A 288,358-nucleotide genomic window follows, 5' to 3' on the forward strand; every position below is an offset into this window, starting at 1 on the left:
CTTTTTGCAGAATTATCTGGCTTTTCCTCTACCTCATGGAAAAGGGAAGGCATTAGTGTATTGGCTGGCAGCTTAACTGCAATTAAACTTTGGGTGTTCCTCCTGCATTTTAAGTGCTCCACTTGAATGGAACAGTAAGTCAGTAACTCTAATTGAATGGTGACTTACTAGGGACTAAGGTTTATTGCACTCGGTGGGACCTATTTCTGTGTTAATATGAATAACACTCATTTAATTTTAAACTCTTAAATGCGCTTTAAAATGGATCTACAGTTATAGGACCCTGCTATTGTTACTGAATAGCTTTGTCCTAGCTGAAAGCTACTTCAGGAAGGCTGCCATTTTGAAAAAATGGTGAAAAAAAACATTTAAAAGTAAATCCGAAAAGTGTACAGTCTCAAACTATTAGTCTATTTTTCAAAATCTTTGTGTAATATTTAATGGGGATATAGCTAATGCTTGCAGAGTTTCTAATTTACCACTTGATGAATTGATTCAGAATAGAATCTGATTTAATACCCATCACTCTTTCTGCCATGCTTAATGGAAGTCAGCTAATATTCCTATAATACTGCAGATCCTGCCCTTGATGCTGCAGCCAATATGGCTTGTGAAGTGTCAAAAAACCAACAACACCCTTTCATGAAGCTAATGCTACTGCATTTAAAAAAATCCTGAGTTTTATTTTAAAAAACTCTTTAAGCTCTTATATGGGGATGACTTCCACAAACTGGAACAATGAGACAAGCAAGGTATTAGAGCTATCCTAGATTTTTTTCTATTCCTTTTCCAACAACACAAAGGCGGTGGTCTCTTCATCTTTATAACTTTTTATGTGTAATTTAAATAATTTTTCATTTGGGGAAATGAGAAATGCCTCTGGTTGTACAACCTGATTCTGATGTGTTGTCACAGCTTGCTATTTCTTCCAAGCTTTGTAGAGAAAACACTCATATTAATTTTAATTAACTAAAACGAACCATCTCAGCAGGTGGCAGCATTGGCCAATGCTGTTTCACTTTGGCAGGTAGGCAGGCAGGGTCAGTCTTGATTAATCCTTGAGAAAGCACCAGGAGATATCAGGGTTGTAGACTTGATGGAGGGTCCCAAAACATTTGGAAGGCAGTGGCAAACAATTTCTATAACATTGCCAGCAAAACTGCATGGATACAGTCACCAAGTGTGAAGGGGCTACTTATTTAAGGAACCCAGAAGCACTTGCCCATCGTGGCTGGCTTCAAAAAATTAATTAGGTAAAGGTTCCCCTGCACATGTGTGCTAGCCATTTCTGATTCTAGGGGCTGGTACTCATCTCTGTTTCAAAGCCGAAGAGCCAGTGCTTGTCTGAGGACGTCTCCATGGTCATGTGGCTGGCATGACTAGACGCCAAAGGCGCACGGAACGCTGTTACCTTCCCACCGTAGTGGTCCCTATTTTTCTACTTGCATTTTTAGGTGCTTTCGAACTGCTAGGTTGGCAGAAGCTGGGACGAGTAACAAAAATTAATTAGGGTTACAAAAAAAGAAGCTCCTGGTCCCTTTTTGCTTGCCAGCAAATTCTCCTCACCAATAGATTACATCTGCTTATTTCAGCTTTCACTCTTTTTCTTCCCTGCCAAATGGGTTAGGATCAGGGCACTGATCACCAGCTGACAGTTACGGTATCTCTGTGAATTTATGTACCCATGGCCCCTTATCCCAACAAGGAAGTCACATTATGTTCACAACAGATAAAAACTTTTCAGGTAGAGATTTTTACATTGGTGGCAAACAAAAAAGGAACAAGAGCCAAAGCAAGAGACAACCATGATACACCGTCATACACTGAAACACTCTGCAAGACAATGCAAAACACCTCTTTATGATTGACAGAACAGTACAGATGCATCCACAAAGTCACAGGAGTCTTTACCTCTACCTATAAAACACGTATCCAGTCTCCTAGCCCTCAGGACACATTTCATTGTCCTTAGCAATGGCTATATTGTTTGGGTTGATTGGAAATGTAGTTCAGGATCCCCGGAGGGCCTCAACCTGAAGATGCCAGTGTAGAAAGCTGCTATACACGTGTAATTATTGCAATTAAGTTTTGCTAAATCCTTTGGGATTAACTGCCGAGGAGAAGGCGCAGAAAGCTTGGCTTGTTGCATTTAGAACTAAACCTTCACTTATCCATTTTTTTTAAAGCCGCTCATCATGCGCGACCCGATCCAATCCTAAGGGGAAGGGAGGGAAGCCAAAGCCAGGTCCTCCCGTAGCAGACAGAATGCATTTCTAACCACGAAACCAAGGGGAAATAGCCCTGTAGTGTACCATGCACCTTCCTAGATCCCGTGGCAAAACCTCAGACCAGGGGTCTTCAAACTTGGCCCTTTTATGACTTGTGGACTTCAACTCCCAGAATTCCTCAGCCAGCAAAGCTGGCTGAGGAATTCTGGGAGTTGAAGTCCACAAGTCATAAAAGGGCCAAGTTTAAAGACCCCTGCCTCAGACCATCGAGTCATTAAAGAAGCAGGTTCTTTTTTAAACAAGCCAGCAAGCAAGCTTTACACCAGAGGTCTTCAAACTTGGCCCTTTTCTGACTTGTGGACTTCAACTCCCAGAATTCCTTAGCCAGGCATGCTGGCTGAGGAATTCTGGGAGTTGAAGTCCACAAGTCATAAAAGGGCCAAGTTTGAAGACCCCTGCCTCAGACCATCGAGTCATTAAAGAAGCAGGTTCCTTTTTAAACAAGCCAGCAAGCAAGCTTTACACCAGAGGTCTTCAAACTTGGCCCTTTTCTGACTTGTGGACTTCAACTCCCAGAATTCCTTAGCCAGGCATGCTGGCTGAGGAATTCTGGGAGTTGAAGTCCACAAGTCATAAAAGGGCCAAGTTTGAAGACCCCTGCCTCAGACCATCGAGTCATTAAAGAAGCAGGTTCCTTTTTAAACAAGCCAGCAAGCAAGCTTTACACCAGAGGTCTTCAAACTTGGCCCTTTTCTGACTTGTGGACTTCAACTCCCAGAATTCCTTAGCCAGGCATGCTGGCTGAGGAATTCTGGGAGTTGAAGTCCACAAGTCATAAAAGGGCCAAGTTTGAAGACCCCTGCTTTACACCGACGGGTGTGTGTTTGAGAGGGACAGAAAGAGACGCCCCCCCAAAAAGCCCCATTTGCTTCAGTCCGCCCCCCCCGCCGGGAGACTCAATGGTCTAGGCGCGCCAAAGCCGCTCCAAAGAGCTCGAAGGGCGGAGCGGTTACGTAAACGATCCCAGCAGCCCGAAGGAGAAGGCGGCCCGCCCTCCTTTGCGGACGGAGGAGGGCGCAGAAGGCAGAGCCAACCCCCGCCGCGCGCGTAACCCATTTGCTGGCCTCACTTCCCTGGGCGGAGAGAGAGAGAGAGAGAGAGAGAGAGAGAGAGAGAGAGAGAGAGAAGGGGGGGTCGATTACGTAAAGGCTCCAGCTCAGCTCCAGCCAATCCCCTGGGTGCTTTTAAGAGGCGGAGCCGGAGGGAAAGGGGCGTGACTTAGCCGCGCTGTCTTGCTTCTGTGCGGTGGCTGATATTATTAGTAACAGCTCCGGCAGCGGCCGCCGAGGTGCGAACGGTGTTCTGGTTCCATCCCAGAGGAGGGAAGGGAAGCCCCGAGCAGCAGAGCAAAAGCCGGGCGAGGAATCCGCGAGATGAAGAAGCCTCCTCTGGCCGCGTTGGAAATTTTCCCTCGTCAGGCGTGTCCTATTTAATCGGGGAGGGGGGGGGGGAAAGAAATCCAGTTGGAGACGGGAAACCGGTCTTTCCTCCGAGCGGCAGCGACGGCGAGGCGAGACTCTTTGGCAGGTGAGCCGCGAAAAAAAAAAAGGGGGGGGGGAGCAACCGAGGAGGCGATAGCTACCTGATGCCGGCGCATCTCCAAGGCAAAGGGCTGGCGGAGGAAAAGAAGTATAACCGCAGAGGGTCTTGTCTACGTGTGATGATGGTGGGCTCCGATGAGGGGCAGATCGTGAGAAAGGGACGACCCGTAACTTTGGCTAAGGCGCGTCTGCCCCGCGGCGACGGCGGCATTCGAGGCTCCCGGGCTGGTTTGCAGCGGCTCGCAAGGCCGGGAGGGGGGGGGGAGCAGCAGTAACTTTCTGCTCGGCTTTTTTCTTTTTCTTTTGTTTTGTTGAGCCACGGATGTTGGGAGGCTCCTGTGGCAGGGTGGGGAATCGGTCGGAGCAGCTGTTTTGGGAGGGCAGGGTCGGCGGAAGAAGAAGAAGAAGAAGAAGAAGAAGAAGAAGAAGAAGAAGAAGAAGAAGAAGAAGAAGAAGAAGAAGAAGAAGAAGAAGAAGAAGAGCGGGCGCGTTCACTTCTTCCTTTTTTTAAAAAAAATGAAATGAATCTGCTTGTTGGTACGAAACTGCATCTCTCCTTAAACCAGGGGTAGGCAACCTCGGCTCTTTTATGACTCATGGACTTCAACTCCCAGAATTCCTGAGGCAGCATAGCTGCCTCAGGAATTCTGGGAGTTGGAGTCCATGAGTCATAAAAGAGCCGAGGTTGCCTACCCCTGCCTTAAACGGAGGGTGGGTGGCTTGGCTGAAGCTTGGCGCCTTCCAAGCTTCCTAAGGCCGAGGGGGGGGGCAGGGCTGGTTTCTTTTCCAGATCCAACGAAGTGCGCAGTAGGTTTCGCACGGGACACCGTGGTTTTCCTTTTTCCCCCCCCCCTTGGTTTCTGTGACCTAAAGACGCAAGCGGGGCCATACGGTGCTTTGGAAAGGTGACCGCGAAAGAGTCTCTCGCCTTTATTTTTATTTATTTTTTCCATCTCTGGCTGATTGTTGCTCGAGGGCAAAACGTACTGCTGCTAGCCACAGCTGGTGCCGATTGTCTGCTTGCTTGGCTGCGGATCGTGGACTCCGGACGGGGTGGGCGGATGAAAGGATCAAGAGAGGCTTAAGCACTTCACGTTCCCTCCTTCCTTTTTTTCCCGCTAGAAGATTTGCTACTGCGGAGGAATTTCGACGAATCCACATTTGTCTTCACACCGCGGTTCCTCTTTAAAGTGAGGAAGAAAATACTGGATAGTGAGGAATCCTGAGTTAGGAGGCTGCTCGGGGGTTTTCTGTATGGTCGGAGCCACTGGATGCTGTTTTGTTGGTTTTTTATGTCAGAAGTCAGCTGGGGAAAAGTGTACTGGTGTCCTTGAACACATATAAACTCCTTTGCCTCAATAGTAAGCAAACAGCGTTACCGTATTTATGCCTGTCCAGAATTTCCATTTCTCTCCTGCCAACATATTTGAGCTATATTTTTTTGAATTTTGAAATTTACTAGTTTGGTTGCCCTGTGATCCTTTAAAATCTTTGCACCCAGGTTTTTTTTTTAATCCTCTACTTCCCAGTTTCTGTGAGATAATGCAGCTAAGGTCCATTGTACTCATAAGTACAGCTATTTATAAAGCATGCAGAATCTTAACCCCTAAGTATAATTATATTCAGAAAAACATGGCTGTATACCTTTTGCAAAGATTTCGGAATCAAATCGGTATGTCAGTCCATCTAGTAAATATATCCAAATTTAGTAGATCTTCATGATTAAGTATTATTGAGATTTCTATCTACCGGTATGGTATGTATGCTCAAAACTAATACCAACTCTTCTTTACAAATAAGTGTGCCTATAAACCTCATGGGAACTTCTGAGTAAATGTGGAAAAATCAGGTAGTTAAGCTGCAATTTTACACATATCTTCTTTTTGAGGAAATAGGGTGTGTTTCCCTCCATCTGTTGGTTTCTTTCTCAGTTCTATATAAAAGAAGCAAAATGCCTGTAATTATTCAAATCTATGAGGATACTTACTATTGTAAAGAATTTTAAATACAGAAAAAAGTAATTTTGAAGTATGCTAGGCAATGGACATTGCTTAAATGAACTCTTGAAAATATGAGATCCAGCAAGACAGTTTTGTAAACCAGTGTTCAGAAATGATACAATTTAAGATGACGTATTTACCTATTGGCCATAATACTAAAAGGAGGCATTTCAATATTTTGACTACAGGCTGCCATTAACTATATGGACTCTATGCCGAGGAGTTGGTTTCGCAGGAGAGAGCTGCCATGAATTCCTCTTTTTCCAGAACCTACTGGTAGTTGTAAAGCAGGATTGATTAGTATTGATTGCATATTACTTTAGGATCTCACTTTTTTGACTTACAAAAAGGTTAAGTCAGGCTAGATGTTTTTATTTTGTTTTTAAACGCATGTTTATATAGCAGAAAGACAGCAAGATCAAAAGCATGCTCTAGAATTTGTATGTAATATTGTATAGTTGAGACTGCTTCTTGGTCTAGGAAAACGAAATGCCACAACAAGAATGAGTGTTCTTCAGCAAAATAAAGCTGGTAACGAGAATGGTATACTATGCAATTATCGTTAGGATACCATCTTAATTAAGTCTCTTGACAATGCACCTGAGATCATGTGCTGGAGATGATTTTCTACGTTAACTGGTGGAGGGTTTGGGGACATTCTTATACACTTGATTTGTGGAACTTGTAATATCAGTGTACCCCTCTCTGGGAATATCTATACATTAATGAATATTCCAGGAAAGAATATGTTATCAAAGAGAACTTTGCTCCTTACAAGTAACTATTTTCCATTTGTGGGCAAAAAACTGTTGGAGTTCAATGTTTTTGACTTTGAAGTCTCATAGTCCAGGGTTTCAGTTTGTTCAGGGCAGGGATAAAGAAGGACTTACGATTCCCATTGGGGGCCCATTTTGAATTATGATTGCTTTAATTCCAACTACAGGTAGTCCTCGACTTATGACTAAAATTGAGCCCAACATTTCTGTTGCTAGGTGAGACAGTTATTAAATGAATTTTGCCCCAATCTTTCTTGCCACAGTTGTTAAGTGAATCACTGTCATTGTTAAAGTAGTAACGTGGTTGTTAAGTGAATCTGGCTTCCCCACTGATTTTGCTTGTCAGAAAAGGTTGACTCAGCCTTCCATCCTTCCGAGGTAGGTAAAATGAGGACCCAGATTGTTGGGAGCAATTAAGCTGACTTTGTAATAATGCCGCTTGGGGTGTGTGTGAAAGCCCTAATAAGCAGGCATATACATAGAATGAAGGCTACTGCTAAGCTTGTAAGCCGCCCTGAGTCTTCGGAGAAGGGCGGGATATAAATGGAATTAAAATAAAATAAATAAAATAAAATCACAAAAGGTGAACATGTGACGTCAGGACACTGCAGCCGTCATAAATATGAGTCAGTTTGCCAAGTGTCTGAATTTTGATCATGTGACCCTGGGGATGCTGAATGAATGTAAGTGTGAAAAACGGTCATAAGTCACTTTTTTCATTGCCACTGTAACTTTGGTCGCTAAATGAACTGTTGTAAGTCAAGGATTACCTGTACACAAACGAGAAGGTTGATGGAAGTTGTGAGTTACAGGAAGTCTGGACAAAAAAGAACTGTAATGTAGGAAAGGATGTTTTGATAGAAGATAGTTAAAGCAATTTCCATAGTTTCTGAAGTCAGTATATCTCCTCCTAGTGCTTTTATATCTTTTAAAGAAACATTCACCATGAAATTCTAAACATACTTATTAGAGGATAACACCACTGTTATTGAACTCAGGGACATATCTTTCAGTAAACTAATTCAGTCCTTTATTGTATTATGCCTTCTATTATGCTTCAGAAACCAAGATGTCTGATTTAATTTTTGGTTCAGTTCTTATCCAAGCTTACATACAAAGGCACATTGTCCAAGGCTTTATTTCCTTTAAGATAGACTTGACCTTTCTAGTGCGTGTGGCAATGTATTTCTAAGGTTTAGCTTTAAATATTTTATAACCTCAGTCAGCCTTCTCTATTTAAAGCACCTTATACATAGGTGTTAAGGATAATATAAGGACGGAGTTACAATCCTAAGGAAAGAGCTATGATTCACTTTGGTCTTGAGAGCTGTAGAAGCTTCTTGGATGAGAAGCGAAATGTCTTTAAAGAAAAACAAAGTTCAGTTGCCTCTTGAAAAAGCACCTTTGGGACAACCATGACCTGGATGACTCAGAATCTCCATAGACTTTTGATTTATTTATTTTATTTTAATTCCATTTATACAGTATCCCGCCCTTCTCCGAAGACTCAGGGCGGCTTACAAGCTTAGCAGTAGCCTTCATTCTATGTATATGCCTGCTTGTTAGGGCTTTCACACACACACACCCAAGCGGCATTATTACAAAGTCAGCTTAATTGCCCCCAACAATCTGGGTCCTCATTTTACCTACCTGGGAAGGATGGAAGGCTGAGTCAACCTTGAGCCTGGTGGGATGCGAACCTGCACTAATTGCAGGCAGCTGGTGTTACTTAAGGAGGCATTAGCCCACTGCTCCACCAAGGCTCACCAAGGCTCTGATCTTGAGATTACACCAGACATGTCAAACACAAGGCCCGGGGGCCGGATCCGGCCCGTGAAGCCATCCTGGAAACAGTGAGGGAATGGCCCCCACTGCCTTGGCCCTGGCCCAGAGACCCTCAGATCTGTCCCACTCCTGCCCAGGCCTTCATAGGCACCCTTGATGCGAACGATGTAGACCTGGCCATGCCCACCCAGTAGGCCATACACATTCTAGCCATGCCCACCCAGTAGGCCATGCCCACCCAGGCCACACCCACCCAGCCCCTTGAGGGCAACCGCAATGCTGATGCGGCCCTCAATGAAATTGAGTTTGACACCCCTGGATTACACACAAGGTCATGTTGGGTTCTTATATGGATAGGCTAATTTGCATTAAGAGCTGGTTTGGTGTAATGATTAAGGCACCAAGCGAGAAAGCTGGAGGATGATGGATGGTTCTAGTCCCTCCTTGGACCCAAGCCAGTTGGGTGACGTTAGCCATTCACTCATTCTCTCTGCCTTAGGAAGAAGGCAGCCTCAAATCACTTCCACAATCTTGCCAAGAAGATTGCAGGGACTAGTCCAAAAGGTTACCAAGAGTCAATAGTCAACTCCCCCAAACAGTTTGAATTACGAGTTTCTGCAGATATATTTTATTATCTTACACTATTAGGCAATCAGAAAAATACCACTTTCCTGTTTGGTGACTATCCAGAATATTACAATTGTAGGCCCACTTGAAATTCATAGTGGCATGTGCTCTCAACTATGATGGCTTTAGTTTCTCCATATGGAATCTGAATTGCCACATTAAAGATGTTATATTTTCTATTTTTAATCATGCTTTTATACTCTTTTGTTAATTAGTTATAAATATGGTTTTCAAATGAATATTTGTGCTGGACATATGGTTTTGAAAAGCAGAATCACCCAGCTAGAACTACAATACATTTTTCTGTTGCAGAATAGATGGAAGCTGAATATTGAGGTGCTTTTAATTGCTTGAAAATACTCAAGAGGAAAAAAATGATTAAGAGGACCCATGATCAGAATAAACCTGTTGGAAAAGGGAAAATATAGAATAGTAATTATCTGACTACTGAATTATTTGACTTAAGTTTCAATACAAACAATCTTCCCTTGCAATTTAGTTTAATTTTGTTCTGTACTGTAATAACTGAAAAATGAATGTATTTATGATAAAGTATATATGGAACTGGAAGAGACGCGGTGGCTCAGTGGGTTAGGACGCTGAGCTTGTCGATCAGAAGATCGGCAGTTTGGCGGGTCGAATCCCGAGTGCCGCGTAACAGAGTGAGCGCCTGTTACTCATCCCAGTTTCTGCCAACCTAGCAGTTCTAAAGCACGTAAAAATGCAAGTAGAAAAATAGGGACCACTACGGTGGGAAGGTAACAGCGTTCCGTGTGCCTTTGGGGTCTAGTCATGCCGGCCACATGACCACGGAGACGTCCTCGGACAAGCGCTGGCTCTTCGGCTTTGAAACGGAGATGAGCACCGGCCCCTAGAGTTGGAAGCGACTAGCACGCTTTACCTTTTATATATGGAACTGATTTATTTTGGCAAAGATTTTTGTGATATAGGTGGATGTCCACTTACTATCTTGCACTTCTTAGTGGTCACTAAACTATTATAGAATGTATGTATGAATGGCCTTTCATACCTTCATAGTACTATTTGAAACAGTTTCAGGATTTGTGTATTCAGATATAACTTGAAGTTCAACTTGTGTGTTTGGCAGCAAAGGAGAAACATTTTAGTACAGGGGTTTTCAAACCTGACCCTTTTATGACTTGTGGGCTTACATTCCCAGAATTCCTCAGCCAGCGTGCCAAGTTCGAAGACCCCTGTTTTAGTATATTAGATAAAGGGTATGTTTTGTATACAGCCTTTTAGAAAAAGCTCACTATTTGTTGTTGTTAGTTGCGAAGTCGTGTCCAACCCATCGCGACCCTATGGACAACGTTCCTCCAGGCCTTCCTGTCCTCTACCATCTTCTGGAGTCCATTTAAGCTCACGCCTACTGCTTCAGTAATTCCATCCAGCCACCTCATTCTCTGTCGTCCCCTTCTTCTCTTGCCCTCAATCTTTCCCAGCATTAGGCTCTTCTCCAGTGAGTCCTCCCTTCTCATCAGGTGGCCAAGTATTTGAGTTTTAGCTTCAGGATCTGGCCTTCTAAAGAGCAGTCAGGGTTGATCTCCTCTAGGACTGACCGGTTGGATCGCCTTGCAGTCCAAGGGACTCGCAGAAGTCTTCTCCAGCACCATAGCTCAAAGGCCTCAATTCTTTGGCGCTGAGCCTTTCTTATGGTCCAACTTTCACAGCCATACATTGCAACTGGGAAGACCATAGCCTTGACTATACGCACTTTTGTTGACAGGGTGATGTCTCTGCTTTTTAGTGTGCTGTCTAGATTTGCCATGGCTTTCCTCCCCAGGATCAAGCGTCTTTTAATTTCTTGGCTACAGTCCCCATCTGCAGTGATCTTAGTATTTAGTGAACTGGTAATAGATTTAAAACCCTTAAAGGTAATTGGACCCTCTACACGGAAGAGTCTAGTCCTGTTATTGCAGAAGCCAATAAACAAAGCACTTGTCTAAATTCTCTGATAAAACATAATATTCTGTGTCACTTATTTAATCAAAGGAAAGATCGTGGTAATAATTGCTGCTTACCATGTGGCTTCTCTTTCCTGTCCCCCTCAAGTCTTCACTGCTGTTTAAAAGGCTCCTATTTTAAATCCTTGATCTGCTACTTAAGAGATTACACTGCCCAGATGCATGTGTTCAAAGCAGGATTCCTGAATCATAACAGTTGTATAGAGGGCAGACTCTTGACAGTTACTGCTTGCCATGCAAGAGATGAGAAACGTTGAAATTTGGCATCACAAAGGGCCCCATTTCCTTGATTTGTGCTCACTATTAGTGTACAGAATTGTGTCTACAGAAAAAAAAGTTGAAAGGATCAACATATCCCAAGTCTGAAATATTTTAAAGACTTGTAGTTTGGCTTCTACCTCAGATGATACCGAGAACATTTAGCATGTTTTTGGACAAGTTATTCTCATACAATATATCAATAGCTTAATCATATGCTTTTTTCATTGGGGTTAGAATGTATATAATGTATCAAGATCTGTGGTTGTGCAGTGGTTAGAATTTAGTATTGCAGGCTAAATTCTGCCGAATGCCAGGAGTTCGATTCTGACTGGGGCTCAAGGTTGACTCAGCCTTCCATCCTTCCAAGGTTGGAAAAATGAGACCCAGATTGTTGGGGACAATATGCTGACTCTGTAAACCACTTAGAAAGGGCTGTGAAGCACTGTGAAGCGCTATATAAGTCTAAGTATTAGTTAGTGTTAGTATATATAAAAAAGATCTATGCCCATGCCTTGGATTTGAAAAGAAACAAGCTTTGAAGGGTTCTCATAACCCAGCATCAGAACAGGTCAATACAGATAGTCCTTGACTGTAATTGGACATGGAATTAAGGTCATAAGTTGCAGTAGTTGTTACATGGGTCACCATTTGACCATACCTGATTTTTGGAGTGGTTGTTTTAACAAACCCATTTTCTTCAGTGGGCATTTTATTCTTATCAGGAAGTAAATGGTGGAAACTGACAAAAGCTACAGAAAATAATTGCATTGTGATTGCAGGATGCTGCAAACGGTTGGTTGCTAACTGCCCAAAATTCAACCATATGATTGTGAGAGGAATGTTGCTGTCAGAAGTTGTAAATTGCTCTGTGGAGCTCTCTCATAACCTTGAAGGTTTGCTAAACAACTGGTCATTAAACAAAGACTACCTGTATGTCTGATTGTCAACCAAGTCTTGAAAGTCATCTAGCAACCCTTAGTTTCTTGACTATAATGCATGAGAAATTGGCAGAAGTCACATTCTGGCTTCTTGCCCCTCTTTCCTTGTCCTCCCATTTTAATCCTAAATATTATGTTGCGTTATGACATTAACTGATATATTTTGATCAGAAGTATTTGATAGTTGTAGTTATTTTCTGGTATGTAAGTATCTGCAACTTTCAGCTGGGATTATAAGGACTAAGCAGTTTGTTTCCTGATTCATAACCAATAGAGAATGAGCTGGCTTTAAATATTTTATACAGAGTTAAAGTGTAAGTTTGTGCAAATCTTTGAAATAAGTGATTTGGAATGTGGGAATGCATGCAAAGCACTTCCCTTTGAATACTTAAAGCAACCATGTTTCCCCCCCCCCCCAAGCTTGTAGGGTTGCTTTGTAGCTGATCTCTGCTAGGTCTGAATGCATGTGTAAGCACAGGTAATTCACTCTACTGGGAAAAATGCAAACTTAATGACTATATACTCCTAGTAGAGTGTGCAGCTTCTGTGTATCAAGTGAATAGTTCTGAATCAAGAAAATTGAAATTTCTTGACCTTTAGAGTGCCCTCATTATCCATTTGAGGTAAACCTGCTTTCTATGCATTCCTTGCTAATCAAATAACACATGGCAATGAAATCGAAATATAACTCTAGTCACTACTATCAAGGACCTGTGCAAACTATATTTGAGAAACTAGATTTAAAACTGAGGGCTAAAGTTACAGCATTGCAAGTAATATAAACCAAGTAGCTACTGTCTTGTTTGTAAAAGCAAAAATTATATTTTCTATTTGAATGTAGTTGTTTAATCATTCTACATACAACCCATTATTTTTTTTTCAAAACCCTCTGATTTAGTTACCGTATATGAACTTGATTGCAAAAATTCTCCTAAACTTTGTAAAATATGATTTTATCTGTATAACTCAGAATTAAATCTAATTTATAGGTAGGCTTTAAAATCTTGGTTGCTTGAAAATATTTCAGCAAGCTATGCCAACCTGTAGGCTACATTTTAAAATCCCACCTTATACACTTGAAAGACATATAATACCTGGACTGCAAAGGATGGATTTCCACTTTTCAATGGGCTGCTCAAATCCCATTGAGTTCCATAGGCTCTAATAAGATAAGATGAGGTGAATGCACCTCAAAGCTAGATTGGCTTCAGTTTTTTTATTTATGCACTTGATTTTAATAGTTTTAATATGTTTTTTTAATGTTATTTTAAATTTTGATTGGGAGATGCCCAGAGTTTGTTATAAGATGGGCAGTTATATACATATGATAAATAATAAATCCATCAGCTAGAGCAGGGGTTCCCAGCCGGGGGTGCTCGCATCCCCTGAGGGTGTGAGACAATATTCCAGGGAGTGCAAAAACTTGGGGTTTTCAAAATTATAGTGTATATGCATAATTTGTTGCTGTTATTTTGAACTTTTGTAAGGGGTGCGAGAATATATCAGAAGCGTTCTAGGGGTGTGGGGTATAGAAAAGGTTGGGAACTACTGAGCTAGAGGGTGTTGAAGTTTGTCTATATCATTGCAAAATGTTCCATAGTATGGATTATGGAGCAACATTTCCTGCTGGAATTTTGTGAGGGAAAATGTCTATTGTCAGGATGACAAAGAACCATCCCGGGAAGTTAAATTATGTAATTATCTAATGTTTTTGTGGGAATAGCCAGTTCTTCACGGATGCAGGTGTGTTTTATTTGGCTATATGAAAGGAAGTTGTGTGCTTATCACAAACATCATACATGGGATAATATAATTTTTCTTAAAACTTCATTTTTTGAAGGCAGACCTTTTAATAAATACTCAGGGTGATGGATTATAAACTTAATTTATGTAGTTCCATCTCCCTTGCCTTGAACAGCGTTTTTTAAAACTATATGAAACATACAGCCACAAACAAAAAGAACAATTCAAGGAAATTTTTAAATAGAATTAAAATTTAAATAGAATTTTGGCCACCTCAGCTGCAGTATGTTTCAGAAAAGCTATGGTAGAGCTAAAAGCTGCAGATTGAAAATTATTAGAAAATAATTTAAGATTAAGATGGTACTAATCTAAATATATGTTAATTTATTTCCCCCCCAAAATCCAGTTTAATTCACCATACATATGAAGACTGCTAAGCAACTAGTAGTATGCTATCATATCTATGAAATAAATATACATATCTTAAAATAGTGGAAATGAAATGATAATTCATGCTTTTTTTTCTTAAAGTCTGTGATATTATTTTCCAAGTGTTATATTGTGCTGAGGTTTGAGTGCATTTCACCTTAGGGCTTGAAATCCTTAATCCTGTCAAATCAGTCAGCTAGTCTTAACATCTATCAGTGTTTCACAAACTTGGCGACTTTAAGATGTATGGACAGCCAACTGTCCCTTCTAACAGTAAGGAAGAAAACTGCTAAATGATAGCCGCCGGCTTCTGTTTCAGAAGAAGAATAGCGTTTCGTGCAATGAGCATTAACATTTTAGTTTATATTCCTGTGCCCAGAGTAGTAAATTTAAAGCACTGTTGCATATAAAGCACTGTTGGTAGGAAAATAAACATATAGAAATAGTGTGTGCTAAAACACTAGTGTATGAAGCAACAGGGTAACGCTTAATACAGAGGTGGGCAATCCAGTACCTTCCAGATGTTTACGATTTCAAATTCCAGAAGCTTCACCCATCACTGTCAATGGCAAAAGTTGTGAGAGTTGTAGTGAAAGTCAGCAGTTACTTTGTGAAATAATTCAAAGTTGCTGCTTTAAAAAAATGGTATTCCAGTTTAAGGTGGAGCCACTGGCTTAGGTGCACTCCTGCTTCTGTTTTTACTTTAGTCCAGACATGTCAAACACAAGGCCCTGGGGCCAGATCCAGCCCGCGAAGTGGTTTCATGTGGCCCATGAAGCCATCCTGGAAACAGTGAGGGAACAGCCCCCACGGCCCTGGCCCAGAGACCCTCCTTCTGCCAGAGACCCTCAGATCTGTCCCACTCCTGCGCAGGCCCCCATAGGCACCCTTGATGCGAACGATGTAGAGCTGGCCATGCCCACCCAGTAGGCCATACACACTCTAGCCATGCCCACCCAGTAGGCCATGCCCACCCAGGCCATACCCACCCGGCCCCCTGAGGGAAATTGCAATGCTGATGCGGCCCTCAATGAAATTGAGTTTGACACCCCTGCTTTAGTCAGTAGAAGCTCGTGGCAAATATCCTGCGTCATACCCCACAAAACTGCTTTGAAACATTTGAGAACCTTCTCTAGCAATGAGTTTTTCCACCAAATTGTTCACTGGTGCAAAGATGATTTCAGATTTCATTTTTTAAATAGATACACAGTAATTAAGCTCTGGCATAGGAAATTTTGTGATTTATTTGCCACCATACCTGGAACACTGGTGGAGCAATTATTTTGAACTGCATTAACCTTGCTGTTGTGTTTATTAATGTTATGATGTCAGTTTTGTTTTGCAATTATTATAATTGAGCACATCACATGTCTCTTCAGAGCTCTGAAGACTTGAGATTTAAATGCTTCATTTCCTGTCAGTTCTTTATTATTTTGATGCTCCATTCTCTTTTCAGTTTGATTGTATAATAGTGTTTAAGGGGGCTCCAGTTAAATATTTTGCAGCAATTGTTCTTCCTCAAAGGGGACTGTCTTTTATGTTCTAATTAGGTACCTTTAGTGCAGAGAACTGGTTTGGCTATACATTTTCTGTCTGCTTTGATTCAAGTTAGAGATTTTGAGTTGATCCTTGATACAGGTTTTAGAAATCAGTATAAAAGATAAAGGTAGTGTGAGAAGCATAATGATATATAAATCCAACTCGCCTAATATTTTTGAAATAACTTTTAAAAATGTAATTTTATAATTTAAAATAATGTTTTATATAGCAAATATGTATATTACCTCTGATTATTTTTGGCTGTCTGATAAGATCTAATAGAGTTGGCATGTTTCAATTCCTATTGCTTTAGTGTCCTCTGGTAGGACCATGTGATATTATTTACTTACATCCTGCCTTTATTATTTTTTATAAACAACTCAAGTCAGTGAGCATACGGTGTCTAATGCTTCTTCCTTCTCTTATTTTCCCCACAACAATAACTCTGTGAGGTAAGTTGGACAGTGACTGGCCTAATATCACTCAGTTGGTTTTCTTGGCTAAGGCCAGACTTGAATTCTCAGTTTCCCCGGTTTAAAGTCTGGTGCCTTAACTGCTAGATCTAACTGACTCTCTAAGGCCTTTTTCATTGTGATGGCTGACCTATGGAACAGCTTTTGTCTTTGAGATCAGGATGGTTCCAATCCTGCCTAAAGACCTGTTTTTTCCCCCTAGGTCAGGAAGTCTTATGAGCCTGCCTGGTATTTGTTGGTTTCAATTGCCTGCAGTGCAACATAACTTATTATACTACTGAGTAGAATACCTCATATTTTTAGTTAGTTGATGTTGCCTCTCTGACTCACGTGTTGAGTGGGTAACTATACAAATTGAATAAATAAGCAAAAATTATCTTTAAATGTTGCTCTAGCCATCAACATTAATAGGAGAAAGTATAATTAATCGGTGGAATATTGAATTCCTCCATTTTCCCTTTAAGGTTGGGGGAAGCAGTTGTAATAATCCTATTGACTGCTACTCCCATTTACAAATAACTGCTATCCAGAATAGATTTACGACCCTACACAAGTAATACTTTTTTTTTTTGTAACATTAATTTAACTTGGTTGCAGAAAAAAAATTGCTAGCATTATCCAATAGAAGAACATAGTGTTCCTTCCCATTACTCAAAAAGTTGCAGAGGATTGAATATATTCAGAATAAATATGGGACTAAAAAGTTTCATTTAGCATTTGAATAAGTAGTGGATTTATATGATGTATAACTATTTAGTAGTTATTTTATTAATATTTTGACGATGGAGAGTTAAAGTGCGACAGAACTTAATGTCTTATTGTTGTTAGCATATTTTAGATTATGCTTGTTTGTATTTTTATACCCTGTATTTAGCTCTGGGAAGTCGGGGAGGGGGGAGGGTAGGGTAGGGAGGGGTTGGGGAGAGGGTAGGGGGAGGAGGGGGGGTTTGTATTTAAAAATGTATTGTAAAACTTTTCAATAAAAAAGAAAGTTGCAGAGGAAAATGAAAAAGCTGTCTAAAAAAGCTGAAAAAGCATTTATATAGTCCTTTGGTTAAAGAGGTGAAAAATGTTTAAGCCTTCCTATCCCAAGTAAACTGGGTTTGTCCCATTAACATGGTAGTTCAAAATAGTTTTATTTTTCATTAATAACAGTCTGCCTTTGTTGAGTTATAGAATAACTTCATCTCTGAAACTTTTGTAGGAGATGTAGGCTTAGATGAATTGTCAGTGACACTCAAAGGTTCAGTTTACCTTTCACTGATCTCATACATACATACTTACACATCCTGGTTAGTTTAGTACAGGGGTGTCAAACTGCTGGCATGCGGGCCGGATGCACCATGCGGAAACCGCGCCCACCCCATTGCCGGCAATGGCAAAACCGTCCCGATACGTTGCATGATGTCATGTGACGTGAGTTTGACATGTTTGGTTTAGTAGAACATAAACACCAATGACTGTGCACACTCTTAGCTACAATCTTCCATTAGTGCACCATTATTTTTCAGCAATTGCTTGGACTGTTTTATATGTTGGACCAAGTGAAGTTGTATATGAGTGAATTCTACCAAAATTTGAGAATGCAAACACCACAGGTACAATGGAGAAAACTATTAATTTTGTTGCCAAGCAACTGCTGTCAAATTCAGTGCCTTACAGTGAAGTTGGTGATGGATTCAACTATGGAAATTCAAATGCATATAAAAGAAGGCAGACAGTAATATTGTTTAATCTAATAAGATTTCACAAACATGTACGTTACCAAAAATGCTTAAAACATAAGGTTAGGATAATGTTTGTTGAGAAAATGTGTATTGTATTGTTTTTCATTGTCTTTTCTGATTTAGAGTTAAATATCCTTGGAAATAAGTCTGTCAGAAGTATGAAATCAACTTATTTTTAAGAGACTGTTTCCCTAAAATAAGGCCAAGAAAGTGTCAGGGGATGTGCTTTTACTTCTGAGTATTAGAGTGCACATGAATTACACATATGTGTAAAATGGCCTTGTGTTAGAAGGAATTGTCTTTCATTTTAGCTTAGGATGGTTTTGAGCTTATGTAATATAAGGAAGTCAATAAGGATCTTAGAAATATGAATCCTTCTACCTGTTGGCCAAATCCATGCCCTTTCTGGTTCCTTCAGGCAGATCATGTCTGGCTGGATTTGAGAAGTAGCAGCTGGTTCTTTTGGAGGGGTGGGATGCTACTACCGTATTTTCCGTATAAGACGACCCCCCAACTTTTGAGGTGATTTTCATGGGTTAAAAAGTCGTCTTATATGCCGGAAAATACGGTAGTCTTGAAGTAGGCAATGTTACACACACACACACACACACTCTTTGAAGAGATTGCTTGTCAATCCAACCATACTTGATACATTTCTTCTGACACGTTTTTAGAAAACAAATGTTGAAAAGGAGCTGTAGGTTGCACTGCAGAGCTCTGATTAAAAATCAGGCTAATTACATTAATCACTCTAATAGATTACTTTGATTGGGACCTGGATGAGAGAATGTACTCCTCATTTTGTACACTTAGGCAACATTTAATATTGTTGACCATGATAGTCTTTAAGACCACCTGAAATGGTTGGGAGTAGGAGCTGCCATGCTATATTGGTTCCATTACTAACTAAGTAGGTAGGCTAGTCAGGATCATGGACAAATATTGATTAGGTCCTTGGGTGCACCATTTTAGAATCTTACAGGACTTAGTTCCTTCCCCTTATTAGTTATATGAGAGAAGTTATCCATCAGTTTGGAATGAGATGGCATCAGTATTCTGATTTATTTTACCACCTCATGCAAAACTCGAAATCCCGTACATAGCTTGAATCAATGTCTAACTACTGCTAGGTTGTGGGTAAGGAAATTAAGCTCAGATTCAACATAGCAAGACAGAATAGTATTGCTGTAAACCTTGGGCTTATTAGCTAACATCAGTCCCAGTATTTGCTTTTAGATGTACATCGACACCCTAACCCTTTGAAGATGGCCTAGAAGCTATAACTTGTATAGAAAGGCTGCAGCCAGATTGCTACAGTAGTTGAAGAAAGCTGTTACTACGAGCTAGGATCAATTTTGGCTGCTGGTAAACTACTGGGCCTGACTCAGAGTGGTGGTAGTTAGTACTCTGATGAAGGATGGGGATTTATTTTTGCCTTACCAAGAATGATTCTGGCTGTCTGATTTAAAAAACAAAACAAGGGAAAATCTATGCAGAATTCACCTCACCACCACAGGAGCAGTGGTGGGGATTCAGCCAGTTTGCACCACTTCGGCAGAACCGGTAGCTAATTTTTTGTTGCCCAGGCCCAGAATGGACTTCCGGAAGCGGCATCCACACAGAGAACTGGTTGTTCACATATTTGAATCCCACCACTGCACAGAAGATCAAAGAACACTGAAATAGCAGACTTCTTGGTAGTAGATTTCAAAAAGCAGGACATATTCTCCTGTCAGCGGTACGATTGCACCCCTTTTATTCAGGAAGGCCCTTAAAAAGGTTTTGTTCAAATGGAACTTTTTGTATTCTATGTTTGGGTTTCTTTTCTTATAATTGCTTTTATTATTTGGGTGGTTGGAATGTGTTTATTGTCAAGATATTCTGTCTTAGTTTGCTCCTGTACCCAGTAAGTTAGATTGGTTTATATAAATGTGGTCAAACAAATACATTTCATAAAATGTAAAATGACAAATATTTCATAAAATAACCTTAATCTCAGTATATTTCTGTGTTCTCATGAGTGGTCTCATGAGAGTGTGATCTCTTTAATTTTTTTCAAACATAATTTTAACCATTTTGGTTAAATTTAAAAGTTAAAATATTTGGTCTTTACAATATTTTTGGCCACTGTTGTGTTATACAAAATGATGTCATTTCCTTAAAAAAAATCTGGTCTCTATGAAGCCGTGATTGAGTGATTTGAACATGAGATAACAGTAGATATAAATGATGAAGGTGTCTTACCAGATAACATAGCAAGAGATTCTTGGAGACGGTTTGCTAGTCTCCCAGATAGATATTCCAGCCAGTGTCATAGAGGCTGAAGTGGTGGCTTATTTGGAATTACAGCCATTATGAGTAAATTGAAGAAAGTTAAGTTTTCCCCAGCTGTCTTGTTGTTTAAAATAATCTAGCAGAGGCGTGTTTGCAGAAATAGATTTGTAGCTATTACTGTTTCTTACCACAATATAGTGTAATGTGTTGGCAAACTATCCACTAGCATTTGTAGTCCCTTCAAGCTTGCTTTAGTTCCCTTTTTGGATGAACTTTCTTGTAATGACATCCAGATCTGGAAAGGAAATGTAATTTTTAACCACCGATTTTTAAACTCTACTAAGCGTAATTTTTGAAGCTGCTTTGTTTTAATGATTGTTTCGTAAGATTGATAAACAGATCTCTTTAGGGACAAATATTGTGGTTGGTGCCTACCTTTTTTATTGGCTTTGAGTAATTAAACCTGCTTAGTAATTTTTTTAGCTATTTTTGCAATTATTTTATTAATATCAGTTGGTAGCTTACATTGTTATAATGGTTATAAACTGCTAAGACTCATCACACACATCAAAAATAAATTAATTAGCCAAATGATAAATTACTGTCTGGTCATGCTAAAATTTGCTTTATCTAACCCAGATTAGATAAAGTTTCTTCAGTTCTTCTTATGTCATGCAAGAGATAGAGGAAAAGCTGCACATAAAACTATTAGAGGTCATGATTCAAGTTCTTCTGGAAGTTTGTTAGTACTTAATTTTGGGTAAAAAAGAATGTTGGTATTATTCTAAGACACATTTTCTGCACCAGTGAAGGTATATTTAGGTCTCAATTGTAGATATGAAACTTAACCTTTTAGATTTTTATGAATTTCATGACTGTATTTTTAAGTTGCCCAGAACCATGAGTTATTAATAGCCAATATTTAATATTATTAATATTTAATAATTGTCCTCTTCTATCAACACGTTTTGGAAGGGTGTGCCCAAGTTTCGGAGAATGATAAATGGCCATCAATTGGCACAACCCTAACTATTCCTTTTACAACACTGCAGTGTTTTGAAGTAGAAGACCTAAAGATGCTTTGAGGTTCACAAAGAAGCTGACATAGCACCGGTCAATTGCAAACAATGGTGGGAAAATACATATTTAATCTATTGAGTTACAGTCAAGTGCTACATGTGCATTCAGTTATCTCTGAAGCAATTTTTTTGTGTGTGGTGGAGGCTTCAAATCTAAAATGCCACAGAGACCTGCAGTTAACTGGAATTTGTGAAAGGAAGAGGAACAGTGGCCAGCTAAAAGCAGAATGGGCAGATGCAGGGTTGAGGAAGTGACCAATAGAGAGTTCATTCTCAATTCACACAGCCTAGTAGTTTATCATGTCTTGCAGTGCCCAGAATCTGTGACTCCTCATTTCCTCCAGCTCTGAATATCAAAGGATTTAGCCTGTGTGCACTCAGATACCATTTCAATTAGATATTAATCCTAATTCATTGCTATACGGTACCAAAGTTCCCATCCTCCAGGAACAGTTTTGAACGCTCTGTAGAGCTTGTGGTGTTGGATCAAGATACAACTTGGTAATGCTTTGGAGCAAGCAAGCTGAATGATCTGGACCCTGAGCTTGACTGACTCTCATTAGTTCAAATAAAACAGTAAGAATTCTCTCTCTAGCGCTAGATATAGGCACGGGGGCTAGAGAGACAGTTTACATTTTATTTAAAGAATACACAAACCACAGTAATTTAGGGAATCAGTTTTGAGGAGATATCAGGAAGAGAAACTCTGCTGGCATGAGGGTCAGATTGTCTTCATGGAAAATCAGATTGTCAGTGGCAGCTAGCCCTAAAGATTATCTGTTGCCTCTGGAATTTTTATTTTATTTATTATTAGACTTCTATGCCATCCATCTTGCCAAGTTGACTAAGGTGATTTCCAAGGCAAATCATGAGAAGCCTCCTATGGAAAACAGTTGTAACCGTTAAGTTCATTTTCTGAGCCTGAATGTATCTTGTTGGCTAAAAATAATACAGAATGCACAGTATTTCTGGTAATATAGAGACAACCAGATGGATAAGACCCAAAGTCTTGTGTATGTTCCCAGGAAACAATACCTGCTAGAAAAGAGGTGTCAGAATGATATCCAAAAGTTATCTTCAACTTGCATCTGACAGAAAAAGCTATCAGCTGGATTTGCTTTTTCTCTCACATGCTTATTTCATAGCAGCTCTTTTCACCATGAAGTTATTCTGAAGCCTTTCTACAATATTTAGCTCAAGGAGATTCTGGATTTACAAATAAGATAGGGAAAGCAGGCAGAACATAGGCTCTGGAATTTCAACCCCGCTGCCAGCAGTGTCCATAGGAAGCATCTGTATTTTTTCCCTCTCTGTGATGAGGTAATGTGTTTGCCAGGCTGCAAACCTTTAGCTCTGGGTCACATGACCAGGAGGGAAATGGCTTAAAGTGGAGCTTTCCTAGATGTACCTTACTGCCTCTTCCATTACAATACACTTTTAGGATTTAGGGCAAATGGTATTTCAAGCTCAGTCTTTCTTTCCCCCCCTCTTTCTAATTTAGTCACGGTGAAGAGTTGTCCTGCTGATGGAGAAAGCCCCAAACCAATTTATGTAATTTATTTTCAGTTTGGTTGGAAAGAATAAAGGAAAAAAAGAAAAGAAAAGGAATGTCCCATCTTCCGAGACAATTGGGGTTGTCGCTAGTAATACAGCCATTTCCTCCTTCCCTCAAACACCCCCCCCCCCGTTTTCACTGCATATCAGTGGGGTGGAAGACATTTTCCCTATGCTTTAGAAAGGAAGGACTGATGTGCTTTTAGCTCATTAGTTTGATGAGTTCTTGTAACTTAAGTTCCTTCCTTCGCAAGGATCTGATCTTTCCTAAGCTGTGCTGTGTATACTATTCAGGAGTTACCTGATTCCCTGGTACCCTAACAATTAGCATGGGGGGGGGCTTTTGCACAACGTAGCTTATTCACAGCTCTCTGGTGCTTTCGATTTGGATTTTTTTTTTAAAAAAAGGCTTTGATGAGGAGCAGTTGAAAACTTATTTTTACTGGGAGAGACTTTTGACCACAACTAAAAGTGGATGCAAAATTCAGTGATCCAAGAAAAGCAGATTAGCATCTTTCAAGTGTTCTTGGGATATAAATGCCAAGTTGTTAGCATCCCTCCATTCCTATTATGGGAGTGTATACTATGATAGGTGAAAGGCCCTGAGGGAGATTGAATAGCTGTGAATTTAGAAAACTCCAGGAGGATTAGATCTTGTTTTAACCCAGAATGTTCATTATTAAAATGTAAGTAAATCATGAATCGGGACAATTATAATCCCTTTTAAGTGCGATTGAGTGAATAGTAATTTATTTTTGTAATTTGCCCGCGCTTGGTTCAGAACTCATGATTTAAATGGTTTTCATAGCTGGCCATGCTGCCAGCAAATTGATTTTACTTTTAGGCGAGAACCATTCTGCAGATAGCATGTTATCACATATTACTTATGCTTCCATTGTAATGCAGCTTTCAGGCTTTTTACCTTGTTAACAACAACTTTCAACCAGCAGTGCTTTTATAGCTCTCCAATAATGAGCTCTGTAAAAGCCCCAATTCATGAACTTTTTGCACAATCCCTTCTTCAATTATAAAGCATTACATTCCCAAGATGAACACTCATTTTGAGTTTAACTGTTCTGTTGCCAGACTTGATTCTAATCAATGTTGGTTTACAAAACCTCAGTGTTTTGAGAGTCTACGAACTCTCACCAGCTATGACATTTAATATCAGAAATACAATGTTCCTTTGCATTACAATTCAATTAAAAGACACTTAAGCTGTTTTAAGAAGAGCCCTGTTGGAAGCCAAGGCCTGTGTATATTGAATCTGTGTTGTAGCAGCCAGTGTATCTTTGGATGCTGGCTCACAGCCTCTAATACTACAGTGAGAACTAAATTAAAGAGTCATGAACCTAATAGGTTGAATGATGTTCTGAATTTGTTCAGGCACCTTTTAGTCTGCTGCATCCGTTCTATCTACTATATTTTCTTCTCTGTTTCTGGAATATATAGCTCTCAATATATTGCTTATAATAAAAAGTAAATAAAAATGAGAGCATTTCAGTGAGATTTTAAGTTCATTGAGTGTTTAGAAATAGTCCAAGAATGATATAAGCGTGTCTTGGTTGCAGTTGCTTCCATTTCATCCCAGAGCCTTATATAGAATATATGAAATAACTTTAATGAAAAGAAAATTTTCATTTCCTTCCTCCTTATTGCAATTACCTACGCTTATCCCCTTCCCAAGGTTTGGGGGGGGGGTCTCCTGGAAAATCCAAAATTGGAGAAGGACGAGGGAAACCATCCAAAATTAGCATGGGTTCCAAATGTAACTTGTTTGGGGAGAATCACAAATGAAAATCTCTCCATTTCTGTCCCACCTCGCCCCATCTCCATCCTCTGGAACTAGTTTTTGGAGGAACTGGGGGGAAAGGCATAGTTAAGATTCTGGGTTTGTTGACTGGAAGCTTGGCAGTTTGAGACCAAGTACCATGCCCCAGCTCCTGCCCACCTAGCAGTTTGAAAGCATGCAAATAAGAGCCCTGGTGGTGCAGTGGTTAGAATGCAGTACTGCCGGTTAATTCAATTGCTCACTCCAGGAGTTTGATTCTGAGTGGCTCAAGGTTGACTCAGCCTTCCATCCTTGGTAAAATGAGGACCCAGATTGTTGGGGCCAATATGCTGACTCTGTAAACTGCTTATAAAGGGCTGTAAAGCACTATGAAGCGGTATATAAGTCTAAGTGCTATTGCTAAATGCAAGTACATAAATAGGTATCACTTCAGTGGGAAGGTAACAGCATTCCATGCACATTGGTGCATTGTCATACCAGTCACATGACCATGGAAGGGTCTTCAACCCATGCTGGCTCCCTTGGCTAAGAAATGGAGATGAGCACTGCCCCCAAGTGTTGGACACAACTGGTCAGGGGAAACCTTCACTTTTTTTTTGAGGGGGAAAGAAGGCCACGTTTTTCTAGCAGTGGAAGGGGTGGCACGCTTTTCTTCTACAAACTTCTTTGCATTAACCTACCTTAGGATCCAGATCTACATACCTCAAGTATTATATATTTTATTTTCTTAGATGGCATGAATACTATTTTGAAAGTCTTTACAGATTTTGCTAAGGTATCCGTGATAAGATTGGTTATATAATACGAGTTTACACCTTCCACCTATTCTTGTTGCAGGGGGCAAGTCATAATTGACGTGGAAAATCATCGGTGTGACTTGGGCTGGGCTGAGACAATTTCTATCCCAAAACTCAGATAACTTTTCTAGCTGTGTAGTAGATCTTGCCCTAAATGTTATCTGTGTAAATTATTTAGACTGGGTATGTCTAAACATTGCCTACGACATAGCAGTGTGTGAGTTTTCTGGATGCTTTTCCCACTGAGTTTGTTTTAATAAAGGAAAGTCATGGAGAACAGCAGGCTTGGTTATCAAATAGTGTGCAAGCTGTTGATTCCTTAGGGATAGGTTAAACTCCGTCTTTTGTCAAAGTTATCTTAAGATAGTTCCATAAAAAACAGGAAACAGACACACAGCATTCCCCTGATAAATAACCACACAGAAATGTGTTTTCACCTTCCAATCAGAGAGGCACACAAACATCCTTCCCCTCTCTTGCACTGTCTGTCATATCCACAGGCATTTGTACATACACACAACTTTATAGGCCTTCCTTCCTCCGGCTTTCCACTTGTGCTGACATGAAAATCCCCCTTTTCTAGAAAGGTTAGCAGGGGAAAAAATAAATCCTGTTTTCACAGTGGGATCTTCCTTACTGCCTAGCATGGGAAAATCCTAGTTTCCAGTACTGCCCCACCATGCTTGCAGTAGATTTGTCTCTGAGCATATCTGCTAATGTGCTGTAACCAGTGGTGGGATTCAAATATGTGAAGAACCGGTTCTCTGTGTGGATGCCGCTTCCGGAAGTTCATTCTGGGCCTGGGCAACAAAGAATTAGCTACCGGTTCTGCCGAAGTAGCTGGCTGTAACCAGAGAGAAGAGAGACCTTAAAGAATAGCAGCTAATCTAGCAGCTACACTCAGAGCTGGACATAGAAAACATAGTTGTTAAAAAGACTTTTTATGGAAATTGATGAAACGGGTGACAAAGAAAGATAGGTGATGGATAAGGTCTGTTTAACCATGAGGGACCGACTGCTCTTTAGAAGGCCAGATCCTGAAGCTAAAACTCAAATACTTTAGCCACCTAATGAGAAGGAAGGACTCACTGGAGAAGAGCCTAATGCTGGGAAAGATTGAGGGCAAGAGAAGAAGGGGACGACAGAGAATGAGGTGGCTGGATGGAGTCACTGAAGCAGTAGGCGTGAGCTTAAATGGACTCCAGAAGATGGTAGAGGACAGGAAGGCCTGGAGCAGGGGTAGGCAACCTCGGCTCTTTTATGACTCATGGACTTCAAAGCTGGCTCAGGAATTCTGGGAGTTGAAGTCCATGAGTCATAAAAGAGCCAAGGTTGCCTACCCCTGGGCTGGAGGAACGTTGTCCATGGAGTCGCGATGGGTCGGACACGACTTCACAACTAACAACAACAACAACAACCATGAGGGAACTGAAATGTGGATTGATCAATCGGTCACATGCTTTAATCAGGAGTAGATAACCTCTGTGGCATTGTTCACCAAAGCTGAGAGCCCTTTCAAACATTGCATGGAATTATACTTTTAATATGTTAAGTGGGAAAATTAACTATATGGGAATAAGCCTATTAACTGTGTGTAACAAATTGCCTTTAATAATGTATTATAAAAGAGTTGTTTTAATTATTTTATTTTGCTGGAGTTTATTTTTTTTAATTAAATTTTTACTATATTGCTGTTTTGAGTTTGAATATATGTATAGAAATGGTGACTCCCTGATAAGTCGAGCTCTAAAGAATGAGTGAATGTATGAGAATATAAATATTTGATTTTCATAAGAAAAATCACTTTTCACTATAGCAAAACCATATAGCATCTTTTTAGAAAAGCATTGATTGGTGATGAATATTTCTTAATCAGTTTCACCTGTTTCAATGTGACTTCTATCACGGTTTTTAAGATAATGATCCAATTAATGGTCCGTTTTTCTGAACTGTAATTCCTGGGAATGGTTACCAAGGTAATCAAAACTAGTGCTTGTCTGTTCCTTTCTGGAAGTTAAAAAAAAAGAAGGAATTTCTGAGGATTTGGAAGAGAAAAGCCATTACAGTATTTATTCAGCCTACCAGCCTTGATTCGTCCTGTTTCTAGATTTGGGCTTAAAATGTATTCCACTGTGTTTGATTCTTCCAAATGTCCCAATTGTGTCCTTATTTTTTCCTTTCTGTGTTATGTGGCTCATTGGGGACGTTTCTTCAAGATAGTTGAAGAAGCTTGGAATTTCAGCTTGTAGAACCGCTGTTAATACATTGGAAAAGGTCAACGTTTACAAAATAAATGGTAAAAAGTAAATAGAGATAGCAATCTCCTGCTAGGTAGTAAATGAAAATGTATGAATTTAAATTTAAAGAACCTGGCACCCAGTATTATGTTCCCATTTTTTTTTAGCATGTCTATATCTTCACAACTGAGTCATCCAGAGATGAATTGCACCATTATGGATTAATCTTCAATCACAATCAACTGAAACTGAACTACATCGTTGACTTATTTTGGAAAATTGTCTCATGTTATAAAAGTAAAAATGTTATTTATAATTGTGTGAAGTAAGGATATGCATAGACCAGACAAGAACCCCACATAATGTCACCAGAAAATAATATTTAAAGGGAGGAGCATCTAATTGCATGTATTACTAAGGAAGTATAAATCAATACCTGCTGATGCTGATGCTTGATACTTTGAATATGAATAGCACATCTTGTAGCTGTAGTTAACAACAATGCTATATCATCCATTTTCTTGTAAGTGTTACTGTTTCACTCGAGAATTCATTAACTCCTCAGTTTATGCTTCTTTTCTTTTCTTTTCTTTTCTTTTCTTTTCTTTTCTTTTCTTTTCTTTTCTTTTCTTTTCTTTTCTTTTCTTTTCTTTTCTTTTCTTTTCTTTTCTTTTTTGAGCCAGCATACATTTCTGAAGAATGCCTTAAAGACATGCATTACCTGAATTTGGAAAACATCAAAGCAACCACCACTAAAATACACCTATAACGGAATATGGGAACGACTTGCAAGATTCTCTTTAATGTGACTTTGCAATAAAGTGAACGTTAGTACATCTGGGTGCTTTTTGTTTCAACTGCTTTGCAAGGCTGACAAATGATCTTGCAAATCTGAAAGAACATTTCTCCCCCCCACCACCTTTACAGTCCAAGAAATTAGCGAGGGCCTTTCTGTGAAATTTGTTGCGCCCATATTCCCTTCTGCAGATACAGTTGCCTCTTATCTGACTATTGCCTAGTCTTCTGCTCTTCCATCTCCCAAAGCCATTTTCAGATACTATTACACAACCAGAAAGTTTGTCTCTTTTTTTTTCCTTTCTGAAAATTTGGTATGCATTTCTCGTACACAGTGGATGACAATAAAAATGAATAAACATGTTTTTAAAAGAAAACAGTAACAGATGAATTATGTTTGTGTTTTATGAAGTTGTTTTACTTGTCAGTTAATTCTGTTCTTTTGCTTTTCTTATTTTTCAGTGGGATGTTCTCATCTGTGCATTCGAGCCAGCTTCCTTGGCTTGGATATAGCATCCTGTTAGCACCTGCTTTTACTACAGCCTGTAACTAATAATTCAGTAAAGGATGAGGAGATTTGTCTACTGCAAGGTGGTTCTCGCCACATCTCTCATGTGGGTCTTGGTGGATGTGTTTCTCCTGTTGTACTTCAGTGAGTGTAACAAATGTGACGACAAGAAAGAACGGTCCCTGCTGCCTGCTCTAAGGGGTAAGATAAAACTTGGTGCTACTTGTTATCACCCTTGACTTAGTTTTGATTGTTGGTGAATGGTGCTAACTGTAATTTAAATGCCTAGGTAGAATACTTGAATTGGAATTGTTGGCTAGAATGATGCAACAGGAGTCCTTTAAACACATCCGACCTGAATGTTGTAAAATGTTTTCCCCATATAGGGTCAAGCTTAAAAAGATGCTAAATGTACTGCAGCCTTCCTCAACCTGATGCTCTTTAGGTGTCTTGGGGCTGCAACATTAGAATTCCCAGCCAGTTTACTCACAATCTGTGTGGACTAGAAATACACAAAATTATACTCTAATGTATCTGGAGAATAGCAAATTGGGGAATGCTGATGTGGGTTGTTATCTAAGGCCCTTCCATCTGGCATTTCAGTCAGAAATTCACAAGAGGCTCAAACAGCACTCTTCAACTTGAATTCTAAACAGTAATTGCACCAGTTAAATTTAAGTGTAAGCATTTGCTACTGTTCTTCAAGGGAAGGTAAATGATTCACAGAACTGTTTTCGGAGAAGAAACCCGTGACCTTCAAGATAAATTATAACACTGCATTTTAAAGGTATTGATTAGCAAAATAACTGAAGTTTTTTAAAGGTTGTTTTTGGTTTTTAATATTCCCTGATTTAATACACATTGTTTATGAATAAAAACAATATGGTTCATTATTATGAAATAAGTACCCAAAATAAGTAATCTTTGTTCTAAATATCTATGTGTGGATGTACACACCATACCATGCCATTCTCTTTTTGGCAAGCAACATTATGCTCTGAAAAAGAGCAAAGAAATAAGAAAGACAAAAATGTCCAGATAATGGACAATGCAGTGCTTGGAGAAAGAAAAGAAGAGAAAGAATTGGAGAAAAATTAATACAAAGACTTGAAAATAGAAGTCGAGTGAAAAGAAAGCAAGGATAGCACCAATAGTAATTTGGCAACTTGGGTGCAGTCCCAATATCATTGGCGTTGACAAAGTCACCACCAGTCAATTGCAAAAAGCAGCTTTACTTGGAACAGCTGACATCCTGTGAGGATACCTAACACCATCAAGCAACAACATCTACCTGCCCTAGGACTTGATAAATAGATAAAAGTCACAAATCCAGTCTATATATCTGGCTGACTGTGGAATAACAATAACAGTAATAAATTCATTAAATTTATATGCTGCTTGACTCTCAACAATTTTGGGTGGCTCACAACAATCAAACAGTAATCAACAATCAAATAGTGAGCCATAAAAATTAAAGACGTGATAATATAAAGAATCCGAACCATTTCTGTAAAATACAGTAGCAAATATAAGCTGTGGCAATTATGGACTAATCTTAATCTACGTAAAGTAAGCAATCATTCTAATTAATGTATAGTAAGCAATGTACAATAGGCAATCATTCTGTAAGCCACAAACCAAAGAGGCTGTAAGATTGGTTTGACAAACTAGTCATGATCAATTCTCCTTCCTAACTTTTTAACATAATTTATAAAAAGGAGCTGGAATGGTTCTGAGCCCCGAATTGGATTGGGATATATCACTTCTAAAAGGCCCTTTTAACTACTTTCATTTATAAGAGAGAGGGGAAATGCAACCCATCTGTTTAATGAATAATGGAGATGTCAACATATTTCCTGATTTGTAGACCAAAGATGAGAATAAATCAGTAATCTCTACCATGCTCTACATATACAGTAGCTGCAGCCTTTAGCCTATTTCGCTAAAAGTGGATGTTCCTGACGTATTGCTTTAAAATGAAATGATCAGTTTCTCATTCCTTCAACTGATTCAATTTGCCCAATTGCAAAGGCCCAAGAAACCTGATGCAGCAAAAATGTCTCTTTTCTGGGGAAGATCGGAAAATATTGTTTTGTTTGTCTGAATCTTTTAAAGAGAAGTATTATCATCACACTGAATTCATTAAGCTAGGGCATGAACTACTAGGTCATGAATGTTATGTGATAAATGGTTCGTTCAGCTTCAGAATTTATTACAAAAATAATTAAATCTGATACTTACACAATGCAGCATTTCTTATTAAATTCCAGCACAGTTCTGTTCTGTGAGCACATGTCGTAATGTGACTTAATGATATCCATCTGCTGTTTCCAAGTAAATGTTTCAATGATTGTCTACTCTTCTGTGCTGGAGCTGTAGTCATAGGGCAGATCTTTTTACCTATTACATATCTAGAAAAGTGGCTATGTCTTTAAAGAACGTTTTGTATAGAGCTTTGCTGTTTCGAAATAATGTTTGTGTTTTTGACAATACAGTTTTGAACATGCCACAAGATGCATCCCCAAAATATATAGTGACAAACAGTTTCCAAATTGCAGGATCCAATCTAGGTCGTGCGAGAGCCCATCTTCAGGAAACTTCTCTCTAGGCTAGAGAAAAGTTCCTCAGGGATGGGATCCAGCATGAGTCTGAAAGCTCGGAAGACGAAACCTCTGGTCCCGGCGGTGACCGACCCAGATTGGATTCTGCCACATTATCCTGGAACACGTATATTCGCCTTCATGCATAATTTCTAAATTCTTCAAAGTTACATTCAAGAAGATTTAGGACTGGTACTAGTAAGAAATGAGAAATGCCTTTGTACCAAGTCCAGTGGGCTCCATTTGACTCAGATTTGTCTACACTAGTGATACTTTTCTGGCAATCTGGACAAGACCTGCACTTAGGTCTTCCCAGTTAGAGGCGCTGCAAGTGGAACCTCTGGATATAAAATTTTTGCTCTGACCTTTTCCTGTTATTCAGTGGCTTCAGCATTCTGGACTTCAAATTTATTTTACTGGGTGTTCTATTGGAGTCGACCAGCTTTGATTTGTTTTCCTGTACTGCTAAAGTTTGCAACTTGCACAAATGCTGTGTTTAAAATGCAGGATGTGCAGTGAGTTTTACATGTGAGAGTTACTTTTTTGCATTGTTATTTGGGTGGGCAGACGCATGTGTGAATATTCTTTTCTTGGCTGTGACTTTGTACTGGGGAAAATTCCCTTTGCCTTGCTGAAGCTTCTGAATTGCTTGCAGTCTTACAGTATATTGTTCTGTGTTTTAAATATTAAATGGATGAAAGAGACCATTTAGTAACTGCACATTGATTTGCTTGATCTTTACGTATAATCCTACAGTGCAACTCGACACAGCTACCCTTAAGTAAGCCCATTGTTTAAATGTATACTCCAGTATGGTATTAGAAGCATCTGTATATACCTGTGCTTCCAGATCCAGTAACACCTAAATTGACCCCACCTTTACCAGATGCAACAAACTCAATTTCCATTCAGGTATCCTACCAAATACAGATAAAGTCTCTTTGATTAAAAGTGGTGCTAATAATTCACTTATAGAACACTTATATTTTTATACATTTGCATACAGACCTGAACACCTAAATAGGAGAGTATATGTCATTTTTGGACATACATATGGCAAACTTGGATTTTATGGTCGTGAGGAATAAACCCCCTTCCCCCAAGTGTTCTCTTAAATTCTGGTTCAGTTGTACATTTCAAATAGCTTTCTGTGAGACCTGGAGAAGCATGTGTATCATTAAACCCTTAATAAGTTTAAAGTGAGTGAATTGAAAATATATGTGAAATACTATTATTTTTTGTTAAGATTTCAGTAAAGTAGAGCAGTAATATTTGAAAGATCCTACAGCAAAACACTAACTCAATCTCCCACCTACTGGTACCACTTATTTACTTTGTTAACCATCCACACGTACACAGCCATGCTGTTGTCCACTCCAACCCCCTGGTATGCCACTGATTTATTGTCAGTGGCAGTCTTTCAATATCATTTCATGGTATACAGATTAATAGTAAAGTCAGAACCCTTGTTCTTATGCTACTCTTTATACTGTAGTTTCTGATCAAAAAGCTTAGCAGAAGTAAGCTCCTGGCAGCACATAGAATATTTACAATTTGAAACAGTGTTTTGAGTTTCAAATGGATTGTTCTGATCCATGGGAAATGCTCCAGAGTTGTTACAGACATACTACAAATATTGTCTTTTGATACAGCTTTATTTCAGTAGGTTCATTTCAAGCCTAGAGCACTTCCAATAAAGGCTAAGTAGCTGTTTTAAATTCCTCTCCCCTATCCCCTCACAGCCTATGCATCATGGATGAAAGTACAGATACTGTAGTTCTTGAATGATGACCACAGTTGAGCTCAAAATTTCTATTGCTAAGCGATAGAATGACTTTTGCTCCATTTTATGACCTTTCTTACCACACTTGTCAAGGGAATCACTGCAGTTGTTAAGTTAGTAACACGGTTGTTAAGTGAATCTGGCTTCCCGATTGACTTTGTCAGAAGGTTGCAAAAGGTGATCAAATAGCTCCAGGATCCTGCAGTCATCATAAATATGTATCAGTTGTCAAGCATCCGAATTTTGATCATGTGACCATGGGGGTGCTGCAATGGTCTTAAGTGTGAAAAATGGTCATAAGTCACTTGTTTCAGTTGTAAGTCGAGAACTATCTGTAAATATTCATGGTGTCTATGCATTGTACATTATGCAAAGATGTCCTAACCTTGTGATGTAGTTTGCTTTTACAGAGCTGGCTCTTGCCCACTTTTACACATGTTACTTAATCATTGTGTGGTGTGGCTAGTAAAATGTTAGACCAGAAAATTGTGGCATAACTTTTTATGTATCAGGACAACATTATTTGTTTTGTTGTGAATTTATTGGAACAAAACTGGGTTGATCATGTGATTTAAAGAATAATTGTTTTAAGATAATCTGATATATGACCTCCATCTTCTTGAAGTCAAAGAGATTAAAATATCCTAATTGGGGTAGAATTATACCTTCAGTTAATACTTTATTTGAATGTTATCTTTGCTAAATAACAAATCAAAGATGAAAATGTTTTTCGCATGCCTGGCACTGAAATCTGAAGCATCTTAGTTTGTTTTTCTTGCCTGTTATGTTTTATGCTGTTAATTAGCAGTGGTTGGATTTGGATGCAAACATGGACTGTTTACCAAATATTACTAAATGCCACCATTACAGTTCTAGCTGCCTGTTTTACAGGCATTGTATGCTTTCCTGAATTAACTTTAAAAGAACTTCCCTAGACAGACACACACAAACATAACTATACAAATGTCCTCACCAGTATCATTTCATCTGCACAAGACATTGTCATTATATCCTGACTGAGAGGTTGGAAATATTCTGTATTTGCTTGGTGCTCTTTCAAAGTGATCTCAACTTAAGACGTGAAGGCATTAACTATGTCTTATCATAGTTCTCTGGCATTCTCGGGGGGAAAATAAAATGTTCATACTATTTTATCAGGTTAGACAAGTGCAGCATTAAGTCTCAAAGTGATAGACTTGAAAAGAAGTTATTACACCACTGATAAAACTTTATGATCCATTTAGAAGGATGAAAATGAAAATATGTCTTCTCATCCTAGTGAGTGAACACTTTTAGGTGTGTTGAAATATTGATTTGTTTGGCTGTTCAAGGTATGAACAAATTGATGACACTCCTCCCTTTGATAGATAGAAACAATGGTACTGTAAGTCTTCTGACATTAGAGAATATCAAAATTAAATAGTTGAAACAGACTCATGAATACACCCAAACTGCATAAGCATATTAAGACATTTGGAGAGTCTTCTGACAAGTCTTCTATTTCTAGTTCTCATACCCTAGCTGAAGTTTACCTCAGGACTCCATTTTTCCCCTACTGAGATATTATCTCTAATCCCAGCATCCTGTGATGCAGCACATCAAATCAGAACTGAAGGAACTAATATCCCACTTCATCTGGTTGAGCTGGATCCTTTTGCAAACACTCTGAGGAATTGTACTTTTAGACTTGCAAGATTGATGTCTGCTTGACCAGGTAGGCCAGACAGGAAACGCATCCTGATAAGCTAATTCTATTTTATTGCAAAGCTGCATTAACAGAGTATTGCAAGTCTGAAAGTACAATTCTTCCACTGTCTCTTTTACGTCTTAAGAAACTAGGAAGGCTGCCTTTTGAGCCACTTGCCCTACCCATTATCCAGGTGCGAGCTAGTCTCTGTCTAATCTGATCACTCAGCAGCATCCCTTTGCCCATTTACCCCATCTCCCAAGGTCTTTCCCACATTTCCTTAACAGCTTTAGATAATTATTGAACAGCAGTGGAAAGGGACCAAAAACAGAGTCGCTAATGGGTTAATTACCTTGTATTATCGTTGAAATGGAACCACAACCATTAAGGTAGTCCTTACTGATATCATAGTTGACAGTAACAACAATCACTGATGCATCAAGTAGGACATGAGGGATGTACTCTTCGTCCTGACAGCAATCTTGCTTAGATCTGAAATTTAGCTAAAAAGAGTCCAAATGAACCATTTCTAATGAAGTGGTTTGCAGCTGAAGCCTTACCACGAGCTCAACAGATTTCTTGGAAAAAGGAAGTTTGGGGGTGGGGGTTGAATGATATTTAGCAAACATTCCTGGGTTCAGGGAGAATTTCTTAAGAAGAACGAAGCAGCGGAGTCTCCTTCAAAGCTGCAACACCATCCCTGCCCAAAGAGAGATTTTGATAATCTAGATCCAGATTATCTGTCCCACATTAGCCCTGTGAAGGAACCAAGAGAGACATGGATCAGGATCACAAGTGGCAGGGCTTATATCAGAGAGTTCTGCTTTCTCAGAGCTCACAGCCCAAAAAGAATCCTAAATAATAGCTCCAAGTTGTACCAGTCACCTCATTGGAATTTGTCCAGGAGGAATCGATATTGGAAAGTCTGTGGAATTTTGTTGGCAAATGGTCAAGTCCTCCTTCTCTTCCTTCACTAAAAGGAAATATATTTCTCTAACAGTTAACAGTTTGTCAATGTAATGAGAAGTAGGAATACATCATCATGATGTGTGGGCCAAACATGAGCTTATATCTGTATTTTGGTAAGACTCATCTTTGGATTACCTGCACTGTTATTTTAAGCATTTCAGATACTTCACCACCTGGAGTTTCCCAATTAACTAGGATATACCCTAGTATTGGCCCACAAAGAGTGACTGTTTGAAGCAATTTTGTCAAGGGCCCAATTTGCCTCCTGTTGCCAAAGGTTAACAAGGTCCTCAGTTGAACTGCCTGTGGTATCATTGGGAAAAGTCCCAAATTTGCTCTGGAAATCCATCAGATCAGGCATCGAGGTGAACCGTCCTGTCAGGTCTAACCCTGCAGAAATCCTGAATGGCAAATAAACTAGACTGGACCAAAAAGTGGTCCTACCATGGCACCAAGCTGGAGGTAATGCTCTTCATATCCAAACCACCACAATACTATTCCAAGGTGAATATGTGGTCTTACATATGCCTTCCTGCATTTGTCACATACTGGAATAATGGTGATTATGAATGTCTTGGTTTTTGTTTCAGCCCTACAAGATGGACCAGATCAAGAAATAGGCTCCATGGAAGATTAAAAAAAACTACTTTTATTTAGATTAACTATAATAACATAATCTTGATGTCTGGTTATGCTTCTCTGTTTTTTATATTCATGAGAATTTGGAGGAATATCTGTCTGAGACATTTGTGTAATCCTGCCCCATCATTTGGACCTATGCAATATTTTCCTTTATTTTACTTTGGTAATGAATCTTCCTTCTCTTCACGGTCATCCTTTTTATTTTCTGCACTTTCCCAGGCCCACACCCAAACCATGAATGGTGAAGTCACCCAACATTACAGGCATAATGATGCCAGCATTCACCAGAGAACAATCCAACTGAGCATATTCAGCACACCAGAAATACACCCAGCCTGTCTTTACAGCCCAATTAAACATCTGTCCACTCATATACCTCACCATCTCAGTAATGAAGTACTTTAGAGACTGATAAATTTTGAAATGACATTGTATATGGATTTGGTTCAAGATTTTGTATAAATTATAAACACATCTTGTCAATAGAAAAGTGGAATATTGTTAATTTAAAATGTTATGCTCAAATACAGTTGAGTTACAGGTGATCCGTGCTTAATGATCCTCATTGTGACCTTAATGACCCTAATTGCAATTGCACCTCTGAGTGAAACAGTCACTAAATGAGAAATCATGTGACTGTGACTGTGCTTTTTGGCTGAAAAGCAACACGTCTACTCTGTTTCACACCTTTGACTTTGGTTTGCCTCCTAACACTTTGGAATGCTCAAGTCCTTATTGTTTTGTACACATCAAAAAGCAATATGACCATTCCCCAACCTAGGGGTGGAAGCCTCTGGCATGCTCTGGGAACAGTATTCTCTTGAAATCTCTTCCTCTCCAATCTCTCTACTCTGCGAGGAGAAGGAACAAAACCATGCAATTTCTATAGGCGGTATCTCCTTCGCCTGACTCTTTCCCACTGCCGATGTGATCATATTGTTCTCAGTGTGTACAAGTGCACAAAGCTTACACTCTTGAAATTCCTTTCCAGTCTGTTTGTGTTCCATGAGAAGGGTGTGTGTGATTGGTAAGTGAGGACTACCTGTACTTTATCTTGTTTATAGAATTTATAAATTAGTTCTGGGTGGTGAAGATGAACAATTACTTAGATGAATTTCTGGAAGATGAGTTATTTTCAAACTTCAAATCATTCTGCTTGAATATTTTTGTGGAGTGTTTCATGTAGCTAGCTATGTATGTGTATATGTATTTTTAAACAAATACAAACATGTTAAGTAGCTTTAGTTTTTTCATTTGCCTTGCGTAAAATTGACTTGTTCATTCTTTGATTGCATAATATATTGTATTCTCTTGCTTCGTCACTTATCCATCAAAGGTGGAAGACTTTTCTGTATGTCATGGGTCCTATCTGTAATATACAGATAAACTCAGATTGCCTGCAGGGATATTTGTGATGCTGGGTGAGTTAAGCTGAAGCAAATGGCATGTCACTTTTGGCATGTCTGCTCTATCGTCCGCCTAGGCCATTAGGACATACAGCTGGAGTCCACCTTGGTCAGTCTGCTAGGGCCAATTGCTTTTAGTCTTAAGTCATTTTCCTTGCCTGTCAGCATAGGACACGTAAAATGGTCTTGTGCATGCACTCATCCATGATTTTATCTGCCTTTGAAGGATGGTCCCATGAAACAATAAACAGTTAACCATAAGAATGGCTTTTCAGCAGGTTGATAGCTAAGAGGCCTAGGCAATGCAGACAGGACTGATTCAACAAGTGGTCATTTCTAGCTATAGTATGTTGACTGCCTAGTGGTTAAGTAGATGGGAATGGGGGATCAGAACAAACTTTGTTCCCCCATAATCTGTACCATTGATATATTAAGGGTGGTTATTTATATATTTTAATGTTTGTACCACAATCCTAGTGGACTCTGGTAATAAATAGTAAATTAGAATGAACTTTAAAACTACAGGTACAGATATATAAGCACATGTGTGTTAGAATAAGGTGAGTATTTGGGGTTCCAAGTTCTGGAGGACACTTTCACAAAAAGTATTCCAGGACAACATGATGGCTGTTTTTAGGAACTCTCCTTTTGTGGTATTTTGATATGAACATATTGTAAAGGCCCCAAGAAAATCCTGATCTGTAAGATAATTTGTGCCTTTCCCAGCTGCTTTTTCATAGGCTGATATTTGGTTGATGTTTGGGGAAATTATTGTAAAAATGCAAAGTCTATGGTGAAATGGCTTTTCTGTTGGGCCATTTGGACACACACACACACACATCAGACAAGCATCTCTGGAAATGCCAAGAATAGCTTTGCACGCAGAAGACCTCAGATTAAGTTGCAAGTAAGTTCAGGTAGAGTCAAGGAGAATCATCAGAAAATTTGAGCCATGCATAGTAGAAGAAAAAGGATCTGGCTGATGTTGAGGATGTTCCTGGAATTAGGTGGTTATAGAGCCTTGAATTTGGTTATGTCCTGGATTTATTTTGTCAGTTGGTAATTATTTTATTTAAGCTATGTTTAAGTAAACAGAGGCATGTATACTTTATCTCAGCTTCATCCAGTCTATACACCAGAGGCAGGATCAAGGACTCAGATGACCTTCCAAACCAAGGGGCAGCCACCACTTAGATTATTTTGAGAAATTAAATTCACGTATCACATTTCTAAGCATTTATGTGTGGTCTGCTTCAGCTGTGTGGAACTTGAATTGGCACAGTATGTGGTGCTACGAAGTATGCTCCCCCCCTCCGTTAGTGATCATTGTTCTTTGTTTCTTGGATGACAAATGCATTCTTTTAAGGTATGCAACTTCCCAGAAATAGGAAATATTTAAGGACACCTTACGGAAAGATGATGATGCAGACTGGCAGATTTTCTATTCTGGTATTTAGATAATTCTGCTTATCTTGTGCAAAATTTATGGCATCATTTATAACTTATACCTTTTGAGAGACAAAAAAGTTTATGCATTTCAGAATCCATTTTTAGGTGTATGTGTGTGTGTCTATGTGTAACTTTGGGTTTCTTTGAGTTCATCTTGGCTTATCTGGAGAATCTTTACCACTCTATTTTAAAGTTTGGTGCTGGGTGGATATCACTTAAAATATTACTTTATACTATCAAATTGCCTAGAAAATATTCTTAGGTTATATCCTTCAGTGTAATTATTTACCTTTTATCAGGCCTGTAAGATCTAGGCCAGGGGTGTCAAACTCGCAACGTCACGTGACATGTTGCAGTGTATCATGACTTTTTTGCCATTGGCGGCAATAGGGTGGGCGCGGTTTTGCTACGATGAATCTGGGCTGCGGGCCAGCAGTTTGACATATCTGATCTAGGCTGCAAAATCTGAGATGACCAATAAGATGGCAGCAATGAGATTTTTTTTAACCCTTTAAAAGCCATCTAGTGATCATCTAGACCAGGGGTAGGCAACCTTGGCTCTTTTATGACTCATGCACTTCAACTCCCAGAATTCCTGAGTCAGCATAGCACGAGTCATAAAGGAGCCAAGGTTGCCTACCCCTGATCTAGAACATAGGTATCAAACTTGCCACATCATGTGATGTGTCATAACGTATCACAATGTTTTTTACATTGCTGGAGCTGAGGTGGGTGCGGTCTGCGTATGATGCAACCGGCCTGTGGGCTGGCAGTTTGACACCCCTGATCAAGACTCTAGAGCAGGGGTGGGGAACTATGACCCCTTTATGACTTGTGGACTTCAACTCCCAGAATGCCATGCTAACTCAGGAATTCTGGGAGTTGAAGTCCACAAGTCATAAAGCGGTCATAGTTCCCCACTTCTGATCTAGAGGTATGTAGCCCCAGTAGGGTAGCTCTACTTGAATGAAAATTCATAAAATCAGAAGCCTTGATTTTTAAAAAGTTTTCTACATGGGCCAAAGTGCAGCCTTCTTTTAATTCATTGTTATACTGGCATATTGTTGATAGTAGTTCATTTTGTGATGTTTTTTGTTTTGCTTATAACTAAATAATAAAATAAAATAAATACATAAAAATAAAATTAATTAATTAAAAATACCAAATAAAAAAATAAAAAATTGGAAGTAGTATTACAAATACTACCAAATAAAAAATTAGAAGTAGTATTACAATACTAATAGTTCCATAACCTCCTTGTCTCAAATACTTTGCTAGAAGGCTTGCTTCACATCTATAAGTAAATGCTGCAGGAATAATTTAAACACGTTCAGATTTAGCTCACTTCAGATAATGGGGTTGATAGTTATTGCTTTAAGAGGGAAATAGGTACCAAGTTGTAATTTGCAGTATAGTAATTTGTTGCTTATGGGTAGTACTGTCATGATTGGATGATTGTAATTAAACTTGTCCCTAAACTTTCCAGTAAGCAAAGGAGTTCATCAAAGTGGGTGTATGTTCTCCTTCCTTCTCGTATAAAATCAGATGTGAATTGGTGCCACACTTTTGCTTTGGAGAACTCAAAAGCATTCAGCAAGGATAAAGCCATAAATTAACAATTTCAAATGACCTGTACTATATAACAATATCACAGCAGTGAAAAACAGAATAGAACAGAAATAAATTATTCAGAAACCAGAGACTGCTGAAATTCAGTTCAGCGAAACAGCAATTCACAGCCCAAATGCTCTCCTGAAAAGCTAAAGCTTCACCAACTTGCAGAAGGCTATAATTAGAGAAAAGATGAAGCAGCCTATTCTCTTTAAAAAACTGAATTCCACTAAAAACTAGTTAAGTTCAGCTGCCGAAGGGGCTTTTTTCTTAGTTTTAAGTGTATTTCTAGGGTATTCAGAAATTTAGAATAGAATAGAGCTGGAAGGGACCTTGGAGGTCTTCTAGTCCAGCCCCCTGCTCAAGTAGGAGAGCCTACACCACCTTAGACAGGTGGTTGTCCAGACTCTTCTTAAAAATCTCCAGTGATGGAGCACCCACCATTTCTGGAGGCAAGCCGTTCCACTGGTTGATTGTCCTCACTGTCAGGAAACCTCCTTAATCCCAGGTTGCTTCTCTCTTTGATTAGTTTCCAACCATTGTTTCTTTTCCTGCCCTCTGGTGCTTTGGTGAATAACGTGACCCCCTCTTCTTTCTGGCAGCCCCTCAAATACTGGAACACCGCTATCATGTCTCCCCCATCTCTTCTTTTCTTTAGGGGTCAGCAACCTGAAACAGTGAAAGAGCCACTCGGAACCGGTTCCCTCACAAAATGAAAAACTGGGAGCCGCAAAAAATATATACGCATGCACATACATGCAAGCATACGCAGAACAGGGTTTGACTGAAGAGTGGAGCCAAGGCGAGATATGCACCTACCCTGCATATTTGAATTGATTGGTTGAACTTTTTTAGTCTCACTTTTTTTTTTGACTGCACATGGCAGAGGACTGGGAGCCGCAGGAGACAGCTGAAAGAGCCGCATGCGGCTCCGGAGCCGCGGGTTGCAGACCTGTGGACTAGCCAAACTCAAGTCCTGCAGGAGTTCTTCGTATGTTTTAGTCTCCAGGCCTTTGATCATCTTGGTTGCTCTTCTGTGAATGAGAAAAGGTGATCTTTCAAGTATACCTGGGTCTCTAATTATTCAAGTAATTTAAAAAAATCAATAGGTACTTTGAGTTATGCCTCATAGCTAATCTTTATTCATATTTCATGTTTCTGGACTGCCTCAAGGAAGAGCTCTGGGCAGTGTATAGGAAGACCACGTAGGCATTCCAACTGAAACAGCAGTGAAATATGTCCCCCAGGGTTCCTATTTGTTCCTCTTCTCTGGCATAAGAAAGACTTTTTTCCCCCTATTTCACAATTGGGGTGTTTTGGGATTTATTTTGGTGATGATTTTGAATTAACTTCATTGGCAGTGATAGAGTGCTATTTCCTACGTGACATAATTGCACATCTCTCTCTTGTTTTGTAGTTTCCCTGTTTCTAATTCTGGAAAAAAAATCCATGGGAGAAGTTTTCAGATTTAATTGGAATTCATTAGGTTGATCTGAATTCCTTTGGGAAACTAAGGGTACTGCAGATTACTAAATAGATGATGGTGTGTTTAATGACAGGATTTTTTCACATGCATGTGGAACTTGGTCTCCTTGTAACTAAAGCAGGCTTGCAAGGAGCTTGCACTCATGAGGATTTCACTGGGATTTATGTGAAATATTTTGAATTATCAGTTTTGCAGAGTGACATATTTTCATTTAAAAAAACCCAAAGTTCTGTGTGATTAGAAACAAAACCCCAGATCCCGTGCGGATGTAGATGTTGAGTAGAAAGTAATACAGAAGGGGGACTTAGGAATACTGTATGCCTGCAAAGCCATCCTTGATTTCTGTATAGTTGAGATTTTATTTGCTTGGGCATTATCTACATGAAAATTGAAAATAAAGATTAAATATCAAAAACACATATCCGGATCCTCACAGAAATGGCAACTTGAAAACAAATAACGCCAGGTTAAACTCAGTGAACACCAACCTGTTTTTTTTCTAGTTTCTCTTCAGGGTGTTTAATCTTGTATGGGGAAAAAAATTAGAAATATTTTATTTTAGGGGATGTCAGTGTCAGTGTTCTGTTTATAAGGGCTTCAGGTGTGGGTGTGCCAAGTGAGGGTCTTGTGATGGGTCAGGTGTCAGTCATCAGAGAGGTTTGTGGTGGGTCTTGTGATGGGGAAGTTACCTCAGGCCAGGGTCATTGAGAGGTGAACTGTTGGTGGGAGGGGGAGGGGGGGTTGCCTGGGTTGGTTGGCGGTCAGTGCTAAAAGTATTTTATTTTATTTTATTTAAGTTACATATATGGCTGCCTAACCTGAATACTGTGACTTTGGGCAGCTTGCAACAAAAAAATTAATAGATAAATTCCTTTAAAATAAAAAATAAAAACCCTTAATAGGTGACTAGGAATTTGATGTAGTTGAAATGAAGTGTACCTGCTTGTTTGCTCTGGTGTTTCCAGTGCACTGTTTTACTGTAGCCATTCATAGATCCACACAGAATCTGATCTTTGAATGTGGTCTAATAGGTATTTTATATATCCTGCCAATTCTCACCTCATGCACCTAAAAAAAATTCCAGATGAAGGTTGGCTGAGAAGCTAAAATGGATGAATCTAGTATTGGGCAAATGTTGTTAAGTTGTTTGATTGGGACAAAGAAAGAAGTGCTGGGAATCTAAATAAAGCAGAAGAAAATAAAAAAGTAAGAAACAGAATTTAAAAATATCATAGTGATAATTAGGTAAGCCAGTTTGCTTGTCATGGTTAAGGTACCAGGGTAGAAACCAGGCAGTTTGTGAATTCTAGTCCTGCCTTAGGTATCAAAGTCAGCTGGGTGACTTTGCGACAGACAGTCCCTCTCTTTGAGCCCACAATGTCAGGTTCAGGCCTCAAGCATGTTGAACAGTTCCTATCACAACCAAGGGATCAACACTAGACTGATCTGAGAAAATGTAGACAGCATTGCCACAAAAATGCTAGGAAGAAAAAATATATTGGTGGTTATAAGTAAAGAGTTTGCTCAAAGAATGATAATTCTGAGGTACTGCACCATATTTAGTGGGAGAAATACATTTTTTCCTCACAGTTATTACCAGTGGATGGGTGGTGATGTATATGTGAGTCACCTCAATGAGATACTTCTGACCTACATTTTCCAGGCATGCATATACAAACTTGGGTGATGTGGGTAAGTCCTTGAAAACTGCTGCAGTGAGTATTTAAGAGGATGTGGTCCTTGTTGAAATATACTTCTTAGGAGTGAGGACTACTGAACTTGGGGAGACTCACTGCATGCACCTCAAAGGGCTCATACCAACCTGTTTCCTTTGCACAAAGGGAAGGAAGGAAGAGTTCAAGACTCCTGATTTCTTCACAAGTTATGAAAAAAAGATGGGCAATTCAAATCCGTTTTCAGCATTGCAAAAGCCCTCCTTTTATTTCACCTGGAAGTGGCTGAGCAGAGTGGACTTTTTACGTAATATGCGTGTTTGCATTTATCCTCACGTAGTAGCCATGAGTGTGTAAAAACTCCTTTGTATGTGTATATACAACACACTTGTTAGTGAGAGAACAGGTTTTGGATGGACAGAGGTTAGGTACGTTCGTTGTGCAAATTGGGTCCCTTATTTAAAGCCAATTAATGGCAATCAGTTACTGGACACGTCATTTCTGTAAATATTTAATTTCTCCATAGCTGTGTTACACACTTTCATGCCATGTACCCGGATATATAGATTCTTGTTGGGGACAATGAGGTTCAGGATTATTCTGGGAGGAATCTGGCAATTCTAGATAAATTATGGATCAAAACTGAAAGGTTCTATCAGCCTTGGTGGAGCAGTGGGCTAATGCCTCCTTAAGTAACACCAGCTGCCTGCAATTAGTGCAGGTTCGCGTCCCACCAGGCTCAAGGTTGACTCAGCCTTCCATCCTTCCGAGGTAGGTAAAATGAGGACCCAGATTGTTGGGGGCAATTAAGCTGACTTTGTAATAATACCGCTTGGGAGGGGTGTGAAAGCCCTAATAAGCAGGCATATACATAGAATGAAGGCTACTGCTAAGCTTGTAAGCCGCCCTGAGTCTTCGGAGAAGGGCGGGATATAAATGGAATTAAAATTAAAAAAAATTAAATTAAAAATTAAATTTTCTTTCTGGGGAGGGAGAGATTGTTTTAAATTCAAGGTTAACTTTCTTCCAGGTAATACACTATTAAAATTCCTATTGTCGTCGCATCTCTTTGCTACAATTCAACAGCAATTGCAACCTTTTACTATTATATCAGTGGAATAATGGAAGTTAGGATGGCCTAGCCTAGCATATGGTGACGGGTAAAGATTGTTACTACTGGTAGGTTTGGACAGTTATGAAGTGTCAACTGTCTTTTCAAGAATCAAATTAGTCAGGATAACAATAATACTTTAAAACTCTTAACTGCACAAAAAAGAGTACATTTTTTTAAATTTTTTATTGGTTTTATATAAACATATATTTAAACAAAAAAGATACATATAAAAAACAAGACATGACATAAAGACTGGAAAAAATTCAAGGATTATTTGAAGAAATATTGCTATACGAACTAGTTTGAAATGGACTTGGAGGTGTTTATAGGTTGTAGTTTTAGAAATTAAATGTTTAGTATTAAAGATAATATGAAATAATGATTCTTAAATGATAAGAAATTAAATATAGGTAGATATTAAATATGATTTAAAATTATGTAATAGAAATTGCTAATGAGGATTAACGAAGAAACGCAGATAGGGGGGATTCGAGGAAGTCACCCGAAAATGATTAGAAAGATCAGGAATAATGGAAGTTAAATATTCTTTTTGTATTTTTGTTGTTGATTGTATTGTTTAAGAGTACAATTTACTAGATGATTCACAGCTTGCAGGAACAGAGCCCATCTAAGCAGCTGCATCTTTTCCTGGGACTGTAAGGTGGAAGGAATTGCTGAATGATGCTATGTTCATGCTAATTTCTACTCCAAGACATCGTCCCCCCACCCTCGTTTGCATCTGAAATGCTCAGAGCCTGGCAATTGACCATTTAACATACTGTATGAATTGGGCAGATACGTTTAATGTTAGATTGCCAGGTTTTTTTTAAAAAAAAATCAATGATCATTCACTGGATAAATGTATATGTTGCACATTCTCTTATAACTAAATTTGAATTCAAAGGTAGGAAGGAAGGCTATTTCATATTTTCTTAAGTTTGGGAAGATCATTGTTTATATTACCACCCTATGCAAAGCCTGAAAGAAGTAATTTGATAATGATGATGATGATTAGATGCTATCAAGTTGCTGTTGACTCCTAGTGACCTCATAAATAGATTTTCTCCAGGATATTCATTGACTGTTGCTATTTTGTGGAAAACCGCAACAGTTTGTTGTTTTGCTTTCTCTTCCTATGTACAGGTAGTCCTTGTCTTACAACAGTTCATTTAGTGACCATTCAAAGTTACAACAGCACTGGAAAAAGTGTTTTATGACAATTTCCCACACTTACGACTGTTGCAGCATCCCCATGGTCATGAGATCAAAATTTGGATGCTTGGCAGCTGACTCATATTTATGACGGTTGCAATGTCCTAGGGTCATTTAGTGACCATTCAAAGTTACAACAGCACTGAAAAATGTGGCTTATGTTTGTTTTTCATACTTAAAACTGCTGCAGCATCCCCATGGTCATGTGATTTACATTCGGATGCTTGACAACTGATTCATATTTATGACGGCAGCAGTGCCCGATGGTCATGTGATCCCCTTTTGCAATCTTCTGACAAGCAAAGTCAATGGGGAAGCCAGATTCACTTAACAACCGTGTGACTGACTTAACAACTACAGCGATTCACTTCTCAACCGTGGCAAGAAAAGTCGTACGATGGGGCAAAACTCACTTAACAAATTTCTCACTTAGCAACATAAATTTGGGCTCAGTAGTGGTTGTAAGTTGAGGACTACCTGTACACTTCAATCGAATATACTGCTTTACTATCATAATATTTACACAAGGGGAAAGCAATCTTAAGGAACCTAATAAAGATATTCAGAGATGGAGACTTTGCGTGACATTCTGTACCAGTTACAAGTTTTTCTTTATCAAATCTTGGGCACACAACAAGAAGTACAGTACTGAATAATAGGGTTGTGCACCCAGGAAATTCACTCATTAGAGTTTGTGATTTTTAAAGCAAATGCCTTGTCTGAGCCTTGTGTAGAAACCTGGGCGGAAAAAAGGCGATTTTAATGAATAGTAGAGCATTTTATATTACCAGCGTGATGTCTGAAACACTTCTGAATCATTTCCAAAGTGTGCATAGCTCTGTTTAATAATTAGTTGCTTGTTGTTAAGTCCTGATTGAAGACTACATTTTAACTTATGCTGATGTTGCACATCAACACTAGATTCTTGTGTTGGAGCATACTCTAGAAGCATAATTATGATCCTATATTTGAGATGAATTCAGTTATTGCCTTTAAATAATTTTCCCTTGGCTTTCCTTGGAAGGAATTTTCTACAAATGTAACATATTCTTCTACTTGGTTTCCTCCAGATGCCCAGTAGGGATTTAGACTTTAGATTTAGTCTCTTCTTCATAAAGCTAAAGTTGAAATACATCACATTTGGAGGGCATGAGGTTGGGAAGGGGTGTGTGTGTGTGTGTGTGTATGTGTGTGTTTGTGTGTGTGTGTGTACATTCTATACCATAAAAGCCTACTGTTAATGACTCTTAGCATTGTGATGTATATTATTCTGTTGATTTTCCTGCAGTTCAGTTTCTATATTTTACAGCCTCAGGAACAGGATCAGGAGCAATGCACAGAAGCAAAACATTATCAAGAGACACATTTATAGCTTGCAGTAAATGGGTGTCCATTCCTTCCTGTGGATAATGAACAGCATTTTTCTACTCCTTCGGTAACATCACAAACATAGAGTGGTTTCCATTTGTATCCAGTTGCTTACCTATTCAGTTTTCCTCTCCAGCTCAGCAGCAATACTGTCTCCCTAGGAAAGCATGTTAGTCTAATTAAGTCTTCTACATTCTCACATGGTCAGATAGCTCTGCTGTTTGCACAGAAGACTGAGTAGGTTTCTTGTTATTTCCTGCCAAATTTGATGTGCGGGTCTGTATTTCTTCTCTGCCTTCTCTGGTAACGTCAGCAGCAATAAGAAGTGCTCTGCTTGAGCTCATGTGAATGCGAGTACATTAGAATCCTGGATTCTGTTCGTGCTAAATAGAATTGTTCTTAGGAAACATGCAAAACTATGACGTCTTCACTTTGGGGTGAAATGTTTTTGTTTTGCTCTGTGGAGAGAACACTAATTACTAGCATACTAATAAACGTTGAAACAAATGCAACTTGTGTATTTGGATGCTGTAATGTTCTTTTCTTTGAATATGGTAGTCAGGATGATGATTATTCCAAGTAATAAAGATAATGGACTGTTCAGAGGATATGGCCTTTTAACAGGACATGCTTTTCCTGAAAACTTAATGCCCATTGTTAAATTTTTATTGTTCATGTGAAATAGGCCATGCAATACTCACATGTTCCGTGTATCCAAGAAGTCCAGTCTATTAATCTTTAGAAATGAAGTGAAAGATCGTGAGAGATAATTTTATTTCGCAAAGGGCTGTTTCACCCCAAATTTTAATTTTTATATAAACAACGCATTGCCTTATGGTTCTAATTATTTAGAGTAAGATTTTCAACCTTGATTTTCTGAATGAAAAAGCTAAAGCAACAGCAGACATGCAGATATAGCATCATATTCTATTTGTGTACATTACCTTCTATTATTATTTGCTAATGTTTGTAGGTAATCTTAGGTTGAACAAACGGGCATTTTTTTTGCATACTTTGAAAAAATAGCATTTTCAGTATCAAGTACAGGTAGTCCTCGACTTAGAACAGTTTGCTCAGTGACTGTTCAAAGTTACAACGCCATTGAAAAAGTGACTTAGGACCATTTTTCACATGTATGGCCTTTGCAGAAGCCCCATGGTCATGTGATTTACATTCAGATGCTTGACAACTGACTCATATTTGTGACAGTTGCAGTGTCCCAAGGTCATGTGATCAGTAAAGTCAGTGGGGAAACCAGATCCACTTAACAACCATGTTCCTAAAGGTCATTGGCAGTTCCCTCCCTCCCATCCAGGACGTAGCATAGAAGTGTTGCTTGAACAGGGTCCGTAAGATTATCTGGGACACTACTCATCGTCTTCACAACCTGTTTTCCTTCTTACCTTTTGGGAGGAGGCTTCACGGTATCAGAGCATCCAGATTCAGCCATAGTTTCATTCCATACAGCATTAACCTTGTGAACTCTCAGGCTTCCTCCTTCCGTTATATATTCAAGATGGACAGTATTTAATATTTTATAGTTATGTATATGTAGGGGTGGGTCTATACATATGTTGCATATAGTATGTTTTAGGTGTGTGTCATGTATGTGTTTCACTTTGAGAGTGGGCAACTAAATTTCATTGTTGATGTGTGCCGTTGTGCCCACCGTAAAAAATGATAATAAAGATTATCTTATCTTAAATTAACAACTGCAGTGATTCACTTAACAAATGTGGCAAGAAAAGTCGTAAAATGGGGCAAAACTCACTTAACAAATTTCTGACTTAGCAACATAAATTTTGGGTTTAATTGTGGTTGTACATCAAGGACTACCTGAAGCTGCAAGAGGTAAGACAGTAATAGCAATTCAGTGACCAAACTTGATTTTTATCCCCAGTAGAGGTGATGCTTATTGTGCCAGAGAATCATGGAAGTTACTTTAGAAAACATCTAGTCATTTAGATCCAGGATCTACTAGACTAATCACCATCGAACTTCTGTTTAAAGACCTCTCTAAGCAAGGCAAATTCACTCTGCAGCCTGATCTGACAGCTCAAGACTGTATTTAGCAATTGTGTTATAGTGCTGGTGAATATTTACCTTAGGGTGGACAAGGTCACATATACACCATATTCCTTTCAGGAATACTATTGTCAAGCCAGGTTTTCTCTGTCTTTATTTATTACATTATGCCTTTCCTAATTGGGAGTTTTACATTTTTTTCCTTTTAAATTTCATCCTGTTCATTTCAGCCTACTGCTGAAGCTGGTCTGGATCTTTCCGAATCTTCTCTTCATCTAAAGCAGGGGTTCCCAACCGGGGCTGCGAGGCAATATTCCAGGGGGTGCGAAAACTTGGCTTTTCAAAATTATAATGTATATGCATAATTCGTTGCCGTTATTTTGAACTTTTGTAAGGGGTGCGAGAATATATCAGAAGCATTATAGGGGTGCAGTGTGTAGAAAAGGTCGGGAGCTGCTGATCTAAAGTATTAGATGAAATAATCCCTCCCAGTAATGATGATGATTTTGTAATTTAAGGCACGCTAATCTAATTAATTTCCTTGTTTCCCCACTGAAGTCAGTGAGAAACTGTCCCATTACTATTGGGCTGTTTTCAGCTAAACTTTAGTGGTACAATCCCAGATGATTCCTGAAGGCTACAGAAAAAGCAGTGAAGAGCTGGTTGCAGTTTGTGAGCAGGAGTGCAAAGTGAATTTTATTCAATAGGATTCTGATTAAATACTTCCTTTTATTTCTGTTCCCTCAGAGGAAGGTATCTTAAGGTTTTTAAAATTAAATTCTGGTGAATCTTCTCTACAATCATCCAGTTGCTGCCTCCTGAGGCTTGGATATATTCTGCCAGGTTTTTGTAGTATATGATATATCCAGATGCATTATGTCCAATTCTAGATTTAATACAGTAAAAAAAAAATCTATAGCACCTGCTTGGAAATGTCTAAACCTTGACTTGTTTAGTTTACAGCTGTTTCTTTCTACTGAAGAAATACAGTTCTCTAATTCAGTTCACTATACAATTACTGTATTACAGCATTGAAACTTAATTGCTTTTAGAGAATTCAGGTTTATTGATTTTACTGTGACTGGTGTCACCTTTAATTCATACTATTCCAATAATTAATTCAAAAAATAATGGTAGGTTAGAGAGTTTACAATATTGAAGAACATAGTATATCAGTAAATTGCACCAAAGATAATGTTATAGAGTCCTTGTAATAGGCTTAGGGGCTTCATTAACTTGAATCTATTTAAAACGTTAAAAGAGTTTTAGTTGGCGTTGCAGCCCTCATACATTATAAGAATTATACAGTCATAGTCGGGGGATGCCTGTTGTCTAGTTTGGCATCAGTGACACCTGAAAACAGTTGTGGTCTCTTCTGAACGGAAACTCCACCCTAGATATGTAGCTGCTTTTCAAGATATCTTGGATAATTCTGCCATTTCAAAACACAGTAGTTAGGCTATTTATCGAGACAACATAGAAAATAGTAGCAACTACATAGGCTGTTTTGAATGTGCCAGTTGGTTCAGATGTGATCTATGTCAGTGTTACAAGTTTTTATATATTTATGATACTGAGAGTATTTTTGTGAGTTTTTTTTATTATTAGAAAAACTATGTTATTGTTCGGTAAGTTTCTATTACCGTATTTTCTAGCGTATAAGACGACTTTTTAACCCATGAAAATCTTCTCAAAAGTCAGGGGTCGTCTTATATGCCGGGTGCTGAAACTTTAGGGACAGGGCTGGCTGGAAAACCTAGAGCAGATCTCCCATTTAGTCTGCGCAGGGAAAGCGGGACCAATTGGAGAAGAAGCTGCAGTCTGTGATTTTTTTACAGGCTGGGGTCTGGACGTCTTTCCTTCTAAAGTTGAAGAGCAGCTGTAGTCTATCCCAACTTGAAAGGCAGGTGGAGAAGGCAGCAGTCAGAGCAGCTGCTTAGCTCTAAGGACACATTTGACTCAGGAACTGGGCGGGCTGGCTGGAAAACCTGGAGCGGATCTCCCATTTGGTCTTTTTTAAAAAAATCCCATTTATATCCCGCCCTTCTCCGAAGACTCAGGGCGGCTTACAATTTAAAGCACAAATCAATGTGCTTAGCAATAGCCTTCATTCTATGTATATGCCTGCTTATTAGGGCTTTCACCCCCCCCCCCCACAAGCAGCATTATTATAAAGTCAGCTTATTGCTCCCAACAATCTGGGTCCTCATTTTACCTACCTCGGAAGGATGGAAGTCTGAGTCAACCTTGAGCCTGGTGGGATGCGAACCTGCACTAATTGCAGGCAGCTGGTGTTACTTAAGGCTCTGCGCAGGGAAAGCTTTAGAGTGAATTAGGAAAAGTGAAAAAGTAAATTAGGAAAATAGGGAACGGTTGCTGGAATTGGGTATGTGTAGTTTAATGAAGAGAAGGGTGAGGGGTGACATGATAGCAGTGATCCATTATCTCAGGGGCTGCCACAAAGAAGAGGGAGCCAAGCTATTCTCCAAAGCACCTGAAAGCAGGACAAGAAGCAATGGATGGAAACTAGTCAAGGAGAGAAGCAACCTGGAACTAAGGAGAAACTTCCTGACTGTTAGAACAATTAACCAGTGGAACAACCTGCCTCCAGAAGTGGTGAATGCTCCAACACTGGAAGGTTTTAAGAAGAGACTGGATAGCCATTTGTCTGAAATGGTATAGGGTCTCCTGCCTGAGCAGGGGGTTGGACTAGATGACCTCCGAGGTCCCTTCCATCTTCTTCTTCTTCTTCTTCTTCTTCTTCTTCTTCTTCTTCTTCTTCTTCTTCTTCTTCTTCTTCTTCTTCTTCTTCTTCTTCTTCTTCTTCTTCTTCTTCTTGTTATTATTATTATTATTATTATTATTATTATTATTATTATTATTATTATTAAGTTTAATCCACTTGCACTGTTTTATGTTTACATGTTTGATGACAAACAGCCTTATGTTTATAAGTGACAGTTTTCCTACTAAGTACCTGCATGTCATAAGCATTTGAATTAAAATTACCATATTAAAATCAAATCTGATGTTTTTTTAATTTTTATTTGGTGTGCGTTGGAAGAGGGGTAGTCTTATACGGCGAGTATAGCCCAAACCCTATAATTTAACAGGAAATGTAGGGGGTCGTCTTATACGCCCAGTCATCTTATACGCCGGAAAATACGGTATATACAAGCCACTCAGAATCACCTTGTAGGGAGATGGGCAGTACAGAAATTTAATTAATAAATGAATAGAATTGTATACATAATTCATATATATATATATATATATATATATATATATATATATATATATATATATATATATATATATATATATATATATATAACAGATTAAGATAATTTAATGGGCAGTAGTGGACATTATTAATTTCTGCCCGTCTATGCTGTGCTGTGGCTCATTTTAGTGAATCATACCCGTTTGCTGAAGTGGACAACAGATTCAGACTTTCTTCACCTGTCTACTGGCAGCTGGAGTGTTCCTGAGCATTGTTCAACATCCAGATCTTGCTTTCAAAGCTGTAGAAGTTTAGGCCTCTCCTATCTAGAATGTTGATGCAACACATGATTCCCTCTGAACCGTCAGAAATTACTTCTCCTCCCCCCTTCCTTAACAGCTTTCAGAAATAAGAAGGCTGGTGATCAGAAGGGGATCTTTGCAATTGTGCCTCAGATATATAGAAAGTGCTCTCCAGAAACTCATTAGTACTAAATCTGATGTTCTTCCCAGTGTAAAGCAATAGCAATCTTAAAATGTGCATGTAATTTACTGAATAGGCTTACTGGTTTCTGCTGAAGCCATATTACTCGGTTGAGCTCCTGTTGAGACTGCTTTGACTTTTGTGATCCTACGATTATACAGATAGTTTGAGGCTTACAGCCACAACTAAGCCCCAAAGTTCTGTTGCTAAGTGAGACGGCTAAGTGAATTTTGCCCCATTTTATGGCTTTTCTTGCCACAGTTGTTAAATAAACCAATGCGGTTGTTAAGTTAGTAACGTGGTTGTTAAGTGAACCTGGCTTCCCCATTGACTTTGCCTGTAAGAAGGTCGCAAAAAGTGATCGCATGACTGGGACGCTGCAACCATCATAAATATGAGTCAATGGCCAAGGCTCTGAATTTTGATCATGTGACCCTGGGGATACTGCAACAGTCCTGTGGAAAAACATTCATAAGTCATTTTTATCCGTTCCAGTGTTAACTTCAAGCGGTCACTAAATGAACTGTCATAACTCGTGGACTACCTGTATAGCTTTTAAAGCGGGCAAAAATCGTGTTAACCTAGCCAGCAGTTAATCTAGAAATAAGAACAGAAGATTGTCCTATTTTTGAATAGGGAATGACTTTTTAATATCAATCATTTGGATATGATTTTTTTAAGTTAAATGAGATCAAGCCAGTTGCTTTCTTTTGGGGTATCTGGGAGTGAACTGTGAAATATTCAGAGCCATTTTGTAGTCATTCTTTGTCTTCTACCATTTGTGTCTTCTCGTACTTTTCCCCATCTCTCCTTTGCATCAGCTAGATGTATGAGATTTAATTGGGTTTTTCCCCCATTTTTCTTACTATTTTTATTTATTTTATTTTAATTGTATACCACCATTATTACTCTTACAAATAAGTCAAAGCAGCGAACATATCCAACACTCTTCCTGTTTTCCCCACAACAACCCTGTGAGTCGACTAGAGCTGAGAGAGGGTGACTAGCCCAGAGTCATCCAGGCAGCTCTCCTGCCTAAGGTGAGACTAGAAATCACGCTCTCCTTCTTTTTAGATGGTCCCTTAAACACTAGACCAAAGTGGACTAGTGGAGGCCCTTTTTTTTCTTTCAAAACACAAACAATGTCCGTTTTGAAACATACTGATTACTAGGCCCATGGGTGCTTCAGGGACACAAAGGTAGCATTGGTCTGCAACTCCTTAAGCCAGCCCACTTTCTCCTGGGATCATGCACTTGCCATCAAGAATTGCTGTGTGATGAAGGGAATATCAAGTTTGCTTTAAGAAGGTTCCAAGAGATGGTACTGATGAACTCCTGCATACTCCAAAGCACTTTTTCGTCTCTGAATCCAAAGTACTGCATGGCGTTATTGATGTTCATCTGATTTTACTATATTGGAGTAAAAAGGTAAACGTTTCCCTGTCGTTTGTGTCTGATTCTACGGCACGGTGCTCATCTCCATTTCTTGGCTAAGGGAACCAGGTTGTCTGAAGACAATTTCTGTGGCCAGCATGGCTGTATGCCAGAGGCGCATGGAACGCTATTATCTTCCCGCCGGTGGTACCTATTAATCTACTCACATTTGCATGCTTTTGAACTGCTAGGCGGGCAGGAGCTGGGGCAGGAATGGGAGCTCACCCCGTTGAATGGAGCTCAGGTCTTGAACCTGGGTTGCCAGCTCTCCAGCTGACAACTCAGCGTCTTTAACTGCTGAGCCACCGTGACCCCTTTTTTATTTTGTGCATATATTCTTGCTAAATAATGCCTGTTACTCAAGCACAACAAGTTAATTTCTTTCTGTGATATTGCAAAATAGAAACAACAACTGTTTTGCTCTTCCAGGAGGCTGTAAGCGACTGTATATATGAATGAGAGAAACTCTCCACTATATAATTCATAGACTCAAGTCATAGAAAAGAGGATGGATGGGTAGAACATAGTCCTTAATTTTTCAATAAAACTTGTTAAGTTTAATTAAGTCTGAAGGGAATATTACAAAATAAAGTCTGTGAAGGGGACGCAAACAAGGTGTATCTGACATTTTGCTTAAGTTCAGACTCTAACCTTTGCAAATGGTAAAGTGATTTGCAAGCAAGTTGTTTAAATATTACTCTGAATTCCTGTTGAATTCATATTTTGGGTCTTTTTCCAGTCTTCCAGCTTCCCAAATCATATAAATAAGGTATTAGAACTTTAACCCCACAAGTTTAACTTTCCCACTTATGTACAGATTCCTTCATCTAATTTGCAAATATAACAGCACTTTACAAGTTTTCACATATATATGATACATCTAGATAGTGTAGTGATTAGAGTTTTGCACAGGAGACCAGATTTGAATCTTAGCTGGTACCTACCTACCTACCTTACCAGTAGGGGAAAGATAGAGCAAAGACTCGCTAACTCTTCACCTGCCTACCTTGGATATGAGAATGACATGAAGTAAGAGAATCATGCTGCCTCGAACATCCCTTGGATTAACAAGGTCCTTGTGAGAATAATAGGGCTAAGAACCTGTAGGACTTCCATATCCCAGCAGATGGGCAGGTACTAACCAATCTACTAGGCATTGTGGTGGTAGACAGTGGCCAGAAGACAGTGGTAGTGATAAATGTAGCGGTGCCAAGTGACAGCAACATCCAGAAGAAGGAATATGAGAAACTGGAAAAGTACCAGGGCCTGAGGTAGAAACTGGAAAGGAATTGGTAGGTAAAGGCTGAATTAGTCCCAGGTGTGGTAGGAGCAGTCAGGGCTGTGTCCCCTAAGCTGGGAGAGTGTCTCCAATAAATCCTAGGAACAACATCAGAGCTCTGTCCAGAAGATTGCAATGCCAGGAAAATATAAGATCTGACACAGAACCCTCAAACTCCCAGGCTGTGGTAGAGGATCTGAAATACTACCCATATGTGTGAGAAGGGATCATTCACTCACTCACTCACTCACTCTTCACAAGACCTATTGTTTTCAGATCAACCAAGAGTTGATCCATTGGGTTGTGACAGGAATTGACTGATGGCTGTCATTCAAGCCTGACGTCATGGGCTGAAAGAAAATGACTGGCCCAAAGTCACCCAACCAGTTCTTTCTAGCTTGAGGCCTTAATCACTAGGCAAACCCTGATCTCCTGCCCCCCCTTCTCTCTCCCTCTGTCTCACACACAATGTATTCTAAAGTGGAACTTAAATAATTTTGTGCTGGAGACCTAGAATGTATGAGCTAGGAAAAACCATATTGATCATCTACTTTAACCCCCTGCTTAGTGCCAAAATCTACTAATTAACCATTCCTGACAACTGGCCATTCAGTCTCACTCCAACTTTGAAAATATCCATTGAGGGGGAGTCCATAATTACTTTTACTACTTAACAACTGTAAACAGAATTAAAGTTCATTTAATTTCACTTGGTTAATCCTTGGTCAGTTCTCAGTTTCAACAGGTCTACCCTTTTTGTGCATATCAGCATTTTTGTTATTAGAAGACCACTGTCGTAGAATCTTTTCTTTTGCAGGCTGAACTTGCCCAACTCTTTTAACTATTCATTATAGGGTTTGGTTTTCAGATCCTTAACTATACTGATAATTCTCCCCGGAACAGTCCTCAACTTCTTCACGTCCCTTTAAAGGTTCAGTGTCCAGAATTAGACACAGTACTCAATCTATCCCATGCATAGTATAGTGTCAATAATTCCCCTTATGATAAGACATAATGATTCTGTTAAATTCATCCCAAGGTTGCATTGGCCTTCCTAGCACCACAATGTTTGCACATGTTCAGATATTGGTCCCTGAGTAGTACTAGAGGCTTCCTACATGTTTTGCCATCAAACCAGGTCTCTCTAATCCTGTACCATTGCATTTGACTTTCATATTCACATTCAGAGGCAGTTAAACAGCATCCCATTCTACTTAGCTCGGTGTTGTAATCTCCTCTAATGCAGGATTGGATAAGAATTCCTTTTGTTCCATCCTTTCAGTCTCTTTTATGAAGATGCTGAATAGCATCGGGCCAAGGATGAAACCCAAGGGGCCTCCCCTCGTTGCTTCTCCCCTGGGATGTTGCAGAACTGCAGACAAATCATAACCATTTGGATCCAGTTCTTCAATAGTTTGCCACCGCTAGAACTTAGTACTGTCTAGTGACTAGTTCACTTTAACGGTATGTGGGAATACCTTGGAATATAGGGCAAAGAGATGCAACCAAGGGTATGGTCAGATAAAAGGCAGCTGAGCCTGCAGTAGGAATGTGGGTGGGGCCAAAGGCCCAGAAAAGACACTCTAGTTTCTTGGGGTGTAAAGGAGATGGTTTCTCCCCCCCCAATATTCTGTTAATGTAGCTTTACAGTAAAATAGAATTAGCTCATTTGGTTGCGTTTCCTGTATAGTCTACCTTCCTAAGCCTGATACTGTATATATGCAAGTTCTCCATAAGGGCATATTAAGAGACCTTGTACTTCGTAGTGTCCCATATTAATGTTATGAAAAGATAGAAGATTTTTTTAAAAACAAACTTGTGGCAGTTCTGGTAATGGTAGCTTTACTGTCTTTAGTGTTTATGGGCAAGTTGCTTCTCCTCTAATAAAAATCCAAATAGTAACCATTTTGAGACCCTTGTAGGAAAAGCAAGAACTGTCCTTTGACAAGAATTGCTACATTTGGACAGGTTAGAGAGTGAAATGAAGGCTTCATTTTTATTAAATCCCACCCTTCAACTTGTTTTGAGAGTGTTGCACCCCTAAAATCCCAATACTGCACTATTTTAGGCTTCATAACATGGCAGATACTGTTGAAATTGGACGTTAGTACAGGATATTGCTTATGTGGTACCTTCTTTCCTTCATTTCCTGCCATTTAACCTCCTGCTTGTCAGTGTGACCTTTTGTTCAGTTGTGATGCAGGACTGTATATAGGGATTAAACTTCTATCCCAGGGAGATGGAGCAAGTACATAAATAAGCTGTTGAATGCATGAGGACAGAGACATTTTTTAAAGAAAATCATAACTGGGAAACCTTTTATGAAATTGTCTCTGGCAATGGAATGATTCAGACATGGTATAAAACCTTGACTTTCCCCCACCTGCACCTTTAAAACATCTTATTTTTGTCTAGTTAGTCATTCTTTGAGAAGCTATAGAATTGTGAGGCCACTTCTCCCTAGCTTACAATTCTTTGCAGATCTCAGAAAGCTTATCTTTGAGCCATGTGATGCCAGCCAGTGACCCCAAACAAACAAGGCCTTTTGGGGTACTTTACAGACTTTGACTTGATGCTATAGCCCCAAGGAGCAACTGAGCCTTCCAAGAGCTCTTTAGTTTGTCTCCTTAGATCTCAGCAGAACAAATCCATGAAGTAGTCCTCTCTGAGCCCAGTTTTAAGTCATGGGACAGTCAGCTGACTTCACATAACCAAGTGGGTCCTTTTAGAGTACCATATTAGTGTCCACTTTTTTGAACTGTTCTAGATTCCCAATTCCAGGAAACCTGTGAGTTCAGGAAAGCAAGATGAATGTTAAAATAACTCAGGAAAGGAGGATTGGTAGGCAGATATTGACAGGGATACCACTCACCTTGTTGTGTAGCTGGTTCTTTGCAGGCATTGAGCAAGACGGAAGGTTCAAAACAGCAACATACTTTATTGAAGGTCAGACATAATAGAAGCAACAAGGGAGCTGCTGCGCAGCTATTTATACGGTTGGCCGATAGGCAGCGACCAGTAGGTTTGAAGCATAGGTTTCCCACCCAAAGACCTACTTAGCCGGCTGGAGACAACCAGTCTGGGCCGGCTAGGAACCGTTACAAAATACCCGTGAACTAGCACTTAGCAATTGAATGCAAGTAATTAGCAAGCAGTGCAACAAGAGCAAACACTTACAACATATACAAAAGGCCAATACATTACCTCATAAACGTCTAGAAGTTCCATTTTGCATCACTCCTCAGGAAGCAGGACATTTTTAGTTAATGACTTTACATGGCCACCCAACTCACACACAGTGACTCGGGGTGGCTTACAACATTTAAAATCGGCAGTAACCCTCAAAACAATCCATCTCCCATGTCATCAACAAACACCAGCCACTCGATCAGCTCCATATCAACCTCGGTTGCCAGGCCTGTTGGCAGAACCACATCTTCAGGGGTCTTCCAGAATAGTATCCAGTTGGGAGGCAATTCTTTCTACGCAGTGGAAAGCTACTACCAGTCTTCCTTTTTGTCCCCACTTTTCCTGATACCTCTTATCTATCGTTTTATTGCACTAAGAGGCTTCCTAGCCTCCTTTTCCTTTTTTAAAAAAAAATAAATCCCAACAATTTATTGAACGCTGTTTTCACCAGAATGGCTACTTTCTCCTTCATTGCCATTTTGCACCGAGTGTCGCTCTTTTCACTAAGTGCTTTGTGAAATGTTTTTCATATCTTCATTGCTATTCTAGCAACACTGTTCTAAAAGCTATTTCTCCGTTCAATGCTATTTACTCAATAATTGCTTCTTCCTTGATCATTGCTATTTCTCTGTGGCATGCATTCAGTCAGTTGCAAACTAGAGCATTGTTCTTCAATAAAATCTAACCCTTTTCTCTGAGGTGTATGTTGTCATCATTTTTGAGGTCCCTATTTCCTATGAGATGCGTTGTTTTAAAATATACTTTAGTAAAAAGATCTTACTTACATATCGGACTCCATATAACACCCTGATTAGCAATTTTCAGCTGTAAAATAAGCTTTAGGCAGATTCTGCATACATTCTCCCTCTCCCCGCTCTCTTTCCCTCCCTCCCTCTCTCTGAGATCTAATCTCCAGGAGCTTCTTACAGTTAGCACAGTATTGGATATAGATGGGCTATTTGTTACAATTGTGATACCCGTACGTGATTGAAGAGTCTCTGAAAGTCATGAGCTGCATTAATTCGATAGCTTCTTGTCATTGATCCTACATGCGGCCCACAGGTTCGGGACCCCCTACTGTAAATTGTCTTCAGAACTAATGGACAAGAATGCTGTTTGGAGCCTGTTAATCTCCCTTCTGTTGCTCTTGGTTCTTTCTCAACTGAGAAAAGTTGACAAAATGCCCTCCTAGCCAAATATCTTGATTCTCTTTCAGGAATTCTGGACAAAACTGTGTTAACTTCCTTCAGCTAAAGTGCGTAAGGGGCTGGAGTGTGATGGGGAAGGGAAGGTTGGGCTAATCTGCTTTGATTATTGTTTGATTTGCTCACTTGTTTATTTGTGACACAGTTTGGCAATGTAACTTTTTTATATTTGCCTGTTCACCCTTACCTGCCCTACCTTAAGGAATCCAACTCAAAAGTGCACTATCCAGTATATTTCTTGCACTAAGTCCTAATATGATGTTTCTTTCAAAAAAAGTACTTGCCCTTATCCAATTCCTGCATACACATTTGTTTTATTTTCCTATTTTCTTAGTTCATCAAGATACATTTTTAAATGGGATTCCCAAAAAAGAAAAATCAATTTGGTTTGCTGAAGCTGAGACATGCTGTCATTTAAAATATTACCGTGAATATGTTATGCTGTGGCGTATTCATGTTAAAAAAATATTTTGGAATAGTCCAATTAATTTTAATTGTAGACCGAGTCCTTTTGGAACTGAATACTTGGCATTATAAGGAAACCAGAAGGCAGAAACTGAAATTGGGGGAGATTGTTATCACATTAATGTATGCTATATGTTATATTTTTTATTTATTTTTATTTATATTTATAAAACTCAGTAGCTGAGTTGAAACCTTCTAAAAATAAAGTAGGTTGTCTGCTTTGGGATCACAAAACAAACAAAAAGAAATCGAGCAGCTAAAGTTCTTTGTTGCTTGAATGGCAATTATAAGCAATAGTCAAGCTGTATGCACTCCGATAAGGACTCCTGAAGGAAAATTATATAGACTTTTATAAGGATGTGGAGCAGAAGTCAAAAGTTTAATTTTCTTTGCCTTTGATTTTGTTGTTGTTGTTGTTGCTTCCTTGAGAGCACATTACATAGATCTTAAGACTCTCATTCAGTACTTTCTGAGAAAGAATTGATTGGTGCTTCATATTAGCACTGGAGTAAAATGAAATAAATCAGTGATGATAATTAGGAATTGCATTATGCATAAGCTGTGTCAAGAAAGACACAGTGCTTGTAATGACAAAAAAAGCAATTGGGAAATAGAAAAGCTAAAATAAAAGCTAGCATTCAATATTGCATTAAAATTTCCTGACATGCTTCATCACTACTTGGTTTAATTTATGAACAAAAAAACCCAGATTGATTCCAGTTCATATATATACTGAAATTACTTTCAGTTCATTTAATCTTTTATTTGCCAATTAAAGCTGAAATATTAATTGTGTGGACCAAGAAACTTTAAATAGCTTAAATTTACATTGCCTTATTAAATATACATATATAAATTCTCCAAAAGACAAAGAATGGTCTGTATAGTGGTATTTGCACAATTTTGTTTCGTTTTGTTTTCTTTTATTATCCTTCCTCTATTACTTTGTAAGTACTTCAAGGCAGCAAACAAACATAATACAAAAATAAAAAATAATTAATTGAAACTGATGTACATATTGCTGTATAATATGTAAGCAGTGATGATAGTTCCTTTTCCAAATATTTTTCTGAATGTTGGAAGTTTTTCATTACTTACCATTGATGTGATTATAGATATTGTTACCATATTAGGCTTGTTCTTTTTGGCTTGTAAAAGCAAAAAACCCCCAAAACACCTAGAAATTGAATATCTCAAGAGAAAGAAGAACCACAGCCTTTTCAAGAATTATATTTCTCCCCCACCCATCACTGCCATTTCATTTCCTGTGAATGAAATGCAGAGTTTATGAATGCAGAGTATATGAACTTTCTCTTTTCTTGAGATGCTTAAGGTTTTTGTTTGATTTTCCTTTGGGAGTGAACTTTCTTAATTGGTGTATCAGGGGCTAACAGGTAGATTAGAATTCAATAGCTTTCAGAATGCATTTTCCTGAGTTTTTGAAATGCATTCTTCAGTATTAAAAACAAAAAACTAATAATTTAAATGTGTACATTAGGACACAGTAGATCTTTTTGCAAAAATTCAGTCAAAATTCATATTTATCTGATAAAAATATATACTCACAAATTAAAATGACTATGAGATGAAACAGAGATACGAGTATAAACAAATATAAAGTTGCTGCAAACTAAACACAGATTGATTCGTGTAACCAATCCTTTTCTTAAAGGGGTACGGTATATGAGAACCTGTTAAAAACTACGGTAAATCACTTGGCATGTAATTGTTCTCGTGATTTCATCTTAAGCTCTTCATTTTCTTACACTAGAAAATCTTAATGTTGCAATAATTGGTTTAACTGGTGGGCCTAGTGTCCCGGGTGAAAGGGAAGCGCTCGTGGGCTGTGAGGCTGGGCGGGCGGTGGAGGTACTGGTGGCAGGCGTGGTGCCAATCTATAACTTTGGGGCTGCTTTCTGAGCACTTCCCTTTCACCCGGGACGCCAGGTCCCACAGCTCGTCGACTCCTGTGTGTGTGCCTGGGGGTAGGGCCCAGGCAGCGGGGGCAGCCCCTCGCTATCTCCAGGGTGGCTCTGCAGGCCACAGCTAACCACATGGTGGGCTGGATGTGGCCTGTGGGCCTTGTGTTTGACATGTCTGGGCTAGGAGAAAGCAACTGGTCCAAGGTCACCCAATGCCTTTGTGCCTATGATGGAACTAGAACTCACACTCTCCTGGTTTCTAGCCTGATGCCCTAACCACTGCACCAAACTGGCTCTTTATTAGTTATATACTGTACCTGTTTAGGAGACACAATGCAAAATGAATAACAAGATAAATTATTTGAAGACTGAGATACTGGAGTAAAAGTTAATGGACTTTTTAAAGATATAGTTGTTGCTTTCACTTTTAAAGCCCAGTCCAACATCCTTCTCTCTTCAGTTATTAAAGCAGGAAATAAAGATACAGAGGATATTGCAAGATTACAACTGTGAAACATGTCACAAAATAACTTATTGTCTGTTTTCAAGAGATGAGAACATACAGTGTTCTATAGTGTGGTATTTGACTTGAATACTTTGCAATTATAATAAAAGTGATATATTTACTATATACTTTACTACATCTTTAATCCAGCAAAGGCTAAAGATCAACTCAGTCCATATGGCCTTGTTTCTGTGGGGAATAGAGAAAGGTGCAAGTTGTGTGGTTTCTCCAGCACCACAACTGTACAGCTATTAGTGCTGCTACTACTATTATTATACTACTGTATAACAAAGATGCTGAATCATAACTTCATTTAAAAAGTCCCTCATAAACTAGTTGAGTAGTTTACACAGTAACTGAATACTGGCTATAACTTTTCAGTAAGCCACAGATAAAAGATAAAAATGGGTTGTTGTTATTATGATCGTTATTAGAAGTTTATCTTAACTTTTATAACTCAAGCTGGTGAACATACCTAATATTCCCACTTCCTATTTTTCCCATAACAACAAGCCTGTGAGGTGGGTTGGGCTGGGAGAGAGAGTGACTGGTCCAAAGGCATTCTTCTGGCTTTCGTGCCTAAGGTGGAACTAGAACTCATAGTCTCCTAGTTTCTAGGCCAGTACATTCACCACTATGCCAAATTGGGTTGTTACTTGCAGGGTTTCACTTCCTACTTCTTTTGCAGATTCACATGGTACTTCAGATTCAACATGAAGAAAAAGCCAGATTGGTTCTACGTAAGCTTTTATAATGTGGTTTCTTGGTATTGCTGAATAGGGTATATAACAAATAAAAGACATTCCTGCCTGTAAGAATGTTTGTACAGTATATCAGATATATTTAGCACTTGTAGCATTTTAAAAAGAAGTGGGGGCTTGGGAGACAGCGAAGGCTATCTATTCTCTCAGGAAAATATCCTTATATCCCTTTTTTTAAAAAAAAATCTGGTAGTAAATCAACTTGAGAAGAAGCTGCTTGCAATCAAGATTAGTCAATTTCACATTCCACTTGTTTTGTATAGGAGAAGAGGAAGTGACAACAATTAGGTATTTAGAATGAGAATGAATATAGATTCTCTGGCACAGTGAACTTTCCACTACCTTAGTTATCAATCTACCAGTAGGAGACAGGAGTTGTTTGCCTCACGATATGGTTTCCATTGGTTTGTTTGTTTTTTTGCAATCATAATTAGAACATAATTGAATAACCTGTTGAGACCACTTGTTGAGATTTATGATTGACTGAGTCATTTCAAACTGGATCTCATATTTTAAACCGTTGTTTTTATTGACTTTGCTGCACAGAAATGAGGTAAAATGCAACGTAGGGGATGGCCCAAATATTCAAATTGTGTTTCTCCATGACACAGTATTAAAAATGGTTGTTTTATGTAGTAATTAATAATTATACGCGATCACTGTTCCAGAGGTAAAGACGTTTTCCCCAATTTTTCTGTATAACTCAGTTTTGAATGTTTTATTTCTTAGCTGTTCAGTGTGCAAGGAAATAAGGAAACAATTTGTAAAGTGTGTAGGCATGATGCAAAAAGCACAAATAATTGTTCTGTCACTCAAAAGGATACCTTGCCTAGTGAGCGTTGGGCAAAGATGTTTGCGCTTCAGTATAAAATGAGCATATTTCAGGAAAAGTAATTTAAATATTGTTTGAAACCCAGATGCTTCATTGAGAGCAGTTTAATTCAGAAATCCAAAGGCAGGATTCTTGTTTATATGAAGTACGGGCTATGTTTGTAAAAAAAAAAAAACAACGCCTGGCAGGCATGCACCCAAATATACATACATATGAAACAGTGTGTAGCATACTGCCTCCTGCATTCTGTGCCAAGGATTTGAGTTTGTCATCAGCTTTTATAATTCCAGAGACAAGAATGACTCATTCTGAGGGTCCTCAGAAATCTGAAGAGAAAGTATGTTTGCAGTTTGACCAGATTGGAGATTAACATAGTTGAATGAATGCCCATTTTTATACATTTCTGCAGATACAGCTCAATATAATTGATTCTCATTTTCTTTACTCTGAGCTTAATTGATTATATAGAGCAGGGGTGTCAAACTCAATTTCATTGAGGGCCGCATCAGCATTGCGGTTGCCCTCAAGGGGCCGGGTGGGTATGGCCAGGGTGGGCGTGGCCTACTGGGTGGGCATGGCTAGAGTGCATATGGCCTACTGGGTGGGCGTGGCCAGCTCTACATCGTTGGCATCAAGGGTGCCTATGGGGGCCTGGGCAGGAGTGAGACAGATCTGGGGGTCTCTGGCAGAAGGAGGGTCTCTTGGCCAGGGCCAAGGCAGTGGGGGCCGTTCCCTCACTCTTTCCAGGATGGCTTTGCGGGCCACATGAAACCACTTCGCGGGCCGAATCCGGCCCCCGGGCTTTGTGTTTGACATGTCTGATATAGAGGGATAGCTACTAGATTAAAAAAAATTGTAATTCTTAAATCGGACCAGAACTAGCATGTTGTGTTTGATTAGGGCAATAGGCATTTTACTCCAAGAAAATAAAAGAAATTTGTTTGGGTTGTGGAATTTGTTCTCTGTGAACAGAAGCTACTTTCAGTCACAGAGCACAAATGCATGATGGAAGGAAGCACATAACATGCATTAAATATAGCTGAAGCCTAGATGGATAAGAGCATGGGCTTTTTTTTTTTTTTAGTAAAAACAACAACTACAACAACAGTCCGAAAAACTCTACCTGGCTGGAGTCCAGCTATGTTAATAAAAAATATGGAAAAGAACCAGTTAAGGATAACTAGATCCTAAAAGACCACTATAAGGAGGAGCTATATGCTAGAAATCCATAATTAATCCCAAGGGAAGAAAAAGAAAGAGGAGATTTTTATAAATTGAGGGTGGTGATTTTACTAACTTGGTTATTTATGATATATACTTTTCAGCTGAAATAATTCCATCTGTTCCTTGGGTTCAGAATTTGCTGTGGAGTCAGCAATTACATAACACTCCTCTCCTGAAACTGCCTGTATTCTGCTAAAATTACATTAAAAATTTTTGGCCTTTTATATTGCTTGGAACCATTTGATAGATGTGGTTTAAAAAGTAACACATAAAGTAATACATAAAACACTGCACGCAGTTTTGCTAGACTTTGTTGGGCATGTACAAGACATCCTCAGTTCTCCCACAAGAACTGAAAAAATGAATCCACTGTTTTTGTCTTGTGAACAACCTAGATGCGTTTTCATGATATACAAAACACAATTGCTTAAGAGGGAGAGACAGTTTGATGCAGTGGTTAAGCCGCTAGGCTAGCAACCAGGTACAAGGCTAGAGACCATGAATTCTAGTCCCACCTTAGGCAGAAAGCCAGCTGGGTGATCTTGAGCCAGTCACTTTCAGCCACAGAAAGCAAGGAATGGCAAACCACTTCCAAAATCTTGCCAAGAAAACTGCAGGGACCTGTCTAGGCAATTGCCAAGAATCAATAATAACTCAAAGGCACATATACATAAAAGGCAGGTTCAACAAAACAGTGTTTTAGTTTGCTGTGGATCTATGAGCTTGTCAATAACTTCTTACATAATGAGCAGCACTCGATTGCTTTGAAGAAGGTTGTGGTGTGCTGCTTGTTGAAGAGATTGTCTTTCAATCCTGTGATCCTGGATAATCACTCACCAGCATCAGCCTTCCTTTTCGGGGGAAAGTTATTGGTATCATGATGACAAATCAGCTATACAACCCCTGTGAGGAAGTGAATTATCTTAATCCTTTTTCAGTCTAGGTTCAAGGCTGGATATGTGACTGAGATAGCGCTAGTTGTTCTCATGGATGACCTGTGCCAGGACTTATACAAGTGTACCTTTTTTCTGGTCCTTTTAGACTTCTAAATAGTCTTTCGTGATATCACCCATGATGTCTTATGAAACTGCTGTTATAAGTTGAAGATTAGTAACAATATTTTGCAGCTTTTTTTGTAGGTGGGTTTAGTGGGGGGGGGAAGGGCCTTCATTTATGAGATATAATAGTAGTTGACTCTCACCCATTACTTTTTAACATCTATATGAAATTGCTGGAGAGGAACTGTGCACCATTCCCCTGAGCTGTGGGGGAGATGCTGCTGTTTTTTATTCCAGGGTGTGGAAGATATACTGTAAAGTTCTTTATGGGAGTTTAGTTTCAAATTCAACCCATTCAAGATGGAGTCCGTGTATTGGTGCTCTCCTTTGCTGCCAGTGGTATAATCTGGACAGACAAACACTAGCCAACCAAGAGCAGATTTATGATATTTGTATGTTCTTATGGATAAAAAGCTCCTACCTGAACAACAGGTAGAGAACCTGATTGAAGAGGACTTTTGCTCAGCTTTAGCTACTGCACTAATTATATCCTTATCAGGTGCAGAATGAACAAGCAACAATAACTCCTGCCCTGTCTTTAAAGTCTTTCAAGATTACTTGGAAATTGCAGTTAGTAGAGAATGCAACAGTTAGTGGTTTAATTGGCTTGTGACAAGGGGAGCATGTTACAGTTCTGTTGTAGCCCTTTGGATAATTATGAGTTCATTTTGGAGCACAATTTAAAATGTGGATGTTAACCTATAAAGTTCTCCATGTTTGGCACCTGGGTACCTACAGGACCACCTCCCCTGAATGGATTTGGATGGATCATTTATATCATATATGTAGATACTTCTTGTTGTCCCGCATTTCCACAATGTCAGGAGAGCCAAAGCTAGGGAATGGGTTCCCCACTGAGATCAGACCACCTTCTCCATAACTTTTGGAAGTTATTAAAAGCAGAACTTTTCAGTAACATCCCCTGTGCCCCTTGTTGTTCAGGTTGTGTTGTTTTCCTTTGAAAGTCTTTCAAAATATCTATGAACTTACAAGCTGTGCAACCTCAAATTGCTATGCTAAAGGTTGCCAATGGACGAATAGTAACAAATTCAAAGAAAATCAAAGGAAGATGAAAGAAGTATACTGGACATTGTACAGTAGAGAAATCAATTTTCAATATACTTTGTAATATATTCCTTACTTACAAGAACATGTAGAACTAGAGGATGAAATTAGATCAGCACTTGGTCACCACTAAGCTGGAAAGCTACAGAAACTGAAATATACATTGAAATATACAAGCAACAGAAGGTCAAGGTTCTAACCAAAGTTATAACCAAGATGTACCAATGGCGAACCATTCCAACACCAAAACAAGAAGACTTAACAGAGTGTGCAAACTATTATACTATCGCCTTAATTTCACATGATAGTAAAATAACGCTTAGGATAATCCAACACAGATTGGAGCCTTATGTGAAAAAAAAGAGATGCCAGATGTTCAAGATGGCTTTAGAAAAGGCTGAGGAACACAAGATGTTATTGCTGGTGCAGGCTAGATATTTGAGAAAGTCAAAGAATACCAAAAAAGTAATCAGTATGTACTTCACTGATTATAGAAAAGTCTTTGATTTTGTTAATCATGTCAAGCCACAGAAAGTGCTCAGAAAATTGGGAATCCCAGAACATCTCAGGGTCCTCATAAGAAACCTTTATGAAATCCAAGGAGTCACAGTCTGCACAGAACATAGCGAAAAACTCTGATTCCAGCTTGGCAAAGGAGTGTGACAAGATGGCATACTCCTTCCTTATTTATTCAACTTATGGTATATGTGGAGCCTGTATTAAGGGAAACTGGATTGGAAGAAGGTAAGCGTGCTGTGCTGGTGATACTACCTTGATAATGAAAAATGCAAAGGATCAACAAACCCTGAGTGCAAAAAAAATAAATAGAATGCCAAACTGATGACAACAGGTAGAAAGAGCAACCAGCCTTAGAACTGATAATAAAATTATTGAAGTGAGTGGATAATTTCTGCCTTTCTGCCTAATTTCTAAAAGGAAGGAACAAGCAAGGAACAAGCAGTTAGAAATGCGCTGCAGATGAATGCTCAATAGAGCAGCCATAAAGGCCTTGGAAAAGATCTTCAAATGCTATGATGTGTCTGCATGTACAGTATTGCAAAGATTGGAATCATGCAAGCCATGATGTTTCTTGTGTCACTCTCTGGAAGTGAAAGTTGGACCCTAAAAAAGCAGAAGAGAAAGTGTTTTGATGCCTTTGAACTCTGATGTTGGAGAAGACTCCTGGGAATAGCATGGACAGCCAAGAAGACAAACTAATGGATCATTGAACGAATCATCCCAGAGTTTTCACTTAAGGCACAAATGACCAGGCTCAGATTATCCATTTTGGACACAATGTGTGAAGGACCAACTCTCTGGAAAAGACTCTAATGCTGAGAGAGTTGAAAGGAAAAGAAGAGGATAACTAGCAGCAAGTTAAATGGACTCAGTTACAGTAGCAATGAGTGCACAGTTGGGAGACGTGGGGGAAAAAAAGGTTAGGGATAGATCATCATGGAGAAAAGCTATGTAGTCACTACTGGTAGTAGTCAAAAATAACTTGATGGCATGTAAACAATCAGTTCTTTTAATTGCTTACATTATAGCATATCGTGCCTGCTATGAGCTGAAAAGCCTAAGGTTTTACAAAGTTACTTGGAAAAGTATGAGTGTTCATGTTTGTTTGTTTTTTATTTCTGGAGATTACATTTAATTACATGTAGCAGATGGAAGAATTTGAAGTGCCAGAAAAATCAGTTTTTAAGGGGGAGGCCAAGGGTGGACAGAAAAGGATTATAAATGATACTCTAGTGTATCATCAGTTTAAACTATTGGCCTTAACATTAGTGTTCAACAAAAGAATATAAAAACCTACTCAGGAAAGGAAATGAGCATTACAAATTTATGGAATAAAATTGCTTCAAAGATTTCATTTTTTGTGCTTCACTAAACATATTACTGATAATGTTGGCAGATGATGTCATTATTAATTCCTTAAAAAAGCCTGGGAACTAGTTGGAATTACATAACTTAATACTGTCCCGGTTCTGCACAAAATTATAGTCATTTAGCTCAGAAATGATTGTAGGTGTTACCATGCTTGCAGTGGATTTTCTCAAGGGATAGAGACTTCAGAGTGCATTAAATATAAATACGATCTCTCCTCTTCCTCAGCTCAAGCTTCATTCCTTTATATAAAAATAAAATCATAGTTGAAGTTTTGAGAATGCTGAAGTAATATTAGATGCTCTCTTTTCTGTTTGCTAGCCATTCCCAACCTCAGAGATCTTTACTTCATTTTAAGATGGAGCTTGTGGAACTGAAGAAGAAAGCAAAGAAAGATTCATTTCCAGAGAACATAGTTATTTCTGGGGCAGAAGCACGAGCTGTGAAAGAATAACAGACAACACAGTTGGAAGGGAGCTTGGAGGTCTTCTAGTCCAACCCCCTGCTCAGACAGGAAACCCTACACCATTTCAGACAAGTGGTTGTCCAGTCTCTTTTTAAAAAACCTTCACTGTTGGAGCACCCACAACTTCTGGAGGCAAGTCGTTCCACTGATTAATTGTTCACTGTTAGGAAATTTATTCTTAGTTCTAGGTTATGGTTGAATAGAGTTTGATGATTTATGGTGATATGTGTTGGACAATGGTTCTGAATTACCATCATTAACTTTTGGAAACGGCATAGGACTGTTTGAAACTGTTCTGTACCAGCCTGCTACCGGCCCTGCAGAAAAGGCAGGGACAACCCCTTTACAAACGGCAAGAGGCTGGAATAAAGCCTGCCAAATTTATTAACATAAAACAGACACCAACCATGAAACAGGAGCTATGAAACAGGAACTATCCAAGCGGTTGCCTTCAGCAAGCCAGCCCTCCCACACATTCCCCTTAAATACAGCTCAGGGCGTGGCCTCTCTCTGCCTCCTTCTGAGGTGCCCCATTGCCTTCCTCTGTTTACTCCTGATTGACTGCCTCCTGCGTCGGGCGTCCTTGAACAGGGCCAGCTGTGGGTCATCTTCATCCACGCTGTCAGGCTCACACAGCTGGGTCTCCTCCACCAGGTGGGAGGGGCCTGGCTGAGGGCTCTGCGGAGCCTCAAAGCCATCATCAGCAAGCTCTTCAACACCCCCCTCCTCCTTCTCTGAGTCGTCCAACCCAACTGCCGAACCCACAGGCTGACCCTGAATCACAACAGAAACCATCAAACAAATATATAAAGTATTCGCTGAAGAAGGCTAATGATAAAGCCCCAGTCCTTTACTCTGTCTTCAGCTAATGCTAGCCTCCATTCTAGTGTAATTAAATACACTAATCACATTCACAAATACCATTGGGAACATGGAAGTTGAGGGGAGGGGGGTAACGCTACATCTATCACTTGTTCTGGCTGGGGAGAACCAGCAAGACTTTGTATGTAGTAATTACTCTTCTATAGGTTTCGTACGTATACGATTGGGACCAGTATCTATACCTTATTTTTCTGAATATTTTGGGTTGAAAGTGATTGTTTCCAACCAGGTTTCTGCCTATTTGACATTTTAGAATGTTGTTGACAATTGTTTTGAAATCACATACTTGCCCTTCATTTCTCCCACAACCTGGCAACCTTCAAAAGCCTTCTTTTGCCCACCTAATATTTTAGCGGATCTTAAAGGTCAAGAAAAAGATTCCTTTACTTGTTTTCAGGACACTTGGCCTTGTTAAACGATCAAAGCTGTCTGCACTAGATGCTGGATGTTTATTGTATGTAGAAGTCAGATGATGAGAAAAGAGAGAATTTTCACCAAATATGCACATTAAATACAGATATGTACCCAAGAATGTATAGACCTAATAATAAAATTGTGTGTTTGATTTATAAGTAACAAATATGTGGATTATGAGGGTTGTGGTATAATAAAACTTTAAATGTGTTCTAATTCGCTGGTGAAAAATAGGTTTCTCCAAATGGTTTGACAAATTTGAATTTACTGAGGTCCCATAAAATATGATTGTTCTTTGTTTTTATACCCTGTACTTAGCTCTGGGAAGTCGGGGGGGGGGGGGAGGGGGGAAAGGGGGGGAGGGGTAGGGAGGGATAGGTAGGGGAGGGGGAGGGGGGGATTGTTAAAGATAAAATGTATTTTAAAACTTTTCAATAAAAAAAAGTAAGGCTACTGTTTCTGTGATCAGATTGCTAGCTTTTAATTTCACTTGTTTGTTTTTAATGGAAAACATTCATTTGAAATTGGTTTTCTTCTTCACTTGTAACACATACTCCCTTGTTGCTAGGGAATGTTGCCTTTTTAAGGAGAAAAAAATGCTTGTTTTTTTTTTTACCAAAAATGCAGGTTTACTGAGATCATAGAATCTCAGAACTGATTTCTCTTCCTTTGCCCCAAATCCTTTTCTTTTTAGTTTCAATTTTTTTTAGTTATCTGACCTTTTAGTGTATGTTTTTAATGGGGGGGGGAAGCAGAGGGAATACCACATATAAAATATTTTGTATTTGTACTTTATATCTTTTTCAGTTAAGTTATTTTTGGATCCATGACTAAAATATCCCTAACCAATGCTTTCATAAAGAAAATGTCAGTGATTTTATGTGATTGTGTGACTCTATTTACTGTTAGTGAGGGGAGGAAACATTTCAGTGTGTATAAGGAGTAACACTGAATTTTACTACATAGTTACAGACAAGTGGAACTTGAAACAGCTTCCATTTTTGCTTATTGTTATTGTGGTGTAGCAGAATTCGACACGGATTTATCCTTACGTAAACATGACGTTCATATTCATTGCTTAAGATAAGAATGCATAAGGATAGTGGCTTAGGTGTGATGGATCGTGATGAGCTTATCTTGTTGAATGAAGCACTAATTATATGCAATAAAATCTGAAAATTTCAGTTCGTATTTATGTATGAAGATGCAATCAAATGCAGTACACAGAAAATGATACGTTAGGGGGAGCAATGCTGATTTTATTGCCATCCATTTAGGTGGTTTTCTTGGTAAAAATACAGGAGTGGTTTATCATTGCCCTCTCCTGCACAGTATGAACTGATGCCCTTGCCATTTAGTACTATTGCCACTAAAGTGCCATTGCCACATCTGTTTCCAGACATATTCTTGTATCACTGCTGCCCAGTATAGATGACTGCTTGTTTTAGCTGGACAGCTTCATGTCTTGGGTGAGCCTGCTAGGAATGTATACTTTGGCGTACACTCCCAAGAGCACACATACAGTAATGGCAACTAGAACATTTTCTATGTCAGTAAAAATTTGAAATTAAATTGAACTAATTAATCTGCTGCTGGGCTAGTTGGGACCGTTGGCCAAAGGGACACTTTTCAGTCACAAGAGAAAGGGCTGCATCTTATAAAGACTGAAAAGAATTTCTTTGGAAGGCATTTTGCCAAGGTCATCTGGAAGGGTTTAACTAAACGTAGAGGGGAAGGGATACCAGAAGCCCTCACGAATTTGTAAAAAAAAGTCGTGCCGGTTAAATTCCATGGCTTTCTTTGACTAGATTAATGGAAGAAGGAAATGTGCATATTAGTATATTTAGAGTTCAGTAAGGCATTTGATAGGGACGTGGGGGCTCAGTGGGTTAGGACGCTGAGCTTGTTGATCAGAAGGTCGGCAGTTTGGCGGGTCGAATCCCGAGTGCCGCATAGCAGAGTGAGCGACTGTTACTCATCCCAGCTTCTGCCAACCTAGCAGTTCGAAAGCACGTAAAAATGCAAGTAGAAAAATAGGGACCACTACGGTGGGAAGGTAAGAGCATTCCGTGCGCCTTTGGCGTCTAGTCATGCCGGCCACATGACCACGGAGACGTCCTCAGACAAGCGCTGGCTCTTCGGCTTTGAAACAGAGATGAGCACCGGCCCCTAGAGTTGGAAACGACTAGCACGCATGTGCGGGGGAACCTTTACCTTTACCTTTAAGGCATTTGATAAAGTAGATGGTGTGTATGCATTACTCTGCATTTGGTACTGTTTAAAGTCTGTTGGGGTTGAAATGCCTTGGTAAATCCACACCTGGAATACTCATCCAGTTTTGGTCGCCAGAATGTAAGAAAGATGTTGAGACTCTAGAAAGAATGCAGAGAAAAGCAACAAAGATGATTAGGGGACTGGAGGATAGAGATTAAAACACATAAAGAACGGTTGCTGGAACTGAGTATGTCAAGTTTAATGAAAAGAAGGACTAGGAGTGACATGATAGCAGTGTTCCAATATATAAGCGATTGCCATAAAGAAGAGGGAGTCAAGCTATTCTCCAATGCACCTGAAGGCAAGACAAGAAGTAATCGATGGAAAGTAATCAAGGAGAGAAGCAACCTAGAACTAAGGAGACATTTCCTGACAGTTAGAACAATTAATCAGTGGAACAACTTGCCTTGAGACATTGTGAATGCTCCAATGCTGGAAGTTTTTAAGAAGAGATTGGACCAAACATTTGTCTGAAATGGTATAGGGTTTCCTGCCTGAACAGAGGATTGGACTAGAAGACCTCCAATACCCCTTACAATTCTGTTATACTGTTATTCTCCTAAAGCTAAAATTAACTCAGGAAAAGAAAACCAGACTTCTTATTTGGCAATAAGAAGTATATTTTTCATAAGACGGAATTTTGTATGATAACATTGGCAATTTTAAAACTGATTTAATTGTCAGGAGGGAATAATTCCTTAACATTAAAAAATAGAATAAATCAGTGATTTTGTCTGTCCAGTAAGTTATTTGTCCAATGCTCTTAATGAGATCATTAGACACCAGGATTAGATTTTCTTCCCACATAGAACTTTGGCAATCTACCAACTTTTACAGTGCTGTAATGAATCCAGTTCAAAACCAAAGCAATTCATACAGATGCTTTAACCACAGTCAGAAGCTAAAATAGTTTCATTCGCATTTAAGACTCTGTTTCAGTACTAAAATATAGACACTATATTTTATTTTTAAATGTTATGCTATCCTTCAACATTTAGTTTTGAATGTAATATTAAATAACTGTGGTGAAGAGGAGAAGCATGTTAATATATTTAAAGAAATATTTTTCACAATATTATTTACGTGTGAAGCTACTTTACTTCATATGTGAATATGAACATGGATGCCATGTAATATTTAAACGTGATTAATTTTAAATTATATTGTATGTCTTATGTACACTGATTTTAGATTATGTATTGATTATTTTATAAATAGGAATAATCATCCTTTGCATTTTTTTTCTTCCAATATGCTAGCATTCCATTTCACGGTGGTTTGAATTCAGGCTTCCCTTTTAATAGGCTTTAAGATTAGGTGGAGTAGTGTTGCAGATATTAATAAGAAAAGAAGGAATTCCCATCAGCCATAAAAACAAACAGATTATATTCTTCCAATAAATTTACTTTAGCAAGCAATACATTTGGAATTAGAATTAAAGTCCTGAATTAAGTTACGATCTTGCGAATGAAGGCAGATATGTGTGTCCCAGGATAATGTTGCAGGAGCCAATCTGAGTCGGTCACCGGCACCAAAGTTTTATTTTTCCAAGCTTTTAGGCTCATGCTGGAGCTCATCCTCAGGGAACTTCTCTAAGTTAGGATCTTCACACCTCTTGTCGAGAATTAGCGGCCCCAATTCTCCTTAAATAAAGTTTGTCCCAGGACAACAAAATGTCAGTCTGTAAAATCTATCAGGTGAAGTTCCTCACTGCTGGAAGCGTTCCCAAGAGAGAGAGGGAGAGAGAGGGAGCAGTCATAGCTAAATATTTTAAGTTTATAGTTTAAAAATATAATTAAGAACTCTAAAGTCCTTATAGTGATCTGTGTGTAGAAGAATTTGATCTAGGTTTATTTGAGTAACATAGGGTCTTTCTTATAGAAGTATAGATTAGACAATTTGATTTTTAATGTAGACTGCGTACATTTTTTGATACATATCAAATTGATAAGAGTCTGTCTATAAGTTGTTCTCCAGCTAAATCTTTTTTAAATCTACAGGTAATCCTTAACTTACAATCACAATGGAGCCCAAAATTTCTGTTGTTAAGTGACACATTTGTTAAGTGAGTTTTGCCTCATTTTACAACCCTCCTTGCAACAATTGTTAAGTGAATCACTGCAATTGTTGTGTTAATTACAGGGTTGTTAATCTGGCTTCCCTATTGACTTTGCTTGTCAGAAGGTCACAAAAGACGATCACATGATGCTGGGACACTGCAATAGTCATAAATATGATCCAGTGGCCAAGCATCTGAATTTTAATCACATGATCATGGGGATGCTGCAAAGGTTGTAACTGTGAAAAATGGTCAAACGTCACTTGTTGCCATTACGGAAACATGGTGGGATGAAACCCACAAATGGAACACACAGCGAGAGGGATTTAACTTATTTAAAAGAAACAGACCAAACAAAAGAGGAGGTGGAGTTGCTCTCTATATAAGAAATAACTACATCTCTACAGAAATAGAGCACAACAATGATGAAAACTGTCTTGAATGCATTTGGGTCAGTATAAAAGGGGGGTGGGAATGACATTGCCATAGGTGTATATTATAGGCCACCCAACCAAACAGAGGAAATAGATGAACTTTTTGCTAATCAGCTAACTAAGGTATGTAGGAAGCACATCTCAATAGTAATGGGGGACTTTAATTACCCTGACATCAACTGGGAGACAAACTCTGTGCCAAGTGGAAGATCAAACAGATTCCTGACAAACCTAGCAGACGACTTTGCCTCCCAAAAAATAGAGAAGGAAACTAGGGGATTAGCCATATTGGACTTAATTCTCACTAACAGAGATGAAATGATAGAAAGTGTCAAAGCCACAGGAACCTTGAGGGGAAGTGATCATGCAATATTGGAATTCAACATTATGGAAGCACAAGCAATAGAACACAGTCAAACTACAGTTTTGGACTTTAAGAGAGCTAATTTCAATAAACTTAGAGAGAGCTTAGGAAGGATTCCATGGATGAGAATCCTCAAGGGGAAAACAACTCAAGAAGCTTGGGAAATTTTGAAAAGTGAGATAATAAAAGCCCAGTCTAGCACAATACCAACAAAGAAGAAAAATAACAGCTCTCAAAAGAAACCAGCATGGCTGCATAAAGAACACTCTAAATTGAAAGATAAAAAGGACAAGTATAAAAAATGGAAGGCAGAATACCAGCAAATAGCCTGAGCCTGCAAAGATGAAGTGAGGAAAGCTAAGGCTCAAAATGAACTAAGGATTGTGACCAAAGTAAAAAATAACCAAAAAAGCTTCTTTCAAAATGTAAAAAACAAGAAAAAAGTTAAGGAAATGATTGGTCCATTAGTGAGGAAAAGTGGCAAGAAGGTGACAAACAACAGGGAGAAAGCAGAACTATTTAACTCATTTTTTGCATGTCTTTACACAAAGGGAAAAAACAGTCCAACCTATCAAAAACAGTGCCATAAATAACAGAACAGAAACACAAGTTAAGATAGGCAAGAAAATGGTAAGTGAGCACCTGTCCAGCTTAGACGAGTTCAAATCACCAGGAGCAGATGGATTGCACCTCAGTGTTCTCAAGGAACTGGCATATGTGATCTCAGAACCACTGAACTATATTTTTCAAAGATCCTGGAGCACTGGGGAACTACCAGAGGACTGGAAAAGAGCTGATGTAGTTCCCATCTTCAAAAAAAGGAAAAAAAAATAGATCCAGGAAACCTCAGACTTATCAGCCCAACCTGAATACCTGGGAAGATTCTGGAAAAGATAAACAACGAATCAGCGAATACCTAGATACAAACAAAGTCATTATTAAAAGCCAACATGGGTTTGTCAAAAACAGATCATGCCAGACAAATCTTATTGCATTCTTCGACTAAGTGACAAAATTAGTGGACCAGATGAATGATGTGGATATAATTTACTTGGACTTCAATAAGACATTTGATAAAGTAGATCACAACCTACTACTTGATAAGATAGAAAAATGTGGGTTAGACAGCATCACCACCAGATGGATTCGTAGCTGGCTGACCGGCCGTACCCAGCATGTGGTCCTCAGTGGAACCGCATCTACATGGAGGGAAGTGTCTAGTGGGGTGCCCCAGGGCTCTGTTCTGGGCCCAGTGCTCTTCAACATCTTCATCAGTCTGTCTGTCTGTCTGTCTGTCTGTCTGTCTGTCTGTCTGTCTGTCTGTCTGTCTATCTATCTATCTATCTATCCATCCATCCATCCATCCATCCATCCATCCATCCATCCATCCATCCATCTATCTATCTATCTATCCTTACTGGCTTAAAATCAATTGATTTAATTATAAAAATGATTACTAGTAGATTTCTGATTTTTCCTATAAGTTTAAAATTAAATAATGATTTAAAAATTATTCCTTTTTGCTATTTAAAGCCTGTGCCTCTTGTGCTCACAACACAATGTATTCGTTCAAATTATCTGAAATTCATCATTGATTAATAATTAAAAACATGGATTGGTATAATACATTTTTAGCATGAAGGAAAAGCAAGCAACAACTGCTTTCCCCTCCCCCCTGCCTCCCTCCCCCCAACAGTTCAGCTATTCAAATATTGTGTGTTGTTTAGGCAGTGGGATATAGTCAGAGGATTTGATGGTAATGCAGATGTAGAGGAATGTGAGGTCATGCCAAAAAAATAAGTGCTGAAGAACTGTTCCTGTTGAGAGGAAATGCAGAATTTCTGTTTGGGGAGAAGTAAAGGGAAACAAAATGGCATGGTTTGGATATTTCCCCCCCCCCCCATTCTATACAATCCATAAGAATCAAGTTTAATGGACTGCAGAGCGTGCCTTTTATCATTTCTAGGACAAGGAAGCCACACTTTCCAGACAAAACAAAGATTGGGGTTTTGGTGGGGGAATAGGGAAAGCATTTCTTTTATGCCGTTATGCATAGATCCAAATGATACTTGATCAGTTGAATCTGTTGCTTTGATAGAAGTTGCAGAGTAGACAAAATTTTAGCTTTGTTCTTCTCCCATGCTGTGCCTCATACAAGGGAAAATCCATTTTCCTGATTTCAGCATCAGGCTCATTCTATGAATAGAATTTGCTGGGAGTATGAAATATTTATTCATGTAAAGTGGGTTGTTTAGAACATGGGTCACTATGTTGAGGCTGTCACATAAGACCCCTTGGCTACATTCTCGTCAGCCCCTTGCTGACAATTGCTAGTTTCTTGCGGGATTGCTAGTTTCTTGCTGCTAATAGTGGCCAAAAGCTAACTAATACAACAAAAGATGGTGCTTGACATGTTTTAGAAGAATTAGTACATTTTTTAGAAGGATTAGTACATCCATGCACGTACAATATTGTGATAATTTTTCCATAAATACTATACATTTGGGTCAAAGCATAAGCATGTCAAAAAGACTAATTCCTTAATAAAGAGCATAATCACCAATAACACTTACTTTACATTTCATATTGGTTTGTTTGATTTTATTTCTTTGTTTTCTCTGTGCATGAACCTTAACTTATTTATTATATGAGCATTTGAATTTGGTTCCCAAAGAATTTGGGAGAGTAGTGCATTCAACTGAGCTGAACTATGATTTTATAATATTTAAATTAAGTTTAGCCTTGCAACCTGGTGCCAGTTTGCCTTGCAGAGCTCCCTCCCCCAATGTATGCATATGTTGTAAATATTTTGGGGTAATTTATAGTTATTTACAGTTCATTTAGAGATGTTCCAATTTCCTACTTTTATGTTTCTTTGTGTCTCTTTTTTCCCCCTGTTTTGAGTCACTATATACTCCTGGCGATTATACGGACAAATCCTTGAGGTTTCCTGGGCAATATTTTTGGAAATAACTTGCCATTACCTTCTTTTTCCTAGGAAAAAGAAAGAATGATTGGATCAAAGTTGCCAGTTGACTTCCATAACTACTGTAAGATTCAGGTTTCCCCAATGCTAGACTAGCACGTAAATTCTTTAGCCAATCACCAGAAGGCAAAAGACAATTCTCTGGAATTTCATTATGTCCCTGCATTGTGGTGGTGTTTAAATTAAGTTTGCAAATGATTAAATAATCCCTTACATCAATGTTTCTACTTAAAATACACATTAGGTTACTTAATTGCCTAGTAATGTTTTGTCTGTACAATATAATTGTCCAAAGCATATCATTATTTGTATTCAAATTACAAAAGTGGCTATTACTAATGGAGCAATTTGGAAAGCAGTAAAGTAGTTTTAATCTAAGTATATATTTTAATCTTAGACCACTTACACTTGAATCAGTTTCTTTCTTGAACTTTGATCACCTTGTCTGTCCAGGTGCATCTATAATCCAAAACAACAAAATGCCTTTGTTACAAAGATTGACTTAGGTCCACTAGAACACAGGTCTGCAACCCGTGGCTCCGGAGCCGCATGCGGCTCTTTCAGCCGTCTCCTGCGGCTCCCGGTCTTCTGCCATGTGCAGTCCAAAAAAAAAAAAAAAGTGGGACTAAAAAAGTTCAACCAATCAATTCAAATATGCAGGGTAGGTGCATATCTCGCCTTGGCTCCACTCTTCAGTCAAACCCTGTTCTGCGCATGCACGCATGTATGCGCATGCACACATATTTTTTGCGGCTCCCAGTCTTTCCTTTTGTGAGGGAACCAGTTCCGAGTGGCTCTTTCACTGTTTCAGGTTGCTGACCCGTGCACTAGAAGATCTAAACTTGAAAGAGGAAAAAAATAGAATAGATTCTTACAGACCTTTGTATCAAGAAATCACTGGAATTTGGACTTCTGGTTAGGCATCATGGTGTGATGGGTGCAGGAAGGTGGAGCTCCATCTTCCACATTCGATTTCACCCCGCTGGGGACCCTAAAAAGGGTTGAAAATTGCCCCGGAGAGGTGACGAAGAAGGAGGGGACCCTCGTTGATCACAGAGGGGCGGTGTCCCTTCTGCTGGATCCGAGGAAGTCCTCCAAACCAGTGGGGGAAAGACTAGCTACATTCGTGTGGCCAGTAAGAAGCTGCTGACAACTGAAGATAAGCACTAACTAGCAATTTTTGAGCAACGTGGATGACCTTAATACTACTTTCCTGGAAAAAAGAATGCTCAAAGCAAAGAATTCTCCCCAATGAGAGAGGGAAGGGAAGTTTTTGCCCTGCTCCCTCAGGAAAATAAAAGCAGCGAATTAATTGCTTTGGGGGAAAATAGAGAAAACTACAAGATCAATTTGGAATTAGTATAGATATGTAGCTTTGAAATTTGGGGACTAAAAGTACCTTTGAGATTTTTGTTTTTAGAAAAGATATTTGAAAGTCTGTAAAATAGGCTTGGATTTGGAAATTTGGAAGACAGTGTCAACGACATCTAGTTGTGAATCATGGCACTACAATTTATTATACTTAAAGGAAACTTGGCTTGAAGCCCGGACTTAGATAAGACTCTTTGTTTTCCTGGAAACTTTCACTTTTACAGACTGCAGCTGGGAAAAGGGAAAAAAACTGTTGGGCTGCTTATCTGTGTTCGGGACCCTCTTGAACTATAAAAACTACATACAAAAACAAAATGAGTGTTCCATACTTAGCCGCAAATGGTAAAAAACCATCTTTAACACTTGTCTCCGAAGCCCTCAGCTTGATATACCAACAGGAAAATGTTAATGAATCTCAGAAAGAAATTCTATGTTGAAGTCAATCCAAGAGACAATTGTTTTATTTCATGATGAGACTAAAAATAATGCAAATGAGATAGAAACAATTTTTTAACCTAAACTTAAAATTCCAGAGAATGACTACAAAGAAGGAACTAGTAACCCAGAAAACAGAAGGGAAATTAGAAGAAATGGATCCAAAGATGGAGGACCTAAAGGAAGGAATTAACAGACAGATACAGACAAATGAAAAATTAGGAGATGCAGTGATAACACCGGAAATGGAAAAGATATCTTACTTGTCAAGATCTCAGAACACATTTGAGGATAAGGAAGAAGAGCTGACCGAATGGATGATAAACCTGTTAGGAGAAATGCTGAATATTGATGAACAAGAAATTACAAAAAAAAAAACCTGAAGGAGAAGGATGGAGGCTCTTTAATGAATATAAATGGGTTGAGCATTCTTCCAAAAATACTTCAATCAAATTTTCTTCCTCATTCCAAACAATATATACAAAAACAGAGGAAGAATTACTTGAGGATTCAAATGCACTGACTTGGAAAGTTATTTGGCAAAGGAAGAAAGCTAGAGTAAGACTGAAGAAAATGGAGGTTTTGACCTATTAGATGGGATATTATACTATTAAACAGATGTTTGAATATGGTTAAAAAATAGATAACTGTTAGAAATAAAAGTATTATAATTAGAAGGATAGGATTTGTAAGTAGAATATTATACTTTGTTATAAGATGGGAAATATGAAAATTCTAAAAGGGTTTGAATAAGGGAAGCTTTTGGTTACCCAAATATAATTTATTATGAGAAAATTATAAGCGATGGAGATATTTTGAACATTAATGGGAAATATTTTTTTAAAAAAAAAGCAGGAAAAACAGGATATTGATTGAACAAATCGATTTTAAGTGCAAATACAATTGAGATGTGTTCTGGCTAGAAAAGATTATAAACTGACACTATCGATCTTATGTATCATACCAGAAAAATGTGACGAAAATGTCTGTATTTAATTGTATATGCATTAACAGTAGCAAGAATTGTATTTGCCCAATGTGGGAAAATGTATACCACCGGAAGAAGAGAGGATCAAGGAAGCACTGGATGGTGTAGTATTGGAACTAGACTGAAAAGTTAATATGTACCAGTGAATTACCAATGGACCCAGACAACACGTTGTTTATTGTGTGTGTGTGTGTACATATGTGTTTCTGCGTGTGTGTGTGTGTTGCCACTTTCTCAAGGTCCTAGTTGCTGTTTCAGATTCCATGTCAGAAGAATGATATGCTCTGTATTACAGTTCTATACTAGAATACTGAAAAATGGAGATGCTGGATTAACAGATTATGAAAAAAAGTTATTTGAGCAGAGACTCCTTAGTCTTGAAGGATTAAAAAAGTATGGGAGAATTTACTGCATCCAAGCACCTCACTTAATTTGCCTAAGTTTACTTTTCATGTGACTGTCTGATTCCAGTATTTTCTAGGCAGCCAAGGAATAACATTGCTGGATGATGCAAAGATTTGTTTGTTTGTTTGTTTGTTTAGCTGTTCTGTTAAGGTTTTCTTTTCTTCTTTCTAAAAGAGGAATACAGCAGCAGTAAAACAAATTATGGTTTTTCCAGTAGAGTGCTGTAACTTTTCTGTACGATCATATAAATTTCTGCTCTGGAGTTATGTGAGTATCTGAAGGGAGGCACAGAGTTCAAATGGTTAATCTGTGGCAGGCATATGAAAAAATGGTTTGAAAAAAAGACTATAGTGACAGTTTTGGTTGCAATCTCATTAGACCTTTCTTGATAATTTGAGCAGTCAATGTGGATGTACCTGACATGATCGGTCAACTAAATATATGGAGATGTGAACTTGGGTATTAGCTGATAAGGGAAAACAAAATCCTACTGTTAATGATAATTTAATTCTAATTTTTGAGTATGCGATTGTTTCTGTCACAGAAGATCTCAAAGTACAACAGGATGATAGGCTAAAACAGAAATATTCTCCTTAATTCAACTTGGGAATTAGGTATAAGCAGGTCTTTTTTTGTAAAAAAGGTGCCGGAACTCACACACGTCACACAACCTGCCTTGCCTACCCTACAAGGTTCCATCCAAAAAAGGTGCCGGAACTCCGTTCTGAGTGTTCTATGAGAAAAAAAGCCCTGGGTATAAGTAATTTCTTTTGGGATACTGGCATGTCCACACCAGGATTTCCATTATGAATGAATTTCTTCTTATAAGGACACCCATGAGGGTATTCATGCAATCAAGGTAGAAAAGTAAATGTTGATAACATCTAGCGTTGCTTTGAGTTTCCTCCGGACGTATTGAAACCAAAGCTTGTTCAGTCGTTCTGGCAAATCAGTGTAACTATTATCTAGACAGGTTTTCCTTTCTGAAGAAAACAGAATGGCTGAAGCTTTTCTTCTTCATAGCAATCAAAGATTTCCCTTGATTGTTATTTTTAGCTGCAAGCACTTTGTTTCATCCAAGTTCTGAGAAATTTGCTATCAATAGATGAAGAATTGAACAGTTGTTTGGTAAAGCTTGGAAGTAAAATCCCACAAACTCTGTAACTGCTGTAGTAATCTTTTAAGGGGATTTCATGTTGGTGTGGTAGTTAAGACACTGAGCTAAAAACCAGGAAATCACAAGTTCTAGTTCCACCAAAGGCATGAAGCCGGCTGTATGACCTTGGGCCAGTCACTCACACTTAGCTCCAAGAAGCACACAGTGACAAATCATTTCTGAAAAATCTTGTTAAGAAAACTACTGGTTCCAGTCCAGGCAGTTGCCAGCAGTTAACAAAGGTAGGCACATACACACACTCAAAAACACACACACACACACACACACACACACACACACACACACAAAAACACACACACTCTACAATGATTTTATATGGCTTTTCATATTGGCTTCCCTTCATATATTCTTTTTCTACTGTTTTGAGTAGAGTTTAAAAATGTGCACATTCAGTTCCACAGTTGTATCAGAATAGCTTATCAGGGCAAGAAATACTTGCGGCAGTACTAATGTATTATATGCTTTGTCTACATCTCTGATATTGAACATGTACGTTGGTCAAGTAGGAGCAACATCAGATTATTGCAATTATTCCTTCTGTTTGAAGTTCCAGCAAGCCCACAGTATATTCCATCTCTCTCTCAAATAATAGATTCTGTGCCCACAGTGCATATGTAATGGACTTCTCAAGATCCAGGAAAGGGGATGGCAGTTTGCAAGATATTAAGGATCAGGACATCAGAGAAAGCAGCAGCAGCTTCTCCACTGCTGCAGTTTGCAAGAGGATTGACGAATCCCAGCCCACATAAAGTTAACTGATAAATGGGTTGCTAAAGTATGCATAAATAGTTTCTAAAATTCTGTGACCTAGTCCTGTTTTTTCTTTCAATTAAAACTGGCTTATAAATCTCTGTGAGAATCTAACCTTTTTAGCTGCAAGAAGTTGCTAAAGGCTTGACAGCACAATCCATTTTACTGATCTGTTGGTTTCTGATTCTTGCTGCCCATTTTTTTGCTTAAAGGTCTAATTCCCTCCCCCCCTCCTTTTTATAAACTGTATATCACAATCATATTGATAGTGCCCAGCCTTAGGATAATCTGGAAAGGAAGTTTCATTCTTCTTTCTCTAAAAAAATGGAAGCTGGATAGAAATGTGAGATAGCCTGTATAGTGTAATACAGAATACACGTTGGTCACACTACCAGCATGAGTAGTGGAAAGTTTGAACCAGTTAAAAGTGGAATTCAAAATGGACAACTTCAACAATGTGTTTACAATGGTATAATGGTAGTAGTTAAGCTAAGATAACAGGTTCATTCCGAACAGCTTCTCTTTTATTGCGAGTCCCTTGGACTGCAAGGCGATCAAACCGGTCAGTCCTAGAGGAGATCAACCCTGACTGCTCTTTAGAAGGCCAGATCCTGAAGTTGAAACTCAAATACTTTGGCCACCTAATGAGAAGGAAGGACTCACTGGAGAAGAGCCTAATGCTGGGAAAGACTGAGGGCAAGAGAAGAAGGGGACGACAGAGAATGAGGTGGCTGGATGGAGTCACTGAAGCAGTAGGCGTGAGCTTAAAGGGAGTCCAGAAGATGGTAGAGGACAGGAAGGCCTGGAGGAACATTGTCCATGGAGTCGCGATGGGTCGGACACGACTTCACAGCTAACAACAACAACAACAAAGATATAGTTAATTTTCTCACGATCTCCAATTATCGCTCTGATCAGTTTAGTAGGCCCTGAGGTAGAGCGACCGATAATTTAAGCTTTCTCAACCAGCACATTCTCCTTGGCTGCTTTAATAAACTAAAATCAACAAACACCAAGAAATCTTGACTCTTCAAGATCTCCAGAATTTTTGATTGTTATCATTAGGAATACAGTATGAAGAACTAAATAATTGGCATGTGCCAATCATTACTAAAAGAAGGAATTCTCCATTTCTTTTAGGGCATTCCATTTCAGCTATGTATAGGTGTGATTCCTTCTGCTGCTCTTACATTATGTACTTTAATCTCCCCTGTTTGATTAGGACCTTTAGAGCAGATTCCTGAAGAATCCTGCCTGAAAGCGTTCTCTTTCAGACAAATGTTAGACGAGAGCTGTTAGGTTTGTGTGTAGGATAGAAGCGTCACCTTTAATCTTACTTAGGACTGATACACAGGGCTTTTTTTCTCATAGAATGCTCAGAACGGAGTTCCGGCACCTTTTTTGGATGGAACCTTGTAGGGTAGGCAAGGCGGGTTGTATGACATGTGTGAGTTCCGGCACCTTTTTCTTATACAAAAAAAGCACTGCTGATACATGTCTGCGTGATTATGGCAAGGATAATATTGAGATCATAGAATATACAGTGAGAATGAACTGTTATAAATTATTTAGCATGATTTCCCCAAAGGTGGGTATTTCTCAGATTTTGATTTTCAGATGAACTATTAATTCCCATGTTTTCACGAAATGTAAATTTGAAAGTCAGAATCCACAAGCAAAATAAAAATGCCCCGTAGCTTATGGATTCTGGATTCCAAAAAATATAACAGAAGTGATGAGAACCATCAGGATGATTTAAAAACATACATTTTTTTTATTATCTCCTTTTGCAGCTGTTATGTCAAGAAGCCAAGAAGGACCAGGAGAGATGGGAAAAGCAGTTCTCATTCCCAAGGATGATCAGGAAAAAATGAAAGAGCTTTTTAAAATCAACCAATTTAATCTTATGGCCAGCGACATGATTGCATTCAATCGAAGTTTGCCTGATGTAAGATTAGAAGGGTGAGTTGATGTATAAATCTTGGCATTTAAATGCTTTTTAATATATTTCCATATTTGGTTATATCAAAATCAATCCATTTGAGCTCATGGGAATTCTGGGCAATCATGCTGTGAAATGTTACATAAATGTTTTGAATTTCATAACTGTGGTATTGGCATATTTACCATGTATGAAGCATGATATATCCATGGGGCGGGGGTGGGTGGGGAACATGAGCTGGGTATCAAAGCCTGGTCTGAATCTTGTGCAACAAGAAACGAATGAATGAATAATATTGAATTCAAGCACAAGATTGCCAGATAGAAATTGCTAGTACTATATGTCTGGAAAAAAAACAAGCATTAGGCATATGAATAGAGTTGCTCAGAAAATGCATATCTGCAGGTATAAAAGCTAGATAAACTAGGGAAAATATGTTGTTTATAGAATTGTGACAGATAGGCTGTCTTTTAGGAGATAAGGAAACCTGCAGGGAAATTATTGATGGAAATGAATGTAAATATTTCATATGGATTCGGAGTGCAGCGCAGGTATACGAAGCTGGAAATGGTAATGAGAATGTGTGTTGATTATCTAAACTGATAGGGGGACAGGGGGAGACAGGTTCCTGTTGGTGTGTTTTGTACTTTGTGCTTCCGCTGGCACAATGATAGAATGCAGATGAGTACCTAGACTCTGTTGAATATTTGGAAGAGAAAATAGATATGGGCGAACAGTACCTCTAAAATTAACTAACCTGTCAAAGTTCTGCTTTATATTTGAAAGATGTTTTCTGGAAAGTGGTTTAAATGCCTTCGGTTTTGAAGTCTTTTCCTACTCCGTCTCTGTGGTTGCTATAATGGCCTTGCCTTTGCTGATGCTTTTCACCTAGAAGAGGCCTCTGCTATAACAACTGCACGTTTCCATGCTTTTGATATTAAGAAATACTGCTTCTCCTGCTACTGCTCTTACAATGGTGGGAGCTCTGCATTTGCACTTAAATTGTTCTAAATACTGAAACATTATTACTGAAGATAAATGTTTATAGAATAAGGGATTGGCTATGCTGAACAGCAGAGACTCTAAAAATATTTCTATAAATGTGAAATCCAAGGCCAGTGTAACGTGATGGGTCCATTGTACAATCTGAAGTGTAGTATCAGTATTGTCAAGCAAAGCAATAGCCCTCTTTGCCACAGGCTATTCTTATATAAGATCAAAGTACTTGATCCCATCCATAGCTCTTGAGTTGTATAAACAACTAACAGACAAATAAAGAAAAATACAGAGTCCTCGGTTACAGTTATTCCATTTCTAAACAGCTTCACCCTGGGTGACTAATTGATGGTATTTTGCTTCTGTCTTGTAGCCTTTATTTTTTTACATTTTAGTTTTAACCTAATAACACAGGATTTTAAGAGTGAAAGGTAAATATATGTAGCGGTTACCTTCCATTTCATCCTGGATGCTTTGTGGCAGCAAGGTGATATTCTATTCATATTTTATTTCCTTTTTTAAAAAAAATCCATGTTTTGATGTTTCCAAAACCAGGTATTGGGACAAAGGGTACTATTCAGTAGGTAGAGATGGATTTGCCAGATGGAAGCTTTTCTAGATCTGAAATGCATCACTTTGCAGCCTTCACCCAAAAAGTGGTTGAAGTAGCTCTGAGTAGTGTGCTTGTGAAACTCTTTCGGCAGTGGTGGCATTTTTGTATATGGGAAAGGATTGTTTTGGATGCTTCAAGTTTCTTTTTTTAATTAGTAATTTTATTTAAAATTACAATAAAAAAGAGAAAGTAATGCAAACTAAAAAGAAAAAAAAGAAAATGCAGAAAAGAAAAAATGGAAACAAAAATAGAAGGAAAAAAATAAGAACATAATAAAAACATGTATATATATATATATATATATAAGAGATCACGTTCCCCTTCATTACATGTCTACTCTAAACCATTTTAGAAACTTGCCACCTTCTCTTAAAATATAACAAATGATCTCTTCTTCCCATGTCCCCTTATCTGTAAACAAATAATATCCTAGAATTTGAGTTCTTTTCATTTTTTTTCTTGTCCCTTCTCACTAAACCCTTTAAAGCTTTGACAGGTCTCTTTTGTAAATCCAATATAGGAAAGTTATTCAAGTTGCTGTTTTGGTTTGTTATTTTCTATCTTCCTTTTAATTATTGGACGTCAGCCAATTTCATTTATGTGTCCATTGTGGTGTTTTTCTATATCATTGTAGCCTGTCATTTTAAAATCAACTTTCAGAACATTCTCACTTTTATCTAGTAAAACCTGTTCCTCTTTAATAACACCTTTTAAATGCAGTCTTCTATAGAATCAGACACTCTTAAAATTAACTTCTGTGTCCATTGTTCAAAAATATCCTTTGATATGTCCAGTGTTAAAGTATTATGCTCCGTTCTGTATTAGTAAGTTCAATATAAGTGTTCTCCTCGAATTGTAATTCTGTTTTATTTGTAATTGTTTTAATTGTCATTCTGTTTTAATTCTGTTTTTGAAGTGTAATTTCAAATTTGTTATTCATTTAATGATACTTGAAAGAAAAGCATTTTTCCATGGGAAGGATTAGTCCATTTGTAACTTTCCAAAATCCAAGTTCTAAATACCCTTTTCGCTGTTTATTCCAAAAGAACTTTATAAGTCATTAAACTTGTATTTCAAACTTCTTTCACTTAGGATTAAAGGAAACTGCTGTGGTCTTGAAAAACTTCTATTCAAAGGTTCCTAATAGCTGCAAAGCAGTTAACAAGCAATTTCTGAAAGCAGTTACAAAAGAGTTGTGTCCTTTTGAGGGTGTCAACCAAGGTTGAGCAGAAAGATTGTCTTCCAGAGCTCTAAATGTCTAATCTTGCTAGAGACTGCTGTCTTGTGGTGTCTTTATAAGGAGCAATTCCCTGGAGCACTTATGGACAATCTCAATTCCTCTCCTTGTCCAGCTCTTCATTCTGCTGCAGTCATCGATTCCATTAAAATCTGAGCCTTCCTCAGTTCACCATTTCTTTCTCCTAAAGTCCCCAGATTTTTTTTTCTTTTTCAGTTTCACTGTTTTTTTAAATTACGCCACTAGAGTGGTTCTGAGGACAGACAGCCTCTAATATTAATGTAATTTGTTTGGTATTATCTTAGTGTGATATATGAATTTAGGCAATACAATTGCAAATCTTGATCTACGGCATAATATTATCTAGGAAGCAGGCCAGCATCATAATTTGTGATTTGACAACCAAATTATGATTAAAATAAAATAAAATGAAAAGTGAAACCAACTACTGCAAATACAGGTAGTCCTCGAGTTACGAATGTAATGAGCCTGCCAATTACATTCATAACCTGAGGATTTGTGGGAGTGAATCATATAAACGTGAAAACTCCCTGCTTTTGCCCACGCATTCACTAATTGAATGCATGAGTTCTTAAGTCCTCAGGGTGGAGAAGGCCATGGAGGGGCCTAGTGATGGAACAGATCACCCAAGGACTCTCCCAACCCACTGAAATACCTTATCCTCCCCACAATTGCTTCCCCCTCCATCCTGCTGTGACAGGTCTCACTTACTTGTGAAGATCTAGTGAGCTGTCTCCTCTCTGTCATGGTTTGCCTGCTCCTGGCGCTCCAAAAGGCGAACAGAACGAGCACTCTGTTCTCTGCTTGCAGTCTCCCTCTAGGCTCCAATGGTCTTTGCAAAAAGCCTTCCTACCAAAGACAGGGCCTGGGAAGAATGCACCGTTCCTTATCGGGCTCCATTGTTGCCAGGAAAGGCTTTTTGCAAAGGCTTGCTGAAGCCTACAGGGAGATTGTGTCTCTCTGGGCTCTGATCGTCTTTGCAAAAAGCCTTTGCTGACAAGAATGGCACCCGGAAGGGACGTGGTGGCCCTTCCTGGGCTCCATTTTTAGCGGTAAGGGCTTTTTTTAAAGATGACCAGAGCCTACAGGGATGCAGTCTTTCTGCAGGCTTTGGCAAGAAAATGGCTAACGGAGGTAAGAGCTGAAGGATCGAAGCCTTCCTTCCATTTGCAAAGCCTCTTGCAGCAGATCTGGTCCAGGCCTCAATTCGCAGAGAACAGAGGCCTAAAGTAGTGTGAGATCATACGAGATCAGTAGCACAAGATCTTGCACTCGTGATCTTGCGGTACATGCGCCAAAGGCCTGAAGCAACAAAGTAGTTAAAGAAATTTCAGCAGAGAGGAAACAGCTCACTAGATCTTCGCAAGGTAAGTGAGTCTTCACAGGCCCAGTACGTCTGGAGACCTGGGGGAGGGCGGAAATAGATCGGGCGAATGTTGCAAATTCTCTGTGGTCGTTCATAAGGATGAATAACTGCCGTGCTGCAACATTCATAACTTTGGGACTGTGTCCTACGTACTTGGTGTGTGTGTGTGTGTGTGTGTGTGTGTGTGTGTGTGTGTGTGTGTGTGTTGTAACTTCAAAGAGTCGCTAAGTGATCTGTTGTAACTTGAGGATTACTATAGATAAATAGTAAGCTGTGTAGCATTAAATATATTAGCACCATCTGTTTATTTATTTGAAACTTTATCCCATCTTTCAGATGTTTAGGTTTTTCTCTCTCCAAAAATTAGTCTTTTAAATGCAGATTAAAAGCGGTAATAAAAGTTACACAATCCTTAATATAAGGTTTTTAAAGACCTGTGTTTGGAAAGGAGAGATTTCCACTTAATCCACCCAGAGTTTGATATGAGTGGGTATCTAATGAAAATAAATAAAATAAAATAAAATAAATAAATAAATAAATAATCCCTTTCTTTCAATAGAAATTTCCCTTAGGTGCTGTAGAAAACACACAATGCAGTATATATGAAATAAATACAAAATGAGATTAAATGAGAATGTGGGCAGGGACTGTTGAGAAACAGACTAACTGAATGTGTAACAGAATAAAATTATCCAAACTTTAAGAAGGCTCTTATCCAAACTTTTTGAGGCTCTGAATATAAAACTCTACAATATGCATGTTATTACTACATTATATCATGCAAATGTTGGGTGGATCTATATTCTATCACCATAAATTGAGTAGATCAAATGAGATTCTCTTTACTCAAATGGTCAGAAGACTATGAGAAATGAGCCAAGAAGTCACAAAACAATAGAATGGGTTCCTTGCTTAATATCTGGTGTCAGTTTAATGTTCTTACATAGTGACAGGTTCAAGGGCAGAAATACAGGCTTTGTCTTCTATAAGAAAGATATCTGATGTTGTGTAAATAAACATTCACTTAATTGTAAAGTATATCAAAAGAGCTGTTGTATTTCCAAAGGGCAACTCAACATCAAGTGTGTGTCAGTTCTGGATAAAACAAAGCAAACAACAAATAAAGCCATCTGCTATCAAGTTCGCAGTTCCATGCCACTGTTTTTTCTTTCTTTCTTTCTTTCCAGAAATATGGTATCTTGCAAAGTATTGATTTCAATCCCTATTCTTTGCAATGGCATTCGTCATTAAAGGAAATTCTTATATCTCTAATTCCTCTAAGGGCAAATTATGAACCAAACAGCCCTGAATATTGCCAACGGAACTTTCATTTTCTCTTCTTCATTTGCAAGATAGGAATAATTAACTATCTTGTATACATTTCAGAAGCACCATTTAAAATTATAATTATTATTTCCAGCCTAGGATTGTGACAATCGGGAACCAATCCATAGGCTATACCAACGAAGTGTTTGAAGATGTTGCATAATATAGGATTCATTTAGGTTTCCCCCCCCTCTAAAATTGGACTTTAAAAAAAAAGTTAATGGCTGTAATAAAAGTCATGCAATCCTTATTATAGGGCTTTTAAAGACCTGCATTTGAAAAGGAGAGACTTCCATTATTTCCCTCCCCCTGCCCCCCACACTTTTAAATCCTCCCTGTGTGTTGGGAAAAAGTTGTTATTGAACCTCATTGGCAGCAGAGTGTACCTTGTGAAATGAGTGTTACTTTTTTTCTGACTTAATGGTGCAAGGCTGTCCAACCATGAAATTGCTTTCTTCATGTAGTTTAGCTTCTGTTTGCATGGACAGCTTCAGCTAAGAAAACTTAAGAGCAAGAGTGAAGGCAGCAACTTCAAGAGCCAGTTGACATTAGGGAAAATTGGGGCACCAGAATAACTCATTAGCCTAATCAGTCAGTCATATATAAAAAGCAAGGCTGTTTGTTTTTCGGCATTGCTCAACTGCCTCTGGTAAACTGCAGAAATAGTCATATGACAACAATTTACAGTGTTAATACTTAAATAATTCAAATAATTGAAAAATATAATATGCTATCATAACATTCCTATGTGTAGTTGTTCTGTGCATAATTGATTCTTTCTGGAACATACACAAGATGCTCCATAAAAAGCCAGTTTGGTCTAGTGGTTAAGACACCTGGCTAGAAACCAAGAAATGGTGACTTCTAGTCCTGCCGTAGGTATAAAAGCCAGGACACTTATCTCTCAGCCCAATTCACCTCACAATGCTGTTATTATGGGGGGAAATAGGAGGAGGAAGCAGGGTTATGTATGTTCGCCCCTTAAGTTACTTATAAAGTAATCCAGGAAGGATAAAAATCTAATGATGATATCCTTCAATAGCCTTGATTTCTCTTACTTTTCATCATGGTTACCTTTTCTGAATTGACTAACTTCTTTCCACCTCACCATTACATTCAAAAGAAAATAATTTTAACTATCTTCCTTCATCACAACATTTGTACATTGATCCTGTAATTGGGGTGGGACAAAAATTAATATTTAGAGAAGTAGATGAGCACATTTAGAACTCTCTTCTAGGAGGTAACCAGGCTGAGCCTGAGGGAGGGATCAAATGTGTCATAAGTCACCACTTCCTGTGTGCCCGCAAGAGACCTAAGTCCAGCCCACCTCGAATGCCTTAATTCCCGCTCATTTCCCTTGTCTGTTAGTAGCTCAGATTTTTGTAGAGAGCTTAAGCATGCAATAAATCTTTATACTCATTTGAACTGCCTGAATGAATCTCCTGATTTTTCTGGCGCTTGACATCTCTTTGTGAATTGTACAAGAAAGAATGGGAAATTATGTCATCCACTTGTACATGCCATAGGTAGAATATTAAGAACAAAAAACATTTCTATATCAAATAATTCTAGCAGAAGTTTGATCTATTCAGTTGCAGAAGGAAGAGTTGTTGGGGCATGTTAGAAAAAAATGTGATTTTATAACAAGCTCTTCTCTCTAGCCTACCTATTATATTTCAAAACTGTAGAAAGGTATGATTTTCACTACCTTGGAATTGGTGTCAGAACAAAAGTGGTGAATATGAATTTGCCTTCAACTAGAATAATTATATGAGGTGCAAGATATGTATCTTGGATATGTATCAGTATATTACATAGCTCTCCTAAGTGATGGAACTACGAGATGCAGGCAATACTACACTCAAGATACCATCTAGATTAGTAGTCCCCATGCTTGGTGACCCAGCCGGGGAGGGGGGAAGAGGGGAACCAGGCCATGTGAGCATTGGGCTGGCACGCACATGCATGCACAAGCAGCTCAACTTCTGCAGGTTGAGCTGCGTACACATGCATATGCATATTGGCCTGCCACTCACACTAGTTGTGCTGGGTGTGCGTGCGTGCACGTTGGCTGCCACTCACATGGCCTGGTTGCAAATAGGCTGTGGCCTGGGAGCGGGCTGCTGCGCACAGATTGGGGACCCCTGATCTAGATTATGGATCCTAGCTGCATAGAACATGACCATAAAACTGGTCATTGGAACTCTTGTGGTTTATTGACCAAAATGTGCTGTCCTTACCATTAGCAAGAAATGTTGCGAGTGGTATGGGTGTAGGTAAGATCAGCAACTTAGTTTATATCTTCTCTATATTACTTAAAAGCATTATGTCAAAGTCTTGATTAACCCAAGCTTTAATGGGCATCAGAGGTCAATATTTACTGGCCCATCTGTGTATAATAGATCTGGAAATGAGGTCTGATACTGTGGAATGCATGGAGGAAGTAAAGATCAAAACAAAATGAATGCCAAAGAATTGGTTGTTGCAAAAGTAGGAATGAGTCCTCAGGGAGAAGGGCGGCATATAAATTTAAATAGATAGATAGATAGATAGATAGATAGATAGATAGATAGATAGATAGATAGATAGATAGATAGTAGACAGTAAATAGCAACATATTGAAATAAAAACATACAGATATATAAGCAATCACTTTTCGTAGCTTAAAAATCTGACTTGTTACAGAATTATTGTTTTAATTCTTGCTTTGGTATTCTTGACAGAAATCCAATTTTTGGAGGAAAATGAACTCAGCACACCTGTTACCTGCTTTGTGAAATATACTGCTCAGAAAAATAAAGGGAACAGAAAATAAGACATCCTACTATTAAATACAGTACATTGTGTTGTTTAAGTGTTCCCTTTATTTTTTTGAGCAGTATACAACCTTGAAAATTATGTCACACCTATTAGCAAACTCTGAGACAGGGAGGGAAAGCTGAGAATGATGCAGAAATTTGCTGCTTTACTAATTCCTGCTAACTTAAATTTCTGAATCTTAAAATACATTTCTTTATATTATTCCTAGGTCACCTAGCTCCCAACGAGTCAGCTTAAAAATAAAAGTAGGAAAGATACAAAAGATCATGAACAGCCCATGATTATACCTATAGCCCATAAAAAGAACTAATGTATTATTGGATCACTGAATCATCTCATTAGGTAGGCTTTCTCCTAATTTCATTAAAACATATAGGTACTCCTTAACTCATGACTGTAATGGAGCCTGCCATTACAATCACGAGTCGTGACAGTTGTTAAGCGAGGTGACCATGTGTTTCCCTTGCTTAATTAACTTTACTCCTGGTCTCCTGATGTGGTTGTAAAGTCCCAAGGCCTCTTCCACCCCGAGTCACCCCATGCTCTGCTTCCTGCTCCTTGGAGTCTCTGTAGGCCTTGGGCTTGTTTCCCACCCTACCAGGCAATAGACCAGGGGTCTTCAAACTTGCCTGGCTGAGGAATTCTGGGAGTTGAAGTCCACAAGTCATAAAAGGACCAAGTTTGAAGACCCCTGCAATAGACTCTCCCCCCCACTCCTTGCCACTAATCATTCACTCACCTTCTGTAGAGCTATCATGAGGAAGAGATTAGATAGATAATAGCATCTTGGCTTTGGTTCTGAGCAATATCCATTCTACTGTGTTGCTCAAAGTAAAAAAGACAGAACCATGATGACATCATCTTTCCATTCAGGAAGCCATGAGTGACTCTAATGGAAGGCATTTTTTACTTCTTCAACACAATCTCTTCTTATAGGAAGCATTTTTTCCCCTGTACAAATCATGACCTCTATTGGATGTATTATTTATTGCCCTCTAAGAGTGTGACGCGGTGGCTCAGTGGGTTAGGACGCTGAGCTTGTCGATCAGATGGTTGGCAGTGTGGCGGGTCGAATCCCAAGTGCCGCATAACAGAGTGAGCGCCTGTTACTCGTCCCAGCTTCTGCCAACCTAGCAGTTCGAAAGCACGTAAAAATGCAAGTAGAATAATAGGGACCACTACAGTGGGAAGGTAACAGCGTTCCGTGCGCCTTTCGTGTCTAGTCATGCCGGCCACATGACCACGGAGACGTCCTCGGACAAGCGCTGGCTCTTCGGCTTTGAAACGGAGATGAGCACCGGCCCCTAGAGTTGGAAACGACTAGCACACACGTGCGTGGGAAGAGTGTGATGGGACATTCATCATGATTTTTGGCTTAACATTGTGGAATTACAGAATACATTCAAATTACAGAATACATTCAAAACAGGTTGATTTTCCCAGCAATTTTCCAGGATGAATACTAGACAGGGGTAAGGAAAGTGCTCCCTCGCTATTAAATACAAATTCTATTAAGTAATTGTGTTTTTTTCTTTTTTAAGAATGCATCTCTATGAGATTAAGCAATCATTCTATTTTATGAAGAGGTATAGTTGGGATAATGTGCCAAGAATTTGCAAATTATCCTTTTCTCTTATTTCAAATGGAAAGAATGATTAGCTTCTTAAAACATACAGTTTTAATCTGAAATAATCCTTCATCTCTTACTTCATTTGAACCCTGGCGCAATAGCTTTTGAGCTTTTAAGTAAATTAAATTCTTACATACAACAACTTCTAAAAAAATAATGCTGTATTTAGAGTTCGGAATTCCCAAAGAAAGCTTGATATTCAAAGCCACATTTGCAGCATATCATCGTTATGAACAGTGACAGCTGAAGGTGTGAGTGAAATCTCTTTGTTCTTGGAAACTGCAAATCTATTTAAACTGCATAATAGAACACTAGAGAGCCATTTCCTTGACACCTTTCCCCATCTATCATCTCCAAAATATAAAAATTGATTGGGTGCAGAAAATTTTGGTTTATATCAAAGGAAGCAGTGTTGACTCTTGGTGACTGCCTGGATAAATCTCTGCAGTTTTCTTAGTTACGTCTTTTGGTAGCGCCCTTGCCTCCTTCCTAGGCCTGAGAGAGAGTGACTGGCTCAAAGTCACCCTCCTGTTTAGTGACTATTCAAAGTAAGAACGGTGCTGAAAAAGTAACTTCCTGACCAGTTCTCACTTGTGACTCTAGCAGCATCCTCACAGGCATGTGATTTAGATTTGTGTGCTTCACAACTGGCTTCTGATAGGCAGAGTCAATGGAAATGACAGCAGTAAAATTGCAAGTTGCAATGTGGTGTGTTGCTTAACAATTGCAGGTGATTGCCGTAATTACCATTGGGGAAATGAGGTCATAAGCCTGTCACCGTCACACAATATCTGTATTGCTTAGTGATGGCATTGTTGGTCCCAGTTGTGGTCATTAAGCAATGACTGCCTGCAAAATTACTATTGCTGAAGTAATATAAGACTAATAAATATTAATATTTGCAATTTAAACAACTTAAGGAATATCCAATATTATGTATTTTAAAATGCGATTGTTAAAACACTGCAGAGTCTTCTATTGTAAAGGATTTTTTTTTAAGTCTTGCTTTGGGTGTCTGGTTTAAAAAAGATTGACACATGCTTTACTTCCATCATATACCATCATATTCTTTTCAGCAACCTACCTGCAGCTCCATATTCACTTAAAACATTGCAAATTCAGACCTTAATTTCACTTTCAGCTATTTCTCAATGTCCTGTTGTTGTTAGCTGCGAAGTCATGTCCAACCCATCGCAACCCTATGGACAATGTTCCTCCAGGCCTTCCTGTCCTCTACCATCTTCTGGAGTCCATTTAAGCTCACGCCTACTGCTTCAGTGACTCCATCCAGCCACCTCATTCTCTGTCGTCCCCTTCTTCTCTTGCCCTCAACCTCTCCCAGCATTAGGCTCTTCTCCAGTGAGTCCTTCCTCCTCATTAGGTGGCCAAAGTATTTGAGTTTTAGCTTCAGGATCTGGCCTTCTAAAGAGCAGTCAGGGTTGATCTCCTCTAGGACTGACCGGTTTGATCGCCTTGCAGTCCAAGGGACTCACAGGAGTCTTCTCCAGCACCATAGCTCAAAGGCCTCAATGTCCTACTGGAGAGCAAATCTCCGGCTTTCTCACTGTCTGCCCTGCAGTACAGCTGCCCTGTGCTTCTTCCCCTCAATTCTGCTCATGCCATTTTTTTGTACCTTTTCAGTCAGAATCTGGCCAAACTTAACAGATTCATCTCCTATAATTGCACTCACTCTTATTCCTTTAGGATAGATCAATGACATTCTTTCAGTCATTAGGCATAGACGTAGTTCAGGCACCCGTAACAATCACAACATAAGAAAAGCATAGACATATTTTATGGAAAACACACCGCTCTTAAATGTTTCTGCAGTTGTACCATCTACCATCTGCAGCTTTTCCAATTCGCATAGTGTTTATGATTTCATTGTAATAATTTGGCATTGGATATATTAATACCTGTAGCATTTTGTTTCAGTTCTGCTCTTCAACTTACCATGATCTATAAAATATTCCTTCCAGCAGTCTTTCAAATCAGTTTCATGCAATCATTTTTTTTGTTTTGAATTCCATTCAGATGCTGGAGCACCTTTATATACCTTTTCACCCACTTCTGAAGCATTTTATTTCAATCAAAACCACACTGAATTTTCCTATCTCATATAATCATTGCTAATGCTTCTGCTCTTATACTACACATTTCTATGAAATTATCTTCCTGTCCTGTCTGTCTGTCTGTCTGTCTGTCTGCCTGCCTGCCTGCCTGCCTGCCTGGCTACCTATCTCCCTCCCTCCCTCCCTCCCTCCCTCCCTCCCTCCCTCTCTCTCTCTCTCTCTCTCTCTCATCTATCTATCTATCTATCTATCTATCTATCTATCTATCTATCTATCTATCTATCTATCTAATAATATAATATATTTTTCTCACATTTTTGGCAATAATTTTATCCTATGGAGTTGTGCTGGTTGTGACTGGTTGCATAAACACATTTTGATGAGATCAAGATTGTGACTATGCTGTAGTAATCAAACACTTAACTATCACAGCAACAACCCAAAAGGAGAGAAGAACCTGAAAAAAAATCCTCTACACACAACCTAAAACATACAGCAATAGCCTCAAATTCCAAACAGTAGGAATATGCTATCTATATAACAGGTACTATGCAACTTCATTAAAGAGTGTCCACCCAATCAATCACATCACAGCCAGCACAACCCATGAAAAGATTAGTCTATCATACCTCAAAACACCTCAGAAACTATTAACTCTTTATTACAGCACTTTAGCATCATAGTAGCGCATAAATGGGGGGGGGGACTTGATCCTCTCTGAGCTTGATTGTTTTCTTGATGATGGTACCTAGTTTGGGTAATGAAACATCTGCAAAAAACCAGCCAACCTCAGAGAGCACCAAAGGACCCTTCATTTCAATCCTGAGCTATAAATATTCTTCTTTATTGAGCCCACAAACCCACAAAATCTATCCAAAGCATCTTAAACAACCCCAGATCTAGTAGCCAAATAAAACAAAACAGGGAGTCGTTCATAACATAAAACCATAGATTAAAAACCATTGGGCTGAGCATACACGTATAGTGGAAGATTGACAGACTATATCCATGAACATAAACGTCAATTAAATCAATGATGGAAACCTAATTTCACAATGCACTGATTAGTTCAAACACAATTTCAGTTGAGAAACAGTAAACATTTTTGATCAAGGCAGATCAAGGCAAAATGCAAGAGAATTCTCAGAAGCTTGGCACTCTGTCAAATCAGCCATTAACAGACATATTGAGAAAAGCTTCATCTTTAAACCATTCAGCCGGATTCACCCCCTAAGCATATTCTTCCTCGTCACATCTTTTTTAATCAACATCCAGATAAGCAGTATCCAAAACCAAACACAAGGAACAATAACCAATCGAGACTGGAAAGACAACTGCCACATAGAAATATGCAGCAAACGTCACTCCCCCGTGCATTCATAATGTTACCTGACAATGAAAGGTCAGCAAGAAGAAAACTAAGCACCAGGATCCCAACAATTCAGTGATGAGCATAATATTCTCCATGATTATAAGCACCTAACTGTTTTCCCTCTACATCCATCAGCTTCCACATGCTATATACGTACATCCAATTTACATTCATTCCATTCTGCAATTCTGCCCTCATTTCTTTCACTCCTTTCCTTTTGTTTTTCATGTCCATTTTTTTTACCCTGAAGCTCCACTCTTGTGATTTGTTCCATGTTCATGGTGTCTCTTCACCCTTGTATCTGTCGGTAATTCTCTTAGTATTAATTCAGTCATAAACAGTGAAATTAATCACTTTGAGATTTACATTCATAATTTTGCCATGCATAAATATGAATAGACCAATGCATAAGCCATGCCTTTGAAACATGCAGCTTTTTTTTTAAAAAAAGAGATATTCGTACCACTCTCATTCTTCTGTGGGATTCCAAATATTTCGGTCATTTTTCTCTATAAAATCTTATTTCCATTTGTGAAGGAAGGTGTCGGCCTTACCAGCAGTCCAGACAAGAAACCCAATCAGTGTTTACTTTATTGTAAAGATGCATTGACAGAATCTTGTAAACCTGAAAGTACAGTTCTCCCGCTGTCTCTTTTGCTGCCTGAGAACTTGAGCCTCTTGCTCCATCCACTGTACAGCTGTTAGCTGTGCATCCCTCTTATTGATTGTTCCCTAGGCAGCATCCTTTTGCCTGGTCTCCCAAGGTCATTCCCACATACCATTATATTGGGCATAGGAAAGGAATGATCAAACCCCCGGGGAAAGCAAAATAATGAATTTCCAGTGTGCCGTGATACAGCTAAGCCCTGTCTCCATGACTCACTCATGCGATTCATAAGCAAGGAGTCCTAGGATGAAGGCGGCTCTTGGCCTCCATCCATTTTACTCTGCAATTCTATGAGAAGAAAGAGAGCTCTTTCTAGCTCTGTCTGACTTTTCCCTGCCAGGTTTATCCATTGATTTTGGTGAGTTGCCAAGCCCAACTGCAGGTGAAGGAGGGGGCCGTGATTTTGACAGACAAGCTCTGGAAAGGAATTCACAACTGAGCTTGGGCTAAAGAAGGGCGTGATCAATGTCCTGTCGTACGAATTTTTGATGGACATGCAACACAGTGTCTTTCTGAATCATAGTTAATCAATTGGAATGTTTGTAGTTATTATGTTCCTCCCACCTCTTACAGTGGGTGCTTCCTTGTTTTGTTGTTTTAGCTCATCCATGTAGCAGTTGTGATGTGTTTCCCACCCATCTGAGAGACAGGTCAAAAGTATAGTGGTATTTAAACAGCTGTTTTATTTTTATTTTTTTATTTATTTTAATTCCATTTATATCCCGCCCTTCTCCGAAGACTCAGGACGGCTTACAAGCTTAGCAGTAGCCTTCATTCTATGTATATGCCTGTTTATTAGGGCTTTCACACACACCCCAAGCGGTATTATTACAAAGTCAGCTTAATTGCCCCCAACAATCTGGGTCCTCATTTTACCTACCTGGGAAGGATGGAAGGCTGAGTCAACCTTGAGCCTGGTGGGATGCGAACCTGCACTAATTGCAGGCAGCTGGTGTTACTTAAGGAGGCATTAGCCCACTGCTCCCCAGCCTACCTTTTGCCATGCTTCAGCGGTAAGGGTGATAGTGTTGCTGCCCACACACAGTTCAGTCTGTGGTAGGTGACAAGTCAGATACACCTTGGAACTCTTTTCTATCTCCTTTTAGGTAGCTGCATCCCAGTTGGCAAAGTTGTTCTTGAAGCAAGACATTAGCAAGAGGCAGGAGGGAAGTGAAGAAGGTGCTCCTTCCTCCCTCCCTCCCTCCCTCCCCACTTTATCATTGAGAAAACTGGTTTGTACCACAAGTACGATGTCTCTCCTGTTCCCACCATCCTCTTCTTTCACTGAAAGAAGGTTGGAGGGGGCTTATCTGAAGAATCCTTCTTCCTTCCGCCAACCTAATTGTGATTGCATTCATGTATCTTCAGCCTTTCCAAATGTATCTCTTCCCACAGCCAATGTCCATATATACTGCAGATCAGATCAGCTCAGAGATATGTGATCAAATTTGAGATTTCCCAGATGAGATTTAGCTTAAGACCTGACCTTAGGTTCTTTTAAATTCAGCTTCACTCAATACAGCAAAACTTTGCATGCCTGTGGTTCCAGAGCTCAAGATGCGCCTGCATTTCTGGATTAAGCAAATTTTGAACAGGCCGTGACTGCAATTACATATATGTATGCTGTTTCCTGTACAGGTCCAATTCCATTCTCCTTTCCCATTTAACTGAACACATGCATATCTCATGTACCAGATGTCATAGTACAAAGGTGAAGCCTCTACGGCAGGGGTCCCCAACCCCCGGTCTGTGGACCAGTACCGGGCCATGGCATGCTAGCAACTGGTCCCCACAAACAAGCAAAGCCCCATCCACGGGTTGCAGGTAGCACACAAAACCACGCACTCTCCAGTCCACGGAAAAACCTTTCTCCACGGAACCGGTCCCTGGTGCCCAGAAGGTTGGAGACCTCTGGTCTACAGCACGTTTTTGCCCCTTTCTTTTCACTCTTAAGAAAAAAAATGTTCTTTTTCCTGTTTATCAATTATTATTATTATTATTATTATTATTATTATTATTATTATTATTATTATTATTATTATTATTATTAATTTTATTAATTTTATTAATTTTATTAACATTATTTGTATACCGCCCTTCTCCCGAAGGACTCAGGGCGGTGAACAGGGCAATACATATTAAAAGACAAAATACAAAAATTAAAAGAGATTAAACAAATGCCCACAACTCTTACAATAGATTAAAACACATTAAAAATAATAAAAACCCAACCCCATCCCATCAGGCCAGGCCAGCTTGTTCAAAGAGATACATCAATGGGAATGCTGTTCATGTGGAGGCCCACATTTGCTCTTTTCCACAATTGATAATCTTGACCAACACACACACACACACACACACACACACACACACACACACACACACTCATAGCTGCATGAGAGAGGTGCAGTCTTTCTCATGGACATGGAGGTATAGAAGCTTTAGTTATATAGAAGAAAGTGGTACTCCAGTTGGCCAATTAGAGGAGATTGCCCATCTCCAAAGGATCCTCCTCCTTTGCATTAGAAATATATTTGTGGGAGATCCTCTGCTTTCTTTCAAGCTGGAACACTTTGGACCAATTTCAGCCTGAGCAGCCTGCTTATGAGATGCAAGGTTGTTGTCCTCAGAAAACAGCAAATGGAAAGAATGCTGTGTGGATAAATTCTCCACTGCCTTTAGCAATCTTTTTTTATTTACATTTGTTGTAACATCATTAACAATGGCTAAATCTAGCTTAACTCTAATTTATATCAGTTCATTCATGAACCCTTGATTTTTGAGTAGACGAGACTCTTAAAGATATCAAAATTAAGCAAGCCATTGCAGGGAAGAAAAGGAGAGGCATCCATAATAAGAGGGGGCAAAAAGAGAATATGATGGAGGTGATTGAAGTCCCATTCATTTGTATCTGTGTGAAACATTGTCACACATACAAAGGGATGAGGCTTTATCATACGGTCTCCCCCATCAACACCCCTGCATACCCCTGAAAATAATAGATAGGATTTATTTATATGAATGGCATGGCCTCCCAGCTCACAAAAGAGTGACTCTAGGTGGCATACAACTACAACAAAAAATCAGAATTAAAATAAAACATAATAGTCAAACACACAGTTGGGGTATGCCAACATCTTGGTAATACATCTTGCTTCTCTAATATCTTAGTCCCACATCCAAAGGTTCATTAGAGTCCTCAGGGCCTTTCTGAAGGCTAACAGGGTTGTGGTGAGTCAAATCTCAAGAGGGAGGTTATTCCACAGAGCAGGTATTGTCGTGGAGTGGGTCTTTTGCTCAGAATAAATTAGCTATATTATATATTGGCAAGAGACTTAAATAGTCGACAGCATTATGGTAAAAAAAAATTAAGGTTCTAAAAATCCATTGCTGGCATGGTAGCAGATTAGACGCTATGAAAGGAATCCCTTAAGTACACAAACCTTTTATTTAGGGCCATGATTTTGATTACTGTGGCTGACTTTCCAAATGCAGTGTGATCAGCATTAACCAATGAATTATCCTATTACTTTTCAACAATGCTTGTCCTGTTTCTGAACAGAAACAGATAAATACTGCTGCTGCAATTACCTATAGTCATTGGTGTCTCTTTGTTCCAATCACTGGCTTCTATTGATGTGGTGTTCTTGCATTGGTTAAAAACATCCATTCAATTCTGAAAGGAGTAAGATCACAGTGAAAGTGTTTATGGTCATACAATATATATATTGCCAAAGGCAACAATAGTAAATAGATACATAGTCTTCTCTTTATTTTACATTATTGATCTTGGAAAATGTGTTTTCTTGCATTTAAAGAGCAATAATTATTTCATATGTATTAATATATGTCTAACAAATATATTTCTATAGGAAAGCATTTCAATTATTGTATTGTTTAGAATAAAGAGGGATTACTGTATAATGTCCCAAGAAAAAGGAAAATCTTTCTCTGTTTTTACTGATATTATTTCTTCAATAATAGCAATCATCTTTCTTTTAATGAGCACTTCTTTAAATCACAGAAAACGGTTTTTCCCCCTGCTGTTTTAATTAATATAAACTGCGGAAGTATTTGTATATACTGTAGCTCCTCTAGTTATAAATCAGAATAAATATTTCAGGATCTAAGGCAGGGGTGTCAAACTGCTGGTCCGCGGGCCGGACGTGTCATCAGGAAACCACGCCCACCCCATTGCCGGCAATGGCAAAAAAGCTCTGATACGTTGCACAACGTCACGTGACATCGTGAGTTTGACATGTCTGACATAACATTCAGATTCAAGATCGTGGTACTGTATAGCAGAGAAGAGAGTTGCTGAATTTGGGGAACTGTAATTTCTATTGAAGCTTTCTATCTTTTACAAATATCTCAGGTGTCAAGATCATACAGTATGTCTTACTTTCCAGGCAGTGTTTGGTATGGAACCACACTCGTCTTAGTCTTTATTCTGTCAGATTTTCTGTTTTCTCTATTCTCTTGCTGCCAACTTGTATTTTCTCTCCACATTGGCTAGGCACATTTCTTCCCCATTTCAGGAAACTTTTTAAGATTTAAGGCTAAGCCAAAGCGACCCCCTCTCCACCACAGAGTAAATATTTTTGCTATCCTCCTTGCTGGAACACTAAACAATGGAACAGTAGACAGAAGGTTGAAAGATGTTGCATTGGTACCAGAGAAGCTATAAGAGTGGACCTCCTCTGATCAGCCTTCCCCTTAGCCCAGAGTCCCACATTTAGAATCTATCAACATTTTATCCTTCACTAATTATTTCGGTTGTTCATCATGAACAGTAAAATCCATCGGTTACAGGTAATTCTTGGTTGTTAAGTGAATTTGGCTTGCAACAATTCACTTACTGACTGTTTGAAGCTACAACAGCACTAAAAAAAGTGACATGATCATTTTTCACAGTTACAGCTGTTGCAGCATCCCTGTAGTCACATGATCAAAATTCATATGCTTGGCAATTGACTCATATTTATGACGGTTGCAGTATCCCGGGGTCATAAGATCACCTTTAGTGACCTGAGAAGCAAGATCAATTGGGAAGCCAGATTCACTTAACTACCATGTTACTAATTTCACAGCCTCAGTGGCTCACTTAACAACTGTGGCAAGAAAGGTCATAAAACAGAGCAAAACTCACTTAACTGTTTGGCTTAGCAGCGGAAATTTTGGGCTCAACTCTGGTCATAGGTCAAGGACCGCCTGTATTTGTTTCTCTTCTGTGCCAACATATGAGTTGGCTTATGCTTAAAACAGACTTTAAAAATATATTTTCACTTTAACATTTTCATTATTTGATCTCCTAATGTGTCAGACTCTTTTTCTGTATTCACTTGTCTCATTCCCATCCATCCATTCATGCCACTTAGCAAAATAACTTTTTCCCCTGGGTTTCATTCATTTAGAAAGTGCAGAGCTTTCCCAAGAGGTCCTTTCTGATTCTTCCATTATCATCATTCACTGGAGTGTCGCAGGAAATTATCACCAGCCTTTGGGTTCCTATTTTTAAAGACACCCACAATAATCTAGATGACACCAATTAATCGTTTCTAAAGTACATTTAACTCTCTTATTCATTTCTTGCATATGTTCATCAATTCTACTCTACAAGATCTGTCCACCTTCATTTTGATCTATTATATTATCTCCCTCTTAGTTTTTTTAAAAAAATAAAAATATCTATTTTTATTTCACGTTATGAATTAATGCTTGTTATTGCATATTCTCTTCAATTTCCTATGGTAGAGTTGCTATCACATTTGAATCATAGATATTTGCTTCCACTGCCCATCATGGCTTTGGCCAGCTGTGGCTTTCACATCTCAATTGTTAGGAAGGAAGGTAAAAAAAAAAGGAAGATTAAAAAAAGGTTATCAGTCTTACTGATGGACATTAGTGGCTAATGGTGAGGATCTACCTGTCTTTGGCCAGTTTGCCATACGTTTCTCTAAAGACTAACTGAGTTGGTTGGCAATATTATTCAATGCTAAGATGTCTAATCTAAGAACTAACCTTGTAAGTTATAATGTTGCCAGAATGCCACCAACTTGGAAATAAAGGCAACAAACTCAGGATAGCCTACATCTTGTGGAAAACTGCTATGTTTTGGACATGGCACAAAAACCACTCAGTATGAAAAAGAAACAAAAGACTTCTGACCCTGATGGAAGAAGCAGTTTTTCCACAAGGTAGAGAATCAAAATTACAGTTCCAGAGTTTGGAATGCTTTAATCTTTGTTTCTCACTGAGCAGGGTGTTGGACTTCATGGCATAAATTATCCATTTCAGGTCTTTTGATTCCATTATTTCTTTCCATCAAATAAGGCTGGAGAAGGACAGGATCCAAGTCTCATGCAGTGTTATTTCAACATACACCATGGCTGACTACGTAGTATGTATTTATACAGGACCTAATTTCGTACATATAGCATATGAATATGCTCTTTCCATCATGGGATTTATTTTGAGTAATTGTTGATTCATCACTGATTTTTGTGTGTGTTCAACGCCCCTCTCATTGTCTTCAGTTGTGAGCAACCAAAGACACATTGGACAAATTTTGAGAAGATTGATTTTTAGAAGGTGAGGGGCAGGAGAGCAATTCTGAAGCATACTGTCTTGGACAGATATACAGGGAGTGCAGAATTATTAGGCAAGTTGTATTTTTGAGGATTAATTTTATTATTGAACAACAACCATGTTCTCAATGAACCCAAAAAACTCATTAATATCAAAGCTGAATATTTTTGGAAGTAGTTTTTAGTTTGTTTTTAGTTATAGCTATTTTAGGGGGATATCTGTGTGTGCAGGTGACTATTACTGTGCATAATTATTAGGCAACTTAACAAAAAACAAATATATACCCATTTCAATTATTTATTTTTACCAGTGAAACCAATATAACATCTCAACATTCACAAATATACATTTCTGACATTCAAAAACATAACAAAAACAAATCAGTGACCAATATAGCCACCTTTCTTTGCAAGGACACTCAAAAGCCTGCCATCCATGGATTCTGTCAGTGTTTTGATCTGTTCACCATCAACATTGCGTGCAGCAGCAACCACAGCCTCCCAGACACTGTTCAGAGAGGTGTACTGTTTTCCCTCCTTGTAAATCTCACATTTGATGATGGACCACAGGTTCTCAATGGGGTTCAGATCAGGTGAACAAGGAGGCCATGTCATTAGATTTCCTTCTTTTATACCCTTTCTTGCCAGCCACGCTGTGGAGTACTTGGACGCGTGTGATGGAGCATTGTCCTGCATGAAAATCATGTTTTTCTTGAAGGATGCAGACTTCTTCCTGTACCACTGCTTGAAGAAGGTGTCTTCCAGAAACTGGCAGTAGGACTGGGAGTTGAGCTTGACTCCATCCTCAACCCGAAAAGGCCCCACAAGCTCATCTTTGATGATACCAGCCCAAACCAGTACTCCACCTCCACCTTGCTGGCGTCTGAGTCGGACTGGAGCTCTCTGCCCTTTACCAATCCAGCCACGGGCCCATCCATCTGGCCCATCAAGACTCACTCTCATTTCATCAGTCCATAAAACCTTAGAAAAATCAGTCTTGAGATATTTCTTGGCCCAGTCTTGACGTTTCAGCTTGTGTGTCTTGTTCAGTGGTGGTTGTCTTTCAGCCTTTCTTACCTTGGCCATGTCTCTGAGTATTGCACACCTTGTGCTTTTGGGCACTCCAGTGATGTTGCAGCTCTGAAATATGGCCAAACTGGTGGTAAGTGGCATCTTGGCAGCTGCACGCTTGACTTTTCTCAGTTCATGGGCAGTTATTTTGCGCCTTGGTTTCTCCACACGCTTCTTGCGACCCTGTTGACTATTTTGAATGAAACGCTTGATTGTTCGATGATCACGCTTCAGAAGCTTTGCAATTTTAAGAGTGCTGCATCCCTCTGCAAGATATCTCACTATTTTTGACTTTTCTGAGCCTGTCAAGTCCTTCTTTTGACCCATTTTGCCAAAGGAAAGGAAGTTGCCTAATAATTATGCACACCTGATACAGGGTGTTGATGTCATTAGACCACACCCCTTCTCATTACAGAGATGCACATCACCTAATATGCTTAATTGGTAGTAGGCTTTCGAGCCTATACAGCTTGGAGTAAGACAACATGCATAAAGAGGATGATGTGGTCAAAATACTCATTTGCCTAATAATTCTGCACTCCCTGTATGTTTATACATACAGATATTTTTGTTTGTCCATTTCCTTCAAGAAATAATAATTATGTAGAGGAAGCACATATTTCCATTTATTGTCTTGCTTATATTAGACTGTGGCAGATATTTATTTATTTATTTATTTATTTATTTATTTATTTATTTATTTATTTATTTATTATTTATTTATTTATTTAATTACATTTATATACCGCCCTTTCCCGAAGGACTCAGGGCGGTTTACAGGGTGATTAAAAACAAAAATACAAAAGTTAAAAACAATTAAAAAGAAATTATATCCGTCCCTGAACAAATAAAACCCCAGTTAAAATTAAAATTAAAATTAAAAAATTCTCAGCCTGGGCCAGAGAGCTCGAAGAGCCAGGTCTTCAGGTCCCGGCGGAATGAACGGAGGTCGGGGGCGGTCCTAAGCTCCACTGGCAGCTGGTTCCAGAGGGCAGGCGCACCCACTGAGAAGGCCCTCCCCCTGGGTGTCGTCCGCCGGCAATCTCTTACCGGTGGCACCCTGAGAAGACCCTCCCTGTGGGAGCACACTGGACGAAGGGAGCTTGATGCTGGCAGCAGGTGTTACCTCAGATATTTAGTGCTGAAGGTTTTTCATTTCATATCATGTCATTAATTTAGAAACAGTGAATCCTTATATTCAGCATTTACCAATAATGAAGCATATTAATGAGGCAGTTTTCACAAACCTTAAAATTAATATCACTTTTAGCTCCTTTATCCCTTTTTGTTTGTTAGCAGGTGTATCTTTTTACAGATTTGAAAGATGAATATCCTACGTTCACTCTTTCTGTATGGAACGTTGAGGCCTAGCCTATGAAACCTGATTAACTTGTAGATTGTTATTTAGTGCCACAATTTCTGAATACATTTTCTGTTGCTTCTTTTTTTCTTTCTTTTTTTTTCATTTGACAGATGTAAGACAAAAGTCTACCCTGATGAGTTACCCACCACAAGTGTGGTCATAGTGTTTCATAATGAAGCGTGGAGTACTTTGCTTCGTACTATTTACAGTGTTATCAATCGGTCTCCGCACTACTTACTTTCTGAGATCATCTTGGTAGATGATGCCAGTGAAAGAGGTAAGAATGTCCAAAAATAAAACTCACTAACATTTGAACATTATTGTGGACAAGGGATAGCTTTTCTTTCTTTGTATCATTTCTTTAATACTACTTAACAAGAGCTCAATTTACCGTTGTGGACAAATGATTATAAAAAGCAAAGAGAATGTGTATTGATGGAGCAGGGCAGGTTTTCTCAAGTGAGAAATTACATGGGATTCCCTGAGAACAAGTCACAAAACAGGAGCCATGGTGGCACAGTGGTTAGAATGTAGCACTGCAGGCAAACTTTCCTCACAGCCAGGAGTTCGAGCCTTACTGGCTCAAGGTTGACTCAGCCTTCCATCCTTCCAAGATCAGTAAAATGAGGACTCAGATTGTTGGGGAGGCAATATGTTGGCTCTAAACCGCTTAAAGAGGGCTGTAAAGCACTATGAAGAGATATTAAGTCTAATTGCTATTGCTAAAACACTTTTTATCTTGTTCAGCTGGAGAATTTGGTCAGAATGTAGAGATGCCTTTGGCTTGTTCAACTTTCCCAGCCCACCAAATTTACTCTCCTAGTTGGAGAGCATTGGGATAGAAATAGAAGACATCTAGTGGACTTTAGATTAATTTTATTTGATGTGCCTGTTGAGGGCACTTTAACAGATCCCTTACTGATCATTTATTCATGTGAAAGTGGAATTGCCTTTGCTTTGAAAGAAGCTGTGATGAATTGAATATTATACAATCTTTGTTAAGACCTTATCTCAAGAATTCTGTTCTTTTTCAGAACTTCAGAGCATGTAGTGGCAGCCTAGCCATGGCTTGCTTAATCATGGGGTGTTGATTAAGCCATAATTAGCAGGGTTTATAGCAGAAGTAAAGTGCACTGAAGCTGTACTTCCAAGATGAGAAAATGTGAGTGCAATGCATACGTTGGCTCATTCTCTTCATAACAATAAAAAAAAGTTCCCTGCTGAAAGAGAAACTGCTTTTTATCATGGCATCTGAATGCAGCTAACTGATTATTATCTCAGGAAGAACAATGGGTGCTTCCTTCCAGTCTTTAAGCCTGTGGCGTTCTAACAGCATGAATAAATCTTCAGTCAGATTCTGCTTTTCACAATGGAACTGAGATACAGTTCTCTGCTACTGAATAAGAGGCAGAAGCTGGGTTCACATATCATGTTAAGCGAGGGCTATGGAAAGTGTGTTCATGGTTCCACATGTGGTCCATTCAAATCCTGTCTCCAGAGCCACAAAAAGTGACAGAGGTCAATCATTTTAGTAGGGAATGGTGTGAGGGCTAAAAACAAAATGGATGCCTTCAATCTTGCAAAGACTTAAGGAGTCCATTGTATTGCTTCCGTGACCTTCCAAAAAAATGTGTTCTGATCCTATCCAAAGCCTGCTATATCCCTCAAGCCAATAGAAATTGTCCATGCTTGCAGTCATTTTGAGCAGGGGTCTTCAAACTTGGCCCTTTTATGACTTGTGGACTTTAACTCCCAGAATTACTCAGCCAGCATGCTGGCTGAGGAATTCTGGAAGTTGAAGTCCACAAGTCATAAAAGGGCCAAGTTTGAAGACCCCTGATTTTGAGGAATTGCTCCTAAATTTCAGAATTCCCTTCCCAGAAACTCTGTTTTTCCATATGGAGTTGGATCCTTTTGGTGCGCATTGAAAATATTATTAAGAAAATATTTGAAAATATGATGATGACATTGCTGTTACTTTTTTTGTCTCTTAAGGCTGGGCTGCTTTTTATTATGTGCTTAAATAACATGTTTATTTGACTTTTAAAACAAGAGGAGTATTTTATAGCATAATCCTGTACCACTTTATTCAGCAATCTCATTAAGTTCAATGAGGCTTGTTCCCTGAAATATGTTTTAGGATTGTCCTGTTCATGAGATAATGATGTGGTGGGTTGTTGTTTTTTTTAAATAGTGTAGAAATAGCGTAGCAGTCAGAATCTTTTAATTCATTTTACAGTAATCCGTTTATTTCATTTCTCCTGCTATATCATTATGCTATTGTATCCTAGAATATTTTCTTTCTAAATTGCTAAAGAAGTTAGAATCAAGCTGAGTAGTAGTGACTGCTTGTTTCAGGTGGGTTGCAAAATACACTCTAGAGGGCTCATGAGTGATCCTAATCCAGAAATAGAATGCCTTCCCTCTGTGCCACCATCTGAAGTGAGAACATTCTGTAGGCAATCGAATGATCTTCCATGCTCTGTGGACTCACATTGAACCCCATGAGAATGAGAAGGTGTTGGGATTTGTGGCTGCAAGATATCTTTTTAAAATATACATAGACGGTGTTCTGTTTGTCCAAATGGTGCTTTATTTTCATGCAATAATATATAGATTACTGTGTTCTTAAGATCCTGTAAAATAAAGAATGTTGTATTTAGTTCAGTGGTCTTGGATTCCTATTTTTCCCTCCACCCCACCCTCCCCTTGTTCTTTCCTTTTTGCAACAAATTCTCTCTCTTTTTGTTGGTTTTTTTCCTCTGTATTCAGAAACCTTTGACCTTTTTGATTATTTTTTTATGGAAAGGAAAAAGCAGCTCGTAGATTCTTATTCTATTCTATTCTATTCTATTCTATTCTATTCTATTCTATTCTATTCTATTCTATTCTATTCTATTCTATTCTATTCTATTCTATTCCATTCCATTCCATTCCATTCCATTCCATTCCATTCCATTCCATTCTATTTTACGAATGTTGGTGGGTTGTTTTTTTGTATCTCGGAGTTTACCTTGAATAAACTGTGTTGTATTTTCTTTCTTAATGGCATTTGGCAGATTTTCTGAAGCTCCCATTAGAGAATTATGTAAGAAATTTGCAAGTGCCAGTAAAAATTATTAGAATGGAACAACGGTCGGGACTGATCCGAGCTCGGCTTAGAGGTGCTGCTGCTTCTAAAGGCCAGGTCATCACTTTCTTGGATGCACACTGTGAATGCACTACAGGTTGGCTGGAGCCCCTGCTGGCAAGAATAAAGGAAGACAGGTGAGAATTAAGAACAGGTTCTGTTACTATGACAGCCCGCCCCTCCCTCCCCCCTCTCTCTCTCTCTCTCTCTCTCTCTCTCTCTCTCTCTCTCTCTCTCTCTCTCTCTCTCTCTCTCTCTCTCTCTTTGTTAGTAACCACTCTTTTCCTGCTGTTTGTATCTCAACTACCAGAAATGTCCTGCTTCAATAAAAGAACAGAAGAATACTATATTCTGTTTGGTTCTAGTCTGCTACTCTAATCTTGAAGCACACATACTGAACTTTGCTGATGGATTTAAAACAGTGCCTTCCTGCTTAATGGGTCCATTTTTCTTCTGATTGTCAGTTGAAAGACCTCTGACAGCGAGTATGACATCGTTTCTAAGAATATGGATTTGCACCAGGAACATCTAGATTCATTCACTAAAGTATTCTGCAGTAGTTAGGCTTTCTCTAAGAATTGTTTATGTGAGTGTTGCTTTCGGTTTACATAGGGAAGGTGAGGTAAGATAGTATAATAGTATCTAAACATTTGTTTTCTGTAGCCCAGTCATCCGTTACAATCGAAAAACATCCCAGATGACATAAATACTAATTTGTAGAAAATGCAGAGAGCAAACACAGTCTCAGAAGTTTTTCTATTATCTCACGTGGGAAATGCTTTCTGACCTGTTCAGACATTCGAAAGAAAAGGTGGCGCTTCCCTTTCACAGTTGTCTGCTGCTTTATTCACACACAAAGATATGTAGATTTACTTGAGTAAAGTCTGTGCCATTCCATTAATTAAGATTTTGCTAAGAGCTAATAGTTCCAAGGGGACGCGGTGGCTCAGTGGGTTAGGATGCTGAGCTTGTCGATCAGAAGGTCGGCAGTTTGGCGGGTCAAATCCCGAGTGCTACGTAACAGAGTGAGCGACTGTTACTCATCCCAGCTTCTGCCAACCTAGCAGTTCGAAAGCACGTAAAAATGCAAGTAGAAAAATAGGGACCACTACAGTGGGAAGGTAACAGCGTTCCGTGCGCCTTTGGCGTCTAGTCATGCCGGCCACACGACCACGGAGACGTCCTCGGACAAGCGCTGGCTCTTCGGCTTTGAAACAGAGATGAGCACCGGCCCCTAGAGTTGGAAACGACTAGCACGCATGTGCGGGGGAACCTTTACCTAATAGTTCCAAAATAATAGAGCCTGCAGTTATCCAAGAATACATAAAAGCAGGAATATCTTCACATAGTTTATATGTGACATATAGGATAGGGGCTACAAATATGGATGGTTTTCAAAGGGAATTTAAAAAAGAATAAGATTATCAATTGCTTCTAGCAGTTACTATAGCAGCATATCTACAGTACATATGACTTGCTGTTATCAGAAGCAGTTGCTTGGAAATGCAACTGGGAGGGTGCTGTTGTACTCAGGTCCTGCTTGTTGAATTCCTACAGCAATGAAACCTTGGGGCTTGGCGCGTCAAAAATTTGGAAAATGCCTACTTTGATTCTGTTGGTGTGTCTTTCACACATGTGCACCCCTGAACAATAGAGAAACAATTCTCTATCTCCAGCCCATCTTGGTCTAGTGGCACTATGTGACAGTGCTTCGTGCCATTCCCTTAGAGGGCATGAGCCTTGGGGAATGCCGTGATTGCCTCTGTGGCCCCAGCATTCCCCGGAATCTGCCACATACCACTTACCTTCAAGCAATGCTCTCTGTTGCCTGGTTCCCAGCTAGGTTTTCAAAGTTTTCCAAAACATGAGCAGAGTCAGGATTAGTTCTTATTTACTTTATTTAGTTATTTATCTGATTTGCTGCCATTTCTCCTCAGAACAACTCTGGGCATCTTAGTAGCAATCGTAGTGGTATGATGTTCCCGGGTGTAGGAGCAATCAAGGAAAAGGCATGATTCCTGAAACCCGCTAAATGAAAATCTTTAGTAGATGGAGTCTGCAACATGTTACTCCTGCCCAATGGAATGGATGGAAATAATGGGAGTAAGGTGGACCGATAGCACGTAACACTTGAATTGCAGCTGCATTGGCTTCCGGTTGCCCTCCGGGTGAGATTCAAGGTGCTGGTAATGACCTATAAAGCCCTAAATGGCTTGGGTCCGGGATATCTGAGGGAACACCTGCTGCCGGCATCAAGCTCCCTTCGTCCAGTGCGCTCCCACAGGGAGGGACTTCTCAGGGTGCCGCCGGTAAAAGATTGCCGGCGGGTAACACCCAGGGGGAGGGCCTTCTCAGTGGGTGCGCCTGCCCTCTGGAACCAGCTGCCCGTGGAGCTTAGGACTGCCCCCGACCTCCGTTCATTCCGCCGGGACCTGAAGACCTGGCTCTTCAAGCTCTCTGGCCCAGGCTGAGAATTTTAATTTTAATTTTAATTGGGGTTTTTTTACTTTTTCAGTGACTGTTGTAATTATTTTTAATTGTTTTTAACTTTTGTATTTCCTGTTTTAAATACCCTGTAAACCGCCCTGAGTCCTTCGGGAAAGGGCGGTATATAAATCCAAATAAATAAATAAATAAATAAATAAATAAATAAATAAATAAATAAATAAATAAATAAATAAAAAATAAATAAATAATGCCAGTGTAGTTCTCGGAGCAAAACATGGGCACTGAGAGACAAACCTATAACTACTGGCACTGCTGCATTCTGGACCAAATGAGGCTTACTGACATTCCTTAAGGGCAGCCCCATAGAAATCATAGCTTAACCTGCCCCTGGTTCTCTCGGCATCAGAACCACGCAAGAACTGCAGTGAAAAGACAATACGTGATGTGCTTGAAAAGAGCTTTCTGTAAACATTGGATAGACCACTCAAATATTGATAATTTCATAGAGCCGTAGAATTGGAAGTGGCTATTGAGATTATTGAATGCAATAATCTGACTCTTCAATGGAGTCAGTGAAATGAAATCATGTTGACAGATGGAAGTCTAGCCTTTTGTTGTGTATTTTTTCTGTGGTTCCAGTCATTAATTTCATTGTGAACTGAATCTGTCATCTCTGTTTCCACATTTGTAGTTTGAATTCTGCATACTCAATTTCCATTATGGTTTCCCCCCCCCCTCCCCTTTCTCATTAGGTTTCTTGGAAATATATGTTTCTGATTGTTTGCTAGCTGATAGACCTCACATGGTGAAAAAAAAACTATTTCTATTTTTGTCTTCATCGGAATAGCTAGATTTTGAATTCAAAATAAGCAAAAGCTTTTTATACAGTGGACGAGTGGAAACACAATGAATGTTGCTCCATTTCCTATCTGTGACTTCTTGTTAATCGTTTGTATATTGAGTTTATCCATTTGGGTTTTGCTTGAGGAAAGCTTGTGTGCTTTGGGGTAAAATAAAAAGAAAAAAAAAGCAAGACCTAAAAAGAATTGTGCATACTTATATGTTATGGATTTCGCAAGGTGTGGATGTGCTTAATGTGCCATGAATAATGCATCTGGATTTTAAAAACAGTAATCCACTCAAATGCTTGTGGAAGCAGGTATTTCTCCCCCCCCCCCACCTAACTTGGTCACAGTTCATATCTCCAAACGGATGCAGCAATCTCTGGAGCTTTCCCTAGTTTCAGTTGCCAAGGCTGCATGGATAAATCTTCAGATATATTGTTAACAATGTTTAGGAAAGGGAGGAGAGGGAAGCCTTCATGTCCTGCCTTCATGCTTTCTTCTCCTGAGTAGGTTTTGATTGTATTTATTTAATCAAGGTGTTAATGGGTTTCAAAAGGGATCCAGCCCTTTACATACAGCCTTACCTCTGTAGATATGTGCATTTGGACCAGACTGATTTCCTTGACGGGAAAATATGTTTGCATATTTATTTTTGTTTTATAGAAAAATCGTTGTATGCCCAATTATCGATGTAATCAGTGATGACACATTTGAATACATGGCTGGATCAGACATGACTTATGGAGGATTCAATTGGAAACTCAATTTTCGTTGGTACCCAGTTCCCCAAAGAGAAATGGACAGAAGGAAAGGAGACAGAACTTTGCCTGTGAGGTAAGCAGAGACAGAAGATGATTTATGAGCATTAATTATTTTGTGGGTGAGTGAGTGTGCGTGCGTGCACGTGCGCACACACACACATATACATATATGCATATGTATATACAGTATTTATAAGACTTAAGACACGGGATCATGTACCACACAGATCAGGAAAATAGATGTGGCCTTCATTGTGGTTGACCATAATGAGTGAATGAATAGGGGAAACAAGCAGGAGTTTGGCAATGGAATTGTAGGGGAAAACCTTAACAAAATGCCCCTCTAAATCAATGCTGTACTCATAAGCTGAGAGCCTCAGCAAGAAACCAAACGAAATCAAAATTTATTACTGTCGATCACTTTAAAAATAATGAGGCTGAACAGACAGGACTTTAGAGTCCTGACTTGCAATGCTTTGGCTATGTTTAATGCTCCCTGAAAACAACCTGGCATGTATTTGTAGCAAGTTCAAATGTGTGGATTTTCAAAATCAAAATCAGAGGATTAGAGCATCCGGTGCCATATTTCACAGAGAAGAGAGAGTGAACATTGATCAGATCAAAGAAGGTGCTACAATAGACAGAGAAAGTAGCTTTCCCTAAGGAAGAAACTCAAACAAATGAGCCATGCCAATGGGTTGGGCTGAATACAAGAAGTAAGAGACAGTGAAGATATTATGCAGTGCTGAGACTCAGATTCAGCTTTCAGGACCTCCTGGAAGGAGGCTATAAGCCTTAGGAAAATTAAAAGGAAAAATTGAGAAGTAGGAAGATGGTGGGTCCTGAACGGCAGAGAGAATACTGCTGTATCCTACAAGTAGACAAAGAGAAACTGAAACGATAAGAATTTGAAGCAAATCTATGTTAACCTGACCTATCAGCTTGTGAAGGGCGTTAGCTGCTAAGAGTGCCGAGTTATGAAAGAGGGGCTCCTCAGATGTATTAAAGTCCACTGACAGTTATTCCTTTAGTAGGATAGAAATGCAACAAATAACCCATTTGGCTTAACATTGAAAAGATGAAGCCTTGCCAACAATACAAATATGGGAGACCAAAATCAGAGAGAATGCAGTGATGACAAAAACTGACCTTTTAGTTTTGTAATGCACGTTTAACTAGATTCAAGCAGGAATGCCCCTCTTACATACAGGTCGTCTTACGTCACACAGGAAAATGGGTTTAGACATGTCGAACGTGGTTTGCAAGAAAAAAAAAGTTAAAGGATTCCACCATTCTCAACACCATCCTTCTAAGCTTTGCAAGTGATAAGCTTTGCCATGTGAACATGTCTTTAACATTCCATCCTTTAATACTTATTCTTTTACTACTTAGTTCAAATTAAAATCTCAAAGTCTTTATAGTAACACTGCTTCAGTGTGGTTACTCATTTTCCAGTTGCTGCTAAGCTTCAGGCAAAGGTCCAGGCTCCAGGCAAGACCCCCCAAGACTACCAATAAAGGAGAATATTTGTAGCTTGAAATGAAGAGTCCTTGGTGCTCTCTGAGCTTGGTTGTTCTCTTGCAGACATTTCACTTACCCAAACTGTGTAACATCTTCAGTGCTAGCCATCAGTTACCTAGTTTGGGCAATGAAATGTCTGCAAGAAAACAACCAAGTTCAGAGAACACCCAGGACCCCTCACACAATTTTTGTCTTTCTCCAAATATTCTTGCAATAGTTGGATGAAGTGCTGCTTCAGTATGGTTGCTCCTTTTCCAGTTGCTGCTAAGCTTTCAGGCAAAGGTCCAGGCTCCAGGCAGGAGTCCCACCAAGATATCCTACTTACTGTAGCTTGTGGTCCTGACAGTTGAATGAAATTCCTCTTGCTGCTTGTACTAACTGCCAATCTGTAGACATTGCATCCTCTTCTGTAGGGCATTTGCCTGTACCTTTCCTGGTATCCTCCACTTCTTTCCCATTCTGTCTTAAAAGGTAAAGGTAAAGGTTCCCCTGCACATGCGTGCTAGTCGTTTCCGACTCTAGGGGCCGGTGCTCATCTCCATTTCAAAGCCGAAGAGCCAGCACTTGTCTGAGGACATCTCCATGGTCATGTGGCCGGTATGACTAGACGCCAAAGGCGCATGGAACGCTGTTACCTTCCCACCGTAGTGGTCCCTATTTTTCTACTTGCATTTTTAGGTGCTTTCGAACTGCTAGGTTGGCAGAAGCTGGGACGAGTAACAGGCGCTCACTCTGTTACGCGGCACTCGGGATTCAACCCGCCAAACTGCCAACCTTCTGATCGACAAGCTCAGCGTCCTAACCCACTGAGGCACCGTGTCCCATTCTGTCTTAGCATTTGCTTTTTCTAAACTCAAAGACGGGAGAGGGTGAAGCTGCCTCTTTATGTCAGCACGTCCTTGAAAAATACTAGACTGTGGCTCAATTAGCCCAGCAGCTGGAACACCAAATTTTACATGCTTGTTAGCACAGGTCTAAGAGAAATGTGATGGAGGGGACTTGTCTGCATGATTGCAGCAGCTTTTTAAACAAGCATATAGCAGTTTCAACTTCATTCCCTCATACCCATCTCAAAGGCTTCTTCAGGGCTTTGACAAACTGTTTTGTAAATCCAGTCAGGAGTCATTATCCGTGCCATTCTCTTGGTTTGTTATTTGTATTTCCATTCTAGCTATCATCTCTCTTTTATAAGCCACATTTTTTTAAAAAAAAATTCAGCATTTCAGCAAATTCTTTATATTCTGATATTTCTGCGTTAGATGAGATGTGTTTCAGTGCTTTTCCTGTAGATCTTCCAAGCCATTTACTTTTATATCTGGCATTTCTTCTTTAACAACTTTGGGAAATAATCTATCCATAGAAGTAGATGGTGTTGATATCGTAGCTGCTAGTTTCTGCTCCATCTTCAGAAATCTCCTAGAGTAGATAAAATTTGAAGCCACTTTCCGTCATTTTGTCCCAATGCTAAAAAAGCCAACCTTTTTTTTTTTTAAAAAAAAATCTTTTTTCTTTTTATGCCTATGGTCTTAAATCATAAAGTCTCAAATTTCTGTTATGACTTAAGGTAGACTAAATAAGTTTAGTTCTCATGAAGGTGCTATTTATTTATATAACTCTTATAGCAGAAATCCTACCATTCCAAATTGTTTGGCCCCTTAATTCATGTGTAACTTTTTTCAAATTAAAGTCTTATATAGCCTTTTGCCATTTTTTTAAAAAGAGGTTCTTTACATTCTAAAGCTTAAAGTTAATTTTTCTTTTATTCTGGAATCAAAGTAAACTGACCAGCTAGCTCGGCAAACTTGTTCTTTTGAAGATCTCTTTTAGCCTTAAGACAATTAATTAGGTAATTTCCCAAAGTAATTAGAAATTAGCGAACCCAGTGTCCTTAAAACAACTCCTACTAGTTGGAATAATGATAGCTTTCCTTCATCTCCCAGTGTTCAAACCCATGGAAATGGCTATCCTGCAGTCCCCTGCAAAGAGCAGCTGTTTAGAATACTAGTGGACGATCACCTCTCCTCTCCATATCCAGGAAAGATCTGTGGTACTAGTCCTTCTTGCCAGTTTTTTGTTGTGGCCACAATGTCATCTCCGCTTGTTTGGAGATCTGCTGACTCACTATTCCTCACCAAGAAGTCTCCAAAAATAACAGTGAATTTTAACAGGGACAGTGCAGGTAGGGAATCTGATCATCATAAAGTAGAACCACTACTTCATTTGAGTTGGAAAGCATACTTTTTTTTTTGGATGCAATTTAAAATTTCACACTTTAGGCTTTATCAATAATATACTTTTTTCTGTGCTCCTATTGGCTATGATAGACAAAAGCTTCCATCACAGTTTATTAGATTTTCAGAGTTCATGAGATTCATATCTTCACTCCAAAGCAAAAAATGAACAAAAAGCATAATAGCAAGACCACTCCTCCAAAATGAGCAACATTGTGCAGTATGTTTCTAAAGTAGGATGTATCATACGACTATATCAGTTTTTTAAAAAATTAAAATAAAATCCCATTTAATGAAATTTTAGCCTTGTTTAATCTTTCCAACTCACAGTAATATTTACTTTTGTGCTGGTTGGTTATACTGCCTGGGGAAAAATATATAGGAACCTTATATTTACGATTGTAATTTTTTTAACAAAACATTGGAGTGATTTAGTATAAAGCACCTGTAGGAATCATAAGAAAGCTTAACTTAGTGTGAATGTTTAGCCCCTCTTGTTTATTGTACTTGCTGTTGATTTGATTAACTGTGATGGGTGGAAGAACATGTGGAAGAACATTTATAATTCTGTTGCAGTTGGTATACCATCACCGAGTAAACATTAAGCTTAGCGGACTCTTACACACTGTAGTAGCAGAAGGAAGGTAATAAAATAGCAGCCCATAGATTAATGAAGCTCAACTGTGCTTTGATAGCATTTGGGAAATTTATTGACACCATGATAAGTGATTCAGTCAAAACCCTGACAAGACTGTGGCGTAGAAATGTCTGATACACTTGGCCCTGTGCAGGTGATGCAAGGCTCTCATACGGAATAGCTAAATGGACTTCTGAATTGTTTAGCACGGAATGATTTCAACAAGAGTTAGAGAGACACTTTAATAAACACAGCACCGTGTCTTTCTAAAAGACCACATTACAGTATACTGTGACATTGGTGAGGGTGCAGAAACCACACCTCATTGCTGCCATTGCATCTGTTTCACTGGCCATTCCAGTAGAAGTGTCTCTTGTGTATGGCTGTGAATGCACAGATAATGGGGAACAACGTTTGCATGCCTTACAAAGGAAGAAGCTGCCTTACTGCTTTAAAATGGTGCCACGTTCACACATACACATTTTTTATGATTCACCTCTTTGAAATACCTTGTGCAGTCCTAGAAATACATCATCAAAATGCATCTTTTCCCCAGTGACAGACTTACTCTTTAAGAGCCTTGGTGGAGCAGTGGGCTAATGCCTCCTTAAGTAACACCAGCTGCCTGCAATTAGTGCAGGTTCGCATCCCACCAGGCTCAAGGTTGACTCAGCCTTCCATCCTTCCGAGGTAGGTAAAATGAGGACCCAGATTGTTGGGGGCAATTAAGCTGACTTTGTAATAATGCCGATGGGGTGTGTGTGAAAGCCCTAATAAGCAGGCATATACATAGAATGAAGGCTACTGCTAAGCTTGTAAGCCGCCCTGAGTCTTCGGAGAAGGGCGGGATATAAATGGAATTAAAATAAATAAATAAAATAAACACTCTAGTATGTAAAATGATTAACCAGATGCCTTCCTTGACATTTTCTTTATTTCAAAGCAACCATGACTGTTGCTAATTGTATCAAGGAAGTAAAGGGCTTCTTGATGTTCTTTTGCTGCCTTTTTTTTCCCTTTTGACCCTTTTTTTGCATTTGAAATCCTCCAAAAATTATTTTAGAAAAAGGTGGTAATTGTGTATGAGAAACAGATGAGCTTTGATTATGAAAGACCCTGGATCACATATTTTCCAGATGTGAGCCTCTAGAAATTAGATGGAAGAAGCTGAATTTATTAAATCCTAGACCATTTACTGAATATTAAGAGTATTTATGGAAATGTTAAAAAGGAACAGGCACCCCAAATAGAGAACTATTTCAATGTATAATTGAAATAGGTAGACGATATTTGTAGGAATCTGAATCCAGATTCAACTTCGGTGGGTTCCCAAGTCGTAAGGAAAGAGAAAAGGAATAACCGTATTGCATTGCCAGGCATTGCTTTTGGGTAAAACAGGGAGAGTTCAGTAAGAAACACTGCAATCGTGCCTGGATCAGAGTTGCTTAGCTCTTGGCATTATATAATTATCAAGGTAACCAACTTCCCATTTAATAGCTTGAATCTTTTGCATATACTTAAAAGGCAAACTTGCAGTTCACACGGCAATAAAATAAAAATATATCAAAAAAAGCCAGATAGCTGAAGAACCTAAGAATGCTTCAGTTAATATGAACGTTTGAACATATTTCTATCTTTTAAAAAAATATATTGGTACGTTTTAAGTTATATATACTAGGATTCAAGAAGCTACAAAATGGCTGGAATGCACACTTGAAAATAATTATTCTTGTGTTTCATAGGAGTTATAATGAATTAATGAGATGTATTTGATTGTAAATGTGTCTGTGGATCTATTCAAATAGTTGATCACGTTTCTTAATTACAGAACATAAAATATTGTGTTGGAAAGGTTAACCTTTCATCTATTTGGCAGAAATGATCAAAGTAGATCATAGAATGTCTTCCTTTCCCAGCAATTAAAATATCTTCTTAACACTTTGCAAATATAGAGTCCCAAGACTTAATTTCTTTCTATTTTCTTTTTGTCTTTTCTCAGAAAGTCCTATAGTGTTAACACATTTCTTTTGCAAATCCAAAATGAAAAAGATATTCTAGTCAACTCTTCTGATGTGTTATTTATACATCACTCTTAATTGTTAAGACATCACCCAGTTTCATTTGTATATCTAGTATAAACTATTTATTTATATCATTCTTATTTATTTTATTTATTTATTTTAATTCCATTTATATCCTGCCCTTCTCCGAAGACTCAGGGCGGCTTACAAGCTTAGCAGTAGCCTTCATTCTATGTATATGCCTGCTTATTAGGGCTTTCACACACACCCCAAGTGGCATTATTACAAAGTCAGCTTAATTGCCCCCAACAATCTGGGTCCTCATTTTCTGTAATTTTTGAATACCCATTTGAATCAGCCTCAGTCTTGTTAAAAACAGACAATCTTAAAAGTAACATCTGAGTACTTTGGTCCTGAATATCCTTAAATTTGTCCCAAGTTAGTATAATTTACTCCATTTGGCATTAATGGCTCTTCTTTAATTATAAAGCTTAATTCTTTCTAATTACCTCTAATATTCAACCATCAAAAACTCTTATTTTCGTGATAAACTGTATTTTCTTATGGGAAGATTTCTTAAACTTAATTTTCTCCCCAATTACAATTACATTTTCCCACAGGAAGCATCCTTAAAATAATTTTCAAAATCTTATTTCTAATCTTGTCCCCTTAATCGATTTGTAACTTTCCAAAATCAACATTTTCATCACTCTTTGGTATTTATTCCAAAAGAAATTTTAAAGTCTTTAAACTTGCATAGAACTTTTTTTTTCACTAAGTATTGAAAGAGATTCACATGATGTAATGTAACTTGTGGGTTCTTAATATCAAAAAAGTATTTAACAAGCAATTAAGTGATTAAGATTAGGAAAGGAAGTATACAAGTCCAGTGTCATTTTGAAGGCTTGGAACTGTGACTTAGGCATGGATAGCAATTCCCTGACTCAGTGAGCTGTAACCCACTGGAAACCATTTTGTCTTATGGTCTGTTCACAAGGAACTACTGTCTGGAGTGAGCATGGGCAGTCCTGAGTCCTCTCCTTGTCCAGAGAGGAATTCCAAGAAGTTGCTCCATTTGCCAATTTGTCATTCTGGTGCAGTTGTCATCTTTGCTCACTGCAGAGCTGACTTCAGTTTCCCATAGCTTCCCCAGAAATCACATTTTTTTTAATCTTTAAAAAAATTGCTGAAGAATTATTCAGAGTGACTGAATAAGACATCAAAACAAGACAGAAGAGAGGAGGTCACAAAGACTAAAGCTAAGGGTTCAACAAGAGCTCTTGAGGGATACCATCACCTTTCTTTATTTGCACAAGTTTTCTTTTTCTCTCTTAAATAAATTATGTCTCTCTATCTTCACATGTTTCCCTTTACATCCTTTCAGAAAATATGCGGCTGATGGACTAATGGATTTCTCTAGTATTTTGAGGCATGTGTACTTAAAGATAACAAGGCTTTGCTAACTGCCTTGCATTAATTTAAATCTTGTAATAATCCCAGATCTTCCTACTGTGTTATGAGGATCAAATTTAAACAAATTCTGAAGCTTATACTCAGTAGCAAATGATTTTATCAATATATACATTCCTTTAAACACAAGTAAATGTTGATAGAATTAATCACAGCCAAGTGGTACAATGCTATTCTTGCTTATGCACCATTTTATTTCATGCAACTTTCTGTTACTATCCCTCTCCCAATATTTGTAGGGGGAGTTATTGAATTGTAGGTTTCTAGAAATATTTTTAATAGTTTTGATGCTTCCAGAAGTCAGGGACAGTGTTGACATACTACAGTTGATTTATGTTTGTAACATCTACTCAGGTATTTAAAACATTGGCTTGTTCCAAACAGACAGGTTACTAAATTTTAGGCTGTTACCTCTGTCATTGAGAATACACACACACACACACACATCTCAGGAGGCAGTTTTGTATAATTTTCTTCCCACTCCTGTTATATATTTGAACATACCAATCATATGGTTGTTTGCGCTGCTGAGCCAATTTTGTGGAATATTTGCATTATTTGTCTATCCTTTGCATATTCATAAATACATTTTATGTAGTACTAAGTTAGAACTAAAAAATATATAGAAATGATCACTTCTAATTAGCCCATGTTTCATTCTGCATGGCTGTTTATAGAGTCAGTGGAATTCACCTTCTGAATAACAAAAAATTAAGTACTTTTTTTGAGGAATAACAAACAAACACTGTTTTAAAATTATCAGGGAACTGAGTGGAGGAGAGATATCAGCTTTACTGAAGTTGCTAGGATTTATGGCAGAGGTTAATTAATTTAGTGACTAGTTATTAAAACCTGCAGGTAATTGTTATTTAAGGCAATTAGAGCAGAAAATGAAAATAATTTACTCTTAGATCTTCCATTACCATTACTGCAATGAAAAGAACTTTTAGGCTATTTTAAAACAGTAATACCTTAGTGTTAAAAACAAATATTCAGAAACACTGTAGAGCAAATTCGGTCATTTTGTTTCAAATCAGTTTTGGAATTTTATCTTTTATCACGATTAAACATCATTTTTACTAGTTTTAGTTACCTTACAATCTTCAATAGTCAACTCAATTCATTTCGAGTGTGTATTTTATTTATATATTAAATTTATATGGCACCCTTCTCCCCAATAAGGCAACTCTGGGTGGCTTACAAACCATGAAAAAAGATAAATACAAAAACAGTTATAATTACACCACTAGATAAAGGCTAGAACCAAGGAGATAGACAGCATGAGAACCAGATCTTACTTGTCAGCGATGAGTACCTCCCTTGGAGACCAAAGCCAACCCGCAAAACCAGGTTTTAATAGCCTCCCGGAATGCAGTTCTCATTTTCCTTGGTAGAGTGTTCTACAGGAGGCTCTTCTCCTTGACCTCACCCGCCAGAGTTCCTTAGTAGATGGGGTTCACAGTAGGCCCCTTCTGCCGAAGCAAGTGGAACAGGCTAGTCCCATTGGGGCGTGATGGCTCTTCAGATACCCTCAGATAATAAGAATGCTCTTAATAAAGCAACAAACCTTTTCTGGAGTAAGGTCTTGTACATTATGATCTGTCTTTTTTTTTTTTTTCCTGACAGAGCATAGAGCAAAACGATGGGCATAGAGTGTGCAGGTAGTCCTTGACTTACAACAGTTGATTTAGCGACCATTCAAAGTTACAACGGCCCTGGAAAAAGTGACTTATGACTGTTTTTCACATGACTCTTGCAGCATCCCCATGGTCACGTGATCAAAATTCAGATGCTTGGCAATTGACACATATTTATGATGGGTTGCAGTGTCCCCGTGGTCATGTGATCTCCTTTTGCAACCTTCTGATAAGTAAAGTGAATGGGGAAGCCAGATTCGCTTAACAACCATGTTACTACCTTAACTGCAGTGATTCACTTAACAAATGTGGCAAGAAAGGTCGTAAAATGGGGCAAAACTCACTTTTTCTTTTAATCCCATTTATATCCCGCCCTTCTCCGAAGACTCAGGGCGGCTTACAATCTAAGCACAAATCAAATGTGCTTAGCAATAGCCTTCATTCATGTATATGGCTGCTTATTAGGGCTTTCGCCCCCCCCCAGCAGCATTATTACAAAGTCAGCTTAATTGCCCCCAACAATCTGGGTCCTCATTTTACCTACCTCGGAAGGATGGAAGGCTGAGTCAACCTTGAGCCTGGTGGGATGCGAACCTGCACTAATTGCAGGCAGCTGGTGTTACTTAAGGAGGCATTAGCCCACTGCTCCACCAAGGCTCTTAACAAATGTCTCGCTTAGCAACAGAAATTTTGCGCTCAATTGTGGTCGTAAGTCGAGGCCTGCCTGTATACTGAGTAAACTAGGATAATGGCTGCATACAAAGACCTTTGTTTAGAGAGAAGATTCTTGAACATGCTTTTTAGGGAGTGTGTAGGAAACTTAAGTGTTAGAATACTAAGATTTACTACATTTAAAGTTACTAAAATATTATATTTTGACAAATATTGATGTATTTTTGTTTTCAAAATGGTGATGCCATTTTATGGTTTTTTTTAATGCTGTTTGGTCTTTTGAGATCACAATGGCTGTAATGAAAAGCAGAGCTGCAGAGTGTGTAAGTAATACTTTTCCAGGCAAGCAAAATAATCTATGTTGATGGCAAATGAATGCCAGACAGATTTGCAACTATCTTTGAAATAAACAGAAGAGACATCTGTGATTAGGTTTAGGGGTATAGCTGGAATTAACTGTAATAGAAGAAACTTGACACTGTGGAGAATCTTTACGCTTAAGACAGTGTTTCCCAACCTTGGGCAACTTTAAGATGTGTGGACTTCAACTCCTAGAGTTCCCCAGCCAGCAAGAAAGCCTCCTCCTCTAACCACAGCTCCATAAGCAATTCCTTCCCAACCTGTATGTAAGTCCAACAAGCCCCGTGGTTAAAAATGTCCATCCCTAACAGGATTCTGTATTTCACTGCATAGTGAATTTTAGGCTTTATTCATGCCAGAGAGCCAACATATCTGTGTCATTTTTCTTGATAGCTCTAATAATAAACCTTAGTTAATCTCTTTGGCCCATCTGTTAGATAGTAATTCTTACCCATTTGATTGCAGTACTCACCTTAAGAAGAGTATCCATGAAATGGTAGCTTAGGCCAGTCTGACTTCTTCCAAAAGTCTTTCAGGCTCTGCTACTTCAGATGATAGCTAACGTCTGAACCAGGCTAGAAAAGCAGGAGATTGTGAATTCTAATCCCATTTTATCTATGAAAGCCAGCTGGATGACCTTGGAGTCAGTCACACTCTCTCAGCCCAACTCATCTCACAGGCTTGTTGCTGTGGGGAAAATAGGAGGAGAAAAGTGTTGGATATATTTGCCAACTTGAGTTATTTGTAAAAATAATAAAAGCGGGGTGTACATTAAATAAATAAATAAAATCCACATCATGCATCTTTTATGTGCATGGAAAAGGCAGATTTTGGAGGGTTCACACTGTGTCAGTTCAAGGGTACCAATGTTGATTTCCAGGTATATATTTTGGTCAGTTTAGGCAATTTGAGGCTATTCTGTCAGTAGCATTGTCCAAAATCAAAATACCTATTGGCACAAATATTTCCACTCCAAAACATAGAGCTGTGCTTATCAATTTACTTTTGTCTTGACATACATACTTTGACGGGAGGAGTTCAAAACGTGCTTGAAAAGTAAGATAATTGCATGGATTCACTTTGTCTTCTTTGGCCTTAAAAAAAATGGTTGCAATAAAAGTATTATCAGTGTATTATGGTGCATTTGTTTGTATCATTTATTACATTTGTTGTAAATATAATTACAATTTAAATTGCAATAGTATTTCCCTGGTATGAAACTAGCCCACAACCCCAAATAGCAACATGCAATCCCTGTTCTCATTGGGGAAAAAACATTAAAACCCAAAATAATAACCACAGTACACAATATTTCCTAATAGTTTAGGAAAATTTAAATTCTTTCAAACCTTCAAGCTATGCTATTTCTACTGATACTGAACAATTTGTCCCCTAGGGCTCTCATTTGTGAAAGCTTGGTCTATACCAAGGGTCTTCAAACTTGGCCCTTTTATGACTTCCTCAGTGTGTCTGGCTGAGGAATTCTGGGAGTTGAAGTCCACAAGTCATAAAAGGGCCACGTTTGAAGACCTCTGCTCTATACCAATTTTGGAAGACTATTTTCAAGGAGAGGGGGAGGACACTAATTAAGGAGATGATCTTTCAAGGCATTTCAGCCCCATGATAGAAAAGTAGAGCTTTCGGAACTTGGCCCCTCTCTCTCTCCAATATCTTATTAAACTGGGACACCACCAGCAGCTTCAGCCATCTCCTACTCTAGACAAATTCAGCCAGTGTTGCTTGTGGCAAAACAATTATTTAATCTACAGGTAGTCCTCGACTTCATAACCATTCTAAGTTACAGCAGCACTAAAAAAAAAGTGACTTATGAGCAGTCCTTGCACTTATAAGCGTCGCAGCATCCCCATGGTCATGTGATCAAACTTCAGACAAGTTTGGCAACTGGGGTGTAGTCACACCTTTTGCAGCATCCCTGGGATCATGCAATCACCTTTTGCAACCTTCCTGGCCAGCCTCCAACAAAGCAAAGTCAATGGGAGAAGCCACAGGCTTTTGCTTAACTACCCTGCGATTCCCTGAACAATTGCATTAATTTGCTTAGCGACTGTGGTGAAAAAGGCCGTAAGATCGGGCGCATCTCCCATAACAATCACCTTGCTTAGCAAAAGAAATTCTGCTCCCAACTGTTGTCCTAAGTTGAGGACCCCTTGCACTTGATTGGGTTATGGCAATTGATTCTTGCATTCTGAAGCTTTAATGACCTGTGCCATGTAAAAGTTGAAACCTCCCGCAAAAGAGAGATCTCGGGTCAAGAGAACCAAATAAAGTCAGAAGTATTTTAGAAGAAATTGAAGCAAAGAAACAAGGATCTATGGAAGAAAAAGATGGTTATTTCATATGAAGCTATTTCATCCCTCCCACGGCCTTCATTACATTCATAGATGAAAACAATACGTTATGTGCATATTTATAACATGAAACTTGAACTTAAATAATTTCATCTTTTGGTAAAAAAAAAAACAACCCACAATGGGCAGAATAAAATCTTATGGCACTCAAGGGGCAAAAGAGATATATCGCATCTTGCATTGAATTGCTGGTACAAAAAGCCTTCAGATATATTCAGTCCTTCACATTTGAAATATTTAAAATGTCTCCTCACAGTTATTAAAAGTATTATTTTACTTGATTTAAGTGACAATTCTTTCTCTCTCTTCGTATGACACAAGCTGCTGCCAGTGTGAATTTTGTCATAATGTTTACTGATCTGTTGAGCCTTGAAAACATAAAAGAGAAAAAAAAATTGAGCCATTTACCCGTTTGTAGTAATGACAGTAACAGTGACATTTTAGAACTGGTTTATGCATCCAATTTTATTTCCTTAATGAATAACAGTTTGGTTGTCAAGTTCAATTTTATTTTAAAACTCTTGAGGCCCATTGTGCTATACCAATAATTGTTTAAATGAAATGAAATATAATTTATTCAGAATATTTATATCTTCCTACTGCCCAAAGGTCTCAAGCTTGCATAGTATAAGTTTAATATTCATTAAAACGGATGAGTTACCAGTGATGCAAAAAAAAAACAAACCCCAAATATGATTTTTCCCCAGTCGTCAAATCCTTTTCCTGTTATTCCGCTGCTGATCCTTGGGGCCATAAATGGTCTTAAATGAAATTATATAGAACAGGAGCTAATGGACTCAAGGTGTTCTAGACTTCTTCTCTAGGAAATTAATGCTCTTGTCCTATTCAGTCCCATCACTTAGTCCAGGTTCTCTGAATTAAAATCTGTCACTGGAATCATTGCCAAGTATTGTTATCCCCAAAGCTTAGGTTCTTTCATTTCAGTGATCAGTTTGTTTTGATTCCTCCTCCTCCTCCTCCTCCTCCTCCTCCTCCTCCTCCTCCTCCACCACCACCACCACCACCACCACCACCACGATTATGTTAAGTGAAATCCCCAGCCCTTTGAAACAGCCTCCCACCTGAGATCTGAGGGGTCCCTACCTTTTTAGGCCTCTAAAGGACTCTGAAGATCTACCTCTTGCCCCAAGCATTGGGCAGGATAGAGGTGGAGCTAGGAGGATATTTGGTCTGTGCTTGGGGGAAAAGGTACCTTTGTTTTTAGTTATGTTTTATGGATTGTTGCAAGTACCTAGAACAGGGGTCTTCAAACCTGGCCCTTTTATGACTTGTGGACTTCAACTCCCAGAATTCCTCAGTCAGTGTGGCTGGCTGAGGAATTCTGGGAGATGAAGTCCACTAGTCATAAAAGGGCAAAGTTTGAAGACCCCTGACCTAGAATCATCCCTCCCTTCCTTTTTTCTTTCCTTCCATACGGTTGTTTCCTTTTTTGTTGTTGTTAACCATTATCAAATGTTGTCAACAAAATTTGAAATTATATTGTATGCAAAGACTTTTCTCTTGCCCTTGTTTAACAATCCTTTCTAGATACTTTACTTCTGTTTCATGTAATAAGGTAGGCATCTTCTATACATTTTAATCCAGGGAAGGGAGAACCCCCGGCCTCCTCAAAAGGATGTCACAGCTCCTGACTGGAAGTGCCTGTGGACTAATGGCTGGCTAGGCTTAAAGACTGCTCTGTGGAAAGAGCAGGGCTGGGGGTTAGAGAAAAGGGTGAAGGCAGATGGCAGACACCAGAGGATGATGACAAAGAGAAGTCTGCAGAGGAAGCACTGGAAATTGCCCAGTTTATACAGATCGAGGCCTGTAAAAACAGACAGCTGAGGCCAGGACTCACGGTGCAAAGGAGAATACTGCTGTCGCCTGTCCCAGTTGTTTTCCTTTGGTCTTGATATTTTATCTTGATATTTTATTTTTGAGTTCTTGGATTGGGCTGCGGACATTCCAAAGCAGGGGTGGGCCAACCTAATGCTGACGCAGGAATTCTGGGAGTTGAAGTCCGTGGGTCATAAAGCGGCCATTGTTGCCCACCTTTGCTTCAAAGAGACTGCCTGTGTTTTCAGCTGCTTAAATGCTTAAGGGTCTGGGAAGAGTTATTATCTGCAGCGCATTTGTTTCCTGTTGTTCGTGAGTCAGATCCCTCTCTCTCTATCTGTGAGGGACTTTGCCATGTTTAGATCTGGATATTTTGCTTAAGTGTTTCTTACAGCTTTTTGTTTGGTGACTTTTGAGTCAGTATTGATTCCTGGTGACTGCTTAAGACAAGCCCCCTCATTTTTCTTGGTGAGATTTTCAAAAGTGTCTTGCCTTTGCTTTCTTACTAGAGCTGAGATGGAGTAACTGGCCCAAAGTCATCCAGCTCTTTGTATCTAAGCTTGAACTAGAACTCACAGCCTTCTGGATTCTAGCCTGAGCCCTTCACCACTAGGCCGAGCATGATTAATTTATTAACTTGACCACTAACCCTTATGTTTTCCTGTTCAAATGCAGCCGTGGATCTCAACTTCACTAAGAGCACAATTTTAGCTTAGGGACGTGGTGGCTCAGTGGGTTAGGACGCTGACCTTTTCAATCAGAAGATCGGCAGTTTGGCAGGTCGAATCCCGAGTGCCACGTAACAGAGTGAGCGCCTGTTATTCGTCCCAGCTTCTGCCAACCCAGCAGTTTGAAAGCACGTAAAAAATGCAAGTAGAAAAATAGGGACCACTACGGTGGGAAGGTAACAGCGTTCCGTGCGCCTTTGGCATCTAGTCATGCCGGCCACATGACCACAGAGACGTCCTCGGACAAGCACTGGCTCTTCGGCTTGGAAACGGAGATGAGCACCGGCCCCTAGAGTTGGAAACGACTAGCACGCATGTGCGGGGGAACCTTTACCTTTACTAATTTTAGCTTTAAGGTTTTCCATTTATGCATTTAGTGAAGTAGAGATCCACAGCTGCATTTGAACAGGAAAACGTAAGTCTCAGTGGTCAAGATAATACATTTGAACGCATAATTACATAAATGCTTCCTGTAGTCTAGTGAATAAAATTGTGGGACTGTGTTTATCAAGAGCACATCGTGCGTGGCTTATCTGTAGTTCCAGTTATGAAGTAGGGCCTATGGATGGAATCATAGTTCTTGAAGTAGAACCCACTGAAACTATTAGAACAAAACTGGGTAAAGAAACAATGATTTGACTATATACGTAAGAAATGTCTCCAGCGCAATCTGCCTGCTGACAGAACAGGTTCCCCTACTTTCTCCCTCAGTCCAGTCTGTTCTGGAGGCCATGAAGAACATTCAAAGCAGAATTGAGTTGCAAGAAATCTGTTTGGGTGACATGGAATGTAGTAGTTCAAGAGAATCTGTTTCACTGAAATCCCTTGAATAATTCATATAAATTATTTTTTTATCTTTTTACACAAGCGTGGGACATTTGTCACTGTGCATGAGTTTTTGTATCTTTATAAATGAAAGTTTTCTCTTGGTACGATCAAAAGTAAGGAAATATAACCCATTTCCTCCCTTTATGACCATAGGGATTATTCACCCTGCTTCTTTTAAGCAATTTCTATTTGGCAAATTCTCTCTATATCATAGCAAATAATTCTAACATGCTGCTTCATCAAAATGTCTGCATGATATAGTTTGATAAATCAATAGAATTCAATAAAAATCAGCTGACTACAGTTGGACATAGTTGCATCCTCTGCTGTGCAGTTTTGATTTTAGAATGCATATTTTACTGTTCAAAAGAATGAAGTAATCAAACCAGTCAAATGGAATACAGCAGGTTCCTTATTCTAATGCCTCAGTAATGCAGTCCTAACGTAAAATCTGTGTGCTTGGCAGAATGTATACATTTCTAAAAGGATTTTATAGAAATTAAATATAAATGTTTTAAAAAGAATAATGAACATTTTCAGGCATTGGATTATTGGTATATACATGATTATTACCTGGTTTTTTTAAAAAAAATATTCAGACATTTATAAGCTTATAAAAATTGTGTTCTTGGTAATCCATCACTTTTAAAAGTTTAGATTTTATTTTAAAATGCAGTATTCCATTTCTTACATTATATTACTATAATTTAAATGATTTTTTTTTTAGGAAATGTAAATCTGTGCATGAATTGGCTACTTTTAGAATACAGGCTGATGTTCCACAGCAGAAAATGAAAATGTTCAACGTTATTAAACTTTATACTAACTACACCTTCAACTTCTGATAAATGAAATATAATTCTGTCTATATATATTTGGAAGATATGTGCTACAGTATCACTTATTTAAATTCCACAAAATATCTTTCAAAAAATATTTTCCTTTTCCATTTTTTCCTTTTTCTTTTGTTTTCAACTAGGACCCCTACTATGGCTGGTGGCTTATTTTCTATTGACAGAAACTACTTTGAAGAGATAGGAACATACGATGCAGGAATGGATATCTGGGGTGGAGAGAATCTTGAAATGTCTTTTAGGGTAATTTTCCATTTTATTTCCTTTTGTAATAACTGGCAGATTTTCTGTAAAAAAATGTTAACGTTTAAGATAGGGATGTTTTAATTTTGTTCATCTTAAATGAAATCTCTACTTTGACTTGACATTAGGAAGATGATCCAAATGAAGAGCATCTTCCATGGAGGGCTTCATTCAGCAAAACTGAATCAGGGCAAATGTACTTATTGTTCATTTTCCTTCTCTGCTCTTGCTGGATTCCCACTAAATAAGGAATCCTCTTAACTTTCTGTTCTGCTGAGTGAAGCCTTCTGTTCATGGATTGTCTTGAGCTCAATTTCATCCTTCAGTTTTAGTTCCATGGGGTTTTTTTTTTCTTTCACACTACGCAACACATCACATTGCTTTTGAAGCTTTGGGTATCTAAAAATTGTATGATGTAGACTAGAGGCTCATCAGTCATTATTAATCTTATCTGCTCAGTGTTGCATATGCCCATTTGTTACTTAACTTCATGACTTCTCAGTAAGCGGGAGCAAATGAGGATTGGCATGGAACATCCATAACCATCATCAGATTATGGGTTAAATGCACATAACGTGGGTGTCCTATAGTATGTGTATTTCTTTTATGCTGCCTATGAAACAGTTCCATTTTGCTTTCCTCCATTGGTATATACTTGGGGTCCTTGGTGTTCTCTGAGGGTTGTTTTCTTGCAGATGTTTCATTACCAAACTAGGTAACATCATCAATATGCTATCTGCAAGAAATGTCTGCAAGAAAACTACCAAACTTAGAGAGTACCAAGGACACACAGTTCAACACCGAGCTACAAATATTTTCTTCTATTGATGTGTACCTTTTTCTCTAAAATTTTCCCAAACATATATATCATTTCTCATGTCAATTTCCTAAATATCTGCTGATTTATCTTAGAACGTTTTCCTAAATATACACTAATTGTATATATTGAGCTGATACAATTTCTTTGCTAAGAAGATTTTACTTACTACTGTTGTGCATGCTGAAATAAAGGAAATTCTTCATGGATTGCTTTCCCAACACAAGGATGAGACTCAGGTTGTTGGGGAAACCTCGATTTAAGTCTTCTGTCAGTCATGGAAGATCTCTATTTGGGATTGATGGATTAATTAATTAATTAAATTTATACAGATTAGACACTTTCTCAGTCTGATCTATCTCAACCTAATTATGTGAAAAACAGGACAAAGAAATGCTAACACATGTCTTGAACTCCTTGGACAATAGGCACTCTATACATTTAACAAATAAAAGAAACAATAAATAACAAAACAAATACACATCCATACATGCATTTATTTAACTGTTCATTTATTTTTTTATAATTTATTCATGTAGCTTAAAGGGTACTAGAAGGCAAATCTTCCTAATGATTTGTCATGTACTTATAGTAACATCCTTAAATTGTGTTTTAGGGGTAGGAATTATATTTCCAAATGATTGAGTTTGGAACTAACATTTCAGTCTTCTGTAAAACCTATGACAGAAATGAAATGATGGAAACTTCTTGAGTTTATAAGTAATCTTAAATAAATCAGAAAACTGATCTTAAAATGAGTGTTAAGAGGGAATAATATAGATATAGATATTTGTGCTACAGTATTTAAAAGACTCATTTTCATAATGACTCATCTGATGGAACAATCAGCTCTCAAGCATGCTGCCCATGGTTTGCTACTTATTCTTATGATATTTTCATGCCTTTATTTTATCAAAAAAGTATATAGACAACTACATATATAGGCAGAATCCACCCATTTATATTTCTGGTGAATATAAAGTGAGGAATGCACAGGCCAGTTCTATTAGTTTTAGACTAGAAGTCATAAAATGGATGAGTATGTGAAACTCATTGCATATATCAAGGAGCTATTTTGTCTCTTAGGTGCAATCAACTGATTGGGGATTCTTAAGGAATTCTATTTGGTGCATTGTAATTTAAAATGATGTGATCTATTCACTCCAGACTACTATGCAGATTGGAGCATAATTGTGCTATTGTTTGTGAATGTTGTGCATTTTACTCCTTTTTTAGTAGTATCACTTTGTTAACTGGAATGCTGAGCCAGATTGATTCAAGTAAGAGATTGTAATACCCAGGCCAAAAAAAATAAAGATAATTTTTATAAGAAAATATTTGAAAGTCTATCCACCTATTTTTGCAGCCATCTTTTCTCCATGTTATAGGATTCTCTGTGTGACCTCTGTATTGATCTGGATAGGAGGAACACACTTAGATTCAACCCTAACTCGATGGAGAGACTGTTGATTCAGAAGCTTTCATATTCCAGAAGAAATTTATCTTTGATGCTAGACAAAATGTCTGTAGAGCAGCCTAACAGTCTGGGCTCTCCTGGATCATAGCTCTTACTGAAAGAGCAGCTAGAGACTGTCACAGGAGATCCTTTTCACAGCTTTAGTTGTTTGCTGGTTTTGGCTTGTTTTGGAACAAGAGTCTACATTGGAAGTCGTCACTCACGCCTTTATCACTTCAGTGTAGATGAATGAAATTTAGTGTACACCGAGCTTCTCTTGAGGATCATTTGAAAGCTGCAGAATGCAGCTGCCTGCATGCTGATGAATAATAGTGTCTTACCTATCCATGTGAGACTATTATTGTAGGAGTTGCGTTGGTTACTGATAAGCTTCTGGATACAATTCAAGGTGCTGATTATGATCTATAATGCCCTTTACGGCTTTGGATCAAGGTATCTCTCAGGTTGCCTGCTCAGTGTGCCTCTGCCCTGTGGTTAGAGAATGCCTACTTCTCAGGAGTGTCAATGAGAGGGGAGCCAGAGATGAGCTTTTACTATCATGGCCCTCTACCTCTGGAATTAAAGTACTTCAGAAGATAATCAAGGCTTGACTCTTCCACGTATCCTTTGGGAATAAAATAGGAGTACGAATCTAGCTGTCCCTCGATTAGAGGGTGCCAAGTGGGTTGGGTTTAACTTAATTTGAGCTGTTTTAAAGCTAATTACCATTTTGGGAAATTTTTAGCTACTCAAGAGTTTCTACCTGAACGGGCATATAAGCAGGGGGAAATAAAGAAAGGCAGACCTGAGAAAATGAGCTATCGCAATCACCCGTAACCTTTTTCTTCCCAAGGAAGAAATGTCTTTTTCTTTGCACAGGAAAGGGGCGTAGAGCAATTGCTCAGATCGTCCTACAGAAGTTCTCTGAAACCCTTTCTGTTGTGAGCAGTTTGGCTAGGAGGCATTTTTGAATCCTGAGTTTCTCATCTGTAATTGGAGATAAAAGTCTTTAATTACTGTTTCTGGGGACTTGGGTATTGAAATTTCACTAGAGGCACAGCTTGAGAAGGAGGAGTTGCCTGGCCAGGTGAAACAGTTATATCGGCCATATTTGTCCTGTTCATCAGAGGTTTCCTCTATCTTCCATAAGGATCTTTGAAACAGACATTCAAGGAAATAGTTATTTTTGTGGTGGTAAGCATACCCTACATGCTAATTAGACAACTAGCCTATCTTAATATCTACTGTAAAACAGACTGCTTCTCTTTTACACTCCCAGCATTATCCCACTCTGCATAATGGGTGGCCACTCAAGCAACAGTTAGAGAGTTTCTTCATTGCCCAGGACCACACCAAATTCTATAAGCTATGACTGATAAAGCCTAAGGATACTTTTCACTCATCCTGGTTATAGGTGCTTAACTTGCTTCTGATTAGCAGTTGTTTTATATTTGGGTGATATATGCACATAATCCTACTTTTGGGCTTCTCAGAGATTTCTGGTTGCTACTGGAAGCTATAGTAGATAGCATTTTGACTGAGGAATCTTCTTACGATCTTACATGTCTTATACATTTAACATGCATATAATCTTGATGTAAAAAAATTATCACTTCTGTGATTTAAGTGCTTGAAAGTATGATCCTGCAGAATATTATTGTGAGATAACAAGCTATTGCTCTGTATTTAAAGATTTATTTTGGACTGCTTTTAGCTACACCATTATTCAATTTTTTTAAAAATGGAACACACTTGTATTTCTCCTCCCCCTCCCGCGTTTGACTATCCCTTCTTCCCTTTAATGATGATCTGAGGACAAAAAAGTCTGTCTTTTTACTAAAATTCACCTATTACATGATAGAACAGGCAAGAATAGCATCAAAAGACTCCAGAGGTAATTTAGCATGGCACAGCTTTGAATCAAACCGCAATCGTATTTCTGCATGAAGGCATGTAAAGTAAATTGCTTAATGACTGCCCAAATCACACAAAAGCAGACAATTGAGCTTTCCATTTCCAGTAGTTAAAGTGGCTTGAATCTAAGTTTGTTTTGTGATATCTTTACTAATCTAATATTCGTATCAGACAGTATAGGGTCTTTCCTTTTTTAAAAAAAAAATTGTACAGAAGATTGTAGAAACCCTCTACTCTGTCATTCACATGGAAGTCAAAAGCCCTCTTTGGTTGGTATATTTTCCATAACATCTGAGCTCACTGCAACGTTCATTGTTAATATGTATATGTTTGATGTATACCTTACCCCTGCTCCAGAAACTCAAGGAGGCATGTGTACTATTCCTTCCTCCAATTTTGATCCATAACAAAAATCCTTTCAATTTTTTAGGTTTAAAAACCTAAAAATAGATTGAGCTGAGAGAGAGGAACTAGTACAAAGTCATCCAGTGGGTTGAGAATGAATTTGAACCCTCACCCATTCCCAAAACTCAGTGTAAAGAGAGAAGATTGTAGGGATGACAGGAAGAGGGTTAGGGTTATTGTCTTGTTTACATTTTTAATTTTAGTCATCTTCATCTGGAAATGTCCTATGCTTGGTTAGCCACATTAGAGCTTCTAAGTAAAGGTAAAGGTAAAGGTTCCCCCGCACACGCATGCTAGTCGTTTCCAACTCTAGGGGCCGGTGCTCATCTCCGTTTCAAAGCTGAAGAGCCAGCGCTTGTCCGAGGATGTCTCCGTGGTCATGTGGCCAGCATGACTAGACGCCAAAGGTGCACGGAACGCTGTTACCTTCCCACCGTAGTGGTCCCTATTTTTCTACTTGCATTTTTACATGCTTTCGAACTGTTAGGTTGGCAGAAGCTGGGACGAATAACAGGTGCTCACTCTGTTACGCGGCACTCGGGATTCAACCCACCAAACTGCCGACCTTCTGATCGACAAGCTCAGTGTGCTAACCCAATGAGCGCCTAACTTTTTTTTAAAAAAAATCAGGGCATACTGCTTTTGGCTTATATTAAGGAGAGTTTAGGAAAGAGGGAGGTGTAGATATACTCCAAGTACCATTTTAAGCATTAGAGATGAGTATTGTAATTTGAGTATAATTTGCAGGAGCAAATATAACTATTTCTAGAAGTTGGAACTCTATAGATATTTATAGTCTTAATTTGAAAAAAAAATAAGGCGAGCAACCTGAAAACAAACGCCACTGGCGTTATTAGTACATGGTTTGTGGGATAAATGATACCAACTACATACCAAGCTTATCGCTTTTGCTTTTTGCTTCAAGAAACTGTTACCATGTGAGCCATTAATACTCTGGAAGATCTGCAACCTTGCTGGGCTCTTATTGCCTAAGAAATCTTAAGTAATAAATTGCCCAGAGAGGGAGCCTGCTTCACTCCCGCCTTTCTCTGCATATCTGCTCTTTAAGAAAAATAATAATGGGATGATCTGCTCAAATCAGAGAAGCACACATTATGTAGACAGACAGCTCTATGAAAAAAAGAAAGGATACTGAGAATAAGCAGCATTGATGCAGACCCCGGGAAGCAAGGTACTGATTTTAGAAGCTTGGTATTAGAAACTAGGAATAAAAAGAAATTGAGTTTATCTTCCAGAGCATTATGGATCTTAAGACATCTGCAAAAAATGAAGCAAAAACTCTTTTATTATACATTCCATCAGCCCAAACTGTGACTGACAAGATGCATTTCAGTGTTGTAGCGATTTATATGCCAACATTTGAAAGTTTTTTTTTCTTGGCAACGGGAATGCAGTGAGATCAAACCACTAAAAACTGACTTTCAAGCTGGAAGCCTTTTCTGCTCCTTCAGGGTTGGATTGTTCTCAGTGTATTTCAATCACAACATTATTATCTTTTGGAAATGGTGAGTAGTGGGGAAGTTATAGAAGTTATAGAAGCTGAACCTATCATAATATCACATATATTACATAGAACATTACAAGGAGTTCTCGTTTGGCGACTTTGTTGTTAAGTAAAGTGTTTCCTAAGTGAAACCATGATCTTATTTCACTTTTCCTGTGCTTTATAGACCTGTGAAAGTTGTAAATGTGAGGATTGGTTACAGAGTTACTGTTTGTTGCCATTGTAACTATGAATGATCACTAAACAAGGTAGTCACTAAATGAGGACAACCTGTAAATGCAAAGAGAATAAAGAATGAACTGCAAAATATAAAGAATTTACTGCAGGCATGAAGTGATTTTTTTTAAAACATCTTTAAAAACATTAAAAACAAGACAGAAATGGTCACATTTATTTTATTTTGGAAATAGGGAAGCATTGAGTCTCTTTGGAAATCCAATTGTTTTGTGTGGTTTTGTTTTTTTAAAAAAGGTTCCCTGGATTTAAGCATATTTGAGCATGAAAGAAAACACGGATATTTAGCTGAAATGTGAACTAATGCTTTTATGTCCATTTCTGTAAATGCATCTCTCTGGAAATCTTTTGGGATGAATGTGAGAGCTGGCCTTCAAAAAAAAATCAGCTTTTTCTTCTGCTAGTTGACACTGAGCTATCTCTTACACATAATCATGAGCAGCATGCTACATTGATCATGAATCCCTGTAATACAGATTGATTGACTTTGCATCAGAGGTGGAAGTATAAAGCCTTGAGGGAGCTGGAATGGAAACTTTGCAAATGTATTTTACTAACCATTTGGCTCTGATGTTGCTTAAAATGTGTGGTCATTTTGGATTATTTTTTTTATTTGTTTCTGCTTCTTCATTTGGCATTTTAATATATTTTCATATTTTGCCATGTCAGCTACTTTTGAAGACTTAACATTTTGGAAAAGAAAAGCACAGGAAGAATCTTAAATAAAATTGCACTATAAATCATTCTGGGAAATGTTTTTCTGATTTGCTTATGAAATTAGGATCTCTGCTGTCAGAGAAGATATATAATTACTATGAATAAATGTGAGAATTCTTTTAAGAAAACAACAGCTGGGGTGAAAAAGGAATAATTCCTTATTGCTTGATGATTATGAGCTGTAAATGTTGTATTATAATGGTTTCATACAGTATTTTCATACTGCAACCATACTTACTTTCCCAAATGAAAAGAAACAACTGTCATGGTTCCGACAGATGAAACTCTTCAAAAGAACTTTGAGGCATTGTTTTCCTTAAAGAATCTTTTATCCGAGTAGCATAATATCAGCACTTACATAATCGAAACCAAAAACTAAATTCCCCTCCCCTGGGCACATAGTATCAAGCACAATTCCCTCCTCCAATTAACAGTCATAAATCACATTCCCCAATTAGCTTGAAGCGTGGGCTTCCTCTCAGCTCTCCAGACGGCCAATTCTTTATCAGCTCTGAGTTCAATAACCTTGATTCTCACGCTAAGTTTTAGTGTTATATCTAGCTGGACTCTCATTCACATCCCCCCCCAGCATCATCTAACTCTAAAAGCGAAAGGTAAAAAATGGCTACATTTCCATCTATTGTCAGTGCAAAAACATCCGATGTTAGCAGCATCGACAGCAACATCATGCGAATGATTATCTTCTTCACAATCAATAATTAAAGGCTGAGATGCAACATTTCTACATCAAAAGAGATTTTTGAGTCTTTATGTTGAAGGATATTGAGTCGTCAGAGGCAAGAGCATGAAATTACAGATATGACACAAATTTCACCTAACTAAGTGTCCCTAGACTGTCCAGAGCAGTTCATATCCAGGACAGCATTCTTGGCCAATATTCCAATATTCTTTCTATTTTCAGTTTCCAGCTCAAGCTAATTTTAACGATGACAAACTGCACTTAGTCGGCAGCCGTATTCTAATCCCGAAAATGGCCAGCCTGATTGACTGATTACATCCCACCACCAGGGATTGCCTTGCATCAGGACAGCAATCAGGTGCTCATACATGTTCTAGACCAGGGGTGTCAAACTGCCGGCCCACGGGCCAGATGCATCATGCCGAAACCGCGCCCACCCCATTGCTGGCAATGGAAAAAAGTCGCGATACGTGACGTTGCGAGTTTGACACCCCTGTTCTAAACCTATAGAAAATTAGGATCGCCAATCAGTAAAATTAAGCTCAAAATTTCTGTTTGCTAAGCAAGACGGTTGCTAAATGAATTTTGTCCCATTTCGCGATCTTTCTTGGCACACTTTTGTTAAGTGAATCACTGTAGTTGTTAAGTTAATAACACGGTTGTGGAGTGAATCTGGCTTCCCTCATTGACTTTGCTTATCAGAAGTTCACAAAAGATGATCGCGTGCTGCCCCCCCCCCCCAGGATACTGCAGCCATCATAAATAGGAACTAGTTGCCAAGCATCTGAATTTTGATCACATGACCCTGAGGATGCTGCAAGGCTCGTAAGTGTTAAAAAGTCATAAGTCACCTTTTTCAGTGCCGTTGTAACTTCAAATGGTCACTAAACGAATGGCCGAGGACAACCTGTAACACAGGCAGTCTGCACTATATTGGTCTTTCACAAGGCCATGAATTTTCCCCAGGCCTTGTGGTTCGGATGTTAGCAGAGGAGCTCTGGCACGGGTGTGTGTTACTTCACTGGTTTTGTGGTTGTACTGAGCCCCAAAGAAGTTTTAGTTGATTATTTGCTTTAAAGGAATTCTTTGTTTTTATTTTATTTTTTATTTTTTTTGGCTAGATGGGCAGCCATATAGTTTTCATTAACAAATAAATTATAACAAAATCATTCCTGTTATATAGATATATTGATATTATGCTGCAGTTTTGCAAGCCATAGGCCCCAAACCAGCATTGCCTCCAACATTTCTTATTCTCTCAGACAAGTCATGAAAATGTCAAAGCAATCACAGCAAAATATAAGACATCAGACAAAATAACAAAGCGCAGCTTTGCCTGGCAAATGAAATATAAGTAAGAAATATAAGTAAGATGAAATAATTTAGCAAGCAGCCCTGTAAACCAAGCCAAGCATATTACAGCGGAGAACCAAAGAGTGCAATAAATCAATTGTCCCAAATAAATAGATGAATCTCCAGTAACTGAGAGTGTAAGTTACGAGGCATAGTCTGATGAAGTTCCATGTTGAAACTAATCCACAGAAAATTCTCTCTCCCTTTAATATTCAGGAGAGGAAACTAAAGAAGGTCTTGCAATGATGTCACTGTAGGCAGTATATATCAAAAGTGCATTTATTCTTTAATCGTAAGAATATATGAGTAGCACTATTGAAGTCTATTTACAATATGCTGTGAATTTTTATTACAGCTTTAGAATTATATGCAGCCCTTCTGATAGGGCAGACTATGATCAAAAACACCCATCCAAAAAAGCTATGCCCCCAATTTCCTGTGGTACCCGAAAAGCTAATCATGTTCACATTGACATGATTGCTTGTACTTTATCTGTGAAATGGGAAATGTGTTTTGATACTATTATGGCCAAACCCAACTACTTCTCTTAGTATACTAATTAACTTTTGTTTAATTGCTTTCACTCTAATTAAGTAAAGTCTGCAATCAGTTGCTATAGCAACATTTCCATTAATACCAATCATCTTTTGATGTTCAACTCTTTTCTTAAAACTGTAGCAGTGTTCCATTGGAATGTCAAATGCTTTCATAGATAAACATTTTGTTTAAAATAGATCCTTAACCATATGCAGTCGTTCAGTACAAATAGTTGAACTGAGCATCTTAACAACGTGATCGACTTGTCTGCCTCCCAGTTTTGACCCAGTTAAGCTAAAACATGTATTTTGAAATCAGTTCTTTGGTTGGATTTATTCATGCCTTCTTATATATTATTATCATTAGATATATGCCACGCTTTGGGTCTGAAGCAGAAAAGCGCTTTGGAGAGTATGGGCTTGTATGTCTGTTTTGTTGTCACTTTCTTTTAAAAAGGATTTTTTTCTCTTCTTCAGCCCTTACAGTAGCAGTGCAATTATAGGAAAAGGTGTGTTTGAAGGAGATGCTAATGGTGCAACAAGGTGCTTTGAGCAGGAGCGGCTCCTTATTTCAAGTATAATTCTCCAGGGGAATCACACGGCTATGGCCAGGCCTACATCCCCTTGAAAGCACCTTCTCTGCTTCAGAAGCAATTGCTAATATGAAAAAATATCCACTAGTTGCCTTGTACCATCCTTCCTTTCTTGAGTGCCACATCCATCAAGCTCCATTACTGAAGGCGTATATAATCATCTCACCTATTTCTGAAGTTTATAGGCATCATTTTCTTTAGCTGCTACAAGCCAGCTTCATTCATTTTAATTGGCACTGGGTTATTTTGAAATTGAAGCCAAAACCTCTTGATATTGGATGAAAGAAGCTGGGACATGTTAGTGATGGAAGTAAAGGTTTATGTCATCATCCAGAAAGAAAAAAGGCATCATCATCATCGCTGCATGAATTGTGTGTGTGGAGATTGGATGAGATGTCTTTTTGATAATTGATAGCAAGAGAAAAACAGCAAGGAGGAAAGAGAGTTTCTTATTCTTATTCTTATGTTTCTTATTTCTTGTTCTTACTATATTCCAAGCAAAGACAATCCACTTCTCTTTTGATCGCAATGATACCTTTATACAATGGCCCAAATCACTCGCCATGTCTGCTACATTTTTTTAAAAAAAATGCCCACAATACTTGATCAGTAATGTTCAAGATTATGTTTTCTATGAGCTGAGAATATAAGATCAGTATTATGTGCAGTGGCATTTAATTTTATGATTTTTCTGGTATTAATGGGAGGTAAATGTGAAAATGTATTTATTAACATGAAGTTACGTGAGGCAAAATCGAATCAATATTAAATGGCTATTTGTTTATTCCGGTTATTCAAATTCTGCATAACAACTATCCCAAAGCAGGGTGCAATGAATATAAAAAGAATTGTAAGTAAAACTGCAAGAAATATTTTGGGGAAACAAATTTCTGGCTCCTTCTCGCATAGTGTTTGTTGGCCATGGCTGTTGTGATTCAGGGTCAGCCTGTGGGTTCGGCAGTTGGGTCGGACGATTCAGAGGAGGAGGAGGAGGGGTTTGGAGAGCCTGCAGAGGACAGTTCTGAGGCTTCGCAGAGCTCTCAGCCAGGCCCCTCCCATCTGGTTACTAAACAGACCCAGCTGTGTGAGCCTGACAACGTGGATGAAGATGACCCACAGCTGGCCCTGTTCGAGGACGCCCGACGCAGGAGGCAGTCAATCAGGAGTAAACAGAGGAAGGCAATGGGGCACCTCGGAAGAAGGGAGAGAGAAGCCACGCCTTGAACTGTTTAAAAGGGGAATGTGTGGGAGGGCTGGTTTGCTGAAGGCAACTGTTTGAATAGCTCCTGTTTTCATGGTTCGTGTTTTTGTTTTGCTCTGTTTGCTCCGTTTTGTGTCAATAAATTTGGCAGGCTTACTTCCAGCCTTTTGCCTTTTGTAAAGGGGTTGTCCCTGCCTTTTCTGCAGGGCCAGTAGTAGGCTGGAACAGAACAATGGCTAGGGAGGGAGGGAGAGTCCAGCTGAATGGGATTCTGGCTGTCTTCCTTCCACTGTTTTCATCCTCCAAGGCTATTGGTGGCAGTGCTGAGGGGGGAAGACTACAGTAGACTTCAGGGATAATCCTTGTTTACCTTCCTGCAGAAAGAATGGGCAGGAAGAGGTAAGGAGAGCAGAGTTGCCTGATAGCTTAGGTAAATAAGTGGAAATCTTTCCTTGTTCTCCTTTAATGCAGAACTCATTAAATTGCTGATGAAATTTTAGAGATTCAGCACTGGAAATGTGAACTGCATCGTTCTGTAGCCGCAGAGATCACCTTGGAGAAACTATGCAGATAGGTTTCAACAACGTACATGTAAACAAGTTTTGAACTTGGTAAACAAAGAATATTAGGAAGAAACTCAAGACGGGATAAGGAGGAGGGAAGGGAAAGTGCAGCCAGGTTTCGAGATTGTTACTTTTTTTAATTATTGTGTTCATCAGCTATCACTGACTCTTAGCAACCACATAGGTTTTCTCGTGGAGGATTTGTTCCCAACCTGGTTCTTTAAGTCTTCCAACAGTGTACCTATAGCTGCTGTAATTGAGTTCATTTATCCTGCTGCTGGTCATTCTCTTCCTTTTCCTAACATTAGAGCTTTCTCCAGAGAGTTGGGCCTTGACATAATGTGTCTGAAATAGGATAATATGAGCCTGGTCATTTGTGCCTCGATTGAGAACATTGGATTGATTTGTTCAATGATCCATCAGTTCATCAGTGGTATTCTTAGGCATTTTCTCCAACAACATGGTTCTCAAGTATCAATACTCTTCATATCATGCTTCTTAAGAGTCCAATTTTCACATCCATAGAGCTGTCTTATACCGTTTTCTGTTGTTCCTCCCTTGATGATTCCATGGATAACATGACGGCTGTCCCCATTGATTCCTGAGGGCAACTCTGGAGCTGGTGCAGGCACCTCAATGTTCTAAAAATGGGGCGGGGGGAATTTGAGATATTAAAGCAGCAGCATCTTTTGCAAGATTAGGGGGACTATTTAAAAAGTTCTGTGAATGCACATGCTTTCATTTTGAACAGCTTGCAAAAGATAACAGTTATGGTTATGAATCAACAAGAGATGCTTTGAACCACTGTGCATTGCAGAATACCTGACTCAGATGGATAGCTCTGGATAGCTTTGCTAATTACTAACATTAGTTTACTAATTGTGGCCCTTCCAGTATAAAGTGGCAGCTAACATTTAATTAGATGCTTGAAAATGGAGCTGATTTTGATTTACTTTTTAAATTTCAGATATGGCAGTGTGGAGGCTCCCTGGAGATTGTAACGTGTTCACATGTTGGTCATGTTTTTCGAAAAGCTACTCCTTATACATTTCCTGGTGGTACTGGCCATGTAATTAACAAAAATAATAGAAGACTTGCAGAAGTGTGGATGGATGAATTTAAAGATTTCTTCTATATAATATCTCCAGGTAAGGTAGTATTTCATTATGATTTTGTAAGAAATACACACAAGCACATACAAATCTACATACAATGTATATATGCATATACATGTACACACACACACACACAGAAAGACAGACACTAGAGCTGGAAGGGACCTTGGAGGTCTTCTAGTCCAGCCCCCTACTCAACCAGGAGAACCTATACCATTTCAGACTGTCTAGTCTCTTCTTAAAAACCTCCAGTGATGGAGCACCCACAATTTCTGAGGGCAAGCTGTTCCACTGGTTAATTGTCCTCATTATTAGGAAGTTTCTCCTTAACTCCAGGTTGCTTCTCTCTTTGGTCAGTTTCCAACCATTGTTTCTTGTCCTGCCTTCTGGTGCTTTCAAGAATAATTTGACCCCCTCTTCTTTGTGGCAGCCTCTCAAATACTGGAATACTGCTATCCTGTCTCCCCTATTTCTTCTTTTCTTGAGACTTTATATATAGACTTTACACACACACACACACACGTGTGTGTGTGTGTGTGTGTGTGTGTGTCTACCTACCCCATACACCTGGTTTCAGCAATATTGGTACTGATACTTAATTTTTATTTCTTTGTCAGTTACAATCAATCTAAATGATTATGTGGTATGATATCTTCTATGGTATTGCTACAGCATTTAAATTATAATAAGTAAAAACTGAAAGAAAGACGCCATGCTGATCAACATACTTCATATTATCCATATATATAATTTAGCTCTTGAGCTTTCAGAAAACGAAACAAAAAGAAAGACAAAGCAGTAGGGCTTAAAATTTAAGAGTAGAAGAGTTGATGGAAAGTACACCATTCTCCCTGCTTTCTCTTGGCCTCTGTGATTGGGTCTCATATATATTCATGTATTTTCCAGGTACATAATGTTTAGGACTTATTCAGATCAAGTTTCAAATAAAACCACAGAGAGAGAGAGAGAGAGAGAGAGAGAGAGAGGGCACTACAGGAACGATGGCTTATTACAAAAATCTCTAGCTTCATATGAAATGGTTCATGACTGCCAGGCAGAGATGAGAGATTTGTGATCCTCCATATGTTATTAACATCAGCTCCCACCAGCCCCAGCAAGCAAGGCCCCCCCACACACACACTGGTGATAGAAACAATTTATCAGGAACTTCAGCAGGTTAAATCATTTGTTTCCAGGACTGACACACTTGATTTGGATTCTATTGCATCCCCTTAGGCAGCGATCATATGCATGAATATCTCAATAAACATCCTTGAATACACTGACATTTAGCTCTGAGAAAACACATATAGGAATGCCCTGTAAACAATGAAGGTTGCTCTCCTATGCAGGTGTATCTAAGGATCAGTTGTAATAAAGAAGTGATCATCGATTGTGCAAAAGCTACCTTCTCATTCCAAAGACCCCATCCACAGAATGTGATAAAATTATGATGCTTTGGTTTTAAAGTTGCAGTAGTAGTAATAACAACACCAAAGATTAAAAAAAAAACACCTTTTCTTCAAATAACCTTAAGCAATAGGGAAACAGCCATAGAAAATGGGGGCATTTCTATCCAGTTCTGTTTTGTAAGTTGTCCATCAGGGTCATTTAAAAAAAAAGCATGTATTAACCTTCTTAAGGATAAAGTCGGCTTAAAGGTTAGAATGTGTACTTTTTTTGGGGGGGGGAGTCTTAGTACTTAGTACTTTATTTATTTATTTTTGCAAGAATAACTTTTTATTTTAATCCAGCACATAAACCTAAGGCATCTAAGAAGTCTATTGTTGTAATAAATTAAGATGGGTCCTTTGAATCTTTTAGAATATGAGTGGAAAATGGAAACAGAACACTTTTAAAATTATTCTGCTCCTCTATGTCTTGAGATATTTTTTTTTCCATTTAGGGTTCTTTTGATTTGGGTGGAGATGTGGTGGATTGAGTGGCTTGCAATGGGAATCGGCACCACAACTACCTGGGGCTCAGGCAAGACATTTGCAGCCTGAAGAATTCTCCAGATTGAAGGAAAAATAATATATTTGGGCTCCAGGCAGTTGTTTCTTGCAAGAAGATTGTAAAATGGAGGTTTTGCAATCAGCTAGTGCAGAAGTGACAAACTTGCAGTATCACATGACATGTTGTGATGTATCGTGACTTTTTTCCCATTGCTGGAACTGAGGTGGGTGCGGTTTTGACATGACGCATCCAGCCCGTGGGCCGGCAGTTTGACACCCCTGAGCTTGTGAACCAAGTGACTGGGCGGCCAGATCTTGACACTAGATCCAACTCTCCATTTCTTAAGCTGTAGTGAAATATGGTCTGGATTCCAAGGACAGAGAGGCCGGATTCCAGAGGACAGTGGAACTTAGATAATTTGGTCAGGAGAAAGAGAGTTGAAAAGCATTCTCCTTCACAATTAACAGAGTATATCTATAATGATGCTAATAGTTGCTTGAGTTTGCCAAAATTGTTATCAGGCCCCAAGAACGAAGAAAGACATGTACCATTACTTCTGAGCAGTTACCTTTATTGTTCCTCATCTACAGATAGAAATCTCGCTAAACTAAATTGAAGATTCTTTGCAGCATCTCCAGTTCAGGCCAGTATTTTGATACGCACTTGAGTGGCATCGAGATACTGAACCAACCTCTCCCAGTGGTTTTATAGAATGGTAAATTCTATAGGGCCAAGTCCAATGGCACTGAAAAATGGAGCAACCAAGGGCTTGACTACTCACACCCTATGATTACTAACTGGAATTGCCCACTTGCCCACTCAAGTATGATTGTAACCACTGTAAAATGGTTGATCCCATTCCTACCTGTTGTAGCAGGATACCATGGTTGATGATGTCAATGTCAATGAGGGGTCCAACAGGATGAGGAAGGGGATGCTTCATCCAAGGGCTGATGAAGGTCATCCATGTGAGTGGTTCCTTCTCATTATGGGACTTGAACTCTGGCTGCATAGGGTCTGGATAATTTGTCTCTTTTAGGGTCCTCTATAGCTGCCTTCTTTTTTAAAATCATAGGGATTTTATTAAAAATTACAACTATAATGATAAAAACTAACACAAACCAATAAAAAAATAAAAGGTACAAAAAAGAAAAAGAAAAAAATAAGAAAAGAAATATATTAAAAAATGACTTTCCCCTTCATCACAAATATAAACAATTCTAATAACTGATCACCTTTATTTAAAAATACAACAAATGATCTTTCCGGGGAAGAAATGGTGAACTGAAGATGGCTCCATGGCCTTTTCAATAACCATTCCCTAGACCTGCTGTAATTGCAGTGTTGAAATCACTGCTAAGATTGTTGTTGATCTGTGGTGAGATTTCCTGCCATTTTGAATAGAAAGTGACAGAAAGCTGTAATATAAGCTTAACCAAAGGGGGGGGGACAACCTGATTCTGAATCAAGAAACGGATAGAATATTTTGGCTCCACCCTTGTGTGTGGATGGTGCTGCCCACTTTGCATAATTTCCACTGAAGCCTTTAACTCTTCACAAACATTAAATATGGTCCAACTCTACCAAAAGTTTCTTTTACTGTAAATAATTAGCTCAGCAACTGCTTTAACACCTAGTTGTGAAAGAATTACAGCGCATAATTTTGATGCACCACCTTGGATAGCTTTACTAAATTCACATAGTATGGGGTCCTCTAACCCTGTCATTGGGCTTTGGGTGGTGTTAAACAATTAATAAATATGCATAGGAGTCTAGTTTCATACTTAAATGGCATTTTTCTTTTCTTGATCAGAGACAACAGAATTGAGAACTTCAAATTGTATTTTTGATCAAGAATAAAATAATGATGTTTTCCTGAAATCTGGTTTTGTAGTATCAGCATCTTTAGTACTTATATAACAAGGCAGAGTTTTTACCAATAAATATGTTGGGTGCTTCATGATGCATATTACTGGTTACAGTTCATAATATAATGGTCAATGTCACATGAAGAGTCGGTAAACAATAACAGACTAAAGAACCAAGTAAAACATGGTAACTAGACAAAAGTGGGAAGATAGCGGATTCAATTAAATTTTCTGACATGGGTGCAGTGGGAAGATTTAGAAGTTCTTACATCATCATACTTTGGGCTGTTCTCATCTGAGGTCTGATGCTTTGACTTTTCTAATGTTTGGCTTATTTTTCCCCCCTTTGTTTCTTGATTTACTGTTTGCTGTTATTGTCACACCATTAGGTAGTATGTCCTGATGTGTTTTCAAGTAACAGGTTTAGAACACAATTAAAAATAGTTAAGTCAATAGGTAATTAATTTATAGTTTTATAAATACCTGCCTTTTCCACATCCAGTGTCAAAATGTAAAGATCCTTTGGATCTTAATTCCTAATATATTTGGTCTTGTTCATTGCCCATTTCTTTGAACCTTCAAAGAAAATCATGGTTTTTATAATAAATTGATTTTTCAATTTACTATTAATTTTACATCAAAAAAGTAGTGTCAGCTAATAACTCTGAATGTTGCATAATGCAAAGGTTTATAGCCATTATAATTGCTTTGTGGTGATTTTCTATTTTGATTACATTTTTAATTATGGTTAGTAGAGAATCTTTTTTTAGGAAGGATAATGATTATAATTAATTATATCCCATTTTATCAAATAGGCTTACCCTCAAGTAAAATGGAATTGATTATATTAGGGCTTGCTCAACATATGTTATAACTCACTGTATACCCTGGGGTTTATTTCCAAATGAATACATAGAATTGTACTGTCAATTCTATCCCTGTTCTTAAAAATAGAATTTTCTGTCTCTGTATAAACAAGGCTTTCATTAAAACACTCCCAGACAGCGGAATTGTATGCAGAAATCAATTGTAAAGGTAGGGAGCAATTTATTCAGTATACATTTTAATTTGGGCATAATTAATTTTAATTCCATATAATTTTAATTTGGAACTGCAGTTTACAAATCCAAACATTGTATGTGATGTTTAATGCAAAAATACTTTTAATTTCCCTTTGCAGTTTGGAACACAAAAATACACAAAGGCAGAAAAGTCCCTATATATAACTTAAGAAACACAAAACTGCATTATATGAGAGAAATAGTTTTCAAATAATTCATTTCTTGGAAAACATTCATACAAATTGCATATATTGCAGAATATTATCTATATTTTTGAGTTGCTTTTTTTAAAAAAAAACCTGAAGCAGAAAATAATCAGAGTATGACTGGAAAATGGAAAATGGGGGTGAAATTGCCCATGCTCTTTAGTCACTGAATGGCTCTCTCAAATTCAGTATCTACAAACAGAAACAAAGATCCACACCACAATTCATGTAGTGTTTGTGTGCATTTGGATTATGTTCTTTACTTAAGAGATTTGCTATGGGGTGAAGAGAGAGATTATGTTGCATTTACAGATGATGATAAACTGTTAAAGGTGCCTGTCCTTGCTGGGATGAAAAGGGAAGTTTTTTCTTTCTTTTCTTTCCTCTTTTTCTTTTTTTGTCCTTTATCACACTTTTTTTTTATTTTTCTCTGTATTTTTTTGTATTGGGTATTTATTTTTATTCTTTTCATTCACAATCCTCGATAAAATTATTTTTAAAAAGATTAATCATTAACATATTAACGTACCTTGCTCAGGGCTACTAAGTCTCTGGTTGGATTCTCTCCCATCCAGAGCCACCCTTGAGTAAATCATTGTGGGGCACTGAAAGACCAGACTGAGTGGGGAAGAAAGGCGTGATTTTAGACCCCAACAACTGAATTATTACCCTCTGTAATTTTGATCCATTTTATGGAATACAGGTAGTTCTAGACTTACAACCATTCATTTAGTGATCGTTCAAAGTTACAGGGGTACTGAAAAAAGTGACCTATGACCGTTTTTCACACTTATGACCTTTGTAGCATCCCCGTGGTCATGTGATAAAAAATTCAGACGCTTGGCAACTGGCATGTATTTATGACGGTTGCAGTGTCCCAGGGTCCTGCCATCATCTTTTGAGACCTTCTGACAGGCAAATTCAATAGGGAAGCCAGATTGACTTTAGTGTAGTACTGACTGCGGTGATTCCCTTAACAATTGTGACCACTACTCTCAAATTCATGCTGGGCTTGCTTGCACTTCATTTCTGTATGTCTGAGGGAGCGAGCTTTGACAGCACTCTCATTTTGCTTGCACACACCTGATTAGATTAAAAAATAAATAAATAAATAAAACTACTAAGTTGTCCAAAGTCCTCCCTCCCCAGGATCCTAACCCACCATTTAAAATTACAGGCATCAATAAATTACATGGATCATACATTACTCAGTAAATACATTTTTCTTCCTCGCACCTTAACTGTCACTCATATGTGAATATGCCTCTATCTTAACATTTGGATACATTTGACAGTGCAGGTCACTGCTGCCATTATAAAGCACAATGTCACATCTGTGCTGACTTACAGTAGCAATTGTGGCAGTCCCAGTTGCCATTGTTAGCTGAATCCCACACGGTTGCAAATGTCCCACATCATATGATTGCCATTTGTGAGCTCCTGGGGGCCTCCCCATTGACGTTACTTGTGGAAAGCCAGCAATGGAGGTGGCAAATGGCAATCACGTTATTGCAAGACACCACAACATCATAATTGCCAGCCAGTTGCCAAGCATCTGAATGATACTTATGTGACTACTGCAACAGCAAGGACCTGTCTTAAGTCCCCTTCATTCAACACTGTTGTGAGTTTGAAGAATCACTGAACAAATGGTTGTTCACTGAGGAGATAGGAATAAGAGGTTTTTTTACATGCACTAGTCCCAAAATTACCAGCTCATTTGACACTCAGTGGTAAGAATGGAAGCTATTGAAATCAAAAAAGTGGGCAAGAAATGCAACAGACTGCAGAGTTCTCTGCTGAGGTGTTACAAAAAAGGTTAAGTTCTCCAGGAAAAACAGTTTCTCCCTTTACAACAATAAAAGAAAAGTCTGTTTCTCTGGTGAACTTAACCTTTTTTTTTCTTTTTGCAACACATCAGCAGGATTCTCTTTTTTTTTACTTCTGTTTCATCCAGGTGTTTTTTGTCCTTTTTTCTTCTTTTCCCAGAGGTGCTATCTCTTCTTCTGCCCCATCTTCCTCCTGGGGTTTGTGTTTGTGTGTTTGTTGCTGGATAGAAGGGCATGGACAGTGGTGGGATTCAAATATGTGAACAACCGGTTCTCTGCGTGGATGCCGCTTCCGGAAGTCCATTCTGGGCCTGGACAAAAAAAAAATTAGCTACCGGTTCTGCCAAAGTGGTGCGAACTGGCTGAATCCCACCACTGGGCATGGACAAAACTGAGTTTTTCTGTTGTTTACAAATGTATGTTATAAATATGATACCTGAAGTTGGGGGGTTAGCTAATTTTATAAATGGGGTACTGTGCTTTACAGGCAATTATTCATTTCATTGTGTATAAGAATACATAGTTGTGAACGTGCCCATATTTATCAGGTAGGAGGAGGTCTCCAGGCTTATTCTCGGATGTCTGTGCAACTTTTAAGTCAACAAAGTGGAATTGTCCAGGGTTTTGTCCGGATCTTGTTTTTCTGTCTGCTCTTCCTTCTTGATGTGAGATCATGTTAAGTTCAAAGTCCTCATTTTTAACTATGGTTCTATAATATTAATGGATGGATTATAAACATTATAAACCTCCCAGTGAGGGGAAAGCAATATAGAAATTTAAAAGACCAGTTTGTGCAATATCAATTTGCATTTCAAAGAATTGCAAGTACCTGCATAGCGTACAAGACAGCTTTTTATATAGGGAAAATTCTCCTTTTAAGACCAGCTTGGTGATTTCATGGGCGAGGGTTTTTTTGACAGCCATATGGTAGAAGCTCTTTTCCATTGTTTTCTTATGGATGTTTTTTTTCTTTTTCTTTTTCTTTTGATTGCTTGCTATAAATACACTATAAGGGCATCTTCGCCAGGGGAAGGAGGGGATTGAATCCAGACAGCAGTGTTTTTACTGTAATTTGCTTCTAATGCCAAGGATAACTTATTTTTGCTAATTGCAATGAAATCCGCAATATATATCACTTGGCTAGCACAATTCATATAGTCCCATTCTCAAGGAGAATGTAGAAACAACCAGAGCTGCTTCTCTGTGTGACTTTTGAGTGACATGGATCATACCCCCAAAACAAATGCATGTGAGACTAGATCAAAATGTTTTTGCTCCAAAATGAAATAAAATGAAACTTTGATTATTTTAGGTTTTAACAATTAGAATAATGTTGTTATTATCAAAACAGCTTGAAGTGTTGAGAAATGTGAAGCAAAAGGTTGAGGTTGTAATTCTTTTTTTTGGGGGGGGGATATTCAATTGCACTGAAAGAAGTTGGAATTCTCTACTTTTTTCTTTCTCTTTGCAGCCCTCTCTTTGTTTCTCTTAGCTTTCTTTTTGTATTTACTGTAGTAAACTTTAATAAAAATTTTAAAAACAACCCCTTAATGTTGATTTCATTTACAGTTTGAGTTACAGTTAGTTAAAATATATTTCTAAGATTAATCTATGTAATCTTTTTTCCTTCCATCAGTGAAAAATTATAAACGTTTAACATGAAGTACATAAAACACATTACAGTGTTTCTGGATTGAGGGAAGCTATCTGCTGGTCTTCATTTCCCCAAATGCATATGAGGAAGGGGAAAAGGATGAAAACGTGTCCTTCAGCTGCAGCCACACAGCCAGTGTTTATTTAATTAGAATAGGATTAGCTTTAATTTTCATTTAATAGTTCATGAAGTCACCTTTTGCTTTTTACCAAAGACTGATGAGGAAGGAATGGACTTTAATATACTAAATTGAAGGGAGAACTAAATAAAATCCCAACTCAGTCATTCACAATCCCAATTGTTAAAATTAAGCTTAAGAACCAAATAGAATAGGAAAAGAGATGAATGGGTAAATTATTGACCCCCATGCAATATATTTGCATAGGTTCACTGACTGTGAGATTTGCACAAATTTCTTAAAGTCCAGCGCTTCATGTGAAGAAAATAGGGTGGTTTTAAAATGACCATTGTGATCCTTTAGGGTTTGATATGGCATGGATCACACTAAGTGAAAGTGTATCGTATTAATAAATAAGAGGAGTTGATAGAGAAGGAAACCAAATGGTTAATAAGCACTTACTATCCACAACTCATCCTGGAAAGATTAGTTGTAACTTGGCTTGAGTAATAAAAATATGCCTGGATGAAAGTGACCTTAGATAGAGATCTTGATCTCAGAAAACAAAGCAGGGTCAATCCATGTTAGTGCTTAGAAGACTAGGCAGTCAGCTACATTGGAAAGTTAAAAAAAATCTGGAAGAAGTTGGCAATGGACGAGATTTTCTTAAAGGAGACTACCTTTTAGGTACCTTCCATGTATAGCATCAATTTGGCTGTGGGTTGTGAAAAAAATAACAACTGGAATTCAGTGCATTGAAATATACCTGGCATTAGTTTGCAAGATACCGTTGGGTATACAGTAATAGTGCCTTATCCACCCTGCTGATTAATTCTAGTGGAGTCTTTCAAAGATAAGGTTGAGGAATGTATTCAATGTGTACACTGAAGACATTTTCTCTGGAAATACCTCATGGGTTATATTTTAGCATCAGCAATTGATGAGTCTGTGGAGGCCATTTTAAAGCTTGAGTCGTTTTACCTTTTTATGTTCTGTTCTGAGTGTCTGAAAATAATGAAACTACAGAGTCAGTTTATCTCTGTGTCATCATTGTGCCCCGAAAAATTGATTATTGGAATGGTATTTTCAATAAAGTTCTCCATAGTGAGTTTTCCTCATAAGAAGCCTAGCAAACCAACATCAGGAGTATTCGAGCTGGCTGTGACCAATGCATGTTAACAGAGCACCGTTAGAACCGATCGTAGTTAAATCAAATGGATGCAGCTAGGATTCAAGCTATTTGAGCAGTTATAGATAATATTCCTTTTACAAAGCCTGAGAGCGTGGATGTAATGCGTAGGTGTTTTTTTTTTTTTAAATCAGAACCAGGTTGACAGACTATCGCTACCTCTTTAATGGAAGGTGTTTTTGCTTCTTGTCTGAATGCAATGGCAGGCAGGCCTCTTTTAAAGCAGTCCTACTAAGGACCTTGTCAGTATTCCCAAGCAAATAATATTGGAGTAATTTCTCACTTGCAGAGGGTTGGGATGATTTTAATTCAATCTGAGTTTGAGATAGCAATCCATTGAGTGAGAAAAATTATTTGCATATGAACTGATTATATGGGGCAAGTCCATGTGAGGTGCAGGGTATAGCAGTGCAGGCAGTTTTTCGGGCCCCAAAGGTTGCCCATGTACAGGGGTAGGCAACCTTGGCTCTTTTATGACTCGTGGACTTCAACTCCCATAATTCTGTGAGTTGAAGTCCACGAGTCATAAAAGAGCCAAGGTTGCCTACCCCTGCGGGCCATGTAGCATCATGCTCAGCAAGCTGCATTGGCTACCAGTCAGTTTCCGGGTGCAATTCAAGGTTTTGGTAATTACCTTTAAAATCTTTCATGGCATGGGTCCAGGTTACTTAAGGGACCAACTCATCCCACTGGGATAGGCCCACCCCCACCCCACCCCCTTGGGTGCTAGCAGAGGAGGCATGGTGCCAGGGTATTCTGGCTGGTGGAATCCAGGACAAGGGCCTTTTCTGCCATTGTGCCTGCCTTCTGGAACATTTTGCCCCATAGAGTGAGGTTGGCTTCAACCCTCCTGACCCTCCATAAGAGCTTAAAGACTCTTGGGGCTCCACAGGAGGGTCTTCATGTTGGAGGTGGTTGATAGATTAATATCAGATTTCACCTCCCCCAGCTCACCCTGCTTCCTCCCATCCCGTCTTTTAGGTACGGTCTTTTCTATTTTTATATTGTTGTAGTATTTTATATATACAATTTTATCTTTTAACATTGTAAGCTGCCCAGAATTACCTTATGGTAAGATGGGTGGGGTAGACAGACAGACAGACAGACAGAACTACAGCGTGCTTTTTACAGAAGCAGAAATTTCAGTCAGTAGAGAAATTGCCAAGTAGTTTGTGGGGAAACACACATTTCAGTTCTTATATTACACCAATACTAAATCATTTTCTGAGTTCAGTTCAAAAGATTACTTTTTACTTTCCATCTCTAAATTAGGGGTGTAAAACTTGATAGCTCTACTCCTTCAACAGAAGAGGATAATCCAATCCTTTTTATTTGTAAAGGTTGTTAAGTTTGTTGGGGGTTTTTTTTAGAACCACACCTCCCTCTACTGATGAAATATCACACTGCAGCAGTTTCGTTATTTATGGAAGATGGAAGTGTTTCATTTATTCAAAAAAAAAAAGAGGGGGGGAGAGGGCATTAGAGTCATAGTGAGAAGCTGAAGGAGTGAGTGAACAGGGATTAGGGGTGTCATCTTAAGACATCACTAAACAAATGAACAGGTAAGTTGGGAGGTGGATGAAAAAGGAAGAACCCAGGAGAAGAGTTGATGATGATTGCATCCTGAGTGCTGTTATCGATTACTTGTTACTGTTGATGGTTTACTTACGGCAACTCCTTGCCAATTTTGTGTGATTGGGGCATTGCTTCCGGCTGAACTAGGAGCAGCTTAGGGAGACTTATAAGAAGAAAACTAGTTTTAGAGAGCAAATTTACTAACTAAATGGAACTTAGCACATGGAAGAATAAAAATAAGTTTGTAAGAGTATGACAAGGAAGGGATGCCTTTGTTTGTCCATGTGGGGATCGTGGAGATGGAGAGAATAATTAATAATAATTAACTTTACTTGAAACAGTTTACATTCTGCAATGCCAAGAAGGCTCCACACCCATTTGCAGAACTCAGGTGACCCTGACAACACAGATAACTCTCTGGGTGGCCTCAACAATTCTCTAAAAGAATGCAAATGACCAGCTGTCTGCAAGGAGTATAAATCCTTCCATTCCCCATCATCCAGTCAGAGCTGAAGAAGCCTCTTGGATAATCTCACAATACATGGACAATACAATACAATTTCACAAATGAAACCGTAGTTTTCAATTTAAAAACAGCAACCTAAACCAAGTTAAATTAAAAAATGCAAGGAAATTCTTGGAAGCTTGGGATTCAGACAAATCTGCTATTAAATCAACAAAAGAGAAAAACCACATTTACATGCCATTCAAATCGGCCAATTAAAAAAGCTTAATAAAATGATCACACCCAAAACACAGTATCTCCAGCAGCCTATACTCAAGTAAGCAAGGATTAACATCACACACACACACACACACACACAAATCAAGCAGAAAATAACAATGTCATTAAGGAGCTACCAAGGAGAATCCCTACCCCACTAAACTGGTAGGACAAGCTACTGAGAACAAAAAGGGAGAAAACTCCACACTCTCTAATTCTCACATATCCATATTTCCAACATAAATGTGAAAGACCTTTTTTACATTGTAGACCAGGTTTCTGAAGTTATAGATTGATTTTTAAATCATGCATACATACCAGCCCATCTCAAAAGCAAGTGATTATGAGCAACATACAACAAGGTTAAAAACAAAATATTCAAATTAATATTAATATTAAATGATACTAAATGTTGAAATTATATAAGACAAAAAATAATAAAAAGAGATTACGTGATGAGGTGATAATTATGCTAATTAGGTTGTAACATAATCTATATGTCATTTCAATATATTGTATTCTTAGCCCATTTTATCATGCAGTCTTTCCCTGTGCTTGTTCTGTTTCAAATTTCAATAAAGGTTCGTACATTTTAGCAATTACATGTTCATTTTTTTGTACATACTGTAGTTCAATTTCAATATTTTTTTTGCTCAATTCTAAACGCCTTGTTATCTACCTCAATGCTTTCTCCTAACTGCACATATGGAAATCATTGAAAACTAAATCCCACTGCAGGCTCAACTATCTATATAATTTTAAAGGTATTTTGCCCTCTTTCCATTTCTTATATGTGTTCTTTTTATTTCCTCCAATCCAATTAAATGTGGAAAAGGAACTAAGTTTGGTATAATAGAAAAATCTGAGCAGAAAAAAAAAATTGAATTTGAAAATGTAACGTGTTATCTTTGTCTTACTCCTTATGTTAGGGAGGTTTTGATGAAACAGAATAATAATTTATCAACAGAATAGTTCATAAAATATCAACCGGATGTGGAAAATCTTTCAAGCAGTCCAGTGGACCTTTAAATATGTTTCTTCCTAGCAGCCTTACTTAATTTATCTTTGCTATGTGGTTCCATATATATGTGTGCGTGTTGTGTGTGTGTGCATTTTTAAAAATCTTACAGTACTGCAGAAAATACTTTGTAGTACTATAAGATTTTTAAAAATGCACATATACAGACACAGAGAAATACATGGAACCACATAGCCAAAATGCATTAAAGCAAAAGGCCTTTCTGTTTACTATATGTGTTAACGTGCATCTCTTTATTTCAGTATGCACTTAATGACCCTCACAGCATCCACACGGTTACATGATCAAAATGTGAGCACTTGGCAACTGGCATGTATTTTAGGACAGTTGCAGTGTCCCAAGATCATGGGATCACTGTTTGTGACCTTCCCAGTTTCCAACTATCAAAGTCAATGAGCGAAACTGGATTTGCTTAATGATTGTGAAATTCGCTTAATAACTGCAGTGATATGTTTAACAACCATGACAAAAAAAATGTCATAAGCTCAAGTGTGACTCACTTAACCACTTTGCTTAGTGACAGAAATTCTATTCCAGTTGTGGTCATAAATCAAAGATACCTGTAGAGCAACTGATTATTTCTCATTTTCATTTCAGTGTGGACTTTAGGGGGTATAAACATAGCAAAGATAGTACAATATTCCCCCACCGCCTTCCCCATGTGTGCGCATACAAACACACATATGCTTCTTATTAAAAAAAGAACAAGTTATGAATCCATTGGTCCAGAATAAAACATAATTTACCATGTTAAAAGCACATCATCTTTTAATAAGATCTCATTTATGTTAGCCAGATGGGATAATACGGATTATTCTGGAATTAAATCAATGCTAACCATTCCCTTGTTTCAATGAGCCAAAGTAGCATATCTGTATAGTTGTGTAAAAACAATTTTTGCCCAACAAGATTCTCTGATCTCAGATTCCAAATACTTAAGCTGGAGTTCTTTTCTTCGTCTTGAAAGCAGTCTTTTGATATATAGCTGGATAGACTTTTTGTTTTGTGGATAAGTTCCCGCAGAGAATGTAGTTATTGGAGATTAGCAGACAACAGGAAGTAATTTTAGACAACTGCAGGATATAAAATTGAGGGTTTTTATTTTCTGCTGGTATTAGATATATTTTGTACTCTTAGCTTATGATTGTAAAAATACCTCTAATTGTTCTTTTGTGTTTTATTCCTGCTGTTTAGTTATAATATTTACATATATAATGTACCGTATATACTTGAGTATAAGCCGAATTTTTCAGCCCACTTTTTGGGCTGAAAAATTCCACTTCGGCTTATACTCCAGTCAACAAAAAAAACTTACCGAGGACTTGTGCGCGGCCGAGGCTTTGGTGCTTCCGGGATCGCCCGCACCTCTCCCAAGCCACCGCCGTCCGAGACCTGCCGAAGTTTGGGGAGGTTTGGGGAGGTGCGCGCGCACCTCCCCAAACTCCGCGCCTTGCCTGCCTGCTTCTTTCCGCAGCGGAAAGAAGCAGGCAGGCAGGGCGCGGAGGAACGGAGACTTGCCGACGTTTGGGGAGGTTTGGGCGCCTCCCCAAACCTCGGCAGGTCTCCGTTCCTCCGCGCAGACCTGCCGACGTTTGGGGAGGTTTGGGCGCCTCCCCAAACCTCCCCAAACGTCGGCAGGTCTCCGTTCCTCCTGCCGACCTTTGGGGAGGTTTGGGCGCCTCCCCAAACCTCCCCAAACCTCGGCAGGTCTCCGTTCCTCCTGCCGACCTTTGGGGAGGTTTGGGCGCCTCCCCAAACCTCGGCAGGTCTCCGTTCCTCCTGCCGACCTTTGGGGAGGTTTGGGCGCCTCCCCAAACCTCGGCAGGTCTCCGTTCCTCCTGCCGACCTTTGGGGAGGTTTGGGCGCCTCCCCAAACCTCGGCAGGTCTCCGTTCCTCCTGCCGACCTTTGGGGAGGTTTGGGCGCCTCCCCAAACCTCCCCAGGTCTCCGTTCCTCCTGCCGACCTTTGGGGAGGTTTGGGCGCCTCCCCAAACCTCGGCAGGTCTCCGTTCCTCCTGCCGACCTTTGGGGAGGTTTGGGCGCCTCCCCAAACCTCGGCAGGTCTCCGTTCCTGTTTGGGGAGGTTTGGGCGCCTCCCCAAACCTCCGCAGGTCTCCGTTCCTCCGCGCAGACCTGCCGACCTTTGGGGAGGTTTGGGCGCCTCCCCAAACGTCCCCAAACCTCGGCAGGTCTCCGTTCCTGTTTGGGGAGGTTTGGGCGCCTCCCCAAACCTCCCCAAACCTCGGCAGGTCTCCGTTCCTCCGCGCAGACCTGCCGACCTTTGGGGAGGTTTGGGCGCCTCCCCAAACCTCGGCAGGTCTCCGTTCCTGTTTGGGGAGGTTTGGGCGCCTCCCCAAACCTCGGCAGGTCTCCGTTCCTCCGCGCAGACCTGCCGACCTTTGGGGAGGTTTGGGCGCCTCCCCAAACGTCCCCAAACCTCGGCAGGTCTCCGTTCCTGTTTGGGGAGGTTTGGGCGCCTCCCCAAACCTCCCCAAACCTCGGCAGGTCTCCGTTCCTCCGCGCAGACCTGCCGACCTTTGGGGAGGTTTGGGCGCCTCCCCAAACGTCCCCAAACCTCGGCAGGTCTCCGTTCCTGTTTGGGGAGGTTTGGGCGCCTCCCCAAACCTCCCCAAACCTCGGCAGGTCTCCGTTCCTCCGCGCAGACCTGCCGACCTTTGGGGAGGTTTGGGCGCCTCCCCAAACGTCCCCAAACCTCGGCAGGTCTCCGTTCCTGTTTGGGGAGGTTTGGGCGCCTCCCCAAACGTCCCCAAACCTCGGCAGGTCTCCGTTCCTCCGCGCAGACCTGCCGACCTTTGGGGAGGTTTGGGCGCCTCCCCAAACCTCCCCAAACCTCGGCAGGTCTCCGTTCCTGTTTGGGGAGGTTTGGGCGCCTCCCCAAACCTCCCCAAACCTCGCGGAGGAAGGAGACCTGCCGAGGTTTGGGGAGGTTTGGGGAGGCGCCCAAACCTCCCCAAACAGGAACGGAGACCTGCCGAGGTTTGGGGAGGTTTGGGGAGGCGCCCAAACCTCCCCAAAGGTCGGCAGGTCTGCGCGGAGGAACGGAGACCTGCCGAGGTTTGGGGAGGTTTGGGGAGGCGCCCAAACCTCCCCAAACAGGAACGGAGACCTGCCGAGGTTTGGGGACGTTTGGGGAGGCGCCCAAACCTCCCCAAAGGTCGGCAGGTCTGCGCGGAGGAACGGAGACCTGCCGAGGTTTGGGGAGGTTTGGGGAGGCGCCCAAACCTCCCCAAACAGGAACGGAGACCTGCCGAGGTTTGGGGACGTTTGGGGAGGCGCCCAAACCTCCCCAAAGGTCGGCAGGTCTGCGCGGAGGAACGGAGACCTGCCGAGGTTTGGGGAGGTTTGGGGAGGCGCCCAAACCTCCCCAAACAGGAACGGAGACCTGCCGAGGTTTGGGGACGTTTGGGGAGGCGCCCAAACCTCCCCAAACGTCGGCAGGTCTGCGCGGAGGAACGGAGACCTGCCGAGGTTTGGGGAGGTTTGGGGAGGCGCCCAAACCTCCCCAAACAGGAACGGAGACCTGCCGAGGTTTGGGGACGTTTGGGGAGGCGCCCAAACCTCCCCAAAGGTCGGCAGGTCTGCGCGGAGGAACGGAGACCTGCCGAGGTTTGGGGAGGCGCCCAAACCTCCCCAAAGGTCGGCAGGAGGAACGGAGACTTGCCGAGGTTTGGGGAGGTTTGGGGAGGCGCCCAAACCTCCCCAAAGGTCGGCAGGAGGAACGGAGACCTGCCGAGGTTTGGGGAGGTTTGGGGAGGCGCCCAAACCTCCCCAAAGGTCGGCAGGAGGAACGGAGACCTGCCGACGTTTGGGGAGGTTTGGGGAGGCGCCCAAACCTCCCCAAAGGTCGGCAGGAGGAACGGAGACCTGCCGACGAGCCGCGGCCACACAGGGTATTCCTGTGTATTCAGGCTTGCAGAACGGCGGATCGGCTTATACTCGAGTCAATAACTTTTTCCAGTTTTGGGGGGTGAAATTGGGGGTCTCGGCTTATACTCGAGTCGGCTTATACTCAAGTATATACGGTAGATAGTTTTGCTACCATAGGAAGACCGCCTGGGTCAAAGGCAATGTTCTCCCGGGTCTCATAATCTTTGGACTTGAAACTACAGTAAAACTGTACTGAAATAGTAAGTTTCTGGGCTGGGGTGCCTGAAAATATGGTAAAAATATATATTCTTACATCAATCCTTCTGAGGTTCTGTGTATTTCCTTCCTTATTGACTAGAGAACACCTAGTGACTAGGATAAAGTTGAAATATTTCAGAGTTGATTCAGATGGCTACATGAAGCAATGATGAAAGTTATTTTTTTTTTTTTGGCCTGGAAACTATTCTTCAAACACTTCTCTTCACCCCAGTTTATCACAGCCCTACAGATTCATGAATGATTTTGACATGTCTACTTTGATTTAATACCGAAAATTACAGAACAGGGCGTTCCATGTCATAAGGATTAAGTGAGGCCATTAATAATTAGGAGATAATGTTGTGGCTTTCATAATACTATACATCAAAACAATTGCTTGTGATTTTGGAAATGAAGACATGCAGTATTTTTTAAAATAGTTTTAATAACAGTGATTATATTGAGATTGGAGCCAAACTGTTATAATGTTAGGGGTGTCATAAAAGAGCTGGTAGTATTGTTTGGCTGCTGTAAAGAGTTTTAGTTTCCTAATGTGGAGGGATAGATTATATGCAAACAGAATTTAAAGGGCAAATAAAAGAAATCATCAAATAAGATGAAACCGCTACCGTCACGCACAAACCTTGCTGTAGGAATTGGTTGGTAAATTTCCTCATATTATGAGTTGTCTACTACAAAGATTCTACCTCTGTTACTCCCTTTAATTAATTAAATGTTTGCTTCACCTCTTACTACTAAACTATCCAGGACGAGCAATATTAATAATATTTATAAATCTTTATATCCAAATTTTTTAAATGGTCGTGGATATCCTGGAACAAACGTTTTGGGGAAAAATAGAGAAACATTTAATTTTATGGATCTATATAATTCAACTTAAAAAACTCAAAGCACTCACTGTTTGAAACTTAGATATGAAAATAGGTTTTCATTTCTTGTTGAGAACTAAATTATTCTCAATCAAATATCATCAAAACCTCTTCTCTTTCTAGAGATTGACTTTATGGGAAAACAGTTCCATCTGCTGGATACTAAGGGTAAACATAAGCTGTTCTCTAAAAATAATTAAATTATATAAGTTTGTAATGATATACTAGAATGTATTAGTTATACATTATTTCAGTTTTATTAACCCATATTTTACTGCTATTTTGATTCTTTTCTCCAATATTCTCTTGTTTACATTCTTGTATCTTTTTACAAGTACAACTTGTATTATTTTTCCTTTATTATGTGTACAGTTGTAATCATTTGAAATGATTAAAAATAGTTAAATTACAGAAAAGGATTACTATTAAAATTTGCTTTCCTTTTTTCCCCAAAATTGCTCATTCTTTAGGTTTGCCTTCCAAAGTCAGCTCATAATTCAGGTTTCTTAAAATGTGATTATACTAGGGTGAAATAAGTTTAAGATTTTGAGAATCAGATTCAGAAGGTAGAGGATTAAAAAAAATTCTCCAGGTAGGAAACTAAATGCACAGAGTTCTACTCCTAGTTATCTTTCTACTCCATCATTCATTCCTCCTCTCACTCCCACTTTCTTCATTTTATTAGTATAGTGCTTTATTTTTTTTTGTCTGGACAGATCTTGATCTGCTACCTCATCTTGCTGAGATTGAAGCTTAGATAGAACCGTTATTAATATTCAATTTCAGTATGTTTGATCTTGGATCATCATAAATTGCAGTTGCTTTCATTATAAGATGTATTTCTTATTGGCAAAGATAGGTGCTTTGAAATTACCAAATTTTGTCAAACACAATCGTGAAGACTTTGCATTGATCTTTCTCTTGATATCCTTTTAACATAAGTATGCCGATGGGCATTCATTCATTCATTAATTCATTCTGGATCACATAGAACATTTGGGTTCACATTGGAACATAACATGTCTAACTCATTGAAATAATTGCCTAGTTTTTGATATCCTTCAAACATCTGCAGATATCTATAAAGAAAACTATGGTGTGGATTATTTTCTTGTTTTAGACTGTGAGAATAAAGGGGGAACTTTGTTTAAATGGAAATCCAGATATAAATATTTAAGTTGTTCCTTCTGTGAATCCTTATTGAACTTTTGCTGATGAATAAGGGGACTTGAGGATTTAGAGATGGGTTTATAGAAAGATGGTGAGATACAGAATGAAGATATATTTATTTTATTTTGGGGGGGTGTTCCCCTGAATTTTTATGTGCACATACACGTTTTAATGTATTAGGTTTTTGTATTATTCTTATCTGTTTGATATAATCCTTACATTTTTAAAAAACCCTTATATCACTGAAATCAGTTATGAATATGAGAACTGCAACTCTATATGTGTATATTAGTTCAATTTAGATCATATTTTTAAAAAACAGGGATGACAATTATTTGTCAGAAAATTATATTGAGATATATTACAGGTAGTCCTTAACTTATAATCATAACTGACCCAGAATTATTGTAAAACACGACAGTCATTAAGTGGATCACCATGTAACTGCATGGTGATTTTACAATTTTTTTTGTGGCAATCAACAAGCAAATACAGTGGTTGTTTTGTCCCAATAGGTGATTTTTGCTAGGAATCAGAAGTAAATGGTGAAAACTGGCAAAACCCACCAAAATGCAGTCATGTGACCATGGGACACTGCAAACAGCCATAAATGCAAGCCAGTTGGCAAGTACCCAAAATGGAATCATGTGATTGGCAGGGGGGAACTGTCTCCATCAGAACTTCAAAAATGGGTTGTATGTAGTTCTATGTCTAGGAGGTCTATCTTAACTTCAAACGGTTGCTAAGCAACTATTAAATGACTACCTGTGTGAATGAACATAACAGAATTATAACATAATTAATTATGCTAGCGACACTTTATGTAAAGAATGAAAATTTGTTATATTCACTTCTGTAATACATTTTCAAATCAGGAACTAAATATATTGACAATACCAGTAAGCAGTTAGTCAGGTTACAAAGGCAATTGGGAGTGGAATTTCCATCTTAAGTGCTGTGAAACAGTTGTAAAACACAGAAACACATGACTGTCTTTCTTAGCAACAGAGATTCTACAGTCCTGGTTGCCATTATAACCACAGGACCAAAGGTGAGGAAGCTGGGGGTGGGGGGTTACAATGGGGGGCAGAGCATCGGGATGCTGCAGCAGTGTCATGAGGGGTGGGTGGAACTTTTAACTCTTGAAAAGCTATGGAATTTGAGTTAGTTTCATCCATATTTCCATATTTATAATTTTTTCTCTTGCTGGGCTATTAAACAAATATTTTAGAATGCCATAGAGCGAGACATCTTTCTTCTCCAGGATATTACATAGTAATAAACAGCATTTGTTTTTGTAGGAATTAATTAGCTACCGATAATTTGACAGTAGTATGCTATTTAAGAGCTATTTCAGATTGCATTCTAAGAAAGCTAATTCTTAATCATTTACTCTAAAGATTACATAAACCATGCCAGATATGATGATCAGTGCTCAACAAGGTTATAAATCAACACCGCAAAGCAGATACCGCTCACATAAAACACCTCATTGTTTCTTTTCTGTAACTCCCAGGTATGCTCCAAAACCATTTTGGAGTATTGAGGGACACTACAGAAGATTTTATGTGTGCTGTAGAGGGACTGGGAAGGAACATAACTTCTACTAATTTGAAAACGGTTTCTGTCTTTAGAAGAATGGCACTATTCATAAAAAGTCTGCAATCTTCTACAAATCTATCAGAATTTACAAGTTTGCCAGAAAAGAACTTCTGTTGAATGTGTTAAAGCAGAGGTCCCCAACCTTTTGGGTACCAGGGACTGGTTACGTGGAGAGAGGTTTTTTCACGGAACAGAGGGGGTGTGGTTTTGTGTGCTGCCTGCATCCTGTGGAATGGGCTTCCCTTGTTTGCACAGACTGGTTGCTGGCATGCCGCGGCCCAGTACTGATCCATGAACCAGGGGGTGGGGACCCCTGTGTTAAAAACTACACTAGATTACTCAATTGGAATAAGAAACCTGGAGTAACTGTTAGAGAGCAATACCAAATATATACATAAACACCTTGGTATAATAACTAATGTGTTGAACTCCAGGTTCAAGCCAACAGGTGGTCCTTATTTAGCAACTGCCTCGGACAGCAACCATTTGCAGTTACAATCATGATGAAAAAGTAACTTGTGAACAGTTACATTTATGAACTTTGTGGTATCTATATCTCACTGTCAGTTCCCCAGGAAATACGACCAGATGAAATAAGTATATTTTATTTTATTTTTTTATTGAAAAGTTTTAAAATACAATTTTCCTTTAAAAAACCCCCCTTCCCCCTCCCTCCTCCCCCCCTACCTCCCCCCCTCCCTCCCTCCCTCCTCCCCCCCCTGCCTCCCCCCCTCCCCCCCCGACTTCCCAGAGCTGAATACAAGGTATATATATAAAAAGAAAAAAAGAAAAAAAAAGGCAAACATAAGCAACCATGTACTAACAACTATAAATTCTAAAATCCATCACTCTCTAGCTTATATAAGATAAACCAACCCTTGGCAATATTAAATATATATAAAAAACTAAAATAAACAAGAAACACTTTCTAGCTTATATAGAATAAAACAAACCTTAATAATATTAAATATACATTAAAAACAAGAAAAAAAAACCAAAATAAAAAGAGAAAAAAAAACAGAAAAAAAAAGGAAAGAAGAATTATTCAAATACTATATAATACTTCTCAGCCTATACTTGTCCTAAATAGACTCCATTCAGTGCTGATTTGGTTGAGGTGGCGAAGATTTTGGTTAATTTGAAAGATTATTTGTAAGAACGTTATATCATGGAATGGACAAAATGAAGTATATTTTATTTTAAGGCTATATTAACAGAATCTTGCCAGTCTGAAAGTACAGCTCTCTTACTGTCTCCTTTACAAGTTGAGAAACTCTTGCCCTAACTGTTATGCCACTGCAGGCTATTCCCTTTCTTAATTGACTGGTCCTTTCCCCCTCCTCCTGATAGTACAGAGATATTGCCTATGCAGACGTAACGCAATGCATCCCTTAAAAAAACGTGCTAACCACAAGCTAACAACTTACCTTAATAAGCTGGTGCTGCTTCCTGATCCTGACAAAATCCTAACCACTTTCACACTGAAGGCTTTTCTTTGCCTTGTGAGTTGCAGCTTGAGCTTGCTAGGCAAGCAGCTGGTGCTAGTACATTGCTTTCAATGCGTATACCTCACTGTGTGGTTGAAATCCCTTACTCTCCAGTGTATGTAAATACAAACATTAATTCCTTTTTTGTTAATCATTACAAGGCTGGGGTGAACATTCCAAAGGGTGAGAGAATGGGGGTAAATGGCTATAAGATTTGCCCATTTTTCCATTTTCCCTGTGAGTTGAATTCTGGAAACGTAAGCCTAACTCCTCTCACACTTGACTGATAAAGCAAAGGAAAGCTGAAGTTAAACTGTAAGAACTGTCATGGTCACATTATTTTTCGCTTAGCAACTACTTTGTTTAACCATCAAGTTGCCAGTCCCAGTTGCAGTCACTAAATGAGGACTACCTGAACTCTCATACGAAGAGGCTCACAGAGTGACTTAGAGGCAAATCATTCTTTCTCAGACTCAGGCTAAACTCACAGAATTGTAGCTGTTGGAAAAAGGAGTGCTAGATTTATTACACTGAACTCCTGATAGTATATATACATATGACAAAATATTTGAACAATAGCATGATAGTCAAGCAACAGCATTATTTATATTGTTTATGCCTTACTGACCTAGAGATAATGTTTATAGTTTACTGTAAAATTTATATAATTAAAGCTAAAACTGTGTCTTTGTTTTGTTTAAAGATACTGAATACTCTTTTCCCCCCCTAACAATATAGGAGTTGTCAAAGTGGATTATGGAGATGTATCAGTCAGAAAAGCCTTGAGAGAAAATTTGAAATGTAAACCATTTTCATGGTATCTAGAAAATGTGTATCCAGATTCTCAGATTCCACGTCGCTATTACTCCCTTGGAGAGGTATGAATTGGGGGGCATTGTTTGCATAAGAATTTGTTTCCAAAATGAAAAATATCTCATATATGCAAGTGTGATTTAGTTTCAGGCCAAATTTATACTCAGTTTATACTCTGAGACTAATTACAGTCTGACCCTGTAGACTAGAGCAACTTTGCTTGCATAGACTAGGTGCTTGGCTTGCATGTGAAGTTCTGTTCTGGTCCAAGTAGCTACAGTTCCATCTGTTCCAAGGCTTGAACCATGGCTGTGTCTTCATCAGCTTTCCTTCAAGCAGTTTCATGGATTCAAGAGGAACCAATCCGCCACTTGCACCATCAATGATTTGCTCAAGCCTAATCAACAGAGAGGGACGTGGTGGCTCAGTGGGTTAGGACGCTGAGCTTGTTGATCAGAAGGTTGGCAGTTTGGCGGGTCGAATCCCGAGTGCCGCGTAACAGAGTGAGCGCCTGTTACTCGTCCCAGCTTCTGCCAACCTAGCAGTTCGAAAGCATGTAAAAATGCAAGTAGAAAAATAGGGACCACTACAGTGGGAAGGTAACAGCGTTCCATGCACCTTTGGCGTCTAGTCATGCCGGCCACATGACCACAGAGACGTCCTCGGACAAGCGCTGGCTCTTCGGCTTTGAAACGGAGATGAGCACCGGCCCCTAGAGTTGGAAACGACTAGCACGCATGTGCGGGGGAACCTTTACCTTTACCTTTTTAATCAACAGAGATCTCGAGGCAGATCCATTAATTTCAGGAAAATTGGGAATCACTAAGATCATCCAAGTCTAAGGCAGGACCCTTAAAATAAGTTAGAATTAAAAACCAAGATAGGGCCATTATAGTAGAATCTCACCTGAACAGAAAAATTGAAAGGAAGGGGCTCTGTTCCTGAAAAAGATCTGTTCAATTGGAGAGTAGGGCATTACATCGTCTCCATGAGGATATGTTCACAGAAATGAGGCAACTGATGTTAATTGAGCAGATTTCAATAATATATAAAATCCATTACATCAAAATTTGCAAAGAGAAAGTGTCACTGCATTTTTATATAAAATAATGAATATACTTTCCAGATCTTTCTGGAATTAGATGTCTCCACAGATCTTCCCTAGAGGATGTAGGACTATTGAATTTATTGATAGTCATACTTGCTTTCTGGAGGAGCAAGGAAAGAAGAGGTTGTGATGACTGAGCCTCTTCTGAAACTGCTCTTCTTTTGAAGCAATATATATTGCTAGATAACTTTCCCTAGTAATTTTTTTTTTGCTTTCTTTCATTTTGTTCTTAAGCAGCCAAAATGTTTTATTTATGATCTACTGTGTTTTTTTAAAAAGAAAAAAAAACCAAAAGCTTGTATGGGTAGAGAAATGACAGTCTCTTAGAAATGTGAATGCCAAAACTAGATTTGATCCACCAACTTACAGAGCTATTGGTCAAATAACATTTTAAGAAAAAAATCTAATAATATTTAAAGAATATTTTAAAAACAGAAGCTTCAAGTAAGAGAAATAATTGCAGGACGGGGCATTTAATAGATGGATAGCAAAGTCAGATGAATAAAGGCATGAAGTAATAGTGAAAGAGTACTTTACTTTTACTGGTACTTTACTTTTAAGCACTGGGTTTCTGTGGAGTTCAAACAACTGTGAAAGAAACCTTGACTGCTTCTCAATTACAGGCAACCTTCTAGGGAATTTCCCCTAGCTAGAAATAGACTATATAGGATATAGCAGGGTTCTCCAATCTTGGCAACTTTAAGACTTGTGGACTTCAACTTCCAGAATTCCTCAGTTAGTATGTGGAGACATCTATGGCTGGGAGTTGAAGTCCACAAGTCTTAAAGTTGCCAAGGTTGGAGACTCCTGGGATATAGCAAGACTAACATTTGCATTAATCATTTATTAGGAACAGGTCAAAAGAAATAAAAGGGTTATATAGAGACATGCAATGTGTGCTAAATAAATTTACTCAGAAGAAGGTCCAAATCAGTATCTAGCATTGCAGACTTCAGTCATTTAGAACAGGGGTCCCCAGTCCACAGACCAGTACCGGGCCGTAGCATGCTAGCAACTGGTCTGAACAAACAAGCAATACCCCATCTGCAGGATGCAGGCAGCACACAAAACCACGCGCTCTCCGGTCTGTGCACACTCTCCACAGAACCGGTCCCTGGTGCCCAAAAGTTCAGGGATCTCTGATTTAGATTATGCCCCATGGGTGGGGAAAAATTAAAAGCCTCAGACTATATCAAAGATGACCCTGACAGAAAAACAAAACAGTGATTTTGAATATGTTTCTGATATGGAGATTTGCACATTGATGGAAATATAACAAATACGGAACGTGGAATAGATATTTGTTAGCAAAAATATACATTTCTTTGCTCTACATAGGCAAAATAAATTTGAGTAACTTACAGGAAATCATATATCATAGGCTTTACACAATCCATGACACCTATTCCTACATGGTTCCCTTTCCCCCTTTCAGATTTCTTTTTTTAAAAAAAATCATTTCTTTACTGATTTTTTTTTTTACTGAAATGAAACATTTCATTTCTGTAATATTCCATTGCTTCAGAATACGGGAAAAGGAAAAGACATGAGGAGAAATCAAGACAAGAATGAAACAAAAACATATTAGATTTCATAGAAGAGAAACAGTAATTTTTAAACACATTGACCACACAAAATTATATTGATCAATCTTTCCATTATATTCTTTAGAGAGATTATTCATAAAATGAAAGAGCATATGGTTGCTATCATTTCAGTGTAATGTAATAAATATTTTCCACTTTACCAGACTTATCCAGCTCCTAAAAGCAAGAACTGAAATCAGTCTGGTTTATAGTTCTGTTAGCATCTAGATCTTCTGGAGTATTATCAAATAATAATTACTATTTTACTCGGTTAGATATCTTTTTGACATTCTGAAATGAAAATTACGAAGCATGAAATCTTAAAGCTGCTGGAAGGAAGTCCTTAAATAGTTTAATGAAGCTTGTCCAATTTTTACTTAATAAACAAATCCTAATCAAGTACTGTTTTTCCCCCTGAGAAATAGATATTTCATTTTATATTCTTTTAGCTCTCTCTTAATAAAAAGTTAATCATTGAATTCCAGATTCATAAAAGGGATTGTCCAAATACTTAGGCAGAAACTTCCTACAGTTCAGACATTGGGTATCTTAATATCCATTTAAAAAAAATAAATGTTTGGAGTGGAGAGACTGTGGGTAGCCTGAATATGAATTCACATTTTATTTAATGGACATTTCACGAGAGAACTTGGAACTCGTTCATTACTCTTAATGAAAGAAGTGGAGCAAAATATGATACCTTACTTTAAGGCTGAGTTTACGCTCCTTATTTAACATACTCACATTTAAAAGAGATTTCCATGTGATTACTCTTCCCAGTGACTTATTTCAAGTAGACATTTTTAGCTGCATAAAAAAAATTCCACAATTCTCCATATTTCTAAAAGGATGGTCATTATAATCTGCCATTTATGGTTCATGCAACTGTAAATGTAAAACAGATTTTAGTCTTAGAGCTACAAAAAAATAAAATTACCACACAGAAACACCAGTAATGTTGAATAAATTTGTGTGCTTCCAAGCAAATGGGCAGACAACATTGGGAGGGTCTATCTTGAAAGAGTTGTTAACAAGAAAATTAAAAGATAATTTTCTGCCTATATCTGCTTACATATCCCTACTTACATATCCCTACTTTTTACAGGTAGTCCTCAATTACCAACCGTAATTAGGACTGGCAGGTCCATTGCTAAGAGACACAATTGTTAAGCACAATATAATGTGATTGCACCGACTTACAGGGTCAGTTCCATCAGGTCTGACTGCAGGTTATTAGGCAAATCAGTATAGGTCATTAAATGTGATGTCACATGACTGCGACTTGCAAATTCCTGCCGGCTTCCCCATTGACTTTGCTTGTTGGAAGCTGACTGAAGGTTGCAAATAGTGATCATGTGACCATGGGATGCTGCAACCATCATAAATGTGCCCCTGTTGCCAAGTCATATGATTTCAACTTGCAACTTCCTGTCAGCTCCCCCATTGACTTTGTTCGTCAGAAGCAGGCTGTGAAGGTCACAAATGGCAATCATATGACCGTGGGATGCTGTTACAGCCTCAACTTTGAGGACCAATCATAAGTCTCTGTTTTCAACACTGTAAATTTAAATTTGAATGGATGCTGAGCGAGCGGTCGGCAACCGAGGATTACCTGCAAGGATTACCTTGCAGTGTCTTTAGGAGATAGGATATATAAGTAAGAAGCGATCGTGTGGAGAATCGGAACTAATGAAGCCTTCCAGAGGATGGACAGTAGCAACGATCTATACAAAATCCAAAAGCCTATTCATTACCTTTATCTTTTTACCAATTTTCTCAGTTTTAAAAAAATACCCACCCTAATACAGCAGTCTTAAGCACTTTTTTGCTTTGCAATGGGCCTGATTCTCAGCATTGAGTACAAAAAGTCTTTATTGTTTCCCACAAAAAGAAATAGCATTGCCTGTAAGTTGTTTTCCAGGCTGAAACATATTGCAAAAATCTGCTTTGTACTGATAATACTGCTCATATGATCTGAAGCTTTTCTTCAAGGATAATGTTTGAAAGGTCTTCTAAAATATAAGGAATGCTGAGAAACAAATAGAATTTTATTTGTTCAAGTACCATTAGCACTAAAATAGGGCACAGTGTACATTCTTTTTTTTTTTTTTGTTATCTTTCATTGAAAGCTATCTAGGAGTGTCACTTTCCAAAAGCAGTACTTTGGAAAGCATAATTTTCATAGAAATTATCTCTTCTGTACAAGTGAAAATGGTGGTGCCGTTTCTTAGACAAAACTACGATTAACACAATATTTTATTTAGAAGTAACGTGCATTGAATGGCACTTCTTTTTAGTAGACATGCCTACTGGAGACTAACTCATACTGAACCCAGGGTAAGCATGCTTGTGTAATTGGGCATCATCCTAAATTTTACATAATTTCAAAAACTATTAAATTCCTACTGTTTTTCCCCCCTTAACTATTTCCTGTAATAATTATTATGCAATATACTTAGTTTTATTTTTCTTCACAGATCAGAAATGTTGAGACAAACCAATGTTTAGATAATATGGGACGTAAAGAAAATGAAAAAGTAGGCATATTCAACTGTCACGGCATGGGAGGAAATCAGGTAAAATATACCCTGTTTTAAAAATTATTTCTAAGGCTTAGCATATTGAGATAGGCATTAATGTTTGGGGGAGGGGGAGGTACAAAATAAACATTCCAATATCACAATAACAGCTTCTGTCCTTTTGTACCTGTGTGGTAAAACTGTGCACACGTCAGGGAAGATCTTCAGTCCTGATACTTGGTTCATTGTACTGATGAGACCATGGATTAAAGCTGAGTTTATTAAGAAAGGTTATATAAGTGTGTGTGCATTACACATATAAAGTGGCCATTATGATGTTGTTTTATTGTTCCCTATGGTAGAACACTTCAAACATTTTAAGTTTTGTTCCACTAGAACTTGAATAGTTTGAAGAATTCTGACAGAACATATTGAACATAGGTTCATTTTCCTCCCAAAATCTGAATGTTTAAACAATGTTTATTTTCCTAAGTGGTAGTGAATCAACACAAAATAAAATCAAATTTGGTAAATAATAATAATAAAATAACACTAGATGAAATATCTGTTTAAGCAGTTTGAAGCTTCATTGAGATTCCAACAATTATATTACAAGCTTGTTCTATATTGGGTTATATTATGCTGTGCTTTGTTTTAAGATATATTACAATGTCTTCAGTGATCCAAGTAAGTAATTGTCCCTATTTTTCTTAGACAAGCTTCATCCCATTATTCCTACTACATTTTGATAGTTCTCAGACAAAAGTGCAAAATCTAGTCCATATATAACAGATTACAGGAGATGGACTAAAAAAAGAATTGAACAGAGAAGCTTTTTTCCCATTGTTTTATAGAAAATTAATTCACAGCATGGGATTTTTTTTTTGCATAACAACTAAAGCTTAATTTCACTTTAAATACCGGTATACAAGTATTTAGTTTCCCACAACTTTAAATTCAGAGAAAGTAGATGTCAAATGCTTCATTGACTATATAAAGGTATTTTATTGTGATGAGCATGCCAAGTGGTGAAATGTCAACAGATATGGGAATCTTGAACCATCTTTTATGTGAACTCTATACACAGGATAGAAATGAGACATGGCTATATCCTTTCTCCTTCTTTATTCAATCCATAGGCTGAGAAAATATTGGGCGGGGGGGAATGTATTGCAAGATTAGCATAGTTTTAAAATTAGAGGAAGAAACATCATAGGCTTGCACCGATGACACTCTTCTGATAGCTGAAAATGCAAATTCTCTGCAAGCTCTAGTAGTGAAAGTCAAGGAGCACAATGAAAAAAATGGAACTGCGATTAAAATGAAGAAGACCAAACTAATGAGAATAGGTACAGCAACCAAGCTTAGTACTCACAATGAAGATATTGATATAATCGATAATGTCATCCTTTTAGGGTCAACTATTAATAGTACCGTATTTTCCGGCGTATAAGACAACTGGGCGTATAAGACGACCCCCTACATTTCCTGTTAAATTATAGGGTTTGGGCTATACTTACCATATAAGACTACCCCTCTTCCAACGCACACCAAATAAAAATTAAAAAACATCAGATTTGATTTTAATATGGTAATTTTAATTCAAATGCTTATGACATGCAGGTACTTAGTAGGAAAACATAAGGCTTATAAACATAAGGCTGTTTGTCATCAAACATGTAAACATAAAACAGTGCAAGTGGATTAAACTTTTCCTAATTCACTCTAAAGCTTTCCCTGCGCAGAGCCTTAAGTAACACCAGCTGCCTGCAATTAGTGCAGGTTCGCATCCCACCAGGCTCAAGGTTGACTCAGCCTTCCTTCCTTCCGAGGTAGGTAAAATGAGGACCCAGATTGTTGGGGGCAATAAGCTGACTTTGTAATAATGCTGCTTGGGGTGTGTGTGAAAGCCCTAATAAGCAGGCATATACATAGAATGAAGGCTATGTGCTTAGGCACATTGATTTGTGCTTTAAATTGTAAGCCGCCCTGAGTCTTCGGAGAAGGGCAGGATATAAATGGGATTTTTTTTAAAAAAAAAAGACCAAATGGGAGATCCGCTCCAGGTTTTCCAGCCAGCCCGCCCAGTTCCTGAGTCAAATGTGTCCTTAGAGCTAAGCAGCTGCTCTGACTGCTGCCTTCCCCACCTGCCTTTCAATTTGGGATATACTACAGCTGCTCTTCAACTTTAGAAGGAAAGACGCCCAGACCCCAGCCTGTAAAAAAATCACAGACTGCAGCTTCTTCTCCAATTGGTCCCGCTTTCCCTGCGCAGACAAAATGGGAGATCCGCTCCAGCTTTTCCAGCCAGCCCTGTCCCTAATGTTTCAGCACCCAGCGTATAAGACGACCCCTGACTTTTGAGAAGATTTTCATGGGTTAAAAAGTCGTCTTATACACCAGAAAATACGGTAAAACCACTAGCAGTCAAGAAATATACTGCATTCTTGAGGGCGTATAGTGATGAAGGCCTTGGGAAAAATATTCAGATCCTATGATGTGTCTATACCTACAAAAATGATGAATCGTGTAAGTAGTGACACTCTAAGGCAGACATGTCAAACACAAGGCCCGGGGGCCGGATCCGGCCCGTGAAGTGGTTTCATGCGGCCCGCGAAGCCATCCTGGAAACAGTGAGGGAACGGCCCCCACTGCCTTGGCCCTGGCCCAGAGACCCTCCTTCTGCCAGAGACCCTCAGATCTGTCCCATTCCTCCCCAGGCCCCCATAGGCACCCTTGATGCGAACGATGTAGAGCTGGCCACGCCCACCCTGTAGGCCATACGCACTCTAGCCACGCCCACCCAGTAGGCCACAGCCACCCTGGCCATACCCATCCGGCCCCTAGAGGGCAACCGCAATGCTGATGCGGCCCTCAATGAAATTGAGTTTGACACCCCTGCTCTAAGGGAGTGAAAGTTGGACTCTGAAGAACCAGGAGAAAAAGAGAATCACTGCTTTTGGATTTTGGAATTGGAGAATACCCATGGGAATACATGAGTTAGCCAAGCCAACAAATGGTTCATAGAACAAATTAATCCAGAATTCTTACACAAGGTACAAATGGTCAGCCTCAAATTATATTGTGGACACCATATGAGAAGATGTGGCTGCTTTGAGAAGGCTATAGCAATGGAAAGAAAGAGAGGATAACCAGCAGGAAGGTAAATGGACAATTGCAGCAGTGATGAGTGCAGCATTGGGATATCTGAAAGGCCAGGTTGGAGACAGACCATACCTATGTGGTTGCTAAGAATCAATATTGACTTGATGGCACACCATAAAAGTAGAAATGGGCACTCTGCCTGAAGTACTGTTTTGATGCCCTGGAGCCTCAATCCCCTTCTAATTGCACTGCTGCATTTTCTGTTTATTTTATTTATTAAATCTATTTATTTATTAAATTTATACACTACCCATCTCACTATCCAGAGTGACTCTGAGAGGCCTACAATACAATTTTCTACGTTGAACTAGAAAGAAAAAAATGTCCGTTCCCCCCTTCCCAAATAACAGAATAGAATAGCAGAATAACAGAGTTGGGAGGGACCTTGGAGGTCTTCTAGTCCAACCCCATGCTCAAGCATCAAACCCTATACCATCCTTTATCAACTGTATTATAGCTGGTTCTTATAAGGCCTTTTTCCCCCTCCTTAAATTCAACTACTGTGGTAGGGACATTCCTTTTGCCAGTTATATATGTACTGTATATATATACTTATCCCAGCTTCTGCCAACCTAGCAGTTCGAAAGCAGGTAAAAATGCAAGTAGAAAAATAGGGACCACTATGGTGGGAAGGTAACAGCGTTCCGTGCGTCTTTGGCGTCTAGTCATGCCGGCCACATGACCACGGAGACATCCTCTGACAAGCGCTGGCTCTTCAGCTTTGAAACGGAGATGAGCACCAGCCCCTAGAGTTGGAAACGACTAGCACGCATGTGCGGGGGAACCTTTACCTTTACCTTACACATACACATACACACACACACACACAAGAATTTGTAATCTCTTGAAGGTCATTTCTGACCTTCTTAAAATAATTTGTAGAAATAATGTACTTTAAGGAATTGCAGGGTCTTAAAAAGGAAGTAGTACAAGATAGAGATTGATACAATCCATTAATATGCTATAATATACTGTCACACAATTTATGACAATAGCAAGATAGTCCTATATCCATATTTACATTTTAAAAGAAGTATATAGAAACAATATTGCCACCTCTCACACAGATACACAAATTCCGTAAGTTTTTTTCTAATAAGCGCAAAATTTCAAGTGTCTCATAAAACTAATTTTAGATAGTGTACTAGGCATATTCAATTAAGTAAATTAAACATTAGGTGTAATTAATATATTCCTTACTACATTTAAAAAGATCAGCAGTATAATATTTTATTCAAAAGAATATCCAGTCATTTGGCTTATGCATATAGTACTATCCTTCCTAAATGAACTTAACCATTGCACTTCAGTTACTTATTTTAAATTAATGCAAGAATCCTTTATTTATATTGGCCAACATCATCTGAAATGGCAATAAGTAGCCCTATATATTTTATCATACATTTAAAAAAATGTCTTATGTGAAAAGGGTTCCTATTCCTTTAATTGCCCAATAATATATGAATGATAAGTTAAGAATTAAAGCATTTTTCCTTCTTGAATGCTATTAGAAGTTGCTTGTATAAGCATTTGCAACATTCTTTTATAAAGAGCTTTGTATCATGTGTAACTAAATATTAGAATATCAACAATAAATTGCGATTAAATCTGTTTTTAATCTTTTTCCTTTCTAAAGCACCTAATTGGTAACTTAAAATGATTTGCATGCATTCTGTAATTGGTAAGGCAATCAAATTCAATTTGTGTGCTTCGCCAAAGGCAGCATTCTATAGTTAATTGGTAAAGGGTTGCTTTCAACAACTAAGGGAGAACACATTTCTTTTACTTTTGATTACTTTTGAATACCTTTAAGTTGGTTGAGGGGTGAATTCAAAATGATTGGGAGCCTTGTAAATAATTAGAATAGATGTCACTTATATTGCTTTAATTTCACTTAATTTTATTCTGACCAAGATCTGGCTTCAAATTAAGTGGCAGGTTGGAATTAGTAATTTCTACCTATCCCCTTTATAATGTTTTTTCTTAACAAAACTTAACAATAACAGTGTTCAAATGACCTTGTAAGTCTTCTACTCCAACCTCTTGCACAATCAGGAGACCTTATACCATTTCAGACAAATGACTGTCCAATCTCTTCTTAAAAACCTCCAGTGACAGAGCTCCCTCAACTTCTGGAGGCAGGTTGTTCCACTGGTTAATTGTTCTCACTGTCAGGAAATTTTTCCTTAGTTCTAGGTTGCTTCTCTCTTTGATTAGTTTCCAACCATTGCTTCTTGTCTTGCCTTCTGGTGCTTTGGAAAATAGGTTGATTCCCCCCCTTTTTTTTCAAATATTGGAGCACCACTATCATGTCACCCCTAGTCCTTCTTTTCACTAGACTAAAGTAAAGGTAAAGGTTCCCCTGCACATACGTGCTAGTTGTTTCCAACTCTAGGAGCCGGTGCTCATCTCCGTTTCAAAGCCGAAGAGCCAGTGCTTGTCCGAGGACATCTCTGTGGTCATGTGGCCGGCATGACTAGACACTAAAGGTGCATGGAACGCTGTTACCTTCCCACCGTAGTGGTCCCTATTTTTCTACTTGCATTTTTACGTGCTTTCGAACTGCTAGGTTGGCAGTAGCTGGGACGAGTAACAGGCGCTCACTCTGCTATGTGGCACTCGAGATTCGACCCGCCAAACTGCCGATCTTCTGATCGACAAGCTCAGCGTCCTAACCCACTGAGCCACTGTGTCCCTTTTCACTAGACTAGACATACCCAATTCCTGCAACCATTCTTTATATGTTTTAGCATCCAGCCCTTAATCAACTTTGTTGCTCTCCTCTGTACTCTTTCAGAATGCACTCTTTTCTTTCTTTTCTTCTCTGCATGCTTTTCTTTCTTCTCTTTCATTCTTTCCTTTCTTACTGCCTATTTCATCTTACATTTCTTCGTTTTTACATCCCAAATTTAATCAGCTACAATTCTGTTATAATGCTGCTGCATCTAAAGTCTTTTACTGTTCCAGGTCAGTCTTGTACAGTACAAATTGGGGTGTGGGATATCCATCAGCAGTCCATAAGAATGCCAAAATCGTAAAAAGTGCACCTTGTCCTCATAAGGCAAATTGTGCCCTTTCATACTTGTGTTGCAACATTGCATTCAGGTACATAAAGAGGAGATTTTGCAACACCAACCTTGCATGTCATCACACATTTCATTTCTTAATCCTCCTTGCCTTCCTCCCATCAACATCTATGGTATGTTCTGTTTGTATATGTAAACATTTGAAATTTAAAAACCCACTGAAGATACTCGTATCACTTTCAAATTTTGAAGCAAAGGAGATTCAGCATGTTTTCATCTATCTTTTCCTGGAGAAACAGCCACCATCATTAGAGATTATGAAAAGAGAATTTTATTTATGTATTTATGTTTGTTTATACAATTTGTATATACCCAACTCCAGCCAACTTTGGGTGACTTACAAATAAAGGTAAACACATAAACACAAAGAATCATGAACAGCCCTAGAAACAAAATCAAATAAAATCTATTCACTTCTTGTTGCATTCTACAGCTTTGTTCATGGGACAGATGCATTTTCCTAGGCCAGAGGTAGGCAACCTTGGCTCTTTTATGACTTGTGGACTTCAACTCCCAGAATTCCTGAGCCAGCAGGCTCAGGAATTCTGGGAGTTGAAGTCCACAAGTCATAAAAGCCAAGGTTGCCTACCCTGGCCTAGGCCCACTCTGACTAACAGAAATAAGACAAAATAGCAAAGGTAACTGCGTTGTCCAATTCTTCTATTATTATATATTCTCCCTTCTCTTTGAAATATAAAACAAGGATTTGCTTTTTTTATGGCTGCTAACACAATATAGTCAGCTCTCCAGAAATGTATTCACTTCTCCTGTAATATTTGCATGAATCATGTTATTAATTGTCAGGTGCTACTTTTAATATTTATAGCATGATTAATTAAGCTGTTTGAGAACTTATGTTTCACATTTATATAACACTGTAAAGTGCTTTACATAGCTGAATTCTATGATCCCTAAAATGAACTTACGAGTTCAGTAATATTACCTCATATTTCAGGGACCATTGAAGGCACAGACTGCTTATCAAGTTAATTGCCATTAGAAGATTTGAACCAAGTGCCTTTGATGTAGCTCTTAGATGTCTCTCAGGCTGTGCCAACCTATCAATATATCACTCTATTTAACAATAAAGCAGTAATAGCATACATGAACATTAACTCTATATAATTGAATTATACTTCTTAGAAACCTGAATTTTTAAAAATATCTCAACTGTATCTCCATTAGAATCAACCTTTTCACGAACAACATTTGAATATTTACTTACATGATTAAAATACCCCAAAGCTTGAGATTATTGAAAACATATCTGTGCTTTATTTTTGTCCTCATAACTGCTCCCTGTGTACAGAATTTATTTTTATGTTTTAATTGCTTGCTACAGTTTGTAATAGAGAATTGTAATAGAGTATATGACATTCAGGCTTCCCTAGTCACTCAAATGGCTTTTGCAATCAAAATCCATCCTAGTTATTCTAGGGTGTTGTTTTTTTTAGCAAAATCAACCCTATTTTTCTATAAATGTCTGCTAAGAATCTTGGAGTAATTAATGTTTTCTACATGGAAGGCAATTTCCAAGATTATCATTACAGACTATTTTGAAAAAGAAGCACTATATTTAACTACTGAAATGCAAGCCCTATTAAATTCAGTGACGCTTACTGCCGTAAAGGTACAGTGTACGCAACTTTAATTTTGGTAATCAAGTAGAGTACAACACAATTCCATATCCGCTTCTGTAACTTTATAAAAGTATTCCTGAATAGTGATGTATAGGGTTTCATTCTTAAGTTTCTTTTCAGAGAACATGATCTAGTTCATTGCACTTATTTGCTTTTCACACAGTTAAGATCCTCACTTAATGATGGTGATTGGGACTGGAATTTCTGTCACTAAGCAATGCAGTTGCAAAATGTAATGTCACGTGACAGTCGCTTAGTGACGGCAGTTCTGGCACTTTAAGTTGCCATTATTAAGCGAATTCCACAGCATTATTAAGCTTGACATTACGCTGTTGCCATTTGCAACCTCCTCCTGGCTTCTTCACTGACTTCATTGGAAGCTGGCAGGGATTGTTGCAAATGGTGATCACATAACTGCAGGATGCTGCAACTTAGATGCTGCGAGCTGGTTGCCGTGAGCCCACATCATGTTCACATGGCCACAGGAATGCTGTGATAGCCGCAACAATAAGAACCAGTTATAAATATAATACTTGTTGGGTGCTGTCATAAGTTCAAATGGTCAGTAAATGAGTGGTTATTACATGAGGACTGTCTGTACGTAATACAGATTAAGAAACAAAATACAGATTCCCTACTGCTGATCCTTGAGCAAAAAGCCGAAATCTTTGTTGTATGCATTCACATTCACTGGAATGGCCAGGCAATGGATGAAATGGGAGTTATCAGGTCTGAAACAAAATCTTATGTTTTCCATAATGCTTTCCATGTCATCGTTAACTTTTTCTCTTAAGCATTAGTTGTTATTTTACCAACAGGACCTCTCTCTTCCAGGTATTTTCATACACTGCCGACAAGGAAATTCGCACAGATGATTTATGTTTGGATGTCTCTAGGCTCAATGGGCCTGTAATTATGCTGAAGTGCCATCACATGAGAGGAAATCAACTTTGGGAATACGATGCCGAGGTATTTATTCAAATACAGAAATGAAGGATTTGAACAATGCTGTTGCTTGCCTGGAGCTAACAACAACAACAATAGGCTAAAGCGGTATTTCTCAACTTTGTCAACTTTAAGATATGCATGTTGGCACATCTAGCATGCTGGCTGCGGAATTCTGGGAATTGGAATTCCACAGATCTTAAAGTTGCCGGGGTTGAGAAGATTCTTTAGCAGGTTGGTGAATTTGTTAACAAATGTTTTCACCATTGTTTCTTCCCCTTTTATTTTCAGATACGTTGGGGGTGAGGATACTAACTTTGCATCCCTTTCCCTTATAACCCCATCTCTCACGTAAATTATTATTCCTTCTACCACAGGAACTTCTTCTAAACTTGAGTTCTCCGTACAATTGAGCCTAAAGGCAATGAATCACTAACTACTCATTTATTAGGTTATTCAGAGCATTTAAAGAGGGTGTTCACAACATGTGGGACCCTGAAGAGTACCTCCCCCCCCCCTTTTTTTTTAGAAGGCATCTACAGCTGCTTCAAAAACTGCTTCTCTCAGAATATGGGTGCATGAAATGACTTAATTTCAGGGATTCCTTTTAGCCATTTCCTCACTTCCTTGTAAAACAAGATTGCACAGGATTTAAAGAATGAGGATAAGCTTTCACCATTCCTATTCCTCTGATCTGAAGTGGGAAAGTCTATAAGGCTATAAGGTATTGACATGCTTGGAAATCAGACAGTTCAGTCTGCTTTCCTTCTTTCCTTCACCACCTCTTAGGTACTAGCATGGTAAACATTCTTGTGCAAAGTATATGCACAAATCCAAGTCAGCCCTGGAGTCTTATAAATAAGTAAAAGTTATTGGCAGAAGAATAAAGCAAGCATACTAAAGGAAGTAGTGAGGCACACAGTTAAGGACATGTATTAATTTCTATAGCAGAAAGTGAGGTGGCCTATTCTAGCAGAGATCTGGATTAGATGGGCCATTAGATGGGATCTGGAAGTCCATCTTAAAGACCCATCATGGAACATCCTACAAAGGACATTTTGCTAGATTTTTTGTTTGTTTGGAGGGATAGGTTTTATTAAAAGCTCACCCCTCTTCAAAGCAGTTGGCAAGAGCAGGAATAAAAGAGTAAACAATAGAGTAAATTATGTCGGCATTTAACTACATAGCTGGGTGAGGAAGAAACTGTTAGACTTCCTTCTATATTTGCAGAAGGACACTGTTTGACACTGAACTTGATGAAACAGAGCAGCTGTTGCAGCCAACCTAGACTTAATTTCAGATATGACAGATGGGTCTTCATCACACTGGGATTATACTTTCAAGTTCACACGTGGAAAATATATTCCTATCTACTGTAATTTTGAACCTTACAATTTATGCAGTGATCTGTTTCCCAATAAACCAGGAATATTTATTATTTCAAGGAAGTTTTCATTATCTGGGAATGATATGCTACATAATAAAACATGCATTCCCATAAAACATTGTGACTAGGTACATAATTCTTCACCCATAAATACTAAGCCAGCAGGATGTTTGGGATGCAAAACATACATTATGCAATTTCATTACTGCAAGAAGACATGTTGTAAATATATGAGATACAGTCAGACAGTTGCAGCGTTGAAAAAGAAAGAACAATCCATGCCATTTCACTGACAACATATTTAGCTGTAGTTTTATGGAAAATATTTAAGAATCAGATGTACTCAAGGAGCAAAACTTTATATGATACATATGTGTATTACTTTTCTACTTTGATATACAGGTCTTTGCAGTTATTACTGATTCATTACCGTATTAAAGCTCATGCGATTTAATATATGGGTTTCTTTTTAAAAATCAGATGACAGTTTTATAATATCTGTACAATTCAATATTAAAATAACCAACTATTTTAATAGTTTGAAATAAATAGTTTATAGCAAATGTTGCCATGTGGGATATTTGAAAATAAATTTCACCAGTTTTTTGAAGCTATGTTAGAAGCTTATAAAAAGTCAGATTGCAAAATCAGAAACAGCCATTAGATGGAGCCAGCAAAAAGGAAATATTTTGTAGTTCTATGATAAGAAACGCATAGAAAAGGCAATTTGTCGGTAGAATCATTTTGTTGTGGTGCTAGCTTACCAAGTTGAATTAAGAAAGAGGAAAATATATAATGATAGGGTAAAAATGTATTTTTATTGTGTTATCATTATTGCGATTTACAAATTGTGACTTGATTTAAGGTACTTTGGATTGTGTTTTTAGTTTTTATAAATTGTAAATGGAAATGGTTATTTCAATATTGATAAGCATTAATAGAATTTTATTTGATGTCAGTATAACACCAAAGTCTCTTTACCCTTGGTATTCTATACACTTACTTTTTTCTTCAGTAACCATTTACTGAGTAGTGAAAACAGAAGTGCTGAGGCAACCCAGCCGCCTTAAGGAGATTATTCATCTTAAATTATGCTGAACTGGACCTAGAGAATTCCAGGAACTATGGCATTATCAAATAACTCAGTTGATACCCTAGCGCATTGAAGCTGACTAATATACGGCAGCTCTGTATTCTTAGAAACTGGGTTCTCCCATACAGTGCAAGAGGAATCTTTAAATTAATATTGTTTTAAAATTTCTTCTAGAAATCTTCTAATATGCTTCTATGAGTCTTGGATTGAGAAATTAAAAGGCAAAAGGAGACAATAACACTGGACTTCTATAGCAGTATTTCTCATTTATTCAACCAAGTCTTTCTGTCTTTGTGCATCTGTCTGTCTGTCTCTGGGTGTGTAGCTTTGAATCAGTTTTGACTTCTGGTGACCACTGGATTAGTTCCTGCAGTTTTCTTGGGAAAGTTTTTAAAAGTGGTCTGCCATTGCTGAGGATTGAGTGTGACTGGCCCAAGGTCACCCAGCTGGTTTTGTGTCTAAGCGGGAGTAGAACTCTTAATCTCCTGGTTTCTAGTACAGTGCACCATTTGTTGTTGTTGTCAGGGCTTTTTTTCTCATAGAACGCTCAGAACGGTGTTCCGGCACCTTTTTTTTTTTTTTTTGCAAAAAAGAAAAGAAAAAAAAACCCTCCCTCTATTGGCTTTCGAAAACCTATTGCAGGAGTAGGCAATGTTGGCTCTTTTTTATGACTTGTGGATTTCAACTCCCAGAAATCCTGAGCCAGCCACGCTGAGGGGAAAGAGAGAGGTTTCCAAGCTGAGCCATGGTGGCTCAGGAATTCTGGGAGTTGAAGTCCTTGAGTCATAAAAGAGCCAAGGTTGCTTACCCTGCACTAGAGGAGGACATTAAAATTATTTACAAGGTTACTTCTTTAGGAGCTAAACTTTTAGAATCTAAAACAGCTAATTGAAAAAAGCCAACAGGAAAGAACCTCACATTTTTCATCTGCTTCTGTCTTTTGGAAGGTAAAATTAGATAACAAAATAATCTATTTCCTATGTTAACATCTCTGCAATGAAATCAATGAAGGTAACAGGAAAGAAATGAGAAGCATTTTTGTCAATGTAATATGTCTAATTTTGCTGATGCTAGAAAAAAATAGTATCTTTTGTACACTCTTGGGGTGAGGTATCACCAATATTCCAATGATACCCAGTTGTTTATCTCCACCCCAAGCCAACCCAGTGATGCCCTTAATGTGATGTCCCGGTGCCTGGAGGCGGTGCGGGTCTGGATGGGAAGGAACAGGCTCAGGTTGAACCCCTCCAAGACCAAGTGGCTGTGGATATCGGCATCTCGTACTGTCCACCAGGTTCCATCTCTTCTGATGCGGGGGAGCTATTGCCCCCCTCAGAAAGGGCCCGCAACTTGGGTGTCCTCCTGGATTCACGGGTTAATTTGGAAGATCATCTAACTGCCGTGACCAGGGGGGCTTTTGCACAGGTTCGCCTGGTACGCCAGTTGCGCCCCTTTTTGGACCGAGATGCCTTATGCATGGTCACCCATGCCCTTGTCATCTCTCGCCTGGATTACTGCAATGCTCTCTACATGGGACTGCCCTTGAAGTGTGCCCGGAGGCTTCAACTGGTGCAAAATGCAGCCACGCGGGTGCTTATGGGAGTATCTCGATACTCCCATGTTACACCACTCCTGCGCAAGCTGCATTGGCTTTCGGTTGCCCTCCGGGTGCAATTCAAGGTGCTGATAATCACCTTTAAAACCTACATGGCTTAGGCCCAGGGTACTTGCGAGACCACCTGCTGCCAATGTCAACCTCCCATCACCCGGTCCGCTCCCACAGAGTCGGCCTCCTCAGGGTGCCGTCGGCCAGGCAATGCCGGCTGGCGACCCCCAGGAGGAGTGCCTTCTCTGTGGGCACACTGACCCTCTGGAACAAACTGCCCCCAGAGCTCTGGATGGCCCCTGACCTTCGGTCCTTCCGCCGTGACCTAAAGACCTGGTTATTCCAACAAGCGGGCCTGGACTGATCATAGTTTTTAAATTTGGTTTTTTATTGGTTTAAACTGTTCTTATTCCTCATATTGTTTAATCCTCTTTTAATTTTTGTATTTATATCTTTCAACTTTTTATTGTTGTGAGCCACCCTGAGTCCTCAGGGAGAAGGGCAGCATATAAATTTAATAAACCTAAACCTAAACCTATTTTGAATCTATAACCATCTATTACAACTAAACCACTTTAAATTAAACAATTCTTAAGAATGAAATATTCTTAATTTGGACTTTACTTTTATTGTTTGGACTGCTGTGTGTTTTGAAAAATAGATTATTTAGAATCTAGTTATGTTGCACTTCAGTCTTTAAATATATGATGTTTTCCATGGTGAGCTTAACATCAATAACAACATTTATTAAAAAGACTAAAATAATTTCTGGCGGTATTATCTGTACATTAAAATTTTGTTTAGTCACAATCTTTCACTTTTCACATTCTGGACAAGTAGTGGTCATGTATCCTAGCAAAAGATGTTACATATTTGCATAAGCGTAGTCAGTAGCATATGTCTTTTTAAAAATATCAAACATACAAAGAAAAAAATAAGTCCAAAATATCTGTATTACATCCAGAAATGCCAACTATGCAACCAATATTTCTCATCCATAACTATGGCACCCTAAGGATACCTGCATACATGCAAGTGCTTCTCTGGGATCAGTAACGCAGCAGGGATTGCTTTTTCCTTCCAGTAACATTGCTGGAAAATACCAAACATGGCCTTGAGAATTCCAATGTTCATTACAAATTTTTCTGGATGTGGTTGGAAAGAGGCCTAGAAATGCCAGCACAAATACATCACACTTGCTGAATGTGCACACACAACTAATTACAATCTTCAATTATATGTGATATATCTAAAATGAGATGGGCTGTCTCAACTGCAACTTGCAAAGCGTTCCGTTTTGCGGCAAAACAATCCAGGACAAGCTGATTAGCAGAGCTTAGAGAGGACTCATTAACACAATTTTTGGGAAGGAAAGAAACAGAAGGACAGCTTAACATCTTCCAGTTGATGTTATGTTATGTAACATCTTCTGGGAGTTGAAGTCCACGAGTCATGAAAGAGCCAAGGTTGCCTAAGCCTGGCCTATTGGCTTTCGAAAGCCAATAGGAATTGCTGCTGAGTGCGCCAAAAGACCCGCCCGGCAAACATTGCACAGGCAAGTTGTCTGCAGCGAAGGCAGGAACTTTGCACCCCTCCCTGCTGCCCAACTACACCATCTCAACTAGGTAAGTAAGATATTATTTGCAAATAGGATGGCAATAAACAATTTAGGCTGCATTTACATCAGGGCTTTTCAACCTTTCAGAAATTGTACCACTTTTAGGACATGACAATATTCAAGCACCACCAGTGCTTAACAAGGTGTCAAAAACTTGATGACTAAAAAAAGGGGGGGGTATTTTGGGTTTCATTGGTTAGATTCATTTATTGTTATAAAAATGGCTAGTTTATAATATTATAGAAAAGCAAAAATTTGAGGTTCAATGTTAATGCTTCCTTCTGCTCCTGTAACAGAGGAAGTCAGAAGTCAGTGCCTTTTCTTTTTCCCTTCTCCCCCTCACTTTTCCCTTTTGCTCTCACCCTTCGCTCGCAAAAGCCCCTCCGCTCACTCACACTTTGCTCACAAAAGCCTCCAGTCGCTCTCACTCACTCCACTGTCTCTTTCAAAGGCACCTCATTCAGTCTCTCCCCCACTCACTCTGTCCCTTTCAAAGGCCTCTTGCTCATTTACTGCCCTGTCGCTTCCAAACGCCATTTACTTGTTCACTTACTTAGTGCCCTGTCGCTTCCAAATGCTTCCAAACGCCACTTGCTCACTCACTCACTTACTGCATTTGGAAGCAGCGGGGCAGTATGTGAACGAGTGCCGGTGCCGGAGGCAATCAGCTGTTTGGTGCCGGAGACCACTGCCACGAGGAATACAGCTCTGGGTTGGGGTTTGGAGCAGCTCCAGGTGGGGGCTCAGCAAGGGTCGCGGTGTGGCAACTGCGAGGAGGGGAATCCCCACAGCAGCTGTGGGGAGGGGAATCCCTGCGGCATGTGGCTCTGAGCATTTCTCCCAGTGACAGCACCTATGAGTTCTGGCACCTTTTTTTTTTTTAGAAAAAAAGCACTGGTTGTTAGTTGCAAAGTCGTGTCTGACCCATCGCCACCCCATGGACAACATTCCTTCAGGCCTTCCTGTCCTCCTCCATCTTCTGGAGTCCATTTAAGCTCACGCCTACTGCTTCAGTGACTCCATCCAGCCACCTCATTCTCTGTTGTCCCCTTAGGGAGCATCAATTCTGATCCAACTTACAGCCCTGGAAAAGAGTTAAGAACTTCTCCTATGGTGTCCATCTATCTATCTATCTATCAATTTGTATAGCCATTTCTTACCAAAAGCATCTCTGGGTGGCATACAACAATCAGAAAAAAAGCCACAGATATAAAAAATACAAAAATCACACTAAAAGAGATACAAACCCTAAGGGAAGATAGGATAAAAATAATCAGCTCAGCAATAGAGTCTCCAGTCTCCAGTTCGCTGGGAGCCTCAAGCCTGATAACATAAACCAGGTCTTGAGGGCCTTCCAGAATGTCAGAAGGGGTGGAGCTAATCTAATTCCAGGAGGAAGACTATTTCATAAGATGGGCACCATGATAACGAAGGCGCATCTACTAAGACCCACATAATGTAGATCCCTAGGGATGGTACCTTCAGCATGCCTTCTCTGCCAGATCTAACGGGGTGGGCTATGAAGGGCTTTAAAGGTCAAAAACAATACTTCGAATGCAACTCAGAAGCAAACTGATAGTCAGTGCAGCTTGTAGACTAGAGATGTAATATACACATAACTGCCTGCACAACTGCTGGTATCTGTTATTACTCAATCCATCACCATCATTGCACTGTTCCCCCACTGGGGCCTCAAGCCAACTGACAGAGTCACGTCTTCAGGCCCTTACGAAAAGATAGGAGGGTTGTGGCCAACCTCACATTGAAGGGCAAAATGTTTCAGAGGGCAGGAGCCACAGCAGGAGGCCCCTGGGCCCTTCCTCCTGGGCCCCTCCAGCCAAAATAATCAGGCTGTTGGGACCCGCAGCTTGCCCCCTCCGCCAGCATGAGTCGTACGTGCCAATCCCAGTGGGGTGAGATGGTCCCTTAAGTAACCTGGACCCATGTCGTGAAGGGCTTTAAACCAACAATTGAATTGCAATCTTTTGCCAAATTATTAGCATTCCTTTCACAAATTGTGTGTGTGTGTGTGTGTGTGTGTGTGTGTGAGAGAGAGAGAGAGAGAGAGAGAGAGAGAGAGAGAGAGTCTGTAAGCATGTGCACATGCCTACATATCTGTTTTTTACTTCTGATGTCTGTCCAGGTTTTTCCAAAGTAGTTTGCGTTCTTCCGCTTCCTAGGGATGAGAGAGAATGACTGGCCCAAGATGACTCCGCTGGCTTTGTGCCTAAGGTACAACCAGAATTCATGGTCTCCTGGTTTCTAGCCTGTTGCTTTCACCACAACACCAAATGGTTCTCAGTTACTCAAATAGAGAAAAACTATTTCTGTCACTATTGCTTTTATGTAAAAAAAAAATCTGACTGGACATATGCTTTAACCCTTTTTGAACTCAACTATCAAGATTTAGATGTTAGAAATATTTAGTTGACTATGTACCATAAAGCCTGAGGGTGATATAGCTAGTTGAAAGAAACTTAATGCTTTCTAAACATTTTCCTGGGTCATAGTTTGACTTCACATTGCCATTCCTTTGCTTTTGTTAGCATGCAGGTAAATGGGAATACAACTTTGAGGTAAGCATTTAGAAACTGGTAATCCCCGTGATTGATTTTAGTTTAGGATTTCACTTGTTTACTGCTTTTATTATATATATATGGCCTTTGTTTAGTTGTAGACTGTTTTATAAGTATAGATTCTCCATTTCCTGCTCCATCATGTAGCAAGATGCTGTTAGTTGAAGTTAATTGTGTTGTAGCATGTTTCATTTTTTAGGGAATAGAAAAAGGAAGAATACATGATACAGATGCGCAGATAAAAGGAGAAAATGTCATTTCTCAAAATATTTGAGGATTGTCCTTTCTTTAAAAAAAATTACTCAGAAATGTATTCATTGTGAACAGTCACACCAACAAAAAGTTCATTTCTGTCTTTTTCCTGCACCTGCAAAATGAATGAAAAAGATCCAGTTGCAGTTGATATTGCATAATAAATCTTTCATGAGGCACATTATATCAGAACATTGGGATATGTATTTGTGAGAATCAAATTAATCAGAGCACTACATTTGCAAAGAACACAGGAAGATAGGAAAGCAATATGTGTTTACCATTGGCAATATACGAGGTCTTTCAATTTAATTCTCAGGATGGTTACAAACCGTGTTTTGTACTTTTCCTGAAACCTATTCAGATGAGGAGTCATTGTTATTTTGAGTGACTGGCTGCTACTTCCATTAGACAGTGAGTGTAATAATCCTTGTGAGGTATGCTCTGACAGGCTCGATTAGCTGGTTCCAACCAACCTTTTTACATTATTTTGATAATTGAAAAGGTTTCTGCTGTATACATTAAATATTGTTATAAAATGTTTTTGATGTATTAATGTTTTAAAGTTATGGATATCAGTCCATTAAGGTTTGGGTAAATTGGTTCACGATTCAGAACTGTTTATGTTCAATAAGACTCGTTTTATTTGTAAAATGAAAAACTAATCATTTCACGGGTTCATTGTTTTCTTCCAAATTGGCAGGACTGAATGAAAGCTAATAATAGGAGTTTGCATGGATTTGAGATAAGTTTAGCTGCACTGCATGCAGATAAAATTCCCTGTAGTCAGAATTTTTGAATGTATTCTCTTTTAATTGAAAATGTTTTGCAATGCCATTCTTTCTTTTTTTCATCCATAACTGTTTGATTTGCTGAGTATGTGTTTAATAAATATTGATATTCAAGACTACTAAATCTTCATTTTTTCCCATTCTGCATTTATTTTCTATTAGTAGAAAACAGAAGGGAAATGACTATGCATCTGAGATACATAATGAAAATTGATATTCCAGTTGCTCACTCAGAGTGAGCAATTTTTTTAGTTGTTCTCCATGCTAGTACATTCTAATTACCAAAATTAAATAACAGGCATTAACTAGTACATATTTTATGTTAAAATATTAAATAAATGTTGCATTCAAGCACAGCTGTACATTTTTTTAAAAAAATGTATTGCTGGTTTCAACTGAGGAAGGATGCCACTTTTTAAAAAATAGATCTTCCTTCAAAATAAGAAAGGCTGTGCAAACTTACGATTATAGGTCAGAATATTGATAATAAATAGGAGTAATGTATATATACAGTTAAATGCAAATATAGTGTAAAAGCATAGAGATGGATAGATTTTTACCCACTACAACATCTCAATGATTTATTGGTGATAAGATCTGTTTCCATACTGCCAGCTGTCAGCAGTTCGAGTCTCATCAGCTCAAGTTTGATTTCAGCCTTCCATCTTTCCGAGGTCGGTAAAATGAGGACCCAGATTGTTGGGGGCAATAGGCTGATTCTGTAAACCTAGTGGATTGACAGCACCATGAGACACTAATTTTAATGGGAATGAATTAAAAGCATATTGTTGCACAAGTCAGAAGGGGCAAAGAAATAACCAAGGTAATGAATTAAGAGAAAGCAGAAGAGGTATAAGTCCAGTCCCCTAATCATCTTTGTCGCTCTTCTCTGGACTCTTTCTAGAGTATAAATATGTTGATTTATGTTAATGTTTTATGAAATCCATGTAAATACTAAGACTGTTTCAAAATGATGACTTAAGCTGTGTGAATATAAGGTACTTATATTGTAGTTCAGTTACCTTTTCATTGCCGTAGATCGGATAGGGAGGTTTACCCTTTTGCTTCAAGGTTTCTACTTGTTTTTTTTTCTACTTCATGATTTCTACTTGCCATTTTTCTGTCTCACAGACATACACCTTTCTTCATGTTATTACCCAGTCTTGTTTGACTGTAAGCAGGATAGAAGATGACATTCATGGTCCCACCATGGAGCCTTGTAATGACAGCCCTTTTCAGAAGTGGTTGTTGAGAAACTATACTCGGCTGGAGGTTTTTAGGAACTTATTTAAAAGCTCCACCGATTATTTCCTTTAGTAGATGCCTAGAGGTAGGTATCATGAAGATAAGTAAATAAATAAATAAATAAATATGATAGCTTTTTTTCTTTCTCACCCTCCCTTCTAATTTCTACTGTAAAGTCCAGTATTGAGGTAAACATAGCTATATAACAACTGCATTTTTTTTCTTCTGTGGTGTAGTTCTTTCTTTTCTTTTCTTTTTTGCATACCTTACTTAATTCTAAAAACTGATAAAAGTCTGGTTGTTTTGCATTACCTTAAAGCACCTATTTTTAATAAATAGCGTCTAAGTACCGTATTTTTCGGACCATAAGACGCACTTTTTTTCCCCAAAGGTGGGGGGGAAACGAGGGTGCGTCTTATGGTCCGAAGGTGATCCGTATGGCCAGCCTCAACCTCCGCAAGTGGAAAGTAAGGGAGATTGCCAGGAGCACGAATCGGCACGTGCTGAGAAACGCCGATCTCACGCTCCTGCACTCTCCCTCGCTTGGTTTCAGCTTCCCTTGCTACAAGAGAAAGCAGGCTGAAAGAGGCAGATTGCCAGGAATGCGAATCGGCTGATCTCGCGCTGCTGCAATCTGCCTCGTTTCAGCCTGCTTTCTCTTGTAGCAAGGGAAGCTGAAACCGAGCGAGGGAGTTTGCAGGAGCGTGAGATCGGCCAATTCGCATTTCTGGCAATCTCCCTCACTCCGTTTCACACACGGACCATTTCCTATTGCACAAAGACCAGCAAGGTGAGTGGCTCAGATTTTCAGTGGGAAAACGAGTGAAAGCAAACAGAGGGCCAGCTGCATTTCTGAGAAGAGATCCCGTTTAACATCAGGTAAACAATCTGGAACTGCAATTCAGAGAGAAGGAAGTCTGCACATCACAAGGAGCCACAAGTTTGTTTTAAGTGACAAGCAAAACAAATGAGCCTCAGTAAGTTGGGCCTGACTGGTAAAAAGTTCCCAAACTGTCCCTAATCTAGTTAGCTAAGTTTCATGTTCTTTTCTCTGCTGGGAAGAGTATGGAAGGAAGCCGTCAACCAAGTGAACTTTAAAAAGGGATCCATGGTTTAATTCCAGACAAAGTGAAAATTCTCAGGTTACATCTGCAATGGTGACAAACCACAAGCCATGCTTGCTTATAAACGTGTTAGCGGCCCAGCCATAGCTTTTGTCTCTACAAGACCCCCGCTGCAATCCTCTCTCGTAATTTCTCTGGGATGCAAAATAAAGAGTTGCTGGTACCCCATCTTGCGGGATTAGTGAAGGATAATTCAAACAATAACCCATGTAAAGTATTTCGAGTAACGCTCAGCATTGCCTGAAGTCCAATCCATTTAATGGCGACTGGAAGGAAGGAAGGAAAGGACAATGGGAGAGGGAGGGAGAGAAAGAGAGAGAAAGAGAGGGAGAGAGAGAGAAGGAGAATGAATTTTTTTTCTTGTTTTCCTGCTCTAAAAACTGGGTGCGTCTTATGGTCCGGTGCGTCTTATGGTCCGAAAAATACGGTATTAAAGTGGGGAAAATCTTTGTGGCAGTAGCTATTGTTTGATCGTCTACTGATTCACAGCAGATCAGGCCCCTTTGGGGGTTCAAATGCTGCCCAACATTTAATCCAATCCAGTTATATAGCACAGCAAATGAAAGAACTGTTGGATTATAGCTAGAGAACTCAGGTTTGAGTCCAGACCTACTTAATGAAAATAAGGCCAGTCACTCCCTCTTGGTCTAAGCCAGGTGCCTCCAAACTTGGCAACTTTAAGACTTGTGGACTTCAACTCTCAGAATTCCTCGCCCAGCTAAGCTATGCCACTTAGTCACACTTCTTACTCCAACCCTATAAAGAGGATGGAATGCTATTTACCATTTTCTGGAGGAAAAATGGTATAAAAATCTAACACAGAAGCCACCATTCCTGGCACTGATTCTGTGAATCTATGATTGGTACAATAGTAGTAGACAGCCAAATTACAGCACTATATAAAGAAGAGGTATGCTGTGTTTCTCAGTTTTTCACCAAATGTTGTTGTGTAAAGTGAGGTTTTGCCATGTTGATACTATCAAAGCAAATGTTATTTATCACTTCTATTAAAATTTATGTATTCAACACTTTTATATGGCCATTCAGTGCACAGTGATTCCAAGCAGCTTACATCATTATTATTATTTCTAGTTGAAGTCCTTGGTTCAGTAAGAACAGTTTGGGAATTAGTTTACAATAAGTTTACCTAAGCAGAAGTTCTGCTGTACAGCTTTATAAATCATATGTTTCTTTCAAATTGAAACACCATTCTGCATAAAAATACCTTCAAAGAAGTTCTTGCCTCACATTTAGAACAATAAGTGCCAGTTGTAATTTAGTAAAACTATTAGAAGCCTTAATATCTCGATATTCAAAAGCAAGTCTCTCAGCCATTTTGAATCTTTCTTTCCCTTTTGACAAGAAACAAAATGCTCCATTTTGTCTGTGAAATGATGAGTGTATGTAGTCTCTTTATCGCTAGAGGATAATTCCAATAACCACTGTGGTAAAAAGAATGAGAATTGAGAATTGAGTCTGTCACAGAGCAAAATAAAAAAAAAATGCAGTTAAGGAAAATTTAAATTAAAATCTACTGTTAAGAAAAATGTAAAGTACTTTTAACTCTAGCTTATCTGAATTCATGTTGGAATCCATATTCAACTGGAATGAATGATGGCACAGCAACTGAAGAAATAAAAGCAAAGGATGAAGGCCTTTCTCAATAAACATTTAATTGCTCTGGAGGATTGCCTCACCATAACCCTGCCCTCTTACTGGAACATCTACATTGGCTGTCACTGTATTGTACTATTTGGTCTATAGTATCAAACAATAATTTGTATAGCACAAGTCCAGGATATCTTGAGGAACATTTCTCAAGAGATGCTCAGTTTATGCAAACTGTGAAATCCATAAAGGAATTAATCTCCTAAATCAGATTGACCTTTGTCAATGCCTTTGGAATTCAGTCCCGCTCACGGGTGGTTAATATATTTCCCTTCTGCATAGCAGTTACATAAGCTTGAAAATTTGCACTGCCTTAGGAATTCAATCCATGCTTTTTCAGTTGATCATTGTTCTACATATAATAATTGAGACCATGTTTTGATGTTTGGTTTTTAAACTATGTTGTGGAACTGTTGTGTATGCCACCTGGATGCAGTATTTGAAAAGCAGCCTTGTAATACTGTAAGTAAATACAATAAAAATAAAAAATTGTATATTTTTGTGGTAGATAGAAATGTGTTGCATAGCGTTTTTGATAGTGATAATGGTGAATTTTATGTACTTGTTTGCAAAGTGCCTGTTTCACTGTACAAGAATTACATTAGAAAGAATACAATCCTCATGGATATGTTAGCACTATAATTTTTTCCCAGAGCATTTCAAAATATTATTTTAATGTCAATTATATCTCATTATCCAAAATAAGTCATATTAGAGGAACCCCATACAATATATACACACACATTGCTATTCATTACAATGACATCTTTGTTCTTTTGAAAGGTCCTGTTTGACTAAGACAAAAAGGGCTAAAATATAGTGTTTTGAGTCATTAAATATCTTGAATATGCTGAAAAACTTTAATCTGGTTCTAAATAATGAAAGAAATTACAGATTGGGTGGTTTTGTGGCTGATATTTTTCTAATGTAATTGATTGTTGGCCAAAAAAAGGAAATTTTTGTAATAGCATTACATAATGATAGAACGGTAGGAATAGGTACTTATAGAAGGCCATTGAAATATTCAACATGTTTTTTTGATGTAAAATTCTACAACAAATACAAAGAAACAGCTGGTGAAATATTAGGTTTATATTTGATTTGGAATCCAGAAGAGAGTCATGAAGCCTGTAATTCAACTAATTCTAATATATGGTACTTTCATTGTTCTGAATTATTTCTTAAAGCCTTTTGGCATTCTATTATATGTACATCTTAGAGGAAAATAACCTATCACAATGGGCTATATAATATGAAATAGCCTTAAGTGATTTAGTATAATAGATGTGATTCACTGGGAATTTCACAGCAGTCTGTTTAAAGGTATAGCACAAACCATCTTCAGCCCAGTTTAGCATGAAATTCAGTGTAATGCAAAATGTTAGAAGTTTGTGCAATTTCATCATTTCAACCATCTTAAGAAAACAGTTCAGTTTTAAAAAGTGTGGAGTCCTTGCACATAATGACATCTATAGAACATAGAATAAACCTTTTTTCCTAGAACATAGAATAACAGAGTTGTAAGAGTCCTTGGAGATCAAACTAAGATCTTGGGATTCTGAACAGAATTAACATTCTGTTTCCATGGAAGCAAACTGTTGCTGCTTAATTACCAGGATCAATAATACTAGCTCTGCCTAGAAGAGAAAGGAATTAATCATTGATGTTAATTTAAACTTTTTTGAGGTAGGCTTTTTATTTCCCAAATCTTAAAATTCAGCTTTTGGAAAACATAAAAGCTCAATTTTTCCAGAGTTTAACTTCACTTTGTTCTTCCTGTCTAGTACTTTACAGATTGGAAATATCCAATATTGCACTTTTGGGAGAGCAGAAATATAAGCTAAATTTCACCAGTATATTGAAAAATATTATTGATTTTTTTCTTTTTTTAAAGAAAATTTTATTGGTTTTCTAGTTTTACATTTAAATATTGGAAAAGCAATGTCACGGCTGAGTTGGTCAATAATTCAATAATATACAAATATCTTTAGTACAGATCTCAAACTATTAAATGTTTCCCCTCTTTTCCCCTTAGTATTTACTGTCTCATCTTTAAATTAGTACAGTTCTTATTATATCAATTTAAAAAAAATAACTTTCTTGCTTTTATCAATAATTTCTAATTTATACATATCCTAGTTGTTTTAACATTCATTCTTTTTAGACAATCAATGCCCTGGTTAATTTTTCCCAATTTTTGTTTTCCCATTAATATTTATATTTCACAATTGATATTTATAATTTCCAAGTTTTAAATAACCCCAATTCCCTTTATCACAATTCATCACAAGATGTAATGTTCAGAATACACGTCTTATCTATTTGAGTTCTCACCATCTTACATCAACTAATTAGTAATACAATATAATATTCTTATTTTCTGGTAATTTCCAGATATCATAAATTTAGTAACCAGACTTCCTCCTATTTCAACATTTAATACTTCCTGTCTTTTTCTCTTAAATATCTACTATCTCATATTTAAGCTAATAATTATTATTACCGCTAAGTTAAAAAAAATATTACATTAATCGATTGATTTTTAGCATATGTATGTATGTGTGTGTGTGTATATACATATATATATATATATATATATATATATATATATATATATATATATATATATATATATATATATATATATATATATATATATATATATATATATATATATATATATATATATATATATATATATATATATATATATATATATATATATATATATATATATATATATATATATATATAATTTGTTTTCTGAGGTTTTCGCGGGTGTTTGTATGTGGATGTTTGGTCATTCGGGTTTTTCCCCGCGTAGAACTAAAGGTTCTTTGCACCTTTAGTTCTACGCGGGGAAAAACCCGAATGACCAAACATATATATATATATATATATATATATATATATATATATATATATATATATATATATATATATATATATATATATATATATGTTAAATGTTTGTTAAGCATTCAGAATACACTTGCTTAGTCCCAGACACAGGACAAATCTTATTTCCTGTTTCAGCCTAGCCCAAGGCCATCTACAGGCAGTAGCCACAGCAGTGGCAGCTCATATTTGTGTAATTTTTTATATATCTATATATATATATATATGTCTTGGCGTATTCGGGTCTTTTCCCGTGTAAGATTGAGGGTGTCTTGGCGACGTTTCAACGAGGTCCCACTTGTCATCTTCAGGCTGGTGTCTTCGGCTTCGTGCTTGTGCGAGCGAAGCCGAAGACACCAGCCTGAAGATGACGAGTGGGACCTCGTCGAAACATCACCAAGACACCCTCAATCTTACATGGGAAAAGACCCGAATACGCCAAGACCTACATACCTGTACCCGTGAAAATCTACTTGTATTACCTTTACATTTAAACTTTATAAGCAAATCAATGTTCAAATTTATTAATATTTATACTTCTAAGTTATAAATAACCAAAGTTTTCTTTATCTCATCTCATAACAATATCTAATATTTCAAAGTACACATCTTATCTATTTGAGTATATTCTATTTTAATTTGCATAAGTCAAAACCCCAATTTTCTTCAGTCTTATTCTAGCTTTCTTTCTTTGCCAAATCGTCTTCCATGTCCGTGCTTTAGAGTCATCAAACAAATCTTGTATTGTTATATAGATTGTTTGACATAGAAAAAACCATATGGTTGCCATTTTTTTTGAGAGGATTAACAAATCGTCTCTTTATTTTTCCATCTCAACGTAGTTGTCCTGAACTGTTTATCTTCTCTTCAGTCTGTTGTTCTTCTTGATCCTCAGGTTCTTTCTGATTTATGTCGAAAGTCTTTTCCTTTTTCCATATTGTCAGTCCCTTTTCTGGGTTTTCCATTGACTGTGTTTGTTGATTAGTTGGATCTTCTGTCATAATCTTTAATTGTTCCACCTTTTCTGTTATATTCTGTGTAGTTGATTTTTCAGATGTAATCAAAGTTTGAGTTTGTATATCTGGGCTGAAATCTTGTTCTTTTCTGTAACCTCTTATTTCATCAGTAGCTGTAAGAATAGCTTGATGAATTCCTTTCAACATAGAGAGAATCTGTTCCTGATCTTCATCCATATTTTCTTAGTAATGTATTAAGTTAAAAGCTTTACAATCAGAGAATGCAAAAAAAAAAAGATTTTCTCACTAAATAAGGAACACAGCTGGGCCAGCTGATGTTCAAGGTTGCATAAGTCGTGTCTATTGTCTGGGCTGCTGGCCATGTATCTTTTAAACAATAACAAATTGTAGTATCAGGTTTAGCCACAAGATGTCACCCCTACCCTTAAAAGTTTTCTTTTAAATCTGAAGTTTTTATAATCTTTTCAGCTTTGCTTCTTTCTTATAAGTAAAAACCCTAATCTTCAATAAGCATAGAAAATCTTTTAGTCCACAAACTTTAAAAAATAGAATTCCAATTAGGATCAAGTTATTCTTTCAATGTTTTAAACTCCCCTGGATAGTCAATCGCCACTGTTTCTAGAGGGAGGGGTGAAATCTCCCTTCTCTCTCCACAGGGGGAAAAAGTACTTAAGGCAGCTTATGCAGATAAAGAAAATAGTTAGGATTTAAGAGAGGTAGATCTCACCCAGTCTCACCTGCGCTGCTTTAAAATTGCCTGGTGGTAAGTGTGACTTTGGCTGTCTGCAGCCTAGTGACGAGCCATATTGCTATGGACGGTCTTTTGTCCGCCAGTTTGGAGGACTGCCTTGGATCAAGCGGAACAGCTACCGCCCTCCCATGATCCAATGGGGATCACCTCCTTGCTGGTCACCCCTACAGGGCAACTTTCAACCCTTTCCATGGTCCCCCAGCAAAGCGAAACTGAACGCGGAAGACGGAGCTTGCCTTCTAGACGTCCATGGCGGCTGCCTCGGCAAACCAGAAGCCTATTGATTTTTTTTCTTTTTATGACCTTGTAATCCCTTGCTTTGTGGTGGGGTCAGAGTGACTGAATGGAGCTGAGCATTTAGTGGCTGGATGCCCTTCCTGAGGCCTACGCAGAGCTTGCAGCAGATATTTTCTCTTTGGGCCCTGATAGAGAAACATATGTTGCTGCCTAGAATTGAACTCTCAGCCTTCTCAGCGGGAGGTGAGAGTCTTCACCTTTAGCCACCACACCTCCCGAAAAATATGATTGAATAACATCAATATATTGATAGCAGATTGTTGCTGATTAATGATGGATAATTGGAACAACTTACATCCTGCAGTGATACCTTTACTATTATTAAACAGCATCTGCCTATCCCAGGTCTTTGGAAAGGATTTGATAGTAGACAAAAAAGCTAAATCAAGTCTAAACATTTGATATACTATCATATAATCTGTCTCCTCATTTCAAGTTCTAAAACAGCAGGATGAAAAATAAGGCAGAAATGTTTATAAATTCTCATTAATATAACAAATGATAGATTAGAGAATGCTCTGAAGACAAAATGCCACTTTGATAGTCTAAATTGAACTAAGACCGATAAAGAGAGGAGATTGTTGGAATTTTCCTATGTAAATTGCACAAAGTATCTTCACAGAATTATGATTATGAGCATAATGGACTGCTTAATTTCTTCAAGGAAACATCCCCTGAACAGAAGGAGCTTCTGGTTTAATTACAATTAGATAATCCTTTTATTTTTAGCTCTTGAGTACCCTACTTCCAAAGGCTACACCACTTTCTATAGCAAAACATTTGTAGCACATTAACAATTGATCATTTTTTTAATTATAGAAGGGCAACCTCATTATATGAGAAGGAGCTGCCATAAGAAAGGGGAGAAAAAGGCAAAAAACAAAAACCATGCTTCTTCCAACAAACTTAAAACAATTTCTGAAAGGAAATTCTAAGGCCATGTTTTTCAAGCTTGCTGATCAACTCGGAAAAATGCTTTAGATTAAAATGCCTTTGAAATATTTTGTTTTTATAAACTTGCAGGATTAGTTTTCCCAAATGTAGAAGATGGACCAGTTGTTCTTTTCACCAGAAAGCTGACCAGTACCATAGAGTAGGTGGTAGAGCGGTTATTCTGCCAAAGGAATACATGTTAAAGCTTTCCTTTCGGCCTTGGAGCTTCAGCAGTCCAACTTCCTCCTGTCACTATATGATCAGTGGTCAGGAAGCTTCTGTGTGATTTCCCTCATGCCTGAACATGGTGGAGGAATTTGTTGACTAGCCCAAGTGACGCTGTCTTCTTTATTTGTTGGTTTTCTTGTTTGTTTTGCAGCGGCTGACCTTGAGACATGTGAACAGTAACCAGTGTCTGGACGAGCCCTCGGAGGATGACAAAATGGTTCCTACCATGAAAGACTGCAGCGAAAGCCGATCCCAGCAGTGGCTGCTACGTAACATGACCTTGGGTGCCTGAAGCCACACATACTTTATGTCCTTCCTCGGACCTTGGAAGGGTCACACTTCACACAGAAGGATGTTCTTCTTCCCTTGTGGTCGGTGAAGAGAAAGGGTTTGGATGCTTGATTCAAAGCCCACATGCCAGAAAAACAACGTTTTTTTTTTAAATTGCTTAAAAGCATGGTTGCACTTTTCTCTCTCTCTCTCTGATTTTTTTTTTTACAAGTCAGCTGAACACACGGATGCTTTACCCACCCTGGCATATACAGTATTATGAAGACACCGCAGTTTTGAGAAAAGGAGACTCCAGAAAAGGGTTACAAAGCAAAATTGCAAGAGGGTGGGAAGTGGCTTGCTGTGGGTTCTGTCCTGTAATATTGCTTGAAAGTGACAATGTTAAATGCCTTATGAAGCTCACTTGCATTGTGAAAGATGGTAACATTTGTTTTCCTCAATTGATGTACTTGTACCAGTCCTTCATGGTGACAAAGGAAGAATCCGTTGTTAATCTGCTGCCAACCCATTACCTATGAATAGCCCAGCTGAAAAGATTTCTCAGCAGTAAATTTCTGTATATATTGGATGTTTTTCATGTATAGTGTCAGGGGGAAAAAAGTGGCATTTCTGTTCCTGAAACTTCTGTTAATATCCACAGAACTGAATGAAGGATATGCTGGTACTTGGAATGTGAAATCAAATTCACGGCCAAGGGAAGCATAAAGAAATGGGATTGATGATACCGACCGATGCTCTTTGCAAAATATAAGTCATTGCAAGCATTGTAACACATTAGGCCAACTTCCGTAATCTTACATTAACAATTAATATAAAGGACAGCAAGAAATTTTATCTAAATCACACAAGATGCAGATAGAAGAACAGGTTTATGAGTAGACACAAGCTGATTTCAAGCTGAGCTTGGTTGCAATAGCTACTCCTTTTTGTTCTACCAAATGTATTTGTTTTCTAAAGATTCTTGGTCCATAGGCATAAATACCAGTAGGTCTAACCTGAAAATGTCAACAATGCAATGCAACCCCCTAATAATTATTAAGATATTATGATGAAGATGTATAACTCTTCAAAACATAGCAAGTTGAATTTTTAGCATATGATAGCACCAAGTTCAGGACTAATTAAAAACTTGTCTAATAAACTTGTCTGTTTCGTATATGGAGGACATTGGATAAGATACAACTATCTCTATAAACGGTATTTTTTTTTAAGGGAAGGGGTTTTTTTGTCACATATCTCTATGCCAGGATGCAAGTAGGAACAAGGTTTATCCAGCATTGGAGTCTGTATCGTTCTAGTGATGATTATTGGGTCAGAAAGTATATAAAATGTACTCATTTTTACCTGGACTTAATTTATTGCAGTTTGTTTTATCAACCCCAGGGCCATGCTATATTATGCTATATTGGGTAGTATGGACTGATCAATTCCACACCGCAATACTGAGACATTGAAATGACTTCTTTCAAGTTTCATTCTGGCATCTTGAGAAAATGAGTTGGCTCACTACATGATACTGCCTTTATGTTGTTATTGCCTAACTGTTGATTCTGAATATGCTCATTTGTCTGCTTTTTCTATCCCAGAAGAGTTCTTCATGAATATTATATAAGTATGCTAGGAAAAATGTCCACATTTCAGCAGGATCAGAAGCAAAACAACATAAAAATATCAGCCTGGAATCCAAATCAGAGAGCCAGAGGGGCCGAGGCAGGCAGCATTCCCTAAAGAAGGGGAATGGTCTGATCAGCAGAGTCAGGCAAACAGAAGATGTATTCAAGGATGCAGGTAGTCCTTGACTTATGATCACACTTGGGACCAGATTTCCAGATATAAATCGTTACAGTTGTAAGTTGAGTTGTCCATGTGATTGGACCCAATTGGATGACTTTTTTTTTTGCAGAGGTTAGGCAAATCACTGCAGTTGTTAAGGAAATCTGTAGTCATTGAGTGATTGCCACAGTCCTAAATGTGAACCCATTTGGTTTTGGCGTGACTGGGGGGGGGGGGAGAGGAAACATTTTACAACACCCAGAATTGCTTTACAGGCCATAAAACACTTGCTATCGCAATTTAAAAAGTTGCTAAGTGATTGATCATAATCTGAGGACTGCCTGTAAACTGATGTTAGCCAGATCTTTGACAAGTAATGCAGCCCTTTTAACTAAAGGGTACATGATCTCATTTGAAGTGTTTATTGCTTACCTGGGTCTACAACAGTCCAGGTGACACTCGGACGGGCTGGCTGTGGTTTCTGTATTGCCTATGTTAGGAGGACACAGAAGCAGCAAAGTTTAGGTTATCTGCAGCTTACCTTTTTGATACTCACCTGCCAAATTGACTGATAATATGGCAGCAGGCTTTGTTCTGGAGAAGAGAGCATCACTGTTCTCCTCCATAGGTTTTATCCCACAGACTGAGTAACAGCAAATCTCTTTTTGCATCCCACAGCAACTCTGGCAGCCGTGACCCTTGGGAGATCAGTAAACATTCAGGGATCATACTGCTCCAAATCCATCAAGTAAAGGGTTTTGTTCAAGTTCCTGTGACAGCAAGCTTAAATACATGGGGGAGGGGGGGTCTAACTTATTTGCGAAAAAGAACATAAAATGGAACTTAATCCAGGGTAAGGAGTCATGAGCATAAGTTCTATACATAAAAAATTATAAATACAAATTATTCCCGAAGAAACGTGGCTTGCGCTAAACAGTGAGGAAGGTTACTGCAAAGCCAGAAATCTTCCAAAGGTTGGGTTGGAAGGGGGTCTTTGAAAGTTCATGTGCAAAGTTTGAGAGATGGGCAGTGGAACCATCAGGCGATCACTTCTCCAATTCCCACAATTCCAAGAAGGCTCACTAGGAATTTTAGGGGCTGAATCCCAACACATTTCAACCCTGTGCCAGGATTTTGGGTTAAAGGAAGTAGTAGCAGGCAGATGGCTACAAGCAGAATTGAGACCATAGGTTCTGCTTTCACTTAACCCTACTGCTAATTCCAATTAAATGCCTCCTTGGAGCACCTCTTGGACCGCCACGTCAAATATCTACTTCATCCCGTCTTTTTAGTGAGCAAACAATAGGACATGGGAGATATGCCCCAGCATTATCATTATATTCCTAAACTTGTTAAGGCTAAAATCAAAGTTTTAATAATTAGTTTTACAGGATTGTACATTAGCTTGTAGTGTCCTCTCTCTCGGTGTTCTGTAGATCAATAAAATGTGTGCTGTTCCTCATTTGAATGGTATTGATTGCTCACTTTTTAAAGTCGCTTTATGATATCAGCAGTTGAGTTCAAATTTAAACATTTATGGGTTTGGTTTGGTTTTTGAAAATTTAAGTCAGGTTGCCTTTTCTCTCCCTGTGTGTAGATTAGAAACAGTGTCCTAATTTCATAGAAATGTGCCGAGGGACAATATGATAAATGTGAAAAATGATTTGAGTATAAATACCTAAAAACAAGGACAGTATTTAAGAAAAGGTAAAACTCTTGAGGAGGGAAAGATAGGTATATAAAGTTTGAGCCAATGGAAATAAGTTCATTTTGTCTTCAGAGGCTGCTTCTGGACTGTTGAATCCAAGAATAGTATTTTTATCTAGCAACAGACAAGTAAAATAGCCTTTTAAAAGGTGATTAATACTGTACTGATATCGATATAGTCCAGCTTTTTTTACTTGAAATTAATGAGATCATATCTGATCATATAAATTTTAGTTGCATCTCATTTGTAGATGCTAAATACAGTCTCAAATGAGGCATATATTAGCGAGGGTGCTTAAGTGTAAAGCTATGAGTTAGGCTGAAATGGTTTAGGAAAGAAATTTGAAATAAATTTTATAACGTTACTGTCTTTTAAATCCTACTGCACCATTATAAACTAGATAAACACAATTTCAATAGGAAATCAGGCTTGCAATTAACTATTGTAATAGCAATATCTTGAAAATTCGAACTGTATTCCACAAACCATTATACACATATGCGCGGACAGACACTCTCCCACCTGTATTTTCCATTTATGGATAAATTTAAAAGTATGCTGCTATTACTGTATGAATGCATCTGGTAAGATTCAACCACATTAAAATGCTACTAAATAAATTGCTATTGTTTCATCTCAAGATGTTGACTGTGCTTCAGCAAAATGTTTTAGATTATGTGAATTTGTGTAAAAGTATTTTCAACACAGCTATATTTCTGAAGCCTCACTTTCATTTTTTCAAATAGACTAAAGTTGCCATTTGTCCCTTAAATGTTCAGGATAGCTGGGCCATTGATGTTCCAATCCTCCCTAGGCTTTGCATACATGGTAACAAACTTAAATTTGGCCAAAGCATGCATGCTGAGGGGTTTATAGCCAGTCCCACCTTCTGTTTTATGTGCTTCTGCGCTGTGCAAAATTACAAAATTTATCACATCCCTGTATCTTTAACTGCACATGGAAATATCTGAAGCATACACCCAAAAGGCATAATAAGCGAGGAGGTCCTTTAAAATGGCCACTGAGTTTTGTTTTTTTTTAAAGTATACTTGATCATCCAATTTAGAGGGAGTATCCATTGGAAGAATTGCTCTTAAAACTTCAAACATTGCGTACTAGGGACACAATACATGTTACAATTCTAAGAGTGGGCTGTTTTCAAGAATTATCAATTTCAAATGTAATCATTATTAAATGTTAACTGCTGTAAATTTTCAATATTTATACATTTTGTAGAAATAAAATATGCCAGTTTAGTTTTATTCTTCTGGGTATTGTCGTTCTTAAGGGCATGAAATTAAGTTTTGCTCCCTGTCTCACACTGTACTGTAAGAATTTTACATCAGTGTTTCCCCAGTATGTTGGCTGGGAATTTCTAGGAATTATAGTCTACACGTCTTAAAGTTGCTTAAGTTGAGAAGCCGTGGTCTATACCCACATATGTATGTGTGTAAATTAACTGTTAATGGGCAAAAAGATACCAGTTGCATAATCTAGCATTATGTGTATACACTTTGTGTGTTTGTAGACAGTACTATGCAGACAGTACTATAAATACATTGAGTCCTCCTGCCATACGTTTTCAGAGCAACGTATGTGAAATCTTTTTTAAAGAGATTAAATAGTGTTCAGACACTATAAATCAAGACTATCTGCAAAGGCAATAATCACTGCATTGCAATGACAAACGCTTATACCTTCTTAACAAAATTCTTTTTTCTTCCTCACATTTATATTAGATAGTCCTTCTTGCATCCTACTACTAGTGGACATAAAAAATATCGGGCTTATAATTCCATGATTCTGAAGTTATAATCATGATGTTTCGTTAAGTGGTATTTAAATTAAAATAGATTTATAGACTTGGAAGGGCCATCTAGATCAATTCTGTTGTGAGTGTGGAAAACTAAATTAAAGCAATCGTGACATTTGTCTGTCTAGTCCATGGGTGTCAAACTTGATCACCTCACGTGATGCATCCGGCCCGCAGGCTGCCAGTTTGACATTCGCTCCGGCTCCTCTGCCGGGCTTGTTTTGCATGTGAGCTACTTTGCCTGACGCTGCTGGGGTCGCGTCTCGGCCGAGGCCTTGCAGGATCCGGCCCGGGCGCCTCTGCTAGCCCTCAGCAGCACCTGGCCCGGAATCACATGCGAAACAAGCCCAGCAGAGGAGCCGGAGCGGCGAGCAAAGACGCCCGCCCGGATCCTGCAAGGCCCCGGCCGAGATGCGCCCCCAGCAACGGAGCCGCTCCGGCTCCTCTGCCGGGCTTGTTTTGCATGTGAGCTACTTTGCCTGACGCTGCTGGGGTCGCATCTCGGCCGGGGCCTTGCAGGATCCGGCCCGGGCGCCTCTGCTCGCCCTCAGCAGCACCTGGCCTGGAATCACATGCGAAACAAGCCCGGCAGAGGAGCCGGAGCGGCGAGCAAAGACGCCCGCCCGGATCCTGCAAGGCCCCGGCCGAGACGCGCCCCCAGCAACGGAGCCGGTCCGGCTCCTCTGCCGGGCTTGTTTTGCATGTGAGCTACTTTGCCTGACGCTGAGAAGACCCGCTTGGGCACTCGGGTTGGTGTCAGTCTCCGCAGGCCCTTCTCGTTTCCAGGAATGTCAAGCGCGCTTGGCTCCCCACCCCCACGGCAGGGCAGGGCAGGGCAGGGCAGAGACTTGATCGCCCTTCTGATGGCCCTGAAGAGAAACGAAGGGCTTGCAAACTCCCCGCGAGAAGCTGGGCGAAGTGCGTGGCTGGGCGAGTGTGTGCCTGCGCGCGTATTTATGAAAGAAACGCTCCGAGAGTTCTTCTTTCTCCGCCCCCTTGGGGGGAACTCTAGCTCGGGCTCGCTCGCGTGCAATTCTCTCTCTCTCTCTCTCTCCGCCGTGACGATGGTGGGGCGCCAAGGTAACCTGAGAACGCGGCAGGGAAGAGCCATATTTAACTACCCTGTTCCCTGCTTTCCGTGTGGCAGACCCGTATGTGCCAGCTCTCGGGTCTATGGGGACTGGCGGCTGATTAGGCTGGGCCTTCGGCCGTCCGCAGCTGAGGCGGCGGTGGCGGCGGCGGAATCTGATGCCGAGGCAACGGGAAAGAGTTTCTCAAAAGCCCCGAGGGCTCCCGAGGAAGGCATTGGGGAGGAGGAGCTTTGCACCTTGGAGACATGATGGAGCCGCTGTGACGGTTACTCCAGAGAGAGTTGCACGAAGCCAAGGCGTCTCTCTTCCTCCTCCTCACTGTTTCCTTTGCTTTTCTTCGTGCTTTTTATTCCTCTGCGGAACTCTGCTGCTGGATTTTTCAGCGACTGCTGTAGCCGCGCTTCTCTTCTCGGCTCCGAAAATAGGGATTTCTACTCTCTTCTTGGTCACTTTGCTGGGATAAAATGCCATTTCTGGCTCTGGGTGTGTAAATTGAGAGGCAATCTGGATATAAATTCTAACTAGCACCCGAAGTTGAAGTCATTAGAGATGCGTCAGGCAAAGTAGCTCACATGCAAAGAAGCCCGGCAGAGGAGCTTGCAGGATCCCTATTTTCGGAGCCGAGAAGAGAAGCGCGGCTCCTCTGCCGGGCTTGTTTCGCATGTGATTCCGGGCCAGGTGCTGCTGAGGGCGAGCAGAGGCACCCGGGCCGGATCCTGCAAGGCCCCGGCCGAGACGCGACCCCAGCAGCATCAGGCAAAGTAGCTCACATGCAAAACAAGCCCGGCAGAGGAGCCGGAGCGGCTCCATTGCTGGGGGCGCGTCTCGGCCGGGGCCTTGCAGGATCCGGGCGGGCGTCTTTGCTCGCCGCTCCGGCTCCTCTGCCAGGCTTGTTTCGCATGCGAGCTACTTTGCCGGCCGCTGCTGAGGGAGGATCTCTGGAGAGGAGCATAAGGTGAGCTGCTGCATTTCCCAGCCTCGGCTTATACTCGAGTCAATAACTTTTTCCATTTTTGGGGGGTAAAATTAGGGGTCTCGGCTTATATTCGAGTCGGCTTATACTCAAGTATATACGGTAATTCATTTTCTGCACTCGGGATGGAAAATGTGTCTTGACTTTGTTTTGTTTGATGTCCTTTTAGGCATTTGAAGAGTGCTTTGTTTTCTGTCCCAATTTTCTTTTATCCAGGCTAGACATTCTTAGTTCCTTCAGGCCCCTGATAATCTACCTGCCTTTCTCCGAGCCTGTTTAATTTCTCTGAATGTGTTTAGTGTCCAAAACTAGTTATCCTACTCAAGATGGCGCTTTGATCAACACAGAAAAGAAAGGTCTGGAATCTATGTTTCAGCTGATGCAGCCTAAACAATTTCTGCTGCTGTATTACACTGCTAACTCATATTTAGTTGGCTTCTCTTTCTACATGTTTTCAAAGATATTCATGGATATGAATATCTTCCAAATGTAATAATGTTTACATTATTTCCAAACCAAGTATCCTACATCCAATTCCCACCTAATTTTGTATTATATAAAGGCCTGTTAAGCATTCCATTCTGTTATTCATCCAAAGCAATAATAAAAGTGAAAAAATGAAGGACTGATTTTGTTGCCTTCCACTCAACACTTCTTTCCAATGTGATGAAAAACCATGAATAAACACTCATTGAGTGTGATTTTTCTAAGGCCAGTAGGCATCCACTTATCATACAGCCTGCAGTGAATCCTCTTGATTAACAAACACAATTGAGTATTTTATGAAATGTCTTTTTGAAACCAAGCTATGCTTACAGTATTTCCATAAAATGCTGAAGTTATTTTTTAAAAAATGAGATGTTTAGCTTAATGTGATTCTTAATAAATCCATACTGTTTGTCCTAAAATTATGGCATAGTTTTCAAGAGGCTTATAGATTAATTGCTTTATGATCTGTAGAATCTTCCCAGGCATCCATCGATCTGGACTTTCTTGGTCTTACCACTTTTTTCCCCTTTCCTTTCCTCTCCTCTCCACTCCCTCTCCTCTCCTCTCTCCTCTCCTCTTCTCTCCACTCTTCCTCTCCTCTCCTTTCCTTTCCTCTCTCCTCTCCTCTCCTCTCCACTCTCTTCCTCTCCTCTCCTTTCCTTTCCTTTCCTCTCTCCTCTCCTCTCTTCCTCTCCTCTCCTCTCCACTCTCTTCCTCTCCTCTCCTCTCCTCTCCTTTCCTTTCCTCTCTCTTCTCCTCTCCTCTCCACTCTCTTCCTCTCCTCTCCTTTCCTTTCCTTTCCTTTCCTCTCTCCTCTCTTCCTCTCCTCTCCCCTCCTCTCCTTTCCTTTCCTCTCTCCTCTCTCTTCTCCTCTCCTCTCCTTTCCTTTCCCTTCCCCTCTCCTCTCCTCTCCTCTCCTCTCCTCTCCTTTCCTTTGTGACATCTGCTGTCCTCCCATAATCTGGTACTGATGGGTTAAATTGTGGGGGCAATCTGGTTAAGATTATCTCAAAAAAAGCTCGGCCCAAGCAGTAAGATACCTAGTCCTCAGCAATAAAGAAACCTTTCTGAAATTGATGCGGTTCTTGCTTCCTTGGCTTTGACAGCTACTGTATGTAGGGCTTGACCCTTTCATTCCCAAGGACTTTTCAATGATACGATATTCAGCAAAGGTTTGACCAGAGTAACAGCAAGTTCCTTCATTACTGTGAGCTCCTCACATTCTGAAGACACCCTCTTGGATGGCTGTACAATCCATGATCAATTGCATTATTTCTAAGCTTTCATTTTTCTAACATCCTTTTACAATATTGAAATATTAGTATGTCTTCTTGGGCCACCTGTTCCTCTTTCCACCTCTGACTTGTTATTTTACATCCTCGCTAAGCTTACTAGCTGTTTTGTATAGCTACACTGGCTTTTTATGCTCTTTGCCATTTCCCCCCTCATTAGAATTCTTTATAGTGGCACTTTTAATAGTACTTTGAAGAACTCCCACCCATATTCTGATTCTTTTAAGCATATTGTATCTTTCAGCTCCAAGATTCTAATTTCAGGAGTCATCCATCATGTATGTCCCTCTTATGCACATTTGTTTTCCTGTGCTTTGAGCAAAAGCTCTTCTCATTTGTTTTTCATGCTCTTAAGCCTGTCTTTTCTCCATTCCTCCACTGACTGTTCGCATTGCAACAATCCTCACTTCCTGCTCTACAATAGAAATCATCTACATTCTTCATTTCAGGTTTTCTTCTCCAACCCCTACATGCTTCATTTTAAAGTCCTTAACAAGCTTCATCCAGGTAGAAATTTCAAACCCTTTTTTTTATTCAAAAGTTTTACAGTACATTTTATCTTTAACAATCCCCCCCTCCCCCCACCCCTACCTAACCCTCCCTGTCCCTCCCCCCCATTCCCCCCTCCCCCCCCCCGACTTCCCAGAGCTAAGTACAAGGTATAAAAACAAAGAACAATCATAAACATCCCCATGCTAACAACAATAAACTATTAATTCTATCGCCCTCTAGCTCATATAAGATAACTACAAGCAATATTAATATTACATATAAAAAGAAAAGAAAAAAGAAAAGAAAACTTATTCAAATATATAAAAAAAGAGAAAAAAAAAGAGAAAAGAAGGGAAGACTTATTCAAATGCTACATGAAACTTTTTAGTCCCATATTTGTTCTGGATATATTCAATCCATTTTTTCCACTCCATAATATAACGTTCTTGCGAATGGTCTTTCAAATAAGCCGAGATCTTTGCCATTTCCGCCAGGTCAGAAACCTTTAAAGTCCATTCTTCTATAGTCGGCAGTTCCTCCTTCTTCCAATATTGACCTATTAAGAGTCTTGCTGCTGTAATTAAATTCAACATCAACTTAATGTCCACAACAGTAGCATCTGTAATTATGCCCAACAAAAACAATTGCGGACAAAACTTTATCCTTTGCTTGAAGATCTTCTGCATATTCCACCAAATTTTTATCCAAAAAGCCTTAACCTTTTTGCAGGTCCACCATATATGAAAATATGTTGCATCTTCGCCACCACACCTCCAACATTTTGGCTGATAGTTCGGATACATACTTGCAAGCTTTTTAGGATCTAAATGCCATCTATAAAACATTTTATAAAAGTTCTCTCTTAGGTTTTGGGCTTGTGTGAATTTTACGTTCCTCACCCAGATCTTTTCCCACGTGTCCATTGTAATAACTTCTTGAATATTCTGGGCCCATTTTATCATACAATCTTTCACAAGTTCTGTTTCTGAGTCAATTTCTATCAATGCAAGATATATCCGTTTGATATGTGCTGAACCCTGATTTCTAATTTGCTTTATCAAATTTTCATCAGTCATTGCAAAACCAAGTTTCTGATCTTCTTTCCACCTGGCCCGTAACTGAGTATATTGAAACCAAGTTTGAACAATCTTCTCATCTCGCAAGAGGTTGTACGGCTTCAAACACCAGACATTTCTTTCCAAGCTTAAAATCTCCTTATACGTAGTCACATCATGTTTGAAGCCAACATTTATGTTTTCTATTGCGTGTTTTGGAATTGCCCACAACGGCATCTTGTAATCTAACTTATGTCTATACTTCTTCCAAACTCTCAACAATGCCTGTCTTAAAATATGCACTTTAAACACATTATCTACCTTCTTATCATACAACAAATATGCATGCCAGCCAAATAACAAGTCATGGCCCTCTAGATTTAATAATCTCTCTTGTGTCAAATTAATCCAATCACTTATTCCTGATAACGCAGCAGCTTCATAATATAATTTAAGATTAGGCATTTTAAGACCACCTCTTTCACGAGTATCCTGCATAATCTTAAGTTTAACTCGTGGCCTTTTCCCTGCCCAAACAAATTTATTGATACCCCGTTGCCATTCTTCCAAATTAGAATCTTTTTTAAGGACCGGTATCATTTGAAATAAAAATAAAAATTTAGGCAGGACATTCATTTTCACTGCTGCAATTCTTCCCAGCAAAGACAATTGCAGTTTTTCCCAACTCTCCAATTCTTTTTGAATTTTTCCCCATAACTTTTCATAATTATTTTTATATAACTTTGTATTAGAGGGTGACAAAAACACCCCCAAATATTTGACCCTTTTGACAATCTCAAATCCAGTTAATCCTTCTAAAAGGGCCTTTTGCGATACTGTCATATTTTTGGCCAAAATTTTAGTTTTTTGTGCATTAACCTTAAATCCAGAAACCTTCCCATATTGCATTATTATCTCCATCAGGTCCACAACAGAGTTTTCTGGCTGGGTCACCGTAACAACCAGATCATCTGCAAACGCTCTCAGTCTATAATCCTGATCTCTAATTTGAATACCCTTAATTCTTTCCGAATTCCGTATTTTTACCAATAATATCTCCAATGTTAAAACAAATAATAAAGGTGATAACGGACACCCTTGTCTTGTGCCCTTCTCTATATTACATACTTCAGTCAAACTATTGTTAACTATTATTCGGGCAGTTTGTTTTTGATATAATGCCCTAATTGGTTGCAAAAATTTATCCCCAAAATTCATTTTATCTAAAACTTTCATCAAAAATTGCCAATTCAATTGATCAAAAGCTTTTTCAGCATCTAAAAAAATTAGCGCCGCAGGGATCTGGTTGTTCCTTTCCAAAAACTCCACCACATCAACTATATGCCTCACATTATTTTTCATTTGTCTACCACTAATAAACCCAGTTTGATCCCCATGAATCACCTGTTGCAAAACCCTCATCATTCTGTTAGCTAACACCTTGGCAAATATTTTGTAATCTGTATTTAAAAGTGATATCGGTCTATAGTTTTTTACTTGAGTAGCATCTTGATCTTCCTTCGGAATCAAAGAAATAAAAGCAGTTCTCCAAGACGGAGGCACCTTTCCCCCCCTCTGAATTGTCTGAAACAATTCCTTTAATGGCTTTATCAGCTCCAATTGTAAATTTTTGTAGTAAGCCGCAGTCAGACCATCCGTGCCTGGCGCTTTATCCACCTTCAGTTCCTTAATTGCTATAAGAATTTCTTCTTCTGTTATCAATTGATTAATCTCCTCCTTTTGTGCTTGCGTGAGAACCGGGATGCTAGCATTCTTCAAATATACATCAATGTCTTTTTCATTAATCTTCTCCTTAGCATATAATTTAGAGTAAAAATCCACAAAGGCTTCCTTAATAAGATCCTGTTGAAACACAACCTTTCCCTTATATTCAATTTTATCTATATTAGAAGCCCTTTGCTTTTTCCTTAACCTGTAAGCTAGCCATCTACCTGGCTTATTAGCATTGCAAAAGGTATTATGCCTAGCAAACCGTAAATTAGTTGCCACTTGATCAGCCATCAACTTATCAAATTGTCCTCTTAATAGGTTAATAACCTCCTTAATCTTCACATCCAATGGGTTCAAAATTAGGGCCTTTTCTTTTTCCCTAATTTCATTCTCCAGTTCCTTCCTTCTAACTTCCAAGGTACGTCTGTATTTATTATTCATATATATCAACACCCCTCTCATGTAGGCCTTGCTAGCATCCCAAACCATGTCCATAGAGGTATCCTTATTCATATTAATTTCAAAGAAATCCTTCATCTGCTGTTTACATTCTTCCACATTTCTCTGATTTCTAAACAGATTCTCATTTACGCGCCAAGAGCGCCTATCCCTATTGTCCTTATTAATCTCTAACCAAACTGGGCTATGGTCAGAAATAGTTCTTGCACAGATCTTTACCTTCTTAATCCTAGAAAAAAAGTCATTAGTCAGCAAAATAAAATCGATCCTGGAAAAAGATTGATGTCTATCAGAAAAAAAAGTATAATCCTTTTCATGTAGATGTGTATCACGCCAAATATCTCGTAATTCCAAATCGTCCTTCATTTCAAAAAAAGATTTAGGCAATCTAGCATGGCTCAGGACACGCTTAAAAGAACCAGCTTTGTCCATCTGTACATCTAGGACACCATTCCAATCTCCCATAAAAATAAAAGATTTATAATCCAATTGGGTGACCTTTGTGTGTAGTAAGTTAAAAAAGTCCGCTTGTTGTTGATTAGGAGCATACAGTCCAACTAGAAGCATTTTTTTACCTTCTAACAGCAAATCTATCATAACATATCTTCCTTGCTTATCTACTTCAATTAGTTCCGCTGTTAGAGTATTTTTAACGTAGACAACCACTCCATTTTTCTTGTTCATCGCAGAAGCAACAAATTGCGTGCCCAGCCTTAAGTTCGATAAGTACTTTTGGTCCATAACCCTAATATGCGTTTCTTGCAAACAAATAACATCTGTCTTAAATTGTTTTAAATATTGAAAAACTTTCCTTCTCTTCTGTGGTGAGTTTAATCCATTAACATTCCAAGTTAGAAATTTAGTCGCCATTCTTGGCATCCCGAAGCTTTTGGAGCACGTCTGCAATGACCCCTGTAACTTCCTTGGGCCGCGCCCCTCCCACAGCTTCACTGTAAGTACGCTTTGGAAGTTCCATAACTTTCTGCTGGTCTTGCTCTTGCTCTTGTCTCGCTCGTCTTAAGGCGGCACGCGTCATCCTCTGCTCTCCAGCAGCAGCTGATGAGACTGTAACTTGATCCCCTCCAGCACCATTCTCCTCTGTCTGACTGCCTTGAGCATCTTGAGGCTTTCCCTCTCCAAATCCCTTTGCAGCTTCCAGAAGTGATAGAGGGGTTGCTTTTAACACATTGCTATAAAAATCACGTGCCTGAGTTACAGTAACCAGACGATGTCTTTTACCTTCATGCATCACCACCATTCCGACTGGAATCTCCCATCTAAACTTAATATCACATTTCTTAAGTTCCTGTGCAAGGAATGCAAAATCTTTCCTTCTCCTTAAAATCTTTGGAGGAATCTCTTTTAAAACCAGGACTTCTTGCTCAGCAACCACAAATTTAGTATCGTAAGCAGCTTGAATAACTTCATCTCTAGTTGTTCTCTTTGTAAAATAGACCACCACATCTCTAGGTAACTTCCTCTGCCTTGCAATCCATGAATTTACGCGAAAGATTTTATCCATACTTCCCTCTATTTCCGATGCTGGCTGGCCCAGTACAGCTTCCAAAGCCTCAGAGATCAGCTGCTTTAAGTCTTCTTTAGGATTCTCTTTTAAGCCCCTGATTCTAATAGCATACTGCATCTGATGGTACTGGAAAAGGCTCAATTCTCCGTCCATTTTGTCCCTTATATTTTCATTCTCCAGTACTTTTACTTCTAATATAGAGTTCTTTTGACTAAGATCCTCCACTTTTTCATCCAAACGTTGCACACATTCAGCCACACTTTCAATTGTAGACAAAATGTCTACCCTCATTGCACTAAACTTCTCTTCCATCTTCTCCTCCAATTTCTCCAATTTCTCCTCCAGCTTTGCCTCCAGCTTTTCCATCTTATCATCCATCATATCTGACATTACTTGCGATTGCTTTGCAAAGGCATCTTGTAAGTCCTTAAGCGTCAATGCCAGAGGAGGTGCAGGAGGAAGCAAAGCTTGTAACGAAGTCTGTTGCACCGGGAAAGTTCCCGCACTCCGAAGAGCTTTAGAAGTTTTAGCCGCCATCTTCCCCCACTTTCACTTGTTGTGTACTTTCACTTTAAAGCTATAAAATCCATTGAGCTAGAGAGTAAAGATAAAAGTCCACTTCACCTTGACCTCCTGTACCGCTCTGCCTGCACCTTAATACTCAAGAGTCTTTCCTTCTGGCAGGGGTGGTTGCTAACGCCTGGCTCTGCTCCAAAAATCACGGAGCAGAGACGCTGCGCAGCTCGGAGCTAACCCAGGCTTCGGGGGGGCTTAATCCTTCAGCCGCCCAAACTTTCAGCTCAGGTGGCCCCGGAGAGCTCAACCCCTACCTGGGGCCTCACCCCCTCCTCTTCTCCCGAGGAGGGGGCTTCAAATCCACCTAAACAGCTGATCGGCACTGTTTTCGATGGAAAAACACAGCTGCGGAGCGGACAGCCCGGAGACGGCTGTCTTCGGCGCCGCGTCGCCACCGGAAGTCCAAACCCTTTTAAGATATAACCCATCCTGTACTAGCTGCTTATCATCATGGCAATCCAGGCCACTCTCTCTCTCTCAAAACAGCAAATTTCTCCTGGAAACACAATTTGCATAACTAGGTGGTGTTTTCCACTGTTTGAGTATACCAGCTTAGCTCCCTCATTATTGGTGAGATGACTATGTGCTATTACAGCATCTTCTTCACACGACTAAGCAGGAAAGGAAGACTAATTCCCTCGAAAGATACAGTTTCTTTGATCTTTCTCATCTCTTCCTCCTCTTGAATTCCTGTAGTAAACTCCTCTTTCTTCCCCATATGGTATCTGTCTCCTTACTCAAATTATCTATAAAGTGGAAGGTGCCGCTATTTTCTTAGGCTTTTCATAGAATAATTCCTGGATGTATATGTGCATAAATATAGAATAGACTGTCCAAAATAATATTGAGGTAAGACAACTTCTTCTTCTTCTTCTTCTTCTTCTTCTTCTTCTTCTTCTTCTTCTTCTTCTTCTTCTTCTTCTTCTTCTTCTTCTTCTTCTTCTTCTTCTTCTTCTTCTTCTTCTTCTTCTTCTTCTTCTTCCTCCTCCTCCCTCTCCTCCTCCTCCTCCTCCTCCTCCTCCTTCATTAGAAGGGACCTTGGAGGTCTAGTCCAACCTCCTGTTCAAGCAGGAGACCCCATACTATTTCAGACAAATGGATGTCCAGTCTCTTCTTAAAAGCCTCCAGTGATGGAGCACCCACAACGTCTGAAGGCAAGCCATTCCACTGGTTGATTGTTCTCTCTGTCAGGAATTTTTTCTTTAGTTCTAGTTTGCTTCTCTCCTTGGTTAGTTTCCATCCATTGTTTCTTGTCCTGCCTTCAGGCGCATTGGAAAATAGCTTGACTCCCTCTTCTTTGTGGCAACCCCTCAAATATTGGAACACTGCTATCATGTCGCCCCTAGGCCTTCATTTCACTGGACCAGAGAAACCCATTTCCTGCAACTGTTCTTCACATGTTTTATTTCCAGGATCATCTTAGTTGCTCTTCCTTGCAAGCTTTTCAAAGTTTCAACATATTTCTTATATCATGGTGACCAAAACTGGATGAATATTCCAAGTGTGGTCTTAGAAAGACATATAGCTTTGTTTATTCATTTGTCAAGAACCATAAAACTGAATAGTTTTAAAAATCATTGTAATCGTTATTTATTGTATTCTTCATCTACAAATTCGAAATAATACTCTCTGATTACATAAACATAGGAAATTGGTGACATTTCCATACTTGAAATCAATAGCTACTCAAATATCAGTTAAATAGCTACTGTAGCATGTTTATGGGGGAAAACTTTTTTAAATATTCTACTCTGAATTATTTCTGCTATGTTAAATAGAAAGGAAAAGTGATGACCAATGAAATAAAATATTAACACATAAACACTGTAAATTTAATATATCTTCATTGTCAGACAAGAATGAATCTGCTGCCACATTTATAAACAAAAGAATAAGTAGTGCAATAAGTAGTTCTAATTTCCAGTGACTTTATTCTGCAATGTAGGATGACTTCAATAAGCAAAGATTTCCTACAAATACCTGATCATTGTGGTTTTGTGGGGGACCCTGTGCCTGAGCTCTGCACATGGAATGGGACTAGTCCAAACTATAGTTAAGGCTTTTAATATTCTTCATTCAAAGCCATCAAGCTAATCCAATCTAATGTCAATGGTTACCATTTTAGAAGATTGTATTTCCTATGTTTTTAAACCATTACTATCACAGACAAGAAGAAATATCAAGGAAAAACATTATGATATAGAATGGTTTGGGAAGAACATGATCGGCTTCCCTAAATCTTACAAAGTTTACATGCATTGTTTTCAAAAGTTGTATATATTTGGGGCCATCTATAGAAAATGTACAGTATATCACATGTCCAAAGCCCATAGGAAGTAGAAGTTATTCATGCCCAGACGTCTTCAGATTTGGAAGTAGTTGTGATATGATATTCTCTCTCTCTCTCTCTCTCTCTCTCTCTCTCTCTCTCTCTCTCTCTCTCTCTCTCTCTCTCTCTCTCTCTCTCTCTCTCTCTCTCTCTCTCTCTCTCTCTCTCTCTCTCTCTCTCTCTCTCTCTCTCTCTCTCTCTGTATTGGGGTGGAGAGTCTTAGATATTTGTGAAACTCAACAAAGTTTCTATTTGTTGATCAAAAATACTTTACACCACACTAGAATCCTTTAAGATCAAATTCAGAATATTTAAAACACATTAACTTCTGAACATGTGTAAGGGTTATATACACATAAGGAAACTTTTGTCTTTGTTTCTTTAAAAAAAATCACACAACCCATGTTCTTCTTGTCACATGATAATTTTTTTGAAGGAGATGGTAATTCCTTAAGCAGATACCACATCTTATCTGTCTTGGCATTTGATCTTGAAAGGATACATGATTTTTTTCATCATAGTCCTATTATTTTCCTGTTTTCTAATTGCATAATTGTCAACTGTGCTTAAGAAACCTATTTGCTATCAAATTATTTAACATGATTTTCAGTCTTGATTCTTCAGCTATTCAGAAGATTTTGAAAAACAGAAATTATTTATTATGCATGATAAAAAGCTATTAACTTCTACATTTATTTCTGATGAGCTGAAGTTTTATACTTGGTACTTTTTACATGAATGAGATTGAAAGGTGATTTTGAATCATGACACTGACAATTAGCATGCTTGTAAAAGAAGCAATTAGCTAGAGAGATCCTGTTAATTATAGCATGAATATAATTTGATGACTAAGAAAATAATATAGTGAATGAATGGAGAATTTTTTCCCTGTGTGATACTGAAAGTGTATTTAATGTCATTCCTGCTTTTAAACCATCAGAATTCAAATTGGATTTAATCTTAATGAACACAAAGTACAGTAATGTTTTGCTTTTCAACTTCTATGAACTTACAGCTAAGGTTATACCCACAATAACATTAGAAAGTGTGACTTCTACCTGTTGAGTCTTCCATATGTGTGTAGAGCTATGAGTATAATATAGCTCACTATACAACACAAGGCTCCCAATTCACACATTGAATACAGAATTGGACCGTTATCTCTGCCCCTGTGGGTCACTCCTCTTACCAAATTGTATACTTTCAAGTAGCTTTCAGCAATACATTGGACAGGTTCTGGGTGCTATGTATAGCACCAACCTAAAACATCACAGTTGTAAATCATGGGATGAATTTTCACCAACTGAGAAAGTGCCTACTGCTCACAACCATCATCCATGTTGTGAGGGTAATAAGATTAGTAATAAATAGATTTAGTTCACTCCTTCTGTTCACACTCCTCATGTGTATAGCCAGTGCATTTTGTATCAAAAAAGCTGTTACACTCCAGCAATTAGAAAAAAAACCACCATGAATTCCCATCTGTGGGTATGATCCATCTTTAGAAACATTCTGTGTATTGAAGTGTCAACTGACATTAGCATTCCGAATATTGTGCAGTCCAAAAAAAAAAAGTCAGTAAGAAATACCCAACTGTTCCTAATTAACCATCATAACTATTTTTGTAATATTTGAAATATTTTCATTTAAAAGGGATGGACAATCCCTGCCAACAATGACATGTAACAAATAGTGACTTTATGATTGAATATTTGGCCCTTTCTACATTTCAGTTTTTCTACTATGTTTTTCCTAGGGAAGAGAGATGTAAACATCATTTTGTATTAGGTTCATTTGAATGTTTCAGCCTAGTCCTATTCAACCCATTCATTGGGAATGTTGTTACAAAACCTTGGAAACTGCGTTCTTTAGAATTGCTGTGCTATCCAAGAACTACAGGGCAGTCACTGCATCAAGCCACCAAGGAAAGCTTTCTTGAAATCCATAATGCTGGGAAGGGTGGAAAGGGTGGAAATTATTTCCAGAATAATTTCATGATGGACTCATTTGATAATCTATTTGTGAATTACTCTCAAAGTACTCTCCCTGACAACTGAGCAAAAGGACCTTATTACAAATTAAGACCCGGGGAAGCCCTCGAATAAGATTTTATCCGCCCACAATTCTTAAACGAAAACAAGGTTTGGTGGGCTCCAGTGTCAGCTAATTCATTTGTGCATATTAGCAATTTACCTTGTTTTCCACCTGACTGGACCCAGGCCTTTGTTACCCTCTTCTATTAAAAGAAAGAAAATAGACTTGATCTGCCAGCTATAGGCCCTTTAGCTGACTTAATACAATCAGGAAGCTATATGCCAAATCCCTCTATCTAAAATCATAAGACCATCCTTGTTGATTAGACCAGTTGTAAAGGGCATCAATCAACTCCAGATGCTGCCTGATCCTCCATCACTTGAGCTGAAAACCATTCCTCCCTACCCAGAGGTCCTCTTTTCCCATCCTTCATTGTTTTCAAAACAGCTTTTGGTTTCATGGGAGGGGTGGGTGGGTGGGTAACCAATGGGAAAAGTTAAGGAGTTCCTTGCACGATAAAATTCTGCTCTTTTCATTCATTATCTCTCTTCTCACACCTCCTTGAGAGTTAGATGCTCCTCTGGAGACATGTCTCTGGAACTGTTCTCACATAGAGAGAAGTGAAGCAGAGATGCATTTTAGCCCCCTAGTCAAACAATATAGGTAGTCCTCCAGTTGAGAACGTAATGGAACCTGCCCATCAGTTTCATAACTTGGGATAGTCATAAATCACAGTCATGTGACTGGCCCGATTTTATGATCTTTTTTGCAATGATCTTTAAGCAAATTACTACAGTCATTAAGTGAACCAATGGTTTACTAAGGGGGTGGTTTTGACAAAAATCAGAAATAAATGTTGGTTTTCTGCAAAACTCTCATAAAACACAATCTCATAACTCTGCAAATGGCAGTAAATGCAGCCCAGCTGCTGAGTTCCAGTAATGGAGTCACATGAATGTGAGGGACATGACAGTTAAAACTTCAAATCTGGGTTATAAGTATCTCATGAAGGTTTGTCAAAGCTTTGAACAGTTGCTATGGACTGACTGTAGAATAGAAATAGAAATAATAAAAATAGAAATAAGAATAGAATGGAACAGAACAGAACAGAACAGAACAGAACAGAACAGAACAGAACAGAACAGAACAGAATAGAATAGAATAGAATAGAATAGAATAGAATAGAATAGAATAGAATAGAATAGAATAGAATAGAATAGGAGTTGGAAGGGACTTAGGAGATCTTCTAGTCCAACCCCCTGCTAAGGCAGGAAACCCTATACCATTTCAGACAAATGGCTGTCCAATCTCTTCTTAAAAACTTCCAGTGCTGGAGCATTCACAACTTCTGGAAGCAAGTTGTTACACTGATTAATGGTTCTAACTGTCACGAAATTTCTCCTTATTTTAAGTTGATTCTCTCTTCGGTTAGTTTCCATCCATTGTTTCTTGTCCTGCCTTCAGGTGCTTTGGAGAATAGCTTGGCTCCTGTTGTGATTCAGGGTCAGCCTGGGGGTTCGGCAGTTGGGTCGGACGACTCAGAGGAGGAGGAGGGGGGTGTTGAAGAGCTTGCTGAGAATAATATTGAGGCTCCACAGAGCCCTCAGCCAGGCCCCTCCCACCTGGTCACGACGGAGACCCAGATGTGTGAGCCTGACAGAGTGGATGAAGATGACCCACAGCTGGCCCTGTTCAAGGACGCCCGACGCAGGAGGCAGTCAATCAGGAGTAAACAGAGGAAGGCAATGGGGCACCTCAGAAGGAGGCAGAGAGAAGCCACGCCCTGAACTGTATAAAAGGGGAATGCGTGGGAGGGCTGGTTTGCTGAAGGCAACCGCTTGAAAAGCTCCTGTTTCATGGTTCGTGTTTGCTCTCTTTGCTCTGTGTTTTTATGTTAATAAATTTGGCAGGCTTAATTCCAGCCTCTTGCCTTCTTGTAAAAGGGGTTGTCCCTGCCTTTTCTGCAGGGCCGGTAGCAGAACAGCTCCCTCTTCTTTGTGGCAACCCCTGAGATATTGGAACACTGCTATCATTTCAACCCTAGTCCTTCTTTTCATTAAACAGTTGGCAATTTTATCCCCCTGTACCAACTACATATATCTATTGTGTAGAAAAGTGTTTTTATACTTTTGTAGGAGATAGAGAGACAGCAAGTCCTAGGAAGACCAGTTTATTCTCTAGATAAGCCTGATATGCAGATGATACCACTCTAATGGCAGAAAGTGAAGAAGAACTAAAGAGCCTCGTGTTGCGGGTGAAGAAGGAGAGTGCAAAACTTGGGTTGAAACTTAACATTAAGAAAACCAAGATCATGGCATCCGGCCCTCTCAATTCCTGGCAAATAGATGGGGAAGAAATTGAGATAGTGACAGATTTTAATTTCCTGGGCTCAAAGATCACCGCAGAGGGGGACTGCAGCCAAGAAATTAAAAGACGCTTGCTCCTCGGGAGGAAAGCCATGGCAAATCTAGACAGCACACTAAAAAGCAGAGACATCACCCTGTCAACAAAATTGCGTGTAGTCAAGGCTATGGTCTTCCCAGTTGCAATGTATGGCAGTGAAAGTTGGACCATAAAAAAGGCTGAGCGCCAAAGAATTGAGGCCTTTGAACTATGGTGCTGGAGAAGACTCCTGCAAGTCCCTTGGACTGCAAGGCGATCAAACCAGTCAGTCCTAGAGGAGATCAACCCTGACTGCTCTTTAGAAGGCCAGATCCTGAAGCTAAAACTCAAATACTTTGGCCACCTAAAGAGAAGGAAGGACTCACTGGAGAAGAGCCTAATGCTGGGAAAGATTGAGGGCAAGAGAAGAAGGGGACGACAGAGAATGAGGTGGCTGGATGGAGTCACTGAAGCAGTAGGTGTGAGCTTAAATGGACTCCAGAAGATGGTAGAGGACAGGAAGGCCTGGAGGAACATTGTCCATAGGGTCGCGGTGGGTTGGACATGACTTCGCAGCTAACAACAACAACAAAGCCTGTCCAAACCTACTTCCCAATAGATGGATTATGTTGTCTCAAGTCAGTGGATTTGTGGCGTATGAGATAGTGGGGAGAAGTCTACTACTTACCTTCCAAAATGATCCTAGGCATAGTCAAAACGTTTGCAAGTGTTCCTTAGCATTCCTGGTAGCTGATCCAGCCTGTCGTCAGATAGCAGCGCTCACTTTATTTCTGAAACCAATTGCCCTTTTTGAAAAATGAAAAACCATTCCTTTATCCACAAATATGTTTAGCTTCAGGGCAGGAGAAGCAACCTCCACTCAGAATGGAACTTTAATTGCAGTTGAATCGAGAGCATTCTTGCTCAGGATAGTTCTTCTTTTTAATATATATTAAATCCAGATTGGTAAATGTTCATTTGTCTTCGATTTTTTTTTGCACAAATGTATCAGTTATTATAAAGGCAGTTATTAAGCCTAATGTGATGATGGGAAAGAAAAGATTTAGGTTTGCAGATGGGTGGGCGGGATGGAGAAAGAAAGAGACCGCACGCTTCACAAGTGATAGAAAGCAAATGGCCATTTAAAGGAAACCTGCCAGAAAATTATAATATCCAAAGTCTAAAATCATTTAGCTTCCCCGTTTATCCTCTGGGGTATTTTTTTCTCATGAGAAATAGATCAGGAAAAGTATCAAAGGGATGTAGCTATAAATCAGTAGAGGTTTTTCCATTTTTAAAAAATATTACCAGCACAATATCTATCTTCATGCATGGATTCAAGGACATTCCTGCCGGTCAGTCAGCTGCAAGCTACCTCTGAAGCCTCTGGGATTTGAAAAACCTTCTTCTGGGTTTCTGTCTTTTTCAGTGGCACAATGGGATGGCTACTACTCACAAAAGTTTGAGAGAGGATTTTGCATGAATATCTATGGAGATTCTCAATCATCTTGGTCATATTTGTCCCAAAGGCGCTTTTCCAAAAGGCATCTGTGCTCTCTTGTTGTTTTTCTTTGAAAATACTTTGCTTCTCATCCAAGTCCAGAACTTGAAGAAACTTCTTGGATGAGAAGCGAAATGTTTTCAAGGGAAAACCCCAGGAAAGTCCAGTTGTCTTTTGAAAAGCACCTTTGGGATCATTCTGCATGAAATGGTGGCTTGCTGAGTAGAAGAACTGATTGCCCTATGTTTATGTGCTTGATTATCCTCATCAAGGAAAGATCTTGTGCAGTGTTGACTTTCTTAAGTTGAATATGCAGTCTGGGATGGAATAAGAAAAACTAAAACAGTTTTTATTGTTGAAAAATCTTCGAACACCGGGATGGATAAAAAACAGTCGTTTATTGCTAAAAGATCATAATAAGCAATAAAAAGTAACTGTTTAAAGCATATCTACCTAATTTAAGCTTTCGCTGGTCCTCTGCCAGCGTCATCAGAGAAAGCATTGAAGGTTTGAAAAACCGTTGGTAAGCCTGTTTGGTTCCACGCTCCGCTCATTGGTCATGTGATGGACCTTGCTCTAGCCAATCGTGATTGTTCTGTCTCGCATCGCTTCCCTTGCAATCCAGTCTTACTGTCCCTTTTTTTATCTTTCTCCTCCCTATCTGTTTTGGTTTGACTACCTTAACTGATCTTGTTTTCTTTTGTTGTTCCTCATCCAACGTCATAGCTGTTGCTATTTGTATTTCCTTGTTCTCTATGTCCTCCTTCTCTACCCTCCTTGCTTGTGATTGGCCATTCTGTGCTATGCCTGGGTTTCCCTCTTGACTCCCTTCCTTGATTTCTGCAAACAGCTCCCCGCCCCGATTCACTTGCACGTATGACTTTCTTTCAGTACTTATCCACTGATCTTTATCTGATCCCTGGATTAGCCACCCCAATGTTTTTTGTTTATTTATATGCTGCCCTTGCTTTCTACTATCTGATTTAGTTGATCTTGCATGCACGTGATGTTGTCTTCTCTTCCCTCACTCTATCCACCTCCGATCTTCGGGAGTTATTGCATGATTGTTTGTCGTCTGTTCCTGTTTTTCAGGCTTGGTGGGTTGTTGTGTTTTAGATATCTCTTCCGGTGTCCTGGTTGTCCAACTTTGATTTCTTTTGGTTTCTCTCCTTTTTATCGTGTATAGACCTTTCTGTTGCTGTTGATGTGCTTTTAATGCCTGGTAGGCGGGTGGCAATTCTATGTGGCGATTAATTGTAAATTTGTCTGAGAACCAGGCTTCCTTAAGTAATCTGCCTCCTTTGGAGGTGTCTTGGGCAATGGTCTGTGCCCCTGCATATGTGTCCATATTTGTGAATATTGTTCATGTCTTTTTATGGCAAGCTTATGTTCATGGATTCTTGTCTTTGGTTGTTTGGATGTTTCTCCGATATAGGTATATTGCCAGTCATTGCATCTCAACCTATAGATTACTGATGATTTTTCTTTTTCAGATAGTTGTTCTTTTGGGCACATCAACTTGGTACGGAGTGTCTGGTTTTGCTGGTGTGCCACATTAATGTTGTGTGGTGCCAATATTCTTGCCGTTGCCTCTGAAACTCCATTTATGTATGGAATTGTCATCCAAGTTGTATTTGCCAAGCCATTTTGTGTTAAATGTGGTTCTTGGTGCCTACTGTAATGCCAAATAAAATTTGTTGGGTAGCCGTTACATCTGCATACCCGATATAGATGATCACGTTCCTTGACCTTGGCTCTTTTCGTGTTACAGTGTTTGTCTAAACATTTGAATAATGTTCGGATGCAGGAGATCTTGTGGGATGTGGGGTGATTACTTTTATAATTTAGCATCCTATCTGTGTGTGTCCCTTTTCTGTAAACGAATGTGTGGAGGGTGCCATTTGTTTGGCGACTGATTGACACATCAAGGAAAGCTAAGGTGCCATTGGCTTCCACCTCTGCTGTAAACTGGATATCCGGAGATATTGAATTTAGTTGTCTCATGAAATCAATCTTATCCTTACGTTTGATGGTGGTGAATGTGTCATCAACATATCTTGCCCAAAATTTGGGTTGATAGTTGGCCATTACTTTGGATTCAAGTTGCTGTAAGACTGCTTCTGCGATGATTCCTGAAATGGGAGACCCCATTGGTGTGCCCTTGATTTGTTCATATATCACTCCCTGGAATTTAAAGTGTGTTTTAAGACACAAATGTAATAAGAGGATGATGTCTTCTATCTTAAGTGAGTTATGATGTAGTGACTCCTCCTGTTGTAATCGTTCTTTTATTGTCAAAATGGCTAGGTCTTGCGGTATGGATGTGAATAAGGATGTTTTTTTTATTGAAAAGTTTTACAGTACATTTTATTTATAAGAAAACAAAACAAAACCCCTCTCAACCCCCTCCCCTCTTCCCAACCCTCCCCAACACCTCCCTCCCTCCCCCTCCCCCCTCCCCGACTTCCCAGAGCTAAATACAAGGTATAAAAGTAAAAACAATCATAACCTAGCATATGCAAACAACAATAGACTATTAAATCTATCGCACTTTAACTCTTATAAAACGACTACAAGCAATATAAATATCACATCAGTACTTATTCAAATGCTAAATGAAACTTTTTAGTCCCATATTTATTCTGGATGTAATCAATCCATTTTTTCCACTCCACAATGTATCTCTGTTGCGAATGGTCTTTCAAATACGCTGAGATCTTTGCCATTTCTGCCAGGTTGGAAACTTTTAAAGTCCATTCTTCTATAGTCAGCAGTTCTTCCTTCTTCCAATATTGCCCTACTAAAAGTCTTGCTGCCGTAATTAAATTCAACATCAACTTAGTGTCCACAACAGTAGTGTCTGTAATAATACCCAGTAAAAACAATTGCGGACAAAACTTTATCCTTTTCTTAAATATCTTCTGCATGTGAATAAGGATGTTACATCGAATGATATCATTATTTCATCATCCTCTATCTTCGTTGATTTCAGTTTTTGTAGGAATTCATGTGCTGACTTTACTGTGGTTGTATTTTCTTCCACCAGGTATTTTAACCGTCTGCTCAACCACTTTGCTGGGCCAAATGTTGGAGTATTTCTAAATGTTACAATAGGTATTCTATGTATCTTTGGTAGCCCATAGAATCTCACCATCGCCGTATCCTTTGGTCGCAAAGCCCTTAAATCTTCCTCACTGATTTAATCTTGTCTCCTAAGTCTTTCTAGTATTTTATTAAGCTGATTTCTAATTGATGTCATTGGGTCCTTTGTGACCACTTTGTATGCATTAATGTCTTTGAGTAAGGATTGAGCCTTATAATTGTATTCAGATTTATCCATGACTACAGTGGCTTTGCCCTTATCTGCTGGTAAAATGACAATGGATTTGTCCCTACGTAGTTCTTCTAGGGCCTCCATCTCCATTTTTGATAGAATACGGTGTGGTCTATGGGCCATGAGTAGTCCTGTGATTCGTTGCCTAATTGAGTTCTTAATCTCTTCGTTAATTGTAATACGTTGTAGTGTTGGTTCTATGGCTGCCACGAAGTCAATTGGATGTGCATCCATAAGGTTGAGGCCCATGACCTATTGTAGCAGTCTGGTTTGTTTGTTGGTCAGGGTTCTTGATGATATATTATGGACAAGCCTGTTGGCATTATTGTGGTTATCTGCTTTTCTCAAAGACTCCATTTTTTATGGAGTATTTCAGTCTTGTGTTGGCATGTTATCCATATAACCTGGCCTATATGGAAGTTAAGCATGTCAAAATGCTGATGCAATAATGTGGTTTGGCAGAATTCTCAGCGTTTCTGAATCTTTATTGCCCAGGTTTTAATGCATCTGTGATGGACATTGATTAAAGCATGTAATGTCCGCCGTTGGAACTGCCCGATTATTGCCTGGCCGCCTATTGAGTCAACAATTGATCTTCTAAGAAGCGATTTGGGTGGTAGATCATTACGAATACAGTCATGTAAAAATCTTCATTTTTGATAGCAATTAGTCTCTCTTTTTGCAGGTTTTTCCCACCTTCTAGCTTGGAGCAATACTGCTCGTCCATAGGTATTCTTAATAATTTTAAAAATACGAATCCCAGGCATATTTACTTAAATCTTTGAACACCGGGATGGATAAGGCTGAGGATTAATTTATTTTAACTGGGGTTTTATTTGCACAGGGTTAAGTTTAATCTTTTTTAAACTGGTTTTAACTTTTTTATTGTTGGTTTTTAATTCCCTGTAAACCGCCCTGAGTCCTTAGGGAAAGGGCGGTATATAAATGTAATAAAATAAATAAATAAATAAATAAATAAATAAATAAATAAATAAATAAATAAATAAATAAATAAAAAACAGTCATTTATTGCTAAACAATCATAATAAGCAATAAAAAGTAACCGTTTAAAGCATATCTACCTAATCTAAGCTTTTGCTGGTCCTCTGCCAGCGCCATCAGAGAAAGCATTGAAGGTTTGAAAAACCGTTGGTAAGCCTGTTTGGTTCCGCACTCTGCTCATTGGCTGTGTGATGGACCTTGCTCTAGCCAATTGTGATTGTTCTGACTGTCTCACATCGCTTCCCTTGCAATCCGGTCTTACTGTCCCTTTTTTTTTTAATCTATCTCCTCCCTATCTGTTTTGGTTTGACTACCTTAACTGATCTTGTTTTCTTTTGTTGTTCCTCATCCAATGTCATAGCTATTGGTATTTGTATTTCCTTGTTCTCTGTGTCCTCCTTCTCTACCCTCCTTGCTTGTGATTGGCCACAATATACACACCACAATAACATAGTTGCATAAAGATGCACACCCTTAAACTAATTCTTTTGGGATAGGAGCCCATCAGCAAGGCACATTTTGCCTTGGGAATCTTTCCCCACACTTCCTTGCAAAAACACTCATCCCTCTTCAGGTCATCACCTCCCCCCACCCCCACCCCCCAGATTTTCAATTTTCAATTGGATTCAGGTCTGGGCTCTGGCTGGCCAATTCCCAAACTTTGGTCTTCTTCTGTTGAAGCCATTATTTCATTGCTTTGGGGGGTATGCTTTGGGTCATTGTCATGATGAAAGGTAAATTTCCTGTTCTTCTTCAGCATTTTAGCAGAGGCCTGAAGGTTTTGTGCCAAAATTAAGAACTGTTCTTAATTCCCTCCACTTTGACTAAAGTCTCAGCTCCAGCTGAAGAAAAACAGCCACAAACATAGTGCTCCCACCACTGTGCTTCACTGTGTACTTTGGTGATGCACACTCTTGTTTTTGCACCAAACATGCTTTTTGGAATTTTGGTTGAAAGGTCTCCTTATCACCACCACCACCACCACCATCATCATCACCACCACAACACATTTTCCCACATGCTTTTGTCAGTAGGTTTTTACAAAAGGTTTCTGACTTGCCACCCTACCATATAGCATATGATGAATACAGCAGATTGTTGTCATATGTAGTACACATCCAATACTTGCCAGAAATTTCTGCAGTTCCTTTAATGTTGCTGTAGGTCTCTTGGCAGCCTCTTGGACCAGTTTTCTTGTTTTTTCATCAGTTTAGAAGGGACATCCAGTTCTTGGTAATGTCACTGTTGTGCCATATTTTCTCCATGTGTTGATGACTGTCTTCACTGTGTTCTATGGTATATCCAATGCCTTTGAAATTGTTTTGTAGCCTTCTCCTGACTGATACCTTCCAGCAATGAGACTCCTTTGGCCCTTTGTAAACTCTTTGCACATCATGGCTTTTTCTGTAAGAGGCAACTGTGCAAATGTCAGAAAAATCCTACTAGAATAGCTGAACTTTAATTGATGGCAGATGCATGTTGACTACTATTTAACATCATTTTTAATGTGATTGGTTAATTCTGAGCTCAGCCACATCCCTACTTATAAGAGTGTATAAACACTTATGCAGACACATTATTCTAGGTTTTTTTATTTTTATTGTCCCCCCCTAAAGATTTTAGTTTGTTTTTCAATTCAATTACGGTATATGTCATATTAAAAGTGAGAAAAAATTCGGAAGCAATTTATCTTTGTTTATTTTTTTTACTTCTGAAACACCTGCATTTTAACAAGGGGGTGTGGACTTTCTAGATCCACTGTAGCTTCCTTGCCCTGGTTCCAAGATGTGGTCATTGAGGACATGTCCTCAGAATGGAACCTCCATCATGGGTCCAATGTTGACCCCCAAACTTTCAGACAGTGAATGTGTTTTCAACAAAAAGGTGCAAAAAATAATAATAGATTCATTTTGTCAGGTGTTCATTGTTTATTACAGGGCATTTAGGCTCTTTGTGCTCTAGCAGTTGCTCTAGCACTCTCCAAAGATTAACATTCATTTGCAATGCAAAAACATCATTTAAGCACAGCAAATTGAGCTTCGTTTTATTAAGAGGATGAAGTGTTCCATGTATTTACCCTGCTGAATGAACTGACAGAGGACCTTGAAAAATATATTAAAGAAATACTAAACAAAGTTGATTCTTTTGAGCACTAACCACACAAAAGAATCTGTTAGCATACGGTTCAAATCTGAATCAGTTTGGTAATGAACGAATGCAAGTCTGAACTAAACAATATAATTTTTTCAACAAAAGTTAATTTCTTTAGAAATCCTTTTTTGTAATAACCTTCAAAGCTGTTTCATAAGAAATACTGCTGTTGTTTTGGGTGGAAATAGCAATAGCACTTAGACTTATATAATACGCCATAGTGCTTTACAGCACTCTCAGGATAGTTTACAGAATTAGCATGTTGCCTTTAACAATCTGGGTCCTCATCCTTGGAAGGATGGAAGGCTGAGTCAATCTCAAGTCCATCAGGATTGAACTCCTGGCTGTGGGCAGAGTTTGCCTGCAATGCTGCATTCTAACTATTACGCCACCAGGAAAATGATGATAATTGAAATAGGGTGTGTTTTTATTTATTTATTTATATTTATTTATTTATATATATATATATGAAAAAAGAGCTCAATTTGGTGTGTGTGTGTGTGTATACACACACACACCAAATTGAGCTCTTTTTTCAAAAAGTACAAAAACACGTGTTCCTTTATATACTTAAAGTCAGTAAAAAGGTAAAGGTAAAGGTTCCCCCACACGTGCGTGCTAGTCGTTTCCGACTCTAGGGGCCGGTGCTCATCTCCGTTTCAAAGCCGAAGAGCCAGCGCTTGTCCGAGGACGACTCCGTGGTCATGTGTATAAAAATGTGTTTTTTAAAAAATATTGTTGTTGTTAATTGCGAAGTCGTGTCCGACCCATCGCGACCCCATGGACAACATTCCTCCAGGCCTTCCTGTCCTCTACTATCTTCTGGAGTCCATTTAGGCTCACACCTACTGCTTCAGTGACTCCATCCAGCCACCTCATTCTCTGTCGTCCCCTTCTTCTCTTGCCCTCAACCTTTCCCAGCATTAGGCTCTTCTCCAGTGAGTCCTTCCTTCTCATTAGGTGGCCAAAGTATTTGAGTTTCAACTTCAGGATCTGGCCTTCTAAAGAGCAGTCAGGGTGGACTGACCGGTTTGATCGCCTTGCAGTCCAGGGGACTTGCAGGAGTCTTCTCCAGCACCACAGTTCAAAGGCCTCAATTCTTTGGCACTCAGCCGTTCTTATGGTCCAACTTTCACAGCCATTTAAACAATATACTGCATATGTATTGGCCTGGATGAAAAAAAACTGCCAAATTTTCCAATTCTTTACAAATAAGCAAATGATTCCCTCAAAAAGCAAAATGTAGAGTTCTTAAATTAACTGGGTTTTTTTAAAAAATTGCCCCCATCTTATGTCATCAGGTGAGATTCCTAGCAACTGCAACGATTGCAGAAATGGCTTGCCACTGACTTCCTCCTAGGGCTGAGAGAGTGTGGCCTAGAGCCTTTAGTCATGGGGTGCATCTTGGCCTTGCTGAATCTTGCAGGATTCGAGAAAATGTCTTTGGAAAGCATTTTGCAAACCTGACCCAAAGGGTTTTAAACTGAATCCTATTGTGAAGAGAAAAGAAACTAGAAAATGATGCACAAAGTACTGCGAAGGGAATGAAGATGGATTCATCAGATCAGAGACATCCAATAATATACATGCTAGTAGAAGGGAGAACAGATCAAGTAATATTAGCAAGGTTTTCAGGGTCTCTATATTGGTGTTTGTCATACTGAATACCCAAAGAGGTATGGACTTCAACTCCCAGAAGTCTGGGATTTGAAGTCCACACTTGTTCAAATTGCCAGGATTTAAAAAGATTGCTTTATACAAATGTACAGAATAAATAAAATGTAGACCATGTTACTGATATCCCTGCCACCTACCACATTCTCTGTTCATAATCATAATCATAATAGTAAAGTTGGAAGGGACCTTGGAGGTCATCTAGTCCAACCCCCTGCTCAGGCAGGAAACCCTATACCATTTCAGACAAATGGCTGTCCAGTCTCTTCTTAAAAACTTCCAGTGTTGGAGCATTCACAGCTTCTGGAGGCAGGTTGTTCCACTGGTTAATTGTTCTAACTGTCAGGAAATTTCTCCTTAGTTCTAGGTTGCTTCTCTCCTTGACTAGTTTCCATGCGTTGCTTCTTTTCCTGCCCTCGGGCGCTTTGGAAAATAGTTTGACTCCCTCTTTTTTGTGGCAGCCCCTGAGATATTGGAACACTGCTATCATGTCCCCCCTGGTCCTTCTCTTCGTTAAACTGGACATACCCAATTCCAGCAGCCATTCCTTATATGTTTTATTCTTCTCTGCACTCTTTCCAGAGTCTCAACATCTTTTTTACATCGTGGTGACCAAAACTGGATGAAGTATTCCAAGTATGGCCTTACCAAGGCATTGTAAAGTGTTATTAATACTTCATGTGATCTTGATTCTATCCCTCTGTTAATGCAGCCTAGCACTGTGTTGGTTTTTTTAGCAGCTGCAGCACACTGCTGGCTGATATTTAAGTGATTGTCCACTAGGACTCTGATATCCCTCTCACAGTTACTACTATTGAGCAAGGTACCCCCTGTACTATACCTGTACATTTGGTTTTTATTGCCTAAAGGTAGTACCTTACTTTTTTCACTATTGAATTTCATTTTGTTAGATAGCGCCCAGTGTTCAAGTCTGTCCAGATCCTCCTGTATCTTAAGCCTGTCTTCTGGAGTGTTGGCTATTCCTGCCAGCTTGGTGTCGTCTGCAAATTTGATGAGTTCCCCATCTATCCTCTTGTTCAAATTGTTGATGAAGATGTTGAAGAGCACTGGGCCCAGAACAGAGCCCTGGGGCACCCCGCTACACACTTCCCTCCATGTAGATGCAGTTCCATTGAGGACCACATGCTGAGTACGGCCAGTCAGCCAGCTACAAATCCATCTGGTGGTGATGCTGTCTCACCCACATTTTTCTATCTTATCAAGTAGTAGGTTGTGATCTACTTTATCAAATACCTTACTGAAGTCCAAGTAAATTATATCCACAGCATTCCTCTGATCCACTAATTTTGTCACTTGGTCAAAGAATGCAATAAGATTTGTCTGGCATGATCTGTTTTTGAGAAACCCATGTTGGCTTTCAGTAATGATTTTGTTTGCCTCTAGGTGCTCACTGATTCGTTGTTTGAATATCTTTTGCAGAATCTTCCCAGGTATTCAGGTCAGGCTGATATAAGGCTACCACTAATTGTTTTGGCCCATTTTGACCAACATGCCATACGTACAGTGGTGAGATTCAGCTTAACATGATCTCACATCAAGAAGGAAGAGCAGACAGAAAAATAAGATCTGGACAAAACCCTGGACAATTGCACTTTGTTGACTTAAAAGTTTCACAGTCATCCGAGAATAAGCCTGGAGACCTCCTCCTACCTGATAAATATGGGCATGTTCACAATTATGCATTCTTATACACAATGGAATGAATAATTGCCTGTAAAATTAATTATCCCCCAGCTTTAGGTATCTTATTTATAACATACATTTGTAACCAACAGAAAAACTCAGTTTTGTCCATGTCCAGTGGTGGGATTCAGCCAGTTCACACCACTTTGGCAGAACCGGGAGCTAATTTTTTTTTGTCCAGGCCCAGAATGGACTTTCAGAAGTGGCATCCACACAGAGAACAGGTTGTTCACATATTTGAATCCTACCACTGCTTAAGTACAACCAAAGCCAAGTTTTAGCCCAAGTATGTTCATACTATTCAACACAATCTAGAATTTAATCTAGATATGGCCTTACAAGGCAACTTACTGTGGTCCTTGTCCCACTAACCCAGACCCTCAGGCAGTGTCCAAATGCATATTCATATAATGGGTATGCTGGCTAGAGATGTAGATTTGTAATCCAAAACATCTAGTGGAGAACCTCTTGGAACAGCCTTTCTTTAGACATGTCTGTCAATTACAGGTAATCCTCAACTTACAGCATTCAGTCACTATTCAAATTTACGATACTGGAAAAAGTGACTTATGACCGTTTTCACACTTAACAACCATCACAGATTCCCCACGGTCATGTGATCAAAATTCAGATACTTGGCAACTGATTAATACTTATGATGACTGCAGTGCCTCTTGTTGTTGTTAGTTGCGAAGTCGTGTCTGACCCATCGCGATCCCATGGACAACGTTCCTCCAGGCCTTCCTGTCCTCTACTATCTTCTGGAGTCCATTTAGGCTCACGCCTACTGCTTCAGTGACTCCATCCAGCCATCTCATTCTCTGTCGTCCCCTTCTTCTCTTGCCCTCAACCTTTCCCAGCATTAGGCTCTTCTCCAGTGAGTCCTTCCTTCTCATTAGGTGGCCAAAGTATTTGAGTTTCAACTTCAGGATCTGGCCTTCTAAAGAGCAGTCAGGGTTGATCTCCTCTAGGACTGACCAGTTTGTTCACCTTGCACTCCAAGGGACTCGCACGAGTCTTCTCCAGCACCATCGTTCAAAGGCCTCAATTCTTTGTCGCTTGCAGTGCCCCTAGGGTCATGTAATCCCCTTTTGCGACCTTCTGGTAAGCCTAGTCAATGGGGAAATCAGTTTTGCTTAACAAGACGTTACTAATTTACCAACTGCAGTCATTCACTTAACAACTGTGGCAAGAAAAGTTGTAAAATGGGCAAAACTCACATAACAAATGTTTCACTTAGCAGCCGAAATTTTGGGCTCAATTGTGGTAGTAAATTGAGGACTACCAGAATGAATGTTTAAGGAGACTGTCTCCAGAGTTACACAGAAAGAAGCATCTTGCAAAAAAAAAAACAACCTCATCCTTTATGGCAGGGGTCTTCAGACTTGGCCCTTTTATGACTTGTGGACTTCAACTCCCAGAATTTCTCAGCCAGCGTGCCTGGCTGAGGAATTCTGGGAGTTGAGGTCCACAAGTCATAAAAGGGCCAAGTTTGAAGTCCCCTGCTTTATGGAGATGAGGTAAGCTTGGCTCATTCAAAATGTCCTCTTCCCATGCAGACATAATTAGAGTGAAATTTCATTCCATGAATTACAAATATGTAAATAGGATTCGGGGTGAGGTTCAGCACTGCAGACAGGAAGGCTCATAGGAAGTTGCCGCATAAAGCTCATTTTATATGCCTCCCTATTTTGAAATCCAGATGGTGGCACCATCATCCATTGCATTACCGGCTTTCCTACGGTCACGTCTTTGACCCTCTTCATTTCAAACTAATCCCTTGCCACAAGACTTAGCATGTGGAGAAATTTGCTACAGAATTAAGGGGAGCTGCTTGTTTTTCCCAACAGGATCACCCAGGCAGTGAAGAGGGTCATCTTGGGCCCAATCTTTTCTCTGCTACAGAAGAGCAACAAGGAGGAGACAAAAGCTGTTGAAAAGACTGGACTGGAATTTGGCAAACTGATTAAATGAATCTCTTGACAGGGCTGCGCTGAGTAGTGTCAGGCCCTGTCTAAAAATATCACATGCGTTTCATGCTAAAATAAATTTCTTAGTGTCATTTTTGGCAGATTTGCCACAAGAGGACAAGTGATCTTATCTAGGGTCACTTTCTACACGGCTGTAGATTCCCTGCTCCATTTCTCAAGACAGCTGGGACTCTTTTTCCTCAGTCTACTATGATCAATAAAGGAGACATTCTAAATCACATGTTTTAAATAGGATTTCTCCCCCTTCTGCTTCTTTCAATACAGCAATTCCATTCTTTCTCCACTGGCAGCCCTGTCAGGTTCATGATTTAATGAGCGGTGGAATGACTGAAAGAAAAAAAAAACCCTGAAACATCTACACAGAGAAAACTGAAGACCTCATTTAATGAAATACACTCTATTCGGGGCTGCTTTAGAAGATGACCCAGGAACCACACTTAGTTTAAAACCTAGCAGCCAAAACTGATATGTAATGTCATTTATTCTAGCTGCTGCCTTGACAACTACCGTATTTTCTGGCGTATAATACGACTTTTTAACCCATGAAAATCTTCTCAAAAGTCAGGGGTCGTCTTATACGCTGGGTGCTGAAACTTTAGGGACAGGGCTGGCTGGAAAACCTGGAGCGGATCTCCCATTTGGTCTGCGCAGGGAAAGCGGGACCAATTGGAGAAGAAGCTGCAGTCTGTGATTTTTTACAGGCTGGGGTCTGGGCATCTTTCCTTCTAAAGTTGAAAAGCAGCTGCAGTCTATCCCAACTTGAAAGGCAGGTGGGGAATGCAGCAGCCAGAGCAGCTGCTTAGCTCTAAGGACACATTTGACTCAGGAACTGGGCGGGCTGGCTGGAAAACCTGGAGCGGATCTCCCATTTGGTCTGCGCAGGGAAAGCTTTAGAGTGAATTAGGAAAAGTTTAATCCACTTGCGCTGTTTTATGTTTACATGTTTGATGACAAACAGCCTTATGTTTATAAGTGACAGTTTTCCTACCAAGTACCTGCATGTCATAAGCATTTGAATTAAAATTACCATATTCAAATCAAATCTGATGTTTTTTAATTTTTATTTGGTGTGCATTGGAAGAGGGGTAGTCTTATACGGCGAGTATAGCCCAAATCTTATAATTTAACAGGAAATGTAGGGGGTTGTCTTATACGTCCAGTCATCTTATATGCCGGAAAATACGGTACTTAATTTCCAAACTGAATCCAAAGTGGTGGCTATCACCTATAATGCCTCATATAGCTTTCAAGGCTCCAGGAAAACTTAGGCTACCTCCTCCAGGTAGGATCTGCCCAGCTCATGTTTCTAGAGGGGAGGGGTGATTCAGAGTCTGTTTCCCCCAAACAGGGAACCAAAGCCAAAGCTTTGATGTAGCAGCCTCCTTGCTTTGGGACAATCCTGTCCAGGAAATGCCCCAGACACAGTCCTGATTGGCTTTCTGCAGAGCCATCAAAATGGCTCTGATTTGTGGATCTTTGGTGACCAATGACTGATATCAATGGAAGTTTGGTCTTGAGTGGCCGTTTTATTATTATTTCTAAAAGGGTTTTGTTTACCAGACACTGTATTACATATATTTGAATTTTCATGCTGTAGAATGTTTGGTGCAGAGGTTAAGCATTAGGCTAGAAGTTTGGAGACTGATAGTTCTAGTCTCATTTTAGTCACATATCCATTTGGGCCAGCCCCTCTAGCTCAGCTCTAGGAAGGAGGCAATGGCGCTTCCAAAATACCTTGCCAAGAATTAGGCAGAAAAACTGCAGGAACTTGTCCAGGTAGATGCCAGGAGTGAACCCTGAAAAAATGTGTGTGTGTGTGTGTGTGGTGTGTGTGTGTGTGTGTGTGAGAGAGAGAGAGAGAGAGGAGAGAATTTCCATTCCACTACATATTTGTATATGTGTAAATATGTGAGTGCATGTGTGTGTGAATGTGTGTGTGTATAGTATGTTACACGCTTAACTTACCACTTGCAACAGGGACTCTTCTGTTGCCTTAAACCTTGGGTCTATTTCCCATTTGGGACTAAGTAACCTGCTACCCCACCCAGCTCTATAGGAGGCACCACAAGTTGCAGCTGCATATCCAAGAAGCTAGAAGCTTTTATTATTATTATTATTATTATTATTATTATTATTATTATTATTATTATTATTATTATTATTATTATTATTATTATTATTATTATTTTATTTTTATTGAAAAGTTTTAAAATACATTTTTAAAAACATAAACTCCCTCCCTCCCCCTCCCCCTCACTTTCCCACCCTTCCCCCCCCCCCGACTTCCTAGAGCTGAATACAGGGTATAAACTTTGACCAACTTAAGCTAAAATATGCTAACCAACTAAAAAAAGACACTTTAGATTCTATCGCACTTTAACTCCTCTTAACATAACTAAATAACTAAATAATAATAACTAATTAATAATACATCATATAATACTAATACTTATTCATATGCTAAATGAAACCTTCTAGTCCCATATTTATTCTGAATATAATCGATCCATCTTCTCCATTCCGAAATATATCTCTGTTGCGAGTGTTCTTTCAAATATGCTGAAATCTTTGCCATTTCCGCCAGGTTTGAAACTTTCAAAGTCCACTCTTCTATAGTAGGCAGTTCCTCCTTCTTCCAATATTGCGCTACCAAGAGTCTTGCTGCCGTAATTAAATTCAACATCAATTTAGTATCTATAACAGTACAATCTGTAATAATACCGAACAAAAATAACTGTGGAGAAAACCTTATCTTTTTCTTAAATATCTTCTGCATATTCCACCAAATTTTAATCCAAAAAGCTTTAACTGTTTTACAAGTCCACCATATATGATAATAAGGAAGCTAGAAGCTTTATGTGACTTCCAAAGCTCCCTTTGGCAGCCTCCAGAGCAACCCTCCTTCTGGAGTGGATAAGGTTTTGGGCAATGCTAGGCTTCCAAATTTAATAACTGTCAGGACACTTGGCTATAAAGACAGCAGCCCAGTCAGTTCCTTCACAGAAGATCTCTTTAACTCAGAATTTGCCAGCCATGGTTGTCAGTGAAATGTCGGTAAATATGTTGCCTAGGCCATTGACACTAAACCCTGAAGCCCAACGCTACTGAACAGATACCAGCCATGAAAGCCTATAACAATGTGTTGGGTTTTTGTTGTTGTTTTTGCCTTCTGGGTTGTTTGATTATTTTGGAGGTTTGGGGATTTTTTAGTGGTGAAATGGGCTATGGTAGAACAAATTCCACAAAATTCCCAAACTAGAATAGTGCAGTAGAGTTCTTACTACCAAGAACGTTTTGCAACTTGCTGTCATAAGTGATTCGAGAGTGAGGTCTGGTGTGACAGAATAATTTCCTAATAATTAGCTCAAGCAGAGGGAGCGGCTTATTTTTTTTCTCCCCACTATCTGGACTCCAACTTAATTTGAAGGTGTCAGAATTTTCCACAGGAAGAGGTTTTATTTCCTGTGGTTTGAGGAGAGTGACGACCAAGGGCTTTGATTGGCAGGATAATGACATGATGACAGTTGCTGAGAAAACGTATGTGTTTATGTGTATGTCTATATGTGTATTGACAACATAGTTTAAAATCACTACTCTTTGCAGCTATTGCTAAAAGAAAATAGGCAAGGGTTTAGGGTGAATGGTATAATAGGTTTAATTCATAAAGGAATCTCAGGACACACAATCCATTTTGTGCTACGGTGTCTTTCTTTTATATGTATATATATATATATATATATATATATATATATATATATATATATATATATATTTGTTTTCGTAGATTCTCGCGGGTGTCTGTATGTGTAGGTCTAGAGTCTCGGGTTTCTTCCCGCGTTCCTTTCATCTTCAGAAAGTTGTGGCGACGTTTCGACGAAATCCCATCCGTCATCATCAGGCCGGAGTATTCCTCCTGCTGCTTTCAGGAGCAATGCGTGGTCTGTCTGTTCCTTTCCTTCCAAGGAAAGGAACAGACAGACCACGCATTGCTCCTGAAAGCAGCAGGAGGAATACTCCGGCCTGATGATGACGGATGGGATTTCGTCGAAACGTCGCCACAACTTTCTGAAGATGAAAGGAACGCGGGAAGAAACCCGAGACTCTAGACCTACATATATATATATATATATATATATATATATATATATATATATTTCCTTTTATCTGAAGTTTGTAGATGATACAATGGTCCTTGGCCTCATTTGAGACAGTGATGAGTCTTCGTATAGATGGGAGGTTGAACGAGTGGACTTTTCTGAAGCCGGAACAATGTGGAGATGAACATGCTTAAATCTGTAGAGGTGAGAGTGGAGTTAGGAGGAGCCCTTCTATCCTACGACCTCTTACAGTGTCAGCACAGTATCATCAGTAGAGTCCTTCAGGTTTTGGGGTTTTATAATCTCCCAGGAGATGAAATGGACACCTAACATTAGAACCATCATTAACAAAGAATGTTCTCCCTGCATCAGCTCGGGATGTTCAGACTGCCCTAGAATCCATTGATACAGTTTCCCAGTCTGTCATTTGTACTTCTATAAGTGTCTGGTTTGGTACAGCAACCAAACAGGACAGGTACAGATTCCAGCGGGTAGTTAAGACTGCAGAAACAACAATTGCAACCAGCCTGCCTTCTGTAGAAGACCTGTATTTCGCACAGATCAGAAGGAGAACCTGAGAAGGTATCTACAGACCCCTCACATCCTGGACTTAAACTGTGTCAACTCCTCCCCTTGGGATGGCACCGTAGGGCATTGCATGCCAAAATAACTAGACACAGAGACAATTTTTTCCCCTTGTGTCATCACTCTGCTGAACACCTAATTCTCACAGTGCTAATGTCTATGTATATTTATCCATGTATTATTTCTATTTATTATCTTCTTTATTACCCGCTCTTATTGGTATGATGATTATTATTCTTTTGCTTTGCATGCACACTGGGAGCTTCTGCACCAGAGACAAATTCCTTGTGTGTCTAACCACATTTGGTCAAATAAAGTATTCAATTCAATTCAATTATTTTCCTGCTTTAAAAAAAATAGCAATAGCACTTAGACCTATATACCACTTCATAGAGCTTTACTGCCCTCTCTAAGTGGTTTACAGTGTCAGCCTATTGCCCCCCCCAACAATCTGGGTCCTCATTTTACCTCAGAAGGATGGAAGGCTGAGTCAACCCTGAGCTGGTCAGAATCGAACTCCTAGAGTGAGCAGTGAGCTAGCCTGCAGTACTGCATTCTAACCACTGCACCACCACAGCTCCGAAATCTGTGAAATAAAGACGGTAACAATGTTAAAGTGACAACTATGAATGTAAGACTTAAAACCTCAGTTGATCTTTTTAATCACCAACCTGCCTCTTTAGGATGCTTGTTCTTAGTTGGTGGAATCCTAAATATTTGTCTGGGTACTTCAACAGAAAGACACAACTTGCTGAGGAAAATGAAAACTGGAGGAATGGATAATAAAGTTGCATTGTTTTTTTTATTCTGCTGAATTTTGTATTAATTCCGAACTCCAATAAGGAATGTTGACAGCATATTTTGGTTTTTGGTCTTGTCCTAACTCAACTTTGATGTTGCCAGCTGGATGGTGTCTTTCTTTTGGGATAGACTTTATTGGGATGAAAAATAAACTGAGAAGAACATAGCCCACACTTCATGCTTGGTACTGAATTCCCTCTGAGCTTTTTTAAAACAAGCAGTCCGATCTCCTAATATTTTTGACACCCTCGTTTCTGTTATAGGAATCCCCTAGAAATAGGACTGTTTTAGGGAACATGATGCCATCTAGACAGTAAAGCATTACAGAGGGTCACTGAACAGCTGATCATCTGAACCAAGAGCAGATATACTGAGTCTTCTAACTCAGCCAAAAACATTTCAGGCTTTAAATGTATTCCGCTCTTGACTATGTAACCAAAGCACCCTGTGGATTCTTGATATAACATAAACAGAGTTCTAAAGGAAACTCGACAATCTGTGACCTGTTGGGCCATCATTTCAGAGTTATCTGAGGAAGATGGGTAGTTAAGATACATGAAATATACATAAATAAAATAAATAAATAAATAAATAAATACTCTTACCTACATTGAGAATCAGAATGCCCAAGGGCAGGCAAAAAGTCAGTGCAAGTGGGTGGGACTTAAGACCTTCTGTTGGATTCTCCAATGAGTTTCCTTGTGAGTTTCCTTCCTTCCTTCCTTCCTTCCTTCCTTCCTTCCTTCCTTCCTTCCTTCCTTCCTTCCTTCCTTCCTTCCTTCCTTCCTTCCTTCCTTCCTTCCTTTGTTCCAGCTGAGTTCCTCAAATTGTGATGCTTTCAGATAGGAAGTCTTCCTGAAGAAAAAGGCCCCATGTCATTTATTTTACAGTATTTCATTACTCCTTGGAATATAACTACAAGGAATCCCATTTCAAAGACAGTTTTGTTTGCCACACATGTTTGTTGTACTCAACAGCTTCATATTTTGAGCACAAGAGATACCTGCTGTGCTGATGGAAAGCTGTGATGCTATATTCAGAAACAACAAGCATTATTTTTTCTTATCAGATCAGAGAAGCAATAAGAAGTTAGCATATGTGAAATTAAAATGGCCCGCCGGCACCAAATGTTTAGGACCTTATTGAACTTTGTGGTAACAAAACGTAAAGGTTTTAGACTGGTTTAATGACTGTCAGTGAAATGTCAGGTTCTTGCTGAATATGCCAAATGCTTCAGAATAATTTAACACATTTCACAATTGTCTCTCTTGGCTTTGTAATTGCATGGGAAACTGTTTTGCAACCTTTATAAATGGCATGATTGCTATTTCGTGATTTTAAGGTACTTTGAATTTTTTCTTTTTAAGAAAAAAAATGCTTTACACCAACAATCTGGAGCAAATTGACACAGAGAAGATTATTGTTGATCTCAGAAGAATTGCCACGCATTGCTTGCTGTAATAAAAATATAAATAAACTGTAATAAAGATGGCTACATGGCCACACATCAGAAAAAGGCTTCAGAAAGCTTCAGTACCAAATCTTCCTCTCAGGGAATTTCTTACGCTGAACGTACAATACAATTTTATGCTCAACAAAGTTGTTAGAGAAGAGTTCCTGAAGTTCCCAGAATGTGGTGAAATGGAGTTTGTAGTCTGGACTCCCAAGAGGGAGGGGCTGCATTCAAGAGACAACGAAGTTTAGATACCGGTAGATTGTTTGAGAGAAAACTTTGAGATCTCTTGGTCACCTCCTGTTTAGACTACTGCACTGCACACTTCTTGGAGCTGCCCTCAAAGACTACTTAGAACAGACATGTCAAACTCACGACGTCACATGACGTCGCACGATGTATCAAGAGCTTTTCCCCCTTTTGCCGGCAATGGGATGGGCACGGTTTCCTCTTGATGCGTCCGGCCTATGGGCTGGCAGTTTGACACCCCTGACTTAGAAACACTAATGAGTGCAGAATCCAGCTTCTTGGGCAGTTATGGCTGCACAAAGTACACCTATGCAACACCACTGCATCATGAATTACAGTGGCTTGCCAATAGGTTTTCGTTTTCTATGCCAGCCAAGAAGATAGCAAGATGGATGCCTGCCACAATCCAGAAATACTGAAACTCAGACATAGCTCTTAGTAGCAAAGAGTCCCTTTTACTGATAGCTAAAGATAGCGGCTGTACACAGTCAAGACTTGGCATGGGTCAAGAGCAGGACTCTGATAAACAAATGACAAATCCAAGGAAAAAGACACGAGTCAGAGAGATAAAATCCAGAGTTCAAGGCACAAGGAAAAAAGCAGAATTGAGGCTTGCAAAGGGAGCGAAGTCAATAAGGAAGCCAAGCTGAAGACATGGACTTTGAAATTGCTGTTGGACATGTTACCTTTTTATAACTATGATATACATTGCCCAAAATCACTCTTTGAGATGGGCGACTATAGAAATCAAATAAATAACTAAACTGTTCTTTTGCATTTGTCAATGTTAGTTTTAACTCAGTCTTAACACCCAGAGTCATGTCTGCAAATGTGTCAGACCTATAAATCGAATGTATAATTAAACAAATCAATAAAAGTGAATGTGAACACTGCATCATTAAAGAATTGTAGAATACGTAGGATATATCAAACATGCAACCAGGACTTTCTTTGCAATTTTTACTGCTAAAGGGGAAAGCTTCCACTGCTTCTTGTGTCCAGTACCTTTTAAAAAACTTGAACACCAGCAAATGGCATTTAATGTCTTATTCAGAAGTGATCAACACATATAAAGTAAAGACTAAATCCATGGAAACAGAGAGCTCTTGATAGATGGAAGGTCTAAGGGAAAAGAATTGGAAATTTATAGCACTTTATCTCCCCTCTTATCTCTCACACTCTTCGTGCAGTTATTTAGGCTCATGAGATTATATTAGAATGACCAGACTTAACTCCCAAACTTAACTCTGTAACTTGGGGTATTTGTTTCCCTGATGTAGATGTTTAAACTGCCTTTCTCTTTCGCCCCAGAAAGATGCCGGAATCATTTTGAAAAGGACATTTCACTGGGATAGGGACTGATTGATTTAAACTTGTTGTACCACAAGGACCATGCTTTTCAATGGAAGCATGCTAGACATATATGAATTATTTTTGTTGTACACTCAATGATATTATGTACACCCCTGCATTGCTTGCTGATTTAATGCCTCAACCTTATTTTATTTATTTATTAAATTTATATGCCACCCATCTTCCAGTTTTGAGTTTACTTACCTGTAAAATCAAATAATTAAGCATGCAAAATGTCAATAGATCAATAGGTACCACTCTGATGAGAAGGTAACAGTGTTCAAGTGCAACTTTGGTCTATAGCCGTGCTGGCCCCATGTACACAAAAAATGTCTTCGGACAATGCTGCATTGGAGATGAGCATCGTGCTCCACAGTCAGACGTGACTTGACAGGGAAACCTTTCCCTTTTTACAATCAAATAATTTCAGTATCTTTCTGTACTTTTGAAAATATTTTTTAATTGAATACATTTTGAACAATGAAAACCATAAAAGAAAATAAGAAAAGTAATAAAAACTGAAAAAAGAAAATGGGAAAAGAAATAGAAATAGAAAACAAAAAGAAAAGGGAAAGAGATTATAAAGCAGCAGCTTCTGATCTTCTTGATACTGGCTATAAATACATTTATATTTTGCCCCCTCTCTCTAAAGTTACGTCATTATTTCCTTGTTTCAATAAGCCACCCTTTCTAATATTCAAAACCATAAATCTTTTTTCTTTTTTTCCCCCAACAAAAAATCCATAAGAGGTTTTCAGTCACTGATAAATATAGTAGTTGATCTTTCTCTAATCAAACGTGCTAATTTTATTGTCTCTGCTAGTTCTGTCATCTTCCTCTATTGGGGATATTTCAGAATCCTTCTATTTTTTGTGCATATAATAGTGTCACAGTAGCAATCATGTATTAAAACAATCTTCTGTGGCTCTGTGCCTATCCATTCTTTTGAAGAAGGATGCTTCAGAATATCCGAGGATCGAAATTCTGTCTTTTGAAGACCCTGCAATCCCTTGCTTCAGGGTGGGGTCGGGGTGACTGATTAGAGCTGAACATTTACTGGCTGGATACCCTTCCTGATGCCTGCTCAGAGTTCACAGCAGACAATTACTCATTGAGCCCAGAGAGAGAAATATCTGCCGCTACCTGGGATCAGACTGATTGTGAGGTGAGAGCTCCACCTCTAGACCACCGCATTGCTTATCTGAGGCTTAAAATTAACATGCCATTATTTCATATCTCTCTGCCCCTTTCCTTTTCTACCTTTTCTCTTACTACTACTAACCTCTGATAACTGTGGTAAGATAGTAGCAAAACAGTGTTTGCAATGGCCGATTACTAAGGAGTTTTGTCTGTGGTTTCTATGGAATATAGTGAGGTTGTTATTAACACCAGCTGCTATTTTGGGGACAGGGTTCATCCCAATTGGATGATATGCTGTGCAATTTCTAATTGCTTGAAAGGGAAGTAAAGCAGAAGTTAAAAAATCATTTGCTGGGGTTTTAAAGTCTCTTTAATAATAATTTCAAAACATTTTCTGAATTCAGTGAAGGCAGAGTAGAGGGAGGTAAGAAGCTGGTACATGAAATTTATTTGAGTAATAAATGCAGGTGACAGTTTTCCAAATAGCAGGAATGTTAACGAACAAAATAAATCTATAAATCTGTAATCATGCGCTTTTGTAATCACAAGAAGAATTAGGGAGAGAATAAATTGATAAATAAAGAGGAAGAAGGTTGTCTAACATTATTTGGAAACAAAAGCAGCTACCGGTAAATCATCAGTCGCTTTGCCCCTGTGCTTTTACATAAAGGTATGCTGAAATGGTGATATGTATTGTATCCATCATCTGCTTCTTTCCTGTGTCAAACCTATGAACTAGAATGTATTAAAGGATGATACGGTAGGTAGAAATGCAGGATATAATCCAAAATATTAGTAGTAGCAGCCGTAGCAGTAATAGTAGTAGGGATGCTGATAATACATGCAGGGAGATGAAGGGATGTTCCTGTTTAGATTTTTAATTTGGATTCCTATTTTTCTCAATTGTTCTCTATTCAGGCAACATTCTTTCTTTACTGAGCATGCTCAGAACCCACTGAACTGTGAGACCATTTATTTGTACCGATTTAGAAATTTTTCCTCCACCTATTTCTATTTAATTCTGCAAACTTTGAGGTTCCATCACAAGGTCTAATTATACATCGATGGATCTTCAGCATCAGAATGTTCACTTGGAGAAGCATCTGACTCATTGCAATGCTCTATTGACCACTGTTGTCACTAGGTAGGTTTGATGCTCATTCATCATATCCTTTCCCCTACAATAGAGGTGGCCAACCTTTCTATTTTAAAATATTGGACCATTTCCAAGTATAAATAGTCCTCAACTTACAACCATTCATTTAGTGACCATTTGAAGTTACATCAGCATGGAAAAAAATGATTTCCAACTGTTCCTCACACTTAAGACCACCACAGCATCCCCATGACTCACTTAACAACCCCTTGTTTAGCAATGGAAAGTCTGGTTCCAGTTATGGTCATAAGTCAAGGACTAAGTCGAGGAGAATTTTCCTGACAGTCAGAACAATTAACCAATGGAACAACCTGCCTCCAGAAACGGTGAATGCTCTAACACTGGAAGTTTTTTTAGAAGAGATTGGACAGCCATTTGTCTGAAATGGTATAGGTTTCCTGCCTGAGCAGAAGGTTGGACTAGATGACCTCCAAGGTCCCTTCCATCATCATCATCATAAATAGTAGTAGTAGTAGTAGTAAATCTTATGAAATTGCCAAACTTATGAAAAAGGTGGCGCTGCCATGTATTTCCAATACTTAAACTCTTATACTGGTTTTTTGTCATGGAATATGCCAATGAATAGCAAAGCACACTTCTAAAATACACAAACGGGTAAGCTTTAGTTAGGGGCCAATATAGTGTCATGGTTAAGGCAGCAGGCTAGAAACTGGGGGAATGTAAGTTCTAGTTCCATCATAGGCACAAAGCCAGCTAGGTGATCTTGGGTCTGTTACTCCCTCTCAGCCTTAGGAAGGAGCTGGAAAGTGCAAACTGTTACGTCGTGGGTGCCACGTGTAATGACCAGGAGACGACAATCAGGGTTTACATCTTTATTGGTTACAATATGGAACTGAAGAACTTTCCTCCTGTTGCCCTCTTATAGATTTCCCGCATCCCCGCAGTCAGCCAACCCGCTGGCTCTATTCTCCCGCCGGACAGGTGACACCCAACCCAGTGTCCTATATTTCCCGCCGGACAGGTTGACCAATCAAGTTGCCTGACCAATGCCACCTGGTGTTAAGGTGGCATACACAACACCCCTTCCCCCCCAACGTGAACAATACTACCTACAATTTTACTAACCCCTACTTTTACTTTCTCACATAATCCCTCAGGTATGCCGGGGTTTTGTGAGTCCTGAGGCCGAAGGGACTCGGTGCCGCAACTTGAAGGGGTTACAGTACCTGGTGCCCAAGCTTCTAGGTCGTGTAGGCTGTCCTGGACTCGGCTCCTGCAGATGACTTGAATGTGGCCCGTCTTGCCACAGTTTCGGCATTTAGCGTTACGGAACCGGCACGAAGCTCTGGGGTGATTCCCTCCGCAGCTGCCGCATTTTTGTTCCATCTCTCTGCACCTGTTGTTCCCGTCCCGCTGTGGTCTGGTTGTTGTGGTTGTTGTCAGTCTCCTTTGTCTGTCTGTGGTGTCGCGGCGGTCATTCTTAACGGATGTTCTTTCGACTTTCTGTGTGATTTCATCTTTCTCCGTCTCAAAGTCGTAGTCTCTCACCCCACCTTCCACAATGCTCTCTTGGTGGATTGACCTGCTCGCGCCATTGCTATTGTGGGGGGAGTCATGTTGGCCAGTGACCTCGTATGTTAACAGCTCGTCTAGCACTTCTTGGAGGGTCCCCGTGGGCTTCGCGATCACTCTGTTTTGAAGGTGTTCGTCTCTGAGCCCCAAGACCACTCTGTCCCTTATCCACTCATCTAACTTCTCATATTTGCAGCGGTATGTGGCTTCTCTTACTGCGGCCACAAAGTCTGTGATTGATTCGCCTTGCCTCTGGTTCCTACGCTCAAATATTCGCCTCCAATAGAGCTCGGAATGTTTTGGCATATAGTGTTCTTTCAGTCTCTTTGTGAGTTCAGTATACGAGACATTGGCGATTGGGTCTGGTTGGCACAGACCCGCAGCTACTCTGTAAACTGCCGGACCGCTGAGGGACAATAATGCTGCTGCTTTCTTACGGTCATCAGTAATGCCATTGACCAGCTTGTAGCCTTCGACCTGCCCCACATGATCTTCCCAATCTTCTGGGTGCTGGGTATCGAATTCTCTCACGATGCCCAGCTTTGCCATTCTCTGCCTGCGCTTGCTGCGATTGTTTCTTTGCTTCCGCGGCAGGCGATGACGGCTTTTCGAATTTCCCGCGTTGCGTGCTGTCTTCTGCTTCTGCGGCAGACGCTTTCCAGTTCCTGGGTCCTGTTATTCGCTTTGCGGAAATCCCATCCTCATCGCCACTGTTACATCGTGGGTGCCACGTGTAATGACCAGGAGATGACAATCAGAGTTTACATCTTTATTGGTTACAATATGGAACTGAAGAACTTTCCTCCTGTTGCCCTCTTACACCCAACCCGGTGTCCTATATTTCCCGCCGGACAGGTTGGCCAATCAGGTCGCCTGACCAATGCCACCTGGTGTTAAGGTGGCATACACAACACAAATCACGTTTGAAAAACTGCAGGGACGAGTCCTTGCAGTCACCAGGAGTCAAGACTGATTTAGAGGCACCAAAATAAATGATAAATAAAAAATTTAAAACGATTTTAATATTCATTTTATATATAAAATACCAAGAAAAATACAAATAAGAGATTAGGGGAAGGAAAAAGGGAGGGAAAAAGAAAATGTGAGGGACAAGGGAAAACAGAAAAAAAAAGGCATTGACTTCCGACTCTTTTTAGCACTGTGCAAGATAAAAAAACCTGCAGCCTCAACTTTTTACTTTTACACATTAGCATGTAACTAGCCATTTCTATAGCAACATATCTAATTTTTTAAAACAATTTTTTAATATTTATTTATTTTTTTTATTTTATTTTATTTATATACCGCCCTTCTCCCAAAGGACTCAGGGCGGTGAACAGGGCAAGAATAAAAAATACAAAGTTACAAAAGTTAAAAAAGAATTAAATATATGCCCACTAAAAACAGTAAATACAAATATTAAAATAACAATAAAAAAACCCACCAATCCCCCATCAGGCCAGGCCGGCTTGTTCAAATAAGAATGTCTTTAGATCGCGACGGAAGGAGCGAAGATCGGGCGCCATCCGGAGCTCAACCGGCAACCGAGTCCATAGCTCCGGGGCGCCCACAGAGAAGGATCTCCCCCTGGGGGCCACCAATCGACATTCTCTGATCGGTGGCACCCTGGGTAGGCCCTCTCTGTGGGAGCGCACAGGGCGAAGGGAAGTTGATGCCGGCAGCAGGTGTTCCCTAAGGTACTCCGGACCCCTGCCATGTAGGGCCTTAAACACCATTACTAGTACCTTGAATCTCACCCGGAAGACAACTGGCAACCAATGCAACTCACGGAGCAGAGGTGTGACATGGGAGTATCGGGAGACTGCCAACACAACTGTCGCGGCTGCATTCTGTACCAGTTGGAGCCTCCGGGTGGTCCTCAAGGGCAGCCCCATGTAGAGAGCGTTGCAGTAGTCTAGACGAGAGGTCACGAGCGCGTGAGTGACCGTGCATAAGTCATCCCGGCTTAGATAGGGCCGCAACTGGCGCACCAGGCGAACCTGGGCGAAAGCCCCACTAGTCACAGCAACTATGTGATCTTCCAAAGTGAGCCGTGAATCTAGGAGGACTCCCAAGTTGCGAGCCCTATCTACGGGGGGTAATAGTTCACCCCCCATAGAGAGAGATGGAATATCCAGAATAACCCGGGATGCAGGTATGCAAAGCCACTCAGTCTTGTCGGGGTTGAGTTGAAGTCTGTTCCTCCCCATCCAGACCCCATTCATATAAGATACAAGAAAAATACAAAAAAGAGATTAGGAGAAGGAAAAAAGTAAGGGGGAAATGAGAAATAAATTTTTAAAAGCAGACAAAATGAAGAACTTTCATTGCGGCTTTGATTCCTGCCCAGAAAAAGTCCTGCAGAGAAATGCACACACTATCAGGCCATTTTTCTTTGGGTGTAATGGAAGCATGGGAAACTAAGGAGAGAAGAAGATTGATGGAGGATAAGATGTTTACATGCATCCCTTGACCATTTTCTCTGTGGAAATACATTTCTAAAGGAAATAATTTTTCATTTAATAAGAACTGATGGGAAAAGTACAGAAGAATTTCCCTGCTCTTTGCTTGCTAGTTTTTTTTTTACGTCCGTTAAATTTATGACATACATTCATCCTGAAGAAGCAAAATGGGAAAGATGACAGCAACTGAGCTTCTGAAAGGTCCAAAGCATCCATCTATCTGATTCCAATTTTCTCCCGAAGTTGGAGTTTTGACATTGCAAAGAAAAGGAAATGGAGAGGTTAAGAGGAAAAAAAGTCCAATCTTTCCTTTTGACAGTGGTGAAAGAGAAATTTCACAAATCCTATGGGCCCTAGAATAGGACTGTAGAAAAGCAGCCATTAGCCTTCCACGTTCCGTAACAAAGTTTGAACTGCTTCCAGAATATCAAGTGCCTGGAGAATGCCACTTCAAATGATGCCACTACCAAATATGTCTTTTTTTCTCTCTCCCCTGAATAGCCCCAGACATGTTAGAAGCAAACCGAAAACAAACCCTTACACTTGTTAATTTAGCAGCACAGGAAAAATAAATGGATAAAGTGGGTGGGAGAATAGGAATTCCTTATTCAGAAAATGCATTGCCAATGTTCTCCAATGAGTGTGGAGCTAAATTATTTGTCCACCTGAAAGCCTTAAACTTTGCAAAAACTCATAATGGGATTATGTTTGTTCGGGGTGGGGGAATATGGATATTGTATTTATAATTCTTATTGTAGAGCAGGATGTTCTATAAACATACTAGGTGGGGAAAAAACATTGCAATGATAATTGTTCTGTTAAGTAGAGGTGCCAAACAGTTTCACACATAAAACTCACACCCTTTTTATTTCCCACAATCCAGAAGGTAGATGTTTAATTTGCATTAGATATCACCCTGAGGAATCTAATTTATCTAGCTGATGCTTAACGTGACTGGCCGGGAATCTATCTCTGGGCTGGGTCAAATGAGCCACACATGAACATATTGTGCAGTTTAGGATGGTTTTAGGACAACTGGTATGATATTGTGCAAGAAACAGTTCTTCAATTATGTTGTTATTTAGAACAATCGTCAGTTAGAACAATTAATCAGTGTACCAGCTTGCCTTTAGTAGATGTGGCTGCTCCATCACTGGAGGTTTTTAAGAAGAGAATGGACAGACATTTTTCTAAAATGGTATAGAATCTCCTGCCCGAGCAGAGGGTTGGGCTAGAAGATCTCCAAGGTCCCATCTAACACTGTTATACTGTTATTTAAGCAAGGCTGTATTATGCACGCTTGATTTTGTACTATAAATATATGCTCAATTGGCACAATGAATATAATGTCAAGAGTTTTGGTTAGAATCAGTTTTACCCTTGTGTTTTAAATAATCTTAAAGAGCTGCAATACAGATATAAATCTAGGCCATTAAGCACTCTTCCTAAATCTGAGCCCTGGGATTTTGCTCTTAGGAGTAAGCCACCAGGGATTTGCCCATTCCTGCTGTCAAGGTTCTGGCTGATGATCTCAACAAAGTAAGCACACCTGAGACATTCCAATTCTTTAATGCAAAACTTTATTGAGCACAGCATACCGGCACTAATGAATAGAAAACCAGCTCTGGCAATTTGGCACCTAAAAGATAATTAAAAGAGTAAACCTTCCCTCCCCTTTCTGACAGTTCAGGTCACATTGTCCAGTTATTCTTCAGACAGTTGTTATGAGAAGAAAGTCTCTGCTTGCCACAACATATCTCTAGTGACCTTGCTTCCCATACAGATAGAAACTACCTGTGCATTCCATAAGCTCCCTTCCTCCCTCATAACTGTTGGCAAGCTGGAAGCGGCATGGCTGTCCTAGTGCAAACAACCTTTCTAGCTTGACACCTGCCTTAGTACATCTGATTGGAACTTCCTTCATAGAAAGACCACCAGAGAGAAAACTAAATCTGGAGTATTGTAAACAGTGCTTTTTTTCTAAAAAAAAAAAAGGTGCCGGAACTCAGAGGTGCTGTCACTGGGAGTGATGCCGGTGTCTTGCTATGGCGTCGCTGCCTGTCCTTTGCACCCCTACCCCTGCAGCTCGAAGCCCCATGCCGTGGGGATTCCCCTCTCCTCAGTTGCCACGCCGCGGCCCGTGCTGAGCATTTGGAAGTGACAGGGCAGTAAGTGAGTAAGTGAACGAGCAAATGGCGTTTGGAAGTGATGGGGCAGTAAGTGAGTGAGTGAGCAAGAGGCCTTTGAAAGAGACAGAGTGAGTGGGGGAGAGACTGAACGAGTGCCTTTGAAAGAGATGGAGAAGTGACTGAGAGTGACTGGAGGCTTTTGTGAGCAAAGTGTGAGTGAGTGGGGGGGCTTTTGCGAGTGAAGGGTGAGAGAAAAAGAGAAAAGTGAGGGGGAGAAGGGAAAAAGAAAAGGCACTGACTTCTGACTTCCTCTGTCACAGGAGTAGAAGGAAGCATTAATATTGAACCTCAACTTTTTGCTTTTCTATAATATTGTAAGCTAGCCATTTGTATAACAATAAGTGAATCTAACCAATGAAACCCAAAATACCCCCCCTTTTTTTTAGTCATCAAGTTTTTGACACCTTGTTAAGCACTGGTGGTGCTTGAATATTGTCATGTCCTAAAAGTGGTACAATTTCTGAAAAGGTTGAAAAGCCGTGATGTAAATGCAGCCTAAATTGTTTATTGCCATCCTATTTGCAAATAATATCTTACTTACCTAGTTGAGATGGTGTAGTTGGGCAGCAGGGAGGGGTGCAAAGTTCCTGCCTTCTCTGCAGACAACTTGCCTGTGCAACATTTGCCGGGTAGGTCTTTTGGCGCACTCAGCAGCAATTCCTATTGTGTGCACGTGTGATGAATTTGTGCTGGCATTTCTAGGCCTCTTTCCAACCACATCCAGAAAAATTTGTAACTAACATTGGAATTCTCAAGGCCATGCTTGGTATTTCCCAGCAATCTGTTACTGGAAGGAAAAAGCAATCCCTGCTGCATTACTGATCCCAGAGAAGCATTTGCATGTATGCAGGTATCCTTAGGGTGCCATAGTTATGGATGAGAAATATCAGTTGCAAAGTTGGCATTTCTGGATGTAATACAGATATTTTGGACTTATTTTTGTTTCTTTGCATGTTTGATATTTTTAAAAAAGCATATGCTACTGATTATGCTTATGCACATATGTAACATCTTTTGCTAGGATACATGACCACTGCTTGTCCAGAATGTGAAAAGTGAAAGATTGTGACTAAACAAAATTTTAATGTACAGATAATACCACCAGAAATTATTTTAGCCTTTTTAATAAATGTTATTGATGTTAAGCTCACCATGGAAAACATCATATATTGTTATGAATATACTAGGTTAATTATTTAAAGACTGAAGTACAACATAACTAGATTCTAAATAATCTATTTTTCAAAACACACAACAGTCCAAACAGTAAAAGTAAAGTCCAAATTAAGAATATTTCATTCTTAAGAATTGTTTAATTTAAAGTGGTTTAGTTGTAATAGATGGTTATAGATTCAAAATAGCTTTCAAGAGTGTACAAAAGATACTATTTTTTTCTAGCATCAGCTAAATTAGACATATTACATTGGGAAAAATGTTTCTCATTTCTTTCCTGTTACCTTTATTGATTTCATTGCAGAGATGTTAACATAGGAAATAGATTATTTTGTTATCTAATATTACCTTCCAAAAGACAGAAGCAGATGAAAAATGTGAGATTCTTTCCATGTTGCCTTTTTTGAATTAGCTATTTTAGATTCTAAAAGTTTAGTTCCTAAACAAGTAACCTTGTAAATAATTTTAATGTCCTCCTCTAGTGCATGGTAGGCAACCTTGGCTCTTTTATGACTCAAGGACTTCAACTCCCAGAATTCCTGAGCCAGCATGGCTCAGCTTGGAAACCTCTCTTTTTCCCCTCAGCATGGCTGGCTCAGGATTTCTGGGAGTTGAAGTCCACGAGTCATAAAAAAGAGCCAAGATTGCCTACTCCTGCAATAGGCTTTCGAAAGCCAATAGAGGGAGCTTTTTTGCAAAAAAAAGGTGCCGTAATGCCGTTCTGAGTGTTCTATGAGAAAAAAAGCCCTGATTGTAAACAACTCTAGGTACGCATTGATCAGTTGGAAGAGGTCCAAAAGAGGAATGACATAGATGATACAGGGATTTGAGGACATACAGGGATTTGAGGATAGGCTGAAGAACCTTGGAATGTCCAGTCTGAGAGTAGGCATTATTATCAGTGTTCAGTTCCACAAAAGGATGTTATATACAAGATGGTCAGGAACTATTTTTCACTGCCACAGAAACTACAATAAGAGAGAAAGGTTACAAGTGGCAGTTACTTAGATTTTACTTAAACATAAGGGAAAAACTTTCCAATGGTAAGTTCTCTAAGGTGTCAAACTGCCGGCCCGTGGGCCGGATGCATCATCCGGAAGCCACAACCACCCAATAGCCGGCAATGGCAAAACCGTCCCGATACATTGTGTGACGTCACGTGACATTGTGAATTTGACATGTATGACTTAGAGGTAGCAAGTTCTCCAGTTCTGGGGATTTTTAGAACAGGTTGAGAGTTATCTCTTGAGGATGGCTGATTTGGTTTTCCTGAACATTGCAGGAGGATTGAACTACATGATCCTGGTGGTTCCTTTTAGCCTTGCAATTCTGGGGTTGTCTGAATAATCTTTAACTTCCCAGCATTAGTAACCAAAAGACTCCCTTTCTAGAAATCTGAGCCTCTATCCCAATCATTTTGGGTGACAAGACTATAGCATTCAAAAAATGCAAGGGATAGACTTCCGGGTGGCAAGGCTCCATTGATGGCGGCCGTTTCGGCCGTCAGCCCCACTGTTTTCCGTAGAGCCGCCAAAACCAGCAACGATCAGCTGTTTGGCGGCTTGGAAACCCGCTCCTCGGGAGAAGAGGAGGGGGTGAGTGCTTAGGCAGGGGTAGAGCTCCCCTAGATCACCAGAGTTTAAACTCTGGTGGTTGAAGGGTGTGAGCCCCCCCAAAGCCTGAGTTTGCTCCAGACTCCGGGACGCCTCTGCTCCAAGGCTTTGGAGCAGAGCAGGACACTGCAACCATCCCTGCCATCGATAGTGAATTGTGGATTACTTGGATGCAGGCAGAGCTGTGCAGGAGAATGCTGTAATAGCAAGTATTTGAACTTTAACTCAGAGTATTTTGTGGAAAAAGTTGCAAGCGGTGCGGAAAGTGAAAGTGCGCAATAGAATTCAGTGGTATTAAAATGGCTTCCAAACCAATTAAAGTTCCTAGAAGTGCTGGTGCCTCGCCAGTTCAGCAGTCTTCATTACAGGCTTTGATGCCTCCTCCTGCGGCACCCGCACCCGCACCAGCTTTAACAATAAAAGATTTGCAGGATGCTTTAAAAATACAATCCCAAGAAATAGCTGAACTTATTGAGGAGAAGAGAAAAAAATTACAACTATCCTTATTGGGAAGAATTGCAGCAGTAAAAATGAATGTTTTGCCCAAATTTTTATTTTTGTTTCAAATGATACCTATACTCAAAAAGGATTCAAATTTGGAGGAGTGGCAGAAAGTATTAATAAATTTGTTTGGGCAGGGAAAAAGCCACGAGTTAAATTTAAAATAATGCAAGATACATGTGAAAGAGGTGGTCTTAAAATGCCCAATTTTAAATTTTATTATGAGGCTGCTGCTTTATCATCAATAAGTGATTGGTTCAATTTAACACAAGGGAGATTATTAAATCTTGAGGGTTATGATTTGTTATTTGGTTGGCATGCATATTTATTGTATGATAAGAAGGTGGATAATGTGTTTAAGATACATATATTAAGGTATGCTCTGTTGCGAGTATGGAAAAAATATAGACATAAGTTAAATTATAAGATACCAATCTGGGCAATACCTAAACATGCAATAGAAAATATAAATGTTGGATTTAAACATGATGAGACCACATATAAAGAAATTTTAAGATTAGAAAGGAATGTATGGCAATTAAAGCCATATAATATTTTAAAAGAAGAAAAGATTGTGCAAACCTGGTTTCAGTATGGGCAGTTACAAGCAAGATGGAAAGAAGATCAGAAAGTTGGGTTTTCGATAACTGATGGAAATTTGGTAAAACAAATTAGAGATCAAGGTCAAGCACATATAAGAAGGATATATAATGCACTGATAGAACTTGATTCAGAAATGGAACTTGTTAAAGATTGTATGATAAAGTGGGCCCAGAATTTTCAGGAGGTTCTAACAATGGATAACTGGGAAAAAATTTGGGTTAGAAACGTAAAATTTACACAGGCCCAAAATTTAAGAGAGAATTTTTATAAAATGTTTTATAGGGGGCACTTAGACCCTAAAAAATTAGCAAGTATGTATCCGAACTGCCAGCCCAAATGTTGGAGGTGCAGTTGTGAGAATGCAACATATTTTCACATATGGTGGACTTGTAAAAAAGTCAAAGCTTTTTGGATTAAAATTTGGTGGAATACGCAAAAGATATTTAAAAAAAAATAAGGTTTTCTCCGCAGGTGCTTTTGTTGGGTATTATTACAGACTTTACTGTTACAGATACTAAGTTGATGTTGAATTTAATTACGGCAGCAAGACTTTTAGTAGCGCAATATTGGAAGAAAGAGGAACTGCCGACTATAGAAGAGTGGACTTTGAAAGTTTCTAATCTGGCGGAAATGGCAAAGATCTCAGCATATTTGAAAGAACATTCGCAACAGAGATATATTGTGGAATGGAGAAGATGGATTGAATATATTCAGAATAAATATGGGACTAAAAAGTTTCATTTAGCATTTGAATAAGTAGTGGTTTTATATGACATATTATTAGTTATTTGTTATTTGTTAGTAATATAGTTATGACTATGGAGAGTTAAAGCGCAATAGAATTTAATGTTTTATTTTTGTTGTTAGCATATTCTAGCTTAAGTTTGTGAGTTTATACCCTGTATTCAGCTCTGGGAAGTCGGGGGGGGGGAGGGGAGGGGAGGGTTGGGGGAGGGGAGGGGGGAGTGAGTTTTTTTTCTTTTTTCTATTTTAAAAAATGTACTGTAAAACTTTTCAATAAAAAAAATGCAAGGGATAGTTGGTAATAATAATGAGAACAGGTAAATCCCATTGTATCCCATTTGCTGCGCTGTCTGGAATGGATACTGTTCTAAACCCCATGGGCTGGGAAATAGTATGGTCACTGAATATAAGACTGTAGAACTTAATTGAAATATCTATGGGAGTTCTAATAGCTGCTTTCACTATGGTCAGTTCCATGCTGTTGCTGCCCAAGCTGCATGTTGGGAAAAGCTTCATTTATTGATGCACTTCAGTGTTGATTGCTAAGCAACACCCGGACTATCAATTCTTTCTAACTGTGAAAGGGCAGCAGGTGCTTGTAGGGAGAGTCACAGCAAAGCAGGACCATCTTACTAAATAGCAGTGCAGAGACAGGTGAAGAGATTAGTAAAACCACAGGGAAAAATATAGCAGTCTTCCCATACCTTATATATACATATACATACATACACACAGACACACAGAGACCCACACGTATAGCAATATGAAGTTCTCGAACTCTGGGAAGAATATAAAACAGCTGTTTATTGTTAAAATAGTAAAAACAATAAAAACAACTATTTACAAACCTAAAACAACCTAGCTTTCGCTGGTCCACTGCCAGCGTCATCAGAGTAAATGCTAGGGGATGGGGAGTTTGTTTATAAACCTTGTTGACTCAGTGTCCTGCCCATTGATCGTGTGATATCATCATAGGCTGCGTGTCTTGTGCTGGCGTTGAATATGCCCGCTGTGATGTCCTTCTGCGTGGCCTGCAGAAAGGAGAAGCAAGATAAACAACAGCCAATTGAATGTGGACGGTTGAATAAGATCAGGAATGACCCAGCAAACACTCCAATCAACAGAACATGGACGAGACAGGGAGGGAGGATGCCGCAATGCACGTGCACACCTACGCGCGAGGAGCAACCTGCTGAAGGCAGACAGCTCAACAAGATGGAAAATGATCCAGCAACCACTCTGATTCACTGCATGCGGACGAGGTAGGGGGGAAGGACATCACAGCGGGCATATTCAATGCCAGCCCAAGACATGCAGCCTATGATGATTGTGGGAGGGGGGCATTTGGAAGATGGAATAACAGTAGCAGCACATGGCTGGACGCAGGGAGGGCAGGTTGAGAGGATAAAAAAGGCAGGTGAGGAGATACAACAACAAAGGGTAAGATTGACAGAGGTAGAAGGGGTAAAGAAAGGAACAACAGGAGAAAAGAAAGCAATAGGACTGAAACAGGCACAAGGAGATGTGGGACAGCTAGGATATTCACAGTTAGTTAGGAAGGGTGGCCCTATCACACGATCAATGGGCAAGACACTGAGTCAACAAGGTTTATAAACAAACTCCCCACCCCCTAGCATTTACCCTGATGACGCTGGCAGTGGACCAGCGAAAGCTAGGTTGTTTTAGGTTGGTAAATAGTTGTTTTTATTGTTTTTACTATTTTAACAATAAACAGCTGTTTTATATTCTTCCCAGAGTTCGAGAACTTCATATTGCTATACAGATATGCCTGGGATTCATATTTTTATAGTTACTAAGGACACACACACACACACACACACACATACACATACACATACATATACATATACACGGTATATATATACACGGTATATATATATATATATATATACGGTATATATACTGTATATATATATATATATATATATATATATATATATATATATATATATATATATATATATATATATATATATATATATATATATCAGCACCAAGTGTCATAGTTTTCTTGACTACAAATCCCAGCTTGTTGGGGTGCTTGAGAAAACAAGTTGACCCTTCATAAGGTTGCTCAGAGAAGACTTAAAATAAGTCAAAGTGGATCTAAAGATTTCAGCCATTGCAGCTCCTTCCTGCTAATGGGAATATAGTCAATATATTATGCAGAAGAAACCTAATTGCTCAAAAGGTAGAATCCAGCTTTTTCCCTAGGAGCACATTTAAAGATAGTGATACAGCACAGAAAACATGAAGCATTTGTCTTCTTAAAACATGTGCTGCTTTTGAAAAAGCCCTAGGGCACCTCTCATAAAAGAAGCAATAAACCGAGCAAAACTTAAGTGTCAAAAACAACACCACAAGCAATGCAGCAGATAAAAAGAAGCAAACTCCATTTAAAAAAATAACTGATTTTTAAGCAGACATGCTGGTTAATTGGAGCAAATACAAAAGTCTTCATATTCTCAGAAAGATCCTCTTCTGGGGCTAATGTTTTCAGCTCTCCTGGTTAGGGAAGCCTGTGCTTAATATAGGGCAGATCCCATACCTAGAGAGCATGCAATGGAGAGCACCTACAGCTTCTTTCTTCTTTCATGACTTTTACTATTAATAGCAGGAAATCCTTTCAGTAATTATTGTTCACAGTGGCCTTTGGGAGAAGGATCTGATTTAAAAACCATGACTCAGTGTGAGTTGAACACATCTATCTGAAAACCTTCATAAAATAGCACTGTTAGCTATAAAATAATCAATAATGAATGCAACCAAAACACTGAATAGAAAAGAAAAAATATTTTAAAACACAATATTTATTGGGTTACAGTTTTTTAAGAAATAGTCTTCACAGATGCTTGGCTTTAATGTAAAGCTCTTGGCTTTTTCCTCCTTCTATTCTTGTCCTGTATGTGTCTGTGTGAATATACACATTTCAGGCCAACAGAGTGTGCAAGAAGAAGAGGAGGCCAGCTGCACAAGTTGGGCTTACATCAAACCAAGTGATGATTTAAATCCTTTGCTGAATAAGCTGCAATTTATTAGGTCCCACATTACTCCAACAAAGTCTTATTTGAACTATATAGTTAACTAGGTCATGAGCACATTTATTATTACAGGAAAGCACCATAACTTTGTTCTCATTGGAGTTAGCTGTAGTCCAAAACTGTCCCTGGACTGCCAGCAGAGAGTTACTTCACAAAAATTGGGGTGCTTTAGAACTGGTGGGTCCAACCTGTGGCCCACAGGCTGTGCTGGCCCTGAAGAGCTACTAATGCAGCCCCACAAGATTATAAACTTTTAACATTATTGTGCACTTTATATACATTAACTGTATTATATATTTTATATGTGGCCAAAGATAATTCCTCTTCGCTCCATGTGGCCCAGGCAAGCCAAAAGGTTGGACACCCTAGAAAAAGGTTTCCCAATCTTGACAAGTTTAAGGCATGGGGATTTCAACTCCCAGATTTCAACTCCCATGCTGGCTAGGCAATACTGGGAGTTGAAGTCCACTTGTCTTAAAGTTGCCAGGATTGGGAAACTCTGGCCTAGAAGATCTGTCTCTGACAGAGGGGAAGGTCCTGTAGAGGAGGATGTTAATTATCCAAAACTGTTGGATCCAGGAATGGCTTTTTCAGCAAGGGATGCACCACGGCCTCTTTCAAGGCTACAGGCACCACTGCCCGTCTTATAGAAGCCAACATCACAGCATGGATCCAACTGCAAGTCATTTCTCAGATGGCCTTAACCATAGGGACTTGGATCTAAAAAACAGGAGGCCAAACTGACAGCCCAAATAATCCTGTCAACTTCATCAAGAGTCATTGAATCAGACTCACCACAGATCATATCACACAACCAAGCCACAGGCACCCAGGTTAGATCTGACCAGGAGTCCAACACTGAGTCGATTTGAGTAATATTATCTGCCAGACAGATAGAACATTCCTCCCAGTAGCCCTGCAGGTGATACTGTGGCCTGTCCCTCCACAGGAGAGAACAGATCATCCTAAACAGGGCCACTATGAGACTCTTGGAAGAGGCAGTAATATTGATGCAATATTGATGTTTCAATGCCCTTATTGTCTTGATTATGGGCCCTTGCCTGTTTTGGTGTTCCTCCATTGATGCTTTTGGATGATTTTCAGTCAAATCTCCTAATGCTCCTCAATAAGTGAAGGTGTACCCTGGGATAAGTGGACAGGAAGAGGCCACACAGGGCCATATACCTGTTCTAGGCTGTAGTTAAGGCCTCTTCTGAACCATCCATCAGAATCTCATGGATCTACCATTGGACAGTTATAATTAATATATCCCTAACTTTGGACCCTGGTAGATATGCTTGGATTGTTAATTTGTTTTTATTCAAAATATTTTATCCTGCTTTTTAGTCTATTATGTATGTATTTTGTATGTATGTATGTATGTATGTATGTATGTATGCATCTATGTATGTATGTATGTATGTATGTATATATCATTTCAAAACTACAAGACAGAGCTATGGCACCAGAGGAGATTAAGTATAAAATCATCAGAACCAGTTGTTTAAGGACAACTTAAACAGGTAAATGGAAAATGTTGTACAGTGCCCCATCTTAATGTCATTCAGTTACATTTTGGTGAGTTAACTAAAAAAGGCAGATTTAAAAACTAATGAAGGAGGTGGAAGACAAAAGATGACATATTTGAGATTGAAAACAATCCCAAATATGCTGAACCATTATTAAAATTCAAGAGAACATTGTCTTTAATATCCTTTAATATCCTGTTTCTCCATTATCTGCACACAACCTCTTGATGTCAAAAATGCTGGCAAGCTTCTGTGGCCAAAACTTCTTCCTGCTGCGATCATTGGTGCAAATGAGCAATGATCCAGGATACATTTGTTCTTTCCTCGTTATTAAATATGGCCAATGGAAATGCAGTAGTAGGTAACAGACAAGAAATCTAATGCAGGTTCTCATAGCAACGCTAGCAGTATCCATTGTGTTCCTGTGGCACTCATCTCAGCATGGGCTTGTAAGATGGAGATATTCAAGAGAACACTGTGCATTTTCCTGTTTAATCAGAAATGCTCCGAGTAGCTCTGCATTCCACTTTTCAGTTCCCTAAATGGCTCAGTGTGTGCATTTAAACTATCAACCAGCAAAAAAAAAAAAAGCTTTTTCAGAGCCTACCTAACTGTTGTGTACTGGGTTCTTTGCTTGAGCAAAGAGACGAGGCGAGTGAGTTCAGTCAGAAACATTCTTTGTTTGCTTGCAGGAACCAAACTGGGGAACAGGGCTGTGAATGCAGCTATTTATACCCTGGCCTCTAGGTGGCAGCCAATAGGTTTAAAGCAACCTATTTCCACCCTAGAAGCAGCCAATGGCGGCGCTGGAGACGGGTTGTCTGAGGAACTGGGAGCCGTTAGCCAGCTTCCCTGCTTAAGCAACCTTCCAGCAATCAAACCCATGTGATACACTTAGTAAAACAAAGCCCAATACATTACACCCCTCCCCCCTAGAATGTACACACATTATAGCAACAAAAGAAATAAGTACAGCAATTACAGAGTTTACAAAATACAAAATAATAGTATGCATGAGTACAGCATTGTTTCAGAATTCGCTAATACAGAGGCTTTCCTGACTAGCAGTAATTTCAGTGACAAACACAACATTACAGCACAATTATTTTAGGACAAAATCCTGTAAATAAGCAGGAGGTTTGCGAACCCTTGTGGATTGCCTAGGGGATCCTGGCAGCTCCTGGTCTACCAGCTTGCCCGCCGGGCTAGGTAGACCAGGGTCCTTGAGTCCCATAGAGTCTGGCTGACTTGAATTTATCTGACTGGCCATTCCAGGTCGGCCCATCCCAGAGTCCATTGTTTGCGCAGAATTAGCACAGTGGCTGTACTGTTCGGGTTGACTTTCACCATCAGGGGACCCATATTGCACTCTTGGGCTTTGCACCTCTATGACCACCTCCCTGTTGCTCTGACTGCTAGGGTCCTCAGAGCATGTGAATTGTGCGGCCTGGCTGACGGTTTGAGGTCTGTGGATTGGACCTGGGTCAAAGTCCTCGCTTTGTGGCCATTGTGGAAACCGCTTCCTCAGCTGATCAATATGGTGGTGAACAACTTGCCCGCCATCTAGGGCCACTTTGTATGAGAGAGGGCCCAATATTTTAGTGATTTTTGTCTGGCACCCACAAGTTCCCATGCCCATAGTTCCGGGACCACACCTCATCACCCACTTGCAATCCCCTCGGAGGTCTTGGGTGAGAGGCATCTGCTGCCACCCGGTCTGGGTGCAACCTGTCCAGTTTCATGATTAGTCGCCTTCCCCACTGCAGCTTTGCTGGGCTTTTGCCAGTTCTTGTGCACGGCATGGTATGCTGGCAGAGCAAAAAATTGGCCAGTCTGTGGTGCCAATCCCCAGTCACTATGCGCTTCAGTGTCTCCTTTGTAGTGAGCACCATTCGTTCGGCTTGCCCGTTGCTAGATGGATGAAATGGAGCCGATGTCGCATGCCTAATGAGGTTAATCCTCAAGGCGGCCTGAAATTCTGCTGCTGTGAATTGGGCCCCGTTATTGGACACTAAGACGTCCAGCAGCCCATGCGTTGCAAAGAGTTTCCTAAGCACCTGGATGGTCCTAGCAGTAGTCATATTCGCGATTGGAATAACTTCCAGCCATTTAGAGTGGCTGTCGACCACTATAAAAAATAGCTGTCCCTGAAAGGGCCCAGCAAAGTCGATATGAATCCTTGACCAGGGAGTGTGTGACTCCTCCCATCTATGGACAGGAGCGTGTGGCATTTCAGGCCTAGACTGCTGACACGTATAACACCTGTGTACTTGAGCTTCAATGGCTTTATCTAATCCTGGCCACCATAAATAGCTTCATGCCAATGCTTTCATCCAAACAATACCCAGATGACCTTCATGAAGCGATTGCAATACCCTGTACCTTAATGAAGTGGGGACAATGACCCCTGCTCTCCCATAGAATACAACCCTTGTGAGCTGAGAGCTCATGTCTATATCTGAAGTAGCTCTGGAACTTTGCTCCAGGACTGTTTTCCAGCCACCCCGTGTGAACCCAGGATAGCACTCTACTTAGAGTTTTGTCTGCAGCAGTTTCTGCAGCTATATCCCCAGCGTGAAGGGGAAACTCCGGCAAGTCCTGAATAGACAAAACCCGGGATGCTGGGGTTGGATCTGGCTCATTTGAGGCAGTGGAAGCCTGCTGAGGCCATCTGCATGGCCCATATCTTTGCCAGGTTTGTGAATTAGCCTGAAACTGTAGGCCGATAAAAAGATGGACCATCTTGACATCCTAGGGGATAAGATGTGGGGTGTCTGTCTGTCTGTAGTGAATAACCCCAATAGCGGTTTATGGTCTGTGAAGACTGTGAAGTCCCTGCCATACAAGTTGTCGTGGAATTTTTTTACTCCAGCTACTATGGCCAATACCTCTTTATCAATTTGTGTGTAATTATGCTCTGTGGAGGACAGTGTCCTGGAATAGAAAGCAATTGGGACTTCAGTCCCATCGCTCTCCAAGTGGCTTAAAACAGCCCCCACCCCATATGGGGACATGTCACACGCAAGGCACACCAGCATTGACTCTTTAAAATGGGTGATTGTGATCCTTTTGTTTTGGGGCTGGGTTCCATCTGAATGGCTTTCAATTTCGACTCAGCAGGGTGGATGCTATTAGCATCGATATGAAAACCCAAGAATTCAGTTGAAGGGACTCCAATGCTACGCTTGTTTTTCTTAAGTTTAAGGCCCGCTTCACGAAGCCATTGAAGGACAACTCTGAGCCTCCTTGCAAGCACCTCAGTGGACTCACCACTGATGAGCACATCATTGAAATAGGGGCAAACCCCCAGAATGCCCTTGAGCGTGCGCTCCATGATGCCTTGAAAAATGCCAGGGGCTATGCTAACCCCAAATTGCAGGTGTTTTACTTTAAAAGCCCCCCTGTGGGTTACAATAGTCTGTGCCGTGGCTGTGGCCTTGTCCACAGGAAGCTATTGGTAGGCCTGAGCCAAATCTAACTTTGCGAAAACTGTATCCCCTTGCAGTGATGCCAGGATGTGGCTCATTACTGGCACAGGGTATGCATGCTGTTTGAGTGCACGATTAATTCTGCACTTGTAATCAGCACAAATTCTGACCTCTCTGTTGGCTTTTAGTGGTGTGACGATTGGGGTTTCCCATTCACCCCCATCTACAGGCTGTAGTACCCCCTGTTCTACAAGTTTATCTAACTCAGCGTCTATCTTGTGTTTAAGAGCAAATGACACCCTTCAAGGTTTTATCCTGACCGGCATTACAGTAGGATCTAGTTTAAATGTTATTGGCAGGCCCGTGTAAGTCCCTAGACCTGAGTCAAACACGTCTGCGAATTCCTCACATACTTGCATCCGGTTGATTCCGGTTACTTGGATGCCTAATGCATCAAATCAATCGAACCCGATCAGGCTCATTCGCTGACCCCCTACTACAACAATGTCCAGGTGCCCAGAAAACCCCTTAAATTTGACGGCCAGTGTGGCCTCACCCTTGACTGCGACTCTGGCATTCTGGAAGTTGGTCAGTATAATGTCAGATGGCCTGAGCTTGGCCCATCTCTTGCTGTGATTGCAGACAAAGTTAAATGTTTCAAGTGATATAATGGACACGGCTGAGTCCGTGTCCAGCTCCATCTTGCAAGGGACCCCTTGCAGCTCAACCTGAAGTCAAAACTTCGGCTTAATGGGGCAGCGAGCTCCCATGCGGCAAACGCTTCTGCGAGTGGAGCAAAATCCTACGCTAAATGCCCCAGGCCCCCGGTACCTCTCCTGATCGGAGTGTCCAACTGGCGATTCGATTGCCGGTCCCTCTGGTGACCTCTGCAGACGGACGTGATGTGGCCGGTCTTCCCACAGGCCCGGCACATGGCTGTCCAGAACCTACATGGCTGCCACAACCTGGGCACCTAAGGAAGGGATTTGCCTTGTAAGTCGTCCCTTGTTGCTTGTCACTGCGACGTTTTTGGTCGTCATGCCTTTGGAACTTGTCAACTTGTCAAGAGAAAACCAGAGGAGTAACATGTGGTCATGCAACTGTGGGATGCTGAAAATTACTGTAAATGTGGCCCAGTTGCCAAGCATCTCAAGCGCTTGGGAGGGGAAACCATGAGAATTCTGAATTTGGGTTGTAAGCACCCCCAGGTAGGTCCTTTGGAACTAGTCATAAGATGAGGTTACTTGAACTTACAAAACTTTTCCAACCATAGGATTAAGAATTGAATGGAAGTACTTCAAGATCCAGGTTTCTTACTCAGGAAAGCAGAAGTCTGGCTCCATCATCTCAAGTTTTAATCCAGTACAGAAAAGGATTGTTCCAGATACTACAAATATTTAGTTGAGGTCTCTCTTCCCAAAAAAATGGTGCAACTATAAACCTGACACTCAAATCTACTCAATATGAGCTATCATCTAATGGCGATGTAAGATAAAAGATACCCATTTTATTGTATGCAAACCTGCAATAAACTTTCAACTACAGCGTTTTTACTTATCTCAAATGTGACATATAATTAATTGTATACTTACATTTAGCTTTCTTTAAAATCATCCGCTTCATCTAAAGTAGGCATACAATATCTGGGCTGCAGATATCTGGATGACTTCTAGATGACATTTTGCTGCCCTCTCATATTTGTTTGAATTTTTTTTGCAGGCCACTATAACAAGGTTAACGTAAAGAGGAATGAAATATTTTGAAGTGATGGCACAGGACAAATAGATATTTATTTTAAAATGTAGCGGTTATCCCACTATATAGAGGGCAGAGGTAACGGCCTTGAGGGGCGGGAGGAAAAATTGTTACAGACAAATATAACTTGAGTCCATTTCAAGAAACTTATTTGAGAAAACGCTCCTCACTACTCCACAGAAAGATAAAGGGAGGGAGGGAGAAGTCCATTCAGACTATCAAAATTCTGTCATCCAGGCTGTTCTGATAAATGTAGTCTTAGACTTACATGACACTGATTTCTTGGTCTGGTGTACCTTATAGGGTTGACACGTTGTCAAATGCTGACAGATAAGCAAGATAAAGGACTTTCAGCTGTCAAAACTTCAATTGGATTTAAGGAGCATTTCAAAAGGCAAATTGATTTCAATATATCATCCTAGATTAGCTTAAAAGGGGCACTTGAGCCAGGCTCGAGCTGCTTAGAGAATACCCACCCATCAGACAAATACAGAAGCACAGAGAATCACACAACTGCATTTTAAATCATGGCATTGTTGCCGCTTCTTCCTTCTAATTCCCCTCAGTGCCATATTTATTCTTTCAAGAGAGGGCTAGCAGAAGACAAATCTGAATCTATTATGAAGACTTCTAGATGATGGAAGATTTCTATGCTTTTCCCTTTCAGAAATATAACATTATTTTTATTATTAGCAACATTGTTAGCCTGTGCAAAATATCTGTGGCAGATGGTATTCCGCATCTCTGTCAAAACCTGTTTTATCAGGAGAGGCCTAAAACCTCCTTATCTTTTCAACCATGGGCAAGATGGCTGTTGATTTGTTAATTTAATAATATAGAAGGCATAAACAAAACTAGCACATTTTTTTTTGCCAAAATATGAGCCCTGGTTTTTAAATTCTTGGTGGAGTACCTGGTCTCTTTCCCTGCCCCTCCCCTCCATGGAATACATAGAAGGAGGGGTCACCAAAGAAAAACCCCCAGCTGAGAAGTAAGATTTGCAATGATATAATATGGAAAGTGGAGCTATTGGCTGAGGATAAAGCTCAAGTTAATGGGTAGAGGCGTCATTGCAGTGTTAAGGGTATGGTAAGCTAGCATGCACCATGACTGTTCCTCTCTATATGTTCATTTGTAATGTGCTGATGCAGTCACCTGCCATAGAAAACTGTAATGAATCAAGGGAAGGAATTTGCTTAAATTTATCTGTGATTCTGTCTGTTACTGTCCATAATGTGATGCAGAGCAATTTAAGTAGCTAAGCCTATCCTTTTACTCTTCAGCGGAGAGCAATTGATGACCACAAAATTCTCTTATGTTACAGCCGGTTGCTGCTTTTTTTTTTTTTTAAAGAATCTTAAGTAACACAATGCACTTCATAGAAGGCTTTGAAATTATGAATCAGGACATCCACAATATTATCTGGTTAAATATGATTTCATTAAAATATTCACTCTTGTTCAGTTATGCTTGGTCCTTACTTGAATTACTTGCTCCCCAAAAGCCATGTGAGGCAAGAAGCAGGGGACAAGAAACCATGTCTTTGCATGAGAAATAGCACATTCCCACTTTAGAAACTGTTTGGCATTTGCAATTATTGCTTCTTCTACTGAGGGGGGAAAAAAGGCAATTTTGTTGTGTGAGAAGCTTCCAGTTCCAGGGTTCATCAAATTGCTATGGGAGGAATGAATTTTTCATGAAAGTCCCAAAGCTGTATAGACATTTTGGCTAGGCTGTTGGGCAGATACTCAATATTTAAAATAAAAGCAGAAATCGTGAATAACAGCCACACAGAGTTCCTTCTCAGAAAATATCCTGAAAACATGAGGAAAAAAAAGAAGGATGATTTTTTTTTTCCTAAGCAGAAATCACAGTTGCCAATTTAACTAATAAGCTTAGCCACAACACCTTAGGGAAACCAAAATAAGTGTGCCTCTTCCAATTATTTTTTGACCAAGTAACATCCCCATAGCCTCCAGGAGAGAAACGTTTTTCATGACTAGCTAAGAAATGTTGGAGAACAGAATTTGAAAGCTGTTTTCACAGAAGTTAATTAAATGTTTATTCTTATTGAGGTTCATTAAGTACACTGTAATTAGGCAATGCATGCATGGTATGAAGCTTGTGGAGATCAGTCCTAAAATGGTGCAGATGGAGGAATTTATGACAAATAAAGGATAACCCTTAATGTTTGTCATTCCCCCTCAGTCCAGATATTGCCTCCAGATTGCCATTGTTGGGATCTCTGTTAGTGGATCTGTTATGGAGCTTAGATCCTGTAAGCTCTGGGCTTGAGTTCCATTCTTCTCTTTCCCTTCTGTCCATTGGGGAAATCTGCAGGATTCTATGGGCCTACACCTAATGTACTTTAATTGTATGCTGAATGAAATTTCATTTTCTCCTTTCCAAACCAAACTTTTGTAATTTGACGTTCTATTTACCTTGCCTCTTAATTTAGACTCCATTAATCTGTTGTGATGAGTAATCAGCTTTATTACAATTTAAGCAGGAGTCTCAAAATTGTGGAGAGGTTATAGCGATTAATCAAACACAGACATTTGCTTCCAAGTGCTGAACATCAAATAAAATTGTTTGATGACTTTAATACACTATTAAAATTTATATATGAATTGGAATACTGATTGTCATTCCACTCTTCAGGTGCACTGTGCTATATTTATAACATGCGCTTCTAAATGTATTATTAGAAATTCATGAAAACTGACATGATTTCATACAAGTTTTTAATGGGAATGTTTAAAAGCCTAAGAATAAAAAAGTTACACTGATCATGGTAAATTCAGTGATATAGTAAAAACGTATAGATCTTTATGTTCTTAAAACTCTATTATCCATAAAGTAATGCCCATAAGCATATTAAATGTATCAAGTTAAGTTTTGTCTAAAATATGGCCCTTTAACTCCAGTTTCCCCTTAACAGCCCCATTATTTTATTTTATTTTATTTTATTTTTTATTTATTTATATACCGCCCTTTCCCGAAGGACTCAGGGCGGTTTACAGGGCATTTAAAACAACCAATACAAAAGTTAAAAACAAATTAAAAAGATTAAATCATCCCTAGAATTAAAAACCCCAGTTAAAAATTCTCAGCCTGGGCCGGAAAGCTCGAAGAGCTAGGTTTTCAGGTCCCAGCGAAATGTGCGGAGGTCGGGGGCAGTCCTAAGCTCCACGAGCAGCTGGTTCCAGAGGGCAGGTGCACCCACAGAGAAGGCCCTTCCCCTGGGTGTTATCCGCCGACAGTCTTTTATCGGCGGCACCCTGAGAAGACCCTCCCTGTGGGAGCGCACTGGACGAAGGGAGCTTGATGCCGGCAGCAGGTGTTCCCTCAGATATCCCGGACCCTCACCATTTAGGGCTTTATAGGTCATCACCAGCACCTTGAATCTCACCCGGAGGGCAACCGGAAGCCAATGCAGCTCGCGGAGTAGAGGTAGGCATCTTTTTTCAGTTTATTTCATGCAGAAATTTTCAGGGATTATTTTTCCCCCAGTTGCATTAAAAGTAGTGCATTCCACCTCTGTATCCAATACAATCTGTGAATACCTTCTAAGTAGTTTTTAACTGAAAAGGATTAGTATGACAGAGAAAATTGAAAACGAGCAGAAGTGGTGGGGAGGTAAGAAAGTAAAGAGAGAAAGTTAAGAGAAGGGAGGAAAAAGGAAACTGCCTTGCAAAGAATGGGAGAATTTATTTGTCCTTCCCAAATCATATCTGAAGACTTAGACTCCTTTCCCACAAAAATCTGATATTGATGGAGTGATAATATCATTAATTTATTTGTGTGATATAACCAGATGATTATCCAGCAAAACATGTTGAAGGTTTTGTTAGGAATGCTAGAATCTAAAATACCACAGAACAGACGTTCATCACAAAATGAATGTAAGGAGTGCTACCTTTAATCAAATTTCCAGCAAATCTATTATAGGAACAGAGTAAAAAAGGGGGCAGGTGTTGGCTAAAATATAAAAGTGTATTTTTTTTTATTTTTTTATTTTAATTCCATTTATATCCCGCCCTTCTCCGAAGACTCAGGGCGGCTTACAAGCTTAGCAGTAGTCTTCATTCTATGTATATGCCTGCTTATTAGGGCTTTCACACACCCCCAAGCGGCATTATTACAAAGTCAGCTTAATTGCCCCCAACAATCTGGGCCCTCATTTTACCTACCTCGGAAGGATGGAAGGCTGAGTCAACCCTGAGCCTGGTGGGACGCGAACCTGCACTAATTGCAGGCAGCTGGTGTTACTTAAGGAGGCATTAGCCCACTGCTCCACCAAGGCTCTGTATAAATTTCCTGGCCAAAAAAAGGTGGGGGAAAGGAAATAAGGTTATTAGAAAATAATGGAGAATGCTGAGAAGCAACACAATTTTACTGTAATCTAAGGAGAGAAAACAGTACGTTAGGAGGCAGAGAGGTGAAGAAAATTGAAGAGACATAGCAGAACAACCTGAGCCAAAAATCTAATAAATGTTTTTCTTACAGGAAATGGTTTCCAAGTGTGCACAAATATACCCCTGCCAAACATATGCTCTGTATCTTCATTGTCTCAGCCAAGCCAGGCAGGTTCTTCAGCAGCAGCTATCAAACTCCTCCATCAGCATCATCACCATAGACAAAGAAGAGGACATCCTAGATTGAGGTTCAAAGTGTCCATCAAGGAAGCCAGACAATAAATTTATGCTACTGTTGACTCAACTGAGGAAATGGAGGAACCTGTCCAGAAACCTATAGCATGCAAGGAAATCAAAGGAATATGTTCCAAGCAAGAGGGTGATTGAGCATCTTATGTTATGGCATCCTATCATATCTCAGTGGCATCTGAATTGAGGAGCAACAGATGTTCCTGAAAGTGATCTTCTCAATCTTAGAGCACAGCAAGCTTAATGCATAGAATATGTACTTATCTTCCTCTTTCACATGTGTTGCATGATGATGATTGGCTTGAGTCTGTGCAAGCTATATATTAAATTGGAACAAACCTCTTTTTTCCAACCCTCCTTGTTATTAACTCTAAGCTGCAACGTTTAACGTAGGCTTCATCAGTCTCTCTACTTTCCATTTTATTAATTTTAAAGAGAAAGGATCTACACTTTACATTCACTTTTCTGGGAATAGAACAGGAGACAATCTATTTCTGAATATCACCTTGTTTTTTGCTGGACAATTTGGAAAAATAGTTTCCTAATCAGCGCTATTTTTCTTCTTTGCATAAAAGAAGCTCAGTGAAACCAGCCCTGAGCTTATGAAAAGTTAAAGATAAAAAGGAAAGATTTTTCTTTGGTTTCCTGGAGCAGTTGTAAAATTAAGCCTCCATGACTAGATTGACCTGTAAATGTGTTTTGCTGCTGTTAAGCGGGCCAGAGAACAAGGTGTCAATGATCCTTAATTCTTAACTTCAACTTTTTGCTTTCTTTTAATTAGAGATAGGAAATGGTTGTGCTTTCTCCAAATTTGCAAGATGTAAGAGCAGGATGTGATAATGGGCCTTGTCACTTGTGTATGTTTGGCTCCAAAGATGAAAACAGCTACTTGCTTCAGAATGGGAGGTTCTGCCTGTGTGTGGCTCTGTCTCACATTAGGAAAAACTCCAGAAATTTGTTCTGTTCTTTCTGGTAACAGAGGCAGTGGCTAAGAAGCCAGCAACTCAATTAGTTTTGTTCTTTGGGGAAACAGGAGAACATGACTATTTCTTGTTGAAATAGGGATCATGGCTAAAGTATGCTGATGCTTCCCTCTTAAAGTCCTTTTTTTAAAAAAAAAGAAAATCACATCTCTTCTTTGAATCACAAGGTGAAATGGAAACAAGCTCTCTTCAAATATTAAATCTTCGGTTTCAGTGGATTCAAAGGTGATTTTCATGATGGAAGTTTGGAATAAAAATGGTTTCTTCCTCCACTGTATGCAAATCAACAGCAGGTTTCATTTGTGCCGGTCATGTTTGTTTATCTGGGAATTACTGGCCATGATTAACATTAGTCTGTCCAGGTTTCTTTCACTCCTTTGAGAAAAACAAGTCATGGTTAACTTGTTGTAAGCCAGGCCCCAAATTGTACCCCTTGAAAAATAGGGTTAGCACTGGACATAGCTCCAAGTCTTCATTTTACTCCTCCTAGGAATCAGGATGTTGAACATTTTCATTCTATCCTGCCAAAACCTAAAGCGGCTACAGGTGCTTTGATGCTTTTTCATTAAAGACCTAGGATGATTTTTTTTTTTTAAATGTACTGAAACTCAAAGCAGCTGAAATTAATTGGTTTGCCTTCAAAATTTGAATTGCAAATTCAGATTGAAAGATGCCCTCTTCAAATCTCAAATCTTCAAATTAATTTGAATTAGGGCTGATTTGCTGGAGCTTTGAGAGAAGAATATTAAAATATCCCTTTTCTGTATGCAAAGAACAGTTTGCCTCACCTTATGTACAACTGGCTGAAAAGTCACCATTGCCTGGAAAAAAGTCAGGGACTATATGAAGATGAAGTTGCAAAAGTAAACTATTAACCTTTTTTTTTTAGTTATATATAATAGTTATCTCCCCTTCATGGATTACTGCCTTGTCTTGGCGAAGGGGCTTGCGTAATTCAATGAAGCTATGAGCTATGCCGTGCAGGGCCACCCAAGACGGAAAGGTCATAGCAGAGAGTTCTGACAAAACGTGATCCACTGGAGGAGGAAATGGCAACCCACTCCAGTATCTTTGCCATGAAAACCCTATGGACAGTACCAAAAGGCAAAACGATATGACGCTGGAAGATGAGCCCCTCAGGTCGGAAGGCGTCCAATATGCTACTGGGGAAGAGCAGAGGGCTAGTACTAGTAGCGCCAGAAAGAATGAAGCGACTGGGCCAAAGCCGAAAGGACGCTCAGCTGTGGATGTGTCTGGTGGTGAAAGGAAAGTCCGATGCTGTAAAGATTTTTTCTCCATAGGAACCTGGAATGTAAGATCCATGAATCAAGGAAAGCTGGACGTGGTCAAACAAGAGATGACAAGACTGAACATCGACATCTTAGGTATCAGCGAACTAAAATGGACAGGAAAGGGTGAATTTAATTCAGATGACCATCAGGTATACTACTGCGGGCAAGAATCCCTCAGAAGAAATGGAGTAGCCTTCATAGTCAATAAAAGAGTAGGAAAATCAATACTGGGATACAATCCTCAAAATGACAGAGTGATCTCAGTTCGAATCCAAGGGAAACCATTCAATATCACAGTAGTCCAAGTCTATGCCCCAACCACCAGTGCTGAAGAGGATGAAATTGACCGGTTCTATGAAGCCCTACAGCACCTTATAGAAGTAACACCAAAAAATGATGTCCTTATCATCATGGGGGATTGGAATGCTAAAGTAGGAAGCCAAAAGATAACTGGAATAACAGGCAAGTTTGGCCTTGGAGTACAAAATGAAGCAGGGCACAGGCTGATAGAATTTTGTCAAGAGAATACGATGGTCATAGCAAACACTCTTTTCCAACAACCCAAGAGACAGCTCTACACATGGACATCACCAGATGGTCAACACAGAAATCAGATTGACTATATGCTCTGCAGCCAAAGATGGAGAAGCTCTATACAGTCGGTAAAAACAAGACCAGGAGCTGACTGTGGCTCAGACCATGAGCTTCTCCTTGCAAAGTTTAGGCTTAAACTGAAGAAAGTAGGGAAAAGCACTAGGCCACTCAGGTATGAATTAAATCATATCCCTGTTGAATATACAGTAGAGGTGACAAATAGATTTAAGGAATTAGATCTGATAGACAGAGTGCCTGAAGAACTATGGACAGAGGTTCGCGACATTGTACAACAGGTAGCAACCAAAACCATCCCAAAGAAAAAGAAATGCAAGAAAGCAAAATGGCTGTCTGAGGAAGCTTTGCAAATAGCTGAGGAAAGGAGGAAAGCGAAAGGCAAGGGAGAAAAACATAGATATGCCCCATTGAATGCAGAATTCCAGAGAATAGCTAGAAGAGATAAGAATGCCTTCTTAAATGAACAGTGCAAAGAAATAGAAGAAAACAATAGAATAGGGAGGACCAGAGATCTTTTCAAGAAAATTGGAGAGATGAAGGGAACATTCCATGCAAAAATGGGCATGATAAAGGACCAAAATGGCAGGGACCTAACAGAGGCAGAAGAGATTAAGAAGAGATGGCAAAATTACACAGAAGAACTATACAAGAAGGAGCTTAACGTCCCTGATAATCACAATGAGGTGGTCACTGACCTCGAGCCAGACATCCTAGAATGTGAAGTGAAGTGGGCCTTAGAAAAGCTGAGCAACAACAAAGCTAGTGGAGGTGACAGTATTCCAGCTGAGCTATTCAAAATCTTAAAAGACAGTGCAGTAAAAGTGCTACACTCAATTTGCCAGCAAATTTGGAAAACTCAACAGTGGCCACAGGATTGGAAAAGATCAGTTTACATTCCAATTCCAAAGAAAGGCAGTGCCAAAGAATGTTCAAACTATCGCACCATTGCACTCATTTCTCATGCTAGTAAAGTCATGCTTAAAATCCTACAAGCTAGACTTCAGCAGTATGTGGATCGAGAACTACCAGAAGTACAGGCAGGATTTCGAAAAGGCAGAGGAACTAGAGATCAAATTGCTAACATACGCTGGATCATGGAGAAAGCTAAGGAGTTCCAGAAAAACATCTACTTCTGCTTCATTGACTATGCTAAAGCCTTTGATTGTGTGGATCATAACAAACTGTGGCAAGTTCTTAAAGAGATGGGAGTACCAGACCATCTTATTTGTCTCTTGAGAAACCTATATGCGGGTCAAGAAGCAACAGTGAGAACTGGACACGGAACCACTGATTGGTTCAAAATTGGGAAAGGAGTCCGGCAAGGCTGTATACTGTCGCCCTGCCTATTTAACTTATATGCAGAGCACATCATGAGAAAGGCAGGGCTAGATGAATCAAAAGTTGGAATTAAGATTGCCGGAAGAAATATCAACAACCTAAGATACGCAGATGATACCACTCTAATGGCAGAAAGTGAAGAAGAACTAAAGAGCCTCTTGTTGCGGGTGAAGAAGGAGAGTGCAAAACTTGGGTTGAAACTTAACATTAAGAAAACCAAGATCATGGCATCTGGCCCTCTCAATTCCTGGCAAATAGATGGGGAAGAAATGGAAGTAGTGACAGATTTTGTTTTCCTGGGCTCCAAGATCACTGCAGATGGGGACTGTAGCCAAGAAATTAAAAGACGCTTGCTCCTGGGAAGGAAAGCCATGGCAAATCTAGACAGCACACTAAAAACCAGAGACATCACCCTGTCAACAAAAGTGCGTATAGTCAAGGCTATGGTCTTCCCAGTTGCAATGTATGGCAGTGAAAGTTGGACCATAAGAAAGGCTGAGCGCCAAAGAATTGAGGCCTTTGAACTATGGTGCTGGAGAAGACTCCTGCGAGTCCCTTGGACTGCAAGGCGATCAAACCGGTCAGTCCTAGAGGAGATCAATCCTGACTGCTCTTTAGAAGGCCAGATCCTGAAGCTAAAACTCAAAAACTCAAATACCACCTAATGAGAAGGAAGGACTCACTGGAGAAGAGCCTAATGCTGGGAAAGATCGAGGGCAATAGAAGAAGGGGACGACAGAGAATGAGGTGGCTGGATGGAGTCACAGAAGCAGTAGGCGTGAGCTTAAATGGACTCCAGAAGATGGTAGAAGACAGGAAGGCCTGGAGGAATGTTGTCCATAGGGTCGCGATGAGTCGGACACGACTTCGCAGCTAACAACAACAATAGTTATCTCTTTAGTAAAGCTGACTGGAAGAGATTGCCAAAGCATGTGAAAGTAATATTGGATGTCTTGAAGTATGTTTTTAAGCATGGTTTAGATCAGACATGTCAAACTGCAAGCCCATGGGCTGGATTCCTTATACTAAAATTACACCTACCCCATTGCTGGTAATAGGGAAAAAAGTTGGGATATGTTGCACAATGTCACATGATGTCACAAGTTTGATGTGGCTGGTTTAGACTTAGTGTTTCAGCCTCTGATGGGGAGTAAAGAATCCTGATATATATATATACTATATTAAGTCTCTGAGGTTTTTTATTACTATATCAGCAATATGTTTTTAGTAAACTTAATATAAGGTCTTTTGGTTTTATTTTTCCCCAGTTAAAAGGTAGATCAGGTTTAACTTGATTGCTGTAGCCCTTGTACACAAAGGGGCCAGAACTAAGGTTACATAGGCCGCAAATGCTTGGATTGTTTTAAAATTCAAACTTATTTTTTATAAATAGCTTAAGTGGCAAACATACTTGATACTGCAGTATCCAATCTGGGTCAGTCACCCAGGGCCAGAGGTTTGAGCTTCTGGACTCATGCTGGAGCCCATCTTCAGGGAACTCCTCTCTCACCAGATACACCTGATATTCCTTCTTCCTCCTCCTGTTTTTCCCATCACAACAACCCTGTGAAGTGGGTTGGACTGAGAGAAAATGACTGGCCCAAAGTCATCCAGTTGAGCTTAGAACTCAGTTTCCTGATTTCTAGGCCAGCATCTTAAACACTAACTTCTCTGGGACCCACCCCTATCAATCTGTCCTTTTTAGATTATATTCCAGTTTGATGTTTCAAAATTATTGGGGATTATAGTTTATAAGTTTATACTATTTTAAGTTATATAGTTTAATAGTTTATATTATTTTAGATTATAATAAGATAAAAATCAGTCAAGATATTTTCCAAAAGTAGAAAAAGACAATAAAAAATTCTGGGATGTTTTTTCTAGTAATAATAATTGGGTTGTTTTTTTAAAAAAAAAATCCCAGCTTTTTCACATATAGCTCAAGGCAGTGAGCATACTAATGTTCCTTCCTCCTCCTATTTTTCCCACAACAACAACCCTGTGAAATAAGTTGGGGTGTGAGAGAGGGACTGGCCCAAAGTCACCCAGCTGGCTTTCATGTCTAAGGAGGGACTAGAACTCACAGGCTCCTGGTTTCTAGCCAAGTGCCTTCATTACTAGGCCAAACTGCTTTTCTTTACTCCCTTTTGGCTATCTCTCTCATCTGATTCTGCCAAACATTTTATTCTTTCACATTATTACTTACCAGCTCAAATTGAATCAGTTGGCCTTCACATCTTAAATCACAGGCTCACACACAAAACCTTTTCCTCTGAAAGCCACAGATATTTTTCCTCAGGAGTGATCTACTGAGGCTTTGAAAGGATAATTCTATTTCTTCTCAGATTTCAAATGGCCAGATTGTTCACCTCCAACAGAAATAGACGGAAAGACACACTGGTCACTGTTGCCTTAAAATATGACTCTTATGTGAGAAAATGGGATATTGAAGTTACTGTTGAGTGAAAAAAAATATCAACCTAGAGTCAAGATAGGACTTCAGAAGAAAATCTTAATGTCTCCTTTCTGTAAAAATAACACACCTGTTGCATTTCCTGACTTGGTGAATCACTGTCAGTTGAGGGAAAGTTAGAAGGATGTCTTCATTAGCATATCAAGCCAAGCCCCTCATGGGGTTGTTTTGCTTATTCTAAAAATAGTACATTATGGCTCATTTAGACCAGGCCCCAAACATTTATTATAACTTTTTGTGGAAACAATAGTATGATTCAATTCCCTGTAGAGATGGCTATCAATATCTGGGGGTCACTATTACTTGAAAGGTTACTGCAAAAGTAACCCTGTGGGATCTGGGAAAAACAGCCAGAATACAGTTTTGCTTTTTATGTAGTACAGACATCTCTTTTTATTTTTGCCATTGATGTAGGTGTTGGGATCATTTGTCTAGCCCAGAGGTAGGCAACCTTGGCTCTTTTATGACTCATGGACTTCAACTCCCAGAATTCCTGAGCCAGCTATGCTGGCTCAGGAATTCTGGGAGTTGAAGTCCATGAGTCATAAAAGAGCTGAGGTTGCCTACCCCTGGTCTAGCCTATGTGTAAATATCTTTTATTATAGAGTAATTTTGTAAGAGGGTACTGGTTGAGTCTGTCTTGAGTAGGTGGCAACATAAAATCTTATTGTGTAGCAGCAATAACTGCTTGCGAATTTGTATAATATACTGACTTAAGGGCTTCATTGATCTAACATAAATAAATGGGCAGGTACATGAGCCGAATAATTGTACTTTGACTTATTATATATCAGTACCAAAGAGGGAATTGCTGTTAACAAATCACATTAGCTACCAATGGGATGTCAACACTAACATGGCTTTGGATTTTATTTCCTCTCTTAACTCTCAGCTTCTTTAATAGCTGGCTATAAGCTTTACCTTAGCTTTGATAACTCTTTTTCCCCTATAAGGTTATAAGTAAACCTCTCTTCTTCCCATAACACATTCCTTATCTATAAGTTGAACCTCTAAGATATCAACTTTTAAATCCTGGCATCAGCAAAAAGATCATAAAGGGTGGCCAGAAATTAATAAAAACGTGTCTAATTTTAACCTTGTTCAAATAAACTAATTTCATAGGCCTTTTACCTCTGAAAATCTTAACCTTTCATTCCTGTAAAAGTTGTTGTAGGATTTGACCTCTCTTCAGTTCTTCTTAATCCCATCCTGTAGGCTTCTTTTACAGTAGACATTAGCAGGTTTCTCTTGTAAAGCCAATAAAAATTCATTCTGTTGGTTTTTCATTTGTATTTTCCCTTTCATTTTTAAAACTTCAGCCAGCTTCTTTTGTACATTCAGTAGACTCCTTAACTGGGTCATTCTCTTGGCTGTCATTTGTTCCACTATAAATGCCTACTCTGTCTTGTAATCCATACTTACTTTTATCTAATATTTCTGATTTTACTATTTCTGCATCCAGCAGGATTTGTTTGACGTTTGTCATTTTTCATTAACATCTTTAGATGTCGTTTATCCTTAAAAGCAGACATCATTACTGATATTGTTGACATTGTGGCTACTAATTTCTTTGAGATCTTTTTTAATATTTCAATTATTGTGCAGCTGATCCTCAACTCGTGAAGACACTGGGCACCTGAATTTCCATCACTGAGCAATGCAGTCAAAAAAGTGCAATGTCATAATTGATAACATCATTTAGAGATGATAATCCTTGCAATCCCTGTTGCCATCATTAAGTGAGGATCATGAGACATGAAGTGATCACCTCTCACAACTTTCCTGACAGTTTCCAACAACCAAAGTCAGTGGCAGGAAGTTGCAAGTCCCAGGCAGCTCACAAGCAGATTGGCAGCACATTAGTGGTAGTTGCTGCTGAGTGGCAGAGGGTGCATGAAGTATGTGAGTGATGGGGAGGTGTGTGAATGTAGCAGGGATTGGCGGCTGCTGAGTGGGGTAGCAGAGACTGTGTGAGTGGTTGGCAAGGGTTCACAGATGGAAGTGTCTTACCTGAACAACTTGAGACCATCCCTGCCAGCTTCCCTATTTTGGGAAGCTGACAGAGAAGTTCACAATTTGTGGTACTGTGATTGTTGCAACTGTCCTAAGTGTGAGTCAGTTGCCAAGGATACAGAATTTCAAGGACCAGTCATAACCACTGCTTGTTTAGTGTTATTGTAACTTTGAAAGGTCACTGAATAAACCATTATTAACTGAGGGCTACCTTGATGATTTATCCTTCATCTCCCTTGTACTCAGAACCATGAGATACCACTATTTGGCGGTCCTCTCATCAAAAACAGCCATCCAGAGCATACATGAGTGATCTCCCATTGTCTCCTTGTCCAGAGATAGTCCAAAAAACGGATGAACCCATCAGTTCTTTTGTTATTGCTGCAGTTGTCATCTCAGCTCTCTATGGAGAGGTGTTTACATGATTTGAGAAAGACTACAGAGCAATCTTCAGAAGCCTCCTCCAAATCAGGTGGTTTAGGGAGGCTTCCAAAGCACTGTGAGGGCTGGTGCCATTCTCGTCATAATCTGGAAACCTCCTTCTACTCTATTCCAAAGGAGGATGAGAATGGACCCAGCTGGGAAAATGGTACAAGGTGGCCTTGGAGGGAAGGCCAAGCCTTACGTAGGCTAGATATGTCTGTCAGCAATTGAAGAAAAACCATGAAGGTAAGTGGGGCACTTTACTGATGGGTGGGGAAGCTGTCAGAGGCCTCCTGGGCTGAGGCAGATTTCCTCATGCCAGCAGGCCTTGCAGCTGGCACTAGACCTCCCATGGACTCCCCCACCTCCTGAGACACCACCATGCTCCTTTCCTTGGAGTGGCAGGATTGCGGTTTTTGTGCAAATTGGTCATATGATGTCTTGTTTAACAACTGCTTTGCTTAATGACCCAATTATGATAGTAAGTTGAGGGCTACTTATATTACATTACTGCTTCTGTCCTGTCCTTATTGCTGCTGTCTCTGTCCTAAAAGTGATAGTGGGAGATACGGTATTTCAGAATTGTTTTGTGGTGAACTCTTGAAAGCATCCAGACAAAACTTAATGTTGCCAGTTTCATCCTATTCAGCCCAAAAATTAAAGCAGTTTCCTTATAACAGGGGTGTTAAACTGCCGGCCTCTGGGCCGGATGTGTCACGCGGAAGCCCCGCTCACCCCAGCTCTGGCAAGGAGGAAAAAGTTGTGATACATTGCGACACGTGACGCAGTGAGTTTGACACCCCTGCCTTATAGCATATAGACAAATTTTATTTGAATCCTGAAGTAACTTGAAATTACTGTGCCTTCAGGTTACCACCCTGAATATTGTCATGTCCTCTTCAGATATGAGCAAATTGAATTGAATTGAATCAGGGCTGATTTGCAGAGGTTTATTACCATGCACCTTTTGAACAATATTTGTCACGATCAAGTCCACGTATTCTTTTTGCTTCCCATTTCTTAGTTCTGCTCATGATGACCTTTGTATCTTTGACTCCATTATTTCTTTTTCTCTGCCTGAAAAGTAGCACGCCACACCAGAATAAAAATGTGAAACTTATTTTGTTAAACATTACTTCTTAAAATATTCTGAATGAAAATATATAAAACAGCATGGGGTTGTTGTTTTTTTAAAAACGTCAAAAGCAGAGACTGTTGGTTGTCATCCAAAATCCTTCCTAAAAATAAACTCCTTGTCTGGCCCATAAAATTTTCAAGGAGGGGGGATGGGAAGGAGAGGAGTGAAAAAACAGAGACATAACGCATCAAATCAACTCTGTTTAGCATAATCTAATCTGCTAATGGGTTGAATAAGCAAAGCCATTCAAGTAAAATTAATTTCACTAGTCAGCTATGATTACTGTAGCAAAGTATTTAACTGCTTGCATTTAATACTGGAATTTTAGACAATGCAGGCTATCTACTGGTTTTGGTGAAGAAGTTACATTTTTATAGCAATTGGTGCTCAGGTTATTTCTTATTTAATCTTTTATGGAGGCCAGAGCTGTGTTGTTTGACGAGAACATTACGATTTGCCTGAATATACCAAAGCTGCTCCTATGGCTGCTTAATTGCTTTACAGAAGGAGGTTTCTAGCAGGAGAAAGAGAAGAATTCATCAGCATGTGACTGAATAATTTTAATCATTAGGCTGATTTTTTGTGGCCAATAGTTGTTTTTAAATAACACAGGATTGGGCAGCAATTTGTTTTGTACCATCAAATGTGCCTGGGGAAGGATTTAATAACATTTTCAGTTTGTGGATCTGGTTAGAGTCATGGACGCCTTGGGCACGTTCGCAGAGGAAGGAATACTATCATAAATGCAGTGGAGTATAGAAGATTGTTCTACCTTTTAAAAGCAACCCCACTATCACTTCTGGAAGCTGCAAAGGGATCTGGAGAAGGAAAACTTCAAGAGGCTGAAGCTGGACAGACAGAGGAGAATGGTGCTGGAGGAGATCAAGCTACAACTTCTTTGGCTGATCCTGGAGAGCAGAGGGTGACGCGTGCTGCTTTAAAACGAGCAAAAAAAATAAAAGAACAAGATCAGCAGAAGTCTATGGAACTTCCAAAACGTACTTACAGCCAAGCAGTGGGAGGAGCACGGCCTAAAGGAGAGCCTATTAAAGATGTGCTCCAACAGCTTTGGGATGACATGCATGGCAACTAAATTCTTAACCTGGAACGTTAATGGACTAAATTCACCACAGAAGAGGAAGAAAGTTTTTCAATATTTAAAACAATTCAAGATAGATGTTATATGTTTGCAAGAAACGCATATTAGGGCTATGGACCAAAAGTATTTATTGAACTTAAGGTTGGGCACGCAATTTGTTGCTTCTGCAATGAATAAGAAAAATGGAG

General features: G+C 39.2%; 1 protein-coding gene across 4 annotated transcripts; it reads left to right on the forward strand.

The window, feature by feature from the left end:
• The first annotated feature begins 3,557 nt into the window (after positions 1-3,557).
• GALNT13 (polypeptide N-acetylgalactosaminyltransferase 13) lies at positions 3,558-210,370 on the forward strand. Of its 4 annotated transcripts, XM_081344089.1 has the most exons (13): positions 3,558-3,815; positions 29,103-29,349; positions 87,504-87,672; positions 110,907-111,073; positions 113,856-114,063; positions 117,883-118,053; positions 135,270-135,387; positions 148,369-148,549; positions 171,769-171,908; positions 177,015-177,113; positions 185,782-185,916; positions 196,347-196,545; positions 205,488-210,370. In XM_081344089.1, the coding sequence occupies exons 2-12, from the start codon at positions 29,208-29,210 to the stop codon at positions 196,530-196,532; spliced, it is 1,716 nt and encodes a 571-aa protein (XP_081200215.1). In that variant the 5' UTR covers positions 3,558-3,815; positions 29,103-29,207; the 3' UTR covers positions 196,533-196,545; positions 205,488-210,370. The 4 variants fall into 4 exon arrangements, with proteins under 4 accessions (XP_081200215.1, XP_081200217.1, XP_081200216.1 ...); XM_081344091.1 differs by lacking the exon at positions 196,347-196,545; XM_081344090.1 differs by lacking the exon at positions 205,488-210,370 and having other exon boundaries at positions 196,347-197,103.
• Positions 210,371-288,358: the final 77,988 nt, after the last annotated feature.

The sequence above is a fragment of the Vipera berus genome, assembly GCF_964194415.1.
Source record: "Vipera berus genome assembly, chromosome: 1".
NCBI classification, from domain to species: domain Eukaryota; kingdom Metazoa; phylum Chordata; class Lepidosauria; order Squamata; family Viperidae; genus Vipera; species Vipera berus.

Bases quoted from the DNA above. Each gene is read 5' to 3' on its own strand.
- GALNT13 (XM_081344089.1), top strand. From the start codon at position 29,208: ATGAGGAGATTTGTCTACTGCAAGGTGGTTCTCGCCACATCTCTCATG. The intron at 87,673-110,906 runs GTGAGTTGATGT...TTCATTTGACAG, and splicing joins CCTGATGTAAGATTAGAAGG to ATGTAAGACAAAAGTCTACC. The intron at 114,064-117,882 runs GTGAGAATTAAG...TTTGTTTTATAG, and splicing joins GCAAGAATAAAGGAAGACAG to AAAAATCGTTGTATGCCCAA.